Here is a 288,358-nt window from a genome sequence, read left to right on the forward strand (position 1 = left end):
CAGGGTGACACTTGGCCTAGGATTTTGGTGTTGGTGTTTGGAGGGTAGTGGGAAATATTCCTCCAGGGTGCAGGCAGGTTGAAGCTGGTGGATGAGTTAGAGAACCAGTCAGGGAGGTCTGGAGGGTACACCAAGGCCACAGCCAGGGGTTCCAGGGCTCCAGGAAGAGCTGTGAGGTTGCTTAGGGACTGGGCACTCTGGGAGCCGGAGAAGGGCAGAGTGTCACCTGATATTCACATGCATGCAGAAGAGGATGTTAAATGAAGCAGGAGCAAGAAAAACAGCTGACCGGAGAACCTGGAAGAGAGGTGTCTTCCTCCCATACATCTCTCCAGCGCACTCTACTGACAAAGTTGAGCACTGTGCTCACTGTAAAGGAGAAATTGGCTTAGAATCCAGTCTATTATTGCAAAGCAGGTACTGAAGGGTGAACTTGGAGCAGGGAAGCAATGAGTTCATTAACTCACAGGTGACTTCATAGAGTTGTCTGGGGAATTACATGAAAGAGGCCATTCAGGGCCCTTAGCACAATGCCTGATAACATCAGTGATTGGAATCTGCTCTCTTGATTTCTGCGAGAGCTATCAATCCACATTTGTCAAAATGTGTACTGAGGTCTTTAACTTATGTGGTAGTAAATCCCACGGTTCAATGAGAAACTGGCTCTGAAGAATAGGCTCTGAATGTCCAGAAAGAGCCATAGATGAAAGCAATCCCACGTGCATTTATGTGTTTCTTTGGTGACAATGAACAAGTAGCCCCTTTAGGGATGCTTCCTGGGAAGCTGCAGCCTGGGCTGCTCTGGAACAGCATAGAAATGTCCTACCCCTCATCCACTTGTGTTCACTGATTCCCTCTCCCCAGTCTCTGGCACTGTTTCCTGATCTTTCATTCCCACATTTCCCTGCTTGAAAGAAGTTTCACAGGATCCCAAAAATATTAAAAATAGCTAACTTCAGAGTCCTTTGAGGCTACCTGTCCCACTTTCAGTTTTCAGACGAAACCCAGGAAGGTGAAGTGGATTGTCCAAGGGAGGACAATGACTGGAATTCAGGTCTTATGAGTGCATCACACTGTCTGCAGAAGGCACAGAATAAGTGAGGTAAATGTCTTATTACCTGAAATTAAGTTTCTAAAGATGAGTGCACATAGAGATGCATGTATTTGTTTGGATAGTGTCTCTCCACCAAAAAAAAAAAAAATTGTATTCTTCCCAGAACCTTAAGTGTGGCTTTATTTGGGTATTAGGTCATTGCAGATGCAATTAGTTAAGATGAGGTCATCCTTGAGCAGGGAGGATCCTTAGTCCAACATGGCTGGTATCCTTAAAAGAGGAGAATAGACAGTGATAGAGACAGGGGAGAATTCCAAGGGAAGATGGAGGCCGGGTTTGCTGGCAACATCCAGAAGCTAGAAGTGGGACATAAACAGATTCTCTCTCTGAGCCCTCTAGAAACGTCTGATCCTGCTGATGCATTGATCTGGGGACATGTGACCTCTGGAACTGGAAGAGAATAAATTTCTGTTGTTTTAAGCCACCCAGTTGTGGGAAACTCACATAATGTGAAAATAATTCTATTAGGAGATATTATGCCTAATAGACAAGCAACCCACAGTTGCTTGTCCCAGTTCATGGAAATTTTAATCTCAAAGTCAGATTCATCAGTTATCTGTCCTCTATCCTTTAGTTGCTCAGTGCTGTGGGAACTATTGAAGCCCAGGTCATAAGGCTGCTGAATGGTTGTCTGATTGCGGCTCTGAAATCATAAGTGATCCTTTTATTACATAAACTCTTCCAAAATGTTTGGGAGTGAGGAATGACCTGTCCATTGAGGTTATCATGTGTATCAAATTTGGTTTTAACCCTTATGTCTGACGGGGACACAGTACTATATTCACCATGTTCTTTTACCAAACAATTTAAACTAATCATTACATGGCAAAACTGTATAACAAATTATATAAATTGGAGTAAAACAACATATATAAAACACATATCCATATGAGAATGTGTGTTTATTCTGGGACTATTTAAGATGTAGTTTGTAGAAGTATTAATAGTTTCCTATTTAGCAGGAAAAAATAATTATCTTTATACATATAAAACACCTTCAACAAACCGATCTTTTCATTTTCCTTGATCAAACTCTTAAAAATTTTGATAGAATTTCTTTACACTCACAATTATACTTGCATCTTAGTCTGTTCAGACTGCTATAACAAAACAATATATTGGGTGACTTATAAATACTGCAAATTTATTCCTCAAAGTTCTAGAGGCTGGGAAGTCCAAGGTCAAGGTGCAAGCAGACTTGGTGTTTGGTAAGAGCCTGCTTATTGGTTCATGGGCTACTGTTTTTCACATGGCTGAAAGGATGAATGAGCTCCCTTGGGCCTCTTCTATAAGGGCAAATCCCATTCATGAGAACTCTGCCCCAAGGGTCCTACTTCCTATGACCACCACTTTGCAGGTGAGGATTTCAACATATGAATTTGCAGGATGCAAACATTTAGTCCATTGCAACTGGCAAATTAAAACAACAATGACATAGCATTTCACATTTACCAGAATGGCTATAATAGAAAAGACTGACAACCCCAAATACCAGCAAGGATATGAAGCACCTGGAATTCTCACACACTGCTGATGAGAGTGTAACATAGAAAGTCATTTTTGGAAAATTGTTTAGCAGTTCCTTATAAAGATAAACATCTACGTACCCCAGAACCCAGAAATTCCTCTCCTTATTATCTTATCAAACCAAATAAAATGTACATTCATACTAAGAATTGTACACAAACATATGTATTATAATTGTAAGAGCTAAAAAAATGGGAAAACCTCAAAAGTCTATTACCAGGAGATTGTATAAAAAAGAGAACATGATTCCTTTTATGTGAAGTTCAAGAAAAGGCACAATTTCTATGATATCTAGTAGATAGAAGTCAGTCCAGTGGTTGCCTTTGGAGACTAGGGATTGACTGGAAGAAGATCCAGGGGAAGTTTCTAGGGGAAATGTCCTGTGTCCTGTGTCTTGACTAGGATGCTGTTTACTTGGGTGTACATATTTCTCAAAAGTCAAAATTATACACTTAAAATCTATACATTTCATTGAACTTTTCCTTAGTTAAAAAATAATAATCAGTCTCATCACCACTCCAAGCCAAAAAATGAAGGAGGAGGAGCTGGAAAAAAATTTGGGAGTTCAGTTAATAAATAAAAGAAGGATGGAAAAATGTTTAAAAATTATTAAGGCTGGGTGTTAAGTATATGAGGTTTAGTGCACTGTTCTCTCTTCCTTTATAAATGTTGAAAATTTCTATAATAAAAAGTTTTTAAGAGTCAAACAAACAAACAAACAAAAAACCAATACCATTCAATAATGTAGAAGAACCAAAGCAATTCTTCCAAAAGGAGGCAGATGAGGTTGTTAATTGTCCCATTGCTATTTAACCAGGATTAAAAATGCTGGTAACAACTATGCAAGGTAAAATGAGAATAAGAAATAAGCTTTCTCTACACCGTGGCCACCTGGAGGTGAGCTGCACTCCTCCACCACACCCTTCCGCCATGTTTTACCTCATTTTGGACCCATAGCTATGCAATCAGCTGACCATGGACTGAGTCTATAAAACAAAAATGCAGAAGAGAAAATCTTATCTAAAATGGACAAACTGTTGATGTTGCTCAGCAATTTTTGGTACTGAAGATTAATTCATGGGGGCCCTGAGAACATGGTTAATTCAAGGAAAGATGCATATCCCTATTTGTACCAGACTTAAAGAACAATCGGAATTTGCAGTCAATATGAAATTCATAAAATTATGACAAAGATTTCCTCATTTGGGTTTTGCCTTGCATAGAAACTTCAAGGATACCTAAATCATTTTTTTTGATGTTGTAGTAAGGACAAAATGCAAAAGAAATTTGCTAGGTTTTATTTTCTCTTTCTTTTACATTGTTGGATAATAGCATATAGACCCTCCCACCTTCTGCTTCTAAAGACTCTTGTGATGACATTGGGTTTACCAAGATAATCAGGGACAAGCTCCCATCTCAAGGTCTTTGATTGAATAATACCTGCAGAGCCCCTTTTGCATGTAAGGTGACAGATTCACATGTTCCAGATATTAGGTTGTGGACATCTCTGGGAGTCAAGGCTCAGTCTTCCAAAATGACATCAGATAAAATAGAACGGAAGGAAAGAGCTTGGCATTCGTCTCCAATGATAGGAATTATGGAGAGACAGGACAGAGGAGGGTACCCACTGTTGTAAATAGATGCTACATACTTCTAGCTATAAGAATAGGGATGGATACAGTGTTGTGTTTTATCATCCTTAAACAAAAGGAGGACAGTAAAACACCAAGTTCATGAATGCCCCCTTCTGTTTCTCAAAAACCTAGCCAAGTTAAGGGAACAATGAGAGCAAGCCTGAAAGTCCAGATACATGTTATCTTGGAGGACACTGGCTTTCTTTTATGCACACTGGGATCTAGGGCAGGTTAGTGTTACTGTAGAAAGCTAGTTTCCTGCATGTACCCAGAATGGTTGCTTCTTGGGATGTTGGTCATCTAAGCAAACTAAGCAAGCTAATGTTGATGACGTCACTGCTTCTACAGCCTATATAAAACCCCTCCCTCAGTGGGAACGGGCAAGGAACTGAGGGTTCTGTGGAAAGGATACATGTCACTCATCTAGCTGGCCTCCACTGGACAAAACATCAAAAGGGAGAGGAGGCACTGAGGGATGGAGCTGCTGTCTGCTCACACTATTGCCATTGGACCTTCTCTGTAAGCATTTATCAGTAAAGTCTTATGCCTTATGAGAGAGAGAGAGAGAGCAGAGATAAAAGCATAATACAAAATACAAAAATTCCAAAGTTTTGAACAAACATTTCCTCAAAGGAGATATATGGGAAATTGTATCTAGACTATCACTCTATTGTAGATTGCATAAGTATACATCTAGTTGATTTAAGTAAAATGCACAAGAATGACTTAGTGAAAATGAATCTTATAGCCTAAAATATAAGAGAATTCATCAGAATGAATAATGTTTGTATATTGTGTCTGAAATACTATACACACATGCATATAAATTTCATGTGCCAATAGTTTTAGAGTTTTCATTTTAACAGATACAGATTATATATATATATATATATATATATATATATATATATGTATATATGTATGTATGTGTGTGATATATATATATATATATATACACACACACACACCCCTATATATAAAATAATGATAAATGGGAGAAAAGCTAAAACTGCAGATAGTGATTGAGAAATATGTTCATCTATACTAATAAATAAGTCTGTTATTATCTGTTATATCTTCTCCTTTTTACATCGCTGAAGATTGATCCCAGGGACTCAGGCATACTTCGCACTAGCTGCATCCCTAGATCTATCTTTTGTAACTTCAAGGACACATCTTGGCACAAAAAAATATTTTCCCAAAGTTTACTTTGTTTTTTAAGTTTCTAAGTTCTAACTCATACTATCTTATTTACTAAACTACAACAATATATAGCTCTTTGATTAGTGTTTGATTTCATTTATTTTATTTTTATTTGTTCTAATTATTTATACATGACAGTATATTGCATTTTGACACATCATACATAAATGGAGTATAACTTTTCATTCTTCTGGTTGTATATAATGTAGAATCACACTGGTCATGTAATCATATATGTACATAGGGTAATAATGTCTGATTCATTCTACTATTTTCCTACCCCCATCCCCTCCCCTCCCTTCACTCCCCTCTGCCTAGTCCAAAGTACCTCTATTTTCCCCTACCCACCACTTATTGTGAATTAGCATCTGCATATCAGAGAAAACATTTGGCCTTTGGTTCTTTGAGATTGCCTTATTTTGCTTAGCATGATATTCTCCAGCTCCATCCATTTACCTGAAAATGCCATATTTTGTCCTTCTTTAAGGCTGAAATATTCCATTAGTCAAACCAATAATATTCTATAATGTAGACCAATGGTACAGAATAGAGGACACAGAGATAAACCCACATAAATTCAGTTATCTCATACTAGACAAAGGTGCCAAAAACATTCATTGGAGATAAGATAGCCTCTTCAACAAATGGTTCCGGGAAAACTGGAAATCTATATGTAACAAAATGAAATTAAACCCCTATCACTCACCCTGCATAAAATTCAACTCAAAGTGGATCAAAGACTTAGGCACTAGAAAAGTAGGCCCAAATCTTCACCAGGTCAGCTTAGAAACTGACTTCCTTAACAAGACTCCCCAAACACAAGAAGTAAAATAAAGAAACAATAAATGGGATGGAATCAAACTAAAAACCTTCTTCAGCAAAAGAAACGATCAGTAAGTTGAAGAAAGAGCCTGAAGAATGGGAGAAAAATCTTTACCACATGCACATCAGACAGAGCACTAATCTCCAGGATTAATATAAAGAACTCAAAAAACCCAACTCCAAAAACCCAAATAATTCAATCAATAAATTGGCTAAGGAACTGAACAGATATTTCACAGAAAAAGAAATACAATGGATCAACAAATGAATGAAAAAATGTTCAATATCTCTAGCAATTAGAGAAATGCAAATCAAAACTAATGTTTGATTTTATTTTAAAAATTGGTTTATCTCCTTCTGACATTTAAAAGGGCATTTATACATTTAATATATTTAATTTTACTTTTAATACTCTGATTCAACAAAGAAAGTCTTTCTGAGAACCTAAATAACTCTTTTAAATCTAATAAATTAAAGTCATAAATAAGGTGATTCTCAAGCCCTCTTTGAACTCACGTGTAAATTTAGCCAGTCAATCTATATGTGATACATTCATTATCATTACATTTTAAAACAGAATTGCAAGACTGACCTGTCAACTCTAATAGACTAAATTCTTTAAGCATTATACTTAAAATACGAAATAGTTACACATATAATGACAAAAAAAGTTAATATCTAATTTTCTTGTTGTTTCTATATTTTTGAATTAAAAAGCCCTCCAGGTTTCAGAATCAAGGACACCTTTACTCTTTGAGAATGCGATTTTATTTTTCCAGACACTTTTGGGCTTACCTTTGCATGGTTAGTTTTGAGTGCTGCTACATATCTGTCCTTGAGACTGAGGGGACTCAGTGAGTTCTATTTATGGTCCTGTATCTCAACCTCTCCTAATGGGGGTGGTCGTTCAGTTAAGTCTTTACACTCCCAATTTGCTACTTCATTTGACTAGATTTTGCTTTCTTTTCTTTCTTTCTTTTTTTTTTAAAAAAATAATTTTAAGACATTTAAATGTCACTGGTTTCCTTTGAAAGACCTTTAAATTTCATGGAATCCTGCATTCTTTTCATAATTTCCAGTCTTGAAGTCTCACAACAAATAAAAGGTATTAAACCAATACAATGCCAACTGGATTCTAGATGATTCTCATTGCATTGTTTGACCATATGCTGACAATTTCCAATGTCATTGAAGACTGGATGGGGATTTGAAATCTGTAAATATTTAGAGGTTAATGTTCCTTGAATTCCGTTTTTCTCTTATGAAGTTTCTGTTCTTCATAATGATAATAGTTAAAGGAAATAAATTGCCTCTGGTGCTTCATAAATCATAAAACTTTCCTCTCTACCAAATGGTACTTTTGCCCAGGAAAAATTAGTTCTTCTCTGAGGGTCAAGAACTAATATTAAACTAGGAAAAATTGCCCTCACCTTCTTCTAAGTGCCTATGTTCCTAGCTGTGTAGACAAAGAACTCTTTTTGATGATAATACTGGGTTAGAAATCAGAATGAAGAGAATAATCAAAGGATTGCTAATGTTGAGGAAGGACCTCCCTCACCCCCTCCTTACCCCTCACCCCCTCCCAGCCTCCTTTTAAAAACAGACCACCCTATACTTCCCTGATTGCCAGGGATATTGAATATTTTCTCTTATATTTGTTGATCATTTGTGTTTCTTCTTTTGAGAAATGTCTATTTAGTTCTTTTGCCCATATACTGATTGTGTGTGTGTGTGTGTATGTGTGTGTGTGTGTATGTGTGTGTGTGAGTGTTTGTTTAGAGTTAAGTTTTTTGAGTTCTTTATACATTCTGGATATTAATCACCTCTCAGAGGAGTAGCTGGTAAAATTTTTCTTCCCCTCTGTAGGCTCTTACTTCCTGCTCTTAATTGTTTCCTTTGCGTTGCAGAAGTTTTTAAATTTGACTCTGTCTTGCTGATTGATTCTTGGTTTTATTTCTTGAGCTTTAGGGGTCTTGTTAAGAAAGCTGGTGACTGCACCAATGTGTTGAAGCTTTAAAAAATTTTTTTAGTTTGTTATTTTTAGTTATACATGAGAGTAGAATGTATTTTGATGTATTATATATACATGGAGTATAACTGCCCATTCTTGTGGTTATAATGATGTGGAGTTACACTGCTCATGTATTCATATATGAACTTAGGAAAATTATGTCCAATTCATTCTACTGTCTTTCCCATTCCCATCCCTCCTCCCTCTGCCCACTCTGCTCTGTCCAATCTGGTGACTCTCCATTCCTCCTTCCCTCCAACCTACTGTGAGTTAGCATCCACATATCAGAAAGAACATTCAGCCTTTGGGTTTTTGGGGATTGGCTTTTTATTTCACTTAGCATGATAGTCTCCAGTGACATCCATTTAACTGCAAATGCATAATTTCATTCTTCATTATGGCTCAGTAATATTCCATTGTGTATATGCACCACATTTTTATTATCCATTCATCTGTTGAAGGACACCTAGATTGGTTCCACAGCTTAGCTTTTGTGAGTTGAACTGCTATAAACATTGATGTGGCTGCATCACTATAGTATGCTGATTTTAAGCCCTTTGGGTATAAGCCAAAGAGTGGGATAACTGGATCAAATGATGCTTCCATTCTAAGTTTTCTGAGGAATCTCCATACTACTTTCCACAGTGGTTAATCAATTTGCAGTCCCACCAGCAATGTATGAGTTTACCTTTTCCCCCACATCCTCACCATGTGTTGGAATTTTGAGCCTACATTTTCTTTTAGCTATTGCAAAGTTTCTGGTTTAATTCCTAAGGCTTTGATTCACTTTGAGTTGATTTTTGTACATGGTGAAAGATAAAGATCTAGCTCCATTCTTCTACATTTGGATATTCAGTTTTCCCAAAAGAAAAAATAAAAGGTGATTTTTTCTTTAATATGTTTCTGGCATCTTTGTAGAATAGCAGATGACTATAACTATGTGGGTCTCTTTTACTTCATTCAGCTTCATGTCTATTTTGATGCTAGTAGACCATGCTGTTTTGGTTACTGTAGCTCTGCGGTATAATTTGAGATCAGGTATTGTGATGACTTCCTCATTGCTCTTCTTGCCCAGTATTGCTTTGGCTATTCTGGGTCTTTGATTCTTCCAAATGAGTTTTAGGACTGTTTTCTCTAGTTCTGCGAAGCATGTCATTGGTACTTTGATGAGAAATTGCATTGAATCTGTGTAACACTTTTGGTAATATGGCCATTTTGGCAATCTTAATTCTGTCTATCCAAGAACATGTGAGGTCTTTCTATCTTATGCATTATTGGTGGACTGCACATTAGCACGACCACTTTGGAAAACAGTATGGAGATTACTCGAAAGAAAGGGAACCACCATATGACCCAAAACACTCCTTGGTTTTTATCCAGAAGAAGTAAAATTAATATACTACAGTGATACAGGCGCATCCACTGGTTATAGCAGCACAATTCACAATAGCCAAATTATAGAACCAGCCCAGGGCCCATCAATAGATGAATGGATAAAGTAAAAGTGATATGTAAACACAATGGGGTTTTACTCAGCCATAAAAAAGAGTGAAATTAGGGCATTTGCTGGTAAATGGATGGAACTGGAGAAATCATGCTAAGAGAAATAGGCCAGACTCAGAAAGTCAAGGATTGAATGTTTTCTACCCCACGTGGAAGTTAGCAAAAAAACAAGGGGGGATAAAGTATGTGTGTGGGAAATCCCACGAAAATAGAGGGAAATCCTTGGAGTAAAAAAAGAGGATTAAAGAGGAAGGAGGAGGGATGGGAACAGGGAGGGCCTATAAAATGAGATTGACTGGATTATACTATGTACATATATGAATATACTGCAGTAAACTCCACTTTGTGTAGATCTATAAAGACTTTGTGAGTCTGGCTTATTTCATTTAGCATGATGTTTTCCAGTTCCATCCATTTACCAGCAAATGCCAATTAAAAAAAAAAAAAGATAATTAAATAGAAGGAAGACCAGTGGAATAGCATAAGGGAACAAGGGAATGGAGAAGGGAGGAGAAAGAGAAAGTCCTGGGGACTGAAATGGAGCAAAGAGAAATTCCATGCATGTAAAATTATGTCAAAATGAATCCCACTATTATGTATAAGCATAATGCACTAATAAAACATTAAAAAAAATAAACTAGCCTGGAGGTGATCCCAGAAATCAACCCAAGTTTCCCTCCTGACTTCACAGGGAGGTTTGGGGACTCCCTGCCCAGGACTGTCTGATTCTTCCTGATTCCTAGAAGCAAGTGTCCTCAGGGTTCCTTCTCCCCGACCTCACTTGATTTGGTTGATTCTGATTGATGCCCCCCGTTCAGCAGGCAAACCCTCCCCTACTTCCCTGTGACCACAGGACTCAGAGTAAGAGCGGGAACATGCGCACAGCCGTGGAGCGACTCTCTTCCTTGCTCTCGCAACAAGTGAACATGCTCAAAATAGAACCCATTATCATTGTCTTCGCCATTGACTTCCAGGTTTCAATCCTGACAGTCACCCTGGACTCTTCCTTGTTCCGTATCTTCCCACTCAACATCTGATCATTCATGGATTCCCTGACAGTCCCAACCCGAATCCTTCTCTGCCACCTCCACTTGTCTGTAGCCCTCCTACCCCCTCATCTGTCTCTGGATTATTTCATAACTTGTAACTGTTCACTCCATCAACAGTCTTGCCCTCTCCAATCTGTCTGGCCCAGCAACTGAGAGTGACTTTTCTAAAATAAAACTCAAGTCATCTCACCTCTCCTCTCATTTTTCCCTGAAGACAAAGCCTAAGTTTCCCAGGGGGTCACCAGGCCTTTGACACCCAGCCTTTACCTGCCGCCTTGCTCAAGTGCTCATGACTCTGAAGATCTACCTTGTTTTCAATCACCATTAAGCCTCTGTTTGGGCTTCACCAGAATCTCTCCCTCTTAGCCGCCTCTTCTTCACGTCTCTCAAAGTCTCTTTTCCATCTTCTAGATCTCAGCCTGAACAGAGAAGCCTTTCCTGATCCCCAAATGTGATTTTCCTGTGACCTCTCTTGCAACCCACATTTCTCCTATTATATAACACCACAGCTCCCTAGAGAAGGTAGAATGATGGGAAATACACAAGTGAAAGAAGCCAGACACAAAGATCACATGCTGTATGATTTCATTTGAAGGAAACACCCAGAGACGTCCAGTCTGGACCCCTAGAACCTGGGAATATGCTACCTTAGAAGGCAGAAGGGACTTTACTGATGTGATTAAGCTGCGTAGCTTTTTAAATGGGAGGTGAATTCTAAATGTAATGAGGGTCCTTATGAGAAAAAGAGAGAAGCAAGAGTCAGAATCAAAAAATAAGACAGTATATTTTTCACTGGACTGAAATATATTGGATTGCTCATTTCCAAAACAGTAACAATACATTTTTGTTGTTTTAAACCACAGTAACACAATACATTTTTGTTGTTTTAAACCACGTGGTAATTTGTTACTGTAGCAACGGGAAACCAATATATCCCTTTCATCAGTCTTGCTCACCTCTATATCCTTAGCACCAAAATAATGACTGGCTTATAGTATGTGCTCAATAATATGTGGTAGGATATGAACCTGTTTTTCTCCTAGTAGCCTCTTCTCTCCATTCTTATTTTAGTACTGTGTCCCTTGATTTCTTCCCTCAGAGGAGAGAGATGATAAGAAATGGTCAACAGTTTCCTCTTTTTTTTAAGTGCAGTCACGTATCACATACTATATTGTGATCAATGATAGGTCACATATATGACATTGGTGTCATAGATCATAATGAACCTAAAAAAATTCCTATTGCCTAGCTACATCATAGCCATCCTAATGATATGAGATGCACAGCACCTTAGTCCTGAGTTTGTGGGGACACTGGTGTAAACAAGCCCACTGCACTGTCAGTCATATAAAAGTATAGCACATAATACTTGGTAACAAATGACCATGTTACTGGTTCATGCGTTTATTATACATCTTACATTCTTTTAGGATGTATTCCTACTCATAGGAAAGCGTGCTTGCTATAAACAGCAGGGTGTGTGGTCACATTGTCAGAGCCTCATGCATCTTATGTTCACTGGGTCTCATTTGAGTGATTGAGCTAGACTGTCTAGGTTTGCGTGAATGTGCTCTACGACATCCAAACAAGGATGGAATTGCCCGACATGTTTCTCAGAATCTATCCCTGTGGATAAGTGATGCATGACTGTATTTGTATTTGCCACTGAGGGGGGGGAAAAACCCACAGAGGAAATGCCTTTGAGAAATCCAGAGAATTGGGCTGGGACAGGGAAATGGCAAGACTCCAGAAGGGGGTGGCTGAGTGATGTCTTAGGTAGCTGGGGCTGTAGAACCCCATAGGCAGCCCCACTAATGTCTAGTGTGGCCCAGGCCTGAAGGGTTAACAAGCGTCTCAGCGCATACCTGTGTACACAGATCACTGGAGTATGGAAAGACCACCTTCCAGGCTTTGGCAGCATGTGATTATCCTGAAACCAACTAAAACCTTTAAAATTGACTGAGATTAGGCCTCAGTGGCATGGGAATTTGACCTAGGAATTAAGTTTCATTCTAGGAAAAGAAAGCGATATTCCTTTTGCTTTTGAACGTATGGGTTGAAATTGAAACCCCCACATGTATTGGTGGAATGGGGGAGTGATCCCAGGGCTTGCCCTCCAAACTTGATGCCTTCACATAACTGCAAAAGTCAACTCTGTTACAACATCAGTAAGTACGGCTGCAACTCAAAGTTTTTTCTCGGCTGTTGAAATTAAGAAATCATGTTTTACTAACCTGTACCACTGCAAGTGCTTTAAGTCTAACGTCTTTGTTTTTGAGATGAAAATTCAGATCTCAAGATCTAAAATTTTTTTATGTCTCTTCATTTGTTCAATGCATTCAACTAGTAAGTCTTTTGTCTTATATATTTAAGACAAGACTTCTTATAATCATTATTCAAGTCAATATATGTAGAATACTTCTGTTTGGGTGCAGCCTAATTTACTTTTTGTTGAATTGTTTTCTTTAAGATTTATGTATACATACAATTAAACTAATATCCCTTGTCATAGTAACTGGAGATAACAGAGGTGATAGATAGCTAAGAGTTGGAAACAATCAAATGTCCATCAACTGATGAACAGATAAGCAATATGTGGAATAGTGACACATTAGAATATTATTCTGCCATTATAAAGGAGTTACACGCTATTATGGATGAAACTGGAAAATACACAAGTGAAAGAAGCAGGCACAAAGATCACATGCTGTATGATTTCATTTGAAGAATCAAAAAAAAAAAAAAAAAAAAAACCCACAGAGAGAAAGCAGATTAGTGGTTGCCAAGGGATGGGGGGAAGGGAGGTTGAGGAATGACGGCTTCCTGGGTCCAGATTTCCTTTTGGGGTGATGAAAATGTTTAGATGGAAGCGATGGTTGCACAACTTTATAAATGCACTAAAAGCCACTTTTATTTATTTATGTTTTTAATATGTTTTAGATGCTAATGGACCTTTATTTTATTTGTTTATTTATATGCAGTGTGCAGTGCTGAGAATCGAACCCAGTGCCTCACACATACTAGGCAAGTGCTCTGCCACTGAGCCACAACTCCAACCCCTAAAAGCAACTTTGAAATGTCTAATTCTGTGTTATGTAAATTTTACCCCAATAGAAGAAATTAAAAGGACTGCATTGAGAGGGGGCAGTAATCAAGAAAGAGACAATGAGGGCTCATCTGGCTGATTGGGGTGGAGGTGGTGAAAAGTAGGTTGATTTTGAATATAAAAGCTGAAAGAGAGGAATTAGCTCCTCTGTGTCCTCTTCAAATCTCAGCACCCTTGGGACCCTGTGTGCTCTGTACCCTTTGCATCCCCAGCAGGTACTCTCAGCTCTGAGTAGGACTGGATTTAGGAAACCCAGGGCTTCCCCATTTGCAGGCAATTGCTGAGCCCAAGGACAGCCACAGGGAATGGGGTGCTGTGGGCCACAAAAATACTTTGCCTGGGACAGTATGTTGGGAATCACATTTTCCTTGAAGAAGGATTACACCCCACTTAAGAGTGGACAGCATGCTAAATCTCTAGATAAACTGTTTTCTTCCCCCCTATTGATAAATACTGCTTTGAGGGAGAGCCAACTACACTTATGGGTCTTAATTGTTCAGAACAGTGACTAAGCCCCACTTGGTCAAGATTTTCTTGACTTAGCAGCTGTCCAGAGAGTGACAAATTTATGATTCGAGAGCAATTTCATTTTTTTCTGCCTGAACCACACAATAATTTGTGGGAATTAGCTACCTGATAAGATAAGGGGTGGGGGTGGGGAGATGTGGAGGGGAGGGGAGAGGGGCATTCAATGCCCCTCAGTGTTCCAGGGAGGGCTGTGGAATTTTTGGAGCGGCCCTGGACACACTGCAGGGACCATTAAAGGATTAACCGGCCCTGACAGGGCGGCTGCAGAGCGGTGAGGTTAGTAAATCATGGGAGGCTGGGTCATTATCCTGGGAATTAGCTCAAATTGTATCCACAGAGACACCGGCTATCAACCAGAGTCACCAAGAGGAAGGCCAAAACCCGAAGCTGAACCCTGGTGCTTGAAGGGCTGAGACTTCTAGGTCACAGGCAACGGGGGCTTGCTTTTTCTTTTTTGGCACGAACTACCTCCAAAATCTGAAATCCTGCCTTCATTATCAGCACATTTTTGTGGGGGCAAACCACTGCAAGTTTGTTTTACTCCACCAAAGTGTATTCACTTTGTGCTTAGTTCCTTTAGCGGGGAAATTACTGAAACATGATAACAAGCATTTATATTGGACAAAAAAGATTTTCTTCCCTGGCATTTGTCAACAGGGAGGTTTAGATTTTTGCCTTTTCTTTTCCTTTGTACATGATTTTTCCTTTTAATTTGGTAGAGGTGGAAGGGGGGAATGTTATATCATTGAAACAGAACTATTTAAAAAAAAAAAAAAAGAAAAACCAACTAATCCATCTGGCCTAAGGAATATGGAGGTTCTTGACAAAGGCAATAAGTGGAAATAAAAAATGTATTTGAAATGCTTGTGTTTCACTCCCCAGATGCCCAACAAAACGGCAGCAAATCTTTTCCCCTGACCCTCTTCAAGACATTTATTAATTATACTGCCAAGTGAGACTCGGTTTGAGGAATCTGTCTCAGTGTCCTCATGGAGTTTGGCCGCCATCTGAAAGAGCAATTTTGCAGAGAGAGGGGATTTTGTGTGGCCGGTTTAAGGGCTCTTAGGCCCCTAATGCACCATTGCTGAAGGCGTGTTAATGGATGAGGTGGAAGTACTCAGCTTGCCTCAGTCAAGTAACCTGCTACCAAGCCAAGCTCCTGAGGGCCTGGGACCAGCAGCGGGTTGGCTGATAAATGAATGACGAACAAGCCCACTGGGAGAGGGAGGCGTGTGGTGGTTAAGAGTCAAGACCTCTGTATCCGCGGTAACAGCGGGGATGAACCCCTGGCACTACCACTTTTTGTCTGTGATTGGGACAAGTTGCTTGAAGTCTCTGAGCCTCCATTCCCTCATACATAATAAGAAGACAATAATGGTCCTTTTTATTTAGGGTGGTTGTGAGGATGAGGAGGGATAAAGTTGTGAAGCATTTAGGGCAGTGCCTGGCATACAGTAAGCACCAACAGCGTGTGAGCTGGCTGCTGGTATCTTTGTTTTGGGGTAAAGGAGTGCTTTCTTGGCTCTGTGCAAGATAAACATGGAATCATGCCCAGGCACACTTTCCGGTTTGATGCCAGACTGTGCTTTGCTTGTGTCACTTGCCCCTTGCTAGCTAGTGGAGGGGAAAGAGCACTGGACTTGGGTCAGAAGACCTGGCCTCAAGTACCTTCTCCTCCACTATGTGGACTTGGGAGAAATCCCTTATCCTCCTTAAGCCTTAGTTTCCTAATCTGTCAAGTGGAGACGCTCATCAGGACTGTACTAATGTATCCTGAGGATCGAATTAGGTAAGTAATTCATGATACATGTGTCTGCACCCTGTGGGCTGGAAAGGACTTTATCAATACAGATTCTTCTTGACCTAGGATGGGATTGCAATCTGAAAACCCATCATAAGTTGAAAATATTGTAAGTTGAAAATGCACTCAATATACTAATGTACTAAACCTTGTAGCTTAACAACACACCATACAGTAGATTGTTTCCCCTCGTGATCATGTGACAAGAAAGTATCACCAGCCTGGAAAAGGTTCAAGTTCCAAATTCCAAAGAATGGTTTCCACTGATTTTGGTAATCCTTTTGTACCATCATAAAATGAAAATATCATGAGTTCAGTACATCTATAAAAAGTGATGGCAGTTACAGCCGGTGATAATTAAGTCAAGGGGACTCTGTCTACCATGAGCTGTCCCCATGCCCTCTAACAGCCTTGGTCCCAAGGCTGTTATGGAACTAGAAATGGAAGCTAAGAAAGGTCCAAATGATCCTAAGCCCATTGATGCCTTCACTCCCTGGGGGTGCCACAGAAGAATCACTCTAACCCACAGGTGTCAGGTAGATCTCTGAAGGGATTATCTTTGTCTTGGGGAAACTCTGCCTACATCATAGCAGTCACATTCATAGTTGCTAACTTTATTACTTCATTCTCTTGCTTCCCCCAGGGTAGCCATTTTGAAGTGTGGTGATTAACCCCTGCCTAGCTCAAGCTCAAGAGGACAGGCCAAGTGCACAGAGGTGGATGACTCCTGTACGGGTAACTGACCTCCATGTCCCAGGTCCAGAGGAAACAGCAATAGCTGGCCCAAGCCTGCTCCTAACAGCTCCTGGTTTCTGGGTGGGAGGAAAGCAGCAGAAGCAGGCCAGGACTTAATTCAGAGAAGAGACGGTTGCTTTCTTCCTTGCCCAGCCAATCCCTCTTTCATTCACTGTGTGATGTGCTAAGCTGCACAGTTTTGCAAAAATCCACCTCTAAGGTGATAAAGCATTGATGAATGCAAAGTGCCTTATTTAGTAATTTTACAAGGTCTAGTTATCATCTTAGTGGGGAGCAGCTCTGGGTCAGGTGGGAAGGGGTCATGCTTTAGAATATGATATGCTTGACTTACACACTTCTCTACTAGGATTCATGTATGATTGAAAATCTCCAAATGTAAGACTTCCCTTTGAGCCACGCCCAGGGATGGAACTGTGGGGGATGGGCTGGTCACTACTATTCCCTGCATTAGAAACTCATCTTGGCTCATTTCTAGCACCAATCACTAAGAACAGAGATGTTTGCTTTATGTTGTAATTTCCCAAAGCTGTGGCTTACCTCGAGCTACAGGCCCAAGTTCCTAAAGGAGGGATAGATCCAGGAAAATAGCTATTTGAAGGTTATCCCCTCCAGGAATTCCATTTAATGTTAAGTTATTCACGGAGACCATTCTTTGAAACCAGTTTTCTTGTTTCTCATCTTAGACAAATTCTGTCAGAAATGCATTTCCAAATTATTTCACAGCAATTCATTTGAATTCTTCTCAATCCAGCAACCCTACATATATCTAAAGCACCCCGAGATAGACCTTCCACATGACCTCCTATTCTGCCCCTCAATTTCTGATCCACACCACATCCCCCTTGAAATGGCAGCTCTTAGTCAAGAGTAGTTGCCCAAAAATGACAAAAGAACCCTCTAATCCACACATTATCATGATTTTTTGAAGGTCTATTAAAAATTTTTTGTGTGTGTGATGCTGAGGATTGAACCCAGAACCTCATGCATGCTATGCAAATACTCTACCACTGAACTACACACCCAGCCCTTTTAAACTTTGAGGCAGGGTCTCACTAAGTTGCTCAGGCTAGCCTTGAATTTGCAATCCTCCTGCCTCAGGCTCCAGAGTTTCTGGGTTTACAGGCATGCATCACTATGCCCAGCTTGAACTTTAATTTTTAACAAAATTATTATTATAAAAGTCATGTTTGCTTCATAAAATAATTCTAAGTGAAGTACATAAAATAAAAGGTAAAAGTAATCCTTTCACTTAATCTTACTCCCCTCAGATACCAAATGTTCATTTATATACACATATATGTAACATTTAAAAGAAAAATGGAATCATGCTCTGTATACTGTCTGCAATTTATTTTTTTCCCTAAAACTATCTTGGATAACTTTCCATGAATATAAATTTTAGAGCAGGAAACTGGGGTCCATGGATCCCCAGGGGGAACCTATGGATGGACTTCAGGAGTTCATGGACCCAGTAATTTTATGCGAATGAACATGTGTGTATTTCCCAGGGTTCACAGCATTCTGCAGGTCTCAGAGGACTCCATCACCCCCAAAATGTATAAGCAAAAACACCCTAACCTTGTGTGCAAGGCTTTTTTTCTTTTTTGGTCTGACCGCTCTGAAATCACAGTGCAAACTTTTAGACATCCTTGTTGAATTGCCACGGTGATATATTAGTGTAATGATGACTTTTATGAAATTGCCTTTAAATGCTAAGTACCTTCAAGCGTAGAAACTCACTCTCAGTAACTTGTTCAGTAGACCACATTGTACCTTTCTTTGCTCTGTAAATTTTGCAGCAGCCTTGGGCCAAAAGCAATAAAATCTGACCTGGACAAATCTCTGTAGTAACAACCATGCTATTCCTGGGGTCCCTGGGCTATAAGACTGCATACTGTTCCATCAAACAAAGTAGAAAGTGAAAACAGAGCAAAAGATAGTCCTTTGTCAGGTAACCTGTTTAGAAGAAGAAGAAGGATAAAAAGATGTTAAGGTCTGCATTGCAAATCAGTTTCTAATGTTTGGCTTCCTCCAACCATAGCAAACTTTAATGATTTAAAAAAAAAATGCTGCTAGCAATTCTCCAACCCTACTTCATCACAACTAGACATTATCTCAGTTTGTGTTTCCGTGTTTATTATTTGTCTCCACTAGCACCTCTTAGAATGTAAACTCCATCATCCCTCCTGGCTGTTGCTATATTCTCAGTCATCTAAAAGGTGCGTGGCCCACACTTAATTAAAATCAGTTAAATAACAAGTGAACGCTGTCCTGAACACCTGGAAACTTGGGTTGGAGTTTGCCCATGCTTTCCTGATTTCTGAAAGCTATGGTTTACCACAGCTGCAGGCTCAAGTTCCTAAGGGAAGGACAGATCCAGGAAGATGCCTATTTGGAAGATACAACTCAGGCCTGCAGCATCTCAGCCCTGAGCCAGTCATTAACTCCAGTTGTTAAGGGGATAACAATGACAAACATCTTTTCCATTCCTTGATTACAGAATGTAAGAATGCTGCTTTTTTATTTTTAACCTCATCCTGAGATGACAAACCGCACCAGCATGTACCATGCAGTGATTTTACCCTCTGACACAGTGGAAGAAGTTGAGTTGGAGACATGAAGCAGCTGCTACACTGTTCATCGGTACCCTGACCCGATTCCTACCCCAAACAGGCAGCAGCCTGTCCTCTTGGCCTGTCCTGCAGCCGAAGCTAGGTAAGGCAGCCAAGGCTCTGGGGAGAAGACCCCCCCACCCCTTGCCCTAGCACAGCCATGTCGTTTCTTGGACTCATAAATCCTGAGCAGTATTTGATCCCACAAAGCAAGATTGTGGTTATCTGGGTGGATGGGCCTGTCATGGGGCCTGTAGACAAACCGCAGCCAGGCTGGGCCGTGCTGGCTCATTAGTCACCAGGACAGAAGTTCTGCACCAGGTCAACCCCAGGGCCAGTCCAGCTCCGGACTCAGACAGGGCCCCAGGAGGACAGCTCATTATTGTTCTCAGGAACTCAAAGTCAAGCCTTCCCATTCTTTTGGGAGGCTGAGGTTGGGGGGTAGGTAGGTGAAAAAATAAATCTCTCGCATCTGCCCGCAATGCTTCCCAAACTCGAGTGTGCATAAGAATTATGGTAGAGGGTGTGTTATAAAGGCAGCTAATTAGACTCCATCTCCAGAGATTCTGATTCATGGACCTTGTTCCAAGATGACCTTTCAATAACCTTAAAACTGTCTGTGCCACCCTCCAATATTGGTTTCATGGCCTTTATCCATTGCTCCCCTCACCTCCTGCCCTACATGGGAGACTGGAGAGGAGTGAAAAGGTAGAGTGTCTCTGGATTTTGGTGCAATTCAGTTCATAATTTCTTGATTTAGGGAACAGAAGGCCACCTGCACTGAGCAGGACTTGGTCTAAGTAGCAAAAAGGACAGAGCCTGGAACCCCATGAGCCTGCCACTGAAATGCAGGGCCAGCTTCTCAAGTGATAGCATTAGAGATAATGATAATGATGGTTACAGTAAATAAATATGGGAGGGACCGTGCTGATCCCAGTCTGTGTAGCATCTCAGAAGGCAACAACATTACACAATAGGTTCATAGTTACTTCTGTTCTTAGGTGAGATTCTGAGAGGTTAATTGTCCTTGTAGCAAGTGTCAGGGAGCTAAGGATCATGGGTGATGGCTGTGTAATGGTTTTTTGGTATTGTTTTTTGGTACTGGGGATTGAACTCAGAGTCGATTTACCACTGAGTCACATCCTTGATCCCCTTTTATTTTTATTTTGAGACAGGGTCTCCCCAAGTTCTTAGGGGCTCCTAAGTTGCTGGCTTTAAACTTTGCGATCCCCCTGTCTCAGCCTTCCAAGTTGCTGGGATTATGGGCATGCACCACTGCACCTGGCTGTGCTGGTTTAAAGAACATTTCCACAAATTTGTCTTCCTTTCAGGGGGTGGAGCCTAATTCCTCTCTCTTTCCATAGGCCTCCCTTCTCACACGTAGAATCTAGCAGAAGTGATAGCATGTCACTTCTGGCACTCTGTGTAAAAGAGACTATGGCTCTCATCTTAGGGATACCCACGTCCTACTCAGCCCCCTGCAGAGGCCCACAGGGTGAGCGGCTGAAGCCTCCTGCCAATGGTAGCCTGAGTGAGCCTGGAGAGTCCAGCCAGTTGAGAGACCAGAGCCCGACTGACAACTTGCCTGTCAATTCATGAGAAAGCCAGGGCCAGAATCCTCCAGCTGAACTGCTTCAAGACACTGAGTCAGCTAATACATATTTGATGTTTTATACTGCTAAGTTTTGGGGGTAATTTGTTAGGCAGCAATAGATAACAAGTACAGCAACATCTGTGAACATCTTAGAAATGCAGACCTCGAGTCTCATCCCAGGTGCACCAAATCAGATGGCACATTTGAGCAAGCTCCCCGGGTGATTCATGTGTAAGGAGTTTGAGAAGCACCACTCCATTCCCAGTCAAGTACAGAGATATAAATATATTTGTGTCTCCCCTGGAAAGTCTTGTAAGTTAGCTCATCTGCGTTTTTCCCTCTCCCCCTGTCTTTCTCACTCCCTAAGGGAGACCAGCAGCCTCTACCTTGGAGTCTTCCTCAGATGCCATATTGCTTGCATGCTGAGCATCCTCCCTTCTGCCCCAGACCCAGTGAGTGACAAGTACCTTTTTACTAAAAAAAAATCTCAGTAATAGTTTCTTGGAAACAACTCAGGGGAATGCTTTAGATGAGAATCCAGGGAGAACCTTGGATGCCAAATAACATGCAAATAGGGAAAGTTACTCCAAGGAGATGAGGCTGTAACAGAAAAGTGAAAATTTGATTCATTTTCTTGGTTTGGGGCCAACTTGCTTCTAGGGGTCTTCCCCTCATGGGAGCTTCTTGGTGACTTCAAAGCCAATTCCATGTGTTGGACAGGCAGGAGGGAGAAGGTGGAAATGGGTGTTGGAATTTCATGTTATGGTCGTAGAGTGACTGAGAGAACCTGTTTGGAGATGATTGTTTCTTTCTCATTATTTACTGTGTATGCCTGTTCTAGGTTTGGGGCCATATATCCTGCCTAGAGGACTGAAACTAGCCAAGTTAGGCCTCTGGATGGAGAAGTAGATTCCCCAGGAGGAGGGATCCAGGACAGAGCCTCTGCTGTTTCTTGATTCCAAGGACCTAGGTCACATGGCATGGTACAGGTCCTAATCCTAACAATTCTTCCTTTCCCCTTTTCCCCCATTCACATGCCAATATTCTTGGAGGTGTTTTGGGAATACTACAGAGTAGCTTGAACATGTGGGAATGTAAGGTTCCGGCCAGCCTTTTTTTCTTTTACCATGTTTTCTGGCCAATTCCCATTGTACACCTTTTATTGCAGTCAAGTGGAACTACTTTCCATTTTGCAAAAATATCACTGTTATGGTTTAGATGTGGTGCCCCCCAAAAGCTCATGTGTGAACAATGCAAGCAGGTTTGGAGGAGAAATAATTGGGTTGTAGCCTTAACCTAATCAGTGGATCAATCCTCGATGGGATTAATTGAGTGGTGACTGGAGGCAGGTGGGATGGGTGTGGCTGGAGGAAGTGGTTCATTGTGGGTGTGGCTATGGGGTATATATTTTGTACCTGGCAAATGGAGTCACTCTCTCTCTTTCTGCTTTCTGCTCAGAGTGTGAGCTGCATGCCTCTACTACACACCCTGACATGATATTCAGCCTCAGCTTGAGCCCGGAGGAATGGAGCCTGCTGTCCGTGGTCTGAGACGCCTGAAACCGTGAGCCCTTAAATAAACTTTTCCTCCTCTACAGTTGTTCTGGTTGGGTCTGAGAGTCATAGCAGCAACAATAGCTTACTAAAACAATCATAGATTTCACATACTGCCCCCTCTGATGGACTCCTCCTCCTCTCTTTACACATGGCTGACTTCTACTCATTTCTAAATTCCTGGCTGAAGTCTCGCCTCCTCTGGGAAGCTACCCTAGGTTGGTCCAGACTTGGAGAAAAGCATCCTGGGCTTTCTTCCTTTATATGTGCTACAATTGCTGATTTATTTTTTTTTTCTCCTTCTAAACTGGAAACACTAGTGAAGGGCAGTGTCTCTTTCATTGTTCCATTTATCTGAGGGTCTGGCAGAGTAACTGCTCCATATTTATTTTGAACAGATGCACAGATGAATAGTCCCTGCACCTAGGACAGTGCTTGGTCCTGGCAAATGTTTAGTTAAGGTTTATGAAATAAACTGGTGCCTGCTGCTCATCTCCCTGGAGAGTTGATGAGCGGTGGAGCTCTTGAAGATGGAAGGAAGTCTGGAGGATGGAGGACCCTTGGCATCCCTGGAAGGCCCTGGAACCTGGGACGGTTTGCCTGGGCCCCTCCCTTCACACTGTGGAGGACTGCAGGGGTAGCGGGTGCCCTGGTTTCATTAGACATGTTGCTTCTTTCACTTGATAAATAGAACTGAACTTTCTGGTCTGAGAAGTGCTGCCTTATTGATTCAAAAGCTGGCAACAGTGACCTGAGTCCAGAAACATTTCCTGGGGATCAAATAACCAGCTCCTCTCAGCACTCATCAATCTGCAGCCAGGCTAAACGTCCACTTATGCTAGGACTTACTACCTGAACCCTAACCCTAAGTCCCCCAGGCCAGGGGATGGCCCCCATAATTTACTATCATCTTTATTTCCCAGGGTTGTAATTTAGAACGGCTTGCTGTTTGAGGCAAAACAAAGCAATACTTTGGTTCACTCAAGGTTCTGAATGGTGTTGCTTTCATGGAATAAAAATAATAATCCCATATCAAAATGCTTTTTACATACATTTCTTATCTAGCTTGCATAAAAATCTAGAAAACCATCAACATCTTCGGTTTGTAAATAAGGATACAAGTAAATTGACTAACATTGTGGATTGTCCTGTATTAGGGATACAATGCTCCTATAGATGGTAATAATAAATATAATAGTAATGTTTATTGCCATTAATTGTTTCAATATCCATTACTCATTAATAATATGTTGATAATATAAGTTAGTATTTAATTTTCAATTGCTTGGATTCTTAAGTGAGTTGTTTCATTAGTGTTTACTGTAGGTCAGTTGTGTGGTTTTAGTAATTTGCATGTAGGAAATTTGATTAAATTGTCATAACAGCTGGGTGAGGTGATGCAGGCCTGTAATTCTGGTGGCTCAACAGGCCAAGGCAGGAGGATCTCAAGTTCAAAGCCAGCCTCAGCAACTTAGTGAGACCCTGTTTCAAAATAAAAATAAAAAGGGCTGGGGATGTGGCTCAGTTGTTAAGTGTCCTAGATTTAATCCCCAGTGCCCCCCCCCCCAAAAAAAAAAGGTCACACACCATTTTAACAGGTCGTGCATCATGTAGTGACTGGTGAACATTCTGGGAATTGTCCTTAGATAATTTTGATGTATGAACAATGCAGAGTGTATGTGCACAAACCTAGATGGGACAGCCTACTATATACTTAGGCTATATGACGTACGGTGTCATGTGTACAGTCTGTTCTTGACTAAAACTTTGTTCTGCACATGACTGTACTATTATCCCCATCAGATACTGAATCTTAGAGAAGTCAGATAACTTGCCCAGGACTCTCAAGCAGATCCAGTAGTGTCCAGAGTATAATCTTGGACAATTTGATTCCTAAATCAGCCTTCCTGGTTGCTAGTCTGTGAACTCCCTTGGGGGTAGACCACAGTCACCTGGCCTCTGTTGTGTCCTCCATGCCTGGCACAGAGCTAGCTTGTGATAGGAACTCAACAAGATGTTGTAAGATGAAAGCCCAGTTCTGCTTCTAAACCAATGCTCTTTCTCATTTTCTGTTCTATCTCAAATATGAAGAAAGCAGTGGTGAGCTCTATGTCAGGGGAGAGTCAGGCCCCTTTCCCACCCATCCCCAAGGCTTTTCCTCTCCCTGAGCCTCTGTGAGCATGTCGCTGGAACAATCACAACACAGCTGCCATCTATCAGGTGTTAACTCATGTGCAGTGTCATTCTGGGGAGTACGGCCTGGCCCCGGCTCTTCCACACAGCTCTGCAAGGGAGGCATCATTGCCTCTGGTTTCAGAGAGGGCAGCTGGGATTCAGAAAGTATAGGTGATTTGGTGAAGGGGATTTGGTTACTGAGTGGCAGACCTGAGACTGGAATTTACATCTAATACAGAAGTTATACCTGAGGGCTCTGTCTTACACAGTTTACTTGAGATTTAAGAAACCATACATCTGCCCATTTCATGTGTACAATTGAATGACATTTAGTATATTCACAGACTTTTCCAACTATCAGCACCATCAATTTCAGAACGTGTCCATAGCCCAAACCCTCTCACCATAATCTCTCTTCCAATCTAGTTTCTGTTTCTGTAGATCTGCCTATTCCGGACATTTTATATAAACGGAATCATACAATATATGGTCCTTCACGACTGGCTTCTTTAACATACTAGTGTCAAGGTTGATCTGTGTTGTAGTACATGTCAGCACTCCACTCCTTTTAAAAATGTTCCCAAAATATTCTGTCCTATGGATATACCATGTTTTAGGTATCCATCTACCAGTTGATGGACATTTGGTTTGCTTGTGATCCTTCTTTCTCTTAATCTATTTGCCTCCCCAGGGTATTCTGAACAGCACACAGAAATTAGACAAGATAGCATTTTCAAACGATAAAGTGATCCACAAGTTCAAGGTTGTAATTTTTATTGAGCTGATGGAAACAATGAGGACAAGTTGGCTTATGTTTGTTTATTTGTTTCCAATAAGCACAGCACATCCTGAAGCAGTAGTCAGGAATTTAATACTGGAATAAGAGCCGTGTGTGTTCTTATCACTGCTGGTGCCTCTTCGGCATGCCATTCGGTGATAATAGTTTCTATCCCAACCTTTTTTTTTTGCTATAAAACAAATGATAGCAAGTGGCTCTTTAAGGGAATTTTTTTTTTTTAATTCAGAGTGATTCAAAAGTCTGGCATTTAACTTTTATGGAAAACAGATCTATCTTCTACCACTAAGCTACGGAATCGTTGACTGGAAATAATCTCACTAAACCAATTAAAAAACTCTTCATGGATCTTTCTCATCAGCAGTTCAGTAATTCATATATCTTTGAGATATCAGCAGAGGCTAATCATGTGTGTGTTACTAGGGAGCCTACTGTGTCTATTTGGTAAACACACATAGATGAATCCAAGAAGAAAACCAGGACAGCTAAGAAACTTGCATCCTCTCTGTGGCCTTATCCCGGCATGAAATGAAACAGAAGTGGGAGATTATGCTCTTTTCCCCCATCTTAATTTAGCAAACTAGGAATTGTTTCAACTAAGTCCTTAAAGATTGCATATGCTGCACAAACCTTCCTCATACATAACAAACCTTGGGGTCAGGTTTTCAGCAGCCAGTCTGAAGGCAATGTAAACATATTCCAGTAAAGTCTCCTGTTTTCGGCAAAAAGCTGCTTCCATCTTTTTTTTCAGAGGGGCCTCCACACAATTCAACAGATTTATTAAGTGCCAACTATCTGGCAAAGGACCTGGAGACTGGTAGAGCATGAGAAAGGTGGTCATCAGGACAGACTTGAGTGGGCCGTGGCAGGGCAGAAGGAGATCAAGAACTGGGATAAGCAAACAGAAGGACTCAGATGTGCAGGACACTAATATTTTTACACATTGACTGTTTGCAAACACAATGACTTTACATATATGTTCTCACCAAATCGCTGCAACTTTAAGATGTAGACACCATCATTAACTCCCCCTTTTAAGATGGGATCTACTTGCCCAAGTCACACCCTTAGTTAGAGATGGAATTCAGGTCTGAAATTCAGACTACAAATGCGACTTCCTAACCTTTGCCCTAAATCTTCAGTCAAAAGAAAAAAAACAAAACAAAAAAAAAAACAGTCTACCAGGATGCTTCATTATCTGAAAGTAGGTATATATATATATTTTTTTGTTTTTTAGTAAGCGAAGTCTAACTTCCTCATTGCACATGAGATAATTCAGCTCTGAAACTTGAGTATTATCTATGACGGGATCAGAGTTTACATTTTTGCCATTTGAATATCTTGGGATGAACATGTTATTAAAGTGGCCCTCAGTGAGGTTGAGAAAAGAGTAACTTTCATCTTTCATGGCCCACCCTATCTTCAGTATTCAGGGTTGCTACCCCTTCTCACTTACCTTTCAAGTTACAATTTGACTCCCATTACACCTGATCAGCCCCAAGTCCCAGATCTGGTAGGTGTTTTCTTAGGCATGAAACCTCAAACTGGAAGGGACCACAAGACATTATCTGTCCTAACTCTCTCCAACTTTTCAGATGAGGGAAACTGAGTCCCAGAGAAGTGACTCACCCTGCTTCACAGATATGGATTAATAAGTTGCACCTTCTTGTGCAGAACCATTATTTTAAAAAGAAACATGAAAGAGGCCCACAGAATTGCCTGAAGTCTTGGATAAAGGTGGCTTTCAGCAGGATTTAGGTGACGTGCCTCTTTAACTTCTGTCAATCCTCCAGGGTTAGTGCAAGGAGATAATCTCCATTTGGCCCTGTCTTTTAACACCTAACACTTGGTAATCTCTCTTTTTAACCCAAAGAGAACAAAGCTCAGGCTCAGAGCCTTTGACAGTCAAACAGACAGCCAGAGTCTAATAGCATCTGTTTTCATTATGTTATCTCTATTTATGAAAAACAACACTGACTTTCAATTTATAGTATTGATAGAGTTCCCCCTAGAGTAGATCTATTTATTTTTTTAAAAAATGGATCTAGGCTGTTCAGCAAATAACAGAGCAGATGGTTCATAAATACAACAAAAATGTTGATCATGGCAAACAAATGACTAACAGCAGGAGATGTGTCTGTCAACCTTGTGAGTGGCCAAGAGAAATGATTTGGGGCCCTATCTAGGCCCCCTAGGTCCCAAATCACACTGCTGAGTCCCTTGCCTACTTTGAGAACAGGCACCTGTGTGAGGATTTAGGGGTATATTTGTGTTGACCAATCACACAGCATTGTTCATGCCCTGCCCCACAATTCCACCACTCGGGGGCTGCCGGTTCCTCTGTCGCCCTCACACCCCACTTCCCTTTCATTACCATAATGACCTCTTCTCTTCTATGGATTCTGACATGAAAGATGCCAATTCACTCTCAGGGAATTCCCTCCCCCTGAAGGATGGTGGTTCACTGCGGCCTCCTTGGCCAAGCTTGGGTGAGCAGAAAAATGCTGGGTGGGCAGTGTGGGGGTGCTGGGCCCTGCCTCTGGGGAACCCAGGGGATCTTGCACATGTGACTTTAATTCACCACCCTTCCCTAGCTCTCAGTTTCCTCATTGTTCTGAGAATTGTCCCACCAGCCCTTGAACTCTACGTTCAACTGATCCTGTCCTCCATTTATCTCCTGTCTCTGCTAACAGGGAAGGTGGGCTGAAGAAAGCAGGCAGAAGGGGAAAGGAAATGGACAGAGAAATGGGAGTTTCCTGATTGGTGGAATAAGGGAGATGTGTGCAGACAACTGGAGTCCCAGCCATATAGGGCCATGGTGAGGATGAAGTAATTAAAATGATGTGGGTAGGTATCTTACCACAATACCCAGCACACAGTGGGATAGCCAAGCATGGCAGAGTATTTTGGCCAAGCATGGGGCTGCAAAGAGGTGAGCCAGCTTCTACAGAGGAGGGGTCATGGGCCTCACCCAGGGCCTGTGGTCTGGCCTCTCCCCAAGCTGGACTGGACAAGAGACTTATTCCTTTCAGTGGGTCTGACCAGGGACAGAAGGAACATTCAGAAAAATAACACCAGGAAAAGAGTGATGAGGTTGGGGGCCCTGGGTGGAGGAAAAAAAAAATGACCAGCAACAAGTCAAAGGTCAGGAAATCAATTTTTTTCTCCTTACAGATCTATAAGTTTAGAGGCTTGTAAAGGTCACCGTTGTCCTTTTAAAGTACCTCCAGGATTTACATCCCGAGTAGCACTTGGTCTCCCTTGTGGTAAACATGAAGATCCAATTAGTTTTCCCTATAATTCAAAGAGATCCGAGCAACAGGGACCTTTCCGGTTGGGAGTCAGCTTGGCTATAAAGTTTCTTGCTACACTATTCTGCGGATGAACTTTAATCCATATCTTATCTCCCGCTTGAAAATGAACATCCCTTCTCTTCTTATCATAATGTTTCTGCTTTCTTTTCCACTTTTTCCCCCCTTTCCTTTGGAGTCTTGGCCATATTCCTTTTTGGCAATTAGAATAAATTCTTTATACTTAGTTACTTGCTGCACTTGGTTACCTTATGAATTTTTTCTGCCTGACTCGACTCTAGGAAGCATTTTAAGGTCCCGTCAAATCAGAATGTTGCTGGAACCCAAGCTTTCTGGGGCCGACTTGTAAGTCTTTTACAGCCCTGGGGCAGGGAGATCACTCACTAGTTCTCTTTTTTATGGCACCCTTGACCAGGGACGAAATCATTGCAGCTGCTTCTGCATGAACCTTGATTACAGAGGCTGCTTCTCCCATTCCTCCCTGGGTTTTCTAATCCATCCTGGTCTTTCCCAGCAGATGAAGGGACAAAGTGAGCAATTGCCAAGTACAAACACCCTCCAGGGTGGGCTTTCTCCCCTGGCAGTGAGACTGGTGTGCTGTCACAAACAAGGCTGGTTCTGGATTCCCAGGGTAAGGAGATCCTTCACCCCTTTTCACAAAGGGTGAGAATCTCTCACATAATAAGTACTCCAGGCTCTTGTGAAAGGCAGGGCAGAAATAAGAGATCTGTGTGTAAGTTAAAGAGATTTGGGGGAATCTGGAGAAATCTTATTTTACTCTTTTGACCAAAAGAAAAGGAGTGAGCTCTTCTATAACAATAGGGTACCTCATCCAAAGATCATCTGGAAGATTTGGCAGGAGACACTGGGCCTCCCTAGCACAATCCCTCGTTGACTAGGGATTCCTAAAAATCAACACAAACAACATTTACTGAGTGTTTACCATCAACAGGGCTTGATAGAGACACTTTACAGGCATTATCTCATTTGATCTCATAGCCTCCCTATTAGACTTATTTTTATCAGCTCCATTTTACATGTACATAAACCAAGGCTCAGACAGGTCAAGTATCTTCCTAAAGTCCAAGTGAGTAAGGGTGGGGCATATTACATGGGACGCTTTGACACATCACTTTTTTCTTCACCTTTGATGAGTGAGGGAAAGGATGCATAACTGCACACCTACCTAAGGTGGCTGAGATAGGTAGGAGTGTTTTTGCTTTTGCCTCTTAAAAGATTCCCATTCAGTTTAACTCTTTGTCTATTGCTTAGCAGCCTAGATAGGAAGCGTATCAAATCAGGCTATCTTCTGAAGTTGCAAAGAACAAAAAAATCCAATTCAAACTGGCTTTAATAAAAGAGATTTCTGAGTTCATGTAACAGCAAGGCCAAAACTAGGGTGATCCAGTCCTTCAATTGTGATATCATGGACCTAGTTTCTCTCTTTCTTTCTCTTTGGCTTTCTGTGGTGTCTGTCAGCTTCATCCAAAGGCTGAATTGCCTCGTAGTAGCAAACTGGCTGCGGTCTAGGCTTCACATCTGCATAGTAAAAAAAGGTGAGAGAGTATTTCTTTTCCAGCATCCAAGCAAGAATCTAAAGATTGACTCTGGTTGGACAGCTTCCAGTTGTAGCTAACTCTTAAGTCAATCCCCATTCAAGGCCCTGGGGGTGGAATTTATTGACTAATATAAGCCAACCAGTGATCACCCCTGGAAATACAGGCAGAATCTGCTTCCATTGGCTATATAGGATACATTGGGAGAGAAGAAACCTAAATGAAAATCCGGGTGGTCAAGAAAGGGAGGGCATAGAATGGTTACTGGGTAACTGTGAATTATTTACAGATAAGACAGACTATTGGTTAAAAGGGACAGAATGCCTAATGGTTGAAATGTAGGAATTTATTACTCTCACTTAACATGAAATGTGAAGGCAGACCATTCCAGTTGGTTTAACAGTTCAATGATATCTCCTGTGACTTTGTCTTTTTCTGTTTTATCATTACATTCTCAAATGTGACCCAAACCGGAAGGAGACCAGAAGGCTAGAAATAAAAGGGCTCTCTTCTCATGCATCTTTTCTCTTATTAGGGTAGGAAAATCTTTTCCCCAAATGTCCCAAACATCTCTGTCTCTCTTCCCTTGGCCTGAACTGGATGATACGGCCATTGCTAGCTGCACAGAAGGCTGGGAAAGTGATATCTGGAGGTTTTATTTTTTTGTATCTGTAATGGGTACCTGGCAAGTAGATTGAGGATGGCCTTGAGTAGTTGTCCAAAAATGTCATATTTTGCTAATTCCATGCTAAAGAATTGGAAGCCGTGTCCCAAGATTTTGCTGGTGTTTATTATAGAGAATCAACAGGGTCTGACTTAAAGTCTTTTAGCAAACTTCAGACTCACAAGTAGTAGCCTTCATCCATATTATCTTTAAATACAATGCTTATTGTACCATTAAGTGTTCAAGTGTTGACACCAATGAGAGGTTTATCGGAAACAAATTTAGGAATTAGCCTACTTGACATTGTCAGCACTAACCAAACACCTCACACTTAATTAAACACCAGATGTCTAAAGTAGGCTTATGAAAATTGAAAATTCCAGTGTAGGCTGTTAATTAATCTGAGGTTTGTTTTTTCTAGATGGCAAAAATATTTCCCTACCAATTAATTGCCTAATCCTCAGGGCTCTAAGCTCAGCCTCCATGTATATTTCAAATATCCTATCACTCAATAAATTGCAGCTAGCATCAGCAAAATATTTCTGGCTTATTTGAAGACTGGAGCAAATGAGGCCAAGAAAGTGACTCAATAGATTAGAGGAACGGTAGAGTGAAGGATGCTGAGAACAATCTGATTACACACACGTATATCCATTATGTTTTGAGTTTCAAACTCTTCCAACTGTGGACATTATTTTTTGTCCCTCTGACTTCCTCTGAAAAATGACATGAGCAAATTTCTCACTGCAGTTGGAAGCAGACTTGGTTAGAAGAAAGAGGCCAATAGGAGGGGAAATGTGACAAATGAATCTGCTAGAAAAGAAAAACTGAAGCCATTCGGAGAGCAAAGGATCCAGGAGTAATTGCAGTTTGGCTGGGCAGGGCCCGTGCAAACTTCCATTTTAGTACTGACTCACGACCAACATTTCATGGTGCTTTAGCATTTATGAGACATTTCACTTACATTGCCAATTGGCCCAGGCGCTAATAAATCTCAACTAGAGCATATTTGGTATGTACAATTACAGTGGGATGTAATAAGTATTCTTTTTGCCATCCAACAGTTTATCCTCCATCTTCCCTTTTCTGGAAACTGGCTCAAGCCTGGCCAGTTGTAGTACCCATTCACCTGAACCTATGGAGGGAACAGTCAGGACCTTCCCTTGGGATTTTAATATATAGTTATCCACCCACCTCGTCACTGCTCCATGTTGTAAATCTGGAAGAAGAACTGGAGTTGTGGAAGAGAACAATGGAGATGGGAGAGAATTTAGCAACACTTTGAGGCCAAGATCAATCTTTTTTGAATCCAAGCCTTTGGGATGTCTGAGTTAGGTGAGCCAATAAATTCTGTTTCTAGCTTAGCTAGTTTGAGTATCTGTCACTTGTATGGAAGAATCTTGACTGACACCATTTACGCAAGTGACAATCCATCTTCCCAGGTTCAACTTGAATTGAGCCTTGTGATGGAGTCTTCCTGAATGACTGACCCCTCCTTTTACCAGTAGCTACATCATTTACTGTCTGTGGCAAACTGCATCGTGTTGACTGCAATTGCTATAGTCTCTTGTTTTTCAAATATCTTTTCAGTTGTAAAGCACAGTAGGAATGGATCATTCTGTCCCCAATTAATAAACAAGAGGAGTTTCAAAAATCTTAAGGGAAATTGTTTGATTAGCATTTGAAATGTGTTTCTCCAGATAATTAATGGAAGCAACCATGAAGTGCCCTGGCCAGCTCAACCATAAAATCTGATTTTATGAATATGTTTTTATGATGGCAGAGAATAATAGCAGTATCATGCTGAAAACCAATGCTTGAGGGGAAAAAAAGCAGGTTGGATTTGAGGAAAGAAGGCAGTTGAAACAGATTTTCTGGACTAGCTAGGGAAGCTTTCAAGTTGAGTTGGTTTTCTTTCTCAAAAAATTAGTTTTGATTTTTTTACCAAATGTATATATCCCCACAGGGTTTCAAGAGTCAAATAGTTCTGCAGGGTTTATCACAGCAAATAGCTGTTTGAGAGCTGCCTACTCAGTTTCCTGCTTCTTGGAAGCAACTGCTTTTTAAGTCTGGTTAGTTTTGGTATTTAACATATACGTCTAAGCCACTTCTTGATTTTCCTCTTAGGTTTTATGTACTAATTTCCCTTAAGGGACATAACATTTCAGTGTTGTCCTCACCTGTTCCCCCCAGTACTTATACCTTATTTTTTTTAATTATAAATTTGGATCAATATTTAGTGCTCACATTAATATGACTAGATATATATAATTCACTGTCAAGCCATGTGGGACAAACATTACTGTTACTATCACAACTCTAATACTTCTCAGGAATGATAATCTCATATTTTCTTTATTTGCTTAGGTTTCTGTGTAATTATTAAACTTAACCTCAGGTTCTCTTCCAGTTGGTTACATATCCTCTCAATGCCCAATGGTTGAAATGAAGGAATTTATTACTCTCACTTAACATGAAATGTGAAGGCAGACTATTTCAGTTGGTTTAATGGCTCAGTGATATTGTGTTTTCTATCAATTTCCTGTTTTTGAAGACATAGCTCCCTGACACTTCTGATCTGCTTCTGTCTAGAGAGGATTGTTCTCTGATTGTGCTACATAGCTTCTGTCCTGGGCTCTCCTTTCACTACTATCCTGAAGGTTATTTTGCTTTGTTCTTGAGTTGATTTTCTTGCTTGCTGAGTCCCAAGGTTCCTCTTTCTTGATTCCCTTTCTCATTTTGGTGGAGTTCCTTCTCCTGTGGTAGCTTTCCCCCCCCTTTGGTTAAATATACATGGCACAAATTTTACCATTTTACTCACAGTTAAGTGTGCATTTCAGTGACGTTGTACATTCAACATTATTCTGCAGAAGTCACTAATATTCTTTTTTAAAACCTTTTCATCATCCCAAATGTAAACTCTCTGCCCATTAAAGCACAATTCTCCATTCTACGTGTCCTGGTAACCATCATTATTCTTCTGTCTCTATATATTTAACTATGCTGGGTACATCTATAAGTGGAAACAAAGTATTTGTCTTTTCTCTAGTGCCTTTTTAAGAAAGGGTGTATGAGAAGTACACTTGGAACAGGGGACAGAGACCCTCCGCAGATGCCTGAAACCATGGGTGGTACTGAACCCTATATATGCAATACAATATTTTTTCTTATATGTCCTGCAGTGTTGCCAGATAGTACCAGAGTTAATCTGTCCTTCATGTTTTTTCACCTACTCATCCTTTGCATCACTACTCTTGCAATTTGGACCATTATAAGTAAAATACATGTTACTTGAACACAAGCACTGTGATATTGCAGCAGTTGATACAATAACCAAGATGGCTACTAGGTGACTAACTGGTGGATTGCAGATGGACACGCTGGAGAAAGGGATGATTTGCTTCCCAGGTAGGACAGAGCAGTATGTGATGAGATCTCATCAAGCTATTTGGGGTGGTAGACAATTTAAAACTTATGAATAGTTTGTTTCTGGAATTTTCCACAAAATAATTTCAAACCCTGGTTGATCATGGGCAGCTGAAACCATGGAAAGCAAAACCACAGATAGGGGGCTATTGTATATTTTGAAACATGCATATATAAAAATACTCTATTTACCTTCTCATTTATGAATAACTTGCCTACGAACATAATTCTGAGTTGGGTGTATTTTAGTTTTGAAGGTGCTCGTTCAGTATGATGTCCCAGTAGGGATCCTGGATCTGCAGCTTCATTGCCTGGTTCAAAGCTCAGCTCTGCCATTTGCTATGTGTGTTGTATTGGGCAAGATGCTTTGCCCCTTTGGAACTCAAGATTTGTCTTCTGTGAAGTGCAGATTAATAGTAGTACCTAATTCACTGGTTGTTGTGTAAACAAATTATAAAGCACTTACAACAGTGCATGGCACATAGTTCAAGGCTTCCCTGAGTCTTAGCTCTATCACTTTCCAACTTCTAGTGCTGCTGTGTCCCTTCCTGTCCCTTCGCTTTTTTTCTTTTGGAGTAGCTGGGATTTACAGGTATATACTACCATGCCCCACTGTGTCCTTTATTTTCGTATATTTTTGTCTACATGTTTTATCCTTTGGTCATTTTGCCATATACTTAATGCCCAAGAGCTCTGCCTTGTTCTCATTTCCTTAAAAACAAATAAACAAACAAAAAAGCAAACAATAGGCTGTTCTTGGGTGTCTATCTTCTATCTCTGAGAATTCCAATGGGGGGAAAAACAAGACAAAAACTTGTTTTTCTTTTCCTTCATATCCTTGTTTCCTCCATATTGCTTTTTTTTTTCCTGTTTACTTTTACATCTATCTTTAATATTAGAATCTTTCTTCTAACATCTGGCCATTCTTGGCTATATGGGGCAGAAAAAAAAAAGCTCATTGGAAGCACGTGTACATGGATAGGGCTTGTCAATTATAGGTTTTGGCACAGGGTGACAGGAGCCCCTCATGTCTATACCTTTGTCTTTTCTCTTTGGCAGTCAGATTCACCAGAGAAGAATCTTGTAATCTCTTCTCTGGAGATGTGTGTCAGGATGTCAGCCTGCTGGAGAAGAGGGCTTGGGCAGCATGTAAATTGTCATTGAACCCTCCTGATGCAGTTAACTTCTCCTGAGACTAAACCTGGAGTGTTTTTCTGGGGTGAGGAAGTCACCCAGCTGTAATGACTTGGAGAAGACGTCTAATGCTGCTTTAATAGTCATCCTGCTGTAGCTATTTTCTTGTTCTTGTTCCTAGTTCTGCTGTGCAAACTGAGGTTCTTTCCAGTGGAACTATCAACAGTGGAGAATAATAATAATAATAATAATAATAATAATTCTATTTTTAACAAAAAGCGAGCTTTTGTCCATATTCCACATTACAATTTCCCCTTTATTCGTTGAATACATTTTTCCATGTTAATAAAAAATAGTCTCTGGCCAGAAGTGGTGGCCTATGCCTGTAATTCCAGTGACTTCAGAGGCTGAGGCAGGAGGATGGCAAGTTCAAAGCCAGTCTCAGCAATTTAGCAAGACCCTAAGCAACTGCGAGACGCTGGCTCAGAAGTTTAAAAAAGGTCTGGGCATGTAGCTCAGTGGTTAAATATCCCTGGGTTCAATTTCCCCTATCAAAAAGAAAGAAAGAAAAAAGTCTCTGAAATATAGTATCCCTATTTCAATATAAATGTTATAAGTTCTTGGACCAACTTTTTACAACTGGATAAATTTGGGTTATTTCCAAATTCTTTATAAGCAACAGTGCATTGAACATCTTTGTTGCAAAATTTCTGTTTACATCTTTATTTCCTCAACTACAATTCAGAGTTACTTTTTTTGTGTGTGTGTGTGATGCTGGAAATTGAACCCTGGGCCTTAGTATGTGCAAGGCAAACACTCTACCAACTGAGCTATATCCCAGGCCCCCAATTCAGTGCTGCTACTAATGATACTACTTGTGACAGCTCACTAATCCTGTGAGATGCTCTATGAAATAAAATTTCTGCAAACATACTTTTGGGAGTCCTGTGATTCTGTGTGGTTTTGGAAATCATTTTTTAAAACTCCACATATTCTTCTGTGCTGCAGTTCAGTTTGGAAGCCACCATGCGCAGACTCAGCTTGCATTTTACCCAAGGAAAGCTGTGCTGATCAAGGCCTGAGGGAAGTAGTGCAAGAAAAATCCACAGGGCAGGGGGTGTCTGGCTCAGTGACAAATAGCCCAAGATTAATAGAAAGCACACAGCATAATCCACCGAATTTACAATCATGATGTGCTTAGAGTATTATACAGTAGGAAGAAATGTTTTGGCATAATGTCTTTTAAAAAATCACAATACTCTGAAATAAGGCACATTTGTTTGGAAACCAAACTTCTTAGCGTACATTTTTTTTTTTTTTTTTAAGACTGTCTGAACAGTGCTGAATTTTGAGGGAAGGCTCCAGATGGAAAAACAAACACCATTCAGCAAAGTCAAATAAAGGGCCAAGTCTAATAATTCTGAAACTTATTATAGTGAAATCTCACAAGGCAAGCTTGTTAAAATGAGAGTTTCTGGGTCTCAATCTGCTTAGTCTAACTTCTCTGCTATAGTCCAGGCCTTAAATTCTGAACCTATACCAAGGACTCCCCAGAAATCTGATGTCAGAGGCCCTGGACCACAACTTGGGAAATTAGTTCAGAGGGTGTTTTGCCAAAAATTACCAGAGTTCCTTGAATTCACTGGTAATTTCTCTAGAATTCCCTGGTTACCTGTCCGTGGATAGCAGGGATAAGGCTGAGAGGTCTTTTTGTTGGTGGTTTGTTTTGTTTTTTGAGACAAGGTCTCCCTAAGTTTCCAGGCTATCTTCAAACTCGGAATTCTCCTGCCTCAGCCTCCCCAGTGGCTGGGATTCCAAGCAGGAGCCACAACCTCTGGCCTGAGAACAGCTTTTAATTATCAAGCAGGGCACCAAGCCCAGAAGATGGGCTCTGTGACCCACAAACTTCTGGGATGGTAGGGTTCTCAAACATCCTTTCTGGTCTCTTTCCTTGGGGTAAGTTTCATGTAACCCTTTCAGAAAGCAGGGGCTGTCAGGCTGAAGGCTATGAAAAGCCTGGGGATGGGCTTTTAAAATCTGTAATTAGGGAAAATGAGAAAACAGGCTGGCTCTGCTCTTTGGCTCAAGGAACAGGAACCGGACACTTAGCATTTAGAAGCATATTTTTGTGGGATCCCTGTTCCTCTGTGAGCTCTGATGCCCTGACTTTCTGCCCCCTAACACTCCTCCTTCTGATGCCCTTTTCCCTACTTTGACTAATTCTGGAGTCTAATTAGAGACACAAATACTCAAATCTTTGACCCAAACACATAGGCAGAGCCCTCAACCTAGAGAGTTCGGGTTCAGCCCATCGGGGTGTGGGGTGGGGGGAGTGCGCTTTCAGCTGTCATGAATTCAGGGGGCACAGTTCTTGCTGCAAAATAGTCCAACCACCTCCCACTTCTGCCCCTTCAGGCCACCGGTTGCAGAGAGGAGTGCTGGTCTCCGGGATCAAAGGTCGCGGATAACGAAGCTCCCTGGGCTCTGCGCCAGGCGCCCCCGCCCAGCTCCCGAGATCCGAGTCCGGGGGCGCGCGACAGACGGGGAGCCTCGGCAGCGCGGAGCGCTGGGCTGCCAGGAACGCCACGTCACTCGCGACCTGACCCTACCGGCCCGCCCTGTCCCCGGAGGCGCGAGCGACTTGGGCCGCTGAGGGTAAGCGCTGCCGGGCCCCCAGGCTTTCTGGAACCCGGCACCAGCCCGCGGGGCGATTGCCAGAAATCGGGGCTCCTACTGGGACCCCACGTGCCTGGGGCGCAGGCTGCAGTGTCAGAGCCGCCAGGTTTCAAGTTCAGATCGGAGGCGACCTTGCGCCTCCCCAGCCCACCCCATTTTCGGATCTGGAAAGAGCTGTGGTCTTGGGGCGGAGGTGGTGGTGGTGGGAGGTCGCGCAGTGTGCGTGGACACCGCTCCTGCATGACAGAGGGCGGAAGTGTCCCTTGTCCCCAGCCTCACTTGGTGCCCTTTTAGGCCTTGCACGGCCTGGGCCTGGGCAGCTGCCCACTTTCTCCTTTGCCTCTAGAAAACACACCGGAAGGGGGAGCTTTGGGTCAACAGGAGGCTTTTCTGTCCCGAGAAAGGCCCGCCTTCCGTGCACCTGGTTTTAATAAGGGCCTGGGGAGAAATATGGCCAGGGGCCTGAAGGATCCCCAAGAACTTCTGTCCATAGAGAGAAAGAAGGGTGCACGTGGGCCGTACGTGCGCAGACGCATTCCCTGTACAAAGGCTTGTAAAGCCTCGTGCACTTTTCAAGTTTAATTGTAGCCTGGAGAGGATGTAGGTTGTAGTGATGTTAGAAATGGGATATAAATAGCAGTTAAAAACACATTTATTAAAATCGAGGACAAGGAGACTGCACAGTTGTGCACAATGTATTCTTTTCTTCCCAGTTTTAATCACACACAAAAAAAAGGAATATAGAAAAACAACTGTGGCTCCTTCCTATACTCCCACCTCCTTAATCCATGGGCACACATATTTTTACATAGTTGCAATTAGAAGTACACCGCGTTCTCTTTCTGGAACAAGGGAGGTAAATTACACCCCACAGGGGAAGTGTTCATTAGTTCTAAGGAAAAGATCTCAATACATGAACTGGAAGTTTAAGATTGTATCAGGCTTTCAACCTATATTATAAAAGTTTAAAGGATAAAAGACATGAAAGGCTTTCTAAAAAGACCCTTATGAGACATGTAAATATATATTCACGCACATTCTTATTGCATCTTTGTCTAAAGCCAAGGGGAGATTTCTTTCCAATGTAGCCCTTTGATCTTTACAATCTTAAAAAAAAAATTACTCTTACTCTACCTTGTACTAGAATTTTGGGAACATGAAGTTTTCATGAAAACCTATTTAAACCCTTAATCAGCGTTTAAGCTGAGATCTGAGGGTCTTGTGCTTCTGTTCCCTTTGTCTAGAATGCTTTTCCCTTGCCTTTGAATTGCTTCCTCCTCCATATTCAGATCTCAGCTCAAATGTCAACTTCCCTGACATCTGTGCAATGACAGTGTTTTATTTTCTTCAAAGCACCAGCCATGATTGGAGATAACCTTGGTTTAATTATTGCCATTGTCCCATCCCCTCGGAAACATAAGCTCCAGGAGACTAGGGGTCTTGCTGTTTTTCTTGCTATTGTTTTCTAGAACCATACCAGCTCTTCCACACTGCCAGTGTCAACCAGGACTAGCATTTCAGTAAACACTAAAATAATAATAATAAAGTTCACAAAATCAAATGTGACCCTTGAGGAACCATCTTTAGTTCCCCCATGCCCCACTCCCTGCCTTTTCCCAGAGTGCCTTGGGCATGAGATTGCTCTCTGATCTGCTGGCCCATCTTAGGGTCCTACCCACAGTGTCCAGGCCAGTTACAGAAATTAGGCCGTGGAGACAGTTGGAGCACAGGCAATGTCTGTTGGATGGGGTTTTTGAACTAGAAAGCAACTGGGACTGTCCCTTGGGGACTGGACTGCTGGCCACACAAACCCTCTGACCCTTTAGCACCTTCTAGTGCTTGGCTGCCTGTGTGAGGTTCTAAGGTTTGTGCATTGTGGGAGCTGCTTGAGAAAGATGCTCTGTTTATGTTGGCCTCCAAGGACAGGGAATAATTATGGGAGTGACAGGCTGCTCAAGTCGAGGGCTTTCCACCAGACTGCTCTCTGGACTGCTTGCAGGCAAAGGCCATGGATTCCCGTGGACTCCTGTGTGGTTCCTTAGAGCCATGTCTCAGAGGAAGACTCGGTGAGGAAGAGCCTGGGGTGGGGACAGAAAAGTTTTGAAGTTTCCTGTGGTTCCTTGGGAGTTGATGGTTGTTGAGGACCTCAGAACAGTACTGGAGTGAAGTGTCCTGTTTGCCTTTCTTCAAGGCCGCACAGGGCTCCAAAGTTCTCAAAGGCTCCATGGTCAGAGTCTGCATGGACGGTAGTGAATGAATGTTCTCTCCTATGCATTATAAACAGCATTTGGTAGAATGAAGACCACTGAGTCAATCACTTATGCCACCAATCTTGTTCTTCTACCTTATCAGGGAAGCACCATTATCACTTCCAATTCACAGATGAAGAAACTGAGGCTGAATAACTTGCTGAAGATCTGTGCTGTCAAATAGTGGAGCCAGGATTCAAATCAGAACCTGTGTTTTTAATTACTACTAATGGCATTTCTTAGGTGTCACTGATATAACTTGTCATACTTGAGCTTAAAGTAAATGAGCCGGGTGTGTTGGCACATGTCTGTAATTCCAGCAGCTTGGGAGGCTGAGGCAGGAAAATCACGAGTTCAAAGCCAGCCTCAGCAAAAGCAAGGCACTAAGCAACTCATTGAGACCCTGTCTCCAAATAAAATACAAAATAGGGCTGGAGATATGATTCAGTGGCCAAGTACCCCTGAGTTCCATCCCTGGTACCTGCTCTGAAATTCATTGCCTTGCCAATGTACTAACATAAAATGCATACTTTTGATGTTTCTCTGTGAATTAGAATTTTTCTCTGTTGTATGAAACCATGACAGAAATAATAAATAATACAATATAGGAGTGGCTGCAAATTCCACTCCCAACCCTCTACTTTATATTTTATATTTATCAAAACAGCCTACTATTCTCAGTAGTTCACTTAATAATAAGAAATACTATACAGTTTAATTTAAAATAAATGTATATAAAATGAGGTGCCACCTATGTGTACATATTATAATCTGTGTATAAGACAAAATCATTAGCAAAAAGGATCTGGGGTGCAAGAAAGAGAAAATTGACTATCACTGTCATGAGAATATAATTGAAGTTTGGGAATTTGATGGTGTATACACAGGGCTAAATGTTATTCCTTAATTCAACAGATATGTATGGAATGATTTTTATGTATAAAGCATTGTGTTAGATCCTCACATAAACTACAGAGACAAGGCAGGTTGATATTCAAGGCTATAATACTTTAGTGACATTAATAAACAACCCACTGTATTGAAACCCTCGACACTAATCAAAGCTTATTTTATGAAGAATCATGCGATTTCTGAGGAATTAAAAAAAAAAGCTCAATCACTTTATGAATTAGCATTTGAGTCTGGTGCGTGGTGCATACCTGTAATACCAGTGGCTCAGGAGGCTGAGGCAGGAGAATCATGAGTTCAAACCCAGCCTCAGCAACTTAGTAAGGCCCTAAGCAACCCAATGTGACCCTGTTTCTAAATAAGATTTAAAAAAGGGCTGAATTCACAGTCTTGCTAACTGGCAGAATGCGTTGAGAGAGGGAGAAACAACAACAACAACAACAAAAGCTCTTAAGATTTCAAGATTGGGTGGTACTGAAAAGAATTGACAGCAAGGGCTTGGATTGTGGCTCAGTGGTAGAGCATTGCCTAGCACCAGTGAGGCAATGGGTTCAATCCTCAGCACCACATAAAAAAATAAAATGAAAATAAAGATATTCTGTCTATCTACAACTAAAAAAAAAAATTAAAAAAAATATAGACAAACAAGGGGCTGGGGTTGTGGCTCAGTGGCAGAGCATTTGCCTAGCATGTGTGGGTCACTGGGTTCAATCCTTAACACCACATAAAAATGGGTAAAATAAAAGATATTGTGTCTATCTACAACTGAAAAATAGAAAAACAGTCTTTTTTTTTTAAACAAATAGACATTAAGAGGCAGAGGAGCTAGGCACATACCAACAGAAAAATAGACACATACCAACTTCACACCACTGGGTGGGAAGCTGAGCAAGTTGGGATTCCAGTTTCTGTGCTGCAGGACTTTTCTGAGCCTTTGGAGAGAATGCACCATATGGCACTTCCCAGGTGACTGTAGAAGCCCCTGTTCATTCCTCCTCAGGCATTTCTTGGGTCTGACTTTGGAAATGTATCCACAGACCAGGTCTACAAGTAAAAGGAAAGCGGAACCCTTTGCATCTGCAGGTTGTCATCTTCAGCAACATCAGTTCTACACTGTAGTCAAGAAACACGTCCTAGGAAGACCTAAGCTGAGGACACTTAGTTTTGGGACCAGATTAGTTTGTATGTGTCCATGTCTTCCAGCAGCTGCTCTCAGCCCCATTTCATGGTGCCTTGGATTGATGGGGACTAATCAAGGTTGAAAGGAATATGAGTGAGAATTGCGTACTCGGGCCTGCAGGTTGGGGTGTGACCGAGACTTGTTTCTTCCTGAGGATTCTGTGCTCCTCTTTCCAAGGCCCTGTTTCTGTTGCTGGAGCTCCACTGCTGCTCTTGTTTGGATGCTGTTTCCTTTAGATCCGGGTCCTTCTGTTATGAAACACCATGTATATTACTTAACTCTAGATCATCCAAATGGACTCATCTCTAGGACTATGCAAGCTCTCCACGTGACACTTAATGACATGATTTCACTTACATCAATGCCTGCTCTTATCAGAAAGGCATCCTTGTGATCTTTGAAAAACACAAGGCAAAAATACATAAAACTTTCCATTTAAGCCATTTTTAGGTGTGTGCACAGTGACATTGAGTATGTTTATGTTGATGTGTCCCCATCACCAGGTCCAACTCCAAGACTCCTTTCATTTTGCAAAACTGACATTCCAGACCAGTTAAACAGTAACTCCCCTTCACCTTCTCCCTCTGGTGCCTGTCAACCACCATTCTTTCTCTGTATGAATCTGACTAGCCTAGATATCTCATATAAGTAGAATCATACAATATGTTTCCTGTTGTGCCTGGCTTATTTCACTTAGCATAATGTCTTCAAGATTAGTCATGTTGTAACGTGTCAGAGTTTTCTTCCTTTCAAAGGTTGAATCATATTCCATTGTATGGATATACCACAGGTTGTTTACCCATTCTTCTATCCATGGACACTTGGGTTGCTTCTACCTCCCTGAGATCTTAAGTTCATTAAGAATCCTTTCTTGGAGCTTCCTTTACACAAGTTGGAGAGTCCTTTTGGATTTGTTTCAATGACATTTGAATTGATAGTAGAAAATCACCATTTTGCTAAATCAGTGTATAATCGGGCCCATCAGACTTCAGAGAAAAAACAAAACAAATTACAAAACCCAACAAACCCCAACCTTTCTAATTCCAGTTTTAAGTGGACTGAGTAGCAGTAGTTGTGTACTTGATTGGGAGTCTTGTGGGAGGAGAAATCCCTTTCAATTATAGAAGGGGAAGGAGCTGTCTTAAGGGTTAGCAGTTCAGTGTTGGGGCCCTCCATGCTTCCTAGGTCTTGGCAGGGTTTCTCAGGTTTGGGTCCAGAGGTGAAAAATCAGTAGGTTGGTTGGAAAACCAGTCCTGGATTCCACAAAGAAGGAATTTGGCTGTTTCTCAGGAACATGCTAGGTTGGGGGCTGCTACTGGTTCTTTGTTTTGAGTTGGAAAGAACAGATTAAAGGGAGTTTTAGGGGAACAGAAGGAGGTGTGAAAACCGTCAAGAGTCCTTATCTCAGCCCACTTCCCATCCATCCTTCTTTTCTTTGAAAGAAGAATTTGGTTCATGGAGAGCAAAATAGTTTTGACTGAGCTAGTAGATGTGAAATAATTTCAAGGCTAGCTGAAAAGTAGCCAGTTGATAAATTTTATTTCCCTTTTTCCAGCCTTACAGGGCACAAGCTTTATCATTTGAATCCACATGTTCCCAAACTGTGCGTGGAGGCACCTCGGGGCATTGCAATAGTCACAGGAGTGCTGTGAGATATTTAAAAATTTTGGGAAAACACAGCTATATTTGTCATCTTCATGTGGTTTACTCCATGAGTTACTAGCTTGAGTTAGTTCATAGTGTCTCCATTGGGATGATGTGCTACATTCATTTTAATGGTGTTGTATCTTTGTGAAGCTGGTTTTTCAGGGGTTGCCATGATAAAAGTTGAGTACCTCATGAAAATCAACATGGAACAGGAAATGAGGGGAGCAGGCTGCAAACTGATTCTACCGTGCCCAATAAGTGCATATATTCCATTAAATAATTGTGATTTGTGATTAGTTAGGAGTGGAATAAAATATATTTTAAAAACTTATATTTAATTTTTCAAGTGGTTACTGGATTTTGAGGACACAAAGACTTTTTGTTTTTCAAATTCAGTACTTAACAAATGGAACTGTTATATGTTTCTTTTTATGGGTACCAAAAAATTATTGAGATACTAAAAACACTGTGTACCAAGAGAGTTTGGAAACCTCTACTTTAATCTGTCAGAAAATACCCAAAATATTGTATTTACTTTTAAATACATCAGACATGGGATTGGAGATGAGATGCAAAAAAGAATCAAGTAGATACTCAGGGATTTTTAAAAAAGTAAGAAGCTTTATTTTTCTGATTATAACATTAATATATTTTGGTTATATAAAATACAGAAAGATACAAAATTGAAGAAAAATAATCCGTATTCCACCCCCAAGAGATAACATATGCCATTCCCAAGAGATAACAATGGATAACATTTTTGTGTACTTTTTTCTATGATTATTTAAGAATAGATATTTTAGCAAAATTGAACCATGTATCTTATTTTACTACTTCAAAAGTCACTATTTTAGAGCCATATTTCCATGTTAATGTGAATACATTTGTGATCATATATAATGCGTACATATTTACTTTAAACAAGTTTACAGATACACTTTCCAGGGCCAGAAGCCTCTCAGATCTGAATCCTTTATTGCTAATTGCAGGCTGATTACAGTAAGAGTAGCTCAACTATGCCCTCTTGTGGTTTGATGCAGTATTTAATATTTTCCTTCAATTATTTGTGTAGGCCTTGTACCCTTGACATGGAGGATATAAAGGGAGTTTTAGGGGAACAGAAGGAGGTGTGAAAATCCTCTAGGAGATCATAATCTATAAGGGGAGATGAAACATATAATCAAATAACTTTGAAATAAAATAGGAAGTAATCAGTGTCACAAGACAGCTACAGTTAAAATCCCATAGGCATAAAGCTTATTCCTGAAGATTAAAGATTTAAATGACACATCGCAATGGCAGCCATGAGGATAGCAGACAACGTTTGTTGCTGATGATCAGCAACTGCTCTTTGCATTTTTCATGGATTTTCTCTCAGCGAGGCCTTTAAATATAGGTAGGTTTTGACCCAGAGGGCTGATGAGGAGATAGAATGGAGGGGGTGGTTCTCCAGGTGGGAAACTGTCTACAAGGGCAAAAGTGTGGAATCTGTACAGAAAAGAGTGGACCTTGCTTAGGTGAAATGCAAAGTGACACCAAAAGTTAGGCTTGGCCTTATAGCTCAGGCTAAACAGTGTGAACTTAAGGACCAATGATTCTAGCTTTTTGACAGGAAGTAATTTGATTGGAGCTGGATTTTTAGAAGACTAACTCTTTACCAGCGTGAAAGAAGAGAGCCTCAGGGCAGGGAGACCAGTCAGGAGGCTATTGCAATGGTCCCTGCAGGCTATAATGCAGTTCTGAGTAGGTGCATCAGGATATGGGCAGGTTATGGACTTGGTTAGCAAGCCAGCCAGCAATGACAGGCTCTCTTTCTTGGTTTTCTTAGTTTTATTGTTCTGGTCAAGTCACAGTGACATTTGATATACTTTGAATGGAGGTCTGTATACCTAACAGGCTTGCTTTATGTGAGCTGAAGAGAGGATTTCCCCAATGTTCATATGCTGCTTCCCCCACCTCCAAGAAAATAATTATTTTAAGGACACTGGCTAGACCACACTGTTCGGCCAATGATCTTGTCATTTTGCAAAAGACCAGGTCCTATGGTAGGGCACACTAATCCCATCTGTTCTCTTAAATTTGCAGTGGTGACATGCTATTTGGAGAGTGATGTTACAATATGTTTCTTTTGTTTTCTTTACGTTTTTTCTAATGAATATACAACCGAAGGGACTTTGCTGAACAGGAGCAAACAGAATTTGGACTAGGCCTGAAGAACTGATTCCAAGGGCGGGAGATAACTGGCACTTGCCTGATTAAGGAAGTTGCAGCATGCTGTTTTGTGGTTATTTAAAAAGATGACATAGCTCATTGAGATGAGTGGAATGTAGTGTGCCTTCCAAAATAATGAATTTTAAAATCTGATTTATAAGTGCTTCTAAAAGAAATCCTGCCTTTAATGTAGTAAGTACGGAGAGCAATGATTGTCAAAGCAAGGTCTGCAGTTCATCAACATCTTCTTAATGGGCACAAGCCTATTCCGAGAATGGTTAGGTGCTATTTTATAATAAAAAGCTAAGTACATAAACTTGCATTTGTCTCTAATAAAGCTAGTAATAATGGCATTTTCTTCCCAGTTCTTTGTGATCTCTGGCTTTATCTTGCCCATGTGGGTGTGTCCACGTTTGAGGGCCACAGAAGTAAAGAGAAGTGATTTAATGAGATTTCTTTGTATATTTCTTGCTAACTAGTAAACTCCTCTCGATTTTATGGGTCCTCTTAAATATTGTTCTTGGAGAAACTGCGTTGAATTATAATGCATTTTAAAGATAATTAAGCTGAATGGATAAAGTTATGTCAGGTATTTCTAGGGCATGTAGGACCTGGAATTCAAGAGAATTTGCATGGCTTTTTTTTTTTTTCTCTGAATGTTAGAGACTATGGCTTCTGCTCATGGGTGAAGAGGTGTGACTGAATATAACACATCATGTAAGTTCTTGAGTTTGTGGATCACTAATTAACATGCTTGAGTTATTTCAAGCTTTACTGGAATCATAATTCAAAACTGATTTGTCATTAGTATATAGCAGTATCATATTTCAAACTCTATCAGATCAGAGTTATGTACTTTATCACTTTTTAACCGTTTAAATTGCATTCCTGTTAATAGGATCTATGTTTTAACATCAACAGGCGGATGGTTGGATTGCATGGTTCACGTCTAGTTGAGTTTTCATGGCTAATTAAGCACATATGTACTAAACTAACCCCTCTACTTAGAAGAGAAGGATTTTACTAAATACGAGCAGATTTTTATAACAGGCAGCTTATTTTCATCTGCTTAAGTAGTTTTTAAAAACATGAACCATTTTTCAGTACAACTGTATCTTAATGTGTTAACTTTTTTTTTTTTTTAATACGGATTTCTTTCACTGGCTTAATGGGAATTCACAGAAATCATAGCCTTTTAATTAAAGCCAGTATGTTTCAGTGCCAAATATTCTGAAGAATTCCAATGAACCAAAAAAGAACACATTTCTGAGTTGGAAGTGTGCATATGGGGCCCTTCAGGAAGCCTGACAGAAATGCCTGATGGAAGGATTTGAAGCAGGAAAAAGATTAATAAAAAGAACTTCAGTGTGGTTTTCAGAATAGCTTAAATGATGTGGGTAGTGAAATAATTTTCTACACCAAAGGATGGTTTGATTGAAAAATTGAGGCTGCTACAGACTTTTGATGTAAAAGTCTAAATCTGACTTCAGTTCACTTTGAAATAATACAGAGAGTCCGTGATAGCCATCTTTTTTGAACATAAAACTAGCACAAGCGACTGTTTTCAAAACCATTACAAGTGATCTGATAAGCAAACTTTGGAAAACAAGGGAACAGAATATTGAAATTGAAAGGATCCTCGAAAATCTAAGAAAGTCACAGATTCATTTGGTAACAGTTTGGTTAAAGAGAAAGAACTTGGCATGAGGAATTGGCCCACACTCAACTCATCTCAGGACTAGGCAAGTCAGTCAACTTTGACATGTTTCTTTTTCTCAGTCTTAAGTAGTGGTTATGTGTACCTTAACCCACTTCGGAGGCTGTTGTGAAAATCCTAATGAGCTATTGTGTACAGAAGTTTCTTGAAAAGTAATGTAAAAACATTGTGAATTTCTGCGGTTTTTGAAATAATGATCAGGGACCATTCACAATTGTCCCCCTCAAGTATTTAGCCCCTAAGGAAAGTTTACATGGACAGCAATGAATGAATGAATAGTTCCTTTTGCTCTAGATTATTTTTCTCCTTCAGAGACTTGGACCAAAAATAAAAATAAACATGTGGTTTGGGATTCTTTAGAGTTTTACACAGGTGTGCTGTTGCTGGTACCCATCCAAGCTTGAACCATGTGTATAAATACAATATATTTTAATAGACATCCTAGTTTTTATATAATACAGGATGTTTGAGATTTTTTTCCCCTCTTGATACTGGATTTGACCACTACAGTCTTGGTTGTAAATGCAACATTGAAGAAAGCCAATGACAGTTAAAGCTCCTCTCCATCCTTACCACTGTTCTACCCCTCTAGTTTTGGGCTCAGACTCCTCTCATCCTACAAGTTATTTACAAAAGCATAGGACAACTTGAACAGGAAAGAGGGGAGTGTCCTTTTGGCTGCTGCCTTTTAGGGGAACAGTGTTCCCCTAATGGGTTTTCTCCTTTCTCAGATGGAATGAGTCTGTGTGTGTATGTGGGGTGATTCTCCCGATAAGTTGAATGAAGGGAGGACTGCTTCTTGCTTGCAGGGAAGGAAAACTGGGTTTTTGGTTCCTCTGCTCTACATCGGCTTGGTCAATGGGCATGCAAATCTGTCCCTTGGCCTACTGGAACAGAGAAGAGAACTGGAGAGGGATGGCAGGGTGCAGAGAGGGCCCAGCCGTGGGGTGGTCCCCACATGTGCAGGCTGATGTGGAAAGGATGCCGGAGTGTACCATGTCAGGACTGTGCAGTTCTGCTGGCTTTGAGTTCTAACTAGTTTTCCCACCCAGGAGGGTGGCCCACCCGAGTAAGGATGTGTCCCAAAGAGTTGCACTTCCAGTTCCAGCCTGCTCTGCAGGGGAGGAAGGTGATGAGACTTAAAAATCTGAGTTGAGATTGGTACATGTTGAACTAATTTGCAATAAGTGATGGAAGTTGCCTGAGATACACTAGTGAGTCTGGAAGGGATATTTGACAACTCACAGTTGAGAGTAGTGATTAGAGGATTAAGACACAGAAAATAAAACAAAGCCCTAACTGTTTCAAGTTTGTATGGCACTGAGCAGAGACTCTTCCATTATTATGCAGATTAAAATCGGTGCACATGTGGTTTGATCCCAGGTCACTTTATATAGAATCCAGATTCTGAGCAGAATCTGGGCTAGTAGATTTCAAATGCTCTTCTAGGAAGTCAAGGGTGGGGTGGCTGCCCATAGAGTTTGCTCAGGACCCCAAGGGAGGGAGAAGAATGGGGTTTAGGTGGTGGGCTTATGGAGGAAGGTAGAGGTGCTGAGAAGGTGGGACTTCTCTCTCTTGGTTTAGCCAGAAAAAGTTTGCTTTTATTTTCTTTTACACATCAGTCTTCACTGTTAAGACATGTGGAAGGGACATCCTCCAAAGACATTTCCCTTATTTCTGAGACAAGTAAACTGAAGTTCAGACTTGGGAAGTGACAAGCCACAGGCTACAGGACCCTGAGTGGCAGGTTCAGGATCGAGATCACTTAATTCAATCGGCCTATTAAAATGGAAGGGTTGAGTTATCCTCATGAATCCAAGAGGCCTTTATTGAGCATCTTCTATATAGAGTCATGCAGGGTCCCCCCCCCCCCCTTCTCTTCTTCCTGAAAAGATTGATGAAGTTATTGCATCCATTTGGTGCCTCGACTGCCGGAAAAATAACAGCCAGCAGGGGCCTTCTTGGGTTACCTCGGTAAGAGATCTCTGCAAGTCAAACACTATTAACTTTAATGTGGCAGCTTTGATGGTGGGGAAGAGACAGCTGACACCATATTTCCTTAACAATAAACCACTCTGACACATAAAAACAAACAGGCTCAAGATAACATATAGCATTTCGGAGAAGAGGGCCAATAATGAGCATAGACGGATGTGAGAGGCTTTCCTTTAAAGCCGTGTGCCTCCATCTGCTGTGGAAACTTCTGAAAGGCAAGGCTCTTACAGAGACCACTGCCTGGCTTATTATGTGAACAGCCTGGGAGGAACTTTCAAATGAACCCTGGACTCCTGAGGGTCTTTCTGAAGACCCTCTTTAACTCCACTTTAGTCATCAGACTTGAGTGTTGGTGGTTTGTCTATCCAGTTCTAGAAACCTGGGCAATATGCCCCTCCGTCTTTACTGCCACAGGGTGACCTGGCCTGCTGAGGTCATCTTCATGGGCTGAGCTCCTCAGATTCCAGAAATGATCTTATGAGCAGTGGCTGCTACACAGGGACCTACCAGGATTCATTCCACCTTGGCAGATACTAATCCAGTACTTGGCCTAAAACAATACTACCAATAGGGTTAGACCACATTCGGTGCTAATACCTGTTGGAGGTGATAAAGAGGGAGATGGTGTATAATTTGGAGCTCTTACAGGATATGATCATCAGTCATTAAACTCAGATTTCCGTTAGACTACGATGAGTGACAGATAGTTCTAAGAATTGTTTATCTCGGTGCCCTCCCAAGCCATGTCACTTAGGGAACACCTATGTTATATCCTTTCACTGGGGGCTTTGAAAGGATCACTATAATTGTACTTTTGAACTTTTATATTGTTTTCTACATGTATTTTCTCTTTTGAATGTCACAACCTTCCTGTTGAGGTGGTTTTTCTTAGTCTGACTGGGTTGCCTGGGGCCATGTAAGTAGAAAACATCAGAACCAGGGATGGAGGGATTTCAAGGTTCATTCTACTCTGAGGAGAAGCCCTGAGGGGTGCTCGTATGTGCATGTGTGTGCGCGCGAGCGTGCGTGCGCGTGTGTGCACGTGCGTGTGCGTGTGTGTGAGCGCACATGCTTGTGCACACATGTGTATGGGCTGGTGGTGGGGTAGACAGTGCCTATAAAGCAGAAGAGCCCACCCTGAATTACTCATAGAAACCTACTGGTAATTCTAGAGCCCTAGTGTAGCCTTCAGTGAGATAATACATTGCCCACGCACCTGCTTTCATAAGGGTAATGGTTATTATTTATATTATTTATATTATGCTTATGCAAATTCTTAATTTTATACTTACTCTTGATACTAATGTTAGAGGTACTCCTATTACCCCTAGGCTATAAAGGAGGAAACTGAAGCTGAGAGACAGTAATGTTCCCAAGGTCACACAGCTGGTAACTGCCTGTCCCTGAGTCTGTGCTTGTCCCTTTATGCCACTTCATGCTGTTTTTTTGTTGTTGTTATTTTGTTTTTTTAGGTATCACTGTCATACAACAATTGGTATATTTTAAAATGTACAATATTATGTTCTGATAACCTGCAAATCATATATGCCCATGAAATCATTACTATAATCAAGATCTACTCATCCACCCACAAAAGATTCTTCATGACGCTTTTAAATTCCTCTCTCCTGCCCTTCTCCATCTTCTTTTCTATTCCTCACATGCTGGGGTTTTGTTCTGAGCTTGTGGTCAGAGGTGAACAATGGGAAGGAGAGAGGCCCTGATTAGACTAATCTGGACATTAATAAAAATAGTAACTGACCATACATGCCAGCTTCTATGCTAATGTTTGTCCACATGATCTCATTCACCTTGACAGTGACACTGCCAGGTGAGGGAGGGGTTCTGACCCCGGCCCCATAACTGACCTATTGTATGGATTAGGAAGAGCAATTTAACTTCTCGAGGCCTCAGTTTCCTTGTCTGCAAAAGACGAAAATAGTGAATCCTTTACGAGGATGTCGTGAAGGTGAATGAGGTCATGCTACCAGGCTGTTGGCATAGTGCCTGGTGTGTAGGGAGGACTCCTGGAAAATGGCTGTATTTATTATGATGAGGTGGGCATTATTATCATCTTCATTTCCCAGGAGAGGCAACTGAGGTCAAGAGAGGTTATAGGTCCCATGGCCAAGACCACGTTGTAAGTGGAAAAACTGGACTCCCCTCTCCTGCCCTTCACTGCGCTCAATCCCTCGATCCTTGGTTCTTAGCTTTGATGGAGAAATCCTCCCTATTTTCATGATTTGGCCATGAAAAGAAATTGAATGTTAAAAGCTCAGGACACTGCTCTTTCCCCTGCAGTGTAGAGATAACTTAAACTGGGAGAGAAGCAGTTTCCATTGATGACAGAATGCAGATTCAGGATGCTCAGAACCAGGAGAAACCTTCAGGAAGAAAAGTATGACACTCTCTCTGAAGGGCAAGCATTCTGATAGGGGTACGGAAGGCCTGTTTTAGAAGCAGCTCTTGTGAAACAGATCTGGGGGTTTAAGATTAAGACGAACCAGCTATGCTATGCGGCATCGCTGCTTAAGAGGCAGATGTGATCCGAGACATACTTTTGAATCATGATGGCTCTGGGATCCCCGAGGGAATTTAGGGATTTTGTAGTCTGCTTTGTTATTTGACATTTGAAGAAGCTAAGCATCTTTTTATGAGGTCACAAGATGAGTTTGGAGTCATTGCGAGGGGACAGGCAGAATCGACTTGCTTGCTGGAGACCGCATGCCTTTTTTTGATCCTGGCCTTTGGTGGGAAATCAGGCTATCTCAGGAGACAGTGGGCTCCTCTCCCTGGAGGTTTGCAGATAAGAGACTGACTGAAAAACACAGATAGTCCCAGACTTTACAACTTTATGATGGTGAGACGTTGATGTGCACATTCAGTTTTAGAAACTATCTTTCAGGTTTTGAGTTTGTATTTTTTGTGGATCTCTATCATGATGCTGGGTGGTGGCAGCGAGTTGAAGCTCCTAAGGAGCCGCATAATCGTGAGGATGAAGGAATGACTCTCTACAGCGTGCTGTATGGTAATAAATTGCACAAGGTCTTCAACACTTTATTATAAAATAGGCTTTGTGTTTGATGTTTTGTCCAGCTGTAAGCTCACGTAGGTGTTCTCAGCACATTCAAGGTAGGCTAGGCTAAACTGGGACATTCCGTAGATCAGGTGTGTGCTAAAGGACAATGGGTTTATCAGGAACAACATGGTAAGCTGAGGAGCATCTGTAACTGGCACTCAGGTTTGTGAGGGTTGCTTCATTAGCTTATTCCAGCTAGTGGTTGTGTGCAGAAGTAATCAATCCTATTCTTACCTTTCAACAGGTTCAGGAAACCAAGACTTAGAGCAGTTCATCAGAGGCCTCCCCCAGGAAAGTTTTAATGATACCTGGCCTAGAATTCTAAGTTTCAAGTTTGAAAGAAACGAGGAAATTCCTACTGTCCCTTCCCACACCCTTGGCTAAGGTCAGATTTCTCTGCCACAGTCACCCTGGAAGACTTGGGTGCATGTCCTCATGCATGTTACAGCCACGGATGATGATGACTCATAATTAGCTGTAGCCCTTGTACTTGGGTCCCCAGGCTGGGGGCAGGGACAGTGAAAGGGCTCAGGGTCTCAAGAACATATTCCCTTATCTTCCAGCATGAGAACGCCTCTGAGAGACCAGGTGATTGTTCTTTGGGAGCCATAGACTATGGCAGCCCAGGACTGAGTCTGCGTGGCCCACTGTGGTTTCTCCTGGCCCCTTTTCTTCCCAGCATCACAGCAGCCCTAAAGATGCTGCTTCCAACTCTGACTCTGGCTGCCCATCCCCATTCCCAGGGCTCCAGCCCAACAGCTGGGTGAGAGTTGTAAATAAAGGCTGAAAAGGAGGGCTGCTTAGGCAAAGCTGATGCACCTGATTTCCTCTTTTCTCACCCAACATTTGTGCAGCCAGATGAAACCCTAGTAGGTGAATACCTCAGGCATGAAGGTGGGAGGCACTGGGGGAATGCAGCCTCTGTCCTGAGTGGAGAGTATCACACTTGCGCCCGGGGGAAGCCCTGCCCTGGTCTATTCTCCAGGCAGGGAGGTGCTGGGGCAGGTTAGGTGTCTCAGAGCCTCACTCTGTATTGTCCCCTTCATGGAGCACCCCTTCTGGGCTGCCCTTTATCAGGTGGCAATTGTCCCTGGATGCCATAGCCTGGCTTCTTTCTTTGAAAAGGAGTACAGAGCTCTACAGAGCCTGGGCTGTTTTGCTTTATGTGGACTCAGGCACAAGGGACACAGTCAGTCACAGGCTGCCTAGAAGTTCCCTGGTAGCCTTTATTGTGATTGCTCTCGGTAATGACCAGGAAGCTGGGCTGATTTAGCTGTTATTAATTTCAAAATGTCAAAAATCTCTGCCCTCTAGTGGTTTTTTGAGAAATATTCACAACATTATTTGGAGAGGGAATAAGAGAAAGAAAGAGAGAGAGAGAGAGAGAGAGAGAGAGAGAGAGAGAGAGAGAGAGAGAGAAAGAAAGAAAGAAGCCAACTTTTAATTACAAACTGGATTCAGGTTTAAACAGAATGATCAAAGGGCAGGATGACTGGAGAGAGCTGAGTCCCCGATCTCCACAATTCAACACCCTTTCTGCTTCTGTGGCCTCTCCCTGGCCATGGATAAGCTTGGGCACAGTCCAAACCAATTTTGACTATTAAAAAAAGAAAAAGCACATCCCTAAAAACAAAACTCATTTTGGATTCCTTGTTCTTGCTCAAGACGGTGCCCCTAAAGTCCTTTGACTTGTCACCAAAGTGTGTTCACTGACTGAGTGATAACACGGTGGACTCGTGGCTTACCTCAAACTTCCTATTTTCCTTAGAAAGCATCCCTTTGGCGTTGGCATTTTTCACCCCATAACAAGTATTCTATTTTGAGAAGAAAATGCACCCAGAATGTTGAGTTGAAAACGCCTCTCGTAGCCTACCCACCTTAATATTTGACTTTTCCTTTTTCTTCAAAGTGAAGACAGATCTTAATTTAATATGGTGGGTTGAACTGCGTGTTCCCTTCCTCAAGTTTTTAACTTTACCCTTAAGTTGACTCTTGCCTACTCGGTGACCTTGCACCCTAATTTTTCCGTTTACTTCCTGTACTGCATTTGAAGTGCCTGTAAATCACATCTCAGGTCAACCCTCTCTTTAACATGAATAATATTTGTATTCTTGCTGTGCAACACAATTTTACAACAATGCCAATTTATTTTCTTTTTTTGGCAGTTTAGGCTTTCATTCTTTTTTCTTTTCTCCTTCAAAGCCCTATATATTTCAAGTCTTTCTTTTAGCTTTGGTGGTGAGTGCTGTTTAAAGCACTGACTTTTCGCTTCCAGAGGTGCATCTGGAAAACGTCACACGTGAGGTTCTAGGTGGGCTGACCTGATTTGATGTGGGTTCAAGGCAGAATTGGGCCCAGTCAGGGGCTGTGGTGTGGAGGCAGAAGTAGAAGAAAGTATTGCAGGGACAGAGACCCTGGAGAACAGATTCTCACCTGGTACTTGGGTTGGGCACTTGGCGCAGGCTTCACTGCCCCTCCCGCTCCACGTAGGGCCCTCCTTTAATTAAAATCACATACTTTGATAATCTTGTAATCATTGATTTGTTTCCAGAAGCTATCAGGTTGCATGAGTCAGCCAAGCAGAAACAAGATCTACTGACCTTGTGAGGGAGGGAAATTCAGCATTGGGCCTGGGGAGGGTAAAAGCAGATAGAATTTTTATTTCAATATTATCTTCTAAGAGCTTAGCTGATAAACCCTGGCTAGTTCCCATGGTACCATTCCTTTCCCTTGTGAAAAATCATTCAACTATTGCTTGTGCCCATTATTCATTTTTGTCCTTATGAGTTCTATGTGTTTTGGGTGTTCTTTGTTGAAACACTTAGAATTCTAAATTTATTTGTGCCCTTACATGGGGAAAAATTCATCTTGCACCTGTCCAGGCAGTCAGCAGAATTGACAAATTTATGGGGCCCAAGAACTTCAGAGTATCATACCTCTGGTGAAATGGTGAGGGTGCAGCTCAGTTTGTCTATGGCTAGACGGAACAGAATGACTGAGAGTCTGACTTGTGGAACAGAATGACTGAGAGTCTGACTTGCAGTCAGATGGCTTCCTTACCTGACTGCAGGCAAGTTGCTTACCCTTTATAAGCCTCATTTTTATTTTTCAACTTGAAAATGGAAATAGCAGTAATGTAAAATGAAGATTCGTAGAGGTGATGCATGGAAGGTTCTTAGCACATTGTGTTCGGTGAATGCTAGTTATAAATATGAGGATGGAGGATCCATTGTAGAGCATTGACCTCTGTCATACAAACTTGGACTGTGGTGTCAGAATGGTCTGAGTTGGGACCCTTATGTCTTAGTTCAGTGGCTGTGGAAACCTCACACACCCACCTGAGCTCCACCTCAGGGCTGCTACAAGGCTTGTCTGAAGTACAGGCTGCTCCTGGCATGACACGTGGGGCTCCTCAACAAAAGCTAGCTCCTTGCCCCTTCCCCAGCTCCCCAGACTGATGGGTCTTGGCTGCACTTGACTTTTCAGCCCTAGATTTACTTGATATAAGTTAGATGAAAAGAAAAGGAGACCCCTTAGTTGGATACCCTCCCTTTAAGTTAAAAGCAGTCATTTAACCCTTCCTTTCAGACATCAAAACCCCAGAAGCCTTTGGCTCCATAATATAAAGTATCAAGTTAATTGAAACAAATATTGCTGTTTTATTAAATCAATACATGTGTTGTTACAAAATAATGAATAGAAAGTTCTCCTAATCTTTCCTCTATAGAACAAAGTGCCCTGATAGGGAAGCCATGCCCAGCGCCATGAAGAACTTTTGGGACGCCCAGTGCTTTGGATGTCAGTGAGATGGTTGGAAAGATGTCACTGCTGTGTACTATCCCTGTGTCCTAGTATCATGCTCGGCACCTGGTGTACCTCTGGGCAGAATTTTTGCTTGAATGCCCAGGAGGACTTTTCTCTTTTGTTAATAAAGAATTAAACTGTCAATAGTGTTTTCTGGAGGTTGGAGAGGAGAGAGCAGGGGCTTCATGGAAAGGGAATGACACAGAGCAGCTCTCTGCTCAGCTCCGAGGCCAGGGCTTGGCTACTCCACAGGCAGGTCCGTGAGAAACAGCGACACCCGCTCTTGGTGTGAGCAGTCTGATTTCTGCTTACATACACAGACTTGATTTATAATCGAAGTCCGGACAGCATCTGAGTCTAATTACCTGGGTATATGAAAGTTCAGGAGATCTCAACTAAGTTAGCAATTCAGGGATGCGCTTTACCAGAAGCAGATGGAAAAAATAAAACACTTTAGTTTATGACTATTTTTCTATTCGGGGGAAGGAGAAAGAACAAAAAGAGTTGCCAAATTGATCCTTGTCAAGCACTAATTAAATATTATTCATGATTAATTTTGATGTTGATGTATTCAGTGTTTTAACAGTGTCATAAATATCTGAAAGAATGAAATAACTCATTTTGTGTAGCTATAATAAATCATGCATACCGCAGTCCCCACGTGTCTGTTATTTTTTTTTTTAATATGTATGCTTGTTAGTGACTCTTCTGGAATGTTATTAAGGGATGTGAGGGAACAATATCCTAATCCTGCTTTGCAGTTGCCATTTCATCTGATTAAAAACAAATATATTAACAATTATGAAATAATTTAAGAATTAGAGATGGATACTGAAGTATTAACAGATGAAGTGACATAGCATCTAGGACCTGCCTTTAAAAGCATCTGGATTGGCTTGGAGAAGGTTGAAAATCATGAAATAAGACTAGCCATGAATAGATAATTCTTTTTTTAGGGGGTGTGGGTACTGGGGATTGAATTCAGGGGCACTTGACTACTGAGCCACATCCCCAGCCCTATTTTGTATTTGATTTAGAGACAGAGTCTTGTTGAGTTGCTTAGTGCCTTGCTAAGTTGCTGAGGCTGGCTTTGAACTTGCTGTCCTCCTGACTTGGCCTTCAAAGCTGTTGGGATTACAGAAATTTCTTTGAGAAAGAAAGAGTTCAAGTTTATTCCTTAAGAAAAATTGTGGTAATTAGTTTTCGTTGTAAGCATATATGCAAGATATGAATCTTGAGTCAGAAAATGTAGTTGATGCAGTTTGAGATTGATGTCAGTGCCGAAAATGACAATAGTGGCTTTTACTTAATTGAATATCAACAGTATGCCAATTCCTATACTAGATGTTTTACATACTTATTTAATACTTAAGGGCTGGGATGTAGCTCAGTGGTAGAGTGCTTGCCGAGTGTAAGCAAGGCCCTGGTTTGATCCCTAGCAACACACACAGAAGCACAAACAAGATTGCTCTGCAGGTTAAATATTTTCATCCTTATTTTATAGATAAGGGAACTGAAGTTGAAGAAGGTTAAATTACTTGTTAAAGGCCGCATACCCAATGACAAAAACAAGGTCTTTGAAGTTCCAAAGCTCATCCTCATTGTTTCCCTCTAATTTAAAAAGAGATTGCATTTAGTGGGACAGTGGGTTAGAACCATTCATTCAAATAATTTGAGCAGGAAGAAGACTAAGAGATGCTGTAGTCTGAAGATGGCAAATAGGTGACATGTCTGCTTCTGCTCCTACCCCCATTGTGGCAGACATTGCTAATCCATTGTGGCATTTGTCAGTGCTGGCTCAGAATCCTGTTCAACACAATGCCTGAGACAGCTTGCTAGCTCAGAGTTGACTTTCATATAGAAACCAAATTCATCCTTTCTCATCTGCCTTGCCCCCTTAACAAATAAGAAAACACTCCCAGAAGAGTCAGAACTTACTCAGGGTCTCACAGCTAGTAGGGGACAAAGTACTCATTGTAGGTCCAGGGTTTTTCCACTACAAGTAGATAACACTCCTTCCAAGTTAAACCTTCTCTGATTTTTTCTTATATGTGTTAATACATACAAACTGCTTGGAACAGGGCCAGGTACATAACAGATACTGGATTAATATTGACTATTAAAAAACTATAAAAAATTAATATTGACTATTGACAAACAGCTGCAGTCTCATGCCCTAAGGCCTTCTGTAACATAGGCTGCTCAGCCTTGGGTCCCCCGTCACTGCTCCTCAGGAATGTGCATGGAAGGCACCGCTCTGTCCAGCCTAGATGGATGATGTCAAGCAGCCGACCTTAGCATCTCCTTTTGTGTGGCGCCAGCAGTACCCCGCCAGCCTCACCTTGCCCGGGGTTGGCAGACCCATAAACCACTCAACCAACTCACTGTGTTCCTGCAACAACACACTATCCAGATTGGGGCTTCTTTCATGATCTCAGGTCTCCCTCTCCTTTTCTGAAGCATTTTGAATTCTTGGACAATTTTGACCAACGTTACTTCACCATTCACAGAAGAATTTTCACACCTACAGAAAATGTGCCATCCCCAAAGCCTTTATTCTTTGGTGGTTTTGTGGGTTGGTTCTGCCTTTCCTGGGGGATCCAGGAATGAGGCGGTTATTACGAGTGGATTTTTTTTTCTTAACCTGTGAATTAAGCAGCTAATAGAAGCCCATGTAATTTGTGTGACAAGTGACAGCTTGTGTGAAAATAACTTACCCGTATCCTGTTACACATTTGCATCCATTATGCTGGGTAAAGCTGTATGTCACTGGCAGACCATTAAGATGTAGTCACCAGTGTTTTCCTAGGTGAAAGGGTAATTATTTTTGCTGTTTGCTTGTAATTTATTAATAGTCAGTGAAGAACATTAGGGTAAAGGATTATTTCAAACAAAGTCACAGATCAAATGTGTGGAAGGCATAGTGATCTAGCAGCTGATAAGAAAGACTGTTAGTGTAAGGGTAAGTTTTAGTTTGAGATCTGCATGTGCTACGCCTGATGGGCTTTTCAGATAAAATCAGTGCATTATGCATGTACTGGATAGAAAAGGGGGAGAATACCAGTCAATTGTTTCACTCTAGAGAGAATCAAATATGCTCTGGAATAAAATCCCACTTTCCTATCATGTTGTATGCCCACTAGTAGCATACACGGTGATTTTTAAGTGTCAAGTGCATGTTCTAAAAAAGTACGTATTCATTTTAGGGAAAGAATATAGAAACATACCAAGCCCATGATTTCTTGGATTATTACTTATTTTGATTAGGTTGACAAACTAGATACTTTTGTTTTAAAAAAGCAAGTTCAGGAAAAGTGAGTTAAAGAAAAAAGTAAATAGTGGTAAGGGTAGAATTCAGATATGTCCAAAAAGGACAAAGTGTTATGCACATGGAGGATGTTTAGAGAACATTGAACTAGAAACTAGTTCCCTTGGAACCTTAAGATTATCCTTGCTAAAACCCAAGCATGGTAATACACGCCTGTAATCCCAGCAACTTGGGAGGGTAAAGCAGGCGGATTACAAATCTGAGGCCAGTCTCAGCAATTTAGTGAAGTCCTAACTGAAAAAAAAAAAAAAAAAAGAAAGAAAGAAAGATTATTCTCGCTAACTAGGGGTGACCCCATGTCTGGACATAATGTATCTTATGACAAAACCATCTGGAGCTCTTAGGACATTCCACCTTTTCTTTATACTTTCAGCACAATATTATTCTTCAGTTTGTGAAGCCCCAAAACAAAACAAAACATTGAATGCAAGTCAAAGCAGGCATTGGGAGGAATTTACTGGATTTTTTTTTCTGGGTGTGAGATGAAAGATTACAGTCTTGAGTGAGTTTGCAGATGAGCCAAGGTCTCGGCTGAACTCTGTCTCAGCTTCATCTGGTCTCTGGTATAAACTCATTTTTCCCTGGACCTCAGTTTCCACATATGTAAAGTTAGGTTAAGATGATCCCCACATTGCCCTGCAGCCCTGAATTTTGGACTCAGTCAGAATTCTGGAAGAATTGTACCCATTTCTGGGAAATTGTACACATTTCTGAGTCTCCTAAGAAGGTTACTAACACCATAAACTGAGCTGATCTCTTATAATGGGCTAAGTGGCTTCTTTAAAGGAAACAAAACTTATTTAGGATATAAATTTGGATGTGTTTATTAAAGCAAAACCAAGTGCTGCTTCTTTTCTTTCATATCAGGATCTTTTTTGAAAAGTACTGTCCCTAATCCAGCTCAGGAAGAGGGTCAAAGATGATTTCACAAGGAAGGAGAACACCAAAGCTGATTCTTAGAAAAAGGGAGGCAGTTAGCCAGAGAAATGGGACGGGTGATTCAATCAGCAAGAGTAGTTTGAAGCAAGACCTGGATACACAAAAGAACATGGTTCATTTAGGGCAATTCAAGCACTTGCTGACTCAGCAAATAGTCATTGTCTTGCCTACCTGTCCCAGACACTGTGACCATCAGGCTGCAGTGCAAGGTGGGGGTAAGAGGAGGGGGCCGGGTGAGTAGCACTGGCTCCTGAAGGGTTTCCTGCTGAAGTTTGGACTTCCAACAAGCTACTGTCAACTGTAAAGAGGCAAGAAAGCTTTGAGGTCAGGAGAATTGTGGGAAAAACAGAGGCTTTGGGGTGTGCTTGCGCTTGTTCAAAGGCATCAGCTTCTTGATCTCTAATAGCTCAGCAGACTTCAGGGGTTTTTCCCTTGAGAGTGTCTTTCTGAATCTGGTGATTGGAAGGGCATCTAAGGTCTGTAATTATAAACACTCTTGTCCTCTGGGCTCTGGGAATGGGGAATGGTGGGTGTCTGACTGTACCTATTTCTGTTGCGACCTCTCATGCTGATTTGCAGTTGGACTGGGTGAAAGCCGACTCCTCCCTTTGAGCTTTTCTCCTTGGAGGAGGAAGCAGCTATCTCAGAAGATATTTCCATAGACTGGAAAACATAGGCATGTTTCCTCTTGCAGTGTTTTTTCCCCACAGACCATGTAAGGTATCATTCAAGCTGCTTGTTCTTTCTGATTATTTCAGACACAAGCAGCCCGTTCCTTTCCATCAAGCAGATCTGGATAAGCCATTGCCAACTCCATGAAAGTGCAACATTGGAGCGAGTGATACAGTGATGAGCCAGGAAGCCAGAGGTGGGCACAGGCTTCCTCAAAAGAGTTAGATAACATTATGGAGAAAAGATAAGGAGAATCTGAGAACATAATATCTTGCAATGGTTCATGCAGCTATTTAAAACTGCAGTTAAAATAAAAGAGCTCCTGCCACTATCTACTGAATACTCTGAAACATGAAGGGTCTGTCAGCAACTTTAAGTCTTTGCATTTGAAGAGTTAAAAATAAAGGAAGACTTTCTGTTGATTGCCAAGTTCAAACTCTAGCCCTGTTGCTGACTAGCTGTTGCCCCTTGCAAGTGGCTGAATGTTTGTCCCTGCCTTTCCTCCTATGTAAATTGAGTAATAATATACCTTCTTGAAAGGGTTTCAGGGAAGAGCAAATTTGATGAACTTGGCAAAGCACTTAGTAAGTGTGCAATGAGCACTAGTAGTTGATATTATCCAAAGGACGTGTTTGGGGGCATTTCCATCCAGACAGCCCTAAACACTGTAGTAAGGATAACAATTTACATGCATAGAATTCAGCAGAGTTTACATTTTATACAAGTGTGTTCTCGGCTAGGAGAATTAGAGCCCTTAGCTGATTTGGCCAAATTCTTGGAGTGAATAAGGGCTAGAACTGGCACACAGGTGCCAATCTTTTGATTGAAATCTGGTTCTTTCTACTGCATCATGGAGTCTTACACCAAGAATGTCTTTGAGAGACATTTTCATATAAACTCTACTCTTTTTCTCCAAGTGAACCATTCTTATTTCTATGAATCCAAAAGTTACCATCCACCTGTGTCCTAACATGAGCCTGCTGGGACACATCTGACTTCCTAGATCTGGGGTTTAGACAGGCTGGGGAATTGTTGGTAGGCACTTTAGTAGGGTTTATTACTGACAATATCTGGGACAGTCCAGAAAATGTAAAATTTAATGTATCATTTCAGTTGAGCTCAGAGAACAGCTCCTTGCTGTGTTGCAAAGGTGGTTAACATTAGCCTGGAAAGTGAGTGTGAGTAAATCTTTGCTGGAGCAGCAAAAGCTATACAGTGTCTCCTACCCACCTTCTGCATAATTAACAGTAGGTGTAGAGGCTTGTGACTGTTAACCGTCACCTCTCGCCAGGCATGTGGTGCCCGCCTGTAATCCCAGAAGCTCCGGAGGCTGAGGCAGAAAGATCACAAACACAAAGCCAGCCTCAGCAATTTAGCGAGGCCCTAAGCAAGACCCTGTCTCAAAATAAAAAGTAAAAAGGGGCTGGTGATGTGGCTCAGTGGTTAAGCATCCCTGAGTTTAAGCCCTCATCTCTCTCCCCTACAAAAAAATAAATAAATAATCATCTCTCTCAGAGGGCTTCTATTCAAGTCCATATCCTTTAGCATAGTCATTTGTTAGGTCACCTATGGGATATGGTTACCTATACATCGAAAATTCTAGTCTTATGGCCTGCAGTTTCCTTCTTGTGAGAATGGGCCTAAAATTCCATTGAGTCATGGCTTAAATGCCACTCCTTATTACCTGCAGAGATTGATTTTACTGCAACCGAAGATCTCAGGTGGAAGCTGTTCTTGCACAATGTCATGTGATGTAGTGGTAAGGGGACTTTCTTGGGTTCTAATCCTGAGCAAGTGACTTCATCTCTGTGGTGACATTTCCTCTTATCTGTGATGAGGGAGTTGAAGTCAGTAATATTTTAAGGGTTCTTAAGCATTTAAATTCTACGCTACATAAGCAGTAATTTAGGAATAAATTAGAAGACTCAAGAGGAACACCAGACTAAAACTGAGACATGGAGACATGAATGTATTTATCCTTTTAAAAATTAGTTTCATGGCAATAGTGAGATTCATAAAAACACAATTTAAAGCAGTTGCTATGTATTCTCTGTGCATGAAAGCAATAAGGTTTTTTATAATTGGAAATTGTGTTTTATTCTTATTTTCTTCAAAAATTATTTTAAGGTGGGTAGTCATCCAGGCCAGAAGTTCCTACTCTTGGTTTGTGGTCAAAATCTGAGGGAGACATTTGAAAAGTACAGGATTTCTGGGCACCTCCCAGACCTTTGGGATCAGAATATCAGAGTTGTAGGCTCAGCAGTCTCCATTAAAGACCAAGAAGATAGTCAGACTCTCTGGGCGAGTCCCAGGCGGAAAATCCCTGCTTAGTCAGCCTGAGTTGTGTGATTTTGATGGATTCAGTTTCTGATGGCTGGCTGTGTCTTTCTCATTCCAGAATTTTCCTAGTGCCTGAGGTGAGCCATGGGGGATAATCTGCATTATCAGTTCATTGACTGTTAACTGTTGGGTGTGTATGACCTGCAGCCCAGGGCTCTTGTAAGGCCTGGCATTTCCAGTTTGTGAAGGGTGAGTGTTTGGCTGTATGTCAACCCTACCTTTGGTGGCCTCCGGTCTGACTTTGTCATCCTATACCTCTGGGGATTCTGCCCTCTTGCATGTGCTCCCTGACAAAGCCACATCTTCTTCCTACAAGTAAGAACTCCCTATTTAGTCAGAGTGCTTTCTTTCTTTCATTTTAGCTATATTTGAGATATGACTCACAAACCATGTAATTCACCCTCTTAAAGTGCACAATCATTGTTTTTTTGATGTGTGTGGGGGGGCATGGATACCAAAGATTGAACTCAGGGGCACTCAACCACTGAGCCACATCCCCAGCCCTATTTTTATTTTATTTAGAAACAGGGTCTCATTGAATTGCTTAGCGCTACTCTGTTGCTGAGGCTGGCTTTGAACTTGAGATCCTCCTGCCTCAGCCTCTTGAGCTGCTTGGATTATAGGCATGCACCACTGTGCCCAGCAACAGTCAATGGTTTTTAGTAGATCCACAAATATGTGCATATTTCATGACTCCCAAAGAAATCTTATACCCTTTAGCTAACAATTGCTCCATCTCCTCATTCTCCTAGCACTAGGCAACCACGGATCTTCTTTCTATCATTATAAATTTGCCTCTTCTAGGCATTTCCTGTAATTGGAATTATATAACAATTATATAACATGTCATCATTTGGACTGCTTTTGTCACTCAGCATAATGTTGCCAAGGTTCCTTCATGTTGTAGCACCTTTCTATGCTTCACTCCCTTTTTCTCCCCCCCCCCTTTTTTATAACTTTTCTAAAAATTAACTGTTTTTTATGGAAGATTATATTCATCTTTTTTTTAGTTTTATTGATTTTATTTTTTTAAATACATGACAGTGGAATGCATTACAATTCTTATTACACATATAGAGCACAATTTTTCATATCTTTGTATATAGAGTATGTTCATGCCAATTCATGCCTTTATACATGTACTTTGTTTTTTAATGCATTACCAATTCTTTTTTTTAATATTTATTTTTAAGTTTTAGGTGGACACAATATCTTTATTTTACATTTATGTGGTGCTGAGGATCGAACCCAGCGCCTTGTGCATGCTGGGCAAGCACTCCACCACTGAGCCACAACCCCAGCCCCTGTATTACAATTCTTATTATAATATACCACAATTTTTCATATCTCTGTTTATATATCAAGTATGTTGACACCCAATTCGAGTCTTTATACATGTACTTTGGATAATGATGTCCATCACATTCCACCACTCTTACTAATTCCCTGCCCCCTCCTTTTCCCTCCCACCCATCTGCTCTATCTAGAATTCATCTAATCCTCCCATGCTTCCCCTCCCTATCCCACTATGAGTCAGTCTCCTTATATCAGAGAAAACATTCATTATTTGTTTTTTTGGGATTGGCTAACTTCACTTAACATTATCTTCTCCATTGCCATCCATTTACCTGCAAATGCCATGATTTTATTCTCTTTTAATGATGAATAAAATTCTATGGTGTATATATGCCACATTTTTTTTCATACATTCATCCACTGAAGAGCATCTAGGTTGGCTCCACAGTTTAGCTATTGTGAATTGTGCTGCTATAAACATTAATGTGGCTGTGTCCCTGTAGTATGCTGTTTTTAAGTCCTTTCGGTATAGTCTGAGGAGAGGGATAGCTGGGTCAAATCGTGGTTCCATTCCCAGATTTCTAAGGAATCTCCATACTGATTTCCATATTGGCTGTGCCAATTTGCAGTCCCACCAGAAATGTATGAGTGTACCTTTTCCCCACATCCTCTCCAACACTTATTGTTGTTTGTCTTTATAATAGCTGCCATTTTGACTGGAGTGCTTCACTCCTTTTTAAGGTCAAATATTATTCCACTGTATGGATAGCCCACATTTTATTTATCTGCTAATGGGCATTTGGGTAATTTTTGACTATTCTGAGTAATGCTGCCGTGAACAGTTATGTATGGATTTTTGTGTAGCTATGTTTTAATGTTTTCTTGGTACACACCTAGGAGTGGAATTGTGGTCAACCATATGATAATATTTTGTATTTACCCTTTGAAAAACTCCTTGACAGTTTTCCAAAATGGCTGCACCATTTTAAATTCCCACCAATAGTATCAGAGGGCGCTATTTTTCCCATGTTGTTGTGAACACTTGTTAATTACGTCTTTTTTAAAAAAAAATTATTCCCACACTATTGGGTATGGAATGGTATGGCATCTCATTTCATTCTTATGGAATGCTTTCTGCCGTTTAAAAATTTGTTATTCCACAATATATAATTTAATTTATTTAATCCCCAGGGAATATCTTTTCAAAATGAAGGCAAAATCTTAATTTTTAATTGTAGAAAGACTAGAAAATGCAGATAAGCAAAAATTTAGACACTCCAAATCATCTGTACTATCTCTACCCAGGGAAAATCAGTGTTACTCTGTGGAGTATCTCTTTTTAGTATCCTTTCCATAGAAACTCACTTCTTAATGGAGAATTTTTTAAACCCAGTGGTGGAACCAATTATGGAATTATGAAGAAGTTACTCCCTTCTTTCCATCTGAGATAAGACCAGGGATGAACCTCTTGATCATCCTTGCTAAAATTCTGACCTGGGTGGTGGACGAAAGAAATGCTCATCTTTCTGACCGCAGCAGTCCAATGAAAACTTCTAACTTTTAGCTATGTAGTTCTTTTAGCTATGTCACTGAATGAAGATCCTTGATGCTACTTAAACATGGAGAGTGTCCTTAGGGAAGTCCTTGGGGTAGCCTGGTTCCCTCACATCCTGAATCTAAGAAACTTTTGACATGGTGCTGTGAGGAGCATTTTTATTTTTATTTGAAAACATTGGCCACCTTAGACTTATGGATGAAGAAAAGGATAATGCGTGTTGCAACACCATCTTTAATAGTTGACCCAACATTTTTGCATTTATTTTTAAAAAGCAATCTTTTCCTAACATCTAGTGGCTTAAAGGTTGAATGGCAACTCATTTTCATAATAATGTGGATCATCTCTTAAGTTCGTGGCATAAGTCACTGATTTGCCTCTTAGAGTAGATGCTCTCCTTATAACAGTGGGATTCTGAACTGGTAGCCCTGTTCTGCAGGGCTATTTTTTTCTCCAATAGTTAAAACAAAATATTATAGAACACTTATTATATGCTGGTCCTTTTACATAGATTATTTCATTTAATCCTCACAGCTATCTTTCAAGGTATGATTTATCTTTGTGCCTGCTTTACAGATTGAATCATAGGGAAGTTAACAACCGGTCTGTGCTTTGGATGCACCAATCTGGCCGTAGAGTCTTTCCTGCTAGCATTCTAGAAAATAGTACTTTTTAAAAACTGGTAATTCAACAAATGGGGAAACCAATACAATTATAAAGACAAATATTTGCTTATGGGGACTGCTTGTATTTGGGGACATGTAACAGTTTGAACTCTTCTGCTCACTGTTAGATGTCACACACTGGCCCTCTTCTGTCCTTCTGCCCCTACCACTTGGGAAAGAGGTTTAAGTAAGCCTTCCCTGCAGAGGGGGCTATTTTTTCTCCTTTTTTTAAAAAAAAAATTAGCCAAAAATGGCCTTTTGGTTAATTAAGCATTTCCCTGTGAATATGCTTGGAAAGTGAGAGGGAAGCTAAGATGTATCCATTCTCTTTTCTCAATCTCATTCCCCTTCCTCCCTTCCACTCCTACCTCAAGTCCAAGGTCACAAAAGCTCTGGGGAGAGAGAAAGCACGTCAGTGCTTAGGAGAATGGACAGTGTCTTAAGGGCTGAATGGCAACTCATTTTCATAATAACGCAGACGGTCTCTGAAGTCCATGGCATAAGCCAGTGATTTGCCTCGTAGAGTAGAAGCTCTCCTAGTAACAGTGGGATTCCAACTGGCAGCCCTGTTCCACAGGGGCACTGTGGAAAGGGTAGTGGGAAGACTGGGGAGGTGAAGAAGGATCTGTGAGTGGCCCCGGACTCTGGAGGGAGACGTGCTGACTGTCAGCCCACAGTGAGCCATACTGTACTGGCTCTCTTATGGAGATTCTCTCATATTGAGTGCTGTTGTCACAAGTAGCTAATACAATTTATTCTGTTCTGAGTGCCACTCAGTGAAATGGGCATTATTAGCTGTCTTAACTTCTTTTTGGAATGAGACTGTCATCCCTATTTAATGAATGAGTTCATAGGCTCAGAGAGGTAAGATACATTGTCTGATAGCACACAGCACCCCAGCAGCAGGATCAAACTGCAGTTCTGCCTTGAATCCAAAGGCTTTGTGGAGTATATATTTAATTCATGTTCTGGAGTTTAGGGTTCTAGGTCCAGAGCTCCCTGGTGGGGCCAAGGGGTGGAGTCTCTGCTGACCTGGTAGGAAGGAGGTCATGATTACAGCCGGTAATAAATAAACTGGAGCCTTAGAAAGAGGGTCCGGTGTGGAGAATGGTGTCTGCTGGAGCCCCCCACAGCTGACTTTATACCCTACCTTTTACCAATAATAACAGCAGTAATAATAAAGAGTGAATATTTTTAAGCAGTATTTCTACAGCTTTTATAAAAACTTCAGAAAAACTTAGAATTCAGGTTTAGGGTCAGACCTGGGGTGGGATTCAGACTCTTCTACTGGCTTGTGACCTCTGGCTGCTCATAGACTCTTTTTGCCTTAAGTTATGAAAGGGGATAATGCTACCCAGGAGATAGGGTTGTTGGAGGATAATGCCTGGTACCTGGTAAGTGCTCTGGAAGAGTTAACTGCTGCTCTTACCCCACCCACACCAGTGCCTTCTGTCCCCCCCTTACACACCCTGGACGGCCCTCCTTGCTACCTTTACCATCTACTCCAGTGGAGACCCACTGGGTTCAACTGCTTTATGGAAACTCTTCTGGAACTTCATAGATTCTGCCTTGTTTGGAGTTGGTTGGTTGGTTGGGGGCCTTCAGGCTCTGAGAGACTCCTTTGCTGAAAGGGGTCTCCCCAGACTGTGTGTACCTTCTCCATTGACGCCTCTCTGGGGCCAGAGCTGCTCTATCAATTCTTTATTAAGACCAGCTATTTTTTATTTATGATGCTTGTGGGTTCATTAAAAATGGCACTCCCTGTTGGGGATACCAGCAATGCTTTTAGCCAGTTTTTATCAGGTTGTTAGAGTAGATATGAATATTTTAATAGAGAGAAAGAGCAAAGCCTTCAACAAACTTAATTTGTTCTAGAATTTAAGTGACAGGCTTAACAGGGGTGCCAAGTAATTCAGTATAATCAGCCCAGATAGTGGAATAAGGAACACAATTAAATGGACCAGGGAGCTTTTCCAGAGGGGCCACAGGGGGATTCCCTCCCCTGCCCGTAGCAGCTGCAAATCACTGTGTCCTAGGATCCTTTTAGTCCATGTAAGATCTAGCATAGCCACAGGCAGCTTCTAGGCCCAGTTAAGTTCCCAGGAAGTCAGGAGAGTGTTTTTGCAGATTTCATTTTAACATTTATAGAATTCTTTTCCCAAGATGTTGATCTTATTAAATTATACACAGAATGATGAATAAGCAAGGTCACTGGTACCCCTCAAAAGCATATTTGAAAAGATAATAGAATGAAACAGACATTATTACTGTATGTATATATGCGACTACATGACCAATATGATTCTGCAAATGTACACCCAGAAAAATGAGAAATTATATCCCATCTATGTATGATATGTCAAAGTGCATAAGTGCATATATACTGTCATATATAACTAATTAAAACAAATAAAAAAAATTTAAAAAGCACATTTGAGGCTTCACATTTGATCACAGAGAGATGGTGGCTGGATTCTTGATGTAGTTTAAATCATATCCACTTGGGGGAGCTTTATGATTGAATTTTAAGATCCACGTCAGGTTTCTTTCTTTTCTTTCTTCTTCTTCTTCTTTTTTTTTTTTTAATGTGCCACATGAGATCCAGATGACTCCCCTCCCCACTGCAGTGACAAGCTACTGAAGCAAGCAATGGTTGCAGAAATACAATGATAAATCAGTGTGAGTGGTTTTACTTTATTGGCAATTCCTCCCTCTGGATTTGGAAGTTATTCTTGATTTTTAAAAGCTTCTTCCCCTTCAAACTAAAATAGTTTAAAGATAAAATAAAGAATAGCAGTACTTTCTGCTCTTTCTTGCATGAGTGTTCTGCATATGTATGCAGACATCAACGCATATTTAAATAACTGCATGTCCCAGTTGATTTCAAATAACCAAACCACCAGAAAAAAAATCTTTGAACTTTTAAGAATATGGTCAATTGCAAGGAAGATAAAATCATGAAACCAAATGTCTGAACAGAGAATGATGTTTTCCTGGATATCTAGCATGGAACTCTCTATCAGCCTTCCTCTGTCTCACATAGGTGGGGCACAGAGAGGTCTAATGAAGGACAATCCATTGCTGCCCGGGCATAAGTCCAGGTTCCAGATGGTCTTTGGGGTCTACCCAGATTTGGACGGTTTTGAAATCATAGAAAGCTAGTTAGGGTTCCTAATTAGGACATTTGCTAGAGAGTGTTGTCACAATATGGATGCATTATTAACCCATTTTACTATGGAATAAAACGAAACCAATTATGAACCCCCATAAACAAGTGTGCCTATACGTGTCCACCTGCCTGCACAGAGGGAGCTGGAAAGTGTTTCTCAAAGAAAGATGGCCTCTTATTGTCTAAATCCCAGCCTAATTCTTTCCCCTTTTCTCCTTTGTCCTCTTCCTTTGATTTGGGATGATAGATTCTCTCCTTTAGTTAGTGCCCAGTTCTTCTGTTAAATATGGCTTTGCTATCTTGGTAAAGCCTTTGTTATTTTTCCTTCTGTCTTTCCAGAGGAGGAAAGGAAGCATCCGGATGGGGGTCACTTTTCAGTCTCTTGTCCATTGGTGAAGGGTTTCCCTACGTCTGCACCGTGGCACGGTTTCTCTCCTTATGGGTCATGCTCAGCCACCCCAGTGGGCTCAGCATCTCTGTTTCTGTCTCTGACTCTCTCATTGGACAGACCGACCTGTCTGGACACAAGTGTCATACTCTGCCCGATGGGGATAAATCTCAGGAACCTGCTCCTGTGAAGACCAGCAGCCCCTGCCCCATCCCCTCTTCTCCATTGTCATTGGTCACATCCATAGGCTTTTCCTTGTCTGCTCAGTGGAGGGAAAAATGTCACTTTGCTTCCTTGGAACCCTGTTGTTCCCACCAGGATGACTTTTCTCTGGGACGTGGGAGAAGCTTCCACTCCTGTTTTTACAGTATTTTCTGGCCTTTTAATTTTAATGTAATAGTTTCCAACCTTTTTCTTTTAAACTATGAGACTCTTTTTTTTTAGAACTAAATTTACACAGAAGCCCCACCCCGTGTGCACCTGGCTTCAAGGAGCCCTGAGCAGATCATTTTCTAAGACAGTTTCCAGACCCTGTGCAATGGGCCTTTGCTATTCTTCCATCAAGAGATGGAGTCTGCTTCCCTCCTCAAAATCTGGTGGCCTTGTGTCTTGCCTTGACGAACAGAATTTGCAGGAAGTGATGCTGAACAAGCCCCAGCCTGGGCCTCAAGGGATGCTGCAGTTTCCATTACAGTCCTTTTGGGTTCTTTCCCAAAAACCACCAGGTGAAGAAGTTGCTCTAGCTCAGCAGGGATGGGAGGAGACTTGCATTTAAGGGCACAGAAAGACTGATCTGCTGTGGTGGCAGCAGAAGATCCCCCAGGGTACCATAGTGAACCCCAAGCCTGTGGATCAGAGGACCAGTGCTTTAACACACTTGAGTGACTCTGGATGCTTTCAGTCATCAGTATCAGTCAAACTGACTCGGTGTATGATGCCGCTTTCCTCCTGCAAGTGGGTGGTTTTTAAAAGTCCTAGTTAAACAACAGGAAGGAGGGCTGGGGCTGGGGCTCAGTGGTAGAGCACTTTCCTCACGTGTGTGAGGCACTGGATTTGATTCTCAGCACCTTATATGAATAAATGGATAAAATAAAGGTCCATCAATAACTTAAAAAAAAAAACCACAGAAAGGAGACAAGACCTAGTGCTACTTACTGTGACACATTAGTGTTAGACTTAGTGCCCGTTTTCTATTACCACATTCTCACTCCTTACCATGTGTTGGGTTCTGTGCTGAGAACTTCACATACAATGTCCTATTAAGTCTTCTGGAAGACTTGGCAAGGCTGGTAGGATTGTTTTCATTTTACAGGTAAGATGGGAACTCAAAGAAATTAAGACATCAGCGCTGTGGCATTGCACAACTCCAGGGGATGCTATTCATACTGTTGTCTGTCTCAATGGTGCCCCCTACTGTTGTGCAATTTACATGGTAGTCCTGCCCAAAGTAACACCCTAACAAGTGGAGGAACTGGGATTTTAGACTGCAAAGCCTGAACACTTCATTTTATATTACTTCTCTAAGCTACCTTATTTCTTCTTTTTCTATACATTTGTTCATCTATCCAATCGCCTATTTATCTGTCCATCTGTACATCCACCTATCCACCCAAACATCCTTCCTTCCTTCTCTTTACCCCTCTATCCACCCGCTTGCCTACATATTCAATTTAGAGGAACCATTAAATTTTCTATAAAAGGTCTGAATATTCAGTTTCTTAAAATATACCTAGAAACATTAATTTCCTACTGCTTTTTAAAAATTCATTTGAAATATGAAATCTAATTGTAGACTATTTCAAACATTTAGAAAAGAAAACAAATTTCTGGAAAACCATGTGCCCATAATCCAGATTTCACATTGTACCCGATTTGCTTCCAATTTCCTTTTTAAAGAAAGAAGATAGAAAAGAGCTGAAGCCCTGCTTCTCCCTCTCACTTCTTTCCCCATGGTGTGTCACATCTGTGTCATATTCACATGTGTGATCTTATACTTTTACTGGATCTGTAGGTATCCATGAGTGATATTGAATATTATGATAATATTATTTTGAGTTTGCATTTTCTTAAAATTTTTTTTAGTTGTAGTTGGACACAATACCTTTATTTTATTTATTTTTATGTGGTGCTGAGGATCGAACCCAGCATCTTGCATGTGCTAGGTGAGTGCTCTACCTCTGAGCCACAACTCCAGCCCCTGTAGTTTGTATTTACATCAATATGCTTTTCAAACTTGCTCTTATCTTTCAACACTATAATTTTTGAGATTTATTCCCTTTGGCCTGTGTATACAGATCCCATCAGGCAGTGATATGGGCTAGGGCAACACATATTACCATGGAGGCTGGGAAGGGTTTCATGGAAAAAAAAGGCTTTGGAGCCAAAGAAATGAGAATAAGATGTTTACGCTAAAACCTAGGCAAGCAAATGGAATGGTGTGTGGATGTGTGCACACGAGCACAGGTCTTCTGTCTGTAGAAGGCGGGAAAGGATGTTCCAGGCAGATGGAACAGCATGTGCAGAGACCTGGAGGCTAAAAAAGAGCGTTGCCTGTCCTGGGTGCTGTCAAGAGCCCAGTTTATTTGGAGGGAGGATTTTGGGAGGTGGGGTGATTAGAAATGAAGCCAGAAACAGTGCCTGGCACTTGGTTGTCATTATTATTTGTTGAATAAATGAATGATTAAAAGCTTTTAGTGTTACAAATGCAATCATGAGGCCAGCCTTTAATTAACTGGAAGTTTTAAGGCATTGTTCCTTATTATAAGCAGGGCTCCCAAAATCTCTTTGATCCCAAACTTTGTTCCTGAACCTATGAAGATAATATAAATGAGTCTTATTTCCCTATATCCATAAGCACAATTTTGTAAGCACAATTCAGTCTTCTGCAATGGAGGCTCTTTTTAGTCTTGTAACCCCAAGTTAGAAAGTTATAGGACATTCTTTAAGATTAGACTGTTGAGACAGCTGATTTAGAAAATTGAGTCAAATGAACTTATTCCTTCTAAACACAGGTCATGTAATACAGGTCATTTGTGCTTAGGATGGATTTGGGTAAGACACAACTATTATGAATTTATTTTTTTTCATTGATTCAAGTCATTTGTTAGCACTACTTCAAATTAATTTTATTCTTAAAAATTATTTTTACTAAACGGATCTATGTTTCTTTCAAGACCTTAATTCATGCAGTGGTGGTTTCTGATCATATCTGATTGGGATTTTGTAGTCATGAGACTGAGAACAAGGTCAACATGTGGGGATCCCTTTCCTCTGCGTTAATCAGCAAAGGCTGGAGGTAACCAGGCTAGCTGTCTCCCCATTTGTTATTATTATTAATGCTCTCCAGGCTTATCTATGATGATCTGTAGCTAACTTCTCAAAACAATTCAAAGCATGTAACAGACTCTAATAATAGCTGCTCTTCACATGTAGAATATTTATTTGGGCACTTGCTGGCATAGCCAGGGCTCTGGTGGGATGAATTTCCTAAGCCTTAGAAAGTGAGTGCTTCCTGGGTGCCTTTGTGGTCTCTTTCCACTGACTGATCTCCAGCCACTGTGGTGCTGCTGGGGTGTTTCAGAGAAAGCAGAACTAGGGATCCCTTTGTGGCTGCAGGGAGAGATTTCTTTATTCCAAGCTAGGAGCTGTGTTTGTCATGGGGATGGAGTAGAAGGTATTCAGGTAGGTCATAACAAATCCCATCTTGCTGTTCAACTACTGGGAAGTTCCTGGAGGGGAGGGAGATGTATTTTTGTTATCTTGAATTAAGATTTGTGTTTTTCGATAGGATTTATGTTGCAAATAATAATTAGATTTTCAGGGTAGCCCACAAAATTCTATTTGCTTAAAATGTAGCTGAAGGAAAAATATGATGTAAACACAGTCTGCATGACAGACTAACGCAGAGCTTCTCTGGTTGAAACGAGGTTGGCCTCAAAGTCTTGAGTCTTGGTCCTTGAAATTCACTTTGCTCTTAGGCTTGCTTCACTCATCTCTGGGCTATCTCCCCTTCTGTCCTGAGGAGTGATGAGTACTTTTACTGCTCCAGAGAGGATACATAACTGTATGGTCAGTTTTCCAAGACCAAAGAAACATTGAGAATGGATTCAATAGCAGCAGCAGCAGCAACATCAACAAAACAACAACAACAACAACAACAACAAAAAAGAAAAAATAGTAGTTTTAGGAAACTGGTCTGCCCATCAATGTGGATTTTTTGTACAAGAACCACCCAGGAAATATAAAACTGATTTTAAAAACAATCTAGGGCCATTCCTTAAAATTCCAATTCAGTGCCAGGTATGGTGAGGCATGCCTGTAATCCCAGCAGCTCAGGAGGCTGAGATAGGAGGATCACGAGTTCAAAGCCAGCCTCAGCAAAGTGAGATGCTAAGCAACTCAGTGAGATCTTGTATCTAAATAAAATACTAAAAGGGGCTACAGATGTGGCTCAGTGGTTAAGTGCTGTTAAGTTCAATTCCTGGTACCAATAGAAACAAACAAACAAACTCCAATTCAGTGGACCTAGACTGGTTCATGTGGAATCTGTATATTAAAAAGCTACTTCAAAGGATTAAGGTCTGCAGCCATATTTGGAAATCTCTGAATTGGGTCATCTGGCTTCCTAGATACCACTAGGGCTTCAACTGGTGGCTACCTCCTGGGCTTCCACCCCAGGGCAGGAGGCAGATTCAGACCCATCAAGAGAGTCCTGAGGAGAGACAGGAGTTTCCTAGACTTTCTAAGTCTTACCCCCACCCCCAGATTGGTTTCTTACCTGAAAATTTCTCATTCCCCTTACTGTCAGCAGAGATTTCCACAATCACCTCCTCCCAGGCCTTTGCTTCACCTCTGGCTTTAACAAAACAAGCATAGCAAGAAGAATACAATGCGTTTAGTCTCCCCTGGAATGAAGCCACAGATGAGACTGGAAGAGACACTTTTCTTATTACTCACCTGGGACCTGGTTCCTTAACATTTGTATTCTTTTGAAAAAAATGTACTCTAAATCTGAATCAGCCACTGAAAAGAACAATCACAGCCACTCAACCTTTTGGGCTAGAACTCTTAGAACTACACATGATTCTGTGTTTGTTGGTGTTATCAAGATAGGCCTGTTGGGGCTGGGGATGTGGCTCAAGCGGTAGCGCGCTCTCCTGGCATGCATGCGGCCCGGGTTCGATCCTCAGCACCACATACAAACAAAGATGTTGTGTCCTCCAAATACTAAAAAAAATAAATATTAAAATTCTCTCTCTCTCTACCTCTCTCTCACTCTCTCTTTAAAAAAAAAAAAAAAAAAAAAAGATAGGCCTCTTGGTTCATGACATGGTGCTTCCTTGTTAGCATTGAAAACACTAGGTTCTAGATCCTAATGGAAACAGGGGCTAGAGAGGGAGGAAATGGAAAGGAACTAAGAACTGGAGAGAAACAAAAAAGAGATTTAGAGGGATGATTTTGGTGAATGGGATTTTGGGTCCTGGGTGAGTGGAATAGGGTGGTTAATAATCAAAGCTACAATGCTGTGCCGAGTACTGTACAGAATTCCTATCATTTAACCCTCATGACAGCCCAAGAAAATAGCTGTGATCATTACCCCCAGTAAACAGAGGAATCTGACTTATGGCTAAGTTAAGTAACTTGCCTTAGGTCATATAACAAGTGCAAGGGTTGGACCCAGATTGAAATCACTCAGGCAGATAGCTGCAGAAACGGTACTCTGGTGTGCCTCTGTGTTGTTGTTACAGCTGTTATTGTGAATGAGGTATTTGAAGCAAATCCCAGTCCTATGTCATTTCACTCCTACATACTTCATTTTGCATTTCTAGAAACTATGGATACTTTTCTTATGTTACCATAATGCCATTATGATACCCAACAAAAGTAGCAGTAATTCCTTGATATTTCATAGAATCCAATTATCTTCAAATTTCTCAGATTGCCTGAAGATGTCTTTGTTAAAAATCTCGATTCATATTCATCAGGATGCATTTAATGTTCTACACATGATAAGTGTTACTTTGCTCAACCTTATTTTCTCAAGAACAGACCCATCTCTTTAAAATGCCATTAACGTGGGTGGGCATAGTGGCTCACACCTGTAATTCCAGCTATTCTCGGGGCTGAGGTCAGAGGATCACAAGTTCGAGGACTGCTTGGGCCATTTAGCAACACCATGTCTCAAAATGAAATTTAAGAAGGGCTTAGGATGAAGCTCAGTGGTATATTTTTTTTTAACATGTATAAGGCCCTGGATTCAAGCCCCAGTACACATACACACACATACACACACACACACACACATACACAGAGCCATTAACCTAACAAATAAACCCGATCTGTTAACCTACAGAAGTCCCCAATGTAGATGAGTCTGTTTGCTTCTCCAGTGTTATTTACCTTGCAGATCCTGTTCATTTAATCCTTAGCACTGTATGTTGTCTATCTTGGACATGTTATTCTAGCAGTGCAATGCAAACCTACTTTGTCATCTCTTTGAAAGACATCAGAGAAAAGTTCATTTATTTCTTAGTGCTTTTTCTTTGGATATTTTAAAAATTTATTTTCAAATATCAGCCTTGTATTTCCCCAAGGAATGGACCATCACTTATCTATTTTTTCTCTGCTATTTTATAATTTGTTTATACCTTTTTTTTGTTTATGCTTCAATAGATATCTTTGCAAATACAATACTTTTTATTGTTTCACCAGAGTAGCACCCAGAGGTGGAGTTAAAGTGTTGAAAGTTCTTAGTGTTTCAGTGGATATTGAAATAATAGAAAATTACTTTCAATAGGAATGCATTTTCTTTACATTAGCAAATTAAAACTCAAAGTTTCTCAGATTCAATGGGAAGATCTCATGGATTCTTTGGATAAACAGAGACACAGGAGTGAGTGCACAATTGCAGATTTGTCCCTATAGTCTTTCCTGATATCTTTCACGGAGGTGAAAAAAGAGATTAGCCTTCATGGCCCAGAACAACACATCCAGGAGAGGCAACATACAGTGTAGGGATTAACTGAAGATAATTGAAGTGATATCCTGACCTACTGATTTAGTATTTTGCAATATTATGATCTGGGTTAATTCAGTAATCCTGTTTTAAAGGGGATTTTGGTTTGGTATGTTCTAATGAATTCTAGCTTGGTTGTTCTAGTGAAGTCTACCACAGCTAATTTAGACACTCCATTTTGAATAGATACTTAGTAAGTTTAAATGTGATAAAGCAAAGTAAAAACAAAAAACAAAAGTCTTGCCTCTTTTCCCAGTACCTCTTATCTGTCATATCCCAGCTAGTTGTTCTTTGTTTGTTTGTTTGTTTAGTAGATGATGTTTTACAGGTGACTTTTCTCCAGAATATTTTATTATCATCTTTAGGAGTGAAGAATGTATAACAATGATGATTTCACAGAAAGGTTATATAATTAGACTATTAGTGTGACTGATTTCCTATGTCTTCCCACCTGTTGACTCCCTTCTTTCTAAGTCTGTAGTCTCTCTTCCTTACTCTTGAGACAGTACTTGTTGGCTGTTTTAGTTATAAATCATCCAAGCTTCTGCAAAAAAGCTACCCCAAAAATGCAATGGCTTAAGTAAAGAAGGAATTTATTTTTCTCTCACTTAACAGTTCCAGTGTGTGTGTTCTGGATATATGAAGCAGCATTGCTCCATGAAGCCTTTGGGAACTCTGGGTGGTCTGCTTTGTTAACTCTGCCAGCCCTTAGGCTGTAGTCAGTGTCGTGTGGTTGAGGCTGGGTCTTTGCCACTCATGGGAGAGAACAAGAGAGGGACTCTGGGCAATGAATTCCCTTTGTGCTCAGGAGTTGCAGGTATTCCACTCACATTCCTTTGGTGAGAACTTAATCAGATGACCATAGCTAACTGCAAAGGAGGCTGAGAGATATAGTTTTTGGCCAGGTAGCCTGCTTCCAGGAAGGGGTGGAGAATAGAGTTTGATGGGTGAGAAGCAGCAGCCTGTGCTGCGTTATCAGTGATAGTGGGTTCTGGAGTTAGACAGTTAGACTATCTTTGGCTCTACAAAGATAGTCAAGAACAAATGATTCACCATCTTCATCTTCTCGTTAGAAAATAGAGATAATTTCTATTTTATAGAATAAATTAAAGGTGCAAGTATATGGAAAGTGCTCAAGAAAAAAAAAAAAAAAGGGAGTTGAGAACCCATAATTGGGAATCAGACTGTCTGACTTAAAATCCTGGCTCTGTTTTTGTTAGCTGTATGGCTTTGGATATGTTTCACAAAATTCTCTGAGATATATTTTCCTACCATATGCGATGGGACTATTATTTGGGCCTACCTCATAATAGTTATAGAAAGAATTTGAGGAAGTCTTCGTGCCGGATATATTGCATTATTTGTCCATGCTTGATTGATCATGACAATCTTCTTATATTTATTATTATGTGTGTTCATTTGTCAACTCATTGATAAAATGTAGGTGCTCTACAAAATGTAGTAAAACACAATCATGTAAGCCTGCACCTATCACAAGTTTCTTTATTCTTTTGTATTGCTGTTTGTTCCTGCATCCTACTAGCAGGTTTAGATGTTCCGTTGATGTCTTATGTTTGTGTACTAGTTCCAGTCCAACTTCTCATGTAAGCAACCTACTGATGACTTTATATTCAAAGTCACATAGATGAGGTTATTTAGTGGGATTATTTATATTTATTTATATTTATTTTATTTTATTTTATATATATATATTTATTTTATTTTATTTATATTTATATATATATATTTTATATATATATATATTTATTTTATTTTATTTATATTTATTATTTATATTTATATTATTTATATTATTTATTTATTATTTATAGCTCATCCCAGAAGCTGAGTAAATATATATATTTCATAATGACCTCAGTCTCATGTAACTGTTTGAATGGAGTAAGCTGGTCCCAAATCCCTCTATGGGTAAGCTAAGCAATATGTTAAAAATGGGAGATACAGAGAATGATACATGGCTGCTTTAAGGTCAGGGTATCTCTCTCTTGAGTCAATGAAATGACACTGGATTGCATGTCTCAGGTCTGATTTGGCATTTATTTGGCCGGATTTTAAGTATCTGATTTTATTCAGGTAACCTAAAGCCCCATGATTTCTCGTCTTCACCTTCAGGGACTCCTCTGTGATTCCCACACGACTGCAGGTATGCTTTCTCTTCTCTGCCTTGCCACCCACTACTTACAGAGCTGACATGCTGCTCTGCTGTCCCATTGTGCCGCTGAGCACTGTGGCATTCACTCTGGCTCCAGCGATGTCAAATGACGGGGTATGGATGCCTTTTTTCAAACTTGAGACTAGCAAAAGATAAAGCCCCCTTTTGTTTGAAACCATTGGAAGTGTAGTCTTGAGTTCTCGCTCCTTTAGAAGAAACTGTGGGGTGGGTCTCTTTCTCTCCCACACCCCCACCCGCTGGCGGCTGTAGTTTTGCATGGAGTAATTGAGCAAACGAAATACCAAACGTATAAAAGGTAACATTATCAAAGTGAATGAACAAGCGCTTACCTAGCCGAACTGTAAGACATGGAAAAATAGGAAGACAAGTTAATGATCTAGAAATTGTATAGCTTTGCTGTCTTAGAATCATGGCAAATGGAACACATGGCATTGGGTCATTTTTTGCATTGATATGAAAAGAAAATGAGTTTATTTTACAAATAAATGGAGTTTGTGTTTCTGTTTGTTATTCATGACTGTAATGTTTACTTCTCCTGAAATAGAAATATGTCACCTAAATATTAAATATAGAGAAAGATTTTTTTCAGCTATTAATGAAGAATTTTTCTTTTACAGGCTGGGCCTTCATTCACTTCAATAAACATTTTCTGCTTTTTCTTTCATTTGCTATTTGTCTGATGAGACTGTCTGTGAACAGAGACATCGCAAGGTGGGGGGTGGCGGAGGAACTGGGGAACAGACTGACATGTTGGAACTGTTATTTGCCTTAGTATTAGAATTTTAGATTAAGGCCTAGAATCAAATTTACTTCATTTTCTCATGGATTTTATGATAATGGTGTTTCCATTTCCAATGTCAAGATTTAAAGTAGGCTCCACATTCCATTAAAGTTGCCATTAAGAAATCTACCACATACATTGCTGGTGTCATAATGGACATTTATTATTTTTGTCTTACTATGACCCCTAACTTATTTCTGGCAACAGAAGCCCCCTTTTCCATGTAGAAGTTACTTACCCCACACCCCATTCTCGGCTCATATCACCCAAGGCGAGCCATTCAAGATCCCCAGTAATTGGATAAACAGTAGGCTGTGTCTCAGGTGGTTGGTTCAAGCCAATTACAAGACTTTTTGAGAAAAAGGAATTATCCATCCATTGAAAGTCAGAGAATGAAGCAGGAAACTGAAAAAGGTGGCTTCCACATAGTGAGAGTCACCTAAGGCTGAAGACAGCTCAGGGAAACTGAACCAAGGGATGCAGAAAGATTTCGGACCATGTCATTTGAGCATCCGCGCCTGAGTAAAATCTCCTTTACCACTGGTTTCTTCAAACTAGTCTGAGTTTTTTCCACTTGCAGTTGAAGGAGCTCTGGCCATTCCAAGCATCACTATTTTTTCTCAGAAAGCATTTGTTCAGCAATTGGGTCACTGAATACTAACCATTTAAAAATGGCTTCCTGCATTCCAGGAGAACACAGTATGAATGGAAGGTTGGAATCAAAAAGACCCCCTGGCTCAGTCTCCTACCCAAGGCAGAACTAGCTTAGCCTCCTTGGCTGATGGTCACTTTAGAATCAAAATCACTGCAATTTTCAATGATTTCAAGATACAACAGTGTTTTCATTTCCTATTCTGAGTTTCAGAATAGTCCTTGAATTCCATTATAGTCACTCTTTCAAAAAAAGATTCACCAATGTCAGGTAACTTGTTACCTTACAAACCAGTGCATTTCAAATTTGGAAAGTCGTAATTTTCAGAAGCTTTTGCCTTTTATTGAGTTGAAATGCATTTTATGTTTACTTTGGTTATTGGTCTTAATTCTGTTTGGAGGCGTACATACTAAAGAAAATCCCTCAAATATTTGAAATACCAATTATGTCACTCTGTCTTTTTTGCTCTTAGCTGCCCACCCCAGTTCCTTCCTTCATCACAGAATGGGGCTATCTAGACCATTGTATTTATCTCCCCTCAATTTCTTTCCTCTGGTTAAATGTCCCTTTTAATCTGGGACCAGCACTTCCTTTGTTTTCCTTTAGACACTTACATGAGTACAGCCTTACACTGAATTACTTTTCGGGGCTTCCATTTTCCATCATTTCTGATTTATAGTGAGATTAGTAACTCACTCTATAACAGGCTTATGGGGAGCTAGTGCTCTTCTGTTTCTCTCACATTTTTTTTTCCTCCCAAAGGTCTGTGTTTGAATTTTAATCATTTCGGTCTGTATTAAGACTTTGCAAAAGCCGTAAGCTTTGTTCCCCTAAATTTCCAACACAATGTGGAAGGTATATGTTTTTCTCATGTGTTTCTGCCCTAGATAAAGAAATATGAAGGAAGTTGGCCCAGATGTCTCCATAAAGCCACAAAGGCCAAATTCTTCCCTTTATAGATCAGGAAATGGAGTCACAGGTGATTTGGCAAAGGGCAAATTGAGGTCATGGTAAAACCAGGGATAGAATCTGGGTTTTTAGCTGGATTTGGGAAGGAAAAAAAAAATGGATGTGGTATGTTGGAAATGTGCTTATCTCTTTCTTTTTGGGGTATTCGGACAGTGAAGACTCTTGGAGGGCCTCCCCACCTGTGTATGGTCCCCTCCTTATTTTCTCTCCAACCTGCTAAACATCTCTTTTTCACTGCCAAATTCATCCAAGGATACATTTCAGGCAAATATTGCTCTGGGAAAGTCTCTCCCTGAAAGATCAGAGATGGATGGATGTCCCAATTCCAAGCCAGCTGGCTCGGGAAGCAGAGCAGCACTGTCCTGTCAAGACTCAAACACTCTTAAAACCTCAGCTTGGTGGCAGCTACATTGTGTTTTCTATTTGTTTTTGAAGGCTATTTGCATAAAAATAGCATCTTCTCATTCTTGTCAGTGCTGAGGAGGACTGCTCCCCTGGAGTCTTAATCCTGTTAGCAAGACTTGTGGATTGGAGTGTTTCATGGGGGATTATGGCATCTGAGAAGACACAGCCAGTCAGAGAAGCTGGAACTCTGTATGAAAAGACAGAAATATGGAGGGAACACCTTGACTGTTATTAATGAAAAACTGTTACAAGAAATAAAAACATGGGAGTAATGGGAAAGAATATAAGAAGGAAAATTATTACAAAATAGAGTTTAAAATTGGTGATCTGGAAGAAGTCATAAGAAACCATAGATGTTCCTGATTTATGTTGGGGTTATTATTTCCTGATAAAATCATCACAGGTTGAAAAGGCACTTAGTTCAGCGAGCCTACTGACTGCCATAGCATAACCTGGCCACTTTAAACATGTTCCCAACACTTAAATTAGCTTATAGTTGGACAAAATCCTCTAACAAAAAGCCTACTTTATAATAAAGCATTGACTATCTCATGTCCACACACAGGTGAGCATTTTGTTAACAAGACAGGATGTGGAAACACAAAACAATATTCAAAAATTCCAGCAACGCAGTTCTCTATAGAGTGTTGGTGACTTACCTTCCCAGGCTGGACTGACTGGGAGCTGCGGCTTGCTGCTGCTTCCCGGTGTCATACTGCATATTGCCATCCTGGGAGAAGATCGACATTCAAAGTCCAGTTTCTACTGAATGCGTATTTCTTTCACACTGTCATAAAGTCAAAGGGTCCTAAGTCGAGCCATTGTAAAGGGAGGAACGCATGTAGTAATGGTGATTGCCTCTGGGAGGGGAATGAGTGGCTGGAGATCTGGGTGGAAGGGCAGCTATTTGGTTGTGAACTATGCCTTTGAATGTAGGAATCACCAAAAAATAACTACATCAAAACAACAAAGTAAGCAGGAAGTGCTGCAGACAGTTCCTTCACCAGAAACAAGTATTTTGATTCAAGAACTTCTATTTTTTTTTAATGTTTCAAGTAAGTTTTGTAAACAGCTTTAGGGAAAGAGTTATAAAGCCAACTCATTTAGCTTTGTTTTTCTTTGATGTGTGGGGTTTTTTTTTTTTTTTTTTGCTTAAAATATTGGTTGTTGCTACCTTTAAAGGTTTTTTTTCCCATCATCATGTCTTATTTCAGTATTTTCTGCCTTGGTATTCATTAATTTTTATCATCCTAAAGACTTTTTGACAAATTTATAATATTCCATTTCTATCTTTCTAGTCTTCTTTTTTTGTGGGGGCAGGGGATACCAGGGATTGACCTCAGGGGCACTCGACCACTGAGCCACACCCCTAGCCCTATTTTGTATTTTATTTAGAGACAGGGTCTCACTGAGTTGCTTAGTGTCTCTCTTTGGCTGAGGTTGACTTTGAACTCACAGTCCTCCTGCCTCAGCCTCCAAGCTGCTGAGATTACAGGTGTGCATGTGCCACACTGCTGGGCTTCATCTTTCTAGCCTTCTTGCACGCTGCTTGATATTTTGAAAATAGCTTCTGACCCATTTTATTTCCATCACATCTTCTTTCTCTTAAAACATAATCTTTCTATGTAATGGATCAACTTTGCTCATCCTAAGGTTCTTTTGCCATGTGTTGGCTATTTCAGTGTGTAATGAGTAAAACCAGCATTTGTGACTCTTAACATTTCCACACTGGTAAATACAGAGATAGCGTTTCTCAACAGATGCAGCTTCCTGGAGATTTTTCTATTTTTAAAGACATGATGTTTTTTTCTGCCATGGTTTGGCCTCCCCTAGAAATAATAACCATGGCTGCCATTATTTGTGATAGGAGAGAGTCTATAGAAAGAAAGGATGTTGGCTTCAAGGTAAGGGTTTTGGCACATCCAATGCCATCTCATTGGTTACAAAGCCTTCCTGGAAAGCGTGCAATTATTCAGCTTGGACAGCACAATTAAGTAAACAATTCATTTCGTCTGTCTTTTGATACTCCATTGCAGAGGGATGGGGTGGCTCGGGAGATTGGAAATGGGAGCTGTAGCCTTTTCCCTCGACGTAGGTGATTTGGATCTTTTTGTTTCGGTTCTGACCATATAGTGCCTCCATCTGATCACTGTGCAGCGACCCATGTGAAACAGACTGGTGCTTTCAGGCCCATGGAGAGGCGGTCACATCTCAACATCCAGGATCCCAGCTGGCAGAAATATGTGAGGATTATACCGATATGATTCTATTCAGTTTGTGCTTTAGTGAAATTCATATCTTGAAAGTCCTACTTGCAGTCACGTGAGCTTCAGAATATCTTCCTAGAGCTCTGAGCGAAGGTCTCACCCTTCTACGTTTGTCTGGTGATTGGTCTGTTTACTTTGGCCTTGTGGCTTTAGGAATCTTTAGGTTTATAAGACTTTTCCTAGTTCGTGAATGTCCAGATAATATATCTACTCACAATTAGTACAAGCTACTTGGAGAAACACAGTAGTTGGGTATAGAATTCTGTTTTCAATTTGTAATAAATTGTGGCACAACTTGGTTGTTATAGTCTGCAGGAAGCTTCTTGGAAATGAAACCGATGTGCTTATAAACGGAAAGCTGCCATTCAGGCTAAGAAATCCACCCTGGGCTTGGCAGGCAGGCCGCGTTGATTGACTCACTGGGCTTCCTTAGCACTTTTCTTTTCCAATCTAGTACAGTATTTAGCAATCCTTTCCTATACCCATTTACTAATTCTATTGCTTTTATTAGTTGGAATGAGGAATACAGCCCGGGCCTCATAGATTTTTCAAAACTGAATGCGATACTTATTAAAGGGAAAAAACATGTGTATGCAAAATCCTAGGTTGTGTAGTTACCAATGACATCTGCACAACCCTGAGATATTTAAGAAAGTTACCATTTGCTAAGGATCCTCAGCCGGTGTTGCAGTGTGGGATACATATGTAAATCTTAATTAAAAAGGAATAATAAAATCTTTAGAGCTTGGGAGGCTGCAGCAGGCTTAGGCACTAGAAACTTTAGGCCTTTCTTTCTTTCTATCAATCCATCTGTTCTTAATATATATTTTTTTGTTCTAAGGGTTTTCCTGGGAATTGTGTGCTGCAATAGTTTGCATCTGGAATGTCCCCTAAAGGCCCATGCCTTAAAGACTTGGACCCCAGCTTGGCACTATTGGGAAGTGATGGGAACTTTAAGAGGGGAGGCCTAGTGGGAAGTTTTGGGTTGTTGGAGTTGTGCCCTCCAAGGGGGATTTGGGGACCCTGGCCCCTCCTCTTTCTCTCTTTCTTTTGCTTCTGGGCCTTGATCCTCTTACCCTCCATCAATTTTGCTCAACCCGTGTGCTCCCTGTCATGTGCTGCCTCCCTCCAGGCCCCAAAGCAATGGGGTTCATAGATCCTGGAGTGGCACTTCTAAAACTGTGACCCCAAACAAATCTTTTTTCTGTAGATGCTGATTATCACAGGTATTTGTTACAGTAACAGAAAGCTAACTCACAGATGACTCTTGGTATGGGCACCAAGTGGGTCTGAGGTTTCTGGATTCTGATTTGCCAATTGTAGACATGATCTTTCAGATGAAACAGCCTTTTCCCCAGCACCCCTTAGAGCCCCAACAGCCTCTGCTCTTCCTTTTCCAACCAGCATGGCCCAGTGGCTGGGTGATGAGTGGAACTGTGAGCTAATTAGCATGATGGAATCTGGAAATGTTAATCCTGGTCACCTCAGCCTGTGGCTCTGGGGAGCCAAAGGGACAGTGCCTCTCAAGGGCAGTCTGGGGTTGGCAACATGCCTATTTTTTCAGAGTGATGTCTCCTAATTCATCCTATCAGTGTGCAGTTCTGGTCGGGGGCTGATGGGGCCGTGGTGCATTGGAAGGGAGTGTGGGTGGGTGGGTTAGTGCAGTGTCTGTTGGTCTTTGAGTCATTAATGGAGGCAAAAAAAATTTGTACTTATATGAAGGGGGACACTCATCTAGTTGTAGCCAGTGACTGCAATGATTTCTTTATTTTAAAAATGATCATGGACTCTTACTTTCTTATGGGTCATTGTGAGTAGCAAACCACTGTGGATGAAAATATTTTTAAAATCCTTTTGCTTTATTTGCAGAAAAACTGAACATACTGGAGAAAGACGTAAATGAAATAGCAGACTTACCCTTTCCCTCTCCCTTGTCTTCCCAGACTGATGGGATTGGAGGTCTACCAGTTCCTTGGCTGTGGATTGAGTCACCCCTTTAGGTCCTGAGCTAGTTTGGGGAGATAGTGGGGTTGGCTTTGTGACAGTCTCCTTTGTTTATGACATAAACAAATGCCAGGGGCCTCCAAACCTTAATTGGATTAAGGTTTATTATTCAAGTCGCAAGATGTCTCTTAAATACAAAACTGAATGGGAGCAGAGTCAAGTTGGATCTTTCTGTTGACAAGAAATTAGCAACTCTCATAAATTCATCATGAATTACAGAAACACAGTTGGATGATTTTCAACTCTTGGTGAAGGCACTGCTAGTTTTCTTTGCAAATTATTTGAGAAGAATCTTGTGGGAGGTTATGGAACCGATTCACTGCCTCACGGGAAGACTGATTCGACTTTTATCTCCTGAGGTTGGCAATAAATGCTTTTATTTCGTTTAGAGAAGCCTCTATAACTTCTTTTCCATGACTCATAACTTTCTGAGCGGTCATATTGTGTTGTACAATGAGGTTTATAATGAGCGTTTGCAGGAAAGTGTTATCTAAATCGAGCTAGCCATTTTGAGAATGAGAGTGTGAAATCAAGAGAAGCAATTGATCTTTCTAGACTTCACATTTGCAAGGTACCCAGGCCCTAGGAACTAACTTTCCTGTTAAGAGGAAAGAAATTTGATGCATATCTTAAAACAAACAAAATTAATTCTGGCTTTAAAGCTTTCAGGCAGACACTTTCAACTTGCATAGGCTACCCATAATTTTAGGGAAAGTGGTAGCTTTAAGGCTAGATTGTTTTCTCTGTTGGTGGGTGTAAATGTGTATGAAAGCTATTTGTATCTCATGTAAAATTGGGTCTGTTGACATAAGCATATTTTTTTAAAAGCTTGGAGATAGAATTCTGCATGAAGACTTCCAAGTTGCCTCTTCCTGAGAACTGGAATGTAGTCAAACACGTTACTGTGAGATGAGTCACAATTTGAAAGAAATATTTTACATAGATTTTTTTCTCTGAATTTGTATCAGAATGGGTTTTGTAAAGAGAAGTTAAAAGTAAATGTTAGTACATAGGGGAGCAGGAAGCCTCTGGTATTGAAATGTCATTCAGGATGGGAATACTAGAGCTAAAATAATGATATTTTATATTTCCCCTCTTCTCTGTTCATTTGTTATCTCTTTCTGAGTTCACAATCTGTTGCCTTTCTCCATATTGAAAAAGAACTAGAATTGGACTAGTAGAAAAGCTTATACAATGAAATCCTTCAACTTAGAAAATTGAAATATTTAAGCTTTCATACATATTTCATTGTCATTTATAGCCCAGAAAAGCAAACCAGGCAACACTGTGAACCAAAATAATGGTTTTATTTATTTATTATGAATTAAAGTTCATATAGAGTCTAAATTTGTTTATTTTCAACAACATAATAATTTGAGGTTAAAAATTCCTTCCTCTTCTTTTTCCTTCCTTTCTTTCCCTGTACAACTTAACATTCTATAGCCAATGTTTAGCAGGCTCTTTACGAAAATTGGTGCCAAGTCTTACTCTTCAATGTGCATTCAAAGGCCACACCTCTTTCACCAGTGATTGGAGGAAGGAGGTAAGGAAAGTAGGAATACAGGGCTATTAAGTACATGTAATCACTACCCTCGTTTGTGGTGGGGCTTCATTCATATTTTGTTTACTCAAAAGAGCTGGATTCTAGCTTTGGTTCTGCCCTTAACTAGCTGTTTGACCTTGGTCACAACTCCCTAACTTCTGAGTCACCCTTTATCTGTCAAAGTGGTTGGAGAGGATGATCAGTAAAAACCTTTCCTTGATTCTACACATACTCTTATTTCTCGCATCTCTTTCTGGGGACATTTTTCTGTAGTTTGTTTCCCATATGATGTCCCAATTAGTGGGGGATTCTGTTGGTGACTGACAGAATGAAAAGGAGTAGAAATTAGGTCCTACAGAAATTTTCTCAAGGCAGCAGGGGAAGCTGCTTTCTCAAAGTCAAAAGAGACAGGTCAAGTTGAAGTTCACTAATCACCAGGTTGTTAACCCAGATGCATAAACATCATCTCCATGGAAGTCATGTCTGTCTGTCTGTCTCTCCCCACTTTACTCCCTCCCCTTTCTACCTCTTTCTTTACCACCAACATGGAATCTCACCTATCACTTCTACTTGCTAAATATTCTTACCTCTAACTTCTGTCTCCATTAACAATAATCAGAAGCATTACCTAATTTCATACCTAATCATAATCTTTTACCTAAATGACCACAGCAACCTCATAACCCATTTCCTCACCTCTAGTCCTACCCTCTCCATTTTCCATGCAGTAGCCAGTATGATCTCATTTTATTCCTCTCTCCACCCCACCCATATGCTTAGGTGAGAGCCTCCTTTAGATTCGAAGATGCCAAAATCTTTCTCTTATCGGAAAAGTGTTCCCTCTCTTAGAACACTCTTCTACTTTTTACATGTCTGGAATTTTCTCTTCCAGCACATCCTAGTTTACTTGTCACCTCTCTAGAGACACGGTCCTTGACTAAGCAATTCTCTATCATTTTCCTTTTCCCTCTATTACTCTTTCCTTCTTGGCACTTGAGGAGGTAAAGTATTTGCTTGAGTAATGAGAATAAATCCTTATAAAACCTGATTTTAAAAAATGAAATGTTAGTTATTTCTTTGTAACTGAAGCAAACTGAGGTCAGGAGCCTTCATTTTCATTGATTGATGGCCACAGGAGGAGGAAAAGTTTTATCAATTCAAGATAAATTCAGAGAATTCTGGATTTTCCCAGTTTCTTCTTGGTAAGCAGTCCATCAAGTAAGAATGCTTTCCTTTCACCCTTGCCCTTTTCTTTTTCCTTAAGGCAGTTAAAATATAGAGGGGCTGATGTATTTTCTGAGCATCGGGAGAGAGGCATCCAGTTTGTTCCATTTTCTATCATTGATGGCCCCTAGTTGAGGAGTACTGGGCTCGAATATCCTTCTTCCTCTCCCAAATTCTGATCAATCAAAATATAAGACAAATGAGGAAGGCAAATGAAAACAAAGAGCCCATTATCATTGAACCTACTATGAGATAATATGTCTTATATCTGTGGGCAAGTGGATTTGCTCATCACAGTTCTAGTCTCAGAAAATGCTCCTAAAATAGTCTGTAACAATAAGTGCTGAGGTTGTTTTAATTACAAAGAACAATGGTTTTCTTAATCTTTATTTTCCATGTGTCTCTGCTTAGGGGGGAGAGGAGCTTGGTCATAGTCTTGGTGAATTTTTCCTACACAATTTTAATTGTTTCTCTTTTAAAAAAATGTTTCAGAGCAGTGTTGGGTAGTTCTGTTATGCACTCTGTAAATAGTTGTTGAATGAATGAAGATATTTGCTATGCATGAGCATTTTTCTGAAGTGTTCATTTAACTTTAAGGCAGAAATATTGGGAAATAAGAGTTATTATGTAAAAATTCATTTGTGTGTGTGAGTGTGTGCATGTGCATACACACGTATCTGAAGAATCACAAAATTCCACCCTGTTTATTTCCTATGGTAGGCCTCTTTTAAGATGGCCCCCATTGATTGTGCCTTCTGGTATTCACATCTTGTGTGATTCCTTCCCCTTGAGTGTAAGGCTGAGCTCTATGACTCACTTCTAAAAAATACAGTATGGCCAATGTGATAGATTTCATTTCTGAGATTTGATCTCAGGATTGACTTTCTTTCTCTCTGAGGAAAGCCAGCTGTACACTGTCAGCTGCCCTGTGCAGATGCTTATGTGTCAAGGGATTGAGGGAGGACTCTGGCTAATAGCCAGCAAGAAAATTTCCGTGGAAGCTTCCATGAAGCCCTAACTCCTACATTCCTGCAGAACCAGTATCATGTGGTTGCTGCCAAGGTCTGCTGTCATCTTGAGCAGTAGCCAAGCCTCCAGGGACCACAGATGCCATAGCTTCTGGGTGCCGGAGTGTCTGAGCATGTTGAAAAGTTCCTAGGACCCCTTGTACAAGCAGGTTGCCCCACTGGTTTCTTCTCAAAGGAATATTTACTTTCACACTCTTGAGTCTGAGATGGGTCTGATCTTGCCAATTCTTACAGCCAACTGTAACCTTAATTAAGCAGCTTTTGAAGAACTAGATCTTTCCAATAACCAGGTGAGTGAACTTGGAAGTGGATCTCCACACACCCAGTTGAGCATTCAGATAAGGCTGCAGCCCCAGTTGAGTTTGGCTGTAACTTTATAAGAACCTTAAGCCAGAGATGCCCAACAAAGCTGTGCCCAGATTCTTTATCCACAGAAACAGTGAAAAAAAGTTTTTTATTTAAACTGCAAAGTTTTCGGCTCCCGGAACCGCCCTGGCCCAGGGCTGCTGAGCCTGCGGAGGCTGCTTCTTGGACCCTGCTCCTACCAGAGCATACAACAAGCACTAAGCAGCCGAATTACGGCTCCCGGAACTGAGCCCGCGGGGACTGCTTCTTGGAGCTTACATCTATAGGAGCTTACACCGAGCACGGAGTGGCCGAGTTCCGGCTCCCGGAACTTCCCTGGCCCGGGGCTAGGAGCCCGCGGAAACTGCTTCTTGGTCCGGGTCCTGCTGAGGGCCGGTCAGGACTCACCCGGTGCTTTGGTTGCCCGGCAAGGGGAATGAAATGCTGCCATTCGCAAAGGATACCAACATGGCAGAGATCTGATGTCTGCAGAAAGCGGCGGAGGAGGGAACTTCATCAATACCAGTGGTGACATAAGCAGTTGGTCTCCTGGTAGGGGGGGTGAGGCACAGTCACCCGAGTCTCCTCAATTTGTCGTCGAGCCAGAGGGAAGGAGCCGGGCCACCGCCAGCGCCCGGAGCAGGCCCAGCGGCTCACCAGCGTGGTGACCGCGTGACCCCAATTGGAGAGGGGGCGGAGCGGAGCCGCCACCCGCAACCGCAAGGTGGGCAGACCCGCGACTCAGTGGTACATGGGCGTGGTAGGAGGGGCAGGGCAGAGCCGCGGTTCGCGCTGTGACGAATGAGCGTGCAAGGTAAACAGACCTGTGACAGCCTGGCGGGTCAGGCCCAGTGGCCTGCCAGTGTGGTACACATGTCACCCCAACTGGAGTAGGGGCAGAGCAGATCCTTCTCCCACGCCCGGATCAGGCCCTGCCGGTGTGGTGGTCACGTGACCCCAATCGGAGTGGGGGCGGAGCGGAACCGCCACCCATGCCCGCAGGGTGAGCAGACCAGTGATCAACCTGCAGATCAGGCCCAGGGGTCCGCAGGCGTGGTAGGAGGGGCAGGGCAGATCCGCCGCCCGCGCCTCCAAGGTAGGCAGACCTACAACAGACCGGCGGATCAGGCCCAGGAGCCTGCCGGCGTGGTACAAACACCACCCTAATTGGAGTAGTGGCAGAGCAGAGTCGCCGCCCGTGCCAGGAACAGGCCCAGCGTCCTGCAGGCGGGGTAGTCACGACACCCCAATTGGAGTAGGGGCAGAGCAGAGCCTCCACCCGTGCCCAAAAGGTGGGCAGATCTGCGACCGACCAGCGGGACAGGCCCAGTGGCCTGCCGGTACGACAGACACGTCACCCCATTTGCAGTAGGGGCAGAGTAGAGCCGCCGCCCGCGCCTGCAGGGTAGGCAAACCTGCAACCGACCTGCGGATCAGGCCCGGTGGCCTGCCGGTGTGGTACACTCGTCACCCCAATTGGAGTAGGGGCAGAACAGAGCCGCCGCCAGCTCCCAGAACAGGCCCAGTGACCTGCCGGCGTGATAGCCACGACACCCCAATTGGAATAAGGAGAGAGCAGAGCCGCCGCCCGCACCTGCAGGAAAGATACGCAAGCAGTATGAAAAGACAAGGAAAGAAAGGACCACAAGCAATGCAGGTCAACACAACTTTAGAAGAGGTAACAGCTGCAGCAGATGGAATGTCAGATAAAGAATTCAGGATATACATGCTTCAGATGATCTGGAGTATCAAGGAAGACATTAAACAGCAAAATCAGACAATGAAAGATCACTTCGACAACGAATTACGCAAACAAATCCAGGAAGCAAAGGATCAACTATACAGGGAGATAGAGGTTATAAAAAACAAACAAACAGAAATCCTAGAAATGCAGGAAGCAATAAACCAACTTAAAAACTCAATGGAGAATACTACCAGCAGAGTAGAACACTTAGAAGATAGAACATCAGACAATGAAGACAAAGTATTTCAACTGGAAAAGAACATAGACAGCTCAGCAAGACTGTTAAGAAACCATGAGCAGAACATCCAAGAAATATGGGATAACATTAAGAGACCAAACTTAAGAGTCATTGGGATACAGGAAGGTACAGAGCTCCAAACCAAAGGAATGAAAAGTCTATTCAATGAAATAATACAAGAAAACTTCCCAGACTTGAAGAATGAGACAGAATCCCAAATCCTAGAAGCCTACAGGACGCCGAATGTGCAAAATCATAAGAGATCCACACCTAGACACATTATAATGAAGATGCCCAACATACAGAATAAGGAGAGAATTTTAAAAGCTACAAGAGAAAGGAAGCAGATTACATTTAGGGGTAAGCCAATCAGGATAACAGCTGATCTTTCAACACAGTCTCTGAAAGCTAGAAGATCCTGGAATAACATATTTCAAACACTGAAAGAAAATGGGTTCCAACCAAGAATTGTGTATCGAGCGAAATTAATCTTCAGGATGGAGGATGAAATTAAAACCTTCCACGATAAACAAAAGTTTAAAGAATTCGCAGCTAGAAAACCATCTCTTCAAAACATCCTCGCCAAAGCATTACAGGAAGAGGAAATGGAAAATAACAATGAAAACCAACAGTGGGAGGTAGGACAGTAAAGGGGGGGGGGGAATAATCAAAGAGGAAAACAAACCATGTTTAGTAACAGAAATAAACAGATATGGCTGGAAGAACAACCCATATCTCAATAATAACCCTAAATGTTAATGGCTTAAACTCACCAATTAAGAGACACAGGCTAGTAGAATGGATCACAAAACAAGACCCAACAATATGCTGCCTACAGGAGACGCATTTGATAGGAAAAGACATACATAGGCTGAAGGTGAAAGGTTGGGAAAAATCATATCACTCATATGGACTTCGGAAACAAGCAGGAGTGTCCATACTCATATCAAATAAAATAGATTTCAAGCCAAAGTTAATCAAAAGGGATAAAGAGGGACACTACATACTGCTTAAGGGAACCATACACCAACAAGACATAACAATCATAAATATATATGCCCCAAACAATGGAACAGCTATGTTCATCAAACAAACTCTTCTCAAGTTCAAGAGTCTAATAGACCACCATACAATAATCATGGGAGACTTCAACACACCTCTCTCGCCACTGGACAGATCTTCCAAACAAAAGTTGAATAAGGAAACTATAGAACTCAATAACACAATTAATAACCTAGACTTAATTGACATATATAGAATATACCACCCAACATCAAGCAGTTACACTTTTTTCTCAGCAGCACATGGATCCTTCTCAAAAATAGATCATATATTATGTCACAGGGCAACTCTTAGACAATATAAAGGAGTAGAGATAATACCATGCATCTTATCTGACCATAATGGAATGAAACTGAAAATCAACGATAAAAGAAGGAAGGAAAAAGCATACATCACTTGGAGAATGAACAATAGGTTACTGAATGATCAATGGGTTATAGAAGACATCAAGGAGGAAATTAAAAAATTCTTAGAGATAAATGAAAACACAGACACAACATATCGGAATCTATGGGACACATTGAAAGCAGTTCTAAGAGGAAAATTCATTGCTTGGAGTTCATTCCTTAAAAAAAGAAAAAACCAACAAATAAATGATCTCATACATCATCTCAAAATCCTAGAAAAAGAAGAGCAAAACAACAGCAAAAGAAGTAGAAGGCAAGAAATAATTAAAATCAGAGCTGAAATTAATGAAATCGAAACAAAAGAAACAATTGAAAAAATTGACAAAACTAAAAGTTGGTTCTTTGAAAAAATAAACAAAATCGACAGACCCTTAGCGATGCTAGCGAAGAGAAGAAGAGAGAGAACTCAAATTACTAGCATACGGGATGAAAAAGGCAATATCACAACAGACACTTCAGAAATACAGAAGATAATCAAAAACTATTTTGAATCCTTATACTCCAATAAATTAGAAGATAGTGAAGGCATAGATAAATTTCTTAAGTCATATGATCTGCCCAGATTGAGTCAGGAGGATATAGAAAACCTAAACAGACCAATATCAATTGAGGAAATAGAAGAAACCATAAAAAGACTACCAACTAAGAAAAGCCCAGGTCTAGATGGGTATACAGCAGAATTTTACAAAACCTTTAAAGAAGAACTAATACCAATACTTTTCAAGCTACTTCAGGAAATAGAAAAGGAGGGAGAACTTCCAAATTCATTCTATGAGGCCAACATCACCCTGATACCTAAACCAGACAAAGACACTTCAAAGAAAGAAAACTACAGACCAATATCTCTAATGAACCTAGATGCAAAAATCCTCAATAAAATTCTGGCGAATCGGATACAAAAACATATCAAAAAATTGTACACCATGATCAAGTAGGATTCATCCCTGGGATGCAAGGCTGGTTCAATATACGGAAATCAATAAATGTTATTCACCACATCAATAGACTTAAAAATAAGAACCATATGATCATCTCGATAGATGCGGAAAAAGCATTCGACAAAGTACAGCATCCCTTTATGTTCAAAACTCTAGAAAAACTAGGGATAACAGGAACATACCTCAATATTGTAAAAGCAATCTATGCTAAGCCTCAGGCTAGCATCATTCTGAATGGAGAAAAACTGAAGGCATTCCCTCTAAAATCTGGAACTAGACAGGGATGCCCTCTCTCTCCACTTCTGTTCAACATAGTTCTCGAAACACTGGCCAGAGCAATTAGACAGACGAAAGAAATTAAAGGCATAAAAATAGGAAAAGAAGAACTTAAATTATCACTATTTGCAGATGACATGATTCTATACCTAGCAGACCCAAAAGGCTCTACAAAGAAACTATTAGAGCTAATAAATGAATTCAGCAAAGTGGCAGGATACAAAATCAACACGCATAAATCAAAGGCATTCCTGTATATCAGCGACAAATCCTCTGAAATGGAAATGAGGACAACCACTCCATTCACAATATCTTCAAAAAAAATAAAATACTTGGGAATCAACCTAACAAAAGAGGTGAAAGACTTATACAATGAAAACTACAGAACCCTAAAGAGAGAAATAGAAGAAGATCTTAGAAGATGGAAAAATATACCCTGTTCATGGATAGGCAGAACTAACATCATCAAAATGGCAATATTACCAAAAGTTCTCTATAGGTTTAATGCAATGCCAATCAAAATCCCAATGGCATTTCTTGTAGAAATAGAGAAAGCAATCATGAAATTCATATGGAAAAATAAAAGACCCAGAATAGCAAAAACAATGCTAAGCAGGAAGTGTGAATCAGGCGGTATAGCGATACCAGACTTCAAACTATACTACAGAGCAATAGTAACAAAAACAGCATGGTACTGGTACCAAAACAGGCGGGTGGACCAATGGTACAGAATAGAGGACACAGAAACCAATCCACAAAACTACAACTATCTTATATTTGATAAAGGGGCTAAAAGCATGCAATGGAGGAAGGATAGCATCTTCAACAAATGGTGCTGGGAAAACTGGAAATCTATATGCAACAAAATGAAACTGAATCCCTTTCTCTCGCCATGCACAAAAGTGAATTCAAAATGGATCAAGGAGCTTGATATCAAATCAGAGACGCGCCGTCTGATAGAAGAAAAAGTTGGCTACGATCTACAGTCGGTGGGGTCGGGCTCCAAATTCCTCAATAAGACACCCATAGCACAAAAGTTAATAACTAGAATCAACAAATGGGACTTACTCAAACTAAAAAGTTTTTTCTCAGCAAAAGAAACAATAAGAGAGGTAAATAGGGAGCCTACACCCTGGGAACAAATCTTTACTCCTCACACTTCAGATAGAGCCCTAATATCCAGAGTATACAAAGAACTCAAAAAATTAGACAATAAGAAAACAAACAACCCAATCAACAAATGGGCCAAGGACCTGAACAGACACTTCTCAGAGGAGGACATACAGTCAATCAACAAGTACATGAAAAAATGCTCACCATCTCTAGCTGTCAGAGAAATGCAAATCAAAACCACCCTAAGATACCATCTCACTCCAGTAAGATTGGCAGCCATTAGGAAGTCAAACAACAACAAGTGCTGGCGAGGATGTGGGGAAAAGGGTACACTTGTACATTGCTGGTGGGACTGCAGATTGGTGCAGCCAATTTGGAAAGCAGTATTGAGATTTCTTGGAAAGCTGGGAATGGAGCCACCATTTGACCCAGCTATTCCCCTTCTTGGTCTATTCCCTAAAGACCTAAAAAGAGCATGCTACAGGGACACTGCTACATCGATGTTCATAGCAGCACAGTTCACAATAGCAAGACTGTGGAACCAACCTAGATGCCCTTCAATAGACGAATGGATAAAAAAAATGTGGCATTTATACACAATGAAGTATTACTCTGCATTAAAAAATGACAAAATCATAGAATTTTCAGGGAAATGGATGGCATTAGAGCAGATTATGCTAAGTGAAGCTAGCCAATCCCTAAAAAACAAATGCCAAATGTCTTCTTTGATATAAGGAGAGTAACTAAGAACAGTGTAGGGACGAAGAGCAGGAGAAGAAGATTAACATTTAACAGGGATGAGAGGTGGGAGGGAAAGGGAGAGAGAAGGAAAATTGCATGGTAATGGAAGGAGACCCTCAGGGTTATCAGTGGAGGAGGTAGAGAGAGAGGAGGGGAGGGGAAGGGAGAGGTGGGGAGGGGGGAGGGTGGAGGATGGGAAAGGCAGTGGAGCACAACAGACACTAGTATGGCAATTTGTAAATCAATGGATGTGTAACTGATGTGATTCTGCAATCTGTGTATGGGGTGAAGGTGGGAGTTCATAACCCACTTGAATCAAAGTGTGGAATATGATATGTCAAGAAATTTGTAATTTTTTGAACAACCCACAATAAAAAATTAAAAAAAAATAAATAAACTGCAAAGTTTTGAGAATCATTTTTTATACTACAAAGAATAACTAATTATCATAAGAAGCAATGATAACAGAATATTCCCTATGCAGCATAGAGTAGGAGAGAGAAAGAGCTAGCACACAAGAGGCTCCCAGTACATCCTTTTAAATAATTGTAGGTGGTAAACAATCAAAACTTTTGTTGAATTGTTCTGGGAATCAAATTTTTCATGTTGTCTTAAAAGAAAATGAGGTTTTTGGGTGAGAAGGCAGACAACTGCAGAGAGGTATGTGTTTGTCTTTCCATTGGGTTTATTGTTAAACACAGTTGCCTGTATTAATTATTACTTAGGAGATGAGGAGGAGGTGACCTGGGAAATAAATAATTACAGCACCTCACATTAGAAAGAATATGGAAATTGATACCTGTAAAAGAAAATCACATTGAAATGAGGGACAGAAAAATCCAGTATACAGCTAAGCCAATTTGGATAGTGTTTTAGTCAGCTTTTTTGCTGCTCTGACCAAACAACCTGAAAAGAACAATTTTAGAGTTGGAAGAGTTTGTTTTGGGACTCACAGTTTCAGAGGACTCAGTCCATAGATAGCCAACCCCATTCCTTGGGTCCACCATAAGGCAATACATCATGGCGGATGTGTATGGCAGAGCAAAGCAGCTGGGAACATGGCACCAAGAAGGAGGGAGGGAGGGAGGGAGGGAGGGAGAGAGAGAGAGAGAGAGAGAGAGAGAGAGAGAGAGAGAGAGAGAACTCCACTCAGCAAAGATAAAATATATACATCACATGACATTTCCATCAACCCAGCTCCTTCAGCCACACCCTGTCTACAGTTGCTACCCAGTTAATTCCTACCAAGGGATTAATGCACTGGTTAGTGCATTACTTATATCCCAATCATTTCACCTCTAAACTTTCTTGCGTTGTCTCACACATGAGCTTTCAGGGGACACCAAACACCTAAACATCTCACCCTGGCCCCCAAATGCACATACCCCTCTCAAAATGCAAAATACATTTAGTCCGTTTCAAGAGTCCCCATAGTCTTAACATTTCTAGCTTTGCCAAAAAGTCCAAGTCTAAAGTCTCCTTTGAATCTCAAGGCAAGCCTTCAGTGTGAGCTCCTGTAAACATCAAAAGCAAGTACATACATCCAATATATAAAGGCACACAGTAAACATTTCCATGTGAATAAATAGGACCATAGAAAGAAGGCATGGAACCAAAGCAACACTGAAATCCAGCTGGGCAGAAGAGTCCTACAGCTTCAAGTCCAGCATCTGGAGCACATGGCTTCCTGCTGTTCTTTCCAAAGGGCTTGTATAGGTCTGCCCCTTACGACTTTGCTGCTTGCAGCCCACATGGCCCTTCTCTTGGCTTATTTGCGCTTGATTCCTGCAGCTTTCATTGGCAGATGTCCCATGTTTCTGGCATTTCCTAATCTCAGAGCTCTCCACTGCTCCTTTGGCTGACCTTGTTGCACTTTGCCTGGCCTCTCAAGCCTTCCTTTGAAATTTCGGTGGAAGCCTCCATGAAGCCCTAACTCCTACATTCCTGCAGAACCAGTATCATGTGGTTGCTGCCAAGGTCTGCTGCCATCTTGAGCAGTAGCCAAGCCTCCAGGGATCACAGCTGCAACAGCCTCCTGGTGCCTGGGTGAAAAAATTCCTAGGACCCCTTGTGCAAGCAGGTTGCCCCCCTGGTTTCTTCTCAAGGGAATATTTACTTTCACACCCTTGAGCCTGAAATGGGTGTGATCTTGCCGATTCTTGAGTTGCTCTCAAGCCATCTAGCCTGTTGTCTCTGGGCAAAGTCTTTAGTGGCTGAATGTCTTTAACAACCATACATTCCTTAGCCCCAATTTTACTTACAATTTCTTGGGCAAACTGCAAGTTTTTCCAAATCTTTCAGCTTTGTTTTCTTCTCTTGACTATCACAGTAAACTTGGTTAAAAGCCGCTAGCAATATCCGTGCCACTGTCTGAATACTATGCTGCCTAGAAATTTCTTACATCAGATTAAGAAGTCTGTCATCTTTTCAATTCAGCATCACAGAAAGTCTCAGGACATGGGCAAAATGCCAACAACTTCTTAGGCAGAACATAACATGAATGGCCGTTAGTTCAATTTCCAATAGAGTCCTCCTTTTCCCCTAAAACCATATGAACCAAGTCTTTACTATCTATGGTCCTATCAGCATTCTGGTCTTCTGAACTCCCACCAGAAATGCTCATTAAGGTCCACTTCCAACATTCTAAGGCTTTTCCAGCTTGCATTGCTAAATTTTCTAAAAATTCCTCCTGTGAATTCCAAAAGGCTCCAAAAACTTCTGAACCTCATGGTCAGGTTAGTCATAGCAACGACCCCACTTCTCAGTACCAATTTCTGTTTTACCTAGCTTTTTAACTGCTGTGACCAAAAGATCTGACAAGAACACTTTTAGAGGAGAAAAACTTTATTTGGGGGCTCACAGAATTGTGGGATTTGCAGAGAGAGAGGGGGGCACCTGGGCATTCAATAGGAAGAAGTGTTTTTTTGTGTGTGTTAGCACAGACTCTGGGGATTCTCATCCAAAGGCTGAGCTCTGAAAGCAGTGGTGCTTTGCCTTGTAGAGCCCCTGCTAGCCCCCCCCTATCTCCCCACCTTCTCTTACACATTGGCCCCTTTGTCTTCCCTATGGAAAAATACACTTCGCATACATGTTCTGTATTGTAATATCATAAGGCAGTTACAATAGAGCTGTACGGGTGCACTGGGGTGGGAGGTCCGACAGGGTCATGCATGTGTACTGAGTATGCCATGTTGTTTTTCTTTTGTTTGGGAAACACATGCATGCATGTTTACTGACAGTGTCTCCTAGTCTGACAGAGTCATGCATGTGCACAAATACTGGCTGCACCATGTTGTTTGACAGAGTCGCACCTGTGTGCATAGGAACTAGCCATCACACCATCTTGTCTTTGAAGAAGGCTCCTATCACAGAAGTCTCAGTCCACAGACAGACAGCTCCATTCCTCAGGCCTAAAGTGAAGCAGAACATCATGGCAGATATGTGTGGTGGGGGAAAGCAGTGGGAGCATGGCACCAGGAAGCAGATAGAGCTCTATCAACAAGGATAAAATGTATAGCCAAAGCCATGCCCCCATTAACCTGGCTCCTCAACCCACACCTTACCTGCAGTTACCACCCAGTTAATCCTTATCAGGGGCTCCATGATTCTACTCCCTGGCCTTGTGAACCTTGGTATATTGCTTAACTCAATTGAGCTTTAGTTTCCTTAATTTTAAAATCATAATACTAACTGGGGAGATTCCATATATATATATATATATATATATATATATATATATATTGTATAAATTAATATTAACTGTCATTGATTATTATTACATTTACCTAATATTGTGCTTACACATAGTAGATATGCAATAAATACTTGTTCCCTGCCTCTTCCTTTTTCCTCTTTCTTCTAAAATCTACCCAATAATATTTTATGAGTTCTTTTTATTAATTTTACCTAGTTCTCCCAATTCAAGAAACATTTTGATGCTGGAAAATTTTGAAATGCACTGCTTGCTTAAGCCTTCTCTAAGTTCTCCTTTTATTCCTGAAGGTTTTCACGTTAGCAAAGTCTTTGGAGATCTTTTCATTGTAACACTTCAATCCATAGTTTGAACTCACCAGGTAGAAGTCCCTTTTTTTCTTTAAGTTTAGAAAGTATTAGTAGCCAAATGAACTAGAGGGGAGATTTATAGTTAGGTAGTTATCCTGGCTATGTAAGACTGAGTGCTGTTTTGTGTATTCTCCAAGTACTGAACATACAGGAAGGGCTGCAGTTGTCTGAAATTATGTGAGAAAGACAAGTGAACTTGCTATACAGTAGGATGAAGTATGGTGGGAAAAATCACACAAGGACAGCAAGCAGTGGAGGTTCATTCAAGACAAAATACATACGGGCCAACTGACCTCATTGAAATAATTTTTTCCCACTAGTTTAAATAAAACTTTAATTTCAGTTTAACAAGTTTAACACTGAGATTATTGGGAAACTCCCCAAATAATCCTGTCTTTGTAAGTTTTTGCAGTTAAAAAGAAATCAACGGAAAGGAGTAATTAAAAAAAAAATCTCACCTGCTCAGTGCTTGTGATGGAATCGAATTCATTACTCAGTTTCTAGGAAGGGATTAAACACAAAAGACAAATAAATTAGGGTATTTCCAAGAATCTGAAAGGGTAAAAATTCTACAAAATCAGGGTTTCATGATGTAAAGAGAAATTAAGAGGGTGGAGATTGTGTATGTCATTTAGCTGCAGAGAAGAGTTTAAATACAGAATCAACCTATAATAGGGAAATAAAACCTTGAAAGTGAAGAGCTCTAAATTTGGTATTTGACTCAATTACCTTCAGTTCTTCCTTAATGTAGAAGTGATTTTACTCCTTTGGGTTTTTTCTAAAAAAAAATGTAAATCTCATCAGTGGTCAGGTTCAAGTGCCCAACGATTATCCCTAAGCAAAGGCTCTGAGGGTTCACTTCTCTGCTCATGCATTCATTCACTGGTTCATTCATTCCACAAGTATTAATGGGTACCTACTATCTGCCAGACCTATATTAGGTCCTGGGGTATAACAGTAAACCAAACAGGCCTGAGCTTGAGGAAATGCTGCCTTTCTATTGAATGCCATTCCCCCTCTACAGAATATCCACAGGACCTGATAGCATATTAAAGACACTGAGAAACGCTTCAGTAAAGAAACCTATTTCATCTTGTTTGATGAACTATTTCCCACACAAAACCCTTTTTCCATAGAACACCTTTCACATCCTCAAGGGACCAGTCTTTCTTGGGGTATGCGATGGGAAATCTAGTTTAAGATGAAATCGGCTTTGAAGGACAGGATGACATTGGATAGCAAGGCTAGTGAAACACTGCTTTAATTCTTGTTGTTACTACTTGTCAATTGTAGAGACTCCACTTAACAGGAATGTGTTGTTGCCTTGAGTTGCCCCAAGATTCTTTACATTCTTTGTGTTGGCAACAGTCACATTTTTTTTTTCAGCTTGGAAAATAATATGAATTCGGTAGGACCAGGAAGGTCTTCCATTTGTTAAAAATGGCCACAGTATTAGCTGTTCACCAAAAGGAACTTTCTTACCTTTCATGGCCCTTCATTTTTGGGAAAATAGATAAAAGTATTGGCTATGTGGTTCCACTAGGTTCTTTTAAAAACATTCCAACAGAGCTAACTGATCCGAAAGAAGAAAAATTCTGCCATTTGGGGGATTGCATAATTTCATAAAGTTAGAATACTCATCAAAAGTATATTAGTAGAGCACAAAAAATTAATCCATACAAAGTACTCTAAGCACATGGTACTTTAAATTTTTTGCAGTGGCCCTGGGGCACCGTTATCTGCTCTTTTCTGGGAAATCACTCATCATGTAGCTAGTGGGGAAAGGGAGCACTTTGGCCCCCTTTCTGGGAGCAATCCAATGCAGTATGGATATTAATTAAATTTATTAAACAAATAACACAGCGACTCGGGGAGGTAGGGGTCCATCTGCCAGCTCTGCAGACAGATCTCTGCAGAGACGCGAGCTGAATGGTAGTTAAAGCGAAGTTGCCGAGCTCAGCAGATGGGCTCTTGTCTCCAGTGGGGGAGATTTGGTGGCGGTCCAACAACTCTTTTCCCCCTCCAGGTTTTTGTTCCTTGCAACTGTGATGGAAGAAGCCCTTCTCTGTCTTTTTCCCAGCCTTGTGCCTCTCTCCCCCGCCCCACCCCCCTTTGTTTATGTGAGCAATGTTTAAATCTGAGTGATTTGTTAGAGAGGCAAGTCCCGGCTGATCTCATTTTGTGTATGTGCTGTAAAGCTCAAGCAGAAAATAATTAGGAAAATGTAATCCCATTGACTTTACACCCGACTTGTGTACATTGCAGCAGCTCAGCCTGCTGCCCTGGAATAACGTCTCTAGACAGATTTGAATGTTTCAGCATCCCCGTTCTCCGCACTTGGAAGTTCATATTCCTCTTGAGGTTCCGGTGCTTATTATTCTTAAAATGGGCCCTTAGGTGGCTTTTAGACCTCTGCGACTTTTAAACCATGTGATTCAAGGATTCTTGTTTGTTTGTTTGTTTGTTTTCCCACTGCTCCCAAATGTCTTCATGTTCTGTTGGCAAGTGTCTAGGTGCCTTAAATCCCAGTGTCTCTTTCACTTGCCATCTGGGACGAAATGTCATTGACAGTGTTACATCAGCACATTTGTGATCTGCTCTGTTTTGTAGAAACCCAAACTATCTTCCCTTCCCACTCACATCTTTGCTCACTAGAAAAGAGGGCAATTTTGAAACCTTTCTGCATTGAAAGACCACTAGTAGGTTATTGCTTCTTAGCATTTGGTATCGTTTTTTGAGCAAAGCCCACTTGTGTAGAATTCAATGACAGGATGGTGACTCATCCCTTCTCCCCACCTGAATCTTTACAGAAATGATTTTGTAGAAGGAGCTCTCATCTCTGGCTACATCTCCTCACCTGGGACCAACAGCTCTCACAGGGGAGCCATCGAAACCCTGCTAGGCAGATGGTGTATTCTATTGATGGCAAAGTTTTGGACTACATAGATCCCACCTTGGGCTGAGTCCTGAAATGCCCTTGCCTTGGAGAGAGAGGTCTGGTTCCAGCCAACCTGCGAGTGGACATATTTGCAAAGATAAAAGCACCTCTATGGAACAGAAACTCTTCCAATTGGAATGGATTCCCTCCCTCCCCATAAAACCTACCATTCTCTGCCAGCAGAAGTCTCAGCTGGTTGTGGAACCTGAAGAGAGGAATGGACACATCTGGGGTTATGATTCTATCAAGGGCACTGAGTCTTACTGAAATAGGAAGTCAAACCTTTAATCCAGCTTGTAAGAAGACACAACCCGGGGCTGGAGTAGTGGCTCAGTGGTAGAACACTTTTTTGGCATGTGTGAGGCACTGGGTTCGATTCTCAGTACCACATATAAATAAATAAAATAAAGGTCCATTGACAATTAAGAAACATTAAAAAAAAAAGAAGACCCAACCCATGAATCCATTTACTGAAGCACAAAGAAATCTTAGCTGGCAAGCCTCTGTGCATTGAGAATGTTCAGTTCATTTCTGCTGAACACAAAGGTGTTTAGCTAAGTTCCTCCCTGATGTTGGTTCTTGTTTGTGCTTTCTGGATCCCACTTGAACCCCAAATCTCTTGGGTTTACCAGGAGACAAAAATTTTTTTTTTAATTTTTATTTTTATTTATTTATTTATTTTTTTATTGTTGGTTGTTCAAAACATTACATAGTTCTTGATATATGTCATTTGCTGCTCCTCCCTGAGTTTCTACCCCACCTCTCCAGGCCATGCTAATAATAATATGGAAAAAAAAAAGGCTTCTATTACTATGGAAAATGGTTGGATTCGGTGCAGATTTTTGTTTTTTTATTATAACCCTGCCAAAGATCATTGTGAACTCCAGGAGTTATCATTACTCCCCAATCCTTTATGGAATTTAGAATGCTCAGCTCAAAAGATGGTCATGTAGTGGCAGGTGAAAAATGTTTGTTTACCAGTAGATCGTAGGTGGACGGCCAATTTATTTCTCTAATTTGTTGAAAGTCAAAATCTGCCGGGGGCGGAGGGAAGACCGCATTTTGAATTCATAGGCTATTTACCACAACGTCCGCTTTGCCTCTCTTTCCACCCTGGTGTACCTGGGCTAATTTTTTCCTCTGATTTAAATAGCAATCTAGTTTCTCTGGCATCTCAATTTAAGGGAAGATTGGACGTTGTTTTTCAAAGGGAATTGCAAGTGTTTCACTCTTGTCTGAAAACAGATTGTGGTTTCTTTCCCAAGGATAAGCTTAGAAATTACATATAAATCTCAGGGTTTTATTTGTAGCAAAATGTTTTCAACTCTCTTGTCCACACATTAGTATAAATGAATAAAACAGAGAAGAGGCCAGGAAGCACCCTGACAGACAGTGTGTGCTTGTTTCTGATCAGCTTCCGGAATCTGCCATTCTGCTGAACACATTTTGTTTACTCTAGGGCTTCAGATTGTTTTATTGCAGATTTTGTAGGCAGCGTGACCATTTAGGACTAAATGCATCGAAAAGCTTTTGATTGGGAACAAAACACTCATCTGTGAGGAATAGAAAAGTGGCTTTCAAAATAACAGTTCATTTTGAAATTACCTGATAATGACAGATGTTTTTTAGATGTTGTTTTTACTCATTGGCTTTGATACACTTCTCTTTCAAGAGCTCAAGTGCACATTTTTAAACTATTCAGTGCAAAGCTCCTCCGTTACTTCTTCCTCTCACTCTTCTGATGAGCGTTTTGCAAAGGAACCACATTTGGGAATACCATCACCAGCCTGATGCAGCAATTGTCTCCAGAATTAAACACCATAGCTCCTCGAGGCAGGCATCTTATTGCCTAGAAGGGGTACTGAACAAGACCAGGCCGATCAGCTGTGACAGAAAATAGTGCCATTTCATAGCTCAGCTCCTGAGATGAAAAGGAAGGTTTGTAACCGTTGCCCACCTAAATGATCTGACAGTGTGTTTCCGATGTTTCATTCTTATTTCTGGGACCAAGTCTGGTACCTGTTTTTGGATATGCCTTAGAGCTTTTCACAGTCCTGGATACAATAAACATTGATTGATGGTTGATCAATGGTTGATTAGATTTGCATTCCTGGAGCCAAGCAAAATAATCCAGCCCTCTGGGTTTGGCCAATGGCCATTTGAGTTTTCTCTGGTCTTGGAATCCCTTGTCTTTGCATCATTTCAGAAGGTGGCCTTCAATTCTTCTCATCTAGTCTTCTGGGGTCCAGTGACTGAGGCCTCCCAGGAGCTGGCTTGGTTCTTCTGTTCTTACTCTATTAGATTTTAGTGCAAATTCAAATCTTATAGCTGGGAAGGAATTTGTAAGCCAGTTGGCTGAAGCATGATGGGAGGGTCATGCTGCTTGTCCACCTATAACAATTTTTTTTGCAATTTTTGATCTTGTGAGTTTTTAAATGTTTTAGATATCAGAAATGTAAACCTTTTGTTAATGAGTAAAAGTTTTAATCAAAAGAGTTCTTTCTAGAAGTGATGATAATGGAATTACACATTAGCTCACTACTGCCTTTATTCCCTTTTCTACACAGTATCTCTTCAAAGATGCATATATTTAGGGGTAACAAGTCACCATTGCTCGAGCACATACCATGTGCTGGCTCCCGGGCTGAGGATTGCCTGTGTCATGACATTCAATCTTCACAATATATTAATATTCTCATTTTAAAGATGAAGAAATTGACTTTAAGAGATGTCAAGTAGCTTGCCCAAAGTCTAATCAAATCAATCCAAACAAATCAAACCTAAAGTCATATCTAATAGCCAGATGTGAATTTGAAACCGAACAGGATGGCTCTAAAACTCTTCCATCGAGCCACTGTGCTTGATTATATATGCTCATTTGTGATCTAAATTTACTTCGATCTGAAAGGAGCTGTGGCCTCTTCAAATAAAAGTGCACCTAAAATAGTATCATTAAAAACCATAATAAGAAGATGAATCATGTGGAGGCCTTCAAGCTTTTAGAGACAGTAATTCCCTCTTGTCTACATTTATACCAAGTCAAGTTGCCAGTTTCTTTAACTTTTCATTCACTATTGGAAGAACGCAGGGCCATAGTTGGTCAACTCTTTGGGGGAAGTGGCCCTGTCTTGTGTCTGCCAGGTTTCTTATTCCTAACAGTTGATGTTGAGTCCGTGTTAAAGGAGTGGATCAGAGCAGATGCAGAAGAATGCACCGGTTTCGTTCAGGCTGCCCGTGCTGAAGCAGGCTCATTCGGAGCAGGTGTTGGGTCAACCAGATGGCAACTGTGACTTGGGACCCCAAGGCAAAAACAGAGTATGGGGGAAGAGAAGCAGTAGGATAAGAGGATATTTATCTTTCTTACCTATTCTTTACTGGGTGCTATTTTGCATTGCCAGTAGACATCACTGTAAGCTACTTGAATTCCTTGTAGAATAAGGCAGGATAAAAAGAAACAGTTGCTTATATAATTACACATATACACATACACACACACACACACACACACACACACAACATAAAATATCAGATTGAATTGCCCTGAGAATGAGATGCATTAGGAAAGAGTGTTTTCATCATCAGAGAGGCTGCTGACCAGATTCACAGCCAAGGTGGTGAGGCACTGAGTTGAGATGGTCAGAAGGGTTAGACTCTCTTCCTGCCAGAGTTGGCCCTGCTGGTCTTGGGATGAGCCTTGATTGTTCCAGATTCTCTGGTTTCTTTTATTTTCTTTTTTTAATATTTATTTTTTAGTTATAGTTGGACACAATACCTTTATTTTATTTATTGGTTTTTACATGGTGCTGAGGATCGAACCCAGGACCTCACATGTGCTAGGTGAGCTCTCTACCGCTGAGCCATGAGCCTTTGCCATGCTGGTAGTTTTCCTCTGGAATGTAAGACAGTCCGCCTTAAGAAGGTAGTGCTGTTGCTACAGACACGCCGAAAGAACAGAAGTGTTGTTGCCTTGTTTGTTGAAAACAGTTTTACTTCTGTTCATGCATCTGAAGACTATTAAAAAAAAAACAAAAACAGTCACACCTATGACACTGTGTGTTATATTGACCTTGTCATCAGCTCACACTCCTGATTCTCATAGGAAACTTCCCAGCCTCCATTTGTGCAGCTGGCATTTTGCACCTGAATTCAAGACTTAACATGACTCACTCCCATTTTCATAGAGGAGAATCAGACACAGGGAAGCTATGCTCCCTCTTGTCACCTCCTACCTTTTCTCTGTCTTTACCATGGCCTCTTCATTTTTTGTTGTTTACACCAATCTTCAGAGTTTTTTCTCTTCCTATGCTCGTTGACTCCATTGTATCCTTGACCAAGTAGTACTGGGTGATTTATAAAGTACAGAATTTATTTCTCGACCAGGTATGGTGGCACATGCCTGTAATCCCAGGGGCTCAGGAGGCTGAGGCAGGAGGATCGTGAGTTCAAAGCCAGCCTCAGCAATGGCAAGGTACTAAGCAACTCAGTAAGACCCCGTCTCTAAATAAAATACAAAATAGGGCTGGGGATGTGGCTCAGTGGTTGAGTGTCCCTGAGTTCAATCCCCCCCCAAAAAAACCCCAAAACCAAAAAACCAAGAAATTTATTTCTCACAGTTCTGGAGGCTGGGAAGTTCAAGATGAAGATCCTGTCAGGTTTCATGTCTATTAAGGGTGCAGTCTCTGCTTCCAAGATGGTGCCTTAAACGCTGTATCCACTAGAAGGGAGGCACACCGTTCTTCACATGATATGAGAGCAGAAGAGCACAGAGAGAGAACATGGTGCTGAGGATCGAACCCAGGACCTCACATGTGCTAGGTGAACGCTCTACCGCTGAGTCATGAGCCTTTGCTCCTAAAAATCCATTTTTAAAAGGCACTAAACCACCTGTCAGGGCAAAGCCCTCCTGGCCTAATCACCTCTTCAGGGTCCTACTTCTTGAATGTAAATTGTGCAGGCATCATTGGAAACAAAAAACTAGAAGTAGAACCATCACAAGATGCAGCAGTCCTACACTGGGTATAGACCCAAAGGAATTTGCAATCAGTATCCTGAAGAGACATCTCCATCGCATGTTTATTGTAGCACTATTCACAATAGCAAAGATATGGAATACACTTAGGTATCCATCAGCGAATGAATAGATTATTCCCAATAGAAAGAGGTGATAAATGTCTGAAGTGATACCTGCGCCAGTTACCCTGATCTGATCCTTACAAATTGTGTATGTGTGTCAAAATGCCACACGGTACCCCATAAATACATACAATTACTGCGTGCCAATTAAAAATTAAAATAGATTTTAAGAACCACCGCATCCCCCAGTTCTTATTACTATTTCATGGGAAATTAAATTTCAATGAGTTGTGGAGTAGACAAACATTCAAACCGCAGCAGAGGAGATTTTTCACAGTGGTCTCAGTGTGGAAGTGTCTGCAAAAATACAATAAACAATTTTGTGGGTGACTCTTATTCAATCTTTACACTGAATGGCTGCCTTTTCCTGCATCCTCATGTATTCTGTCGTCAACCTCAGGAGGAGAAGAGGAAGATCCCTACAAGGCTGGATCAGAATCCAGCAGCCCAGCTATCACTGTGACCTGGGAAACCCTTGTTTTGTTCTTCCCGGGGAACAGGTGAGGGTTGGCTTGGGGGTAGCACTGGCTGCCCACCTCTTATCACTAACTCTCCCTGGCCATGTTCAGGGTGTCAGTCAAGTGGTGGGTCTGTAGTGTTACAGATAAAAGTTTCCTTTGCTGGAGGCAAATTACATTGCATCAGGAGAGGGGGGTTGGCTTATGGATGGCCCTTCCCCCTCCCCCCCAGCCAGGCTTCTTAACACCAGAAATCTCTCAAGTATCAGAACCTTCTGTTTATAAATAAGGAAACTTTGAGAGATAAGGATGAAAAACTTCTTCCTGTGGACAGCATGTAACACAAGGTAGAAATCTTTTCTTTTTTTTTTCTTTTTGTAGTCCATAAGTCCCTGTCAATCAGGGCTGGTGACTCGGGGAACAAGAAAGTCTTGACTTGAATAATGGGTGTGGCCCTTTTTGTCTCTGACATCTACGTCCCTCCCAGTTCTTGACAGAGGTCACTGAGTGGCAAAGAGCAGTTTGGGTTCAGTTCTCCAGAACTTCATGACTCCAATTTATTTTATTTGACAAAGAAAAATAGTCTATATTTATTGTGTGCATGCTGTTGTCTTGAAATCAGAACTTCATTATTTCTCATCCTCATCAGTATTCACTCATTCATCCATTCAGCAGATGTTTATTTGGTGAGTGCTTGATAGGATCAGGGCCTGTAATAAAACCCTAACAATGGATTTCTGCCCTCAAAGAGCCCCTGTCTGGAGAAGGAGATGGATGTGAATTAAACAGTCACACTGACAAATATATAATTGCAGAAAAGTAGTGAATGATTTGAGAGAGGATGGATAGAGAGACCTCAATACGTCTAATGGTTTCTTGACCATTCAACTAGCCCAACCCTGCATTTGGTAACTATTTGTATAAATAGCTTTAGAGGAGATGCATTTTTCATTGAATGCTCATCTGTGGTGCTCCAATATTTTATCAAGTGCATGTGGCATATTTATCATAAAGGGATTTTAAATAAAAATAAAAGTAGATAATGGGTTGCACTCGTATACTCCTGTCAGAGAGTTCATTAATTTGTTAACTCTTTTGAGATGTCTATTTTTGTCTTTAGCTCATTATAAAGTTTAAGGGACAAACTTAGTTCATGTGGTCTTTCCATTAAAAATATAGATGTAAATGTGAAAAAAAAAACATACTAATGTTTACGGAATGCTGCATGAACAGCCAGCCTATTTTCTAGCAGTATTTATAGACTAGGTAACACGTTGATTATTGCCATGTTGTTTCTGTGTGTAATCTCAGCCACTTGAAAAACGGCAGGAAGAACTTGTGTTTCCATTGATGTGTGGCCTTTTGTCTTTTGATGTTAAGTTCTAAACCTCAAAAGAGGATTGTGTTTGGCTTCATGTAACAGACAGTGGGCTTCAGTGGTTTGCCTGAATCCGAGTCTATTTTTACTCACAGCCCAGGGATGGTTCCAGACCCCTTATCTTTTCTCTCTGCTGTCTTTGTCTTTGTGCTTTTTGCTTCATGGCCACAATGTGGCTGCTCTTGGTCTCACATCAGAATTCCAGACAGAAGGGAAGAGGGAGGAGTCATGTCTCCTACGTCAGAACTGCAAAGGAGTGAGGAGGAGGGAGGCTTGTGTTCATGAATCAAAAACTTTTCCCTGCTATCTCCAGCAGACTTTGCTTCTCATTGCCAAATATGGGGTGACATGGCTGCCTGTGCCCGCAAGGGAATCTGGAGAATCAAGTCATCTGTTCCAAAAATCAGGATTCTTTCAGCAAGGAAGACTGTGAGAATGGATGTTGGGTAGGCAACGTGTGTCATGAGAGACTTCTAAGTGCTTCTTATCAAGTTCACCAAAACTCTGTAATTGAATAAGACACAGCAAAGGTGTTAGGAAACGCTCATCATTACTAATGTAGCTTCTTTTGTCCAATTTTTTGACCGACCTGATTACTTCCTCATTTTTACCCCATATGGTGGCAGACAAAGAAATTGTAATAGGTAGTACAGAAAAAGTAAGCTCTGCCGTTCTCTTGCGTGTGGCATATTTATGCCTCTACTTATGTTTTTGTATGATCTTCAATGCTTACCCCCACCCCAACCTTTTGGAAGGCATCATTTTAAAGCCATTTGTACTTAATATACAATGTATAAAGCTACTTATCCAGGCCCTGCCCAAGGGGGATGCCACTTCCTAGCATGGAATCCCCTTCCCTTAGGACATTCCAGGTTTCTCTATAAGTGTGTCAGCATCAAGCTGTATATTCTATTCTATTAATACTTAATTTCTCTCTTTTTCTTGATGTGAATAAAATAAACTTGAATAGAAGTTCTAGAATTTCCTTCCTTCCTTCCATGCTTCTCATGGATTGAATCATTCTGGATAGCCCTTTGATACACATCCCACACTTTGGAGATTACTGATTTAGAGGGCTGGAAGATTATCTGCACATGGAAGAGGGGATCAACTATTAAGGGCTGATGAGGACCCCAGTCTCTCCTTTCAAGATGGCACCTTGAACTCTCTTTTCCTCACATGGAGGAAGACAGAGAAAGGTAAAAAGGACCTGAGCTAGTTTCTTCTAACCCTTTAAAAAGGTACCAATGACTTAATCATTCCCAAAAGGTCCTAACTCTTAATACCACCACAATGGGATTAAGTCTCCATGTGGATTTTGGATGGGACACTATCTTTCAAACCATAGCACCCTATCCACTGCTTAACCTCTCTGGTTCTCACTTTGTAATGTAAGGATGTCAGTGCTCATTGTCTAGGGTAATTTGAGGATTAAATGAAATAGTCTATGAAAGAGTGTCGTTCAGTTCTTGGAACTTAGTGAGCATTCAATAATGAGTGACAATTAGTTTTTTTCATATTAATGGGTAGGAATAAGGTGTTTGGGTTAGCTTCAATAAGCATGCATAACATTGGGGAACACTGATGATTTCCATTGTGATGGTCAAAACCAGAGTAAAACAAACATGGCCCCTTCCCATCAACTAATATGTCAGCAGGTGTTTCCTTTGTTCCAAGAGTATTAAAACCCCAGCACAGTGAATCCCAACAATGAGTATATCCACAAGACACTAATTTAAAAAAAAAACTATAAATAAATTACAGAAATATTAATAGAGTAGAAGGAGGGGAACAGGGCAAGGGAAAGGGCAGGAAGTGCTAGGGACTGAATCAGAGCAAATTATATTCCATGCTTTTGTGATTACATCAAAATGTATCCTAATGTTTTATATATATATATATATGACATCAACAACAACAAACCCCATCAGTTCCAAGCGTATTTCAAGGAAAATGACATGTGTGTTAAAGTGGGTTAGAAGTCACAATCTAGAGCTTACATGTCCTTTATTCTCATTAAGAATGAAAATGGATTGTTCTATAAATAGAACACTGGGATATATATAAGCTGTCCTGTAAGTAGGACATTGGACAACTATGTTATCTTGGATGCTGGGACAAAGTGGATTAAGGGCAACATAAGCCCGGCAGTAGGATTTCAGAAAAGATGCAGTTTTCTAGTGACCTGTGATGACTACTGAGTGTACCATCATGCCCTGATTCCTTGTACATACTGACATTTTGGGGTGATATTTAATAAAGAGCACTGAAATTAGATCAAAATGATAAAAACGTCAACTTTGAGGATCTGATGCCTGAAACTGATCAATTAATATGGTACAGGGAAAAGTTCACCTTTTAACTCCAGAAGTTCTCTGGAATGTTGACAATGACACGCAGCATGACACGGAAGACGAACAGAAAGGTCTTCGAGCCTCATGTCCTGTGGGTGATTCTTTCTTGCAAGCCACGTTTTTGAATCCCGATAATGTGATGGCCTTGAACTAAGTGCTTTTCATGTCTCACCTTGTAGAATGTTCACGGCAACAAAGCCGGTGTTATTTCGCCCCATGACTTACTCACTTATGAAGCCTGGAGAAGTGAGGAATCCTGTCCTCGTTCCCTTGAAGGGGAGGTGGCAGGGTGGGCATGTGAACCTCTGCCTCCTCCACTCGAGTTCTTAACCCTAAGCCTTGCATGGTTGCTTCAGGGTTCAGCTGTCCTGTGCTTACAGCTCTGTTAATAAAGAAGAAACATTTCTTAAACAACACACCCTAGTGTAATCTGAATCCCTGCAAGACTTGAGATGCATAATTTTTTCTTAATATCTGATGTCTATCGACTGTTAAATGCTAGCAAAGTCATTTATGAAGGAGACTCAGGCAACCCAGTCTGCATCAACCCAGGAGTAGACTATTCTCTTGTTATTTTGTTCTTCATTCAACAGAACCTTAAAAAAAAAAATCCTACAGGTGCTCACTTAAATACTGACTTCTTAGAGTAGAAAAAAGTGATATATTTAATTCATTTTGCTTATTCCTCTTTCTGATAGGAGTTTGGGTAGAATAAGCATAATTTATGAGTCATAGATCTAAGATAATTCTCAGAATTTCTAGTTTCAAGTGAATGTATTTTATAATAAAAATGATTTTTTTTTAAAAATTCACAAAATGACGCTTTGAGTCATAACCACATTTAAGATACCCCCAAAGTCTGATTATGCGAGTTAAGATTTTTCTTGGAGTTGAAATCAAATAGTTTTGGGAAATGGCATTAATTATTTCAGACTCATTGAGGATAGTGTTATAGCCCAAATCCCAAATCATCTATATTCCTAAAGATCATGAGCAGGAACCTGGGTTATAGGTGAGATCGAGTCTTATGTGGACCATTTAGCTTCACCCATCCTACTGGCTCCAACTCTGACCAGATATGATCTACATGTACGTTTGCTCTCACAAGGGACTGGATGAAATATGATGAATTTTTTATACAAATTCATCACTGCTGCCAAAAAAGAGAGCACCCCTCCCTGCCAAGAAGTGAGCAGTTACCTCTGTTGGCAAATTCAGCAACTGCTCTTAGGGAGCAATTGACCAGAAAATTCGAAAACTTCTATCATGTGCTAGACTTCGGCCTTTGTTTACTTAAACATTATTTCACCTAAGTGTAAAACACACTGCTAGGGCCCTTTTAATTTTTTTTTAAGATTTTTAATTCAACTATAAAGGCAATTCAAGTGAGAAACTTCAGTACGCTGATTTTGTTCTTTGAGTCATTGCACTGTAATTAGCTGAGTTGGGTTTTAAATACAGCACAAGAACATCTTCTTGTCTGTTTATGTCAGAAAAAAATGGCTAATGAGCACTTATCAAAAAGATGAACATTTTTTCATTAGATTAAGTAAAATCAAAACAGATTTTATAATGTACTATTATGTTTCAGCGTGGAATAAATTGAGTAAAATAGCTAATATCTTCACAGTTCCCTGAGAATGTCTATGCGTGGCAGGATCCACCTCCCCGCCCCTCCCCCACACACCTAGACTTCAGGAAAGGGCCCAGTTACAGCAACTCTCTTTGGGACATTCAGGCACATTCCCCAAAGGGTTCGGAATGGTCTTAATATTATTTGTAAAATCTGAACGGCAATGAAGCCTATGTCACCGCTGGTTGTTTTTGCATCATGCCACGTTCTTTAAAATTGTTCCTAAGAATGACTCTTCTCCACTGTCTCACTGCAGTCAGTCAAAATGCCACTGGGGAACTCAGTATCCTACAGAGCTTTCTTTTGTTTTGAGATTTTTGTAGTGCTCTTGTGGACCAGGGTCAGTTTGTGTGTTTTCAAAAGTCACAGATGGTGAAGGCCGATCCCTTAGGAAGGTTTATGATAAAAATGTAAAAGTGTAATAAGACCCTTCTCATGATAAATGTCACTTGGATGGCTGGTTATTGGAAGGTCACCAAGGACTCTTAAGTCATTGCTTTTTCTTCTGTTAGGTGAGAGTTAAAGTCCACGTGCATGCCAATGCCTACTTGGACCTGTCCACATGTATGCATGTCCACAAGGCAGCTAACCTAACAAGCCATTATGTGAATACAAAGGATGCCCTGATTTGGATCTGGAGGATCTTCCCGTATCCTACTATTAAAAGATTGGTCCTCAGTGTGGTGCTGGTGGGAGGGTGTAGAGCCTTTCAGAGGTAGGGTCTAGTGAGAGGTCTCCAATCATGGGGTTATCCCCTTGAAAAGAGGATAGTTGGATTTTTTTTTCTGGATCAGTGGATTATGGTCTGAAACTTCTACAAATGAGCCCAAACAAACCTTTTTTTAAGTTGATTGTCTCAGGTATTTGTTACAGTAACAGAAAGCTGACCCTGCACAGAAGAATCTTGCTTTCCTCTAGTCTTCTGAGTTTGCATCAGGATGAATGGCAAAGAGATATATTCTTTGTCTATAAAAAAAATGAAAACCTGCTCTAAACACTAACTTAGTGTAGTTGTATAACTTCTGTCCACATAGCACATTTTATGGGAGGAAATTTTTTGAAGTATAACACATTCATAAATGTAAGAAGCTCGATGAAGTTTTATAAATTCTGCAAAGTAACGTACTGATGTCATCACCCCTGGACAAAGGCTTAGAACACTAATAACACTATAGAAGTCTTCTTTATGTCCTTTGTCATTATCCACCACTCAAAAGTAAATACCATTCTGATTTCCATCACTATAAATTACTTCTGATGTTTATGACTTTATATAAATGAAATTGTGCAGTGTTTGTCTTCTTTCCCTCAAAATTACGTCTGTGAGATTTATTAGTGTGATTCTGTGTAGCAGAAAGTCATTATTTTTCATTGCTGTATCATATTCTGTTGTATGACTCTGCTATCATTTGTTGATTGGTTTGAGTATTGATGAAAGTGTTGTTTCTTGTTTGATGCAAACAGGAATAATGCTACTATGTGTCTTGTGTGTGTCTTTTGGTATACATATGTATGCATTTCTATTGGTTTTATACCCAGGAGTAGAATTGCTGGATCATAGCATATATGCATTTGTAATTTTAGTAGACACTAAAAATAGATTTCTAAATTATATGTAGCAATTTATTGCCCACGTCCCATGTGGGTGACAGAGTCAGGGTCACTCCGCGTGAATTTGGGCTGACAATGAAAAGACCACACAAACACAGAAATACCTTTTTCTGGGTTCAAGGGTGGCTCTGAGACTTCAGCTCCCATGTTGGAGGGCAAGGGGAACGAGGGAGGCAAGAAGCAAGAGGCCAGAGAGACAGCACATCCTGTTTTTATTTAGAGGGTGGACATTTCCTTAGAAAATTCCATCCAAACAAGGCAAGGGGGTTCTGTTACCACAAACACAGGGGTGGGGGAGCCCAGTACCATTGGGTAATGCCCACTCCCAGAGCCGCACTCCCTTGGGGAGCAAAGGTGAGGCCCACCTGCCTTGCCCTTTGTGCGATGCTAGTTCCACACCCCCATTACTCAAGACTAAGGGGCCAGTGCTCAGCTCCTGTTCAGGGCCGCTCTTGACAGCAATTTATATCGCCACCACCAAAATAATAAAGTTCTAGTTATTCCACATCCTCACATATGCAAGAGAATTGTAGGCATTCTGAAGAGTTTAAAAGGAAAACCCTTGTGTTTTTAATTTTGATTTCCTTGATGATTAATGATGTTTAGTTACTCTTACTGTGTTTATTGGCCATGGGTATCCCCTTTTATTAAGTCTATCAAGTCTTTTGTTTATTTATTTTTAAGTTGGGCTGTCTTTTTTTCTCATTGATTTGTAGAAAATCTCAACATATTTTACATAAGTATTATATACTTATGTCTTTTGGTAAACATAAGTTCTTAAATTTAAAGAAATTAGATTTATTCATCTTTTATGATAAATGATATTTGAGTAATTTTTTAAATTTACAAACATTGTTTATATTTATCATGTAGGACATGAGGTTTTGGAATATAGGTGCATTGTGGGATGGCTAATTAACATATGCATCTGCTCACATACTTATTATTTTTTTGTGTGGGATGAGAACACTTAAAATCTACACTTAGCTATTTTCAAGAACACAATACATTGTTGTTAATTATAATCTCCATGTTGTAAGATAGAGCTGTTGAATTTTTCTAACTGAAACTTTGTATTTTTTGATGAATACCCCCCCCACTTACTCTCCTGCATTAAGACATTATTTTGTTCACCCCAATGTTACAAATATATCCTGTATTACTTTCTAGAAGCTTAATTGTTTTTTTTTTTGTTTATATTTAGTCCTGTTATCCATGAGGAATTTCTTGGCATACTTTGAGATAGGATAAGATTTAATTCAAAATATTAACTATATTAAAAATATCTTTTCCTTCATTGGTACTTGTTTTATAAATTATGTGGTCTTATGAGTGAGTGCATCTGGTTTTTAGACTCTCTGTTCTGTTCCATTGATATATTTATCTATCATGTGCCACTATTTTATACCACTGTGGTATACAGTGTTACCACTATTTTATCTATACATTATAATAAATCTTGATATTTGACAATGTAAGTTCTTCAGCTTCTTTTTTCATATCTGTTTTGGCTGTTCTAAGTCTTTTGTCTTTCCATGTAAAATTTTAGGATCAGTTTATTAATTTTCATAGGCAGGTTAGCTAGAATTTTAATTGGGATTACTTTGAACATGTAGAGCAATTGGGAGAATTGACACTTTGACAATACTTGGTCTTCTAATCCATGGACATGGTATATCCCTCCATTTATGTAGATTTTCCTAAGTTTCTCTCAGTAGTGTTTTGCAGTTTTCAGTGTATAGCTCTTATACATTTGTTATTAGGCATTTTCCTATGGGATGCTTTTGATGCTAGCTATTCTTAGGTGGTTTACATTATATTAATTAAAATGGTATTGTTTAAAAATTTCACTTTCTAATTGTTTAGTGTAGTATTAGGAAGTACAGTTGATTTTTAACTATATCTATATCCAATGACTTTGACAATTCTTGTTTGACTTTTTAATTCTTGTTCATTAATTTATTTTGAATATTATATGTTAAAATCATATCCCTTATGAACCATGATAGTTTTTTCTTTCAAAAGACTTTAATTTTCTTTGCACTACCAGTATAATATCCACTAGAAGTAATGATTGCAGACATCCTTGTCTTCCAATCTCAGGGAGAAGCATTTCAATATTTTACCATTATTATATTTTCTGTTGATCTGAAAAAAGGCCATTATTTCATTAGTTTAAAGATATTCCCTTCTATTCCTAGTTTGTTGAGATATTTAAAAATCATGAGTGAGCACTGAATTTCATCACTCCCCCTTACATCTATTTAGTTACTACTACATAGCTTTTCTCATTTACTTAGTCAATGGGGGTAAATTTTATTGATTTTCAAATATTAAACCAGTTTTATATTATTGTGATATATTAGCTAAGGATTTATTCTTTTTACGTATCACAAGATTTGATTTCATAATATCTGTATTTGACTTTCCCAAATTTTTTCATTTATTTTTATGAGAGAGAGATTGACCTGTACTTCTTTCTTGTAACACTTTTCCATTATTGTTAAGTTGTGTATCAAGGCCTCAAAATATGAGTTCAGAAGTGATTTTGTTTTATCTGCTTTTGAATAATTTATACAACATTGATTTTAATTCCTGGAATGTTGTAAGAATTCACTGATGAGTTCCATTAGGGTTGGAAGTTTTCTTTGTGGGTAGGATTTTAATTACTGACACATATATTTAAAGGACAAATAAAGGTTTGGATTTTCTATTTCTTCTTGTGTCAGTTTTGATAAGTTAGTATTTCTAAGAATGAATTTGTCCATCTCATCTGAATTATTTCATTTATTGTTCTCAAGTTATTTATACTATCTCTTTTTAATGCCTTGAAGATCTATAGTGGTGCCCCCCCCCTTTTTTTTTCTTTTTTTTTTTCTGTATGTTGACAGTTTTTGCCTTCTGTTTTTTCTTTACAATCTTACCAGGATTTTAATCATTTTAACCTCCCCCCCAACAACCCACTTAAAAAAATACTTTATGTATTCCTCTTTTACAGATATTAGCAAAATGTGACTAATGGGTCAGATGTAAACCATCACCTGTGTTTGTAAACACAGTTTTATTGGAACTTAGCCGTATCCATTTGTTTATATACTGTCTATATCTGCTTTTGTGTTACAATGGCAGAGAACTCCATATAGATATTATAACCCACAATGTCTAATATTTTCACCATCTGTCCATTCACAGAAAGGTTGACTACCTCTGCTTTATTATGATTTTTTCCATTTCATTGACTTTTTTCCTTATCTTTACTATTGTTCTCTTATGCTTTTCTTTGATTTTAATTTGCTGTTTTCTTCAAAGCTTCTTGAGATTACTGATTTCCATCCTTGGGCTTTTAATTTATTTATATTTTTATCTACACATAGAATGGCTGTGTCTCACAAGTTCATATTAATATTTTCTTTATCATTCTGTTGAGAATATTCTTATTTCCAATATGAGTTCTTATTTGATGCATAAGCTATTTACAACTTTATTGATTGACTTTCAGGCATTTGGGGATTTTAAAAAAGTTCTTTGTTGTTATTTTTATTGACTTTAAAATGAATTCCAGTGTGGTCAGGGAGCATGCTTGTTTGGTTTTTTCCTTTGGAATTTGTTGAGACTTGCTTTATGGTCCAGAACATGTTTTATTTTGGTAACTTCTCCATATAAAAATACAATAGTTGTGTACTATGTTAAGTTAATCATGTTGTTCTAATTTCCTTTATTTTAACTAATTTATTTTCTGCTTGTTCTTTTATCAAAGAGAGGAGTATTAATGCTACACAGTGTGGTTGGGATTTTGTCTAATGTGCTTTTGGCTTTCTTAATTTTTGTCTCTTGTATTTGAGCCTATGTTTTGAGATCATCATTTTGAAATGACCTTTTATCTATATCAAAAGCCCTTCTTTTAAATGTAACAATATTTCTTAAGATCTATTTTTTTCTGCCACTAGCATATCTATACCAGCTTTCCTTTCTTATTAACATATGCCTTCCACCCTTTTACTCCCAACTTTTCTGAATCTTTCTATTTAAGATAAATTTCTTATAAGTAACATGTATTTGGATTTTTAAAAAAATTCATCTTGACAGTCTTTGCCCTTTATCTGGAGTATTTAATCATTACTAATGTAATTATTACCATTTCACTCAATTCCTTTATCTTAATGTTGTTTTTTTGTTGGTCTCATTATTTTTTTCTTTTACCTCAAATATTGCTTTTTTAGGGTTGAGATTGTTTAACACTTTTTTTTCTATTTTGGGGACTATCCTGGAGGTTATGCCATGCATCCTTAATTTATTGTAATCATTGTTGAATTAGGATTGTTATCACTTGCCCCAAAATGCAGGTACCTTATAGCACTGGAACCAAATGTACTCTCCTATCTCTTCTGCTACTGATGTGGGAAGTTTTAATTTTATATCTCTAAAGCACAGAAGAAATTTTTGTTACCATTTTAAACAGTCAATATCAATTCAAATTTATTCACTTCTCTACCCTTTCCATTGCTTTTATTTTCTGAATTATTATTCTTTCATTGAGGATGTTTTTTCTCCTGCCTAAGGAGCTCCTTTTAGCATTTCTCTTATTACAGGTCGACTCAGGATGAATTTTCTGTTTTGTTCATCTCAAAATTACGGATTTCCTTTCATTTTTGAGGAATAGTTTCCTTGGGTATAAAATTCTAGCTCTGCAATGATTTGAGTACTTGAAAAATGTTATTCTTTTGTGTTGTCCTCTGTTGTTTCCATTGGATAATTCCACTTGCTCTTGTTGCTTTGAAAGTCTTTTTCTTCGAATTTGATGTTCAACTGTTCCAGATGGAGCCAATGGGAGCCCATGACATGGGCTCCTTGAACTTTTGGCATACCTCACGATCTTTGAGCATTTCTGACAGGATGCTGCAGGATCGCCTTTTACTTTCTCTGCCTCAATGTCTGAAACAGTCATTTCTTCAAAGAGCTGTGGTTCCCTTTTGTGGAGAATGGTATTTAGAAATTAAAATCTGGACATTAAGGGCTACTGGAGTGCCTTTGGGTCTAGGCTCAACAGAACTAGGGGATCTCATCTCCAAAATCTCTCTTGAATCTATGAGTTCATATCAATACTCCCAAATTCTGTCTAACACCAGAAGATTCATTTTAGTCTTGCTTCTCTCTGTACAGTATTTGCAAGTTCTTTCTGCAGGTGAGAACCTGGTTCATCCAAACCTCATTGTATTTACTCATTTGTCTGGACTTCGAGTCACAAGAAGCAGACTGAGAATTGCTAACCCTATTACTATGAAAACAAAACAAAACAGAACATTAAAAAAAAAACACAAAAAGCTTCTAACTATTGTTCAATTTGTTAACAGATCTTTGTGTCTTTAGACTGAAGGTGTATAGTCAAAAATAGTTATTTTTCCCCGGTCAATGTGATTCGTTTGAAATCCAGTAAAGTTCATTTGTTTCTATTTATATTCCATTTTAGGTTTTCTCCACCCTCCATCATAAATTTGACATCATCATCATCTTCTTCCAAAACATTAACCTGGTTCCAAAACTCAAAATGACATAAAAAGGTGTATTCAGAACAGTGTTTCTCTCCTCTCCTCCTCTATCCCCCTTGTTAATACCGGTTCATTGGTTTCTGCTTCAATTTTCCTGAGTTATTATTTTGTAAATATAAGTACAGAAAATATATTTATGTTATCTTAATTCCCCTTATTTTTTACACAAAATAGCATACTATATAATTTTTTGCACTTTGATTTTTCTTTTTCACATCTTCTTTAGTCTCTTTCCTGCTGTGTGATATTCATTGTGTGAGGGTTCTATAGCTTATTCAATCAAATCTCTTAAAGATGTTTTCCCCCCAATATTTTTCCATTACTAACAGTGGTGCATCTTGTCATAGGTATTTTTGTGTGGTTCATCTTCAAGGTGTATTCTTATTGTGAGTTGGAGGCTAAAACTCACGATGGCTTTAGTAGACATTGTCACATTACCCTCCTTAAAGGTGGGGACCTTCCTACCCACAATGTATTGATAGGGCCTTCCTCAAGGCCCTTTCAAAGGCCCTATCAATAGAGGATGCTATCAAGCTGTGTAATGTGTACCAAATCTGATAAATGAGAACGGTATCTCCATGTACTTATAATTTGCATTTCTCTTATTATGAAAGATGTTGTTCAGTTTTTCATGTTCAAAGAGCACGTTAAGTATCTTTCTCTGTGCCTTGTCTGCTTGTGACTTTTGCTTACTTTTCTGTGAGGGTTTTGACATCTCCCCCCCCCTCCCCAATTTTAGAATTCTTCATGTGGTAGGAAGGATATTACTCTTAATTTCCGATGCATTTTAATCATAGTTATCTTAAAATCTGAGTCTGTGGGGCTGTTTTCATTGGATTTTTAAAAATTCCTTTTTTTTTTTTTTTTTTGTCATGTATACTTCTTTCCTGGTAGGCCTTGTAGTTTTTTGTTGAGTGCCAGATCCTGTATATAAAAAGTTGCAGAGATTCTGGAGATATCTATCATGTTCTGCTAGAAAGAATTTGGTTTTCTGCTGAATGACAGGTGACATGGGTCAGATACCTTTAACCTTGATCAAAGCGGATATAAGTGCCAGGCACAGTGGTGCACGCCTGTAATCCTAGCGGCTCAGGAGGCTGATGCAGGAGGATCACGAGTTCAAAGCCAGCCTCAGCAAAAGCAAAGTGCTAAACAACTCAGTGAGACCCTGTTTCTAAATAAAATACAAAATAAGGTTGGGGATGTGGCTCAGTGGTCAAGTGCCCCTGAGTTCAGACCCCCCCCCCCCAAAAAAAAGCTAATGTAGGTCAATTTGAGATTTGTACTTACTCTGAAGAAGTAGCCCTTTTTGGGTAGCAGGGGAAAAGGAACACAATAGTTCTTTACCCAAATATTTTTTATTTTTTGTTTTTAAGTTAAATAGTTTTATTTTTAATTTGTTTTAATTAGTTACACATGACAGTACAATGACCTTGACATATCATACATTTGAATCAGATGGGATTTAATATCTCATTTTTCTGAGTATACAGGTTGCAGAATCACATTGGTCATGCATTCACATATATACACACAGTAATAATAATGTCTGTTTCATTTACCCAATTTTTAATGGGATTATTTGTCCTTTTATTGTTGAGTTGTAAAAGTTCTGTATATATTCTGAATACTAGGTTTCTATCACGTATGTTGATTTGTAAATATTTTTCCTGTTCGGAGGGATGTCTTTTCACTTTATTGCTAGTTTTGCTGAGGATTTTGTCCTTCTCAGAAGCTCTGCAAGCTGATTTCTGTATCCTCAGCACTATGAGACTCCTATTTTCTCCATAGACTTTCAGTTTCGTGACGGTTGCTTGCTGCTTTCTGTCTTGTTCAGAGCTGCTGAGGAGCTTCCGGTGCCTGAGAGGGAGCTGCATGCAGTATCAGGCTCGCTTCTCTAACACGCTTTTCTCTAGGATGGTATAGGCCTTTCAAAATTGTTTCCTCCTCCAGTGCAGCAAAACCACACAAGATCTGGATTGCTGCTCTCTCTTCAGCCTTTATTCCCCATGTGGCAACTGGCAAATACCCCAATGGGAAGCAGAAGTGGCAAATGCCACGTGTGTCACCCTGCCCCCAGGAATGCAGCCTCTAAAGTCCTGCTGCCTTCATTATTTCTCAGTACCTTCCGACAGCTCTTCTTTTACGTTTAATCTGGCTTTCATAGTTGTTCTCAAACAGAGGGGTTATTCTGATACTAGTTATTCCATCATTGCTAGTAGCAGCAGTCATCTTTCCACTTAGCACATTTCATTAAATTTGTATGGAAATGAGAGAACACAGTCAAATTGACAAAGCATTTTACAATTGACAGGGAAATTGGCTTGCTCATTCGCTGCTGGGGAGGGGATAAATTGGTACCACCTCTCTGGAAGGCATTAATTTATACCAAAAGCCTTAACACTTCATCTGCCCTTTGACCCAGCAATTTTGCATCTCGGAATTTATCCTAAGAAAATAATCATGAATACACGTGAAGATTTATTGGTAAAGATCTTTCCCATGACCAAAATGGGAATAAAAATCCTAAATATGAAACAATAGGGGATTTGAGAAATTCTGGTGCATCAATGCAATGAATATAATGGAATTTAATGCTACAGAAGATGGAGAATATCTAAGTACATTGGTGATTTACTATTTAGAGCAGGAGATTATAAAACAACATATACAGTCTGATCCCATTAGGATCCTATTAAAAATGTACACTTATGTATGTAAAACTAGAATAATATACATGGAATTGTTAATACCGAGTATTTTGGGGTTGTTGGATTTTCTTCCCTTTGTAGATGCATATTTAAATGTTTTTCTATGGAGCATGATTTGTTAAAAAATTAATATACTTTTGGAAAAAAACTTAACTGTTGGAAGGCCCTCTTGATAATGTCTTCTGGTAAACATCTTATCTTACACTGATGCTCTGAGCTATCTTTTTCTACTCTTAGGGACTTGTAGATTTCAGCTCACTGAAAATACTTCATGGAATAAAACACCTCCATATAAACATACTATAAATTCCTCCTGGTAAAATTCAGACAGAGGCTTCACCTGCTTCTGGTAGTGTGTGCCAGAAATCTTTTTAGTAAGGAGTTCTTTAAAAAGGTTCATAGAGTTTGTGACAAGGACCTGGATTATAAGGCAGATTTATTTCCTAATGTTCTTTTGAAACCAGTGGCCAACATTCAATGTAGATGCTTTTGCAAAACTAAAATCCAGTTCTCTGAAAAACCTTCTTATCCACTGTTGCTTTCTCACTGAAGGTCCTCTCCGAGGCAGCGGGCACTATGGCTTCTTGGGTTTCCAGGATGCTTCCTAGGAATGCCTGTTCCTTGGCTACTTCATCCAAGATCCAGAGACATGAGGATTGTCATCGGCAGCACAAGGCCTATGGGTACTTCTTGCCCATCCAGACAAGATGGCAGGACAATGACCAGTATGGGCACGTGAACAATGTCGTGTACTACAGCTACTTCGACACCATTATCAACCATTACCTGATCAGGTAAGCATGGGTTCTTGCAGCTCCAGAGCCTCACTTTGACCCTTTTACGCATCCTTGGCTGGGAGTTCAAGTAGAGCATCCTGGGACGATATCCCTCCATTTTTCTCTGCATGCCCAACTTTTTTGTAGAGAGGCCTGTAGCTCAGGTTATTCCAGGGGAGAACAGAAGGACCTATATGTGAGTGAGGACTGTGTTGCCGTGCGTGTCCTGAAGTCTCAGGTGTTCGTGTATCTTGGTTCTTTGCACTAAATTGTCAGCAAATGCACAGGCTTTGAGTCTCAAATAACTGACACAATAAACCACATCATGTTCACATGCTGGGCAACTTAAGCAGATATTAACATCAACCCTCAAGGCCTTTTTGTGAGAAAAACAGCTGCTTCCTCCACTGAGGACACCTAACAGGGAGAGGGAGGTAAGATGTGAAGATGCATATTGTATCTTCTGAATGCTGATAACAGTTGCCTTCTGATTGGTGTGTTTGCAAGATTGGTGAGTATGTATTGAGTTAATTTAATTCTCTATATGGAAGATTGTGTCCTATAGAAAGACTTGTGTAAATAACTAACCTTGCATTAGCTGTGTGGTTTTGATCAAGTTGTTGAGCCCGTGTTGAGTCTTCCATAAAAATAACTCACATTTATTAAGAATTAAGTCCAGCTCTGTGAAGCGTTTTATACTAATCTGAAAGTAAGTCTGTGAGAGGGTAACAGAGACTGTCAGTGCTCTTGGTCTGGCTGGCAATTGCCAGTATCGACATTTTCTTGTCTAAGGACTTTCTCTGGCCACCGGAGTCCCTTTTGCAGCCAGACTAGAAATGCCGAGGAATGGGGGTGCCTTTCCAGAATCAGCCTTCAACTACTGGCTGGTGGGAGTCAGTGTATAAATTCCCAGCTTCCTCCCCTCTGGGTGAGATCACCCTGCGGTGTATACTTTACACAGGTTCCTGGGATTCCCTGGTGGGATTAAATTTATTACCTAGATTGGTAGCTTTTAAAAAAACATTTTTTGAGATAAAATTTAATTTAATATTTTAATCATTTTAAAGTATGCAATTCAATGGCTTTTAGTAAATTCTCAATGTTATGCAATCACCACCACCATCAAGTTCCAGAATATTTTCATACCCCCAACAGGTAGTCCCATATCTGTTAGCCCTCACTCTCAATTCCCCTCTCTTCCCACCCATGGATAACCACTAACCTACTTTCTAATTCTATGGATTCGCCTATTACAGACATTCCCTATAAGTGAAATCACACAGTCTGTAGTCTTTGGTGTCTGATTTCTTTTACTTAGCATGATATTTTCAAGGTTCATCTATGTTAGGGCATCTACTAGTACTCTGTGCCTTTATATGGCTAAATACTATTCCATTGTGTGGCTATGCCACCGTATGTTTATTAATCGGTTGATAAGATAGTTGAATTGTTAGCTCTTTTGGCTGTTATAAATAATACCACTGTGAACATTTTGTGTGCAAGTTTTGTGATAGACATCTTTTGGAGTCTTTTCATTTTGGTCCCTCCCTCACTTCCAAAGGAGTGCTTAATCTATCAAAAATACCTTAGAGTTCTCACTCAGATTGCAGATTTGCTTAAATTTCTTCTTATTTTCCAGTGCTGGGGGTGGAACCCAGGGCCTCACACTTGCTAGGCAAACTCTCTATCCCTGAGCTACATCCTCAGACAACACTGCTTCTTTTTTTCAAAAGGGCATGTGTAGTACAACTTCCACTTGGAGAGCACCTGTTTCTTGCGAGCTGCTTGGTCCTGAATCTGCACACTTATTTCCCTTTCTATGCATCTGTCAGTAATTCCTCTAGAAAGCAGATTACGCTTACTTACTTGTGAATCATAAACTGTCATTTGCAGCACTCATTTTGGCTTTGAGGAGAATGTGTGCTTTGTACTTTAAAAATCCACAGCAAAAGGTAAAAACAGTATTTGAAGTTTAATTACCCATCATTTGTCAAGTGGGGAAATTTGATGGTGAATTTTCCAATGCATACGGGGCTATGCCGTCTTTCTTAGGAACAGTCAGCCTTGGACCTTCTTTGGTGAACTCTTAAGACACCTCAGTATAACCAGTGTTTGTTTTTTGTGGCTTTGGAACATCTCTCATTTAAGAAGGGATGTCTGGAAAGACCATGTTGAGAACGGTTGAGTCCTTTATCCAGTGGAGATGATTTCTGTGGGATCCGAATTTGTTATAAACTGCTTTTTACCAAGGTCTACTTCTGCCAGTTTTGGGGTAGAGATGGAGGTTTTGGCAGCTTGTAAGGGAGAATTCCTGCCAGAATAGTGTCTTTTCCCAGGTAGAAGTCTAGATGTTAGGACATATTGACCCTCAAATGGTGAAAATACCCTGAATATTGTGCCCAGGGACTCACTGGTCATGGTTTTGTAAAGAAGATGGATTACCTTTAAATGTATTCTGAGAGATCTGAGAATTGTTTAGTAGGCCACTCATGGACTGTCAGAAGCAAAGCTATGGAGGAGAGAGGATGCGGGGACGATCAGGCCAGGAGGGTGAACTTGCCTTCTTGGTCCAGGAGGAGAGCAGCTGCTGAGGCCGCAGTGCCGCATCCCAGCCTGAGCTGCCTAGAACCTTCCTTCCTTGAGGGGGTTTCTCCAGGAGAGTGGGCCAGGGAGTGGTGGAGGGCCGGCTGGGGAGGGTGAGCAAGACAGCGGAACAGGCCACAGACTGCCCAGAGTTCCCATCACTTTGACACACGGAAGGGGTTAAGTCATTCTTGAATAGTTTATCGCTCATCAATTGTAATTAAATATGTTTATATTAAATTATGTTCTGTAATTAATGTAAAATCCTTTAGCCTATGCTGTTATTAGAACCAGATGCTGAAGTACCAACAATATTTCAACATGACTGTGCTGCCTCGCCAGCTGTCTAACTGTAATTACTTTAATCTCAGCTTGTTATCTAATTATCACCTTTGTAAAGGGAAAAGTACTCTCTAATGCTTACTGATTGTTTCAGATGATGATGAAGAGCGGGGAACAGCTGTCAGAGATCATGGGCCCTGCTTATCACAATGAAGGAAGTTATCCTGAAGTGTATTCAGGGCCAAACTGCTGAGGAGAGACGTGCCAGGCGGGAACTGGGGACTGGCCAGTAAGGGGAGACAGGTGGCATGCTGGTTAAGGGTGCGGCCCCGTGGATAAGCTGGCAGGTGACACCTGCCTCCTCCAGCAAAGCCTGGGGACAGGGTTCTTAATCTGTTTGAGACTCAGTTGCCTCGTCTATAACATGGAGGCTGTAACTGTACTAGAAACCACCACTGGGGATTGTTACGAGGATTAAATGAGATAAGGCATTTGGGGCCTTGAGCACAGGGCTTGACAAATTGCACATACTTAGTAAATGTACCTGTTCTTCCTTTAAAAAAAAAAATCTCAGTGTTGGTTTTCTCCATTTCTACCTTTGCCTTGATAGCCAAATCTAAAAGAAAGAAAATGGGTATCTGGATGCCAACAATTTGACATTATCAGTTTGTTTTTCAAATTATGTTTAAGTTCTGACCTATTGGGACTGAAATTTATCTTTGCACAGATTGTTCAAAACAGTTCATCAGGGCTGGGGGCATAGCTCAGTGGTAGAGCTCTTGCCTAGCGTGTATAAGGCCTTGGGTTCCAAGCGCAGAACAACAACAACAAAAAAGGTTCCCCAAACTTTATAAAATAAAGTATAAATGAGTACTGTCAGGCAAACCTTGAGGGTGCAGAGGAGAAGCAGCTCTGTCTTGGAATATCTAATGTCTGTATTAGCATTTCAGCCATTGATATGGTAACTAGTTCATTCCTAAATAATCTTTAAAGCAGATGTCCTCAGGATGTCTATTAAGCTTCTAATATCCTCTCTCATTTTACCTCTCAAGACCTGCACCCCCATCAGATGGGAGTTGGTCAGCTCTCTTTGTTATGCAAATAGTGGAAGATTCTCCAAGTGGGAGAAGGCCCAGCTGAGGGGAGAGGACTAAGCCAAGGTGAAAGTCAGACCCCTAGGAGAGGGTTAAGTGACTGGGCTTGTAAGGGTAGTCCTAGCAAGATCTGAGACAGTAGAAAAGAACTTCTTTAGGAACCAAGTGGTCAGAACTCAGTCCCTTTGAGGGCAGGAAGTAGGAGACTCTTTTTAAAGGTAGACATCTTATCTCAGGTAAAAGAAAGAAAGAAAGAAAGGAAGGAAGGAAGGAAGGAAGGGAGGGAGGGAGGGAGGAAGGAAGGAAGGAAGGAAGGAAGGAAGGAATAGGAAGCAAGGAGACAAGAAAGGAGCCTGAAAGCACAGCTCAAGGAGCCCCAAAGGCCTTTGCACAGAGAGATAAGAGGAAAGAGAATGCAGGAGAGTAGAGGGAAGAGGTTGGTGAGGGCCAAAGAGGCCTTGGTTCCAATCCAGACTTTCCTCCTTTGAATCACTGTGTGACCTCGGCCTTAGTATTGACAATTAATATTTTAAAATATTGTATAGCCCCCTAGGTTAGGCATAATAATTATGGGTAATGTTTGCAAAGCACATAAAATGATAGTACACTATAGATATTATTATCAGGTAGGATCAAAGCCGGGGAAGTGTGCCTGAGATAGCACAACCAGGGTGCTGAGGAGGAATCCATGAAAGTCCTGGGAGTATCTCTTCTAACCCCTATGGATGTAGACATGTGGGGCGTGTCAACTGGGGTGCAGTCAGGAAGATGGAAACCGCTTCAGGTCTTTCAAACAGAGAGAATTTAACACAGGGCTTTGGTGCTGCAGAGGTTGAAAGAACTCACAGAACCAAAAGGGGATATTAATGTCATGCAAAGATTAGCACTTCAGCAAATGTTCTTATATTTAAGGCTGGGAAATTACAGAGGAAGTCAGTTACCAGAGGCCACGACTGCAGAGAATGGGGGCCTGACTGGGTACTGGAACCCTGGAGGCAGACTGTGTCAAGACAGTTCTGGGAATGACCAGTTGATACTCAGTGCTGGGGCTGGATGCGGAAATAATGGGAGCCAAAGCTGAGTGGTGCCAGAACTGGAAGAGAAAGGGTTCTTTCTTCCCCTCCTCCTGCCTTCTGAACTTCCCCTAATGCCTCCCAAGGCTAGAACCAAATCAGATGCCTGCGCAAAGGAGATTGTGTGCCCCTAGAGTCAAAGCAGAGCATGGAAGGGTGGGACTGAGGCTGAGAGCCTGTGTCCTGCAGCTTATGGCTGTCTTTGCAGTGTCTCCTCCCACCCTCCAATCTGGTATTTTGGAAGGAGGTGAGTAAGCAGCCTGTTACTAATTTAATTAAGATCTACTTGTTTTGTATTTTTTTTTTCAAGTGAAAAGCAAGGATTACATCTATATTTTATTTTCACTTGGTGGCAAAGAGCAAATAAATATAAGCAAGTCTGTTTTATTTTACCTGTAAGAAGCAGCACTGCTTAACAAGGAGTGTGGTCTGGAATCAGACGCGTCTTCTCTTCCCCGCTCCAACCTTTTCTTCCTCTGTACAACTGTGTGACCCAAGGCACTTAATATTTCTCTGCCTCAGATTCGTCACTTGTTTAAAAGAGTGAATTAAAAAAAAAAGAGTAAGAGTCTTCTTGTAAGGTCTAACTGGGGTGATATCTGTAAACCCCTCTCTAGTGCCTGGCACAGAGGAGGCAAGCAAAGAATGCTATCATATAATGGCTGTAGCTTGGAATGTGATTTGTCCCCTGGAAGTTCATGTGTTGGTCCTTGGTGTGGTGATGTAGAAGTGAGGGGACCTTTAAATGGTGGTGTCCAATGGGAGAGCTTTAAGTCATTCAGGGTGGGGCCCTAAAAACAGATTAAAGGTAGTTCTTATGAGACCCTGAGTTAGAATGAATTATTATAAAGAGGAGCCTAAATTGTTCTCTATCTTGAGTCTCAGGATGTGATTTCTTCCTCTTGCACATGCTCCAGCTATTACGGTGCCATTTACCATGAGGTCCTCACCAGAACCAAGATGATATCTTGGTGCCCTTGAACCTCCAGAACTATGAACTAAATGGAACTGTTTTCCTTATAAAGTTATACAGTCTTCACTATTTCATTATAGGAATGAAAAATGGACTATTACATAATCATTATATTCCTGTGTCAGCTCCTGGATTGTATTCCCCACTTCCTACCGTTATTAGCAAGTCTCAAGAGAACAAGAGAGGGGAGCAATACCTGATGTTGAATTCTACAGCTTTAGCATCATGCTCTAAAGCCATAGGCAGTATCACATGCAGAAACAAGAAAACTGCATTAGAGAAGCCAGCATACCTTCGACAGACACCCAGTTTGCTCCACTTGAAGCCAAATCGTGCAGAGAACAGGGGCTTGGCTGCTTATTCAGGCATGGTAGCCTGGCCTTGTGTAGGTGTTTAGTTCCATTTTATTGGTTCCATCTTCATATGAGCAATGGAAAAATGGCTTCGTCTAACATCAGTCCATCAGAAAGCTCTCTAGATACCTCTTCACCCTACCACCCCTGATCTGGTATTTTGGAAGAGGGTAAGTAACCAGTTCTTGGTTTAATTATTGTTGATCCACATGCAGTGCAGTAATAACCAATGTTTGTGGCAGTGAGCCTGGAGCCCCATGAGATCCTAAGATGTGTTTCAGCTCAAGGCATTTGAGGGCCCTACAGTTCTTTGTAAACTAGACAGATGTGTTTAGAAGTCTAGGGTTGCTCAGGTGAGCCAACCATTGTTGAGCGGTTCTTCGGGTGAGACACACCTCCTTGTGTGCCTGGTGTGGGGAAGCTATTCAAGGGACTTCTTCCCTGGAAGCCCTCCCTGACCTTCTCAGGGGAAAGGCTGCTTCCTTTCCTCCCCCATCACATGGTCCAGTGAGCCTAGGATTGCACTTCCCCCATTGGAGTGTGGGGTTAATTTGTATGCCCATGGCCCCCATTAGACTATGGGGCCTTCGAGGATAGGACAATGGCTTATTCCTTTATATATCCTGAGGATATTACCTTGCCTAGCACATATTTTATCTCTGATGAATGTTCCTTGAAAAAGCTAAACAAAGTAACTCCTTCTTGGACTATGCTGGATCCCCTGGGGTTTTTCTTGTCAATGGCCTGAAGAAGCACCATCTCTTGGGACTGTGTGACAGGTCTCTCTCCCGTGACTGGTCTTGCTACGTGTTACTGGATACTCATACCAGGAATCTGCAAAGCAAGCTTTCAGAGAAGACATCCACCGAGCATCCCCTGGACCCATCCCTAATGGTGCCGGCTTAGTTCAGCCATGGCTGGTTTAGAAGTGAAAGGAGAAGACAGGAACTGGCCTGTTCTAAGACATGTCACCTGAGGAGAGCTAAGGGATAGGGCTTTCATATCAGGAATGCCTAGGTGCAAAGAAGGCCCAGGTCCCTGCTCACACTGCTCATCAGAAGAACACAAATGTGATGAACTTGTTGTGAACTCCCTTCATTGGGAGGTGCACGCCATGCTCTGGGGTTCTCTTTGTTAAGTCCTCTTTGGCTTCTGAAGGATATATGCTAAAATGAGAGAAATACCCCAGCCACAGAGACCTGAGAGAAATTTCGGTTGTAGCCTCATGTCCCATCTATCCATCCTTCACAGTCCCTTCCTCCCTGCAATACCCATGGGTCCTTGCAAGCCCCTCAGCTCTGCTTGTCTCCTCTGTATCTTTGGCTCAACCGTTGCTTCCTCCTGGAGTATTCTGGAAGTTCTTCACTAGTCTGATTTTTCCTGATCTTCCAAATACCACCCTTCATTAGGTTCAAGTTCCCATTTCTGCATTTTCACAGGACCCTGGATTTTCTAAATCAGGGCTCCACAGACTTCCTTTTTCAGTCAACAGTTAGATTGTAATTATTTTAGACTCAGTGTTTATAGGTCTGTCTCTGTTGTATCTAGTCAGCTGTTGTCATAGGAGGTAGCTCAGATAACAAGTAGATGAGGAAATATGGCCATGTTCTAATCCCCCACCCCCCCTTTTTTTCCCTTTGGTACCAAGGATTGAACTCAGGAGCACTCAACCACTGAGCCACATCCCAGCCCTTTTTTGTATTTTATTTAGAGGCGGGGTCTCACTGCTTATCTGATCTACTTTTAAATGCAGCTTCCTATTTATTCCATTTATCTGTGCTCCTATATTTGTATAGTTTGAATCAGTTTTCTGGCTTCTTTTTTTCTTTCTTTTTTTTTTTTTTTTTTGGTGGTGCTGGGGACTGAACCCAGGGCCTTGTGCATGCGAGGCAATCACTCTACCAACTGAGCTATATCCCCAGCCCCTGGCTTCTTAATCATAAATTTATATGTATAATTCTTATACAGCTTATGAATTTTCCCTCTTGTAATGACAAGATCTGAACATCACAAGCTAGGAACTACAGTGTCTTGTCCCTGCAGGTGTTAGCACCCTGTCTCTTCCAAGTGGGTGGATGTGAAAGACTCAAGGAGAAAATTCCTGCAAGTCCCATGAGGTTGTGGGGAGAGATACCCAGGGCAGAAGGCAAAGGATTCTCCACGCGGCTGAGGCAAGGTGCTGTGGGCTCAGCCTGAGCAGGCTGGTTGCCACACCAGTATTGGAGTGTAACCGTGGGGCTCAGAGGATGTGAAGCAGGCCTGAAGACGTGTCCGAGATACATCACGTATGTATTTTATTGTCTGGCCCAACATGTTACCTATGCTGAGAAGCAGTAAAGAGGACAGCCTTTGGTGCCAGACTACTCAGGTTTTAATTCTGATTCTACTCCTTCCTGTATTCTACTCCTTAGGCAAACTAGTTAGTATCTCTTTGGCCTTATAACCTTATTTTTAAAGTGGAGGGGCTATTATGAGGTACCCAGAACATAGAAAAGAATCTCATCAGATGTTAGTAGTTAATAAGCACTTAATAAACTACTAAAAGATTTTTATTTTTTTAATTTTTTATTGTTGGTTGTTCAAAACATTACAAATTTCTTGATATATCATATTTCACACTTTGATTCAAGTGGGTTATGAACTCCCATTTTTACCCCATATACAGATTGCAGAATTACATCAGTTACACATCCATTGATTTACATATTGCCATACTAGTGTCTGTTGTGTTCTGCTGCCTTTCCTATCTTCTACTATCCCCCCTCCCATCCCCTCCCCTCCCCTCCCCTCTTCTCTCTCTACCCCCTCTACTGTCATTCATTTCTCCCCCTTGTATTATTTTTCCCTTTCCCCTCACTTCCTCTTGTATGTACTTTTGTATAACCCTGAGGGTCTCCTTCCATTTCCATGCAATTTCCCCTTCTCTCTCCCTTTCCCTCCCACCTCTCATCCCTGTTTAATGTTAATCTTCTCCTGCTCTTCGTCCCTACTCTGTTCTTAGTTACTCTCCTTATATCAAAGAAGACATTTGGCATTTGTTTTTTAGGGATTGGCTAGCTTCACTTAGCATAATCTGCTCTAATGCCATCCATTTCCCTGCAAATTCTATGATTTTGTCATCTCTTAATGCAGAGTAATACTCCATTGTGTATAAATGCCACATTTTCTTTGTCCATTCGTCTATTGAAGGGCATCTAGGTTGGTTCCACAGTCTTGCTGTTGTGAATTGTGCTGCTATGAACATCGATGTAGCAGTGTCCCTGTAGCATGCTCTTTTTAGGTCTTTAGGGAATAGACCAAGAAGGGGAATAGCTGGGTCAAATGGTGGCTCCATTCCCAGCTTTCCAAGAAATCTCCATACTGCTTTCCAAATTGGCTGCACCAATTTGCAGTCCCACCAGCAATGTACAAGTGTACCCTTTTCCCCACATCCTCGCCAGCACTTGTTGTTGTTTGACTTCATAATGGCTGCCAATCTTACTGGAGTGAGATGGTATCTTAGGGTGGTTTTGATTTGCATTTCTCTGACAGCTAGAGATGGTGAGCATTTTTTCATGTACTTGTTGGTTGACTGTATGTCCTCCTCTGAGAAGTGTCTGTTCAGGTCCTTGGCCCATTTGTTGATTGGGTTGTTTGTTTTCTTATTGTCTAATTTTTTGAGTTCTTTATATACTCTGGATATTAGGGCTCTATCTGAAGTGTAAGGAGTAAAGATTTGTTCCCAGGGTGTAGGCTCCCTATTTACCTCTCTTATTGTTTCTTTTGCTGAGAAAAAACTTTTTAGTTTGAGTAAGTCCCATTTGTTGATTCTAGTTATTAACTTTTGTGCTATGGGTGTCCTATTGAGGAATTTGGAGCCCGACCCCACCGTATGTAGATCGTAGCCAACTTTTTCTTCTATCAGACGGCGTGTCTCTGATTTGATATCAAGCTCCTTGATCCATTTTGAATTCACTTTTGTGCATGGTGAGAGAAAGGGATTCAGTTTCATTTTGTTGCATATGGATTTCCAGTTTTCCCAGCACCATTTGTTGAAGATGCTATCCTTCCTCCATTGCATGCTTTTAGCCCCTTTATCAAATATAAGATAGTTGTAGTTTTGTGGATTGGTTTCTGTGTCCTCTATTCTGTACCATTGGTCCACCCGCCTGTTTTGGTACCAGTACCATGCTGTTTTTGTTACTATTGCTCTGTAGTATAGTTTGAAGTCTGGTATCGCTATACCGCCTGATTCACACTTCCTGCTTAGCATTGTTTTTGCTATTCTGGGTCTTTTATTTTTCCATATGAATTTCATGATTGCTTTCTCTATTTCTACAAGAAATGCCGTGGGATTTTGATTGGCATTGCATTAAACCTATAGAGAACTTTTGGTAATATTGCCATTTTGATGATGTTAGTTCTGCCTATCCATGAACAGGGTATATTTTTCCATCTTCTAAGATCTTCTTCTATTTCTCTCTTTAGGGTTCTGTAGTTTTCATTGTATAAGTCTTTCACCTCTTTTGTTAGGTTGATTCCCAAGTATTTTATTTTTTTTGAAGATATTGTGAATGGAGTGGTTGTCCTCATTTCCATTTCAGAGGATTTGTCGCTGATATACAGGAATGCCTTTGATTTATGCGTGTTGATTTTATATCCTGCCACTTTGCTGAATTCGTTTATTAGCTCTAATAGTTTCTTTGTATACCCTTTTGGGTCTGCTAGGTATAGAATCATGTCACTGCAAATAGTGATAATTTAAGTTCTTCTTTTCCTATTTTTATGCCTTTAATTTCTTTCGTCTGTCTAATTGCTCTGGCCAGTGTTTCGAGAACTATGTTGAACAGAAGTGGAGAGAGAGGGCATCCCTGTCCTGTTCCAGATTTTAGAGGGAATGCCTTCAATTTTTCTCCATTCAGAATGATGCTAGCCTGAGGCTTAGCATAGATTGCTTTTACAATATTGAGGTATGTTCCTGTTATCCCTAGTTTTTCTAGAGTTTTGAACATAAAGGGATGCTGTACTTTGTCAAATGCTTTTTCCGCATCTATCGAGATGATCATATGGTTCTTATTTTTAAGTCTATTGATGTGGTTAATAACATTTATTGATTTCCGTATATTGAACCAGCCTTGCATCCCAGGGATGAATCCTACTTGATCATGGTGCACAATTTTTTTGATATGTTTTTGTATTCGATTCGCCAGAATTTTATTGAGGATTTTTGCATCTAGGTTCATTAGAGATATTGGTCTGTAGTTTTCTTTCTTTGAAGTGTCTTTGTCTGGTTTAGGTATCAGGGTGATGTTGGCCTCGTAGAATGAATTTGGAAGTTCTCCCTCTTTTTCTATTTCCTGAAGTAGCTTGAAAAGTATTGGTATTAGTTCCTCTTTAAAGGTTTTGTAAAACTCTGCTGTATACCCATCCGGTCCTGGGCTTTTCTTAGTTGGTAGTCTTTTGATGGCTTCTTCTATTTCCTCAATTGATATTGGTCTGTTTAGGTTGTCTATATCCTCCTGACTCAATCTGGGCAGATCATATGACTTAAGAAATTTATCTATGCCTTCACTATCTTCTAATTTATTGGAGTATAAGGATTCAAAATAATTTTTGATTATCTTCTGTATTTCTGAAGTGTCTGTTTTGATATTGCCTTTTTCATCCCATATGCTAGTAATTTGAGTTCTCTCTCTTCTTCTCTTCACTAGCATGGCTAAGGGTCTGTCGATTTTGTTTATTTTTTCAAAGAACCAACTTTTAGTTTTGTCAATTTTTTTAATTGTTTCTTTTGTTTCGATTTCATTAATTTAAGCTCTGATTTTAATTATTTCTTGCCTTCTACTTCTTTTGCTGTTGTTTTGCTCTTCTTTTTCTAGGATTTTGAGATGATGTATGAGATCATTTATTTGTTGGTTTTTTCTTTTTTTAAGGAATGAACTCCAAGCAATGAATTTTCCTCTTAGAACTGCTTTCAATGTGTCCCATAGATTCCGATATGTTGTGTCTGTGTTTTCATTTATCTCTAAGAATTTTTTAATTTCCTCCTTGATGTCTTCTATAACCCATTGATCATTCAGTAACCTATTGTTCATTCTCCAAGTGATGTATGCTTTTTCCTTCCTTCTTTTATCGTTGATTTTCAGTTTCATTCCATTATGGTCAGATAAGATGCATGGTATTATCTCTACTCCTTTATATTGTCTAAGAGTTGCCCTGTGACATAATATATGATCTATTTTTGAGAAGGATCCATGTGCTGCTGAGAAAAAAGTGTAACTGCTTGATGTTGGGTGGTATATTCTATATATGTCAATTAAGTCTAGGTTATTAATTGTGTTATTGAGTTCTATAGTTTCCTTATTCAACTTTTGTTTGGAAGATCTGTCCAGTGGCGAGAGAGGTGTGTTGAAGTCTCCCATGATTATTGTATGGTGGTCTATTAGACTCTTGAACTTGAGAAGAGTTTGTTTGATGAACATAGCTGTTCCATTGTTTGGGGCATATATATTTATGATTGTTATGTCTTGTTGGTGTATGGTTCCCTTAAGCAGTATGTAGTGTCCCTCTTTATCCCTTTTGATTAACTTTGGCTTGAAATCTATTTTATTTGATATGAGTATGGACACTCCTGCTTGTTTCCGAAGTCCATATGAGTGATATGATTTTTCCCAATCTTTCACCTTCAGCCTATGTATGTCTTTTCCTATCAAATGCGTCTCCTGTAGGCAGCATATTGTTGGGTCTTGTTTTGTGATCCATTCTACTAGCCTGTGTCTCTTAATTGGTGAGTTTAAGCCATTAACATTTAGGGTTATTATTGAGATATGGGTTGTTCTTCCAGCCATATTTGTTTATTTCTGTTACTAAACATGGTTTGTTTTCCTCTTTGATTATTTTCGCCCCCTTTACTGTCCTACCTCCCACTGTTGGTTTTCATTGTTATTTTCCATTTCCTCTTCCTGTAATGTTTTGCCGAGGATGTTTTGAAGAGATGGTTTTCTAGCTGCAAATTCTTTTAACTTTTGTTTATCGTGGAAGGTTTTAATTTCATCTTCCATCCTGAAGCTTAATTTCGCTGGATACACAATTCTTGGTTGGAACCCATTTTCTTTCAGTGTTTGAAATATGTTATTCCAGGATCTTCTAGCTTTCAGAGTCTGTGTTGAAAGATCAGCTGTTATTCTGATTGGCTTACCCCTAAATGTAATCTGCTTCCTTTCTCTTGTAGCTTTTAAAATTCTCTCCTTATTCTGTATGTTGGGCATCTTCATTATAATGTGTCTAGGTGTGGGTCTCTTATGATTTTGCACATTCGGCATCCTGTAGGCTTCTAGGATTTGGGATTCTGTCTCATTCTTCAAGTCTGGGAAGTTTTCTCGTATTATTTCATTGAGTAGATTGCTCATTCCTTTGGTTTGGAGTTCTGTACCTTCCTGTATCCCAATGACTCTTAAGTTTGGTCTCTTAATGTTATCCCATATTTCTTGGATGTTCTGCTCATGGTTTCTTAACAGTCTTGCTGAGCTGTCTATGTTCTTTTCCAGTTGAAATACTTTGTCTTCATTGTCTGATGTTCTATCTTCTAAGTGTTCTACTCTGCTGGTAGTATTCTCCATTGAGTTTTTAAGTTGGTTTATTGCTTCCTGCATTTCTAGGATTTCTGTTTGTTTGTTTTTTATAACCTCTATCTCCCTGTATAGTTGATCCTTTGTTTCCTGGATTTGTTTGTGTAATTCATTGTCGAAGTGATCTTTCATTGTCTGATTTTGCTGTCTAATGTCTTCCTTGATACTCCAGATCATCTGAAGCATGTATATCCTGAATTCTTTATCTGACATTCCATCTGCTGCAGCTGTTACCTCTTCTAAAGTTGAGTTGACCTGCATTGCTTGTGGTCCTTTCTTTCCTTGTCTTTTCACACTGCTTGCGTTTCTTTATGCTTGGTGAAACTGTTGTGTTTTTGAAATGTTTTTTTCCCCTATATATTTATATTGCTCTTGTATAGTTGAAAAGTCTCCCTTGCAGGGTCGGGCGGCGGTCTGTCTACCTTGCAGGCGCGGGCGGCGGCTCTGTTCTGCCTCTACTCCAATTGGGGTGACGAGTGTACCACGCCAGCAGGCCACCGGGCCTGATCCGCCGGTCGGTTGCAGGTCTGCCTACCCTGCAGGCGCGGGCGGCGGCTCTGCTCTGCCCCCTCTCCAATTGGTGTGACTTGTCTACCACACCCGCGGACCGCTGGGCCTGTTCCGGGCGCGGGCGAAGTCTCTGTTCTGTTCCTACTCCAATTGGGGTGACCTGCCTACCACCCCGGCCGGCCGCTGGGTCTGTTCCACCAGTCGGTCGCAGGTCTGCCTACCTTGCGGGCACGGGCGGCGGCTCTGCTCTGCCCCTACTCCAAATGGGGTGACGTGTCTGTCGCACCGGCAGGCCACTGGGCCTGTCCCGCTGGTCGGTCGCAGGTCTGCCCACCTTTTGGGCACGGGTGGCGGCTCTGCTCTGCCCCTACTCCAATTGGGGTGTCGTGACTACCACGCCGGCAGGTCGCTGGGCCTGTTCCTGGCACGGGCGGCGACTCTGCTCTGCCCCTACTCCAATTGGGGTGACATGTGTACCACGCCGGCAGGCTCCTGGGCCTGATCCGCCGGTCTGTCGCAGGTCTGCCTACCTTGCGGGCACGGGCAGCGGCTCTGCTCTGCCCCTACTCCAAATGGGGTGACGTGTCTGTCGCACCGGCAGGCCACTGGGCCTGTCCCTCTGGTCGGTCGCAGGTCTGCCCACCTTTTGGGCACGGGTGGCGGCTCTGCTCTGCCCCTACTCCAATTGGGGTGTCGTGACTACCACGTCGGCAGGTCACTGGGCCTGTTCCTGGCACGGGCGGCGACTCTGCTCTGCCCCTACTCCAATTGGGGTGACATGTGTACCACGCCGGCAGGCTCCTGGGCCTGATCCGCCGGTCTGTCGCAGGTTTGCCTACCTTGCAGGCGCGGGCGGCGGCTTTGCCCTGCCCCTCCTCCTAAAAGATTTTTAATTGTGACCTTTTATAAGTCAATATTTCTATCTTTGTTTATTTAAAAAAAAATTAAATATACTCTTTCCAAACTGAACTGGAAATGAGTTACCAAATGGCAATGGCACTTAAATAATCTTTTACATTAGAAGTAGAAAAATAAGAAGATAGAAAATAAGGGAAAAGACGTGAAATCTAACTTAATGCTTCAACCGCCAATTGAGCATGACATTAATCTCTGAGTTTCCTGAAACCCAAGAAAATAAGGGAAGCAAGATGAATCACATAATTCTAATTAGCTGATAAAAGGAAGCATATTGTTTCTTCAAAAGAAATAGACTTTTCTTTCCCCCTTACTTTAAATTCTAAAAGGAATTTAGAGGAAATTCACCAAGGAGTCTTGAGTAGTGAAACCAGAGACTGTAAGGAGCCAGGAAATAGGCTTTGTTTGAGGCCTGACCGATAACTGGCACATGCGGACTCTCAATGAATCAATGAATAATGGGGTGAGTTTTCAGCATATTTTCATAAGAACCAGCTCCTGCCTCCAATGACTAGAACAGACGAGTGATTCTAATGGGGAGATTTGGGGGTAGCATGGGGGACAGAGGTAAGCTGTGGGGCTTTCTGGGGATTGGAGGAGCAGGTGCAGATCTTATGCACCCCTGCTTGCTCAGAATGCTGTGCTGACCCCTGCCACCCTCCACTGGTTCTTCCTTTCCGCAGTCTCTTTCCTGTGTCCCCCATCCCAGACTCAGTGAGCAGATCCTTTCTGTAGCCTTCCCCTGGGAGCAGGTGAGTACTAGGCAGTCCCCCTATAGCTCTCGGCCAGTGCCAGGTTTTCCCTGCTGGGGTGGCCTTGATCTGTCCCCAGTCAGGCTGGCATCTCCCAGGGGTCCATCTGCATTTCTTCCGCTGAGCCGCATCTCCAACACCCCAGACAGCCACCCTTGCTCACTGGTGCATTTGTGTCTCAGGGCTTGTGTTGACATCTGGGTACTCTGCCCGTCTGAAGGCCTCGGTTAAAATATTATGATCTCTCTTCTCGGGCCCAAGGAAATCTCATTATAAATAAAGTAATCCCATTTGCGGGTGTGTTCTGTAACCCACAGGCTCAAAAATATACGGGTACAGTATGCCTGGGAAGTCGGGCTGTCAGATTAATACATTGTGTGAAAATTGGGGCCAGAGGTCACCAGTCTCCTGATACACAAATCTCCCTCTGAGAATCTCATTTCATTCAGACTATCAGTTAGATTAGAGATACCCTAATTATCCCACTGAAATTAAATTACTTTATGTTAGGGTGATATAATGAACAACCATAAAGAGGATATACACAACCAATCATCTTATTAGTCACAGCAAGACCAGACCATACACTAAAAGGACCTTGCTGATTATTGTCAGCCAGTCCCTGCCACACAAAAAGGACAAGGGAAAGAGGAAAATGAGGTTAGCCCTGGTTCGTGGGCTGTTTGGTTTTTCCTGGACAGGTGTCAGGTGCCTGCTGTGTCCCGGGACTGAGTTGCTTAGAGGTTCTTCCTAAACATGCCTCTGCTGGTCAGGAAGAAGGCAAGGGCTAGGCAGCACCCACTGCATTCTTGACCCTATTCACCCCCATTTCCTGTGGGACCTCATGATTTATGTGTAGAACCAGGCATCCATTGCCTTTGGGTTCTTTGTTCTAGAAAGCTCCACAGTATCTGTCAAGTGATATTACTGTGTCGCTAGTCCTCTTCACATCAGTTGATCTTTTAAAAAGTGAATACCACAAGCTGCAATAACAAATTTCAGTGACTTAATACATTAAAGGTTTATTTCTTGTTGAAATCATTGGCTCATGCAGGCATGAATTGTGGGTGAAACTCTGCTCCATACAGTCATTTAAGAGCCCACCTCTTAGCTCTGCTGTGTCAAGATCATATTTCTCACTGGCAGCATATTTTGGGCTGGATAATTCTTTGGTGGGGGGCTGTTCTGTGCTTTGTAGAATGTTACATCACTGGCAGCTAATGGGTAAATGCTACTGATACACTCTCCCAGTTGGTACAACCAAAAATGTCTCCAGACATTGCCAGAAGGGACAAAATTGTATTGGTTGAGAACCACCACTCTAAGTCAATGAAACCTTTTTAATTCATCAGGGAGATGGGGAGAGACAGCAAGGAGGATTCTGCTAGAGATTTCGTGGGGGCAGACCTAGAACTGGTACCCCCATGCTCTACGGGGCAGAAGTCACATGGCCTCCTCTAACTGCCTTCTGTAACTGAAAAGATAACTGAAAATGTGGTCCAAATGAATCCCCAGGAGGAAAGGGAAACAGGGTTTGTAGAACTCCTAGCTGATCTCATCCAAGGATGAATCAAGGTACACCAGAACTAGGGGTTTGGTGCCTCCCCTATCAATTCTTGATACCTTCACTTCTACTTGCTGCCAACCCTGGTCCCCACCTGGTCCTGACATTTTGTCTCTTTACCTTCCTTTGTCTCCATTCAAAGCTCATCTGCCCTGCCTTCTGTTTGGGCAGAGCCCTGACATCCAGCTACTTAAATAACCTAATCCGTGCTGATGTGGTGAAATGCTGTTGAGCTTATGTGTGCCCCCTTCTGGTTGCATAACTATGAATTTTTAATAGAATCAAAGGGATGGTGGGCATCAGGGCCGCCCTGGCTGACTGGGCAGAGGGGAAAGGGCCGAGTCTGTCTGGGCTCTACCTGTGCAGCATGACTACAACAGGATTTGTTTTACACAGGAACAAATATTGACAATAGTTTAAAGTAAATACCATGGTCTTAGGTAAATATGTTTATTGAATAATTAGCAAATGGCAAATAATTTAACAAAAAGAGTACAATGTTCTTTAAGTAAATAAATTGCCATAAAAGGGGAACCCTCATCCCTGGAATATGTTCAAATAGTTGGGTCCTTTCAATAGTTGGGTCCTCATCAGCAATATAAAGCATATAGGTAATGACAGGAGGTTAACAGTTTAAGTCATTATTGTTTTTAGGAGCACATGGTCATAGGCAGAGTGTATGTAGATAAAGTGGGAAAAGAGGCCACCAGGTGGGTGCCGATGACCCCCACACTGGAGCTGGTACCTCAATGCTGATTGTGGTCAGTGCTGTTGTCTGTGGCACTGGGTGATTTCCCAGAGAGACAAAGGGATGTGCTGCTGCCTGGTTTACCAACTTACTGCCTGGTGACTGCATCACAACTTAAGAATTGTGATAATAATTGTGATAAAATCTTGCTACTAGATAATACCATCGGAGAAAAGTTCTGGGGTAGGGGACTGGAGCCTTGTGCTCCTAATGTGTCTGTGCCACTGGCTCTGTGATTCTGTGTGAGTCAGGTTACTGCCAGGGCAGTCAAGGCTTAAACACCTACTTTCCTTAGTTGTTTTTTGGCAAACAGCTCATCCTCCCTGCCCCAACAATATGACCTCCATGTTGCAGCCAGAGATATTTTCCAGTCGGGTTATACCACCTTTCTACCTTCATCCTCATCACAACTTGTCCGTAGCATGCAATTGCATTTCAGATGAACACAAAACTCCTTTCACATCCTGCAAAACCCTGCAGGAACTGGTCCTTCTTCAGGTTCCCTGGCTCACTAAGCCCAGTGTATCCAAGCCTTGTTTCTGGTCCTCACCCTGTCACTGTCCCTATAGGGCTTTGCCCATGCTGTGCCCTCTGTTTCTGGTGCGTTCCTTCTCTCTCTAGTTGGAGTGTTTTTCCTTGTCTGTTACTTCTCAGCTCAAGAGTCACTCTCAGATCTAATTCACTTCTCTTGGGCTCTTATAGGATCTCCCACAAGTAGAGCATTGTCAGAGTGCAATTTTACATTCCCTGCATTATCTGAATACATCCTGTCTCTATGATTGGATTGTAAGCACCCAGAGAATGTGAGAGAGTCTTGCTTGCTGATGTATCCTGGGATCTGGCATAGTGCCAGCACATAGTAGGTGTGAATACATTTTTCTGGCACGAATGAATGAGTCATTTGGATTTTCTGGAAATACTAGTCAATCAGGCTTGACACTGGTATTCCAACCTGTTTGTTTCATCATAAAACCACCAACAAATTGGGAATGTGATCCCCCCAGTCTCTAAGAGTGACTCAACAAAGGTGAGCAAAAATGGTGTGGAAAGCAGTGTAACTTTGTCCACTCAGCTTCGTCATTTCTATTGGAAATCTTGCTACAGCCTAAAACCCTTTTCCAGCCTTTCAAAGTCTTTTATTGGAAATGCATGTACCCGGGCAGTCCATTTGCAGCCGGCAACCCCTGGGAGCAACTGTGGTACACAGCACAGTTTGCAGGTAAATGGCCTGGGTTGGAAGAAAGGAAGACACCAATTGTGTGGCAGGGACTCCAGCGCTCTGTGGGGAAGCCATGGGGGTGAGGAGTCTATGACTGTCTCTCTGTGGAAGTCGGAGGATGGTTCCGCAGCCCCGTGAGAGTCCCAGCCTCTTATGATTCATGGCATGTGGCCACCTCTCAGCTCCGAACAGAGTGAGGTATGAAGTCATTTCCAAAGCAGCATCTATGAAATTCCATTACACGGGGCTTTTCAATTTAAGGGGAAAGACCTTTGCTGAAACTAATTTGCAGTTGCTTTAATCATGGAGCTCAGAGTCACGGGCTTTCCCCTTGGTGGTGGCTAAAAATTTGGCTCCCGCTGGCTGTGTGGAGTGGGCTCCCCACCTGAGCTCCAGAATCCTTCTGTGGCTGTTGGACATCCCCTAATTTTTGCAATTTTTGAGACAAAAAGGAAATAATTACATTTGGTCCTCCTGGTGAATGTAAATGTTTTGGAATCAGAATGCATTTGAAAACAGAGTTAAATCAAAGCAAATAGGACGAGTCCCAGGAGGAGGATCATCCCAGGGTTGTTTTTGCTCTCCTGCCAGCCTCTCCTGTACCCCGCCCCAGGGTTTTTCTCTTGGGTTCCTTTGTTCCCTTACCCAGTGACACTACTGGGAGTTTTCTCTATCTGAAGAAGGGCGGCTAGGAATCACAGAAAGCAAAGAACACTTTGAAGTCGGGAAAGTAGGTCTGATCTTACTTCTCCTGTTTACCAAACTTAGTCTTTTAGAAAGTTTGCTAAGCTTTCCAGAGCATCTCATTTATCAAATGCAGATGATAACATCAACCCTGAAGATCAGGTGGGCTGTGGTGGGAAGTCTGAGCCAGATAAAGTGTGAGAAAGCCTATGAGCTCTGCTCACAACCCCCCCCCCCCCCAGTTGTTTGGGAGTTGGTGATATTGGTTCATCCAGGGGTATTTATTGAAAAGTGGTTATCTCAGCCTAAAGACCTTCTTGCTGACCAAATCCCCAGCCACCACCATGGTAGATTACATCACTGCTTAAAATCCCCTTGGGTAGAAGTTCTGTGACTCCTGAAATCCCCTGTGAAAAAAGATTCAGGAAAGAATCAGACACTATCTCATCTTGAGTCATCTACATTTAGCGCAGGTTTATCAGATAGCTATTGGTGTCCTTGGAAAAGGAGAGACAGGGACTGGAGACAAGTAGGCTTTATGGGGGGGAAGTTCGGTGGAGGTTGCAGATTTGAGGAGAAGTAAGAATAGCTATGAATGTTTTTACAGTGTAGTGTTCTCACACTCTGCTCAACACAGACTTGGTAAGCTAAGGCACAAGGATGGAGGAATATACAGTCAGGTCCCGGATTAAGTATTTCATTTATTTAGTGAATGTAAGCCATTCTTTTTGGCTGTCAGTAGCCGAATACACCTCCTTTGACTGCAGGATACCCGTTCCTGCTAACATACACATATAGAAACTGAATACACCATATAATGTGTTCTTCCAGCTTCTTTTCAGCTAGGATGCTGGCATGAGACCCAGGTTTTGCCAGTGCACCTGTCCCAGGCTGAGGACTGTCTGCTGCTGACATACTGAGATACGGACTGTACGGCATTCATTCTGCTGAGGGTGGTGGACCAGTGACAGTTACAGCTTACTTGTGATGGCAGCCATGACCAGGACCATTGTGACATGTATCTGGGAATACTGGCCATAACTTGGCAGAAGTTTCTTCAGGGTACTAGCTCTGTGATGTGACTCTTGGTCACGCTCCCTCCCCATGTCTATGGCTGGGTTCCCAAGTTGCTTAGAAACGTAAAATCAGGTGGATAGTTACAAGACTGGAGTAGAATTGTTTGGGGAGCCATTTTGGAAAGAGCAATTCCTGTGGTAAAAGAAAGTGGGAGACAAATGAAAAGACCTAACTCACTCCGTGAATGGGTAAAATAGTCCTGCTAAAGAGTTTGCTGCTTGCTTACAAGGAAGCCTTCACTCCGTGTGGAAAGAATTGATGGAGAACGACACTGTAGTGTCAGGGGATCTGGTCCCAATCCAAGCTCTGCTGGGGAGCTGGGTCACTCTGGCAGGTCTGTGCAGCACCTTGAGGCTTCCAATCCTTTATCTGTAGGATGGGGATAGGAACCATCCACCTCGCAGGACTGTTCTAAGAATTCAGCCAGATAGGGACTGTAAGTGAGGTGGAACAGACGGGGGGGAGTGGTGTCCGGGGAGATGGGTTCAAGGAAGGAATAGAACCAGAGTGAACCTGGCGAAGAGGCCACAGAGGCTGAGGATTGGATTTCTTCACACGGAGGTGATTGGAGACACACTAACTAGTCCTCCTAGTGTCCTGTTGGGACATAGCTGCTACAGAAAGGTCAAAGAGCAGATGTAAATGGAAGAAGGAGTGACAGAGGGTTCTGAGGATTATTTTAAGAAATATCAGGAAGTTAAGAGACAGTTTGGGAGTGGTGTGTGATCAAGGGGTGGAGTGTGATCAAGGGAGGTCTTGGTAACTTAAAAACTTGTTAGATGGGGACATGTTAAAATTCATCTAAAATTTATTAGAGGCACATGTTAAAATACTGCATGGTCACCGTTCAGAGGGAGAGGTGGAGCTACAAGAGAAAGGATGATTGCTACTGAAGATTCCTTGGAAGGGCAGGAGAACCCATGGAAATCCTGGCCTTGAGAGGAAGAGGGACAGTGGCATGGAGTCACAGCAGGGGAGGGAGGTGCAGGCAGGGTGCAGATGTCACCTAAGAAGTTTAGTCAGTGAAAGCTGAGAGTGTTCTTATTTACTGGTTCCCTTTTTCTCTCTGAAATAGAAGATCAAGTTTTCTGCTAAATGTAGAACAAGTCAGAGATTCAAGGAGAGCAGAAATGTTAAATAATAATTACAGAAGTAAGAGTATTAGTTAGGATATTGACCAAGCTGCTGTGACAGCAGAGTCCCAAGTGCAGTGGTTTCAACAAAAAAGAATTGTATTTCTCTCTTATATAGCAGTACAGATCTGTGGCCGGTAGAGGAGCTAGCAAGCAGTTATGGAGGCCCAGGCTCTTTCCTTCCTGTAGCTCTGCCGTCCTTGGAGTGTTGCCTTCATCCTTGTGGTTGGAGATAACCTGCCATCACATCTGTGTTCCCCCTGCAGGAAAGGAACCAGAAAAAAAGTGAACCACATGAATACCTAGGAAGGGCAATCCAGTTGGTGGGCACAGCAAGGGCAAATACTCAGAAAGTGCTCAGGCAGATCAGTGTGGGAGTGGGCACTTGGGATAGAAGAGGTGAGAGGAGAGCCCAAACCAGGTCAAGAGCACTTTGGATTTGAAGGGGATGGGGAGAAGGCGTGGACACACATCAGGTAGCAGTTTTGACGCAGTATCAGGGAACCCATGTCCTACTAATGTCTAGAGAGCTAAGAAAGTCTGGTGAAGGGGAAAGGGCCAGCCTCTGACCTTTGCCCTTTGAGCACAGGGGAGCTGTGAGCACTCACCTGCACACCCCCAACCTTGTGGGCCCGTGAGTGGAGCAAGAGAGGAGAGTTTGATTTCTGTTTGGATCCTTCATGCCTCTTGGAGAGTTCATTGCTCAGGGAGTCTTACTCTTTATGCTAGTTCGTCTGTGAGCATGCACACACACACATACATGCAAGTGTATCAGGTAGGCTCAGGTTGAAGCCCCAGAAACCATACTTACTGGCGAGGCATCCTTTTGGGAAGTGAATCAGCCTTTTGGAGCCTCCATTTCCTCCTCTGCAGAATAGTGATGTGAGCAGAATACCAGTCATAGTTCTGTTGTGAAGATAAAGTTAGAGAAAGCAAATAAATAAAGCATTTCCTTTATTTTTGGAATCAAAATGCCCATACAACTCAAAAGGTGCATTAGCATTTCAAAAATAAAAATGTCTCTATTTTAAGCCAACATATCTTTTCCTCTCTAGGCCTAACCAGACAGCGTGGAGTCTAGAGGGGAAGTTGTAGGTGACGCTTTTCGATGGGAAACCACCTGTCCACCTTTTGTATTCTCCTCCAAGAAATCTGTTATCCTGGGAAGGCTGTTCTTTGCATAGCGATTTGGCTAGAACGAAGCGGGGCTCCTTTGTGTCTGATCACACGCTAGTTCCAGGGCTCAGCACGGGGAGTGCAACAGCTTGTCTTTAACAGGTGATGGTGGAGAGTCCTGCTGGTGGCCCCTTCTCCTCGCAGAGTGACGAGAACCCATGCCGTCTGTTCACGAGCTTTCCCATGGATACGTGCAAGTATCTGCACACCTGTGTGTGTTCGCATGTGTGCTGTTCTTGACAGACTCTCCCAGGGACCTGATCTTAATCTCGTCCCCCACTTGGAGATGTGGTGCAGCTCTGTGTCACAGATAGACAGATGCACCTCCTGCCTGGGCTGCCTTCCAAGAGGTCAGGGCATTTCGGTTCTCCTTGAGGAAGCAGCGAGTAGCAACTGGTGAGGAATCCCACAGGTGGTATCTCACACCTGCAGGCTGTGGGGGATCTGGCCTTTGAGGCTGTCTGATGTGGAGAATAGTGGTGGAGCTTCTGTATCAGACATTATGGGGTTTGAATCCCAGGTCTGACTCTCTGGGTACCTGTGTCACTGTGGATAACTTACCACTCGGTGCCCCAGTTTTCTTGTCTGTAGAAGAAATCCTGGCACACAGTGAGTGCCATTCACGGGAATGACAAGTCGTCAAGAAGACCTGCGTTCTTGGTTGTGCTGTGAACTAGGAAGGAGCCTTTCCTGTGTCATTTCACCTTGATGATCTGCTGGGCAGCACACGTGGGGATCTCAGAAGTCCCTTCCAGCTCTGAGGTCCTCTGGGTTGACCAGGGGCTGTTCCAGAGGTCTTGGTGCCTTTGGCCCCTGCCTGTCCCTCCTGAATTACCCCTCTTCCCTCTGGTGGATCATTCCTGCCAGGTTTGCATGGACCCCTATCCATCTCTCATCTTTAAACCATTTTCCCATCCTCCTTCACTGTATGTCTAGTCTCTTTCCCGGAAAATATCCTGAAGCCTTCATCCATGCATTTCTTCAGTTTCACAGGAGCAGGAAGCCAGGTGGAAGGGGAACCTGATAAATGATGTGAGGGGCAGATGCTGTGCAGATGTCTCACTTCCTCTGGGAGCCTGGCCCAGGTGAGATGACACCAGCTTTGTTGTTGTTCTTTACCTGTGGGGATTCCTTTTATGTATCATCTTGACTGGGCCAAGCATTCTTCTAGATATTTCCATGAGGATGTTGTGGATGAGATTTACATTTAAACCAGTGAACTTTGAGTAAAGCACATTCCTCTCCATAATGTGGGTGGGCCTTGTCAGTTGAAGGCCAGAGTAGATGGAAGATTGACAACCCCTGAGCAAGAGGAATCCTGAAGCAGACGACTTTCAGACTTGGACTGCAACATCAACTCTTTGATGGCTTTTGGACTTGAACTCTAACTTTTCCCTGAGTCTCTATTCATGCCCACTCCCCACACCCCTGTCGATTTTGGACTTGCCAAGCCTCTCTCCATTTATGTATACCATCAGCCCTCCATGTTTACCTATAGATTCAACCAACCACAAACAGAAAATATTTGGGAAGCCAGATGTGGTGGCCTGTACCTGTCATCCCAGCAGCTCAGGGGGCTGAGATAGGAGGATCACAAGTTCAAAGTCAGCCTAACAACTTAGCAAGATCCTAGGAAATGAGCAAGACCCTATCTCAAAATTAAAAATAAAAAAAGGGATGGGGATGTGGCTTAATGGTCAATCCCAGGGATCAATCCCTGCTATGAAAAAGAAAAACAGAAAGAAAAGAAAAAAGAAAATATTTGGGAAATTAATTGTACTCAACATGTAAAGACTTTTTTTTCTTGTCATTATTCCCTAAACTATACAATATAACAACTATTTACATAGCATTTACATTGTATTAGGTGTTGATAGTCTTTTAGAGATGATTTAAAATATATGGGAGGATGTGAGTAGGTTATATGCAAACACTATGCCATTCTATATAAGGGACTTGAGCCTCTGTGGATTTTGATTTCCACAGGATTCTGGAACAATCCTCCAAGGACTCAGAGGCATTGCTGCTCATCCTTGCAAAGTGACCTGGGAGCTCTTCCTCTTTCCCTCTAGTCTTGTATTTGTTTAGAGCATGAATAGGAACATTTCATCTTTCCCTCGGGGTGTGACATCCCTCATGGGCTTCCAGGGAGACTCTTTTCTCTTTCGTTCTGCCACAGATCACTGAGTCCTCCGAGTCATCCCTGCATTGATCAGATCCTAGGAAATGAGGGGCTGGATCCAAGGTGCCTCCCTTCTGTATTGAGGAGTCAAGAGACTTAGGAACAAAGAAAAAAGGTCCCACACTGAAAACCTTTCAGCATGTATCTGTTGTCCTGATGGCTTTTGAGAAATTTTCGAACTAAAATATATACACGGAATTACTTGGGTAATTCTGAGAGCTGAGAAATCCCAAGATATGCATCTTCAGGCAGGAGAACCAGGGAAGGCAGTGGCATAATTCCATCTGAATCTAAGCTTTTGGAGCCAGTGTGGGGTGGGGGGGCTGTGGTGTAAGTCCCAGTGTCTGAAGGCCCAAGAACCTAGAGTACTGATGTCTAGGGACAGGGGGATATGGATGTCCCATTTCTCAGAGAGGAAAGTCTCCTTTCCTGTCTTTCTGTTCCTATGGGCCTTCAATGGATTGCATGGTGCCCACCCACACTGAGAGAGGCAGATTGTATTTACTCAGCCCACTGATTTGAATGCTGGTTTCTTCTGGAAATGCTCTTACAGATATACATGGAAATAATGCTTTGCCAGTTATCTGGGTATCCCTTAATCCAGGAAAGTTGACACAATAAATTATTCATTGTAGAGCTGGTCTCTTCCTCTCCTTCTCTCTCTCTTACTTACTTATGTTGGTTTAAACCTATCAAAAATGGTATTTTTCTATAATTTTTGAAAGACAAGTGGAGGTGAGGTGGAGTCGCAAGCCATCATCACACATGGACAGACTTCATTCCATACCTGCGAGAACATGAAGCATTCTGGGCGAGTCAGCCAGCTGCAGCAGAGGTGGAGTAAAGAGCTCCCCAGCCCCAAGGGGCCTAGAGTGAGATGATTATAGACTACCCTGCAGCTGGGCACGTGGCACAAGTCTTTGCTCCCAGCTGCTCAGGAGGCTGAGGCAGGAGGATTCAGAGTTCCAGGCCAGCCTCAACAACTTAGCAAGACCTTGTCACAAAATGAAAAACAAAAAGGTCTGGGGATGTAGGTCAGTGATAGAGTGCTTGCCTGTATGTGTGAGGCCCCGGGTTCAAAAGGCAAAACAGCAGGGAGCTTCTGTTGAGATAAAGGAGCAAAGAGAATTTTCATACCTGTAAATTCTAGAAGAATCAGCCAGCAAGATCCTACTCTGATGACAACCAGCTGAAACTCTCCGAGAAGTTCAGTGATGCCCTAAACTCAAGACCAGTTTACCAAGCGGCTGAGCATTTCTCCTCCCGTTTTTTGGATAACAGTTTTCATAAGTGACATTTTGTTGCAAAGTCTTGTCCATCCATCAATCCTTGCCCATCCTTCTGTTGCCTTCCCAAGTCGGCAGTGCCCCTTCCCAGCCCACCTGGCACCAGATGTTCTGTCAGCCACCACTGTGTGTCCCACATCCTCCGAGTGGCAGCATGAGAAATCTCAGGCGACATTCACCTGGAAGCGCTTAGCCCTCAACAGCTGCAGCCCCTTGATTACCTTGCCCGCCTCGGCAGCTCCGTGCCGCCACCGTATCAATTGCTTGTCAATTCGGTTTAGCGATGACTTTGACTGACTGGGATGAGGGGAGTGGAAGTGGAGTGTAGGCGAATGGTTAAAATTAATTGCTACATAAGAAAAAATTGAAAGATAATTATTCCTGCTTTCCTGTCAGCGCTCGAGGGTAGATGACCTCATTAACTTGCAGCTTGTACACAATTCAATTACTAGGAGATGGAAAATACATTTTTAATTACCTCAGTGGCCTGCGTACCATTCATCTCCATTTGCGCGGCTTTTTAATTTTTTTTTTTTTAAACTGTTGTGCGCTGAAGAAGTAGCACCATCTTAGGAAGGTTGTCATAAAAGCCGATGGCTTGCTCTTATTGTTCCTGTTTAAGGTGGGATATTAAATGAGGGAGATTAACCCCTCGATACCAGGTGAGTTGCAAGGCGACCTTAACTACAGTAATGTGTTTTTAATTAGCTTGTTCTATCAGAAAATTCCAGCTCCTAGTGAGAGAGAGAATTCAGGGGCATAAAATTGTATATTTGATTTCCAGTCACTGAAAGAAGAAATTGGAAGCGATAGAAAACATGGAAATCAGCAAGGTGGGCCACGACCAATTTCCATGTAGACCCAAAGGAGAATTCCAGTCCCATTTTGATGTTTGTTATTTCACTGATTGAATTAATGATGACTTAATTATCTTAAGTGCATCCTTTGACATTTAGAAAACTGTCTACACTGTAGATGGTTTTGCGGCAATTCCTGGGTGTATGTTGGCTGCTATTGCTCTCAGAATCAATTGTGTTTAGGACAGTAACGGTCCCTCCTCTGTGTCTCAGCCTCCCATCCCCAAAGTGCCCTGGGTACAGACTCCCAAACCCTCTGAAGCAAAGTGGACGTGACACCCACTGGATGAAGCTATCCCTGTGGGACCTGTTCCCACCACACAGCCAACAAGAGGAGCTCTTCCCTTTATGTATAGTCAGGCTTCTAGATCATATTTGCAAGATTATATTTGACCTATATGTTTGGGGATTTGTGGGTTCTGTTTGCAAAGGAAGCTCATTTGTAGGTGGAAACTCCACAAATATAGTTCATTAATCACGATAGTCAAGTGCCTGATAATAGTAGGAGTAACAAGTATTTGTAGTCTATTTCTCAAAGTCCCGATGGCCTGGAATCGATTTGCTATTGCATCTATTTAGATTTAGCACCACAAACAAAGCATTTCTCTTGGACCATACAGGAAATACCTAAATGACACTGTGGAACATATTTAATTCTGCCAGGGCCACATTTGTAAAGGGAAGCCTTCCTCCCTCCCTCCCTCTCAACCTCCCTCTCTCAGACATTCATACATGAGCTCAAGGACAGTGATTGAACTCTGGCTGGCAAGGGATGAATAAGAGGGAGCCCTCCTGTGCTCACGGTCCACAGTGGAGATGGGCTTGTAACTTACAGTGTTGCCTGCTAAGTATAGCCATGAAGTCTTGGTGAATACAAACCACTAGAAGAGGCAGTGATTAATATTCTTCAAGGAGTTCAGGAATGCCTGTGTTCTAGAAAGTTTCTTTTGTTCTAGCTCTTGTTCTAGGGGAGAATTTCTCATTCTATTGAGTGATCTGTATTTAGCTTCCAAACAAGCAGGCCCAGAGCTCAAATGACTTTAAGGTGAGAATTAAGACATGGGTTTTTAAAGAGGGACCAAGTCTAAAATGTCACTCCCCTTGGGGTTCCTTGGGATCACTGAGGACCTTGTCCATATAGTTATGAGAATTTATCTATTAAGTAGATTGTCCGTGGTTCTTTCCAGCAGCAAGCTCTCAACTTTTAGCAATGAACTTTACCAGGAAAAAATTTATTATAAATTTTACTGATGTAAAAAATGTGTAGCACGAGGCTGGGGTTGTGGCTCAGTGGTAGAGTGCTTGCCTAGCATGTATGAAGCCCTGAGTTCAATTCTCAACACCACATATGGATAAAAAAAAAAAATGTCCATTGACAACTAAAAAAATTTTTTTAAATGTGTAGCTCACAACTTACAAATAATATAAAAATATGCAACACATTTTAATATAAATCTTATATAGTCAATTGATAATCACAGAATGCTTGAAGTGATTTTTATCTAATTTGTGAACCTGTAGCCAACCTATGGTTGCAATTTTTTTGTTTTATTTTTTCTTCCACATTACTTATTGGTGCATTATAATTGCACATAATGATGGGATTTGTTGTTATATATTCATATAAACAATATAATTTAGACAATATGACTCCCCAGCACTTTCCCGCTCCTTTCTAATCTCCCACCCCTTGTTCCTTTTCCTCTCCTGACCTTCCTTTGATTCCCATGAGATCCACCCCCACCTTTCTCTACCTTTTTTCCTCTCTAGCTTCTGCCTATGAGAGAAAACACATGTCCCTTGACTTTCTGAGTTTGACTTTTTTCACTTAACATAATGGTTGCTGGTCATCCATTTTCCTGTAAATGACATAATTTCTTTTTTCTTTATGGCTGAATAAAATTCCATTGTGTATATGTACCACATTTTCTTTATACATTCATTCATTAATGGACACCTAGCTGTGGCTCTTATGAATTGTGCTGCTATAAACATGGGTGTGCATGTATCACTGTAGGATGATGACTTTAATGGTATAGCTGGGTCATATGGTGGTTCCATGCCTAGTCTTTTGAGGAACCTCTACACTTATTTCTGTAATGGTTGTACTAATTTACAATCCCATCAGCAGTGTAAAAGTATTCTTTTTTCTCCTCATCCTCTCCAGCATTTATTATTATTTGTTTTCTTGATGACTGTCAGTCTGACTGGTGTGAGATGAAATCTCAGCATAATTTTGACTTTGCATTTCCTTGATTACTAATGATGTTAAGCATTTTTTCATATATTTATTGGCCAACATCCAACATATGGGCAATATCCCTTACCCATTTTTTCTTCATATATTTGTTGAGACGTGTCAGTTTAATTCATTTGTCCATTTATTAATTGGGTTATTTGACTGTTTTGGTGTAAATTTTTTTGAGTTCTTTATATATTCTAGATATTAATCCTCTGTCAGTGGAGTAGCTAGTAAAGATTTTTTTTCCCATCCTGTAAGGAGAATCTTCACATTCCTAATTGTTTCCTTTGCTGTGCAGAAGCTTTTTGATTTGATGCCCTCCCATTTAGTAACTATCAACATGATTTCCTGAGCTTTATGAGTCCAACTGAGAAAGTTGTTTCCTGTGCCTATATGTTGACCCTATGTTTTCTTCTTGGATCTGCATAGTTTTGTTCTAATTACTAGGTCTTTTATCCATTTTGAGTTGATTTTTTTGTGTGCATGGTGAGATATAAAGATCTAGTTTCATTTTTTTCACATATAGATAACCAGTTTTCCCAGCATTATGGTTGCAATTTAACCATTATCTTGCCAAGATCAGACTACAAATAAATGCTTGATTACACTATGATTCAACAAAGAAGTTGCTCACACCACTGATGAGTGAATACACTCTAATATGAATGATACAGAAAAGATATCAGAAGTTTACTTATTTACTCATGAAATGAAATACTTCCTTCGTGGGGCAGGTAGTAGTATTCCAATACTGGAAGGATAATTCCTCAATTTTTTGTGCTATTCACTATTTAACAGCTACAAAGTTGGCACAGTTTAGGTTTAATATCTATTTACATTTTCCCTATCACTTTAGGTCTAGACAGTCAACAAAACCATACATGGAGACCTGATTTGTAGTGTTTGCCAATTTCCATGGTGTAAATACTCCTAACATGGCCAGTTTCAAGCTACCAACAAGAGGTCATGGAATGCAGAGGTGGGAAGAGATATGTAGCACCATGACTGTGTATTTCCTTCACACAATCATAAGAGCATAGTAAATGATGTAAATTAGTTAGGAAGTGATGAGTTCTGAGTTCTATATTTATTATATTTTTTATTAATTTATTCTAATTATGCATATATGATAGCAGAATGCATTTTGATTCATTGTACACAAATGGAGCACAACTTTTCACTTCTCTGGTTGAACACGATGTAGTGTCATTACCAGATGTGCAGTCACACATGTACCTAAGGTAATAATATCCATCTCATTTCACCATCTTTCCTGCCCCCATTCCCCCTTCCCACCTCACCCTCCGCTTTTCCCAATCAAAGTTTCTCCATTTTTCCCATGTCCCACCCCCTGCTATTATGGATCAGCATACACTTATCAAAAAGAACATGTGGCCTTTGGTTTTTTGGGATTGGCTTACATCACTTAGCATGATATTCTCCAACTTCATCCATTTACCTGCAAATGCCATAGTTTTATTCTCTTTTAATGCTGAGTAATATTCCACTGTGTAACTATACCACAGTTTCTTTTTCCATTCATCTATTGAAGGGCATCTAGGTTGGTTCCACAGTTCAGCTACTGTGAATTGAGCTGCTATGAACACTGATGTGGCTATGTTACTATAGTATGCTGATTTTAAGTCCTTTGGGTATAGACTGAGAAGCTGGATCAAATGGTGGTTTCATTCCAAGTTTTCTAAAGAATTTCCATACTACTTTCCAGATTGGTTGCACCAATTTGCAGTCCCACCAGAATACAATCATCAATAAGTGTTGGCAAGGATGTGGGGGAAAAGGTACACTCATACATTGCTGGTGGGACTATAATTATGAAATTCATTTGGAAAAATAAGAGATCCAGAATAGCCAAAACCTTGGTTTTAAATTTGATTGAATTTCCCTACTTCATCCAGGTATAATTGACAAGTAAAAATTTTATGTATTTATAGAGTACAACATGATGTTTTGATATATGTATCCACTGTGAAATAGTTATCTTACCTTTTTAAAAAATCTAGTTTGTTTGATTTTCACAGTTATAACCTATTAACTTATCTCTAGCAACTTCATAGATAGAGGTTTTCATCCTAGACCCAGGCCATTTGAAAGCCTGCTTCCACATATATGAATTCTCTGTAAATATTAATAAATCCATCCCTTAGAAGGACTGAGTTGTATAGACACAAAGATTGAAGACTTTGGGAAGAGACAGACTGGAGCTTGAAACCTGGCTGTTTCGTTTCCTAATCATGAGGGATTAGGCAAGCGTCTTCTATCTCTGAGCCTGTTTCCTTGTCTATAAAATGAAAATAATGGTACCAAGCTTTCACAGGTATTGAGGGCCTATGTGAGATAAATGAAGGTACTTAGTGTAGAGTCCTATGTGCAGACAGTATATAACAAATTGTAGCTCTTAATATTAAATAATTGCCTATGACACTAGGTATGAATTGAATACAAATACTTTTTCTCCCCATTAAATGTAATTATGGTGACAGAATGGAGAGGTTGAGAGTCATATATTCCAGTGGGCAGAAGCTGTGTCAGGCTCATACTTACTTCTGATACCCGGTCTTTAATTCTGTGCCTAGGAATGAACTGACCATAGAAGCAAATGTGAGGGACCACAGACAGCCATGTCCCTGTTCCCATTCCTGATACTGGGTGGGAGGAACATTTAAATTGACTTCTTAGTTGTTTTTTTTTTTTTTTTTAATTTTTTAGTTGTAGTTGGACACAATAGCTTTATTTTATTTATTTATATGTGGTGCTGAGGGTCAAACCCAGGGCCTCGCATGTGCTAGGCGAGTGTTCTACTGCTCAGCCACAATCCCAGCCGCCTCTTAGTTTTTTTTTTTTTATGTCAAAAATAATAAATATTAACTCTAAAAACTATAGACAAGCCAAAACCACCAGTAATTCCATACTTATCAGTAGTCACAACCTATGTGAACACTTGGGTATTTTTCTCCATGTGTCATTTTTTTTCTTTTGCAAGAATTGAATAATGCTATAACACTACCTCATAATTTTACTTAACAATACCCCACGACCCCTCATGACTAACATCTTTCAATGGTAGTAAATATTTTTCTGCAACAATAATTTTTTTAATATTCATTTTTTAGTTTTTTAGGTGGACACAATATTTTATTTTTATGTGGTGCTGAGAATTGAACCCAGGGCCTCACACATGCTAGTCGAGCACGCTACCACTTGAGCCACATCCCCAGCCCTGCAACAATAATTTTAATCTCTCTGTCGTGTGTGATTGTAGGAAGGTATCTTAGTATATTTTTACCAAGGACCTTATTGTTGAATATTTCTGTTACTGTAAGGTTTTCTGGAATCAAATGTCTCTTCTTCAGAAATAAAATTTTCTGAGACAAAAGAAATGCATGGTTTTTCTTTTACTTGTGCAATATCACCCCATCTCATTTGGGGGCTCTTTTGGTCCCTCCTGCAGAGCAGCTGGGGTTCACACTGGCTTACAAGAAGACCTTAAAGACTCGGCAAGGCTGGGGGTGCACACCTTTCCCTGGATTCCATCATCTCCCTCACTTTTCCCTCTAGCTGGCCCAGCAGGAGTGGCACAGGGAGCAAAGGGCTGTAGGCTTGAGCTGCCAGTTGGTGTGTGTGTGTGAAGGTCAAGGGTTCCTCTCTCCTGAATTCCACTTCCTACTGCAGCATTTCTCGCTAGGCTTGTGTCTTAGAGGACTTCTGCATCTTCCTTACACACCACCCTTTATAATTTCTCTGCCTTTGTTGATGACATTTATTCATTTTCCCCCTTTTCTCATGGTTAAAAATAAGTTCCAGTACTTTCTAATATGCATGATCAGCAAAACCTTCCCCTATTTCATGCAATTGGTTATACTTGTTTGGTTCTACACTAGGAATTTACCAAACTCTCCTTATCCGATTGCAGGTCAGTGCTGTACTTCTGTCCTACAGGAATGCAGAAAGTGCGACACCAGAGCCATATCTTAATGTTTGTTTTGTTTTCATGATGCCACTGCTAGCACAGGAAACCTTGCACAGAGTAAGTGATTAATACATGCTTATTTAGTGAATTGTAGGTTGGTTGGAAGCAGGCATGAACCAGATATGGTATTGTACTAATGTTTTCAATTTTTTTAAAAAAAGCATGGAAACCCTTTTATTCCAATGAACCCTCACCTGGAACTACACTTCATAAAACAGATTAAAATGGAGCTCTGGTTGACATGAGGTCAAAAGCTCAGAAGTTTGCCCCATACTCTCTGCTAGTCACCCTACCCACAGAACCCCAGGAATTCTTCCTGGACTTTTATGGGAAGATTTGACTTTCATAACATGAAACCTCCAGCAAATTTCATATGTTAATTCCTACCACTCAGCATAGTTGTGAGGAGTATCTGCCAAGAGTAAAATCAACCTAGTTGAGAAAAAAAGAAAATTTCATGTATTTGGGACTAATTAGGATTGCAATCCAGGAAAACCCACATCCAAACAGTATTGAAAATGTGCTCTGAATTTTTCAAAATGGCAGCTGGACTTAATGGAAAGGGGGTTTGGAAATTATATCACTTGTTAGTTGGGAACTACGATTGGTGCTGGCAAAAATTCCTCTGTCTTGTAAGAAAGGGTTTCTATGCAACCTCAGTTTCTGGGTGGTCTGAGGAAGAGGGTTGGGTACAGAAAATGAGCAGAGGGTGTACCCAGAAGGCTGAGGAGAAGGTGGTCCACGTCAAGGTGTGCTCAGATAGGGAATACATAATCACTGTTGGCTATGATTATTCTGAAAACATTTGTTAGGAACTTAATAAGTTACTTATTAGAATTGAATGCAATGAACAATTATAAAATACATTAAATAATCACATTCTATATTATTCAAGTATATTCAATATAATAGAAATCATTGTATATTACTGCATTATACCATAAATGGCTGCATCACTATATTTACCAGAAAGATGCCCAACTCAATAGTAATAAAAAATGGGGATTAAAACAAGAGAATGTTACTTTTTTTGTCCTTGCATTTTGGTGAAGATAAAGATCAACAGCACGGATGCTGGTGAGGACCCAGGGAAATATACACTCTTTAGCACCATTACTGGGAGTAACTAAAACTGACGTTAAGTATACCCTTTTGAACTAGCATGATACTTTTCATAATTTATCTTAAGGAAATGATTATTTTCCTAAGCTGTAATTTCAAGGCTTTTCATTGCTTGTGATTATTTTAAAAACATGAAACAGCTTAAAGGTCCAAGTGTAGGAGAATGATTAAATAGATTTTGATATCCTAATACTACACAGCTATTAAAACTGTAATATAAATTTATATTTCTTTACCAAGGCAGGTTGCATGATTTATTAAGTGAAAATGCAGGTGGTAAAACAACATGTTATAATGTGCTTCTTATCTGTTTAAAAATCTGGGTATCCTATAGATGTGTATGTATGCATTTTAGCATGCTTGTGTGCATGGGAAAGATTCTGGAAGTTTTACACCAAAAATTTAGTAGTAGGAGAGTTTTAAAAGATGTGCTGATTCTGAAAACATTTCTGTCAAAAATTTTTATAATAAATATGTACAATTTTTATAATCAGAGGAAGAGTATCAAGTTGGTTTTTATTGTTTATTAAAGAAATAAAGAGCTTGTGTGAACAAAGTGCTCTGTGTGGATAATGAACCCAAGGGCCCAGAGGGAAGCCATGAGGCACACACAGGTGTGTGGTGATGAGGTCAAAGATGAGGCATTTATTCTAACTACCTGTGTGAGGTGGCCGGCTTCATGGAGGAAGTGACCTCTGAACTTGGCCTTGAAGGTTGAGAGTCAATAGGATACAGGGGAAAGCAGGTGTATTGATAAGACCAATGGTGCATTAGCTGCTTGTAGTCTGAGCTATAGCGATGGGTTTTTCTTGCAAAATTACCTCTCAGAAAAGGAGCTGCCTTATATTCAAGTCCCCTTCTAGGGAATCACTTTCAATTCTTTTGTTTGGAAAAACCACATTAGCCTTAAAGAACCTAAATCAGTTTTAGTTTTCAAGGTGTATAAAAGTACCCAGTACTGGTTTAAGAATTACAGTATTTCTTGGAGCATGACTCACAAAGGCAAGTGTTAAATTTTTGTCTCTTATAAATCATGTTACAAAGCAGTACAGTTAGTGATTATAGAGTAAAGATGAGGAATATATGCATAAATTATAATGAATTAAAGAGATACACTCTAATGGTATGTGAAAATAATACTTGTGGCTTGGAATAAAATTTTGTGTTAACTTTGTACACAGATTCACAAGTGCTGCATCTCAAATTGATGGAAATGAAGGTACAGTTCACAGGAAAACTGTCTCAAAAAAAACTCTAGTAGTGACAAAAACAATACAATTAATTTTATGAAGTATGAGAAAGGAAAAGCATTATTTCTAAATCAATGTATGATTTTGTACATCAAGTAACATGTGTCTATGTAACTTGGTTAATTAAAGTAGACATTTGTCTGTTTGGTTAGATCCCTAACATCTCCCCCCTAATTTTCTCACTAGAAGAATGGGAGATTGGCACTTAGTGGGCTGCCTTATAATCAGAGAGTATGACAGTATGGTATTTCCTGAGTTAAGCATACATGTTTGTCTGATACCTATGTTATATTCAAGTAATGCTCTGATAAGAAATAATAACAGCCAAAAAATTTGTATACCTAGTGTGAACTGTACAATGTTCATTTTATGTCTTTTAAACTTTGTCTTTATTTCTCATGGTAACCCAGCAGAGCAGATGTATTAGTTTGCTAGTGCTGCTGTAACAAAATACTACAAACAGAGCAGAAATACTACAAACAGAAATACTACAAACAGCAGCAGAAATTTCTTTTCTCAGTTCTGGAAGCTAGAAGTCTGAGATCAAAGTGTCAACAGGGTTGTGGTTCCTTCTGAGGGCTGGTAGGGAGAATCTGTTCCTTGCCTCTCCCCTAGCTTCTGGGGGTTTGCTAGCAATCCTCAGTGTTCACTCTGATCTCTGCCTTCATCTTTGCATGGGCTTCTCCCTGTGTGCATGTCTGTCCCCAAATTTCCCCTAAGGAGATTGCTCATTTTAGAGTAGGACCCACCTAGTAACCTCATTTAAATTTGATTACCTCTGTAAAGATCCTATCCCCAAATAAGATTACCTTCTGAGGTACTAGGGGATTCGGATGTGAACATATGAATTGTGGCTTGGAATAAAATTTTGTGTTAACTTTGTACATCACAAGTGCTGCATCTCAAATTGATGGAAATGAAGGTGAAGTTCTCAGGAAAACTTGGGGCGGGGGACACAATCCAAGCCATAATAGCAAGTATACCATTGCCATTCTATAGATGAGCAAATTGAGACTTGAAGTTGTGCAACTGAGAAGTGGTGGAGGCGGTTTGGTCTTTACTTCTTTACTTCTTCTGCTCCTCTTTGCCATCTTCCCATGTTTGGTGTGTACTATTGGATGCTGCCTTATGGAAATTCGCACAGCAGCCATTGGGATCTGCAAGGTTTTAGCTGAAGAGCTGACACTACAATTAAACTCTTTCATCCTGATAGCTTTATGTGCAATTGTGAACCAGAGTACAAGTAGAAAAGATTTCATGCTTATATCACCAGTCTTCATCATTAGGAAACCCAGTAGATGCAACCTGCATTTCTTTCCTTTGTTCATCGACTACTTATCAGGCACCTGCAAATAAGTAGGTGATGCTGAGAAAATATAAAAAGACAGGAGCCTGGCCCTCATCCATTCCTGTTGCTAGTAGGAGATGTGCATAATCAAATTAAAATTTAAAATGGGAAGCCCACATGTGAGCATAAATTTGGCTTGGAAATCTTTTTGATTTCCAAGAACTTTTGATTTTTAATTAGTTTCAGAAAAATGAACCCACCTCATTCCCAGTGCTTAGAGCTTCCTCTGCCTTGACTGCACTTCTTTGAAGAAGAGAGGATTTGGGAAGGAAATTGTGATACCTTTCAGTATTTTGAAAGAGCCAGCAGACTTGTCTAGTTGTAAAAGCAGAGGGAGAGCAGCCATGGATAGCTGGGAGCTTGGTCTACATGGTCTCATTTCATTAACCCTCACGACCACCTGATGTCCTATGTGCTCTTTGCCCTACCCTATAAATGAAGTTTATAAACAAAGTTTAATGAGGCGAAACAGCGAGTGCATTTCTCCATGCCACGGATATTTCCTGAGCATCTTTCCTTTGAGTCCCTGAAGGAACAATGTTTGAGCGAAGACCCTGCCAGAACCCAGGGTGCACTCTGGCTCTGCCCACCACCAGATCCTCTGCCCTTAACCGACACAAAGGGAGAAGCACTGCTCAGGGGAAAGAGAAGCTAAACAGGACCGAAGGAAGCCAAGTGGGCTGGACAAAAGACTGTCAGACGGGCCAGAAAGGCATCAGCCTGCTCACAGGTTCTGCCACCACTGTGAAATACAAACTCTGGCATAATGCTACCAGGAGGAAACACAGACTCCACCCTGTAAAATGCAGGGTCCCGTTATTGCTAGTGACAGGTGAAAGGAAGTCTGGAGTCTGTTTGCTGCCAAGTGTTGATTGCCTTATACCTACGTTAGCACAGAGGTCCACTGTGGTGTGTCTAAAATCATGAGCGGTGCTCAAGAAATCCGGTCTAGCCATTCTGTTCCTAATAAAGTGCTATTGTTGTTGTAATTGTCTTCCTCAAATCTTTTTTTTTTTCTCCAAATTTTCTTATGGCCCTGGTCCACAGTCTCTTAATATCAGTACCATTGACATTTCGTGGATTCATGATTCTTTGTTGTAGATGTCCTCTGCCTTGGAAGACGTTTAGCACATCCCTGGCCTCTGCTCACCAGATGCTAGTTACACACCCCTTCCAGCTGTGACAAGCAGAGATACCTCCAGGCATTGCCCATGGTCTGGGGCTGGAGAGTAGGAACTGCAGCTCCGGTTCAGAGGTCCTTTGCATTATCAGAAGGCGAACCAGCCAGCCAGTGTTTATCAGGCATGGAGTAGAAGCCACTAGGCCCACAATGCAATTGGAGTTGTGTTGTGAGACCTCTTCACCCGGCAGGCATGTGTTCCAGAGCTTTGAAGGTTTGGGGGGTGGAGAAGAGAAGAGTGTGATTGGAGATGCTTGTGGCCATTTAGGGCCCAGAAGCGTTATTCATGGAGCATTAGCAGAAGGGAAAGCAGGACAGCAGAATGGGAGTTGGAGTCTTAATGACAACACACATTTGGAGGGAGCAGAGGCTCTAAGGAGCCCTCTCAGCATTAGGGGTTTCTTATCAGGATGGAGGGTGGTGGATGGTTAGGGATCCCATGGGGTTCACCATCATCCTGGACCCAAGGTCTCTTTTTCAGTACCTTCAATTTGACATCTTCACCTCTGTCCTCTGTCAATAATGTAGGTACCACTCCTCTCATGTTCTCTGCATCCCTTTGGATGTTTTCTTATTCCGGCTCCTGATTCCCATTGGTTCACTTCTCTCTCGAGTTCTCTGTTAACATTCTGGAGAGAGGTTTTGAGTTTGTTTGATTGGCTTAACTAGTTACCGTTTTCCTCCTTGGACCGAGTTTTTGTGCTGGCCACTTCGGGTCCTGCTCATCCTAGAATGGGACTGCTTTGGGGTCAGGTGTCCAGCTGTGGTTCGACTCGTGGCTCTGTCTTGCTGGTGGCCAGCCTGGAGCTGCCTGCTGCATTAAGGAGAGTGATGACTGGAACCATGGTGGACAGGTCTGGAATGACAACCAAAGGAGTCCAAAGTCGAATTCTGTAGACACTGAGCAGTGTCTCCCAGGTTCTGAAGGACTGAAAGCTAATGCATCAGAGCTTGTGTAGGAGGCAGAGAGTCCTCTGGGTTGCCCTGTCTGGGCTCAAAACCCAGCTGGTCACTTTCTATCAAGTAGCTTTAAGCAGATTTACCCACTCGAAGCCTCAATTTAGAGGTCGATGTTGATAATAGTACCCGGGTCTCCAGGGGGCAGGGACTTTGCCTCTTGCTGTTCTCCTCAGCTCTTAGTACATAGCCTGACACACGGTAGATGGTCAGTACCTGTTTAGTGCATAAGAATCATAACACATATTGAGATCTGGCATTCCAATTGTGGTTTTCAGCATTTCTGTGAAATGAGGTACCACTCATTATTCCTGACAGTGGTGGTGTGAAGCAGAAATGGTTACTGCTTCCTCTTTGCAGATGAGGAAACTGAGATATGGAAAAGATCAGTCCCACAGTGGAGACACTGTAAAGAATCCAGGCAGTTTGACTCAAACCCAAGCTCTAAACTACTGGGTTGTGTTCCTTTTGTGTCCGTGAGTCACAGATATATCTTAATGGATATATTAAAAATATATAAATATACTTTTTAAAAATCAAAATGCTGCCTATTAAAAGGTAGACCCTGAAAACAACTAGAAAGAAAGAACAATATCTCAATGTAGTCACATCTCATGGTGTCACTATCACAGAGTGTGCTGACACAAACCAAGATGGCTACTCTTCCTGTAGGAGACATGGCCTTTTGAGACCTCCATCATACATGCAGTTCATTGTTGGTGGAAAAGTCATTATGCACTGTGTGACTGTATTAGGTATTACATAAGTGCTTGTCAACTGTGCAGTCTGTCTTCCCCTGCTGAAAGGTTAGTATAGATAGAAAATAATAATGGCATAGTTTGTTTTCTAAGTACTTTATATATATTAATTCAATTATTTCTTCTAAAGATCCAACAAGACAGGCATTTATTATTTTCTCCATTTATAGTTGAAAAAAGAAAAAAAATGTCACAGAGAGGTTGCTAGTCACCTTCCTGTTGCTATAATAAAATACCTGAGAAAGTTGATTTAAAGGAAAAAATTTGGTTGTTGTTGTTTATCACAGTTTCAGAGGTTTCAGTCCATGGTTGGCTGACTCTGTTGTTTCTGGTCCTAGGGTGAGGCAGAATGTCATAGTGAAAGGGTGTGACAGAGCGAAGCAGCACACCTCATGGTGGCAGGAATCAGAGAGAGAGTGCCTTATCTCTGAACATTGCTATACTGAGGCCCAAGCCTTCAACACGTGAGCCTTTAGGACACATTCAAGATCCAAACTGTAACAGAGGTTAAGATAATTGCTCAAAGCCACACATCTAGGAAGAGTCAAGAGCAGGATTTGAATCCAGGTGGTGTGGCTCATCACCATTAGGCTATGCAGCCTCAGGAGAGTCTGCGCCACTGAATGACCAGAGGATACACTCTAACAGTCACATGCAGCAATCTTAAGACTTTTCAGAGACTTAAGAAAGACTTAAGGAAAAAATGTTTTAAATCTCCAATGTGATTCAAAATCACAGCACAAAAATACCTCTAAGTGTGGCATAAGTTGTGTGCCATCTCTGCTTTATTCAACGTGCATGCCTGAAAGCGTTGTTTTTTCTTTGTGGGTTTTTAGTGTCTGGAAATCCATGTATACTATCTCACGTGTACTGTGAATTCCTTAAGAGCCATTTTCTCATCCAGGTCTGCTTCATACCATGATCTGACCATCGTGGCTTTCAAACCTAGATGCCGATTGAAATAGAATTCATAACTTCTTTGATTCATTTGTTTCATTTTTCAGTTAATGGAAACACTCTGAAGGAAGATCTATTGTGCTCAAGGCCACATAAAGAATTACAAAGGTGGATGAGGCAGAATTCCTGCCCCTGAGAGCTTGCCAGCTAGCAGGCCTACCGAATGTAAGCACAGGTAGAATAAAGAATTGCTCAGTTAGGACCGAAACTGGGGTGGAAATGCAGTGGATGAAATGGTTACGTTTGTCCATTGGCTACGGGGAGGGAGGCCGTGAAGTGAATGATTGATTTAAGATGTTTTTATGGTGATGAGGAGCAGTGCAGTGGGCCGGATCAGGGAGGTCCCAAAGGAACAGGGGTTACGGAACTCAAGGGAGGGAGGGATTGACTCAACCTGGAGCAGGCTGAGGGTGCAGCCTGATGGTCGCATTCCCAGAAGCAATGATAACAAACTGGCATTTAAAGAGCAAACCAAGCAAGATCGTGGGGAATGGACTTCAGACCAAGGCAATGACACAAACATAAAAAGGGTCTATGGGTGTGGTTCTCAAAGGGGTGGGGAGAAAGGTCAGGGTGAGGAAGCCATTGTCAAGATGAGGATGGAAAAGTGAATTTGGGCCATATTGGGGTGCTGAGGAGTCAGGCAGAGGGTGGGACCTGATCACACTGTGTGTTAGGGCTGAGGCATGGAAGGGAGATGAGAGGGAGGGGAAATGGGAGGCTGTTATGATAGCCCTGACTATGCTGTTGAAGGCCGGCATTCTGCTGCTGGGCATACAGAAGAGGCTGTACAGCGGCCTCCTAATGAGGAGACAGTGGGTCTCCAGCCCAGCATGCATCTTTGGTCTCCTGTGTTCACAGCTGACCTCATTCTTCTTTAGGGTCTCACTCTCTTCGACTGACGACAATCCTGCTGTCTGTCCATTGTGGAGCCAGAGCGGTGCCCACAGATACCCAGACTTAACCCAAAGCAGCCTTATTGGAAAGGGGATTTCGTCCCCACCACCCGATTCACACTTGCAGTCTCACGAAGGTCAGTGGTTGACTGAGACTCAGGGAGTACTTTTGGGGCTAAAAGAGGGCAGCCGTTCAGGACTGGCCCCATCCGGTGCCTGGCAGGGCCACAAGCAGAGGCTTTAAGAGGATGCTAGTTAGGGGGAAAAAAAGTGGAGGGTGAGGTGCTGGAGAAGTCAGAAAGCAGGAACAAAAAAGCACAGGCTCAGCTCCAAGCCCGGCGGCCGAGCTGCCAGGAGGCCAGGTGCTGCTGCTGGAAGCCACGCTCTGCCTGGCATCGTCTGTCATGGCGGCCGCCGCCTGTGCCTGGGCTGGGAGGGCCATCTCCCTACTGGGGGGTATTCAGCCACGAGCACAGAGGGGTTCGCTGAGAGGGGGAGAGGGGGGCAGCATGCACAGAAGGCGCCACGGAGAGTCCTCTCCCGGGGATGGGGCGCTGACTCCCCTGGCTTCTGCGGACCCACTTCCCCGGCTCTGCCCATTCTTCCCAGGGTAGGACACCACAGTGCAAGGCTGAAGAAATCCCTCACTGGGGGGCCCCGCCCCCGCTGACTCTCCACTCTGAGTCTCCAGAACCCCTTCCAGGACACCCTCGACATCCCGTCCTAAGTTTGGACCACTGCCCTCTAAACCCAAAGCCCAAGTTTGGGCTGCCTCCAGATCGCCGTTCCCGTGCACTCTCAAGCCACTGTTGGTTCTGTTCGTTTGCTGTGAAGAATCATGAGGAAGAAATGAGACCCTCAATCCACCATGTGTCTCGTGGCACTCAGAATGCATTTTGAAGGGGACTGCCTTCCTCAGCGGTGGGTTGCACTCCCGGGAGACAGACTCCAGTTTAACCACGTCTCTCTGGAGCTGCTGCTTCTGGGTGTGGAGACCAATTCTCAACTTTCATCTGGTGATTTTTTTTTAACCCAAGTCAGTGTATTGAATAGGAATGAATTGATGGTTATTCAGCTGACATTTATTATGCACCTACTGAATGCTGAGTGCAGCAGAGGGTGGGAAGAACACGATATGAGAGACTGATCTAGTTCATAAAGCATTGTACTTGCCCTTGAGGCTCACTTGACCTGGCTGTGCACAATTACTTCCTCTTTCACTAATTTCAAGGTGCTAGCTTCTCTATGCCCCGGTATCCTCATTGGTGAAATGAAGTGTGTGTATCTGTCTGTCTTGCAGGACTGTTATGAGGGTTATGTGAGATAGTCCACATGAAGTGCTGATTAGCACAGTGCCCGGTGCCTAATAAGGACTCAACAGGCAGCAGCTATTCTTATGAAAGTCAATTCTAGGTAATATGGAAAGGCCAGAGACAAGCCCTAATTACACTTTGCAAGGAGGAGGAGACACCCAACGTGCATCTTAGAAGATAAGTAGGACAGAATCAAGAGGGAAGCGGCTGGAAACTTCTGTTTGGGGCAGGTCATGGTTAAAAATCCGCCTTCGAAGCCTTGTCTGACGTTAGCTAACTCCCTGAGCAGTTCTGAGATGGGCATGATTGAAGGTCCTCCCAAGGGTGTTGGGAGTTAAGCTTTGCCTCTGGTGTGTGTGTGGGGGGTGCTGCAGCACTTATAAAATAATGAAAGGACTGAACTGCCACAAAAGCAATGCACTTTGGGGGTGGTATTCGGGCTTGTAATTTGCATTAGACATAATTACATTTCCTAAACATAAAAGGAAATATTTGTGATCTGCAGAGAGGAGGCCCTAACACACAAAAGCAGGTCTCTCTTGGCTCCCTGACCCATTAAGTGACAATTATGGTTACCTGTGTTAAAACATCTTCTGAGTGAAATAACTTGCTTTAGCTCTGTGCCGCTAATGCTTGAAATAATGGCATTTCCTCCTTCAATCCCACAGATGTCAGCATTTATGATTTTAAATAATAGCACATAAAAGCCCAGAAGGAATCTCTGAAGTACTTGCTGGCTTTCTTTTTCACACCGATTTAGAATTTCATGTCCTTTTCCTTTGGTATTTTTATCTCCTCAGTAACTGATGACCGGCCATAGCATTCAGGATGGCCACATAGAGCAGAAAACCCCAAATAACAGGGATTTAAACAAGACTGCAATGGTGTTCATAAAAAAAAAAAAAAAAAGTCCAGAGACAGGCAGACGTGGCTTCTACTAGCGGGACCCAGGCAAAGTCGCCCATGACTTTGAAAAGGTGCTGGGGCTGTAACCACCATGGCAGCAGAATCGAGGAAGTGGGGACAGACAGGTGGATAAAAGCTCCAGGGCAGGCCGTCTCCTAGAAGAGTTTTTCTGGAAGCCAGGTGACACTTTTTCATATAACTCATTGGACAGCACTTAGTCACACTCTGTGCAAGGAAGGCTAAAAACAGAGTCTTTTAGTTGAGTTCGTTGTCACCAGGGGTAGCTTGGGGTTCTGTTACCAAAAAGGCAAGAGTGGACACTGGACACAACCAGAGTCTTGCCTACACTGCCCTCTTTGAAGCATTTTATCTACACACTTGTCTGTAATCTTACACATACTGTGCTCAGGAGGTCCGTGGTCTCTGCAGTGAAGTGACTCTTTTTTTCCCATAGCTGACTGGCCCCCTTAGGCATCTCAAAGATGGCCTACACGCTGGAGGAAAATGCCAAGGCTTGCTTAAAAGGAATGCAGGATTGCATTGCCTATCCTGAGTCCCAGTTCTTTGAGGTTTATTCGTGGATTCCTTGTCTGACTTGTCTTCATTTGAGCCTGTTACTGGTGGTTGAAGCACCTACCTTGACTCTTTGGCTTGGTGAACCCCTTGGCTGCTTCCAATATCCCGGCTGTTTCCTTAACTGCCCTGAATCTGAAGCCGAGTCGTTCCACAGGGAATCCTTCAGGTACTGTCTCCAGGGAGCGCTTACTTGTGCACTGGTTTCAAGGAGGGTTCCCTGGGGAATATCTTGCTCTGCAGGGGCACCCAGACATTCAGAAGCATGGAGTGGGGTCAGTTACTAGAAGAGCTGAGTGTAACTGGGATATAGGATGAGGGGAGGGCAAATATGTGGGGGAGGGCAAACGTGGGGCAAAGCATCTTAGCTCAGAGAAGAAATCGAATAAGAGAATAGTTCCCTCAAATTTGGGGATGGTATTCATTAATAAAGAGTGGGCAGCTTCATGGTCAGGTATTAAAAATAATTAAAAGTAACTCCTATTGCCTTTTTTTCTTTTATAAAAGCCACAAAATTCTATTGTCAGAAATTTTCAAATTGCAATTAGCAGAATGGTTAAGAAGCACGACGATTCCATTACATAGTGGTAACTGCTGTGAATATTTTGTCAGCTATCCTTCCAGAATTTTCTCTGTACATTCACATAGGTATATACGTTTTTTAAGAAAATGAAATTGTTCTAGAGATACTGTGGTATTCTGTAATCATTTGATCCTAACCATATGGGAGAATTATCTTTCCCTGTCCATAAATGTTAGTCTGTTTTAGATGGCTGATATACCATGGAATAGGTGCCGTAATTTCATTAACTAATCCATCAATTGTTGAGCACATTCCAGCTTTTCACAAAATAATGCCATGATGAACGTCTTTATAGCTAAATGTCTGACCACATCTCTGATTATTTATTTGGCATACATTTTGAAGTAAGTTGAAAGTCCTACGAATACTCATGTTTTTAAGACTCTTGGCTAATACACCAATCTGCCCCCAGAAAGTTTCTTCCCAACTGTGCTGAGGGGCGTTTCTGGGTGGTCAGTTCAGATCCCCGGGGCCGCCATCTTTCCTTTGTGTCTCAGATGAAGAGCAGACACTTTGGCAGCTTTCTAACTAACTGCTTTTGTCCCAAACCTCTTGTTCCACTAACCCAATGGCAGTGGAGTTTGCACACATTCTTTCTTTGGTAAAAATCAAACAGTAAAGAGGGTGAGGGAAGGAAGGAGGGGTTAGAGTATGAACCCCCAAAACAGGACAGGACAGGATGGGCCCCTCGGTCGGATGGTTTGGGGGAGCCACGTGCCCAACAAAGTCAGTCCAGTGGAGAGGCTGGGGCCAGGAGGACGGAGCTTGTGCCATGAGCGACTTGGTTCACAGTCCCCTCAGCCAGCAGTGGGAAGACTTCCCTGTGAACATAACTCGGCTCGACATGCTTCCATTTCTGAATCCTGTGGAAAAACAGTAGACACCAAATGGCTCATGGAGAACAAAAGTTATGGGGGAGAGGGAGCAGGCCAGAGTCCTGGAGGTATTAAGACACCACCTCTTCCTTTGAAGGAGATCTTCTGCCAACCTTCCCCAGCCTGGTGCTAACCTGAGAGTCCGCCCTGAGGTTGCCCCTGCTCTACCAGCCTGCCTGAGTGATCTTATACTGGATTAGATCCCAGACCCTTTGCTCTCTTGTTCAGGGGTCCCAACTCTGTCTTTTGTACTGGTCTCGTGTCCAACCCCAGGGCTGCAAAATCTCCAGTATACTATTTACTGATGCCAAAGAAAGAACCTGGAAAAGTCATTGGAAAGGATTTGGACATTGGTTACACACTGCTCAACAGTGGCAGTTGGGGACAAAACAGAAGGCCACCCCATGCACACAAGCTGGGGAAGTATCTGGGATAGGCTGCCCGCCCACCGTGCAGATGGATTTCTTCAGGTGTTTTGAGAGTTCGTACTTAGACTTGACAACCAAGGCCCCTCTGCTTTGATCCCCACCTACAGATTGGAGACCAGGGAAGTGGCCAGTCTCCCTTCCCTTCATCGTCTCATTCCTTCATTATCATACTTGGAATCCTTCTTAATCTCACCACCAGGAACAAGAAGTCTTCCTAGACGCGAATTAGTGTTCCAACATGGAGCCAGACCACTCTGGGTCTCCTCTCTCTGATCCCGACCTACTAAGGTGACCTGTTCGTTTTCTTTGCTGAAGGACTAGGTGTTAGCACCTTTTGACCTTGGGTCTTCCCTGGCTCCAGGTGACTGGAGGCTGACAGGATCAAAGTATTGCTAAGGGAACAAACCATCTCTTATGTTCTTTGAGTGATCCCAGTCTCTTTCTCCTTACTCCCATGAACCTAGTTTCCGGTAGCTCTTCACCAGGCTTCTTTGGTAAGGGAGAGAGAAAGGCAAACAGGAAGACAGATGGACAGGAAGTGCGAAGTCCTACAAGCAAGCAGCTGGGGAACAGCACAAATGGACCCAGAGAAGCAGAGCCCTGAAACCTGTCACCCAGGAGCTGTGAACCTGGAGTTGCAGGTATCGCAGGAGGTCGAGGATACCAAGCGACTTAGTTCTCCTGGCATTATCTGAATCCTATGAGGTGCCAGGGACTGCTAGCCACAGATTTAAGAAAAAGAAAAGCTACTAAGTCTCCCAACCTGTTCTCAGGGAGCTCCGAGTGTGACAGGGGAGATGGAAGTTGACCTGACTGGCCACAGTGAACTGTGCCTAATTAGGGGAGAGGTGAGCAGCGGGCTCCTGGAAGGTGCCCAACTGCCAGCCAGGGTCAGAGCCGGCATCTCAGGAGAGATTCTGACAAGTTGGTCTTGGGCAGGTGTGATCCAGGTTGAAAGCAGAAACTGGCCTGCAAGGCAGAAGGACAGTATGACCAGTGTGTTGAGCTGAATGCTGCTGGAGAGTCTGGGAAAAGAAGGGCCAGACACTGTGGTGCACTCCTGTAATCCCAGTGGCTCGAGAGGCTGAGGCAAGAGCATCACGAGTTCAAAGCCAGCCTCAGCAACAGCAAGGCGCTAAGCAACTCAATGAGACCCCGTCTCTAAATAAAATACAAAATGGGGCTGGGGATGTGGCTCAGGTCGAGTGCTCCTGAGTTCAATCCCTGGTACCAAAAAAAGAAAAGGGATTCTATACCTCAAAGAAGACACACAGAAGACAGGGAAGTACTTTGGTTATCATGTTATAGAGGAGGAAGGTCATCCTGCAGGAAGTTTGAAAACCATTTCTCAGGAGCAACAAAAACGATGCAGAGATAGGAAAATTGGTCCTTAAAGAGAGGTGGGGGAAGGCTTGGGGGAGGAAGAAGGAGTTAAGGAAGTAAAAAGGCAGAAGAAGAGCAACAGTTAGGATGGGGAGTAGCATGAATGGGGATGGAAACAAAGGGTAACTGGGGTTGATGGACCAGTCTTGGGGGCAGGAGGATCTATGGGTGGCGTTTAGAGATGATGATGCAATTGATGCTTTCGGGGGCACAGGAGGCATTGGAGGATTTGAGCAAGAACTGGTCCATTAAAGTAAATGTTTTAGGAGGATTCCTTTCTTGACCATGGTTAGAAGGTTTGGAGAGAGGCAGAGATTGAAGGTAATCAAGTCCTCTATGAGGAGCTTGCAGAAATTGTGTAAATTCTACCTAAGAAAATTCTTACTTGCTTTCTATTTGTCTGAGTTAAATCTACCGTTACCACAGGGGTTCAAAAAGTGTCATCAGAAACATGTAGGCCGTGTTAGCTTAACTTCCTGCAGAGATGGCTCCGCCAGTTCGACTTAAAGCTTTATGCTTGCCATTCGTGGAGCACTAACGTAAGAAGTACTTTCTGAAGAACATTTCCGTACCTTTTGCTAAGCTGTAATTAAACACATTGACAATCTTACTCAGTTACCTTTTTTCAAAGTAACCACACAATCAGTTGTTCTCAATAGCAGGAGGAGGGAAACATGTCGATGCAGCCAAACGTATGTTACCTTAAGGACTTCAGATATGAGAAATCAACATCCCAGTGACCTTAGCCTTTTTTCCCTTGCCTGCCGGGAGGCTCCATACTAAATTTGCTTTGCAAATGCGGTAACTATGTTACTCTTTTGCTCTTTAGTCTCTTTTTTAAGGACTCCTTCCCTTTTTAAAACAAATAAATTATATCTTTTAAAATTGATTCTTTTTATATGTTTGAATAATGTAATCTGCCTCAGATACTTCTGGGAAATAGGCTGGATGAATGTTATGATTAAATCTTAAATGGAATAATTTCCTCCTCCCTGGATAGGCAGCTCTGAACTGGGCTTTTCCGAGCAGCCAGAAAGTCTCTCGCTGCTCCTGTTGGCCCCAGCTCCTGTCTGGTTGTGGTGCCCAACCTTCCTCTCTATCAGTCCATCCTGGCCAGGTTTCTTAGTCAAATAACTTAGCCGGAGCTCATCCGCCTCTGTACGCTGGCCCTTTTGGCTTGAGATGTTTTCTATCGTTTCTATATTTCAAAGCTTTGTGGTAAATAATCAATTCAAACCAGCACCGAGTCTCTCTTTCTGTAATTCTAAAAACCCATTAAATTATATTGTTGGGAGAAAACAATAGCTGTGCTAATCATGCCCTGTGCATGCACATCTTAATTTCCCCAGAGGCCTGAATATGAATTTTTACTAACATGTTAATTTTGTGTGTTAATCAGTAGCTGTAGGCCGAATGAATGGATTGACTATGTAAAACTGTTTGATATTGAAACAACTCCTTTTGACCCCCTCAAATTGGCTTCATTCCCCTAAAGACGGTTAAAGTTAATTAAGCACTCAATAGGTTTATGGTGTTTAAATTAAAATATATTACTCCTCATTGTGTAGTCATCAAGTGAGAAAGACATCCTCCTCCTGGCTGCCTGGCTGGCTAATGGGCTTATCAAAATTCATGATGTAATAAGAAGGCCGACAAGTACAGAAGAGACTGGCTGTCACTCAAGGAAAAACACTGACCACCTTTGCCCACTAGAGGGCACAAGAGAGCCATGAATGCCCCGTGGCTGGGCGAGGTGGCTTTGGGGCTGGAAGTAGGAAAGGCCCCTTGTAGGCCTGTTTCTGTCATGTGGAAAGAAAGCAATTTATTATTCCTTTTCCCTAAAAATGTGGAGCGCTCTCTTGATTTCTCTAATTCCCCTTCTTCTTTTGTTCCCCGTTCACATTCATACCCTTCTTCTGTCTCCTTGGATTTGTTCGTGAATGTATTTCTAGCTAGAGGTGGTGGCAGAAATCATCTCTCATGGCTCTCAGGGAAAAGAAGAACAAATGTTGCCTTCCTTAATCTGGGTAACCTTCCCATGCAGTGTTCATGAAGAGGGTAGTCGGAGCTGGAGGCCTGTGCTTCCAGGGAAAATCATTGGCATAGTGGAGAGAAAACATAGAAGATCGTACTTTTCTCCCAAAAGGCACATGAGAGCTGTAATTGTCCCTGCTGACTTTCCCCCTGGGCCTCTCAGGGACTGGGGGCAGGGAATGTAGATTCACAGAAGAATTGCTTAAAGAAATCAGTGCAAAACACGGGAGGTGACAGTGAATCCTACAGGAGCACCGACTTTGATTTAAAACACAACTTAGGCCCTGTGGGCTGATGGCCCGAACCTGCCAGCCCCTTGCGTCCAGCAGACTCCATTCTTGACCACAGGACATTAGTCAGATTATTTGTGGTTACTTCTGGAAATGTGACTGGTGGTAGAGATCACTGGGGGATTGGGAGTGGTTCTTGTTAATGAATCTGGAGTTCATTTTTTTTATGGTTTTAAGAAACTTGTGCTTTTATCTAGTTCTTAAATTTCTGTGGGTGCAGGGGTGAGTCACAAAATGGACAAAGGTGCAGCCTTTAAGGATCAATAGCCATGACCATCAGACAAGGAGGGAGCAGGGTGACAGGATGAAGGGAATGGGAGTCACCTCAAGGCAAAGGCTGAAGGATGCTAGGTTGTTGTGATAAACCTCAATCTGGAGAGGTGGGACAGGCATCTGAAGGGCATTGTTTGGACATCTTCCATTCAGGTTATGGGCTATAGCATAGGATTTTATTCTCAAAATACTTTTGATTAGTGATGAGTAATAATGAATATTGCTCAAGGGCAGTGGTTTTCCAACTGGGAGGTAGGAAACCTTGAACCTGGAGAGAGTGGCCAAGGGCATGAGCCTCTGCCCTGCTTTTTGTGGCTGCGCCTTAAGGTTTTGTTTGGAAAAGAAGTTTCCACTGATAAAGAGAGAGAGAGAGATGAGGGAGGATTTAACACCAGGGGTCTTCAGCCTTTTAGATTACAAAGTTTTCCTGTGATCTCATTGGAACCTCACGTAGGTTTTTCTCCTCCGCCTCTGTTTGCAGAAGAAGAAGCAAAAGTTCGGAGAGGTCGAGCACTGTATTCATTGTCACACAGTGAGTGGCAAGAGGGAGGCCTGGAGCCTGGGTCTTCAGATTTTAAATTCAGGATTCCTACCCCGGAACAGGGTAGGTAAGACCTTGAGATTAGAACTGAAGAGGGCTCTCAGTGGTGCTGACCCACTGGGTGACCAAGGAGAAGCCACCTTGAAGGGGAGACTGCTGGAGGCTAATTAGGGGAAGGGAGAAACCCAAGATTTAATAGGCAGGGCAGCAGGAGGCAGCAGTGCCCCAGAAAGGAAAGAAGTCACCCCAGCCTCTAAGACCAATGCCCCCAGCCCACCCCACCGCCTCTCTGCATTGGGGTGACCCAGGGACCTGGATATCTCCTTTCATTTTGGGATTGGCATCATTCCAATCCTTGGGGAAACTGAGTCACACAGTGCCTGAGCGAGCCAGGAGTTAGTTCTGCAAACCTTAGAGCCCAGCCCACAGAGGTTCCCAGGTCTTTCTGGGAAATTATTGACTTGGGGGGCGTAAAATGGGAACAATTGTTGCCCATCAGCTTGGTGTGTTCAGGGACAGCTCCTCCTGACAGCCTCCTTTCCAGAATCACTCCCATGGGCTCCTTTGACCCCAGACCCGTGGAAAGGACCTTCTCATTCACTGTGTTAATGTGACGCCCTCCCCCATTGCATCCAGCCCTTTCTTCGAGAGTTAACCAGTAACTGGTCTTTTTTATTATCCCTTTTCTGACCAAGGAGCCCTCCCAACCATTCTCACCGAGGGAGCACTGCTGAGTTTTGTTTCCTTTCTCTTTTGGGTCTGCAGAAAACCTTTCATGTCCCTTTCATGTCCCTTTGTGTCCTAGAGAACTTCCCACTGCCACCAGGAATGTGCCAACCTGCTTCACTTCTCTCCGTGCTACTGATGGGGTTCTCGGCCCTCGCCTGCGCATTTCAACTCTGACAATCAAACGGGCCAGGGAGGAGCAGGGCTCCTCGAACAAACTGCACTTTCTGGGGACTCTCTTGGGAGGGAGTGGCAGGCAGACAGTGGGAATAAAGTCGCATCTAAAGTTTGTTATTCGTTTGTGCAGTTTTCTTCCTTTGTGTGGCGTTCCGCCCCACCAAAGCCCAAAGAGGGACGTGAGAAACAGCAGAAAGCCTATGCAACCAATTGGCTGGAAAAGAAATGACAGTCGCACAGAATCAAAGTCTTCTGTCAGCACGCATTTAAGTTAAACAGGTTTACAAGTTGCAGCAGAAAATTAACTGTTTGATTTGATGGAGGATTTCTAGCACTTAGAATAAGAAAAAATAATTTTAGTTTATGTCTTATACTCCATGCAACTCCCCCAACCCCCCCCCCCCCGGAAAAAAAAATCAGGAACGAATTGCAACATTTTTCTCCATAGAAATCAGAGTTCTCATTGGCAAGTCCAAATTCAAGGCTGTAGCGATCTCAGGGCCTGCAGTTTGCAGCCTAGGAGTGCTCTCTGTTATAGAACCCGCTCCATGTCATCTCTCCTAATTTGTGCACTTAATTGACAGCTTGTTAACAGTTCATTAGGAACACTGAAAACCATGTGGCAAAAACAGATCTGTCTAGCAGAGAGGATGTGGTCCTTCTTCTGAGCTACTGTTTATTACAAATTTTGCCAGAAACAAAATAGCATGACAGGAAACAACCCACCACCTCCGTTTAAAATGAGGACCTTCAGTCCCTGTCAAACTTCTCATTTCCTGGGACACCGTGTTGATCTCCTTACTGGGACTTTGATCTATAATCCACGGGCCTGTGATGGGGATATGTACAAGGATTCCCTGGAGCAGCAAAGGGAAGACTCATCCATCCATGAAGACACACAGGTCACCCTTGAATGCTCTGGGGATTGGTACTTAGAGTGTGCCTCTCGTCTTCCTGTCCTCCTAACTCATGCTCCTCTGGGTCTCTGGACGCCTTTGTGGAAATTTAGGGTAAAATCAGGTGCAATGCAAAAGTATTCCCTGTAACCCTCTCTGACCCATCTAAGGAAAATCAATTGTCCCTTCATCTTTTTGCTCACAATGTTTGCTCTTCCTCTGTAAGATCACATTACACGGTGGCGAGTTAGGTGTTTCTTTGCCATGAACATTATGAGCTCTTGCGTTTTTTCTTTCTCTGGATCCCCAGCACTGGGCCACCTGGGGTTGAATTGTTGGAGTTATTGCTTTCAGGACATCTTTAAGCATCCAATTCTCAACTTCTTCCTTACCACCACCAACTCCTGCCGCAGTCCCAACTATTCAGAAGACACACACAGTAGCACATGTGGAAGTCTTCAGGTGAGCCCCTGTGTTATGATAGGTTGGCTTCTACAAAATGAATTTAATCTAATTTTATTGACATCTACTGAGTAACCTACTGCATTGCAGGACTTGGGCACATAGTGGTGAGCAGAACAGACACGGTCTCTTCCTGGTGGCTGTCACTTATTATTAATGACCCTAATTGCCACAGATTATAAACATGGGAGGAACATTTCATTTTTCAAATGAATCTGATGTGCTAGAGCCCTCTTAAAGCAGAAAGTTATCAGGGAGCACCCTAGTGTAGAGAATTGTTCTTTTACAAAGTGTATCTCATGTTTCCTTAGCCTTGGATTCCCTTATGGACATGGTGCGGTCTTGTCACCAGAAGGAGCGAAATAAAAAATTATTTAAAGAACTCTTCTCAGAAATTGTCGCGACACCATGCTCTTCCTGAAATCATTTCCCTAGATGTTGAAAGACGGGCCAAGCTCATGCTTGACCAGGCGTTCCTTGTTTCATCTTTGCGTACTAGCTGATAACACCAGAGCTTTGTTTATAAAAATCTTTCTGTATTTTTTTTTAAATTTTATGAGGCATCTATGTCTCAATATCCCTGGGTTCTAGTCAGGAGTTCAACAGAGCAGTCTGGGGACATCCTAGCCAAGATGGGAGGCATGTTTTCTTAAAAGCATGGTGCTCAGGAGGTTTTTCTCCAGCCAAGAGTCCCATGGTTGTGACAGTTCTCTGGAGGGATTGAAATTAATTTTGAGTGACATAGTTGAAGCTACCAGAGAATTCAGCAATTCCCCAGTTGAATGCCCACACATCAGCCAAGATAAAGAAACAAGCTTAGACATATCATGTTGATTGTGGTGGGTGTTTGATGGGGGGCCTCTCTCATATCTACCTCCAGCTTTTTAAAGACCCTGATTTTTTCCTTTGGGAATGTATCCTTCTCCCTTTACAGCCATACCGACTGGGTGGGCTTAAGCCCTCCTCCAGCTCCTGAGATGGGTGCTGATTGGCCTAAGCCTGTTAGAGGAGCTGGTAAAATCACTAGCAGTTGGACATGTGGCCCAGTTCTAGCCAACCGCAAAGAGTGAATCCCAGGATTTTGAGGGTCCCTAGCAGAACAGACGCCTTCTCCTCTTCTGGATGAGAGATTTCAGCTTCCAAAGTCACCCAGAGGCCCTACGGTGATTTCCTGGAGCTGCTGGAGATCACATTGACTTAGAGGAAGGCAGAGTAGAAAAGGCATGAAATTGGGTGCTTGGTGAAATTTCGAAATTTCTGCTGAGCTTACTCTCTGAACCGTCTAGGAAGCTGAGATAGCATTTACATGCTTCACCTGTGAAGTTCGTTGGATTTGGTTTTTCTGTCACTTGTAACTAGAGTTCCTGATCACTGATATCCAAAATGTCTTACACATTAGAATCATTTGGTCAGGGATCAATAACAGGATAGAATTTAGCCCAAGAGGACAACTGTGAAAGCTTTGGCGTAGGGTAACTCAGGAATGGGAATACCAACAGGCTCTTACCACAATAGTAGGACCCCAGGGACCGTGATGATTTCTGGGTAGGGCAGCCTCGGGTGCTGACCATGCCCAGCACAGGTCAGGCCTGTTCCTCTCTGTAGAGTCTGTTCCATTGCCTGGCAGAGAGCAGTTAGTCCCTGTGTATTAAGGAGTAGCCTAAAGCAATTCACCTGAAAAAGACTTGGACCACTATCAGCTGAGAAAAGAAGGGACAAATTCTGAGTAAATGTCACTTTACACAGAGAGGTAATTAAGGATACTGGGAGCATCTTCTACCTCCACTAAACTCCAACCCTCTGGAGCTACACTGTCCAGGGCTGTAGCCAGCAGCCCCCAGTGGCCATTGTGAACTGGGAATGAGTTTGTATAAATTGAGATGGGCTCTAACTGTTCACAAGGGATCTTCAAGAAAGTACGAAAAAAAAAAAAGTAAAATATGTCATGCACAATTGTTTATGTTAATCACATGTTGACATGAAAGTGCTTTGGATATATTGGATTAAATAAAATATATTGTTCACATTAATTTCACCTGTTTCTTTTTAGTTTTGTTAACATGGTACTAATGCGAAAAATCTAACATTGTATATGTGGTTTCATTTGTGTTGTATGCCAATGCCTGACCCAGAGTTTCCCATGTTGTTTTGAGTGAGTGAATCATGACCGGAAGTTGCTATCGAGGGCCCCACAACTTTGTTTCCACTGTGGGTGGGTGGAGGGCTTTTCTGTAGCACTGGTGTCCTGAGGGGGTTGGGTCTGAGCTAGGCACAGCCCTGGGTGTGAGAGCGACCTTTTCTGAAGACGGTGGCCCTCCTGGAGGCAAAGTCTAGAAGAGAGGAGGCCTCTGACAAGGAGACTTTGGAAGCCTACCAAGGCTGGTAAAAGGAGTCCCACCTGTTCCCAGGCTTCCCCCTTTGAATCTGGACAAAGAGCCTTCTAGATAGGGCTGAGGAGAGTTCTGGGTTGGGAAGAGAGAGAGTGGCATCTCCTGCACAATGGCAGGCTGGAAGCAGGTGGGGAACGTGCTCTGGGTGACCCAGTGAGCCATGTGAGGGAGCTGGCGTCCCAGTCCAGCTGGTCCAGTGGGCATTACTCCATGCTGATGTCCTCAGGTGAAGCCTCATCTGCATGTTGCTGCCTGCCCTTCTGGTCCAGACCTGATTGGGCCTAGGTGTTCATGGCAGCAGCACCTAGTGAGACGGCCACCCTCTGTGTGTGGACATGCTCGCTGCAAGAACAACCTCAGGAGAGCAGGCTCTGACGCTTATGGGGATTATTTTTCAAGCAATCTATCTCTAAAGTATGTGTGGCAGGACCACATCAAACTGGTGAAACCAAAGAAATGATCGGATGGTGAGGAAAGATGTTCTCTAGCCTGACTGTGCTCACGTTGCTTTGCTGAATGACCCCCAGGACTGGCCTAAACCCAGAATTCCACTGGCCCAGTGCCAGGAATCTTCTGGAGCATCCCTCATCCCCATTCCATGGACAGAGGGGTGTCTTCTATACCCCATGTCTACTTCAGTTTTTGCACCTCTTCTTTGCTAATGTGCTTGTGAGTGGCCCTGTCTCCTCTGCCAGACATACACTTAAGGACACGGCTCCTTGTTAAAGTGCCTGGCTCCGGCATAATGTCTGACACAGAGCAGGGGTTGAAGTACAATTTTTTAAAAGAAGATAAGAACGTGGCTAAGGACATAGGCTTTTATGGACAGACATTAGACACAAAGATATTTGAATTCAGCTTCATTCTCTGTTAGTTATAGAAATATCCTTTTGTGTACGTGTGTGTGATACTTGGGATTGAACCCAGGGATGCTCTACCACTGAGCTACATCCCCATTGAAAAAAAAAATTAGTTGTATATGAACACAATGACTTTTATTTTATTTTGTTTTATTTTTATGTGGTGCCAGGGATCAGACCCAGTGCCTCATATATGCTAGGCAAGTGCTCTACCATGAAGCCCAACCCCAGCACCCTCAGCCCTTTTTATTTTTTTATTTTGAGACAGCGTCTCGCTAAGTTGATGAGATTGACCTCAAACTGCGGTCCTCCTGTCTGAGCCTCCTGCTTGGCTGGGATTACAGGTATGCACCACCTCACCTGGCTGGGGAGATTGTCTTTTAAACTTTCTTGGCCTCATTATTAAGTGGATTAGTGATATGCTAGACCCTTTTTTCATTTACTCAACAAATCTACATTGGGCACCTTCTATGTGCCAGGCTCTATGCTGGGTGCTGGGAAGAAAGAATATTTAAGTGTCTGGTACATGGGGAATACATACACACTATATATACCTCTACATATACTTATATACATGGATGATCCCATTGTCCTTAACTTGCTTGGTCCTCTGTTCAGTTCTTATTGAAGAAATATTGCCCGACTGCCTTGTTGGGATGGAGTGAGGAGACCCTATATATAAATGTATTTTCCTTCCTTAGACCTGAAATCGGGTGATGAAGGGCTGAACTCAGGGTTCTGTGCTTGGTTCTGTTGGAATTGTGGTTGAGCACAGATGGGTTATCTGACTCCATCTACATTTTAAAGCTTGTCAATAAATAACAGACCCAGGTCCTTGCATGGTCCTGGGAGTTGTGAAGCCAAGGAAGTTTCCCATATCCTGCCCCTAAAAGAGGCATCAGATTTGAATCCTTTTCCTGGCTTCTCCCAAAGAAGCTCAAATGGATAGATGACCCAGGAATTATCTTTGGGGAAGATAATAATAAAATTAAAAAATAAAGTTATTGATTTTTATCAGAATCTTTATAGTTTCCAGCTTGCCAGGATGGTAATACCACAATTTTCTGGGGAGAAAAATGTAAGGCTGGGGTTGGGGATGATAGGGTTTAGTTGTTTGGAACTTCTAAGGAAGTCAGTACCAAGTATTTACTAAAAAAAAAAGTTTTCAAGATTAAACATTTTCTACAAATTTCTCACTGAGTAAACAATTCAGTATCTTTTTTGGAAAATCTGTGATGTTGGTGGCTTAATCAGCTTCATGGTAGTGCTAATGTCACCAGGAACTCTGAGTGAGGGCTAGGTGTTTACTTTTGGAAGAGGCTGTTGAAACTTGTAGCTTTCTGGTTCACTGGTACATTCGCCAAATCAAGATCTTTAGGGATGACACTAAGAAAGATTGACAGTTTAATAAGGAATTGGCATTGATTCCCAAGATCAAATGGAGTGCTGCTGTCATTTTTTTTCTGTGCCCAAAGACCCAAAATCAACCCTGTGCCCCAAATTCACTTTAGAGGTCCATTCTTCTCTTGCCAAAGACTGCCTGTCTTCCTTGATTTGGCATTTTAGCCTTTGCCCATTTCTCATTCAGTCTTGTCAGTTTTTAGCTTCACAACTGGGTGGGCAGTATTCCATCTCTGCAGAATCCTGTTGAGAAATTTCAGTAACATCATTTTCGGAAACAAATGACCTTGTCTTCTTCTGATCTCCGATTTATGGGCTCAAAATCCTTCCCTTACTTCCAAGTTGATGTTGTCTTGATCTCACCCTGATGCTTTCTTCTCCTTGTGGTAATACCACAAGCTACGGCCTTTGGTAATTGTGGAACAGAACTATAATGTGATAAACCCAGTCCCTTTCCTCGAGATTTTCCCTGGATTTGTGGTCTCATTAGTGTCTTGCTCCTGTCTTAGACTTGGAGCATCAAGCTCCCTTCCTAGGGTACAACTCTGGATAACCTTGATCAGATTTTAGCTGTAACCCAAGAATTTCAACACTCTCTCTCCCTCCCTCTCTCTCTCTGTAAGTATTATGTGTTTCTGCTCTCTACGAATGTTCACAATTTCTGCTTCTATAAGACCATACTGCATGACCAGAATTGGAAAATGTTGACTGTGTTTTTTTTTCTCATCTTTCATTATTCTTGATATACTTTCATCATCTTTGTTTTGGAGTCATCAAACCTCACGTGTTAATTCTTGAGAATTTCAGATTGCTGATGAATTCCACATTTTTCTTAGTGATTCTATTGATGTATACTGCAAGTGAGAATGGTTATGTGCCTATGCAAATATTCAGTGGTCTCGTGTAATGGAATTCAGTGGATTCCATATTTGTTCAGTTACTAAAAGGTGATTTAACTTGACTTGGGCTAGTTTTGTTGCCTCTCTGAGTCTCAGTTTCCATAATCATAAAAAAAATGGTATTTATCTTGTAGAATCATTCTGAGGGTTGCATTAGCTTCAAACTAGCAAATTGCTGAAAAGCTCTAGTCTTTAGAGAAATATTACTCTGCAAAATCTGCAGACTTGATTTCTGAGTGGAATAAACACATATTTTAAATACTTTTATGGAGTTTGAAAGCCATCTTGAATGGAGATGTGCTAAATTAATATTTTTAAATCAAAGTAAAATTAGAAATGGAATTTCTCTGAAATTTTCAAATATTTAGACAAAAATGAACAGAGTCACTTTGCAAGTTTTAATTTTAATTTCTTTCTTTCTTTCTTTCTTTTTTTAAAGACTTCTTATTTATTCAGAGTTGGTAGGAATCATCATTTTGAAATGCTGAGGTTCACTTCAGAGGTATCTGTGAATTTTCATTGCACACAGAAAACAAGGGCTGGCAAACTGTTGATAACATGCTTCTTTTTTAAAAAAAGAAAACTTACAGCAAACTTTCTTTTACTATGGAAGTTGCCCACATTGTCCAAGGAGAATCGTCTTCAACAGTCACTCCTAATGTCAGCTGCTTACCACCCAGTGTGACCATGCCTGTGTATTAGCTTTCTGTCACTGTAAACGAAACCTGACATAAAGAACTTATAAACAGAAAAACTTTATTTTGGCTGTTGGTTTTGGAGGTTCCGGTCCATGACCAGCTGACTCCATTGCTTCTGGGCTTGTGGTGAGGTAGCCCATCGTGGTGGCAATGTGTGGCCAAACTGCTCAGTTCATGGCTCGGAAGCAAAGAGAGAAAGAGGAAGGGGCCACAATCCCCTTCAAGGACACACCCTCCATGACCTAAGACCCTCCTCCAGGCCCTGCCTCTTAAAGGTCTCAACACCTTCCAATAGTGCCAAGCTGGTGAGCAACCTTTAGCACATGGACCTCTGGGGGACCGTAAGATCCAAACTGTAGCAGCTAAGCGGCTGTGTTCTGATTGAGGGCTTTGTTGTGACGGGATTGATTGAGGAAGGGCTGACATTTTGTTATCCACATCTTGGCTCAGATGCTAACCAAGGCTGTCCGTTCTACCCTAGGGCAGTTTTGGTGGGGCTTGCTATTGATGCATCTAGAAGGACCTATTTACGAAAAAGAAACACAGAATTACAAACACGAAATTAGATCCAGGACCTTGAAAGGGGTCCCAGCCAGTGAAGCACCCTGAAGCTTAGGCTGCAGTAGCCTCATGTAATCCTGCCCCATCTCCCCACCAGACAAGCTCTGGGAAACTGCGTGCGGAATCCTAAAGACTGATGGGCAAGTTAAATTTAAGGCTGGTCCTAGTTGATTTTCCTTCATTGCGGTGACTGAGCAGTTGTCAGCAAGCCCGGGAATTGCAAAAGATGAATTTGAGAACTAACACCAAGATGTTTTCTAATTATGATTTGTGTTTCATTACACTGTGCAAAATGTCAATGCTAAAATCATTTTTAAGCTAATAAAAATGCCAAGAACTACTACATAATTTGTTTTCTATGTGCAATTTATCATACTTCCATAGATGCATTTTAGTGCCATATGTGATCTTTTAGAATAACTTGCAAACTATGTGTAATGTAATTGAATGATTCACTATAGATAATGATTTCGAGGTCATTGTGATTTCTGAGCTTCCCCAAATATTTTTTTGTAGAGAGTGGGATATAACTATTCCTGTGAATTCTTACATTAGCATAATAAATAGCAGAGGCCTGATTTTTAAAGTTTCTGTTTAAATTTGGGTTTGGGAATTTCTTATGTGTTTATTTTAATCTTCAGACTTACTTTGGTGTATCAACTATCATCAGAGTCTTTGAACTGTTTTTATAATTTAAATTGTATATTTCTCTTTTGGTAACATTCCTTGAAGGTAGTCATATGTGGATTCTAGAGTCAAAAGACTTGGATTTATTTGGGTTACCCTCCCAGGGTTATAGGAAGAACACTTATTTTCATGACGAAACATTTTGCAAAGTGCCCCAAACAGTTCATGTGACCCTTGGAGCAGGACAAGGTACTATTTTCAGAAATCTGCAAGGTAAGGTTGCCCTCTTTTCTCCTTTTCCTTTTGGCATTGCTCCCTGGCTCTTCCCCTGCCTGGAGCCTATGGAACAGTAGCTCGTTCCAAACCCCCCACCCTTCTCCTGTTTTGCTCACAGACTGCCTGCTTACAACCATTGTAATGTACAATTAGCACCGAAGCACACGCAGATAATAAGAGAATCATCATAAAAGCACTAAACAGAGCAAATAACATTTCAGGCTGGATTTAATCCCAAATACCTGGCGCTCTGAAGCAGGGAGGTACAGAAACCCAGAAGCCAAGATAGCCCTGCGGTTAGCGTGGAAGATTAGAATTATGTACAAAAATATATGTACCTACAACCACAATGGTCAGATTCAGACATTAGTATCAGGACTGCATGCAGAGGGAGTAAATATGGTTAATTCAAAGATAGAAAGGGCTGGGATACAAAGGGGAAGGCTTTTAGATTTAATGTAGCATAGAAACAGTTCTTTTGGCCCAAGGATGGTAAGAGAGGCACTCAGATAAGGTGGGAAGAGTGAACCTTCGTGAGGATGGGCTCCTGGGATCTTGCTCAAGACTCTGAACCTTGGAGTGGGGCTGCCATCTTGGCCTTGGCAGGGCCGTTTACATCTCTTTTGTACCACGTTCCTCATTAAAAAGGAAAAAAACAAAGGAGGGTTGGATAAAAATACCTGCAGATGTTTCCTGGAGGTGGGACCCGGATGCTTCTATTCCAGCTAATAAGTTCATTTAAATCATAGTAATAGCTTATAGTCAAATGCTTATTCTGACGTGCAACTGTGGTTGAGAGGTGAAGTCACTTCCCCTAGTTCACAGGGCCACCATGAGCCTCAGAATGAGCTCCATTCAATCTGATTCCAACTTAAAGGTGCCTTGCTCACCCCAGAACCTGAACCTGAAATGAGTTCCCTGCCAGGTCTCCTCCCTAAGCTTTCTTGAGGTTGTCATCACAGGGGGGGGGGGTGCCTTTGGTCAGGTCTCGGGATCTCCTTGAGGCATTTCTGTTCGTCAGCCTCTCTCTCTGTTAGTCAGCTTTCCATTACTGTAACAAATACCATAGATAAATCAACTGAAAAGGAGTAAAGGTTTACTTGATCTCATGGTTTCAACAGATGGTTGCTTAGCCCTGTGGTTTTGGGGCCTGTGGTAGGATGGTGTATCATGGCAGGAGCATGAGGTGGAAGAAGCTGCTTGCTTCATGACAGCCAGGAAGCAAACAGAAAGTAAGAGGCTGGAGCCCCAATATCCTCTTCAAGTTTATGCCTCCAATGACCTGCTAGGTCCAACTTCCTGAAGGTTCTACCACCTCTCCGTAGCACCACTGTAGCACCAAGCCATCATCACCTAGGCCTTTGGGGCATATTCAAGATCCAAGCTATAGCAACCTCCCAGGCTACTGAGGTTGAGATGTATGGCAAATCCAGGCATGGAGATTGAACGGTTAGAAAGAGCAGGAGGAGAGGGCCAAGTTTTCCCAACAAGCACCTTATTCTCCTAGAGATCCAGGGGTGCTTAGGAAAGCGTGCGAGACACAGCTAAGGGCTGATACATAATAAATAGATCTCGGTATTGCCTTCTCTGTCCTGTACACTGTCTCAGGCAGTGTGCAGAGCTGAAAGCTGATGATTTATTAATTATATTTTCCAGATGGAATGGCAGCCTAAGGGGTGGTTTTCTACCTAAAATAGACATTGAGGATGCAGAGACGCTCAAGGTCTAGTAACTGACCTTAGTGTTTTCTCTTTGCAGCTAAGCTCTAAAGGGCTGCTCTGTTGGAGGGAACTGATAAAAATCCTTCTTTGCCAATAATCTCCAGGCTCAAAATTTCAGTTTTTACAGAATTCCATTAGAAGGCGAAACTGCATTGACATTTTACGATTGTATTTAAATCATAGGGTATTTTGAGATCATTTTTTTTTAACAAAGCTCAATGAAAGTGGACTAAGGATGGGATCTTTTGTTTTGGTAGAAAAGTTATTTGAAATTCTGCATGCTCTACGATACCTTAAATACCTAGAGGGGTCTTTTTCTTGGATAACTTCTTCCAGCCTGTAAGTTGGATCTGACTTTAGCACACCGTGTTTTTAAACCCAAAGTAAATGGGTATTTTGCAAAGCTTAAGTGTGTGGGAGGTTTTTTTTTTTTTTTTGGTATTTTAAATCTTCTCATAAATCTTCTGAACTTTAGAAAACAAATCATGGGCCTCCAAAGGTTGCTGGAAGTTATTATTTTTGTTTGCTCCACGTGAAGATGGCTAATCTCCAACACATCACATTGCGTGTGCTTTTCTTCTCACAGTGTCAGGGTATTAGTGCTCAGCACAGTATATACGTATTAGCTCCTCTTCCAGTTTTCATGGTGTGTATTTTAATAGCAGAAGGGGATTTGCTGATGATTAAGAAGGAAAATAGAAGGAGAAAAGTTCTGATTACTTAAAACGATTCTTTGCTTGCAGAAAGAGGATTCTCTGGGGCTTAATTGGGAAAAAAACAAACAGGAGATCAGTGTCCTAGATGTTTACAGGTTAAACATTCCATAAGTGGCTCTGAAATCAGCCCTTCCTGGCAGTCTCAGGGTGGCTAATTGCTGGAGCATCAAAACCATTTGAGCAACTTCATTTTCCCCGGGGATCGACACTCACAACAGGATAATGCTTACCCTGATAGAAGTGTCACAGTGGGGACTCGGCATAATTTGCTGATATGATATCAAAAATAGCATTAAGGTAATTACATTTTGCACTTGTAATATTTCACAGGCAATAATACAGAAGAAAATTGCACTTGGGGGCGGGGTACCCTGGTCATTTAAAACTTTTTTTTTTAATGGAGCTGCAGTGAAGCTGGCACATTTGATGGGTTGTTGTTTCTCAATTTATAAATGCATAAATGTAGCCATTAGTCTAAGCATGTGACCGGGGTTAAAAGACTGAGGGTAGTAAATAGGAAATTGTTTCAATGGACATAGTAAACAGTATCTTAAAATTGTAGTAGCAGATAAACGAGAAAAGATAACGTCCTCCTTCTCCAGGGGCAGCTTGTTATAGTAGAAGCACTGTCTTACGAAGCCAAAGATACGGGATCCAGATTCCCTTCCTCCACTTTTGCTGTGTGTGACCTCCTGCAAGTTATTGAACCTCTCTGGATTACTGCTTCAAACAGTGCTGGATGAACCGGTCTCTTGCAAGCCATCTCAGGTACAATACCTATGATTCCAGCAAGAATTCAAAATTTTCCTTTTTTTAAAAAACTTTGTAAAACATTTTTAAGATCATATTTTTAAAATCCTCTTTCACTAAAGCAGTGTTTAAAAAAATTTTTTTAACCAAGGGAGTAGCATAGCTCTCTAAATATTGAGGTTTACACTATATTTTCTTTGTACTGTTATAATGCTGGCAGAATTAAGGTATAAAATAGAATTTCACCAAAGAAATCCTCATCTTTCTATTATTCCAGATGGACTTGGTGAGGGGTCTCAAATACTGCCACATCCTTAAACTACTTACATTGCAATACTCTCATCCATGAATTCATTTGACTAATTTTTATTGAGCAACTACTATGTGCAGGCATAGTGTGCTAGACTCTGAGCATGTAATAGTAGACAAGTAGTGCTTAATCACAACAGGATGTTTTATGGCAAGACACCTAAACCTGCTCATTGAAGCTCATTTAAGCAGTGAGGAATTTAATTTAAGGACAGCAGGTCATCTTCCACAAGCCACAAGGTGAGCCTTGGCTGAAGGAGGTAGGCAGTAGAGCTGGGTGTTGGGGCTGTAACACAGGGTTCCACAGCCTTCAGGACCACATACAACTTCTCTCTCTTGCTCCTTCTTTTGAGGACTACATGTCTCCTCATAGCTGCACATTTTCTTTTCTTTTCTTTTTTCTTTTTTGTACTGAGAATTGATCCCAGGGGCATTTAAACACTAAGCTACATCTCCAGCCCTTTTTCATATTTTATTTAGAGACAGAGTTCTTGCTAAGTTGCTGAGGGCCTCCTTAAGTTGCTGAGGCTGGCTTTAAACTTGTGATCCTCCTACCTCAACCTCCTGAGCCACTGGGATTACAGGAGGGCACCACCAGGCCTGGCTTCATCTCCTTTATTTTCCTTTCTATGAAAACACACACACACACACACACACACACACACACACACACCAACTTGCACACAGAACCCATTGCCAGCCCATATGACAATTTCATCCACATTAGGAGAAGGTTTCCCTCCATAGCACATAGGTTGGCAAGCTGAGTTCTGGGGTTCATGTGCCTCTGAGCTGGGTGCCCTTGTACATGGTGGCCCTGTTTGTACATGGCCTTCTCCTGGCATCCCTCAAATGGAATCCTCAATTTTCAATTCCATATGATTTTCAAGCTAAGCTCCCCACCAGCACATGACCATATCTCTTGTCCCAAATTTGGTTTCTTGGGAGAGAGAAGTTAGTTTGGCCAAGTGTCATCCTTTATGCAATCCGGTGTATCTGGAATGTGCAGGGAGTAGACCCCATAATAAGCAGGGACCTGGGAGAAGACACTAGGAGCCATACCTCCACCTGGGCTGGGGCATCCCTAGAGGGGGACACTGAAGGTGTGTGGATCTGAGTCAGGTGGACCTGTGTGGGATGCTGTGGATATCCATGCCTGGCCTTGCATCTGCGGCCCCCAGACCCAGTGGGTTTGGAAGAGCAAAACACTGTCTGTTGTTGATAGCTGTGTTCCATCCAGGGTCAGAGAACCATAGGAACTGCTATGATTTCATGTCCCCCATTCTTATAGGATAAACTATAGATTAAATGAAGTTGAAGAAAGAATTAGTGAGTTGGAAGATAGCACTGAGTTAAATCAGAATGGTCCTCTAACAAAGAGGATATTTTAACAAAATAACAATGTTTTAAAAAATGAAGACATGGAGGAGAGATCAAAGTCTCTAACAAACGGCATGGCAAAGAAATAGTATCTGACAAAAACTGAAGAAAGACAGGAGGCCCTTATGTTCAAAGTGCATGCCAAATCCCAAGCAGTAAATAAGAAGAAATATTCACATCCAGACACAGCATAGCAAACCTGCAATACCCAAAGAATAGAACCTTAAATAGCATTAGCAACAGCCAGCAGACATGGAAGTAATGTGTTCAAAGTGTTGAGTGACAATAAATGTCAAATTTTCGACCCCACAAAAATATTATTTTAGAGCAGGGGCCTGCAAACTTTTTCCTTATAGGGCCATATAATAAATATTTTGAATTTTGGGGTCATATGGTCATTTTCACACCTATGTCACATTAAAGAGGAAAATACTGAATAATTGAGACTTTGTTGTACAAATTCAGTAGTATTTTAATCACCTTTTTCATTACTGTGACCAAAACACTCAACAAGAACAACTCAGAGAAAGAAGTTTTAGTATATGTGCTGCCGAAGTGAGCACGAGAAAGAAGTTTTATTTGGGGCTCAAGGTTTCAGAGGTCTCGGACCCTAGACAGCCAACTCCAACTCCATTGCTTGGGGCCCAGAGTGAAGCAGCACATCATGGGGGAAGGGCCAGTGGAGGAAAGTCACTCAGTGCATGGTGAGGAAGGAGGGACAGGGGACATAAGGAAGATGAACCCTTCTACAACATACCCCCAGTGACTCACCTCCTTCAGCCAAGGCTCACCTGCTTACGGTCACCAGTCAATCCATTCGAGCTAGGATGGACCTAATCCTTTACTCTATCATAAGTAAGGGATTGGGTTACAGCTCTCATAATCTAATCATTTTACTTCTGAGTATTTCTGCATTAGTAGGAGCTTTGGGGGAGGGACTCATATCCAAACCATAACAAATAAGCGCATGCCAAATCTCAAGGTTAAAATTGGGATTAATTATTAAAGGAGACCCCTAGAAGAAAAGAAATATAGCTTCCAAAATCAACACAATAAACAATAAAAATTACAGAAAATTTTGTCCTAAAAAAGTCAGAAAAAGAAGGAAATAAGCCATGAAGTGAATAGCCAACAGAAACACACAAAATAAGAAGGCAGAAATAATTTAGAATCTAAAGAAATAGAACTAATCCTTTAAATGGCAGACTATCAGACTGCATTGAAATGAAATAAAAAATAAAAGACCACAAAACCCAGTTAGATTTTTGGCTCCGGAGTCTTCTAAAGGGCTGTTATCATAACTGCTTCAGAAGTGAAAGATACTCAAGTTATTCCTCCATTCAGGATATGTTCAGTTCCCACAGAAGATTTAGCACGTTGTGGTTAAATTCATCTACATACAGCCATTGACTTGGGTTCGTTTAACATGAATTTTTGGCAGTAAGATGGTGTGAAAGCTAGACACATTTAGCAGAAATCATTCTTTGTTGCATTTTGATCTTTACCTGGTCTAGTGATATGCATGCAGTACAGTCACCCCCCGACCTCCCGCCATGCTGGGCAGTGCAGCGGTCACAGGGGACGCCCCAGCAGGCTGCGTTGCTAAGGCAGGCTGTTCAGTAAGTTGGGTGGATTCCACACATTTTCAGCTTCATGATGTTTGCAATTTACGATGGATTTCCTGGTATGGAACTCTATCATAATTAAAGGAACATTTCTGATCCTTTCCACGAACTGATAGCTCAGAAAGGAGTTGAATTGGAAGGTACACAGGGTCTTTTCAGCTCTAAAATTTCCAAGACTTAATGCTTCCCTCCACCCCATGGGACATCATTCTGGACAGAGCTTGGTGCCAGCATTTAGGAGCATTGGAGGACACCTGGTTACCACTGACCACTTGATGGAGGGTGGCCTTGCCACTTGCACATTCAACATTTTGAATGTAATCTGGGTTTTCAGGGGGTCCCTGGCTGGTGCTGAGGAGCCTTTTGCAGATGGACAGATGCTTGTTATTGCCCTTTGCTTGGAGGTGGGGCCGGACGCGGCAGGAGAGGGGCTTTTATTCCTAATACGTTATGAACGTTTGATCAGAGTGGGAATTTTCTGTCATGAGTGATTAGTATCAGCTCAGATTAATATTCGCTTTCCCTAATTCAGTTTGAAAAGTGCCAACATAAGAACACGTTGTGATGAACTGCAGGGAGGAGGCAGATGAGGCGGCCCGTAAGTTCCCGTGTTTCCCTTTGGAAAGATGGGGGTCCTCCCACCCCTTCTATTCTTTTCCATGAAAGTTTAGCCTCTTCTTTTCCACCCTTACACACATCCCTGAATTCACTGCGCTATGCATCATAGCACTGGTATAGAACAGCCATGCGCTGAGTGACTACTGTGTGCCAGGCCCTGGGCTGTCTTATTGACACTCTTAACACAGGGAATTCCCTCCAGCACCCTCGAATCCCATTTTACACATGCAGAAACTGAAGCGTGGAGGGACTGTGGCTCACCTAGAGTCCACACAGCCAGCAAGCAGCCCACAGGACCCCAACTTAGCAAGGGGGACTGGGAATCAGCTACACGGAGCAGGGTCACTCCTGCTGTGGGGAAGAGGTTCTTTCTGTTTTGGTTTTGTGTGTGTGTGTGTGTGTGTGTGTGTGTTTAAAGACTCTTTTAGGCGCTAGGCCAAGATTTCTCAACCTCAGCTCTGTTACATTTTGGCTGGAGAGTTCTTTGCAGTGGGGGCTTGTCCTGTGCATTGTGGGAGAGTTGTAGTCCATAAGCAGCACCTCCTCCACCCCGTCACGAAAATCCAAACCCATCCCCCAAATTGTCAAGTGTCCCCTAGGCCCCAAATTGCCCACAGTTAAGAACCACTGCTGTTGAACAGCTCTTCCATCCTCTCCTGGAGTGTCTCACAGGAAGGAGATCCCCCACCCTCCTGCCCCAAGGTGTTTGACAAGAGCTGTTGTTCACAGAGATGGGGGGTAACTCTGAGTGCCATTCCAGCTGAGCATGGCTTTCCTGAGTCCTGAGTTTTTTTCTGTGACAAAGGTACCTAGGCCTCTACTGGCCCAGAATAATGGAAGTCTCCCTTGAGTCTTCTGGCAGTCACGCAAGGTTGTTCCCCAGATCCTCTTCCCTGGGAACTGCTCGACATACCAAGAGGCAGCATGTATCTGGCCAGGCAGATGGCTCAGGGTGGAGTCTTTTTTTTTTTTTTTTTTTTTTGGTTTATAAAGAAGAGAAATTTAATTCTTATGGTTCTGGAAGCTGGAAGTCAGGGACCGAGGTCCTGTTCTGGTGAGGGCCCTCTTCCAGGTTGCTGACAGTCTACTTCTTGTATCTTCACATGGCAGAGACCCAATTGTTTCCCAAGGGCCTCACCTCCTAATACCATCCCATTAGGTATTAGGTAGGAGTTCAGCATACGAATCTAGGAGCAGAAGAATTCATATTCTCAGGGTAGTCTTATTTCACATGGACCAGAATACTGAAAGTAGGACCAGATGAGTGTCTCCTGGTGGCTAGAGATATGACCAGCAAATATGGCGGTTCAGTGGCTATCTTTCTGCTCACTTTCTGCTCAGTACACTAACAGGCATACAGCAGGGGTCTCCAAAGTTGGTGCCCAAATCAGTAGCAGCAGGAACCCTCTAGAGTCTAGCAAGTTTCACCTCTTGCTAGACATCTTGACTCTCTTGCTAGACTCTCTGGGAACTGGTTAGAAACCCAACCTACTCAGTTTCCTCCATCGACCTACTGATGGAGAAGCTCTGCGGAGGATCCCAGCAGCCTGCATTTGATCAAGTCTTCCAGGCAATTCTGATGCTTGCTGAAGTCAATATAGAGGGTGAGAGGGTTCAGGAAATACGATTCCAGGCTGAGCTGGAGCTTCCCAGTTCCACTTCTTCCTTACGTCAGCATGTTCCTGCCCTTGGATCTGGCGTCCTCCGAACAAAATCCACCCTGACTTTCTTGTTCCTTAGGTTGACTGAAGTCGGTTTTCTCCCTCACTCATTCACCTCACAATATGACTATATACAATTCATGTAGAGAGGAAATTATATGGAATAATCTCACCCTGGCTGCTCAGGAGTAGACTGTAATTTTATCAAGGGCTCTTGGAAATATTTTAAAAGCTCCAGAGAAAATACCCCATGTTTTTTTCTCATTACGAAAATCAAGAATTGTGTTGTGTGTGTGTGTGTGTGTGTGTGTGTGTGTGTGTGTGTGTGTGCTTAAAGAAGATTATCTGCTGACAAACACCCCCCCAACCCATCTCTCTTTGTATTCTTCAGTGTTACAGGCTTGGGATTCTCTTGCTTCTTCCCATACTTGTTTATCCCAGGTTAACCTGGAATTAAGAGAGATCTCAGTTGCCAACAAATATTTACAGAATGCCCACCAGGTTCCAGGTGTTTAGAGGTCACGGTTCCCACTTGGTGTCCCCTCAAAGCATTTATTGTTTTTAAGAGAGAAAATGCAGTTATCTTAGGACTGCATCTTACGGCCCGCCCGGTGCAAAAGGTTTAGGATTAGGTTTGGTACTTGCTCAGAAGAAACCTGAAAGAGAGTGATGAGCTGTCAGGGTGTGGAGCTCATGGTAAGCAGTGGGGGGTTCTGGGAAAAGGGCGAGGAGCCGTGGTAAGCAGGGGTGGCTTCCTGGGAGAGACTGCCCCTGAGTCATACTTGGAAATAGGATGAGTGTCCAACAAGCAGAGAAGGCGAAGGAAGGGGGGTCATTTTGTGGTTTGCAAACACCACAAGGGGTGTTGATTGTGAGTTTTGCTTTCTTGTCCCTGCCATGATTGTGACCACCGGGAAGGCTACAGGATCGTAGAAACATTGGAAAGAAAGTGGAGACTTTTTGAGATTTCTGGGAGCTTCCAGAAACTATCCCCAGCACTGTCAGCTTCTCTCTCTGGACATAATTTATGAAGCAGACTTTGAAGATGATATGGCTGAACATAACTGGCCTTTAAAGTCATCTTTGTAAGGAAAATAGATTGTATGTTGGTTTAGGAGAAAAATAAAGAGTATGAAGGGGAAAAAATTTCCTATTAAGTTTTATAATTATAATATGAAAATTCAGTTAATTTCCTTTATCATAGTGAGTCATTAAAGACTGAAGTAGGTTCCCAGCCTTTTGTTTCCAGAACAATCCCCTAGAGGCTTAGCGCTCTGTCATCCAAATGGGCCTGATTAAAGCAGGGAACCTCTATCTTCAGATTACTGCTCTCCGTCATTAGCATTATGTTATCTTGCTCTTCAGACTGATTTTTAATTTTTATGCTTGCAATTATAAATGATTTACAGGGACATTCATCGCCCGACCTGTCCTGAGTCATTAAATTCACCTAGGTTGAATAGCCCGATGTGCACCTGAAATTAACCAAATCAGTGACATTATCTTGCTGGATTTTTCAGAGGCCTTAAAAATAGGGAAGAGACTCCGTTCTCCCTTTTTAACTCCTTAGCTTAATGGGAAAATATTTTTAATTGATAAAAGAGGTAATTAGCCAAGGCTAAGAGGTGCACACTAATTGCGCAGTATATCTTGCAGAATAAGTTTGACCGTGGTTTTTGGAATAGACGGGAAGAAAGAAGATGACCTGAATGGGGCTAGTTGGCATATAAAATACATACCTCCCTCTGTCAAGTCCTGGAAATGAACTGTGCTAATGTTTACTGAGCACCTACTAAGTGCCAGAAACAAGAACTCCCACAAGGATCTTTTCTCTCTTCCTCATGGTTTGCATTGTATTGTTCTGATGCCGGGAATGGAAATTCCTTGGGCCAGTGCAGATGAAATAGAGACTGAGCTCTTGCTCATGCTAAGCAAGAGGGGGCCAAAGGCAGGTGGTTTCCTGCTCTGTCTCCGTCATTCAGGAGCCAGGTTGACGCTCTCATTCTGCTTTTCTTTGTCTCATTTTCCCCTTTTACCTCCCAGCTCTCCTTTCTCTTGGCTGGCTTCCCCTGTGTGTTTTGTGGGTGGGTCTGAATAGCTACCCAAACCCCATTTGCCAAGGGCCTTTTGTCTCAAGCCCCCACCCCCTGACCTGGCAATAGTCTACTCCTTTTAGTTAAAATTCCCTCTACAACACCAGAATTTCTAATCAACTTGTAGAGCATCTGCCTTTGAGTCAGGAGCATGTCCCTTGTCTGCTGTGGAGGAGGAACAGTAGTTAAGGGCAGAACAAATAGTATGAGGATAATGATATCCGTTTGGTGCATTTTTAAAACAGGTGCTATCCTTCCCATTTTATAGATGAGGAAACTGAGGCTAATGGAGGTTAAGTAATTGATCAGAGGTCAGCTGGCAAGGCTCAGAGGCAGGAAACACTGACTTCATACTCTTGCTTTCCACTTGGTGTGCTGATTCTGCAACATCCATGCATTTGTTACATAAGAAATGTGAAAGAGTAAGCTCAACACCCAGGCTGATGGCTGGTTGATTTGGCTGAGAACCCAGTGAGTAGGCAGTGCAGATAATGCCTGCCCCGGTCTCTCACCTTTTTCTGTTCCTATTTAGGGATACTGAACGAATACACCCCACCCTCAAATATCAGAGATGAAAGAAAAGACTCTTGCTTCGTTTTGAGTTTTGGAAAGAGCCCAAAGGATATATGACTGAAGGGTCCTTAGAAATAAAAGACTTGGACAGTGAGGCTGGATAAGAGAGAGAATCAGAAATGAGTCCTTTCTTCACTGCCAGAGGCTGGAGACCTGTGCCTCCCATTCCCAGCTCTGCCGCCTGCTAGTCTGGGTGGCTTTGGGAAGATTGCTTGCCGTCTTGATCCTTTGTTTCTTCATCTGTAAAATAAGGATGATATAGTTTGAAAAATTTAAAGCAGTCAGCATGTGCACCCAGTATAGATGCTTACATGCAAAGGTGATCACACAACTGTCAATTCCCTCTCTCTCCTGTCGTGCCAAGACACTCAGGGTTGGCTCCTTAGTAATTATGGCCTTGCTGTTAGCAGTTGTTTTGGGTGTGGGAATCCCCTGGAAAATTCCACCAATCAAGGGGCTCCAGCTTTTCTTTTTCCAGCATTTCCCTCCATTAGGTAAAAACTGCACCCCATGATTGGGTGAGCAGTGCCCCTTCCCTCCATATGGTTCCGACAGACCTGCCAATTCAGCACTATTCCGGGCCTCGGCAGTCATGGTACCCATCGGCCCGGCTTCCCTGATTGGACCAGGGATGGCACATGACTAATGTAGACCCATGTGAATCTATATTCAGATATTTGTTGACTGGAGCTCTTGCTCTTTGGGGACAATGTGAAGCCACAAAGGCTTGGGTGGCCTCCATCATACCTTCTACTGCTGCAGGTGGAAATGTCTGTAGGAGCAAAGTGAGGCAGCAGGAGAGAGCCAATGTCTGAGAACATTTCTGCAATTCCTAGAGTTCCCGAGGCCATTCTTGAACTTCACAATTACATGAACCAATAAATTCTCCTTTGCTGCTTAAATTTCTTGAGCTGACTTTCTATCACTTTCAACTGGAAGAACCTGGAGAAAAAAACAGAGACTCTGTTTCCCCTATTCAGGAATGGGGCATGGCTCAGGTCCCACTGATGCCCATGCCCAGCCAGAGCCATTTGGCCATTGAAGGCCACAATATGTCCCTGGAAGAAGCAGTACTGCAAAAGTGACTTTTCAGAAAGTAGGCATGAGTCCTTGGGCCCACTGTCTTCCTTCCTACCTCCCAAGCCGTGACATTGGCACAAATGCAGAGAACCTCATGATCCACTAGTACCATTCCTGGCCATGGCCAGCACCTCCTGTTAAACTCTGGGTACTGTTTGAAAAGCATGCCCCATTTCCTATCACAAAGCCACTTAATTGGATTATAGATGCTTGCACTCACAATTTCCTTGTCAGTACAAACTGTCACTGATGATTTGGAATGTGCTTACTGTCGCAGTTTTGACTCAGGAAGTTCCCCGTCTCTCTCCACAGGTCCAAATGTTTGATTTCAGCCACATCTGTAATCTGTACCTGTGTGAGTGCCCTAAACACAGCCTCCCCATCCTGCTTAGCCTCCATCTGGGTGTTGATTCATCTGGAATTTCTCCAAGCCTCCTCTACCCCATTTCCAAAGTGAGCCTTAATGAACAGCATCCGACGTTCTTCTGCACCCAATATACGGTCTCACTAAGCAGCCTCGAAGGATGGACTTTGGAATCAGATATATTCATGTCTGAATTTCAGTGCTATCAATAATTACTTAGGAGACTCTAGACCAGCCTCTGTTTTCTCATCTATAAAATGGAGATGTCCTAGGTTCCCAGACAGGCCTGAAAGGAGATTCAGATACATGTGGCTCATGTTCCCTCCTTTTCTAGTTCCCTCCTCTGGGGTTCCTCTGCATTTGCTATTTTGCATCAGGACCAAGTGCCTTCTGGGTCGTTCTGTAAGATGTTTTTAACAACTAGCATATATGTACGTGCACTCGGTCATCGTAAATTTTATTAAGAACAAAAGACTAATTATAATAAAATCTACAATCCTCTTCATTGTAAATTCTATATAGCCAATTGGTTCTCACAGAATGCTTTTGATTTGGGGCTGAATTCTTCTATCCCTAGCCGACCTTTAGCGGCAATTGACACACAATGTACTTCCAGCATTGAACATGGGTTGATGTTAATGAGTAAGAATTATGTGGTGAGCTAAAAAGAACAATAGTTTTTGAATCCTAGAAGACCATTTCCCCTATTTTGTGCTACTCATGCTATAGATGTAACGTGCTTTGAAATCTAATCTCCATTGTTCACGTGCTCTTAAGCCTTTAGCCCAGGAATCAACCAATTCTGTCTCTCCGGCCAAATCTGGCCTGCTGCTTGTTTTTGTAAATGAAGTTTTTTGGGACACAGCTATGCCTATTCATTTAAATATTAGAAATGATTACTTTTGTGCTACAGAGCAGAGTTGAATGGTTGTGACAGAGACCAGATGGCTTACAAAGAGTAAAATATGTATTACCTCGCCCTTTATAGGGGACGTTTGCTGGTCCTCTTTTCCTGTCTCCATAATCAGTAAAAGAGTAAATTAATCAATAAATCAAAACGATAAATTTGTTGTGTTTGTTAATTTCCATGGTATAAATACTGCCACCATGGCTAGTTTTGAGTACAAAGTACTTGACATCCCAGAATGTAGAGGCAGAAGGACATTCACAGAACATAGTATTCTCACTGCTCAGAAACAATACATGTAAATAGCCATGAGAGCATGGGGAACAGTCAAAGGAAGTAAAATAATTAGGAATGATGAGTTTTGAGTATTTATTGCTTTGTTTCAATGTAATTCATTAATTATAAACCCATATAACTTAATTTTAAATACTGACCATCCTTAATAACCACTGGTAAGAAGTCCTGAAAAATGTGACCATTGGCTCTGATGTTCACTGGAACAGACTGGCTCACTGTTCCTAAGGAGACCTGGGACTGTTTCCATGCTGGGGTTTGGGCATATAAAAGCCTGACTGGTGATTTAGTTGGAGCTGGGGTGAGCAAAGGGCTGTGGGAGAGACCAACAGCAGGCAAACAACAAAAGAGCAGAGCAGTCCTCTTGAAATTTCTGTTGGTCTGAGAATCAACATAGAGAAGAGGATGTGGTCTGTGAGTCTGATCTAGTTCTCTGGCAGAAGGTGCATGCCTGCCTGAGGAAAAGGTCTACAGAAGATAAACCTAAAAGAGCCGAAAGGCCTCCGGATACACCGGCTTTGCTAGGCAACCTCTTATGCCATGGGACTCAGTCAAGCTTAGAGTATTTCCTTAGCCAGGTGCAGCCAACAAAGGAACACCGTCATCTAAGATGGAATGGTGGTGGTGGCCATCCAGCATGGGTTCAGTGGAGCATTGCATGGTGCCCAGAGCCATTCTGGGTAAAAAACCAGTAACACTTCCTTATAGGATAGTTTTGAAGATAAAGAGACACCTGCACGCCAGGCACCTAGCTCAGGATAGGGACTTACAGGCATTTATCCATTCTGCTCTTGTTTTCTCTTTCTCTGCTCCTCCAAGGCAGCTCCCTCAACATTATATCTTGGTGCCTATATAACTTGCTTTTCCTTTAGGTGTCCAAAAGGAGAAACTTCCAGCTTTGGTAACTCACTGAACATCAGTGGAGCAGGAAACTTATATGTCAGATAGTCCTCACTGCCTGATAGCTCACCCTAAAATGCAATTAAAACAACAATGTTCACTTTTTGCTCCTGAATCAATTATCTTTATTGGATAGTTCTTTTAGTCACCATTGGGTTTGCTCCTGCACCTGTGGTCCTTTTGTTGTCTTTATTGATCCTGGCTGGGTTCTCTCACGTGTCTGGGGCTTTGGCTGGGATGCTGGGGTGATGTGGCTCTGTTCCGTGGGTTCTCAGGCTCCAGCAGGTTAGCCTGAGCTTGTGCTTATGGCAGAGGGAGGATCTAAGAGCAAGCAGCATCGCAAGGCCTCTTGAGGCCTAGGCTTGCAATTTGCACACGGTACTTCTACTGTATGTTTGGCCATAGCATATCACAAGGCCTGTCCGGAATCATAGAGTGGGGGACTCTGAAATTACCAACAAGGGGTATGAATATAGGAGGCCATTAACCAGAGCTGTCATGATTAATTCTCCACAAAGCCAAAGTGTCGGGCCTGCCTATATTATATTCCCCACGAGGGATACACACATGATGGTTCCTAAACAAGGCTTCTCAAGACTCAAACTCTTCTCAAAGACTCCACTTTGCTCTAAGTCCTGCTGCGTCTCCAGGCATCGCAGGCCGTGTGCATCTTGGTCTTTAGGTTTTCCTTTTTGGGAGATTATAGATGTGGCTTATTTTCTTACAAATAGTCTTCCTGAATATGAAGTATCTGGGGGCAGATCCTCACTAGGATAACATAAACTCTGGGAATTGGATAAGTGTGGACTTGGAATGTTATTAATTTCAAGGGCATACACGTCTCCATTTCCAGTAGAGTCCCTCCTCCTCTCTAATTCTCTCCTTTCTGGCTCCCTGCACCTCCCTGTCCTCTTGGTCTCATTCACTCTGGAGAGTCCTTTTTTGTGTACCTGCATTAGATTGGGTTCTCACAAAAGCAGACCTTGAAACAAGAGTTGAGTGTAAGTGTTCTATTTGGGAGGTGATCCCAGGACACATCAGTAATGGAGCAGAGAGGTGAGACAGGGAGGTGGAGGAGGCTGGTACAGAGTACACTAAGGAGTCACTGCTGTTGGCAGCTGAGGCTTAATCCCACCGGGATCTCTATGAGATGGTGTGGAACACACTTGGGTTGTCTCACTTGAGGGCAAGAAAGCTAGAATCGTTACCCTGTCACTTCCGTCCATTGTGGCTGAGGACTGTTAACCTTAGAATTTCTGGCCTTAGGGGTGGGGCTTCCTGGCTGCATCACAACGTGGTAGAACAATTGTAAGGGAAATAGCTGCCATCTGTTGGCAGAAAAGACCACGTGATGAGACAGAAAGCGAGATTGAGGAGGGCCCAGACTGGCTCTTTTTTATAACAATCCACCCTTGTGGTACTAATCTAGACCCACGAGAGCTAGAACTTCCTTGGAACTGCATTAATCCATGCATGATGTTAGTACCCCCCTGACCTACTTGCCTTCTAATAGACCAAGAGTTTCACTGCCTCCCAACACCCCCATAGTGGAGACCAAGCTCCCAGAGTGTGAATCCTTAGGGAACAAGTCCCATTCAAAGCATTAGAAGAGAGAAACAGGCAGAGTTTCAGTATGACCCTCCGGCACATTGGGAAGTGGGAAGTGCTGAGCAGATATGGATGGGGCACTGAGGACATCGCCACAGCCCCTTCAAGCATGCTTTGTCTTTGCCTCTGCCCGTCATCAGCGCTCTCCATGTATTGTCTCATTTGCTTCATGGCCTCCACACCCATCTGTGGAACAGTGACCTTCAGATCCGTCCCCAGCCACACCCTCTAGCTCAGGCTCCGGGCTTCTCCAACTTGGGTGTCCAAAGCCATCTTGAAGGAAACACTTTCAAAGCTAACTTATCACTCTTTCTTTCCTACTTCAGCCCAAACCAGATTTTCCTTTTATAAGCTCATTCTTGGTGGATGACATCACGTCTTGTCATTCTCCCAGGCTGGAAATTTCAGAAGCATCTCTTTGCAACAGCCGTATGGTTAGACTTTCTGCTACCAAATTCTCCTGCTCCAAACCATTCAGTGTTTAACTGCTAGAACTGTTTTTGTACCATGTGTTCACACCCTTCTCCTGTAAATGTGTCTATTATCTGCTGTAAAAGACGCCATCTGAGGTAGCAGTCTTGCTGCTAATGAACTGGAAGTTACTCTTATATTCACAAAGATGAACCTGTTGCAGCCATATTAGCTCTAAGACGACTCCCACCACCACAGTTAATGGTATAAATTGCTCTCTTTTGTCTCCCAGGGATTTCAGATTAGGCTCATAGTTCTTGAATAGAGAGAAAGTGTAACTTGAGCTGGATATAGCAATATTTCCCCTATCATACTGACTGAAAAGACAGAAACCTGATCTGTAGAGAAAGAAGAAAGAAGCTATAATGGACATGTTTTGACTGCCCAGTATCTCTGTGGGAAATCACACTTCTCTCATTCTCAGTCAGTAGTTCTGGTAGGGATGGCTCCACCATGTACGTTCTTGAGAGAGAACGTGCTTGAGAGAGTTCTGCTCCCTTGGCTACACTGATTGGTTCAGGGTCAGACATGTGACCCAGGCTTGGCCAGTCCTGGTACTTTACTTCCGAGTTGCAGTAATAGGCTCAGGATTCAGGAGGGGGGTCATGATCCAGCACCAGGCCACTCAGTCATCATCCCCAGGACATCAGCAGGAACTATCAGAGGCTCTCTTTTGGCTACAACCACTAGTTCTCTAGATGATATGAGATGTGAGCAACCATGTTTGCCACCATATAAAAAAAAGTCGTGTGGAAAATAAAACCAAGAGAAAGGAAAGAAGAGCAAAACAGAAAATGACAGAATCCTCGTGCAGGCCCCTGCACCCCTGCATCTAACAATGACTGAAGTTGTTTTTATTCCTGGACTGCTCACCTTTTTAAAAAATTATTATTATGGCAACATATCCATAACATAAAGTTTGCAGTTTCAATTTGTAAGTGTGCAACCCACGGTGTCAAACACATTCACATGGTGTCTCTAGCGTGTGGTTCCACTGGGGACCACCATTCTACTTCTTTCTCTACAAATCTAGCTACTGTAGGTTCCTCACCTAAGTGGAATCACAGAATTTTCCCTTTCGTGACTAACTTATGGGTTAGTCACATGGGTCCTCGAGAATCCCCCATATTGGCTTCTTTTGAGAGCCAGTAAGTTCCCTTTTTAGCTGGAACTATTTTGTTTTATTTCTTTTTCTTATGGCCAAAAGGATCAGGCCCGTATAAAGCAGACATGGAGATATAAATCAAAACCAGGATAAAAGGTAGAAGAGGTTTCTTTAGATCCCCTGTTCCCAATTCCAGTCCCTTTTCCAGGTCTGTCTGCATGGAGTCCTTGAGCTCTGGGAAGACTGAAGATCATCTTTTTCTTTTAAGCTAACTCATTTGGTTAAAGCCAAGGAGTTGTAACTAACCCATCTCTGATTCCTCCTGACATAAAGCTTCTCCAATCTGAGACAAAGAGTCTCCATGATCTTTGGGGCCTGTCCCGTCCAGATGGATCCTGTTCTTAGTGCTCACTGAGCACTTGTCTTTACCAAGTAATCTCCCTTCCCCCTGCCTCAATGCCTGGGGTTGTCCTTTCTGCCTAGAATGTCCCTCTTTTCCTAGCCAGAGAACTCCTACATGGCCTTCAAGACCCCACTCAAGTGTTCCTTCTTCTTTATAGGCTTCTCTGGCCTCCTTTTCATACTCCCAAGCCAAGGATGCCAAGATGCAGCTGTTTGCAGGTTGCTCAGCCATGGGACCAGGAGGCCCATGAGGGATCCTAGGGCATTAGGCCATGTTGTCATCTTCATGTGCCAGGACCTAGCAGTAGTTGCTGACATTTAGTGACTTTTTGTTGAATAAATGAACATAAAACATTATTTGATCAGCCTGAATATTTGATATGCACATAGTTAGTGCACTGAGGATATTTAAAAATATTTTGTCATCTGAGTGGGTTAAATGTGTCCTGGGAAAGCTTTTCAAAAATTATTACTTTTTGTATTAATAAAAATCTGGAGCAAACTTTCAGTTCTGTGCAGATCCATTAGCAAACGTCTCTAAGAGTGTAATCCAGATTCATGAGCCATGACCATATTTGGTCAGATGTAGGATAGCATTTTCTGTGACCTAACTTGTTCTTTGCAGCCTGTATTCTTTTGAAGGACATACAATGCAGTCACTTGCTAATTACATTGGATTATTCCTTAATCCTTATAGTCCTGGGTGAACTCTAGAAATAGTAGGTTTCAATATAATGGAAAAATTCACCTCTCTTTGCCACCTGGACTTGTCTCTTTTTGCTCCATCTGTCTCACTGATATATTTGAAAGACATTGGAGCAATAATGTCCAACTAAATGATTCATTCTACTACGATGGTAACTTCTCCATAGATTTCTTTGGCTTTAGATGTTTTTACTTGTGGAATTCATCAAACCATTTTATAGTACCCTCTGGCCTTCCCTGGCTTTTGAAAGAATAGGGGGGTATTTTGTCATCTGAAAAGTGTCATGTCTTTGATTTTTTTTTCACCCACTGGTCTTACGGTTCACACATACAGACTATTTTCTTCAATTGTCTCTGTTCACCAATTCTTTCTTTTTCCCCAAAAGTAGTTTCATGATTCGGGTAGCATAACATGTTCATTTTGAAAACTTGGGGAAATTCAGAAAAGGATCATCATTAACAATCCCACAGAGACAAATTTTGATAAGAGACTGATATGTTCACTATTTGCTAAGAAACCGGTATATTTTGCTCCCTGTATTCTTCCTTTAAAATATTTTATTGAAGTGTAACTTGCAAGCCACACATATTCCAAGTGTACAGTTTGATGAGTTTAGAGATATTTGCATGTTCATGAAACCCCCACTACAATCAAGCTAATAGGCATTACCACAATCACCCCAAAATTTTCCTGGTATCCTTGGTAATCCCTCCCTCCTGCCCTTTCCCCATCCCCCACCTTCAGGAAACAACTGATCTGCTTTCTTTCATTAAAAATTAGCTGTCTATTCCTAGAAATTTATGTAAATGAAGTCATATAGTATGCCCTTTTTTGGGAAGGAGTATAGTTCTGACTTTTTCTATTGATATAGTTGTTTTTAGATTGTCTATACTATTGGTTCCTTTTTATTGCTGAGTACTATTCTATTGTATGATATACAACAGTTCATTTATGAGCCTGGACCCACATTTGTGTTGTTTCCAAATATTACAAACAAAACTGCTATGAATGTTCAGGAACAAGCCTTTGTGTAGACATATGCCTTTGCCTATTTTTAGATTGTGTTGTATGTCTTCATATTATTGAGTTGTAAGTGTACTTTATATATTGCAGATCCTAGTGCTTTGTCAGATATAATTGGCCATTGTTTCCTCCTAGCCTGTGGCTTAACTTTTCATTTTTATAATCTGGGTTTTGGCAAGTGTCTTAGTCTATTTGGACTGCTATAATAATATGCCTTACCCTGGGTAATTTATAGCAGCAGAAATTTATTTTTCACAGCTCTGAAGGCTAGAAAGAAAACTTGGTATCTTTCTGCCCATTGACTTGTATGATCCTCAACAAGTCACTTTCTTCCTGAATCTCAGTTTAAAAATCTGTAAAATGGGGATAATGGTTATTGACCCTATTTATTTGACAGGGTTGATATAAAGACCATCTTAAGATAAGTAATATCATTTGTGATTTCTTTTCTCTGAAAAGTTGGAAGCTTGAGAGTCAATATCAGTTTCTCCTCACCATCACCCCACATTCAAACACCTCTTAGATTTAAAAAATTTTTTTTTGTAGTTGTAAATGGACAGAATGCCATTTGTTTGTTTGTTTGTTTATTTATTTATTTATTTTTATATATTGCTGAGGATGGAACCCAGTGCCTCACACCTGCTAGGCAAGTGCTCTGCCACTGAGCTACAGCCCCAACCCCTCTTAGACTTTTCTTTAATCTATTGTTCCCTGACTGTCCCCACCCCCACTGTACTGATTCAGACTGGATCCTTCTCTGACTAGACTATTATAGTATATGTATAAAAATTTATGTTAATTTTTAAAATTGTCTTTGGATTGATTAATTGACTACTACACTCACAAAGGGACATAATTGACAATCATAACAAGAAATACATTTATTATGTTTATCAGCATAGAAACAAGTTCATGATCTATAATTGATTGAGGAAAGCAGTATAATCTCAGCTTATTAGAACAAAAAAATCTTCTTTCTGAAAACTGTAAAGATGTCCATCAAAGAGTTCATTTTGACTATTTCTGAGTTATGGAATAAAGGGGAATTTGAATTTTCTTCTTTTTAATCTGTATTTTCTACTTGTCTGTGATGTGCATGCATTAACTATAATAAAACTAATTATTTAAAAATCCAAAAGAAGTAAATGATTTTTAAAATAGCTTTAAAGCCACCCAAATGTGTGGCCTGATACCAGGACCCTCTGAGCTGGGGAACCTGCCTTGGATGGTCACCTCTTGCTGGGACTGAGACTTCCAGTTCTTTCAGTTTCCAACATCACACTATAGTGATAATAAAAAGAAAGAAAGAAAGAAATGTTTCAAAAAGAAAAACTGTTTACGCTCTATCTTCCATCTCCACTTTTTACCTCTCTAGATGTGAAATCTTTGGAGTAAAGTTATTTCTGGCACAAGTGGTATTCCAAATCCTTCTTCAATGTGCTGTAGGTATTTTCTGCAACGTGGTGGTTTAAAAGAAGGTTTTAAACTGTGGCTCCTCGCCCTGTGCTATATTTGCACAGGACTGATTGCCAGGTGCATTGGTCCAACTAAGCTTCTAGACTCACTTTTTCTCAGCAGTCCCAGGAAAGACCACCAGATCCCAGATCTGCTTAATTTTAAGGACTTGAACTACCTAATAACCTTTGTACAGAGATAGATACTTTCTTTGAAATCTGTCACTCGGAGAGCAGCTCCTGGAATGGCAAAAATCACACAGCTGTTATATCCTTAGTGTAGATCCGAAGTTTCTGTCTAACGGAGACTCTCAGAGCTGTCTTTAATGGTTGATTCTGCTTCTTGATGTCTGAAAAATCAGCATCTACTGCATTTACCCTTTAAGATGTATTTTCCTGTTAATTGAGCATAATGTCACGGTCTTCTTATTTTTATCCAAAATGTTTTAATGAATTTGTGTCATATCCTTCATTCTTTTTTTTGCCTTGAATTTTTCATCAGATTCTTTTATGTTCACTTTCTGAACACAGATTTGGAATTTTTTTTTTTTTTGCTTGTTATATAGTGTGCCTCTTGAGACATGTTGGATTTTCTTGTCATTTTGACACTGATGTACCAGAATGAATTTCCTATGAGAACACTGTTGCAAAGAAATTGTTGTGCTCTGACAGCAGATGATTTTCATTATTTTTATTTTCTGCATTTGGGACCCCAATGCATGCATGTTGAAAATCACAGTAGTGATCATCGGCAGCCAACTGGACCTGGGCATTTTTCTAATGTAAACTACTGCTCATTATATTAACTTCTTGTATTTGGTGATCAGCAACTTGGTTTAGAAAAATCATTTTTCTTTTTTTTAATATTGCTATGTTGTCCTGCATGTATATGTGTGTGTGTGTGTGTGTGTATATATATATATATATATATATATATATATATATACACACACACATACATACATACACATAGCATGATGTAAAGAATTATTTAAGTATTTACCCAATCTTACCTCTTGCTAGACTTTGGTTCTGAGAAATTCTTCTTGTTATCTATAATAAAATTTGTCTTTGAAGAGAGTCAAAATGTGCTCAAAAGCAACATGAAACTAATCAAAGAAAAAAACTCAGTATTCTTCAGGTTGTGGTTGTTCCAAATGTGGGGATGATCAGAAAACACTCCTTCCCATTTCCATCTTAACTGCCCCCCATGTCTTTTGAAAGAAAAACAGCTTATGCATTTCAAATAAATTTACTTCTCTGCACGGTCATTTCCCTGAGCTTTGGGATAATATTCTTCTTGAAGTATTTGGAAAGTATTGGCTAGATCTAAAATTATACTCTGAAAATGGGACAAGAGCCCAGGTCCATGCAGAATGGTGGGTGCCTGAGGCAGAACCTAGAGAGGGTGGTATGATTTATGGTGGAGGCTCCAAGGTTTCATCAACAGCCTCAAAGGTGGGAGGGAGCTGATGGAGGCACCTGCTCTTTGGTGCTGTTACCATCCAACACCATCCTTTGTCAGAGGTGGAAGCCAGTCAGCCAGGAAAGGACCAGGTATCTGTCCTTTGAGCTCCTCTGTGAATAGCTCTGGAAGCCACAGCTGTGATGTCCGCTATTCCCACCTAGCCTGGGTCTCATCATCTTAGCAATCTCCTGAGGTTTCTGCATCCACCCTTGGCTTCCCTGGTCCATTTCCTAGAGTGCTGTTCTTGAAATGCAGCATGATCAAGCCTCCACCTTCCCCTAGCAGCATGGCTTCTCATCTTTTAGAGTAAAATACAATTCATACATGATAAGGCCCATCCAGCACCATGTTCATGGTCCAGCAAGTGACCTCACCTGCCTCCTCTTTTCCATTCCTCAGAAGCTTTGTGCTTCCCTGGTCTCTTGCTAGATCAGGTTTCTTTATTACAGCATCTCATATAACCACATCTATCAATTTCCTGCAGAATGCTCACTCTCTGTGTGTAATGAAGTATTCAACATTGGCTTTCTTTGATTAATGTAGGATCCACCAGAGAAGAGAACCTATTCGCACTGTGGTATCACCAACACCAAACCCAAGAATATGGCTCAATTGGTAAAGCTTAAAAAGTCTAGATTGAGTTACCAGATCCTATGGAACAGATCTTAGCTGCACAAACTGGTTACACTTGAATCATTGCCACAAAGGGGCCAAGCCAGACTTCTGTTGTACCTGTTATGACAACGCAGTAAACACTAGTTAAATTACATTGACTTCAACTTCTCCTGGCTCAGTAGCTGGGCCCATTCTCTCTTCCTTTTGAAGCATATCCACAGCTATTCCTGGAAGTTCCTAAAGTGTAGCAGTGGCCAAACATCTTCCATCTGGTTCTTTCCCTCCTGCTCTGTTACCCTGGTTCTCGTGTCCATGGCTTTTTGACATCACCTGAAACAACAATGTGGTGGCCTTTATCGAGAGTCCCTGCTGTCTGCACCCCAGCTGGTTACTGCAGTCCTGGTACAGGGATCTTCTCAAAAAAAAAAAAATGTAGCCATAAATATAAGTCTCCACCCACAGAGACTAAAGCTGTTTGAAAAGCTGGAAAAATAAGCAGACAACAATAACTACAGAAATCTTTAGGGTCCAGAAATAAGTCAGGACACATACATTGTGTATTACCTTATTTAATTCTTGTTGACATAGGAAACAGTTTATTTCAATTGGTCTTCCTGGGCTCTGGAGACCCAAGTCATTCTGTAATGACAAGATCCAAATAGGCTTCACTGAAGATAAATGACTTCTACAAAGACACAAAGAAGACGTTCTGAAGTGTTTGTTTCATCCTCATCTGTTGACTTTATTTATGTTACCGTTTAAGGTATTTTCTCCCTGGTCTCCATTTCTAACGTTTGCACTTCTCCTTGTGACCACATATCCTATGAACAACACTCAAAGCCCTCCTTGTGTAGCTCACAAGGCCTCATGTGCCCTTCAGCTGCCCTTGTGATGCTCCTGGAGGACCCAGCAGGAATTGTGGGTTCCCACCGCCAGCCTGTGTTTATTCTTAGTTGAAGGAGTGTGGGGATGGACTTCCTGCCAGACTCCCGCCCTGGCATTCCAGGTAGCTATGGCCCATTCTGTGCTATTTATAACAAGTGACGAAAATAGCTGCAGCCCTCTGAAAGGTGTCATAGTGCCATCTGCCCGCCGGCCTCACCCCCCCTTGACAGATGGTTTCTCTTCCAGCCTCCGGAGGAGGCAGAGTTGTGTCCTCACTCAGACCAGAGGCCGGGGGTGGCACTGAGGCAGGGCTTCTGCACAGGGGTCCAGGCCAAGCCTGGTTATGGATCCCCTAAAGGAGGTAGGCCTTTGGAGGAGAGAGGAGAAGGTAAGACAGCCCAGTCGTTGGAATTGGCTGCTAAGTCAGGGTGAGGATCACAGGCAGTGCCCATCTGACCCTGAGCTGTGGTTGGGTTTGAGACTCATGACTCTTCAAGCCTGAGCTGGGGCTGAGTCTGGGGACAGGAGGTGAATGGACTCATCTAAAGGGTCTATAATGAAGGGCAGAAGACAGGCAGACCCCTGGCCCTTCCTAGCTGGGTGACTGTGAGCAGCTCCTCTCTGGGTGGCTTCCTTTTCTAAGGAGGTAGCCCTAGAAAACACTGTCACGCTCAGGTGTATCAGAATCACCTGCAACTTGTTAAATAAAGATGCCTGCGTTTATTTATTTAGTTTATTTTTTATGCAGTGCTGGGGAGTGAAGGCAGGGGAAGGGGGTTGGGGGTAGGAAGGATAGCAGAGTGAATCAGACATTATTACCCCACGTACACATGTTACTATGACCGGCATGATTCTACATCATGTACAAGCAGAAGAATGAGAAATCATATTCCATTATATATGATGTATCAAAGTGCATTCTATTTTCATGTATAACTAATTAAAACAAATTTAAAATTTGTGGGAGGCCAACCTTACGGGTGACTGAGTTACGCTCCCAGCTGGGTGCTGAGGCGCTCAGTCACAGAAATGGGTGTGTCTTGCTACAGCCCCATGGGTGAAGCTATGCTCACCTGTTCCTTTGTAATATAACCCCTTGCCCTGCTTAGGATAGAATCTTCCATGGAAGTGCCTTGTGTGTGTCCCCTCCTCTTACTGTGCCCTTGGGTGTGGCCTACCCAGGTGTCAGTCAACCTGCTGACAGTGGACATCATGAAGATAGACTCAGCCCCCTGAAACCTGACCCCTTTCCTCATTTGAATAGCTTCTCCTCAATAAAAGGGGTCAGCGCATGCTCTCGCTCTCTCTCTTTCTGCAAACCCTTAAGGTCAGAGGAGCTGTCACAGCAACCCCAAAGAAAAAGGTATTTGTGTCTCTTGTGTGGTTATTCTGTGCAGCCCAGTTAGCCCAGTTTAACTAGAGTGACCCCTGAGCCTTTTAGTCGTGAAAACAGAAACCCGGCAAAATTTTTTTTTAAATAACAAAAAAAAGATGTCAGGTGCCATGTCAGCAGACTGACTCTTTAGGTCTGAGGGGAAGTTGGGGATCCATACATTTACCAGGTGCCTTGGGATATTCTGATCTTCCAATGCTATATTCCTTTATTCTAAACTTTTCTAAATTGGGGGCAAGAATGCATGGGAGATAGGCATTTACCTCATGAGATGATGGGGCAGTGCCAGAATCAGACACTATCAGTCACTTGCTGCGTACACCCCAGGAAGCCTTCAATGGGGGCGTTATTCAAAGGTGATTTTTGAGGTGGAAGGCGGAATCTCTGGGCTCAAGTTCATTCCCCTCTACATTCTGTCCTATGTAGCATTTCCTTTTTCCCTGGTGTGATTACCATCTCGCTCAAAGGTCACAAACTGGGATCCCGAAAGACAAACCCAGGGAGGCCATGCGTGAGTTTGTCTGTCTGGTACTTTTCAGAAGTTTGAATCTGTCTGGCGTCAGACTGGGCACTTGCTCTCTGGCTCCGCACAGGCTCACCACATCCCACCACATTAACACCCAGCCAGCCCTGAATCTTTATGTTACCTGTTGGGACCCTGATCTAATTCTAGATCTAATTGTGCTTCTCACCCCGTATCTCTAGCCCAAAGCAGTCTTCTTGGCTCTAGACCCATGTATCCAAATGCCTCCTGGGAGACAATCCAGATTATGTGCCTAATGGAAGGCCTGGTGGGATGGGGCTGCACATATGCTAATCACATTAATGATTCTGTGTTCACGTTTCGCAGAATCTCACAGGCACATAAGCTCACCCTCTGCAACCCTGAACTCTTCACTCGCCTGCCTCACCTGCACCTCGTGCCTCCGACCCACATCTCCTTTGCCACCAGTGGACCTGTCAGGACGTGTCCTAAGTCTGGGAGCCATCCTGGCCTCTTTTCTGTCCACTCCAATTCATCATCAAACCTTCTGCTAAAAGGTTTTTTTCCCATCTCTGTGGTTGCTCCCTAGTCCAAGGCACTTTTGCCAGAATGGTAGGCGTTGCCTGTGCTGTTCTCCCTGCGGATGTTATTGTTTCTGTTGGAACCCATTGTCCCATCTAAAACCACGGATTACACTAAACACACCCATCTCTCGCCTCTCCCTTGCAATACATTTGTTGGCCTCCCATTGTCCCAGGATGAAATCCAAGTTCTTTAACAAGGCTGCTCCTCTCCTCCCCGCCTCCTCTGCAGTCTGTGCTCCAGACCCTGGGGACTTCTGTCGTCTCTGGGATGTGCCCTTCTCTCTCTGGCCTCTGGGCCTTCATACACACTGTTTCTCCTCCTGGAAGACTTTTTCTCCTTCTATTGACTTGAAGAACTCCTACATTTTCTTCCTGTCTCATTTTAGCTGTCACTCCTTGGAAGGTCGTCCCAGATTCCCAAGACCAAGTAGGTCTCCTGCTCTGACCTGGCAGCGCCCCTCTGCTTTCCCGAGCATCACATCCATCACATTGCATGGGGATTGCTTCTGATGATTGCTTCCTCTCTAGACTAAAGCTACATAGGGCAGGGCCCATCGCATCTAGTCTGTTCTCTGCTCTCTCTGATGTCTAGCACATACTTGGAATGTAGTAGGTACACAATAAGTATTTGTTGAGAAAAGGAGAGAAGAAGGACAGAGTGCAGTGGGACAACCTAACTTTCCCTTATTCTGCCGTCATAAAGGAAGAAGCATTTTGTGGCCAAGGGGAAGACAAGAGCTAACACACACTCCCCCTCTCATTGAGAACTTCTGAGGTCAGGAATTCTCTCTTGTTCAAAGATGTATCTTCAATGCATCAATTAGCTTCACATTACTATAACAAAATACTTGAGATAACTAAATTATAAAAAGAAAAAGTTATTTTGGCTTATGTTTTTGAGGTTCCAGTCCATGGTTTGGAAGCCCCGTTGCTTTGGGCCTCTGAAAGGGTAGTACATCATGATAGTGTGTAATGGAGTGAAACCCTCATGAAACAGGATGTGGAAAGGAAGAGGAAGAGACCTGGGTCACACAATTCATTTTTTGGAGTGGGGGTAGGGTGGGCAGTACCAGGTATGGAACTTAGGGGAAGTTGAACACAGAGCCACATCCCAGCCCTATTTTTTAATTGATTTTTTTAAAAGTAAATGACAGCGGAATGCATTACAATTCATATTACACACATACAGCACAATTTTTCATACCTCTGATTGGATATAAAGTATGTTCACACCAATTCGTGTCTTCATACATGTTCTTTGGATGATGATATCTATCACATTCCACCATCATTGCTAACCCCCTGCCCCCTCCCTTCCCCTCTCACCTCTCTGCCCTATCTAGAGTTCGTCTATTCCTCCCATGTCCTCCTCCCTAACCCACTATGAATCAATCACCTTATCAGAGAAAACAGTCAACATTTGTTTTTTGGGGATTGGCTAACTTCACTTAGCATTATCTTCTCTAACTCCATCTATTTACCTGCAAATGCCATGATTTTATTCTTTCATTGCTGAGTAATATCCCATTGTGGATATATGCTACATTTTTTTTATCCATTCATCTACTAAAGGGCATCTAGGTTGATTCCACAGTTCAGCTTTTGTGAATTGTGTTGCTATAAACATTGATGTGGCTGTGTTCCTGTAGTATGCTGTTTTTAAGTCCTTTGGGTATAGACGGAGGAGAGGGATAGCTGGGTCAAATGGTGGTTCCATTCTCAGTTTTCCAAGGAATCTCCATACTGCTTTCCATATTGGCTGCACCAATTTGCACTCCCACTAACAATGTATGAGTGTACCTCTTTCCCCACATCCTCTCCAACACTTATTGTTGTTTGTCTTCATAATAGCTGCCATTCTGACTGAAGTGAGATGAAATCTTAGAGTAGTTTTGATTTGCATTTCTCTAATTGCTAGAGATGATGCACATTTTTTCATATATTTGTTGATTGATTGCATATCCTCTTCTGAGAAGTGTCTGTTCAGATCCTTGGCCCATTTATTGATTGGGTTACTTTTTTTTTTTTTTTTTGGTGTTTAGCTTTTTTGAGTTCTTTATGTACCTAGAGTTAGTGCTCTATCTGATACGGAAGGGGTAAAAATTTGCTCCCAAGATATAGGCTCTCTATTCACCTCACAGATTGTTTATTTTGCTGAAAAGAAACTTTTTAGCCTGAATCCATCCCATTTATTGATTCTTGCTTTTAATTTTTGTGCTATAGGAGTCTTATTAAGGAAGTTGGGGTCTAATCCGACATGATGAAGATTAGGGCCTACTTTTTCTTCTGTTAGATGCAGAGTCTCTGTTTTAATTCCTAGGTCCTTGATCCACTTTGAGTTGAGTTTTGTGCATGATGAGAGATAGGGGTTTAATGTCATTTTGTTATATCTGGATTTCCAGTTTTCCCAGCACCATTTGTTGAAGAGGCTATCTTTTCTCCAATGTATGTTTTTGGCACCTTTGTGTTACATAAGATAATTATAATTTTGTGAGTTAGTCTCTGTGTCCTCTGTTCTGTACTATTGGTGTACTAGTCTGTTTTGGTGCCAATACCATGTTGTTTTTGTTACTACTGTTCTGTACTATAGTTTAAGTTCTGGTAGAGCGATACCACCTGCTTCACTCTTCTTGCCTTTGGCTATTCTGAGTCTCTTATTTTTCCAGATGTATTTCATGATTGCTTTTTCTATTTCTATGAGGAATGCCATTGGGATTTTGATCAGAATTGCATTAAATCTGTATAGTGCTTTTGGTAGTATGGTCATTTTGATAATATTAATTCTGCCTATCCAAGAGCAAGGTAGATCCTTCCATCTTCTAAGGTCTTCTTTGATTTCTTTCCTTTGAGTTCTGTAGTTTTCATTGTATAGATCTTTTACATCTTTTGTTAAGTTGATCCCCAAGTATTTTTTTTTAGGCTACTGTAAATGGGGTAGTTTTCCTCATTTTCTTCTCAGAGGATTTGTCACTGATCTACAGAAATGCCTTTGATTTATGGGTGTTGATTTTATATCTTGCTACTTTGCTGAATTCATTTACTAGTTCTAGAAGTTTTCTGGTGGAGCTTTTTGGGTCTTCTAGGTATAGAATCATATCGTCAGCAAATAGTGCTAATTTAAGTTCTTCTTTTCCTATACATATCCCTTTAATTTCTTTCGTCTAATTGCTCTAGCCAGTGTTTCAAGAACTATGTTAAATAGAAGTGGTGAAAGAGGGCATCCCTGTCTTGTTCCAGTTTTTAGAGGGAATGCCTTTAATTTTTCTCAATTTAGAATGCTCTTGGCCTGGGGCTTAGTGTAGAAAGCCTTCGTGATGTTGAGATATGTTCCTGTTATCCCTCCCAGCCCTATTTTGTATTTTATTTAGAGACAGGGTCTCACTGAGTTGCTTAGTGCCTTGCTTTTTCTGAGGCTGGCTTTGAACTCATGATCCTCCTGTCTCAATCTCCCAAGCTGCTGGGATTACAGGTGTGCATCACCGTGTCCAGCCCACAATTCTTTTTGTTAGTGTGCCTTCAATGACATAAGGACCTCCCGGAGACCCCTCCTACTAAGAGTTACACCACCTCCCAATAGAGCTACCCCAGGGACCAATGCTTTAACACAGTGCCTTTGGGGAACACTTATCCAAACCATAGCACTCAGCATCTAACAAAGAACAGTGGAGGTTGCATAATAAATGAATTCATCTTGAACATCTACAACTAATTCTAAGAACATCTATAACTAATGAATATATAATCGGCCAGAAATATGCTGTGGTTTTTTTGTTTATTTTGTGATAAGACTTGAGCAACTAGTTGTCTTTTTGAAAGTATGTACACCTATACACACCTTGATAAAAAAATAAAATAAAATAAAATCTAAAAGAAAAGCCATAGTTCAAAAAACTCTCACTAGGGACCCTCTGTTACCACTAACCCAAACACACTGCAAACGTGGGGCATATTGTCTAATGTAATGAAGCTGCTCCACAGTCACAGAATCACCTAAAGAAAATGCAGTTCATCCACTGAACTAAAATATAGATTTTTGTTTCACCATTTGGAAATCTGGGGTGGAGCAAAAAGTGGGAACCTTGTATCTAGAGAGCCTGAAGTTTGGGTTCAAGTCCACCATTTACTCCATGTAACCTTGGGAAACTTGTTCAAACCCTCTGCTTTATTTTCTTCCCTGTAAACTAGGGGAAATTAAACACCTTGCAGGGTTATTTTGAGAAATGAATATAAAGTGTAAAGCACCTAGCACAGGCCTGACATATAACAGGTGCTCAGTTGATGGCTTGGCTTAAATGCACTCCTGCATTTCAATTATTTAAAAGCATCGTGTCTGAGCTCACACAGAAAACAAGGAGCTCATGAAATATTACTCTCCTGGTGGGAAGAGGCACCATTTATTTACTGTCTGCTCTCTTAAAAGAAAGAGGAAAATTGTGGCAGAGCATAGAAAAGCAATAGCAACAGAGAGGCTAGGGGAAAGAAAATGGGAGAATTTGATTCTCACTGGATCTTGGGGTCAAGCTGCAAAGCAAGGCTCTTCTTCCCCCCCGCCCGCACCTTCTGCTATGCACTGAATGCATGCGTTCCACCATTCATGTGTTGAAAGCTAATCTTTAATGCGAGGGTATTTGGATGGGGCATTCGGGAATTGATTAGTTTCAAGGGCAGGACCCTCATGAATGGGATCAGTGCCCATATAAAAGAGACCCCAGAGAGCTCCCTCATCCCTTCTGTCATGTGACGACACAGTCATGCTGTCTGTGAACCAGGAAGTGAACCTCAACAGACACCACTCTGCTGGCACCTTGATCTTGGACATCCTAGCTTCTAGAACTGTGAGAAATGAGTTTCTATTGTTGATAAGCCACCCAGTCTATGATATTTTTGTTACAACATTCCAAAAGCATTAAGGCAGCCATTTAGTACTTATGAAGAAGCCTTCAGGTGGGTGGCAGGAGGTGCTCAAGGACAAAAGGAGTCTTGTTAATTCAAATGGCTCATCTCTTGAAGCTTTTATTTTATAAAAAAAAAATGAACTTCACTGTCATTTAAAAACGTTTTTCTTCATTTGAAGGCAAATTATGTTCAGTTTAGAACATTCATACAAGTTTTTAAAAAAATCAAAAAACAACCCTCCGCCAAAACCCCACATTTCCCCCAAATTCTCCTATGAGATAAGTACTGAGAACATTTTGCAGGTTATCCGTCCAAGGTTTTGTTTAAGTCAATATGGCCATAAGCTAATATGTTCAAGTACAGCAAATGAGATCGCGTGGGACAGGACCTACTCTTCTGTAATCAGATCTTTTTCATTCTACAGCTTGTTCCAAGTGAGGAAGTGAACATATCTAATGTCACCATGGGTGAAAGCGATGGACTCCCAAAGTGGCTGCCCACAGCCACTCAGTGCCCTCTCCGAGTGGAGCCTGGGGTCTGTGTCTGTTTCTCCTCCATGAACAACTTGGTAGTCAGACCTACACACAGCACGTAGCTGTTCCCTCACAGTTAATCCTCACATTCAATCTTAATATATTTTCAAGAAAAGGAGACAATAAGATGATGTGATGAAAATGTTTAAATCAAAATGGGTGGGAAGGTGGAGAGGGGCTGGAAAGCAGCATGACGCTTTCCATTTCCCATTCTCGCTGCCTGCCAGATCTTATCGCAAGTGCCAATTCATTTCTATTCGACAAACTTTAAAAATGAATGAGACACAGCTCCTATCCTTAAAGAGATGGGAATCTAGTAGCAGACATGAGACACAATAACTCATTGAACCTGATAAATGAGTTTTCTCTCTTATTTAGCACCAAAATTCCTGCCTCTTTCATCATGAAGCAAGGACAAGATGGACATAATTATATTAGAAAAGTCAATGTTTAATGTTGCTATAGTAAATTGTGTACATTCACCTTTTAATTCTTACATTTATGTTAGATATATATTCATATATATATATATATATATATATATATATATATATATAGTAGGAACTGAAGCACAGAGAAGTTAGTATCTTGCCCAAGGTAATTCAGCTAGTAAGTGGCAGAACTGAGATTTATTTTTATTGATTGATTGATTGATTTAGATACTGGGGATTGAACCCAAGGGTGCTCTACCACTGAGCCGCATTCCCAGCCCTTTTTATTTATATTTTTTATTTTAAGAAGGGTCTTGCTAAGTTGCTTAGGGCCTTACTAAGTTGTTGAGGCTGGCCTCAAACTTGCAATCCTCCTGCCTCTGGAGTCACTGGGATTACAGCTGTGTGCCACCAGGCCTGGCTCAGAACTGGGATTTGAATAAGGTCCTTTGGGGCTAGGGCCCTTGACCATTGAAGCACACTGCCGTTGGGCTGGGGGACAGTGTCTTGGCAACCTGGAGCATGCATTGTGATTCTACTTTCTAGGTACTGTGGCCTGAAAACCAGCCTACTGTCGTCCCCCATGGTGGGGTTCATGGTGACCAATCAGTGCACCTACTACTCACCCATAGGCTTCCCTCAGATCCCAGTGGCTGCCTTGGCGGTGGAGAAAGTGGGTCACTCCAGCGTGCATTACCGACTTGCTCTGTTTCCACCTAAGCACACCGAGGAGCCACCTTCAGTGGATGACAGTGACCTCTCTGATGGCTTTTTCTTTGGCCATCCTAAATTGGCTCAGTTCGATGCTTTGGCCTGTACCACGGGGTCTTCAGTCCACGTCTTTGTGAATCCAGCCACCAGCAAGCCAGCAGGGCTCCCTGAAGACTTCAGGAAGGGCCTCTTGAAGCTGATGATCCCAGCTTCTGTATGAATTGCGTATACTCTGTATGGAATTGCTCATAAAATAAAGTTTAGATTATTCTCTCTGAAATTTCTTCTGATTTATTAGATATATCTTTTGCCTTTTAAATAGCTGTGAACTTCTTCAAAGTTTTTTAAGAGTCATCTAGCTCTGTCAATGACACACCTCCTTGCATAAGACCGTGGGCCAAGTATTTTTGCACAGTGTATCCCTTGGACCATCACAGCCAACCTCGCAAGACAGGTATTGTTCTCGCTGCCCTTTTACAGAAGAGGAAAGTAAAGTTTTCAGAGTGGAAGCAGCAGCCAAAGAAAGGCCATTGGACTCGGAAGCCCATGCTCTTAGCCACCACATAATGTTACCTCTCCAGCCTGCACCAACCCTGAGGCCCAGGCCAGCCCAGGCCCTGGAGGATCCATTTCTGCAAAGGAGCCCCATTCACTTCCTGTAAGTCAACTGCTCTTCTCTGCATCGCACGTTTCCTTATCAATATCTCACCAGCTGGGCCTAGTTGAAGATCATTGATCCGAAATGACTCATTAAATGTCTTCAGCTTCTTTCAGCTAATAATCATGTGGCCTATGGGGGATGGGGTGGGGAGTAGGGATGTGAACTCTGGTGATGGAAAAAAATCACCTTCATTTCATATGTTTAAAAACAACCAAAAAACAATCCTTTGATGCTTATCTGTTAGATCCATACTTGAAGCCAAGAGTAGCTATGAATAAAATAAATCTTTGATGCTGAAATATGTGAAGACCATCCTTTGGGATAATAACAAAAATGGTTGCCACTTACTGAGTGCCACCTACACAAAATGCTTTGTGGTCATGACCTTACTTGATCCTTATCCTTGTTCTGTATGGCCAGTGTTATCATTAACATCTTTCAGATGAGAATGTTAAAGCTTCGAAGAAGATCCTTGGAGGCAGAAAAGGGGCTTGAGTTCAAAATTGGTCTCGGCCTCATCCTGACCCCCAGAAAACTGTGGGTTTTATCTCTCTGGACCACAGTTGCCTCATCTGGAAAACATGATCCCTAAAGACCTTTTTCCAGTTGGACTCCTGAATGCTTTTAAATAAATGGAGACTCTTGGCCTGCTATGGAACTGAGTTCCAAATCCCTACCATATATAAATAGCTTTGGAATATCCTCACTGATATAAACAAATCCAAGTGCTATCCCTTTGCCATTAAGACCAATCAAATTTCAACTAGATCAATTTTTAGATTTTAGAAACACTTCACACAGTGATTCTAAAGCTTGGAAGACTATTAACCAGCAGCCTGATGTTTGCAGGCATTATCTACATGACCTCTGACACTTGACCTTCTCAAGCAGGTCAGTGAGGAGAAATTCTAGTACTCATGCATCACCTCCAACTTCAAGGCCACATGCATTATCTCACCTTAGTTACATAACTACTCTGAGTGTTGAGTTTTGTAATCATTATTATTATTATGCCCACTGTGGAATTAGGACAGGCTCCTCAGGAGGAAGTGATCTGTCCACCCAAACTGTGAAACTTCTGCCCGGCAGAGCTAGAACTCTAATCCAGCTGGGTCTTTGAATCCATCTTTCTGTGTTGCCAGCTATGCAACTCATCACAGTAAACCTGAATTTTTATGTTACACTATTCTATACCACCAGTCTTTGAAAATTATGGGGATAGTAGTGGTAGTTTGACCAAGAGGTTCTTAATCAGAGGCAATTTAGTGGAATAATGAAGACAACAGGTCCACCATGAGTGAGACCTGGATTTGTATCCTGGATCTGTTTTCTCTGTGGGGAAACCACACGTCTAAGTTCTCCCGGAATAGTTCTGATTATCCCAGCATCATGGGCTAATACTTGTGGGTTCCAGAGCAGGAGTAAAACTGGCAAATAGTCCATGGGTCACTCCACCCTTTTTCTCTCTCTCAGTGGGCTTCATGTAGGTGTATACTTTAGTCCATTCCTGCTGCTGTAACAAAATGCCTTAGACTGGGTAATTTATAAGAAGGAAGTTCTTACAGTTTGGGAGGCTGGAACATCCAAGATCAAGGCATCAGCAGCTTTGGTGTCTGGCAAGTATTCCTCTCTGCTTCCAAGATGTTGTCTTGTGGCTGTATCCTCACATGATGGAAGAGTAGAGGGGCAAAAGGAGGACCTCACTAGCTCTTTCTAGCCCTTTATAAGGGCACTAATCCTCATGACTTAATCCCCTCTACAGGGTCCCACCTTTTAATACCATTATATCGGGACTTTGATTTTAGCATATGAATTTTGGGGGAACATATTCAAACCATTGCAGTGTATATGGATACCCCAACTTGCATGATCAAATTGAGTCCACTCTCCAACAGCTGACATTTGGCTAGTCTAACTAGCTATGCATGTGCCTACTACTTTGCCTGCCTTTTGGAAGAATACCTGGGGAAGAGGCCAACCAAGGCTTGAAGATGTTTGGGGTCCTTTGGGCATGCACTTCTGGGGTCTTATGAGGACTTGGAGGCATATCTAGAAAAGGTGGCCCTGGCTCTGAGTCAGCAAAACCCTTTGGCCCAGGACGTTCTCAATCACGGGGAGAGGCACAGCCAGAAGAATGGAGTGGGTCTTTCTAAAATTCCAAAATGGGCAGGGAAGGTGGGCCAGGATTTGGAGAGATATTGATTAAAACTGGCCCCTTTCATTGTCAATGGTGTCTTGGTCTGAACAATCAATGACATAGTCACCTTGTTTATGAGTTGTGTGACTTTGAATATTACTTTCCTCTACATTCCCTGATTTGTGACATAGGGAAAATAATGCTGTAGTGACCACAGGCACTGTCCCCCAATGTTTTCAACAGAAGGATTGCACTTCCCTGCTCTCTTCAAATTAGATATGGACATGTGACTTGCTTTGAACAATGTCAGTGGGCAAGAATGACATGGATCCTTTCAGGAGGCAGCATTCAATTACCTGTGTTTGGCTTTCTTTTTTTTTTTTTTTCTCTCTAATATTTATTTTAATTGTAGTTGGACATAATAACTTCATTTTATTTATTTTTATGTGCTGAGGATCAAACCCAGGGCCTCGCATGTGCTAGGTGAGTGATCTGCTATTTCTGGTAGATGTGCACTACTGCTGCCATGAACAACGGCCCAACCCCCAGCCAGCTTTGCAAAAACAATTAAGCTTCTGTTGCTTCAAAGCCCTGGGATGGTAGGGCTATTTGTTACCTAGCATAACCCATTCATTCTCTTTCTTTCAAGTACCAACCTCATAGGGCAGTTGAAAGAGTTGTATGAGAAATGTCTGTAAGTACTGGCATTGTGCCTGGTATACAGCTACTAGAATTTATCCTAGAAGAAATGCATTATGCACCCGCTTACACAGACATCTTCAAGGTTGGAAAATACCCTATTGTTACATTCATTATCTTTGATGCAATTCTATGGGAAATCAGACACTGTTTTCTATTTTATGTGAGAAAAATGACAGAGGTAAGAAAACGGCCTGGGATAGGGGAGGGATGCTTTACACCTGGGGTGTGTGTCCCCCCTAGGACTCACCAGAATTGAGAATGAAGATGCTTTCTTTAAAAATAATCCCACGTTTGGGTAAATCTCATAAGTTTAAGAACTGATGACATCATCTTTCTAGTGCTCAAATTTTTAATACTTCACTGTGAGTCAAAGCAGTGAATATTATGGCACTCATTGGATTTTACTGGGAAATTCTAGCACTATAAATTTGTTTTAAAACTACAGAGAGAGAGAGCCAGATCTCATATGCATGTTCTTGGAGAAAGCCAGGATTTTATTATAAAGTGGCAAAAATAAATCTAGAGAGACTTAAAAGAAAAATTGTCAGTCATTACTACTTTACTCTTCACAAGCTATTTTAGCTGAGCTGCTAATAAGCAGCCATGTTGTTCCCGCTGTTTGCCGGGTACTTCTGAGCAGATGTGACTTGTGCGTTTGCTAACAAGGGGACAAGTGCAATAATCAAGCAGGTGAAGAAAATCTTCAGGTACCGCAGATTTTCTAACTATGTTTTTGTTACACTCGAATTCCTTCAGAAACCTACAGGACGAGATGAGAGGTACAAAATGTGTGTTCATGTTTTGCTTAGACAGAATATGGCTCCTAGCAATTAATGCTTTCAGTCACATTAAGCATTAAATAATGCCTTGTGACATTACAGTATTTCCCATTACAGATCAATTTTGTAGCATTTGTTCATAATCAGAGTTGAAATGTTACCTAGAAACAAAATATGTTTTCCTTGAAACAGTCAGACCTTATTAGAAATCTAAGGTTTTACAAATCACCATGTTAACAGTTATATCCCCTGGCTAAGGTTTTCTTTCTTTAAATAGTGTTAAATTCAGCCCCAGAAGCTGAAGTCTCTTTGAAGATTACTCTTCTTATGTGCACTGACTTGAAAAGAAAAACCTAATGTTCCAAATATATCTAGCGTCCTACTATGTACAACTTAATAAATCAACCAGTATTCCCTTTTTCAGGAAAAATAATATTAGCACCTTATAAAAATGTTATGCTTATGCTTAGGTTACATAAGGTTAGCAAGTTTCTCATTTTCCTAAAAACAGGTTTTCATTGCTAGAAAAAAAAAATCAGCTTGTTTCTAGCTAAGCAGAGTTATTTTCATTTCCTGACCACATAACCATATGCTGTGGGTAAGCAAAGAAATAAAGAGAAAACATGAGAATCAAGAGATTTGCAGCAGTACCACTTAATGCTAAATTTCAGAGATTTGGGGAGCTAGAAACATCTGGATTTGTGAGCTGGCCCTGCCATTATTAAATGAATATAGAATCTTGGACAAATTGCATAACTCATCATCCATTAAGTATTAGCTATTTTTATATTTTTGCAGATTTTTTTTTTTTTTTGCTGGTGAATATTCCTTTTGATTAAAACTACCAGCCTCTAGTTTGTTAAGCAAATGATTACTGAGCATTTATTGTATGCCAGACTCTACCCTTCTAGGTCCCTGTCAACAGCAGTAAAGGAGACAGATCAGAGTGCTATTCTCATGGAGTTTACATTCCTGCTTAGGAGAGAGGGGCGATGTACAAACAAGGCCAAACGAAACTGAAGATGGAATGGTAGCCCTTCAAAAGATATCTACCCCCCAACCCCCAGAACCTGTGAATGTGACTTTATTTGGAAGAAGTGTCTTTGCAGCTGTCATTAAGAATCTCAAGAAGAGATCATCCTGGATTGTGAAGAGCTCTAAATCTGACTAAAGTGTATTTATAAGAGACATGTCAAGGGGAGACCCAGGGAAAAGAGGCAGAGTCCATACTGAAGTTGGAGGCAGAGATAGGAGTGAGCCACAAGCTAAGGCACTCCTAGTGTCACCAGAAACCGGGAAGCATGTAAGTATTCTCCTTCAGGGACCTTGGAAGGAACACAGCCCTGCTGACACTTTGATTTCAGACTCTGGCCTCCAGAACCGTGAGAGTTAAGTTTGTCATTGCAAACCACCCATGTGGCTGAAATTTGGGCAATGGCCCTGGGAAACAAAATACAAATGTTAATGCCTAACAAAACAGGGAATGAGCTAGGGACTCGAGTGAGGACTACTATAAGTAGTGGGGACACTGAGGAGGCCTCACTGAGGAGGCCTCATTACACTCATTTCCTGAGGATGAGAGATGGTTGATCTGAATCTAAGGAGGCAGCATGTGTAAAGGTCCTGTCCTGGGAATGCCACCGGTGTGTTCGATAACCAGAAATTCAGTGGGGCTGCAATACGAATATGGGATGGGATATAAAAGGAAGAGGGTAAGGAGATAATGCAGAGGAGGGAGGTGGGGACCCCATCCTCCAGGGCCTCTTAGGCCTGGTAAGAAGTCTGGATATTCCAACTGAAACCTGTCTCAGAAATATCTTTAAATGACCTGCAGATGGCCTAACTACATAGAGAAAGGATGTTGTTAAGTATAGATTTATTAAATTAGCGAATATGGATATATTCTGGACATTCTAGTAACTGGGTTTAAAAAACCCAGAAGCTTTATAATCTTATCCATGGACTCCCATTGCACTGTTTAATTATGTATGAATAACGATGCCACGAACAGTCTATGTGAAGTCAAACACACAGGACACAGTAGAAAATCCTCTCGGGATCCTTTATTTCACTTCCTACTCACAAGGTGGAATTTCAGCTTGTAGTCATCATTTCTGCCAGTTCAGTCAATGGCTCGGAACATCACAATCCCAATCCCACAGTGTCAACAATCCTGGAGGCAGATCCGAGGTGAGGGATTCACGTTCACTAATGAACTCCACTACATTTTGCTTTCTTGTGATCCCACGGTCTCATTCCAATTGAGGATCACTGAAGAAACGGACTGTATTTCTATTCACTATTTCAAAGATCAGACCTACCTCATTTACTTGTCAAGAAAATTTTCTCAAGTATATTTAAAGTGTTTATCATTTTCCTATAGTTCTTCAAATGCTTGACATTCGTCTTTTCCCTACCTCTAAAACTCCTTTCTTGTTCACATTATCTTTCTTGATTGCTTCTCAGTTTACATAAAAACAAAAAGAAAATGTGGATTTATTGTGCACATTAGCAGGTCTGTTCATAAAAACGCACAGAGGTTTTATATACCACTTACAGTAACAGCTCAGAGTAAAAAGGAAGAAAGAATCTGAAATGTTAGACTTGCTCGGAAATAAGGCTACCTGGGACAATGCCACTATCTAGCTTCATCAGAATCTTTACTTCTCCAACTTTTTAGCAGTGGCAAGTAATAAAAAAATAAACAACAACAAAAAACCCTGATAGTTGAAATATGTAGCAGTCACTCCATATACTGCCCCTCCCACCCAACCTTAAGAATAATAGGGTTGTTTTTTTTCAAGTTTTATTCCACTTTCATTTAAATTTAGTGGAAAAAAACTTAAAAAGTCATGTTGTAGCAATGTGTCCCCATGCAGAATTGCAATTTGCCAAGATTGTAATGTGCTTTGAGAGAAATCTTACTGAAAAAATAGTGATGACCATTTTCCAGTAGATCTTGAGTGAAAAAATCATTTGTACCCCAATCTGAGGTATAAACTTGCTTTTGGGGGGACACAACTACTGTAAATTAGACAATTGTAGCAACCACCCAAGACAATAAATGAAAGCGTATGACAATCTGCCACATTATAGTGAGTGTCTATTCAAAGTTCATCATGATTTTTAGTGAGATCTTCCCCATAATTGGTAGCTTGGCTTCCAACAAACATGTTCCAGTTGTCTAGTACTTCCTCTTTAGTTAGCTTCTCATCCTGTAGGAGAGAGGGAAGAGCTGTCAAGGAAGCTGTGGTAACTGTGAGTCTACAGTTCATCATGAAAACCATGCTAGTTCATTGATTTGCAATGTTTTAAATGCTACATTAAATAATTCAGAAGCTTCCGGGTTCCTCTTTCATCTACCATTACTGCACTTCAAAATTCCAAACTGTAACATCCTCTTGCTATAAAAGCTGTGCAAAAGTACATCAGGTAGGTCCCTAAGTAATTCAGAAGCTGGAATCCATTTATGTCTACAAGCAGTGCAAGCACGTTCAAACAGGCCCTGAAGAATTCCACTTCCCTTTTATAGCCTAGCTGCTCGACCTGACTATTTGAATAACCTGGGAATTTGGGGCAACTAGCAAAGTTGGATGGAGCAGGACTTTTTATTAATTGTATTTATTTATTTTGATATCAGTAGATCATAAAGTACTGGCATTAGAACCAGAAGTGGGAGCCTGCCCAAGGATATCTGGGCTGAGGTGGGGGATAAGCTTCCCTGTGCCGGGCATATCCCAGAAGCCTGATGAACATTTGGTAACTGAACAAATGGATGAATAAGCTTGTCTTAGGGCAGGCATGTTTTGCTTTAATTCCCTGCCCTGCCCACATCCGAGTTGCTGGTTCTTCAATCCTGAAAGGTATGACTCAATGAGAGTTTGTGGCTCACAGCTGGCTGTCCAGAGGAGTCTGGGCCCAGTGAGTTCACCGTGGGCTACCATGGTCTGGTTCAAGTTTACAGGTCTCTACTGCAGGGCAAGAACAGGAAGTCAGCATGACAGGGCCACAGGGGCCAGTGCTATCACCAGAGGCAAACAAAGCAATCTTATGTAAACTGTCACCTTTCAATCAATGATCACAAACATTTGAATTACCTTGTTCTTATCCGACTCGTATACCAGGTGCCTGGCCTCGGCCTGGGCATGGTCATAATCTTGAGGGAGGATCCAGTGGCGAATCTCGTCTTTGTCCAGCTTCCCATCCTTGTTCAGGTCTCGGAAGTCACTGAACTGCTCCCGTTCAGACAAAACCCAGTCTGGCTCAGGGCCATTATCCTCGTGAGAAAACATATCGGCTAGAAGGGAAAGCGTTCAAGAGGGAAGGGAGAAGTCAAAACACTTGACCCCTTGAGGTTTTGGAAGGGTGATGACCAATCAAGAGACCTACCTCCTACCTCTTAGTGTCATTAGGTTTGGTGGTGCTGGGGATGGAACCGGGGCCTCAGGCACACTAGGCAAGCGCTCCACCACTGAGCCACATCCCCAGCCCCATCAACAGACCTAACTCAAGTAGCTGGTGGGAGGATTCTTGGTGATAATAATGCAATGATTTATCCACTCTGAAGGCCACCTGGTGGACTAGGAAGACCTGAGATTAGGATCCAGGAAGTGAACCTTGACTCTTGACTTAGTTCTGTAACTGGAATTAGACTACTTCGGTGAATGAGCCTTAAATTTATCTGTAAGAACTGTCAGCAAAGACACATCCAAATGGACTGTGTCTGTAAAATGGAAATAATAATGGGCAAATCACATGGTTATTAGGAAGATCAAATGGGTTGTTTATGTGAAGGCTTCTGTAACCCAAGTTGGTACATAAAGGTGAAAACTAGTAATAATGACCACCTCAGAGCATTTTCTACACTGGTCAGGATAACTGAAAGTGTTCCACATGCTTTTTCTTTCATTTAACTTCCTTACAACCATATGAACTAGGTGTAGTTGGTGATTCCAATTTACAGATGAAAACAGGCATAGCCTCCCTGCAAACCACAACTAGCCTGAGCTTGAGGCTGCATAGGAACATGGTGCTCTGCTTCCAACCCATGGCCTTAACCACTGTGCTTATAACTATTGTCATTTATGTCATTTCCAAAGGGCTTTCTTTTTTTTCCATCCTTAAAACAATTCCATAAGACAGACCATTACCCACATTTCCAAAATAGTAAGAAAAAGAAAAAGAAAGAAACATTTATACATTGCTTGTTTTTAGAAAAGAGTCTGAACTGTGGGCAGTTTGTCTTTGATGGGAGCACAGTTTAGAAACATCATTTTTTAAAAAGTTGCAACACAGAAAAGAAACACTGTAATGCAGTTTCAGTGTAGAGAAAAGTTCATTGTAATAAGCTGGGTTCCATTCTCAGCACTGCATAAAAATAGATGAATAAAATAAAGGTCCATCAACATCTATCTATCTATAATATATATATATATATTTATTTTAAATAAATAAATAAGTCAGTATAAGGAAAACTCTTTATAATCAAGTTTCAATATAGAAAAACTTTGTAATAAAGTTTCAAGGTAGAGAAAAACTCTTTGTAATATGAAATTTCAATATAGGAAAAACTATCAGGTGGTAAACGAAGCAGGAAAGGAATGAAAGCTTTTGGCTTGAATTTTGGCTCTAAGGTAGCAACAAGGCAAGCCCACACCTAATATTTACTCATTGTTTTTGAGAAAGGGCTGCCCCACATATTAGCTAATTTGTACTTCAATCAATCCTACAAAGATGGAAGCTATGTTTTCCCATTTTGCAGACTAGGAAACTGAGTCTTAGAGTTACATGACTCTCTCAGGGTTGTGAAGCTATTAAGTGGAGAAGCCAGTGCTCTTGATTCCAGTGCCCTTTCCATTATACCACACCATCACCTGTTTCCCATTCAGCCCTGCCTGAAGAGGAGGCTGCCCAGAAATGAAAAGAAGTCAATACAGCAGGTCTTTCTGACAGCAAGTCACTCGAAATTCGATTTTCATATACAATGCCCCTACCTCCCTCTCTGCCTGGTGTAAAGAATGGAACATTTCTTTTAGGCAGAGCTACTCACAGAGTTCTGTCCCTGACTTGCACCATTTCAATGCAGAGTTCAGGAGGGACAGCACAGGCTGCTAATCAAAAGTGCTACATTGTTTGCTTTTTTTATCAGTCTGCCTTTTCTGTCAGTCTAATTCTATCACCACTGTCACAGTGAGACCTCCAAGGGGCTGAACACTTCCCTCTCACGTGTACCCAGCAACTGAAAGGCACATCTGATTGCATGATGAGGTAGCTATCAGCATTTTTTTCTAAAGGGTAGTACCACCAAGATCACTTTAATTACTGTGGCAAGAGCTACCTGTCTGTTACCAAAGACAGACAGGCAACTGTTCAGTTCTCAGAACCAAATATAATTTCTAATGATGAGCAGAAACTCTGCTCATCATTACCAAAGGTACGTGTCTCTGTATGTGGGGTGGCAAAATACAACCACAAAACAAGAGAGTAAAGGCAACTCTAGGTTTACATACAAAGATAATTAACTGTCTCTATTAAATATGTATATGAACATTATATTATTGCATTCCTCTCTCATAGGTCAGCACTTAAATCAATTGATTTTCCAGCTTTGACTTAAAAGGTTGAGATGAGAACACAAGAGCTGTCATGAGAAGGCAGTATGCAGTATGCAGTTTTGCCTCAGCAGTTTCTGGGGCAAAATGCACATTTCCTTGTTGCCTGCTCCTTTATGCTTGGGGGGATGGGGGGACACTGGGCTACCAGTGAGGGCTCTATCCAGCAATGGTGGCGTGTGACCCCAGTGAGAACTCAAGTTTCAGCCAACCAGTGCTCACAGAGACCTGAAAATGCACTTCTCAACACTGCTTAAGTGAACATCTTTAGATCACAATGCTAGGTATAGACAACCCCGGATGGAAAAAATGCCTATGTCATTGGGTAACTGGACACTTGGTAGAAGATTCATTCTCTGAAAAGGATACCTTTCTGCAGAGAGCTTAGGTACACAAGCAGTTCTACTGACCATAGCTACATCTGCTCAGGGATTCTAGGCTGGGCTGATGGAAGGCTAAATAATGATCCCCTGATATAGCACCACTAGGGCTGATATAACAAATGGGGTGGAAGGCCCTCCCTACTGGGAAGTCCCAGCAGCTGCTGCTTTAAGAGATGTCTATGTGTGGAAGAAAGTTGCCCCACGAGGACAGCTGAGCAACTCCAGGCCATCACTCACCAATGTACTCATCCTGGTCCACAAACCCATCCCCATTCTTGTCGATGTCCTCCAGAGTTTCCTAGGAAGCAAAGGGCAAAATACAATGTAAGATGGTCATGTGCTCTGAGCTGAGAATTCTAATGTCCAGCTTTCATGGCCTCCTGCTTGGTGATTCCAGGCTCATTCCCTTACCTGCCCAGGCACTAGTTCACCTGTTAAAACAGACAATGGATTCTGTCCCTACTCCTCCTCCCTATAATTTTAAAAGCAAAAATCCTTCCCTAAAGAAAAATGTGCGTAGAAGCCCAGAGGTGTTGTGAATCTATCAGGAAGCCCTGCCAACCCAACCAATCTTCACCATCTAGTCAAGCACTGGGGGAATCTGTGAGACCACTGGATTGAATGATCACAAAAACAGATTCTAGAGCTACCAGTGCTGGGAGCCATTAGCCAAGTAGGTATGACAATTTCCTTGCCAGCGTACCCCATGTTGCAGTGACATTGAATGTAGGTGACCTTGCTCAAGGACCAGGGCGGATTAGGGTGTTCCCGGTTTAGGATAATCGGGTTTAGGGCGTTCCAGGTTTAAGATTATTCCTGCTAGGAATAGGGCGTATCCTGCTGCCTGAGTTCCCCTTGAGTTCTCACGGGATTCAGACAATATTTTTTGGGAGACAGAAGCCCAGTGGAGGTGGATTTGGGCAGAGAACTTGGATTTCCCCAGAACGTGATTGTAGACGGCTGGTGTGAGTTCGGGAATAAAGAGTTGCTGTTTGAATCTACAAGCTGTGTGGTGGCTCGTGATTGTGTGCCCAGCCAGACTGCGGCATTTGTGCCCAGCCAGACTGCGGCAACCAGGACTAGGAACACTGAATAATCAGAGAAATATGAAATCACAAATAATTAAATAATAAAAGTATATCTGACTTTTGAATTATTCTACTTTGGAATTAGTATATTTGACTTCCTAATTAGTTCTTTTGCCAGGGTCAGTAATTAAATGAGTTTACTGTCCATAGGCATAGCAACTCAAAAAACATCCCAAGTCAAAGAAAACAGCCAACCAGAGAACACAGCACTAATCTGGAAGGCATGTAATTAGTCCACTTGTGGATAATTCCATCATCACTGGTCCTCTGGAAAATTAGTTATCACTAAACAGATATTGGGCTGCAGAGAGAAATGGTTCTTGAAGCCCTGACCCAGTCCCGAGGGTCCTAGGTGTCCTGAGCATGAGCTGGGGCAGGAGTGGACGCCTCCCCCACCTGGATGACTAAAACAATCCAGAGCTGCTTCTGAACAAAGGCTTCTCTTTGGAAGAAGGCACCTATTTCCTAGCATTGAAGCAATTGAAACTGGCTCAGGACATCTGCCCAGGAAACAGATGATGGCATTTATTTAATTGTTGTGGGAAATAGGCACCTGGGACCCAAAACAACACTGGAAAGTGATAACTCAGAGGCCTTACAAGACACTCATCACTCAAGCCCTAGCATCTGATCCCTTTATCTTCCAAAGACCCATCTTTAAGAATAGCAACATTATAAACCACCATTCCACCTTAAGTCCATAAATTTTTAACAATCCAGTGCATTTCATCTCAAAATCTTTTTCTAAGTCCCTCAAAGCTAAAAAACAGGTGGAGACAAGCCAGTTGCTCCCTAAACCCATCTGCTCTTCCTAGGCACATGTCTACACTCTCTCTCCCAGTCTCCTCATATCTAGAAGGGGTCACTGCAACATAAATGGAAGGGATGCGTCTTTTTTCATGGCCAGAAAAGTAAAGACCATCTATACGTTCTCTTTATTCCTTTTCTTTCCTTTGTCTCCCACCTGGTTGTTACCAAGATGACCTTGAAGCCACAAGATGATAGAGCCCAAGATGGAAATAGTCTGGGTACCTGATGGTGTTTAGAGGGGAACTGCCCAGGAGATGAATCTGGCTGAGATCATCTGTACAGGACTTTGTAAGAAATAAGCTTTGATCATGTTAAATGATTTTGACTGGGGGCTATTTGTTACAGCGGCTAGCTTGCACTAACTTCCTGGGTACATAGGTATTCAACACATTCAACTTCAGATTCCTTCTCCAATTCTTTAGGCTAAAAAAATGTCTCTCTGTGGATGAAGGGACAAGATGAAGGGCAGCATTTTCCTGGGTCTTTTCTTAGCCCAGGCTCCTCATTGATCTCACCAACACCACAATTTCCTTCATATGCTCAAACTCCTCAGGATGTAGAAAGGCAGTGAACTCCTCTCGAGTAGCTGTCAGGTCCCCATCGAGGTCTGCAGCCTTGAACCTTCTCTCATCACGTGGCAGCATCTTTTTGAAGGTATGATGATCGGAACTATCTTGGAACTCTGTGGGGTTTCCTACAGGATGTATGCAGAAAAGCCAAACATTACACATTGGACAAAAGGTCCTGACCTACTGAGTTCTTTAAAAACATTTTATTTCAGAATGCCTCTAGTATCTGTCCCTTCAAGTCATCCCTTCATAGAGGCCCTAATGGCTTATTAGGGGCAACAGAGCAAGTGGTTAAGGGCATAAGCTTTAGACGGTACAATACTGTACTTCTTTTTGCAGAACTCTGCTTTCATCAATACATTCTTTGATCTAAGATGTACATAGGCTCCCTGGTTCCCTGTCTTGTTTAAATGCCTCTGCCTGGCTTTCAGTATCTCCTGAGTCTGAGCACCTGTGTGTCCCTGGTTCTCTTGAGGCTTGTCTCCTTGCTGTCTCTACCAGGCAACAAGAGGGTTTGCACCCTGGAACTATGTAACCACACTCTTGCCTCATTACTCCTTTGATCTAGTTTGTCTTAAATCCAAATGTTACTGAATGCACTATTCTCTGCCGCCCCCCACCTTCCCCGCAGGTCTCTCTCTCTCCAAATATAAATCCATTCTTCAAGACCTGGATCCCAAACCACCCTCCAGAAAACCATCTCCCCATCTCCAACTGCTCCACAACACTCCATTCTTGCTACCTAAAATTTACCAACAGTTTGAAACTGTACCACAGATATATTTCCTTTCTGCTTTCTTATCTGTGTGCATCTCTGAGATGCAGGTCCAAGTAGGGTGGCAACCTAGTGGATTTAGTGGTCCTTCACACCTTCCCCTACAAATCCACAAAGGACTTCAAAGTAAGCAACTCAGTCCATTCTTAGTAGGCAGATTGTTCTCAACAGATTCTATTTAGGAGGGTTTGCCACCTCCCAAAATGGGTAGGCATGATGAGAGAAAGAAGAAAATCCCCCTCAAGAAGCTTGTTCCCTGGATCCCAGCTGGATGATGTCTCCTATAGCACCTCTTACCCAGGTAGTATCCATAGGTGGCTTGTTTGTATTCTTCCCAGGAAATTTTATCGTCTTTGTCTCTATCATAATCCTTCCAGACTTTAGCAACATTATCATAAATGTATCTTTTCTGCACCCGTTTGATCCAACTTTTCAGCTCCTCGGTGGTGACAAAGCCATCCCCATCACTGTCAATTCGATCAACAATCTTCCTGTAATAAAAAGAAAAAAAAAAACCCACAAGATTATTATAAAGGTGTGTGTGATCTTGGTCCAGTGAAAGATCAAACACTTGCATAATCTAAAAATGCATAAATTACTGAAATAGAATCCGTGATCTAGTAGTGTTGGAAAAAGTGCTAACATGTATCCTTTCAAGAATGATATGCCCTTCTCCCATACCTCGACTGCTGCCTATTACAGACATTACTAATGGACCATGCCCCTCTGTCCTGACAATCCTAGATATGACTTCAGAATTATTCTCACCACAATGCTCTGGGGATGGCCACTACCAACTTGTTGGAGTTGACCTGGAAGATCAAATTTATCTGTCCTTCCTGGAGTATTCCAACTCCCTAATTTTAGAGTAACAAAACTGAGGCCCAGAGAAATGCAACGATTTTTCAAGATCACACAGATAGTATCTGGTACAATCAGGATAAGGACTCATTTTGGGGGGGCTCCAGGTCCAAGGCCAAAAAAAAAAAATTTTTTTTTGAAAATTCAACGTAAATCATAAAAGTAAGCAATTTGGTTTTTGTGTTTTTTTTTAAAGAGAGAGAATTTTAATATTTATTTTTTAGTTTTCGGCGGACACAACATCTTTGTTTGTATGTGGTGCTGAGGATCGAACCCGGGCCGCACGCATGCCAGGCAAGCGTGCTACCGCTTGAGCCACATCCCCAGCCCCAGGTGATCAGATCTTATTGGACACAGCATAAAATATCAGAGATGAAAGAACCTCCATGGCATGGAACCTATTCCAGAAACTTGAGCAGCTGCAGAAGCTTAAGGCCCCTCCTCTCTCGGTGAAGGTCCCGAGACCACTAGGGTCTCCACAGCTCTACAACTGGCCCAGGTTCCAGTGATTTCCCACTGGACTCCATTGAGGCATCCTAATCACTGGTCCAAAGCAGACTTCAGGTTGGAAACTTGCCATGTGTCCATCTCTAAGCCAGATGGTCCCAAGCTAGGAACACCATTTCTGTAGGGAACTTCCAAGACATTCCTAAGCTATTTTTAATGCCTACAAAAGTTCACCCCTAATTTCATTTACCTGGGATGAGGTCATACTGGCCAACTATGACTTTTTGAGGCTAGAATTAACTTCAGTGGTAAAATTTTCTTGTCAACAAAAGTTCTGATTGGAGTTGATCTTTGATTAATTACAAATGAGATATGAGCTGGGCATGGTGATGCAGCCTGTGATCCCAGTGGCTTGGGAGGCTGAGGCAGGAGGATTGTGAGTTCAAAGCCAGCCTCAGCAAAAGCAAGGCACTAAGCAACCTAGTGAGAGTCTCTAAATAAAATACAAAGTAGGTGCCCCTGAGTTCAATCCCCCGCACCATCCCCACAAAAGAAGGGAAATGAATTCCTTAGCTCTTTATTAGTGCAGCTTGATGGTTTGATCTCCTATAACTCATAACTATAGGAGACAGGGTATGAGTGTGGGGAGGGGGGTGGAGTAATTATTCAAAGTCACCATCTCCCACCTGAACCCAGGGAGCTTGGTCAAGCTCTTCTTCCTCAGGAAGGTAACAAAAGGTTCGAATGCTACTAGCACCCCTATGGTGTCCCTTCTTTCCCAATGTTAACAGCTCTCAAGCCTCAAGCATCTTCAGGCTTCCCCCCAGGAAATTCTAGCCAGACACAGCAGAAGATTTTCAGCACTGTGCAGTGTTAATCCCAGCTACTGTGTGCCAAGCACTGCTCCAAACCTGGAAACACAGTGGTGACCTGCCCATTGGCTACCCACTAAGGAGCTGAATCTCAGGCCAACAAAAAACTAGGGACATCAGATCATACAGCCTTCCTTTGAGAAAAGGGTACATCCAATTTACACCAAATGAATCTCCAGGACATAGCTTAGCCTGAACATAGGAGGAGCTCAATAACTATTTGTTAGAAAAATAAATAAGAGCTTGACCTCTCTCTTGAAAAAAAATCTCAAAGAGTGAGGTACTGGGAAAGGCAGATTTGATGTAGAGAAAGCTGAATGTTTTAATCAGAACACCTGGATCCATATTCTGGCTTTGGCCCCATTACTTGAGATCTTGAGCAAATGACTTGATGCTCTGAGCCTCCGTTTTCCCATCTATAAGCTGGAACACTTACTTCCCAAGGAATGTTGTGAGGAACAAAGGAGAGGAGGTGTGCCTTTCCTCTCCAAAGACACTAATCTAGGTCCAGGTCGATGGAAAACCCCATAGACACTCAGCAAGTAACAAAAATGAGCAAAGCCAGTAGGAGGCCCTATGGCAACTGGGAGATTCCCTGATAGTTGTCAAGAAAGGTTGCCCAATTGAGTGTTTAAAAAAAATTGGGGTCTGGGCTGGGGTTGCGGCTCAGTGGTAGAGTGCTTCCCTAGCATGTGTGAGGCACTGGGTTCGATTCTCAGCACCATAAAAATAAATAAAATAAAGGTCCATCAACAACTAAAAAATATTTTTAAAAATTGGGGTCTGTACGTGAAATCAGTCAAATTTTAAAAGCAGAAAGTAATTTACATTTTTTTCCTTACGATTACATAAGGCACTTTTAAAACTGCATCCAGCCTATATGAGTCCCCACTTTGCAACCCTCTGACCTAGGTGTCTCTAGAGGCTTTAGAATGGTTTCTGTTTTAGAACTGATGGTCCGATAGTGGGGAAAAAAGCTGCCTGGATCCAGCCAGTCCTCCCTCAGCAGCCCAGACTTGCAGGGAACTGCTCCCTAATTTCCAAAAGCTCCACCCACATATTACCCAGCTGGTGGCTCAGGCCAGAGATCCAGAAGTCCTCCTTGGTCTCTCCTCCCACCTCTCCCCCACATTGAGTCAAAAGCAAGAGAAGCCACACGTGTCAGGATCCACCCTCTCCCAGATTCAGGCATTCCTTCCCTCTCCCTGCCTGAGGCATCCCCATGGTGCCTCACTCCACGTTGACAGTCTTTTCCTAACAGTTTTAGTGCTTCTCGGGCATTTCAAGGACATTTAATCTCTACCACACTGAAGTCCCTCCCACACTGCCCTTGGTTTCCCTCCTCTACTCTCACCTTCTTCTCTGTCCCTTTAGGGGCCTAACATCCCTTGTGGCTAGAAGAGAGGTCAAACCCTCTAAAAATGGGCTGTTCTCTCTTCAAGAATGCCTGACAACTTCTGAGTCATCCCACAGGCTCTGATCAGGAGACAGCTCCAAGTCACCAAGTCCCTCTCTCCAACCTGAAATCTTAGGGCTCCTTCTCCTTGAAGGGCTTGCTATGGTTTTTACATGCCATCATCACAATGATTAGGTATCATCTGCCTGTCCTAATTATAAGCATGCTGATGCCTACAACACAAGGTTGCATGCCAGATATCAAATGCGGTGCCTGGTACACAATAGCTATTCCAATGTTTGTGGTATGAATAAATGAATGAAGTCAAGGTTTTCACACAAAGATCAAACCCTGCCAACTCCACCAGTACTTGCTCTAGCCATTAGGCTGACCACATAATGAAGGTAATAAACGCAGCTGTAGGACAAAAAGTTACTCCCATTCCTCCCCCTCCTTCCTCTCCAGCAACAATGCAGAATAGTTGCCACTCAGGGGCCCAGAATAAATCAGTCTCCAAGTGCCTCAAAGCAATACAATAGACTGAATTTAATCAATGGCCCCTATTGTTAAGTCCTAAACAAGAAGAGAAAGTACTTCTCTGCCAAATAAAAGGTACTTGTTTGGAGGTGACTTTGAAGTTCAAAGATCTTTTTTATCACAACAGGCAGATGGTGCACCTCACAATAGGTATCATTTATCCTCATATTCTAACTACACACATTGGCCTTTGGTGGCCCCAAGAGCACAGGGATGGCTGTGTTCTTTTTATTACAGAACACGAAGATCCTCCACCCCAGGAGCCAGGTTCTGGAAGCCTGCTGCCCAGTAGGCAGTCTATGTCCTTCCCCAACCCTGCCTCCATCTGGACCCATGCTGGCTGTTGGTCCCTCTGTGGAAGGATTTCCAGATAATTCTGCACAATGCCTTAGTGTCTTCTCCGGGGACCAGGAAAGGGTGCCCTGAGATTTATCAAAGTTTTGTTTCTCAGCTTTGGTTTCTGATTCCACGAATAAGTTCACAATCTACCACCACGGGCCACTCTCCAGCGTTTTGCCCCTAACAAACAGTTGCCAAAGCGTGAGGTGTCTTCGGGATATCTGCTGGAAATAGAAATCAGGGGGCCAGTTTCTAGTTGGCGTGCCCCTCACCCCCGCATCTCTTATCCCCAATTACTCTCTCTTGACAACGGTATTTTTATACCCCTACACCAGATTTATGGGACAATTGGGCATCAGGCAATAACACCCAGCCAGAGTCACAGGCCAAGAATCAAGCCCCACAAATAGCTTGCCCCTTCATCTTTAACCATTTGGTTCATCCTTGAGACCTACTTAGCAAGTGTCTCAGGGCCCCCTCAATCCCGGTTTGGGGGCGGGGATGAAAGAAAGAACCTGAGCCTGTGGGGTTAAAAGGCCACTGAAGATAAACTTCTTTTGTACACACTCTCCCCTCCCTTCTGATGCAACAGAAGGGGGGGGGGGGCGGGTTCTCTCGGTCCTGGCTCCGCGGCCACTGCCACGTTCTCGCCTCCCCGCGGGAAGCCACCCGGCCGGGGCGTGGCAGCGATCTCCACGCGAGGTCCCAGCGCCGGCAGGCAACTTTGAGGGCGCCGCGCCTTGGAGGGGGCTGGCCCGGACGCTCGGAACCACGCGCGCTATTTCGCTTTCGCTTTGCCGCTGAGGTCCCGCGTGGCTCCCGCCCAGGGATCCCGCGAGCACCTGTGTCACCCCCAGCGCGGCCCGGGCCGCGGCCTCACCCCAGCCTCTCCTTGCTCTCTTCTGGGGTGAGCTGATCGAAGGTCTTGGAGTCCTCTTTGCCCAGGAAGGCCTCGTGGTCGTACTGGAAACTCTGGTTGTCCTCGGGCGGCCGCTCGCCCAGCTCCGAGTCGGGCCTCACCACGCGCTCCTTGCGCACCGTGGGCTTGGCCCGCAGCGCCCGCGGCGCCAGCGCTAGCGCCAGCAGCAGCCCCAGGGCGAGCCCCAGGAGGCGGCAGCGGCCACGACGCGCCATGGTCCGGAGGAGAGGGCGGCCGCGAGGGAGGCAGGAGCGGGCGACGCGAGCGGCGGATCGGCTGTAGGGGCTCGCAGCGCGGCGGCGGGGCTGGGACCTCCGGGGGGAGGGACGGCCGGCGCCGCAGCCAGAGCCCGCCCCGGGCCCCGCCGAGGGGCGCGCCCCGACCTCGCGCGGGCGGCTTCGGGCGGCCGGGCTCACGCGCCCATTGGCCGCTGAGCAGCCGGGGGAGGCCGGGGCCGCCGAGCCACGTCGCCAGCCGGGGTGGTGGGCACCCGGCTCGGGTTTCGCCTCGGCCCCTCCCCGCCTCTCGTCGCGAGGGGCGGGCCCAGGCGAACCGGGCTGGGGACTGGAGGGCTCGCGGGAAGACCGGGAAGTTCTTTGTCAAGCAACAGATGTTCAGGATAAGATTCCTCCTGGTCCTGCCGTTCCGGAGAAGTGTAGGGAAGCACCCGCTGCCCCCGCCCCGCCACCTACATCCAAATGGGAGCCCGAACCCCAGCAGCAGCCCAGCGCCCACAGCCGATCCTGTGCTCTTAAGCCCAACACAACTCCATTTAGCAAAATTTGGAGTTTGGTTACACGGGAGACTGCAGGGAGGCCAAGTGGGTGTGGTCCCCCTGGGGGAGGGGGGGTCGCAAACTGGAGGAGGGCCACTGGATAACTTCAGTGTGACCCAACTGAATGCAGCCCATCTGAATGCAGCCCAGGGCATTCCAGCGGCCTGGGGGAATGGAGTCCGGTGCTGGCAGATAGTCCCGCTTTCCAAAAGCAATAGGGATTTCAAGTTTTTATATTTTTATTTCTAAATGTAGGCAATTCATTTCACAAAGGGTTACAAGAATCAACTCCTATCTGTACTATCTGTAATGATAACAATCTGAGAAACTCAGTCCCATAGAATTTTCTGCAATGATGAATGTTCTCCGCCTGGGCTTTTCTATAGATGGTGGCTATTGAGAACATGACATGGAGCTAGTGTAGCTGACGCACTGCAATTTTCATTTTAATATAAATTATTATATGTGTCACATAGCCATCACTATCGTATTGGCTATTATGTTGGACATTATAGGTCTAGAGCAATCATTCTTTTAAAATCAACCCTTTAAAACTCATTGAAATCCATGGGCATTTTTTCAAAACACACATACACACACACACACACACACACACAGTATTGGCATGGGATGTGATTAAAGAGTCAGAGGATTAATGGATCTTCTGAAGCCCCCACCCACAGACTGAGGTTAAGGATCTCTAGGAAACTAAAACCATGGTTGGAGAAATAAGTCCTGGAGAGCTGTACTCCCAGAAATGTCCTCCATCTTGTTTTATATACCTTCCAACCTTCCTCGTATTCTAAGAAAGGTCACTGGGCTGTGCTTTTAGTCTTGCAATAAGGATGTGAGGGCTTATCAATAAAAGCATAGATGCAAGTACCTTTCTTATGAAGATCTCTTTCAATCAATTAACCAATAATTACTGTGGACTCACTACAGCCTGGACTGGATGCATCGGGTACTCTGCAGAGCTATAGCTGTACTGTGTGTGATCACATAGATGTTCATTCATTCTTTCAATAAGTTGAGTGCCTGCTTAAATGTCAAGGTTGTTCCAGGTATTGGTTTCCCGACCATTCATGGGTTGCAAATCAGCATGACAAGTGCTCAGGGACATTCTGTCCCAGGGGGTTTCTTCAGAGGGATAGGACCCAGACTTGGGGATCTATCAGGGAAAGGCTATTGAGGAAAGGACATCTCTACTGAGACTGAAGTGTGTAGGATAAGCAAAGAGGATGGTAAGATCCTATGTGAGCTGGCAATGAACAGTGAGTTTGAGGTAATGCTTTTGTGACCTTGTACATCCCTTCTGGCTGGCAGTGAGACCTGGGGATCCAGCCGTTGGTGCCTTACCCCACCTCAGCTGACTTTTCATGGGATCAAATGTACTGTTTGAGACCAGACACGTGCCCCACTGCCAGTTGTTTAGAGACTTGGATTTCTAGCAAAGGAGAAGTATGTTGGGTGGGCAAGAGCTCCTTACTAAAATGCAAACATCCTGAGGTAGGTGGCTTAGTACTCTCTGTGCTCATCTGGCATTCAGGATCTGGATTGTTGAGGGAGTGAGGAAGATTCAGAGGAGCCACAGGAAGGGACAGAATTTGAAAAAGCAGAGGATTAGGAAGGGAATGGGAAGTGAGTGGAGACTGGTAACAGACTTTGCTTATGTTCAGCTCTTGCCACGGGCTGGCCTGTGTTGATGGGATTGATCCAGACTCTCAGGAATGAGAATGGCACATCCTTGCCCTTTTTACAGTTGGCTTCCTGCCAAACACTAGTGGATTCCAACAGAGTGTTCCAGAGGTAGTCTTGGCTCCTGTTGGAATTAGCAGAGAATTCCAGCACTTCTGTGAATCCAGAAGCATTTACATAATTTCCTCTGGGCTTATTTTCATTCTTTCTTCTTATTTTCAACTCTCCCCTCTCTCATGAGAGTTTAAAAAGTCCTCTCAACCAAGGGATCAGAAAATGTGAGGATACAAAGTAGTCAAGGCATTGCACTATGCAATTGCTTTCTTTCATTTTAAAATTGCTTTCATTTCTCCCTTGTGCCTGTATGGGGAGACTAATTAAGTGCATAATAATTCCTTAGGTTAGCCTCCATTCTTGATCAAGCAAAGGAACCCAAAGCAGGAGGAATGACATGTAGCACAGAACTGAATCAAAGGAAAGGAAAAGCAAGTTCTAAATAGGTGAATTAATGGGATGATCTGCTGCATTGGGCTGCAAGTAACTCCATCAAAACTCTAACCAGAAGTTAACAAAGAAGAAGAAGAAGAAGAAATGAAAGAAATGTAATCATCTCATGTAACAAAATGTCTAGAGTTAGATCAAATTCACATTGGTTAATTCAAGTGGATCAAGGGCATCATTAAGGAACCAGAGTTTTGGGTTTTTGTTTTGTTGTTGTTGTTTGTTTTGTTTTAAATTTAACCTCTTTATTTATTTATTTATTTATTTATTTATTTATTTATTTATATTTTATGTGGTGCCGATGCTACAACCCAGTGCCTCACCTGTGCTAGGCAATACTCTACCACTGAGCTGGGGTTTTGTGGTTTTGTTTTTGTTTTGCTCTAATCACCTGGGGTTGGAGGAGGGAAGAGAAAGAGTACTTCCTTCCTGTACTAGGAAGAAAACTTTCCCAACAGACTTCCCTTCACATCTCATTGGTTAGAATGGTGTCTTGGACCTGTGCCTGTTCCAAAGATAGGCGATGGGAAATGGAAATTCCGTGGCTGATTTAGATGAATAAAGGTTCTGCACCTGGGCTAGAAGATGTACAGCATCTTCTGAAGCACATGGTGAGGGTTCTTTTGGCAAAGAAGGGCAAGCTGGAAGGCTGTGTCTGCCAGAGGGAATCATGATTTAACTGCTTTCATATTTAAAAGCACTTTCAGCATCTCTCTGCCTCCTACTTCTCCAACATTCAAAATCATATGAACTCTTTAAGGACAAATCCAAATGTCACTCTTTCCATGACATTTTCCCTTATGCCTTCAAATCAGCATCAATTACTTCCTCCTCAAACTGCCCAAAGCCTTTGTAGCTCGCACATAACACTTCAGAGTCTGATTTGTACTAACAAATTTGCTTCAGACCCTCCTGATTCTGAATTCCTGGAAAGGATTGATCCCATCTGACTCATGTCCTTGTGCACAAATCCAGGGACTAGCACATCTATCGCCTTCTCACAGAAGTTGATCATCATGAAACAGAGGCCAGGGACCATGTCCTGTTCCTTCACCACTGTTTATGCAATACCTGACACAGTGCCTAGCTTCTGGTAGGTGCTCACTCCTGTTGGGAGCAGTGAATGGATCATTGTTTTGAACTACCCAAAGACAGATTTCCTTGGGAATTAATTAATTACTTCCTTGGGAATTTCTCAGTGCAAAGGCGCACATTGATATGGTGACACCCTGCTCAAGGAGGAGATTCTGTGCCAGCCACAGAATTTATTAGTTCAGGGCCTTGGGTTCAAACATCTGCTACCCGAAGGTAGAAAGTTATGGGTGCAAGCTGATAAGCGCTCATGGAGCTGTATTACCCTCAACTTTGATTTTGTTTATCTTGAAGAAGCTTTCTCACAATAAATGCTTTTGATGTTTAAACCTATATAATAAACGTGCTACTCTTGCTCATGGTTGGTCTTCTTCCATCAGAAGTTTAGCTGATCCACAGCGTCTAGATTTTTTTCTCTCTTTGTGCCTGTTTGTCTTTTTCCCAATCACCTCACCTCCCGGCTGGGGAAACTGAGTAGACAATCATGTAGGTCATGACATGCTCCCCACTCAAAAATCATAAATGAATAATAAAATAATAATAGTTACAAAGTTCTGCTTCTGTCAAGATGGGATCAGGGAAGAATTAAATTTGCTCTCCCATTTGAAGTAAACAAAATATATGAAAAAGAAAAAAAAATGTTTTGAAGACACTGAACACCAGACAATGAAGGGCATTGGAAATAAACAAGCCACGTCCAATAATTACCCCAGTTTTTTGTCTTGACAGTTTCCAGGCCACTGTGCAGGGAGGGAGACCTAAGATAAAGCCTGGCAGATTTCCTTTAAGAGTCAGAAGGGAATGTCCAAAGAGACCAAGTCAGTCATAGTTCTTAGGCAAGCATACTAGAGCGGAGACAGCTGCAGAGAGAGAACCCGTAAGATCTGCAGAGGGTCTTCCTTGAGTATTTAGTAGAGCACTGATCAGTGCCTGCATGCAAGACTGAAGAGTGAGACATCTGAAGGGGTAGAAGGAATGGTTAGTACCAGGACCACCACTTGTTCCCACCAGCCAGACTGGGAAAATAATGTAATTAATTGGGCACCAAGTGGAGAACTCAGGGAGGTATTGCCTCAGTACTGGGGAAAAATTCACCCTAGATTCTTTACTGCTCCTGAAATGCCTATCAAAACATAAAAGACCTGAAAAGGTCCAGCTCTTGTCTAGTAACTTAACGTTATTCCAACAAAAAACCTCAAGAAAACTTACAGGCATACAAAAAATATCCAGCACCCTATAAAATAGAATTAACAATTTCTAGCATCCAAAGACATAATAAGGCAAGAAAACACAATGGGGAGAATGATCATCAATAAACCTGACCCAGCACTGACACAGATGTTAGAATGGACTGACAAAAACATTTAAAAAGTTATTATAATGGTAGTCAATTTTTTTTGAAAGTTCAGAAGAAACAAGGAAGTTACTCCCCCCCCAAAAAGAGAGAGAGAGAGAGAGATACAAATTGAAAATCTAAGAGTTCAAAACTGATCACTGAGGTGAAAAATAACACTATCTAAGTTTAGTAGAAAATTGGATATTGCAAAAGAAATTATTAATGAACTTGAGGGCTGAGGATGTGGCTCAAGCGGTAGCATGCTTGCCTGGCATGCGTTCGGCCCAGGTTTGATCCTCAGCACCACATACAAACAAAGATGTTGTGTCCGCCGAAAACTGAAAAATAAATATTAAAATTCTCTCTCTCTCCTCTCTCTCTCTCTCTCTCTTAAAAAAATGAACTTGAAGGCATAGCATTAGAAATCATCCTAAATGAATTTAGAAAATGAATTGGTGATCTCTGGGGCAATCACAAATATATACATAATTTGAGTTCACAAAGGGGAGAGAGAAAATATATATAAATGATGCTCAGACATTTTCCAAACGTGGTGAAGACAATAATCCACAGATCCAAGAAGCTCATCAAACTCGAAGCACAAGAAGCATGAAGAAAACTCCACTAAGGCATATTATAATCAAATTGCTTATAATCAATTATAAAAAGAAGATCTTAAAACAGCCAGAGGGGAAAAAAAAAGACAACTTAGGAGATTATTGCCAATGTAATGAAGATATAAACTTTGATATTTTAAATAAAGTAATTTTTTTTTTAAATTTTTTATTGTTGGCTGTTCAAAACATTACATAGTTCTTGATATATCATATTTCACAATTTGATTCAAGTGGGTTATGAGCTCCCATTTTTACCCCATATACAGATTGCAGAATCACATCAGTTACACATCCATTGATTTACATATTGCCATACTAGTGTCTGTTGTATTCTGCTGTCTTTCCTATCCTCTACTATCCCCCCAAATAAAGTAATTTTTAACCCTGGTGATTGGGACAGAATTGCACCTCCTCTGCAACTCATATGTAAAAGTTCTAACCCCTGGTGTGATCATATTCAAAGATAGGATTGTTAGGATACTTCATTTAACCTTTAGGGTTATCCTTTAGGGTGAAATGAGGTTATGTGGGGATTTAATCTGATAGGACTAGTGTCCTTTAGAGAGGAAGACAGAATTCCCCCTCTAGCAAGCACTGTGGAAAGGCCAAGTGAGCACTTGAAGATATACCAAGTCAACACATCTGTAAGCTGTGAATAGAGCCTTCATCAGAAAACAACCCTGATCTCAAACTTCCAGCATCCAGAATGGGGAGAAAAAAGTTTCTGTTGCTTAAGCCATCCAGCCTGTGGCGTTTCATTACAGCAGCCTGAACAGACTAGTATAACTGACAGTTATATTTCATGGTCGTCCTCAGCACTGGTACAATCAGGTTATGAGTAAATGGGGAAGAGGGAATGATGGGAAATGTGTAAATAGAAAAGGGGAAAGCCTTAAAATGACAGAAAGAGAGGATAAATGATAAAGCAAAGCCCTAGAGCAGCAGAGCCCTTGGAAATTAGATGAAAGCTAAGGACTCTCACCTAAAAATTGTCATAAAGATAAAATTCTGCATTCATTTCAGAAGATTCATGGAATATATGGAGGCCTTCATAATCCCCTGGGCCCTAGCCTAAAGAACTTCTGTCCCTAGAAAAATCAACTGTGTTGGGACCAAGAGCTTTGGAAGGGAGATTCACCAGGTGATGAACAGGAAACCAGGACAGCAGGGAGCCATTCTGGTCAGGGTCAGCGCCTCGGCCTCCATGGAGTGCCCAGAGGGTAAGGAGGAGTGCTGGAGCTTGAAAAGGATTGAAAATGTCAAGATGTACTTGAATGAGGGAAAAGGATGAGGATGTGAGTAGCAGTGAGTAAAAGAATCCAGTGTCTCATGCTGTGACATGCTACTAAATCAGTCAGGGTCAGTCACTCCAGGTGAACTGGGCTGGCACGACAAATCACACAGACACAGAAAGGACATTTATCTTGGGGTCCAGTGATGGCTCCTCTGCCCCATTTCCCACAAGGGAGGCAAGCAAAAGAGAGAGAACATGCCTGAAACCCTATTTATTGGGGGGGGAAGACATTCGAGAAAGTTCAACTCAAATGAGACAAGGGATTGGGTTTTGGGGGGTGTTGCAGCAGTCCCATTGGGTGATGCCCACTCCCGGAGCTGTAATTCCTTGCCCAGCAAAGGGGAGGTCCACCTGTTTTCGAGCTTTGAGCAGAAGCCAGTTCCACACCTTCACTGCTCAAGGCTAAGGGTATGCGCTCAGCTCCTTCATGCTCAGCTCCTCTTCATGACGGGCCCCTGACAGTCTTAGCGACACCAGCTGGGGTCTGTCATAGGACTGCTGTAGAACCCAGCAGCAGAGGTATAGTCTCACCAGCTTGTGAAGAAGGTTTTAGCAATAGCAGCAACCATGAGAGAAGAAAAAATGAATGTGGGGTTTACTGCAAGTTGGGAGTTGACAAGGAGAGTGCGGCCTATTTGTTTCAAACTAGGATGTATGCTAAATGAAGGCATAGCTGCAAATGTCAGGTAAGGAAGGAAGGAGGAAGTCAGGCGGAGATGAGGAGAGGGAGGGAAAGAGACCGAGAGGAGGGGGGGAGAGAGAGATGTAGAGGGAAGAGATAGGGAGGGCTGGAGGGAGGAAGGAAGGAGGAGAGGGAGGGAAAGGGTTCTTTTAGTCTTTGGAAGGATTAAAGTTTTAGATATCCTTAGCCTGTCCTGGGGCATTGAGTTTGTTAGTATGAATGTATAAAATTTAACACCCTGTTAGTAAGCAATTAGAAAAGTTTTCTTTGGTTCACCAAAGGGTCCTAACAGCCCTATGGGCAGGAAGACAAAGGAGTGCTCTGTTCTTCCTCCAGGACAGGATGCCTCAGTTTCCCCAACTCTTGTCTCCCTGTGGATGAGGCTCTAGGCTCAAGAGCTTCCACGGCCCTAAGGGTGGACTGGGAAGATGGTGTTCTTCTAAACTCTAGAGATGGTATAAGACCACCTCAGCCCCAGACTTTCTCTTCTCAGGCTTGCAGGTGGGATTAGACAGATGTGTTCCACTACAAGCAACCCTTAATAAATCTTGGAAGATGTGATGCTACCAAATTTTCCTCACAGGATGCTGCAAGAATACTTGATAATAATAACTGTCAGTAGAAAGTGCTTGAAACAAGGTCAAGACTGTTACTGATAAACCAAAGGATAATTAAGCAAAGTGTACTCTACGGGAAAGATCCCCGCCTCTCTTGAAAAATTATACATGTTCTTATAGGTTAACTGTAAAACACAGATAAATAAAAAATGAAAATCACCCCAAATCCTACCACCCTAAAAATAACCACTCTCAGCATCTTGTTGTATGTCAGACCCAATGCATTCATATGCAAATATATAAATGTATGTTTCATGAACATGGTATCACATTACATACATTGTGTTGCAACAAGCTTCCCATCACCCTGCAATTTATCACTCTATTGTGAACATTTCAAGTAAGTATACAGCTACATCAGCTTAATGGCTGCATAGTATTGCCCTGTTCTTCAATTGCTAGAAATTTAGATTGCAATTGTATCAAATATCTATGGGCATACTAATGCTTTGCAATGAGCAAACTCAATCTCTCTGGCATATATGAATAAACATTTGTTTAGTTCAGAAGTTTTTTAGGTTTAGCTGATCTGGGCTGGGCTGGCTTATGCCTCAGCTGCCAGTTGGCCAGGCAAGACTCCTCATTTTGACTGTGTTTCTCAAGCGGCTGGGGCTGGCTGCCTATTGGCCCCTCTGAGTTGCCTCCAACTGGAACAACTAGGACAGGAGGTTCAAATGAGCTGTCCTCCAAGAACCTCGTCTGGGCCTGTTCTCATGGCTGTTCAGATTAGCAAGGGCTAATCTGTTTAGAAATGCACAAGCACTTTTGCAAGCCTCCTCTGCTTTGTGTCACATTTACTCACTTCCTGTTGACTAAAGCAAGCCATGTGCCAACTGAGCAGAGTGGAATTATGGGGCAAATGGTGTGGGTGTGGGGTAAGAACTGGGAACTCTTATCAGTAAATTCTTGTATAACTATCTTTGGTTGTCATCTGACTGCTCTATGGTATAATTTCTCAACATAAAATTGCTGGGTCAAAGGTATATCCTTTTGTGAAGACCCTGAAGATAAAACTGCCAAATTGCTGTCTAGAAAGGTATACCCATTAATGTTCTCATTAACAATAAATAAGAAAGCTCATGCTGTATAGCAATCTATAGGCTGGGGGGTTTGCACTTAAAGTTGACTGATATGTCCCAAAGCTGTATAGATATAAATTAGGGGAAAATCTGTTTATCTTTTAAGTCCCAGGAGAGTCCTAAAAAGAATTGGAGAGACTCCAGGGCAATATCCAGAGACAGAGGGAGTGATTACATATATATGCTGGATATGCTGTTTTGCATGGAAACATTTTAGTTTACCCTGTTGTCCTGACTTAACTATTATAAGTAATGGGTGTCACTCTCAAATTTCCCACTTTGGGCCATAGGTTATATGACCCTGAAGTGAAGATCACCCTAAGTTTAGGTCACCTAGTTTTAATCCCAGGCTCCTTCACTCATGCAATTCATGGCTTTTGTGGTTTTATTTTGCATATTTACTATGTGTCAGATATGGCATCAAACACTGAGGACACAGTAGTAAGTAGTCCCTGCCTTCATGGTGCTTTCAGTCTAATGGGGAAAGATGTTCATGAAATAACCACACAGATCCACGCAAAACCTCAGCAGTGGTGAATCCTCCCAAGAGGGGTCCTGGTGCAAAGATAATTTTAGAGTAGGGAGATTTGATCTTGTCATGGAGGTCATGGAAGGATCCAGAAAAAAAGTGATGTTGCAGCTGGAATTAGAAGCATGTATTGGATTTACCTAAAGGAAAGTATCTCTGAGCAGGTAAGAGCAAAACACTGCGATGGAAGGAAGCAGGTACAGACAAGGGTGTGAAAGAAGACTCATGTAGCTGCATGGAGAGAGCCAGGGCCATGTGAACTGAGATCAGACTGAGATCAGACTCTAGATAAGGGATACTAGACATGTCTACCTAGCTTCCCTCACAGCCTTCTTCCTTCCCAACAGAATCCCTGTTTTGTTCAGGAATCCATATGCACCCTAACATGGCCTTCTGCCTCAAGGGATACTAATTTTATTCCCAGTTCAAGGAAGTAATCCTGCTCCCAGGGATTTGGTCAGTTATAAGCACCTGCCCCAATTCTGGCAAATGAAAAGTGAAAGTTAGTTTCCCCAGGGAGCGGCCTAGGAAAGTAACCTCATTCCTAAGAATGAGTCACAAGAAAAGATGGCTCCTATTTGTTCCTCTGGGTGAGGACAGAACGGCTACAGCTATCTTCTCCTCTCAGAATGAGGCCAGCGCAGAGGATGGCAGGGCAGAGACACGGGAAGAAGCTTTTTCCTTGATAAAGATTGAGATGCTGAATCAACCTGCCCTGAAGACTGTGTATTTTAGTCAAGTGTTTCACTACTGTGACCAAAAGCCCTGCAAAGAACAATTTTAGAGAAAGAAAAGTTTATCTGAGGCTCACGATTTCAGAGGTTTCAGCCCACAGATGGCCAATTCCCTTGCTCTGGGCCCAGGTGAGGCAGAACATCATGGTAGAAAGGTTTGGCAGAGGAAAGCAGCTCAGGACATCTCAGAAAGAGAGCTCTCCTGATCAGAGACAAAATATATACCCCAAAGGCATGCCCCCAATGACTTACCTCCTCCAACCACACCCTACCTACCTATGACCACACCCAATTAATCCAATCAACTTGATTAACACCACTGATTAGATTAATGTTCTCAAATTAGAAGCATGTATTGGATTTACCTAAAGGAAAGTATCTCTGAGCAGGTAAGAGCAAAACACTGCGATGGAAGGAAGCAGGTACAGACAAGGGTGTGAAAGAAGACTCATGTAGCTGCATGGAGAGAGCCAGGGCCATGTGAACTGATCATTTCACCTCTTTCTTGCATTGTCTCAAACATGAGCTTTTGGGGGAACACATAATATCTAAACTATGGCACTATGATACCTTAGGATGTCCTGTTATATAAGATATGAAAATTCACTTTTGTTCAAACAAGATCAAGTTCCTGTTTCTATTACAATTAAAATGCTGTAATAATAAAGAAAAGGATACATATTTATGTTGTGGTCTATGTTAAAAGTTTAAGAAGGAAAACCTTAATCCTAAAATCAATGGGGAGTCATTAGAGAGCTTTAAGCTGAAAATAAGATCCACAGTTGCATTTTACAAAAGCTCTCATTCTTGCTGCTGACCGGAAAGCAGATGCTAGAAGGGCAAGAGTGGATGTAGGGAGACCAATTAGCAGGTGTTTCCCTTAGGTAGGGAATGTGAGATATCTGCCTTGGCCCCATGCTTAAAATAGGAGGCTCTGGAGGAAACACCATTTTAATGAACATCATTCAAAGTCATTGCAGAAGTTTCTGTCTTTAATAATATTTCAAGGTATCAATGAAAGATTCCAGTGCAGAGTGGCCTCCTTTCAAGGGGCATCATTTTGGATGAATTCTGCACTGACTTCAGTTGACCTGATCCCACCTTCTTCTAGGGATATTCCTGGAGAGTGAAAGGTGATAGGTGAGAGCCTACAGAGAAGGGTGACGGTAGAGAAGATGGGGAGGAGTGGATAGAAATATTTTGAAAGTAATATTTTGGCAAAAGAATGAATCAATCCAAATAGAGAGGGAGAGAAGTTAAAAATGACACTTGTTTCTGCAACTGGAAGAAGTGAGGGTTCTACCAGGTGATATGGACAATTCTGGAAGAGGCCCCGGGTTTGGGCAGAAGTTGAGTCTGAGTTTAGTGAGACAAATTGATGTTTGCTTGGGATTTTCAAGGGGAAGTTTTGAGAAAGTGGGGTGTGGTGCTCAGAAGACAGCTTGAGCCAGAGTTATTAATATTTTATATGCATTCATTTTAGGAAGTAATTGAAATTATGGGCCTGGATGAAAAATCTTTGGGAGAGAAGAAACCTAGCGGAGAAAAGACCCAGGATCAGGCCTCTAGAAAAGACTACTGAGAAGCTTTTGACAAAGAGGTAGAAAGGAAACAGGAAAAATGTGATGTTGTGACAGCAAGGAACACTGTTTCAAGAAGTAGATAGTTCACAGGGGAGCTGATAACTGTTGGGAAGTCAAAGAAGAAATGTGATAGCTAATCACATGGCTCCCATGGACTCTGCCTCCTGAAATTCGCACCTTTGTGTAGTGCCCTCCGTTGAGTTGGAACTGGCCCTGTTCAACCAATAGACTAAAGAAAGGACACTGTGGGACTCTCCAGTCTTATGAATCCATCAGCATCCACCTGGGTCTCTTAAATACTTGCTCTGAGGAATGCCAGTTACCATGTAGGAATGCCCTGGAAACTAGCCATGGAATATGCCCTTGGGACCGAAGAAAGATGGCCTATTCCCAGTTTGTCATAGTGATTCCTGCCTGGGTTCCAGCCAGGAGATGAAAGAAGCCATCCCGGAAATCAAACCTTCAGGTGGCTCCAGCTCCACCAGGGACCTCAACTGAGACCTCCCAACAAGTCCCAATCAATCCATAGAACCAGGAAAGAGTTTTTAAAATCCTGTTTTAAGCTACTAAGTTTTATAACTGGCACGAGATGGGACTTGAAAAAAGAAATGCCTTTTTGATTTAGAGGTATGGAGGTCACTGCTATTTCTGCGAGTGACAGGGACAGAAGTCAGATGTGAGTTGGCTGAAGAACTAGTAGAGGCTAAAATAATTAAGTAAGTAAAGAACCACTTCATAGAGAAGTTGGGTTTTGAATGGAGAAGAGAAAGGTTAGTAACTGGAAGAGGATATGAGAACACAGGAGAATTTTTCTGAAAGTAGTCTCTACCATTTAAGCATGCCTGAAACTGCTGCCAGTGACCTACTCATTATAAAAGACTGAACTTGAATCAAATCAAGCTTCTCGTGTTATCACCAAGGTTAAGGTCAGGGTGCTGCTAAAACATCAGCATTCCTGGTTCAAACTTTTTGTTGTTATTATTGTTCTTTTTAGAAATATATGATGGTAAAGAGTGTTTTGACACATTATACATTCATAGAGTATACCTTATGCTAATTAGGATCCCATTCTTGTGGTTATACATGATGTGGAATTACACTGGTCATGAACTCATATACGAACTTAGGAAACTTATGTCTGATTCACTCTACTATCTTTCTTATCTCCTCTCCCTTCCCGTTACTCTCCTTTGTCTAATTTAATGAACTTCTAATCTTCCCCTCCCCACCCTCCTTTGTTCTGAGTTAACATCCACATATTAAGGAAGCTGACATAGGAGAATTGCAAGTTCAAAGCCAGCTTCAGCCAAAGCGAGGTGCTAAGCAACTCAGTGAGGCCCTGTTTCTAAATAAAATACAAAATAGGGCTGGGGATGTGGCTCAGTGGTCAAGTACTCCTGAGTTCAATCCCTGGAACCAAAAAAAAAAAAAAAAAAAATAGGGAGAGAGAACATTTGGCCTTTTCTTTTGGGGGACTGGCTTATTTCACTTAGCATGATATTCTCCACTTCCATCCATTTTCCCACAAATGCCAAATCTTTATTTGTCTTTATGGCTTAGTAATATTCCATTGTGTGTATGTATGTATGTGTGTTTGTGTGTGTGTGTGTGTGTGTGTCACATTTTCTTTATCCATTCATTTGTTGTAGGGCACCTAGGTTGGTTTCATAGCTTGGCTGTTGTAAATTGAGCTGCTATAAACATTGATATGGCTATGTCACCATAGTATGCCAATTTTATGTCCTTAAAGTAAATCTTTGTGTATAAACCAAGGAGTGGGATAACTTGGTTAAATGGTGGTTCCATTCCAAGATTTTCAAGGAATATCTATGCTGCTTTTCATAGTGGTTGCACCAATTTGCTGTCCTACCAGCAATGTGTGAGTGTACCTTTTTCCCCACATCCTCGCCAACATTTATTGTTGTCTGTACTCTTGATAATTGACATTCTGACTGGTGTGAGATGGAATCTCAGTGTAGTTTTAATTTGCATTTCTCTAATTGCTAGAGATTGAACATTTTGTCATATATTTTTTGATCATTCGTATTTCTTCTTTCGTGAAGTGCCTCTTCAGTTCCTTTGCCCATTTATTGATTGGGTTATTATTATTATTATTATTATTATTTTTGGTGTTGAGTTTTTTAGTTCCTGGAGATTAGTGCTCTATTTGAGATGCAGGTGGTAAAGATTTTCTCCCATTTTGTAGGCTCTTTGTTCATGTTCTTATTGGCATCAGATCAATATTGGCATCATATTCACCATTTTAGGTCATGAGCCATTGTATCAAGAGGCTCCAAAGTTTCGATTCTGAGGCAATGCTGCTTAACTTCCTGAAAGAACTTGTGCCTGCTGAAGGATCAACCCCACCCCAGCTTAAGCCACAACCCCTAAGCAGCTTGTGAAATTCCTCTTGTGGACTGTGAATCTGCTCTGTGAGTGCCCACACACTGCTGCTCTCCTCAGCGGGACAGCCTTGTTGATTTGCCTCTTGCTACTGACAATAAATCTCTTGAGTGAGATTCTGGTGTGTGGCGTGGCCTTTGGACTTCGTGTGGACTCTGAGAGTGTCCTTTCAGTTCTTGATTATTTTCTTTGCTCTGAAGAAGCTTTTTAGTTTGATTAATTTGATACTAGCCCATTTATTGATTGTGTCACCAATTTACCAGAAATTTTGGGGATGGATTTGTAAGTTATCAACCTTTACAAAATGTGATTGGCCAAATCAAGAATTTGGGAGACTTTATATAACAAAGGGCCAAGAAATCAATGACATTTAGAAAAAAAATATAGGCAAGGAGACTGTTGTAGTATAAAAATGACGTAGGCAAAACAACCAGATCCCACATGAAGATCTTGTTTGAATCATAATTTGAATAACCCAACAATAAAAAGACATCCTACACTGGGAAAACAATGTCAATGGTATATGAGATGATATTGAGGGATTGCTGTTAATTATTTAGTTGTAATATTGGCATGGAATTCGTGTTTTTAAAAATATGCCTTTATCAGGTAGAGACTAATGATGGCCTGATATAGGAAATTTTCTTTAAAATATATACATTGATAAAAAGATAATAATTATTGAGTTTAGGTAGTGAGTAACAGGGAGTTCATGAAATCAATTAATCCATGTTCTTTTCTTTTTTCTTTTTGGTACGGGGGATTGAACCCAGGGCCTCACCCATGCTAGGCAAGTATTCTACCTGTGAACTACACCCTCAACTCTTTTTAAAATGTCTTATTTTGAGTTAGGGTCTCACCAAGTTGTGCAGACTGGCCTTGAACTTGAGATTTTCCTTCCCTAGCTTCCCAAGTAGCTGGGATTACAGGTATGTGCCACCATGTCCCACTTTCTATTTTCAAATAAATTTGAAAATTTCTATAATACAAATTTTGAAAATTATATTAAAACTTATTCTTCATTTTGTTAAGAATTTATGGGCAAAATTAGTTTAATATTCAACTGCAGAAACCAAGAAGAGAGTGTCCTCATTAATGTAGAGAGTCGGGCTGGGGATGTGGCTCAAGCGGTAGCGCGCTCGCCTGGCATGTGTGCGGCCCGGGTTGGATCCTCAGCACTACATACAAACAAAGATGTTGTGTCGGCCGAAAACTAAAAAAATAAGTAAATATTAAAACTAACTCTCTCTCTCTCTCTCTCTCTCTCTCTCTCTCTCTCTCATAGTTCAGGACATCTGTTATTCTAGATTAGTTACTTTAAAAAAAAATAATGTAGAGAGTCTTTTGCTGGGGTATTGGAGAAAATCTCCATATGAATTTGTTATTCCATTGATTTTTTTTCTACAGGGAAAAAAGAGTCTCAGGGAAGGATTCAATTGAGAGGAAGTGCCTGGAGGGAAAGAGGTCAGTTGATAGTGTGAAATCTAGAGAAGGAGGAAGGGTGGGATCCAGGGTCAAGGTGAAAAATGGGGCTAGTGTAGGGGGAGGGGGAGTTGGTACCTGGAGGTGGAGGCAATTCTCATTTGGCAGATCCTGAGAGGATTAGGAGCTGGGTCAAGTGTTAGAAGGTTGGAGGCCCAGGAAGCAGGAAGTTATGATTTGAAGACACGAGATGAGTGGGGAGTGAGTTGGAGGAACTCAGTAGAATTGCAAGGAAGGTTAGACTATTAATTAGCTAGAGAGTTATTGAAGCAATGAACCAAAGCCCTAATCTGGAGACCTTGAGAACAATGAAAGGAAAATGCCAAGAAACTGGGAGGGAAAAGAGGTGTTGGTGTGTGCACGCTGACGGTGTTGAAGAAGGACCCACTTCCAGTGCTTTGGACTCAGGAAGTAAGGGATGGGTACTGGGCATCTGCGTGTTGAACAGAGGCTGGGTGGTTCTAATACAGGTGCAGGGTTCCTGGACTCTGTGTGAGAAATGCTGCCTTAGTACTTGAGGGGGAGTGTAGCCCTGGAGGACTGTCATGTTCCCATAGGAAGTATGTGGGACAGACATCAGGACACGGATCTGTGGGCTGTCTCAGGTGGCTCTGTAACTTTCTTGGTCTGATGAATTGCAGTTCAGGGGCCTAATTCATCCAGTGGGGTGTCCTTCTCAGGGTTCTGGGTGACGCTCAAACACAAAGGTGGTGGCCTCCAAGTGATCCTGCCTGTGCTCACCTAATGGTTTCATCTCCAAGGACTCTAACTCCTGGGAGTCTTGTTGTTCTTTGTTTGTTTTTGCAATTTTAGATTTTAGAAATAAAAATGGGTTTTCAAAATCAACCAACCAACCAATCAACACTGTTGAGGTTGGCACATTTGGACTAATTGTTTTCTTCTTATTTAGACTTATTTCCCACTGAGTGTGAGGTAGCACTTTCAAGCAAATCTTTGGTAATTCCCAGGAATAAAGCAATTGCTTTCATTTCCCAGCAGGATATACTAAAGTGGGCTTGTTTGCAGAGAGAATGGGAATAGCAGTTTTTATAGCTTAGGGCCTGGAAGAAAACTGCTTCCTCCCCTCCCCACCCCCTTACAATCACCAACTACCCATGCTTTTAAAAAAGTGTTTCAAAACCAAAAGTACTCTAAGAGTGTGGGATAAGGTAGAACGGGTCTGTTGAGACACCACTTGTTTGCCAAATTATCTCTGATCTAGATAAACTTAACTCTTCTTTCTCCTTTTGTGCAACTTCCTCAGCCACCATCCCTGTGAGTTGCCCCAATGTCAAAAAATTAAGCCTGTCTTGAATAAGCAAAAGCAACAGGAACCCAGAGAGAATTGTTTTCTCCTTTCCTGCTCTCCATGGTGATTCTCTGATTTAAATGTGCAGTGGCAGAAAGAAGGAAAGATGGGTGCCTGGGGAGGGGAACACAGCCTGGGTAAAGGCCTGCAGGCAGCGGGTCACGTGGCCACTGTCTGGACAGCCTGGCTGCAGCAGAGCCAGCCTGGCTTGCTCTGGGGTGCTGGATTAGGGAGGCTGAGCACAGGGGCTTTGAGTGGTGCCTGGGGAAATCCTGAGCCATTTAAATGCACCATTTAAATCTGACAGACAAATTGGTGTTTTAAGAAGATTTACCAGGTAGTGATGTGCAGCATGAGGTGGGGGCAGGGATGGCGGGGTGTTAACAGAGGTGTGGGGGCAGGGAGGGAGTGAAGCTTGGGAATAAAGATTCTGCTCTGGGCCAAGAGAACACTTACCAAGCATCTGCCCAGGTGCCTTGCTTGTGTCCCCAGGCACCAGCCTCAAGCATGCTCCCCCTCAAATCAGCAGCTGTCCTCTGTCTTATTAGTGCCATGCCTCTGACATCATCCCCACTCCTCTCTCCAATGCAGCCACTTGCCATCCCCACTATAGGCCTCCCTGCCTCCAGCCTCCCCACTAAATCCTTCTCTACCTAGCAGCTGTTGGGGTGGGAATGGGGGTGGTCTTTCTAAAACACATGGAGGGCATGTTTATAATCCCAATGACCTGGGAAGCTGAGGCAGGAGGATTGCATGTTCAAGGTCATCCTCAGCAACTTAGTGAGGCCCAACTCAGAGAGACCCTGTCTCAAAATAAAAAATAAAAAAGGGCTGGAATGTGGCTCAGTGGTAAGTGCCCTTGGGTTCAATCCTTGGTACCAAAAAACCAACCAACCAAACAAAAAAAAACAAAAACAAAAAACCAAAATAAAACATGTGGAATCGGACCACTCTCCCAAGAGAAACCCTCATGGACTCCCCACTATCCTTCCAGTGACTGATTCTGAGTCTTTGGTGAAGGCAGGAGGCCCTATACCTGAGTAGTGTTCGGCTCTCCTTCCTTCCCAGGGCTCTTGCCTCCCTCCCCTCCTTCAATCTTGTGACTCGGCCATTTGAAAATGCTTTCAGTGCCTCTAAAAGGTCAGGTTCTTTCTTCTCCTCCTGTTTGAGACTATCCTCCGTCCCATTTCTCCCCTCTGACTCATTCTTGGTTTAGAAACCCCTTCCTCCAAGAAGCTCTCCCTGACCCATGGGTCACTCCTGTGTCACTGGCTCTTTTCTTCTTTTTAGGGCATGTGAATTTCTTCCTCCTCACCCAGCACTCCTACTGACCTGTGCAAGGTGCCCTGTAGATAGTCATCAGATGTGAAGCATGAACCTGGGGTGGAGGGGAGTGGCGTTGACCCCATTTTACAGATGAAGAAACTGAGGCTCAGGCAGTGATTTCATAATTTGTCTGAGGTCTCTTAGCTTTGCAACCCAAAATCTGCTTCAGGGCTGCTGATTTCCTGGACAAGGATTTTTCCTCTTTCTTGCAGCCAACAGAATGAAGGTCATCCTGGGGAAGAGTCCTGTACAGTGCCTTCAATTCTGGCTGGTCACTCAGAGAGCTTCCAGCAGGGCTACTGTGGGAAGAGGAAGAGGCTTTGATATATTAGTAAGGGATTTCATAAACTGGAGTATTATTGGCTTTGGAGATTGCAAAAGGTTCAGAGTCCAAATGAACCATTTTTTTTTTCTTGACACATTTATTTCACCAAAGTTATTGTTCCAAACAAACCCTCTCTGTTTCTGAAACCTGGGGGATCTGGTTGCACTTGTTCATTGCTATTTTTTTCTTCCTTTCAATAAATGTTCTTTGCTTACCTTTTTTTTTTTTTTTGATTGACTGAAAGAGCCACATTTCAGAATGATAGATATTATTCATTTAACTCCAGCATTTACTTTTCCCCTAAACTAGCACTCCTTTCATGATTGATCAGACTTCTCCCCCATTTAGCACCCATGTAAAACATTGCAAAAGATTGGGTCTGCAGCTTGGAAAGCATTTTTGCAGCAATGTGTTCAAGCTGCAAGCAGGCTCACCGAGTGGCAGGGAAGCTCTTAATGAAACGTCGGTGGATATTAGGATTTTATGGACTGGAAAACAGTACAAATCAAAACGCTTTGCTTACTGTTTATCTGTTTAAAATATTTTTATTTTCTAAACCTAGCAATGTTCATTTTTTTTTTTTAATCCAGCATTTCAGTTTGGTTCTTTACATATTGATTTTCCCGTTCACTGGCATGCCCAGATGAAGTCAGAGCACTCAGGTGTGCTGTGTACATGAGCAGCAGACAGGAGCGGCATAATTGGGGTCCTTTTTCTGCCCCGAGGCACCTCAACTTGAAGGGTAGGAGAGAGCAGAGCACACCTCTTTGCCCTGTGTGGTTTTTGGTCTCTCCCCAAACTTTATATACAAATTCTATAACAAAAGTGGCATTCTCCCCTTAGATGTTTTAAGGGAATATAACAGTCAGGGTCCCAGCAGGACCATCAGATGGTTTGCCCAGAAGTCAACAAGTTGTATCTATGAAGGGCCAGGTACGAAATATTCTTGGCTTTGCAAGTCACTTATTAGTGGCTATGGATTATATCTAAGCCCTGTGTGTGTCTGTTTCAGTAAAACTTTCTTTGCAAAAAAGACTTGGAGATGGTACAGTTCTTTCCATATCTGTGGATTTCACATGCATGGATTCAATCAACATGGATTTAAAATATTCAGGCAAAGAAATTGTGGTTATACTGAACATGTATGGATTTTTTTCCCTTGTCATTATTCTCTAAACAATACAACGTAACAACCATTTATATAGCATTGACATCATATTAGGTATTATAAGTAATTTAGATTTGTTTTAAAGTACCCTGGAGGATAGGCATGGGTTACATGCAAATACTGCACCTTTCCATATGAAGGGCTTGTGCATCCGCAGATGTTGGTATCCAAGACAGGCGGATCCCAGAACCAATTCCTTATGGACAGCAAGGGCCACCTCTGTTTGGCTTGTGAGTTACATATGCTGACCACTACTTTAGGAGGAAAGAAAGGAAAAAAATATACAGGTACACTAGGGTCAAGAGATTAGATGAGGGAGGCGAGTCTGCCCAGGTACAGGCAGCTGCAGAAATCTGTTACTCCTTTAGAGGCTGGGGGGACAAGAGGAGGACATGGTGTCACAGGAGCTCAGTGAGAGTCTGTTCAAGAGGAGATGCTAGAGCCAGACCTTCCAGCAGCACCATCAGCTGGGAACTAATCCTTTAGCACATGTCCTTTGGGGGATATTTAAAATCCAAACCATAACACTGACTAAGAGAGAAAGTCCAGATTCTCCTTTGGAGACAATGCCTGCCTGCTCCACAGCTGCATGAGCTTCAGATGATGCACACTGAATCACCAAACATGCAAAAAGTAAGGTTCTCCCATGTATGAATCTTCCTGTGTGTGTACAGCTCATTCAAGTCATGCAGTTTATAGCTAGCATGTAGATTTCTAGGACACACCAAAAAATCTTCCTTTTCTGAACATCTCTGTGACATGGACCTCATGTGTTACAAAGACAGCAACTTTCTAGGTAATTATATAGGTATGGGAGAGACCATAGCAACTGGGCAGGTTCCAAGTTGTAATGTCTTGCAGATTGCTATACCCTGGGGACATTGATGTTCGCTTGCCTAATTCTGTGTTGTGTTGTGGTGACTTTTCATTTGCTTGAACTGTTCTTATCACGCAGTTTCTTCCTGTCAATCAATGATTCCCAAGTTTTGAATTTTATGGATCCATGAAATGTCCAAAACAAGCCGGGCAGCATGGTGGCACATGCCTGTAATCCCAGCGATTCAGGAGGTTGAGGCAGGAGGATCACGAGTTCAAAGTCAGCCTCAGCAACTTAGCAAGGCCCTAAGCAACTTAGAGAGATCCTGTCTCAAAATAAAACATAAAGAAGGCTGGGGGTGCCACTCAGAGGTAAAGTGCCACTGGATTAAATCCTTACTACCAACCAACCAAACAAACAAAGAACCCAAAACAAAAATGTCTCAAGTAGAAAAAAGTTTTTAACTTTGTATTTTGCTAAGAACATCTAACAGAAGGGACAGAACAAACAACTCCCACCTACTATTCCCATTATTTTATGGTAAAAGGCCATTTTCACATGCCTGAGCATAGAGAAAATAAGCAAAGCCCTGGAATACTGAGAATTTATGTTAAGAAAATGTGCGACTTCAGGAATGCTGTGTCTGGCTGGATGCTTGTGCATCACCAGGACACCCAGATGAAGGGCACATGGGGCCTGGGGCTGCTTTCCAAGCCATATTCCCTGCATAGGCTCTGTCCCCTTGGGTGATGAAGCCCAGAAAAGGTGACTTTCTGATATGCACCAATAAATAAATAAATAAACAAAACAAACAAACAACTCTTTTGGAGCTAACTTCAGTCTTGTACTTTAAAATTTTTTACCAGGGCTGTGCTTGGACCAATGCTTGTCACTTAATAGGTGCTCCATATGGCTGTATCCACGGATGTTAGATCCCTGGGGTAGGAATTCCATCAGGGCCTTTCCAGGTCTGTAATTTGATATTAGGACACCACAGTAGTGAACTGCAGCCCAGATATGGGAATCATGTTTCCTGTAATTTTCTCACCTCGTTGGTGTCCAAATGGAAGGGAGTAGAAACCCAGATAAGAGAAACTCCTCCTGCTGCCCTGTGAGCACCACTGGGAAACCAGCCCTGTGTAAGTGCCTGCTGTATGCCAGCAAAAGGCACTAAGAGCTTTCTACTGCTCTCTCACTTAACTCATTTTATGGCCCCTGTAGGTGAGCTTTTGAACAATTAAATAACCTGCTCATGGACACCCTGTGGTCAAGTTACCTTGACTGCCAAGTCTGGATTGCTGTGATTTGTATGGAGAGTCACCTGGGGTCCTGCACTCTAAAAACCATAAGTGGGTATGTGGGCATCTCCCTGGTGCTCCCACGAAGTGACCCACGCGTGGTGTTTGTGGTCAGCATTACTTGTCTCATTTTTCAGAACCCCCGAAGCTGTCCCCCTTAGCTCCTCATCCCCATCCCATCCTGTGTCTGGTGGCTGTGGACGCCATGACTTGGGGAGGTTAAATTAGTTTTCCAGAACTGCTGTAAGAAATTACCACAGTGTGGTGGCTTCAGCCAACAGAAATGGATTCTCTCATGGTTGTGGAGGCCACAAGTCCAAGATCAGTTTCACTGGGCAGGAATCAAGACATCAATCAGCAGGGCTGTAGCCCATCAGCAACTCTAGGAGAAAATTGTTCCTTCCCTCTTCCAAATCCTGGAGGCACTGGCTGGGCTCATGGCTCATTCCTGTGTCTTCAAAGCCGGTAGTTTTACATCTCCACATCTCTCTCTGCTTCTGTCCTCTCTGCTCCTTCTGCCTTCTGTGGGTGTCTAATCCTCCTCCACCTGTCTGTCATAAAGATCTTTGTGGAAGCATCGTGGAGCCAGGACCGTCTTCTCATCTAAAATCCTTAAATGAATCACATCTGCAGAGTTTTACTACTTAAGGCAACATTCACAAATTTCAAGGAGAAGGGCCTGATGGCTTTGGGTGACCATCAGTTAGCCTACTATAGAGAGTAAGTAACTTGCCTAAGGTCACACCACAAGTGTGAGGTTCAAGGCCAGATCTTGACAGTCAGACCACACCTGACCAACCAACCAACCATCTTGCTGGAGGACTAGCAGCCCTTGTTAATCTCAAAACCCCATTTGACTTGAAATTCAGAAGTGACTGTGTGCATGAAGCTATTAAATTTCTCTGACTTGTCTAAGATAAGTATGACTTGAACTTAAGTCTGCCTAGCTCCAAAGGCCATGCCCTGCGCGATCGGTTTCAGAAGTTCTCCAATTCTTGACTCATGTGCTCTTTAGTGAAGTGGTTAAGGATCTTTGGAGCAAAGTTTCAGGGCTTCAAACCCTGATCCCACCACCTTCTGTTACTTTTGCAAGTTACCCAAACACTATATGATTCGTTTCCTGATATCTAAGACTTTGACATTCATAGCACCTAGTTCAATATAGTTCTTGTAAAATTCTAATAGTTTCATACAAGTAAAGTTCTCGATAGAGCAACTGGCTTATAATAAATGTAGCTGTTATTACTATTGGTACATCCAATAACGTAGGGAAAGGAGTCAGTTTGCCATCAGGATGCCAGAATTGAGCACAACTGCTAGGTAATAAACAGGGAAAATTCTATCTCCTTGCCTGTTGAAAAGTGGTCAGTTAATCCAAGCAAGCAAAAGAGCCAGAAGCCCAGAATTAGATGACAGTGATTGTAGTAAAGCGTGTTTGCTCTCCTTTACCTCCTCACTGATTTCAGCTAAGGAACGCTGTATCTTAGCATCTGTGACATATTTTCCAGAACTCAGGTTCTCACCTTATCCTATAGAACATTACCTGCATGGAAACCATTTTCTGGATTCTCAGCATGGTCCAGTGTCCATGCTGCAAGGGCTGTTTCTTGGTCACTCCATCACCCATTGAGATGGGAGTAGACCACGCCAATGACGCTGCACAGCCTGTGCCTTCCACTTGTTTCAGGAACTAATTGGCAAGAGTCTGCTCTGTGCCTGGCATTGGCCTGGGTACTTCCAGGAAGGCAGAGAGCATGTGAAGCATTGTCCCCATCCTCCTAAAACTTACAGGTGATTTACAAAGTTGAATCATTATACTGGGAGCTCAGATAACAATGTGAGCTCCATGTGTTAGAACAGGGATATAGACAGGCCATGGCTGTGGTCACCATTGGCTGTAGAGGTGTGAATGTGTCCTAGAGGAGATGAGATCTGAGCTTGGCACTTGAAGAACAGTTTGGATTTGGGTAAGGAAAAAGAAAAGGAAGGGATATGCCATCCCTTTATCCACCTCCTCCGTGTTTCCGCTGTGGTGCTCAGTCACAGGAAAACCTTTCTCAGACTGATCTAAATGGAAAGATTTGCTAACTGGAGTGGAGCCATTGGATGGTCAGCTCCTGTGTCCAGGCCTCCAGGAGTGGTGTGGGATTCAGGTTTGTTGGAGGAGGAAGATGAAGAAGGTGGAGAGCATGTTGGAAAAGAAATGGGCTGAGCATGAAATAGAGAACTTTAAAAAAGAAGCTGAAGATTAAGTGGAACTTTGCAGAAGTTTTACTGTCGTGTGACTTTTTCCCATGGATATTAGTTCCTGTTCCCATTGCTATCACAAAATGCCCAAGGCTGAATAATTTGTAAAGAAAAGGAGGTTTATTTAGCCCAAAGTTTTGAAGGCTTAAAGTTCCAACAGCATGGTACTGGCTCTGGTTAAGGCCTCCCTAGCCTCATCATATGGTGGGTGGCATCATGATGAGAGAGTGTGAGAGAGGAAAAGATCATATGGTGAGACAAGAAGTCAGAGAGACTGGGTAGGAGGGGTCAGGCTTGCTCTTTGGTATCAGGAGAACTAACCAGGGTCCCGGGATGATTGCCTTAATCCTTTCTGAGGGTGGCGTTCCCATGACCTAATTGTTAGCTTAATTGCAGCCATCTTCCTTCTCCCCACCCCAATTTTGTGAATATTGTTCTTATTCCCAAGAAACACAAACTAGCCCAAGATAAAACCTACTGGCCCGGAGATGTGTGGATCTCTCCCTGTTCTCTCACAGAGAGAGAGAAGATAATGTACTGTCCTGAGATGGGGACATGCTGGTTTCCCTGTTCTCTCCTTGAGAAGATAAAGGGACATGCAGGTTTTCCTGTTCCCCCTCTGAGAGATAGGAAAACTGCCTGTCTCTGTTCCCAAGAGACAAACTTGGCTTCTACAAGATCAGGGGATGCTTACTATGTCGGTCAAGACTAAACCCGCCCCTACCGCACTGCCATGATTCTAGCCTTTAAAAGGTAACATTCAAAGGAAATTGCTGCTGCTCTCCCTGTCTCTGTGCAGAGCAGCCTCATCAGGCCTCTGACAGTAAACCCTCTTCTTATCCCAGGTGTGTGTTTGATCAGTCCTGAGCCACTTTTCTTTCACTAATGACCTCCCATCTGGGTCCTTCTCTTAAATGTCCCACCACCTCCTGACCACACTGGGGACAAAGATTTCAAACTGTGAACCCTTGGGAGGCAAACCACATCCAAATCATAGCACGTAAGAGAAGGTGCTGAAGATGAGACACTCACATGGAATGAACGCCTGCGGTTCCTGGACCCTGGACATCATCCCTTCATTCATCCACCTCCTCCGTGTTTCCGCTGTGGTGCTCAGTCACAGGAAAACCTTTCTTGGACTGATCTAAATGGAAAGATTTGCTCATTGGAGTAGAGCCATTGGATGGTCAGCTCCTGTGTCCAGGCCTCCAGGAGTGGTGTGGGATTCAGGTTTGTTGGAGGAGGAAGATGAAGAAGGTGGATAAAATGTTGGAGAAGAAATGGGCTGAGAGTGAAATAGAGAACTTAAAAAAAAAAAAAGATAAAGATTAAGTGGGATGACCTACTTTGCAGAAGTCTTACTGTCATGTGACTTTTTCCCTGGCTGCTCCCTTCTATCTCACTTGGGCAGGAAATTTAGTTTCACCCCATCATCCATCTCTTGGGGTCTGCCTGTCTGCAGAGAGCATGCCCTTGGCTCTGTTGTTTGCTACAGGGTCACCATGGCAGTAAAAAGCCTCTGCCTACCAGGGTTGAAGCTTGTGGCTTTACCAAGGGTGCCTATTTTAGGGGAACAGGTCTGTTTAGCTCTAGGGTTCAGTGTTAGGAGGCCTGTGGTAACAGAGCACACACATGGCCAATGGCATGTGAGCAAAGGTGACATGGTCACTTCTGGGTAGAAGATCTGAGAGCCAGCAGGGGGTCTCCATACTTGCACTTATCCCTCTGCCATGAATATTGACAAGTGTTCCAGACAGTGACCCTTGCAACTTCTGGGTCTCTAGGCAAAGATGGTATGGAGCAGACTCTCAACTGGCCCACCGTGGATATGTATGTGAATAAGAAATAAACTCTTGTTGTTATCAGCCACCAAGGTTCCTGGGTTGTTTGTTACTACCACATAAGCTACCTGTCCTGACCAATACAGCCCTGTTATGGCTGCACATCTGAGTTACTTTCTGCAGTAGCCCTGTCCATGATAGACTGGTGTTTACATCTCCACCTGCCCTCCTCTTTTTTCCCTTTCTCAGACTCTGATGTGATAGAGGTAGTTATTATTTGGATTCCCCCACACTCGGATACAGGCTCCATCTACAGAACTCCAGATAATAATTAATCTTGCATTTTGATCTGCGAAAAGCAAGGCTGGGAGCATCAATAGAAAATGTATTGGTGAGTTCTGATGCTGTGAAGTGAGCAGAAGATTATTTAGATAAACGGATTAATCTGATTGAAATGGTTCCTAGAAGTAAATGTCAATGAACCAGACGTAGTAATTTCTTGCTCATGAAGTAGTGTTAGTATGCATGTGATTTGAAGTTTATGTTAAAACACAAGCATGAGATTACCTCTTGGGCTGTGGATGGTATAAGCAGGGCACAGGGCCACCATGAGTGGGAGCTGTTTGTGTCAAATATGGTTAGCTCAAGCAGGATGATGGGCCAGACCCAAGGTTCCTAGATTTTCATCAACAATAAGACAAGCCCAGAAAATATATCTTTTTTTGTAGAAATTAACATCAAGCCATCTTGGAAAATCTGCTAAGCAAATCCCAGTGGGCTGTGTGTACCAGAGGCTTTGCTTCGGTGCTTTAGAAGAGCATGAGTTGCCTTCAGAGGGAAGAAATTGCCCTCTTAAAATGCATGTGGGATATGAGGAGATAGCTAGTCACAGGCACATTTCCAAAAATGGGTTGCTGGTAAGATGTGTGATTAAGAAAAGCATTAAACAAACAAACAAACAAATAAAAAAAGCGCTTTTGCTTTCTTTTGTCTCATAGAGTTTCTCAGGGGCTTTGACATGGTCATGTTCCCCATGATTCTCCAGAATGGGCTCCAGTATGTAGCAATAACTCAGGCTTTTTTGGCTACAGAACTCCAGGTGGATAGATGGATACAGAGATGGATGGCTAGACAGATGGATGCATAGGACATATAGGGAAAGAAGTTGTAGATGTAGATAGAGATAAATACATACATTTAACATTTCATTATACTATTTGTAAATAATGAGGTGAAGAAATGAACCTGTAAATTCACCTTTGAATGGATAAAAAGACCTCCCTTTGATAAGCTCTTATGGGGAATAGTAAACCAGCTGATTAAGTAGGACGCACTGGGACACACATAACAGACTTCCATTATAAAAGGAGACTTAAACAATAAAGGTATCTTTCATCTCACATAAGAAGTCTGGAAGCAACATGATTTCAGGATTGGTTAAAGCAACCGCTCTACAATATTATCATGAAATCAGATGACTTCTTTCTATTCTGCTTTTCTCTGCACAAAAGCAATCTCACTCCTCATTGCGAGGTGTTGCTGCAGTTTCTAACACCAGTCAGACACATAACTTTGTGATGGGAGCATTTCCTTCTGGGTGGCTGATTTAGGAAAGAAACACTTTCCCAGGAGCCTCCGGCAAACCCTCCTTAGATCCACATGGCAAGGCTTGGATTGAACCCTGTGCCCTGAATATAATGAAAGCTGGGAAGGAAAGTTTCAGCATTTTAAGTCTCCATAGTGGGGAATCTCAGGACGGTCAGCAGATAGGCAACCAGGAGTATCTATCATGTGATTGTGTGGATCTAGTTTATTAGTCTGGGAAATAGAAGCAAGGGAATATCTATCTATCTAACTATGATCAGCTCATGAGGTTACGCAAGCCCAGATGTCCCAAGATCTTCAGTCAGCAAGCCGGAGACCCAGGAAAGCAGACAGTATAGATTCAAGTTGAGTCCAAAGAGTGGAGAAGACAAATGTCCCAGTTCCAAGACAGTTAGGCCCAGGGAGCACATTCTCTCTACTTCTGCCTTTTTATTCTGTTTAGGACTTCAACAGGTTGGATGAGGCCCAACCACTAAGTAATCTCCTTTACTTAGTCCACCAACTCCAACGTGGACTTCATCCAGAAACACCCTCATAGAGACACACAGAATAACATTTAACCAAATATCTGAGCATGTTGTAGCCTAAGCTTTCAACCTGTGAACTTTTGTGGGGACATTTCAGGTTCAAACCATAATAAGCATCTCATTTGTAAGATGAAATGTCTACTTGAGTTGTTCCAAGAATTAAATAAAACAACATATTTAAAGTACTTAGTACAACATCTAGCACTTCATTTGCTTTCAATACAAGATTTTTTTAAAGTACAGAATCACACCCATTGTAATGATAACCACAGTTGATATTCTCTCTCTCTCTCTCTCTCTCTCTCTCCTCTGTCCCAGAGTTTCAGCTGATGCAAATGCTGAGTTGGTCATGTCAAGGAGTCCCACACAGATTCAGAAATTAAGGTATTCTCTGCAATCCCCATGAGTCATGGTATTTCTCTCCTGCCCTGGCCCCCTGCAGATGTCAGCTGCCCTGAAAGCCACTTAAGGTGAGGGGGTCAAGGGTGAACCTACACTGCTCCTCTACTGACCCTGGAAGATTCCAGGGCCAGGTTCTGAGCAAAAGTATGTGGGAAATCCCTTCAAGTTGCACAGAATCCTCCATGAAAACCACTCCCTCAGGTTCTTCTGCAGCCCTTCTCTCCGTCACTCATTTATTCCTTCAATAAACATCTATTGAGGATTTTCTATGGGTCAGTACTGTGCTAGAGAGGGGCTCATAGATGCGTGACATCGAGCTGAACCAAAGGCATCTGTTGAATCAGCAGTGGAAGGCTGAGACTTGGGAACCAATTCTTCATCTTCCCCAGATCCAGGCTGCCCAGAGGCCACAGTGCTTATGTCATCTTATAGTCTTGGCAACTATGGAGATGGGGGTGGGGAGAGGCATAAGGATTTTCTAACTATCACTTTTGAGCATAAGAACTATTGCTTTTCAGTGTACTTGATCTTTACATCAGGTTTTCTGTGCCAATCTCTGGCCAGTGTGCCATTTTGGAACAGAGGTAGAAAAAAACAGAGTTTCCGTGCAGCTATAAACATTGATGTGGCTGTGTCCCTGTAGGATACTCTTTTTAGGTCTTTTGGGTATGATATGTCAAGATCATTGTATTGTCATGAGCAACTAATAAACAAAACAAAACAAAACAAAAAACAGAGTTTCTTTCCCCTTTTGTCTGCCCTCTATGGGGATGGATTTTTCTAAACATGCCTGTGATTGAAAACACAAGATGCTAGAGAACTGAGATTTTTTTCCTTGCTTCCAGTCTTAAAAAAAAAAGCATATATTTTGAAGGAAAATCAAGATCAATGTTGGTCAACATCACCAGTGGAGTCACAGCTTGAGTGGGTTGGATTCTGAAGTCAGTGAGCACAGTCAAGATTGCCTTATGCTAAAATAACCCTTGAGAATTCGAAGTCCCATAGTTATGGTCTTGTGACTCCCAGCCTAGCTTAGTATGTTCAACACAGCAGTTTTTCTTTCAACATGGGAACAGATTGCTATTTTTGTGTTGGAGCACCAGATGAGGTGTTTGGCTTGTGCTTAGGGATCATGATGAATGCAAAATAGTTTTGTTTTATGTTAGCTGAGTGTGAATAGTTTGCATATATTTAAATAAGGGTATGAAGGATGTGAAATCACTCTGGAGGCCATTGCTGATAAATAGTACACTGATCATTTTCACTTAATTGAACATTAAAAAAAGAATTTAAAACCATTTTCATTTCTTTCTCAACTTTTTTTTTTATTTTTGAAAATTTCAAACCTAGAAAAGAGTTAAAAGAATGATATGATGAGTAGTGAATACCTGCTTCATCATTATCTATCTGGTTTCATCAGTTGCTAACATTTTGCTGCATGAATATTGTCTCTAGTACACACACACACACACACACACACACTCACACACACACACACACACAGTGCACTGGCCATAATAAGGTTTCACAAATCAAGTATACTCTTTAAAAAAATAATAATTTTAGTTGTAGATGAGCATAGTACCTTTATTTATTTGTTTGTTTGTTTGTTTATTTTACATGGTGCTGAGGATCGAACACAGTGCTGCACACCACTGAGCTACAACCCCAGCCCTCAAGTACATTCTTATAACTAGCACTCAGGTCAAATTTGAAACAGAATATCATCAACCCCCAGATTTCTCTCTTGGGTACCATTCCTGACATCATTCCCCAGAGGTGACAACTCTTCTGACTTCTAATATCCAAATTGTACTTTGTGTAAATAGAATCAACTTTCATGTACTCTTGGGTCTTGTGTCTGCCTTCTTTGGATGAACGCTGTGTTTAGGATTTGTCCAAGTTGATCTGTGCAGTATTTTCTTTTCTGTGTAGCCCTATGGTTTTGGTTACTACTGTTGAGGACATTGACTTTTTTGAAGTGTCCAGGCCAGCTGTCTTGTAGAATGCTCTATGATCAGGACTTCTTTGATTGTTTTCCCCTTGATTAAATTGAGCTTAGTTAGACACTGTGGCCAGAATATGACAGAATATGAGGGACACATAGTGTCCGTTTTATGCCATTTGGGGGATGATATACTTGATTTCTTGGTGAAACAAGTGTGTGACAGATACCTTTCCTTTTGTAATTAACAAGTAAGTTTTGGAAGGATACTTTGATGTCTAGTAAATATTCTCTTGGCCTAAACTGACTTCTTTTTGCAGGGCAGGGGTGGGGTATCAGGGATTGAACATAGGGGCACTTGAGAATTAAGCCACATCCCCAGCCCTATTTTGTATTTTATTTAGAGACAGGGTCTCACGGAGTTGCTTAGCGCCTTGCTTTTTGCTGAGACTGGCTTTGAACTCGTGATCCTCCAGCCTCAGCCTCCTGAGCCACAGGGATTACAGGTATGTGCCAGCACACCCAACCCAACTGACTTTTCACTCAGTGATTTTAGCATCTATTGATGATCTTTGTGTGTCAATCATGTCACTGGAGTTGGGATTCCTAAGAAGTTCTCTCTTAAAACTAAGATACTTAAGTACATTCCCATGTCCTAACTCCTTGCCTCAAGGAAGATACAAGGTGAATGTGCAGACTCTTCTTCTTTGTAAACCAAGTTCTATTTTCTGCCTTCTCTACCCTGTTTGATACTCTAGGGGGCTGACCCAACCCTGCACTATCTGCATTCCTTTGCAATCAGGTTTCTGGTTGGGTGTGGACCAGAGGAGGATGCCACTATCAATGCTTCCAAGGTAGGAGGAGGGGTCAGCTCCTGCTCTGTGTCAGCCTTTATTTCTTGAAGTAGCTGTGTCCCTCCCCATCTCAAGTCCCACCCAGTGACTCTCAGTGGCATGGCGCTCCCTGCTCCAGCAGCAGGATTTCCTGCTCTTGTCCCTTCGGCTCTAGGAATGTAATGCCTTCCTATTCTTCCACTCCACTCCCTGGGCACCTCTGTATTTCTTGTTTGTTCTTTTAACCCTGTCCACACCTCTACAAATAGTCCCTTTATTAAAACATACAACAAAAACTCTTTTTTCTAAACCATCCCAAAAACCCTGCTTCCTGAAAGACTCTTGATTTAGTGAATTTCACTCCAAATCCCTAGTTCTGATCCAAACGGAGGGTTTTCATTTTCCTCTGGTCAAAAGAGACTGGCCACAAAGGAGAACAGACTGAGGGAAATGACAAGGCGTGTTCACACCCCAGGGCTGATAACAGTTAGTGGGCACCGTGCCCAGCCTGGGTCTGTTAGGAGAAGAGTTATTTAACCTGGAGACCGAGGAGGCAGTGTAGCCACTTCACAGGAGCCATGAGCCCGCCCTGCAGTGGGGAAACCAGAAGAATAAACACACTCTGGCCACCTGCCTGTCTCCTTCTGTCTCTTGCTGTTGCTCCCACCGGCCAGACTCAACAGGTGTGGCCAGTTCCTCCTTCCTGGCTCAGAGCAGGGGAGAAGGGGGTGGATCCTAAGACATCCAGCACACACTTCCCTTAGTCCCTGACCCATAACGTGCCATTGCAACCCGACACACCAAATCCCAAATGGATACGACCAAGAAGCCGGGCATCTAAGGACCATCTTCGAGAGGTATTAAACGTCATGGTGAAAAGTGAGGCTTCCAACCCCAACTGCACCCTGGACAAGTAATCTAACCCACTGGAACCCACCTGCAAAAGGGGATTTAAGGGCACCTGCCTCGCAGTTGTGTTTGAGTCCGAACTGAACTAATAACTGCTAAGTGCTTGGTACAGGGTTGGATAGGAACTGAGAGTTGAGTCAAGATTTGCTTTTATTAATATCATCATTATCTTGGCAGTGTCTGTGGAGAATCTCAAGATGGGGCAATTCGTCCCAGGAAACATCTTGATGTAAAAAGAATACTCATTTGGAAGCCAGGAAATGTGGGCTCATATCCTGCCACAATAGGCTCTTCCTTGACATGACCTTAATTTCTCTGACCCTCAGTTTCCTTGCTGTCAAATGGAGGGCAAGTCCCCCACTGTCCAGGTATAGATGAAGACCAAAGTCAAGGAGGAAAATGTACAAGGAAACAGCATTCCGCGAATGGAAGGGATTCTAATTATGAACCCAGCAAAGAGGGCCAGCGTTTTTCTGATGATCTTTATTGCTGCCCTCTTATTGACTTGATACTTGTCACCAGAAAACTCCAGTTCAATCTCAATGTCCCTTGCCCAAGCTAATTGCTAATTTAGACTTAAACTGTGCCCAGCTCACAATTAGAATTCAAACCTTGGAGCTCCATTAGGAATGCATAATGCTACATTTTCCTTCACTGAAATTAATCAGCTGCAAATGATTAAATTACTATATATAGTGTGAAACACAACAAAGCTGTAATTTTTATATAAATTCCAGAATGTTACATTATTTCCCTTCGGCGCTGACATCGGAATAATTCCTAAGCAATGGGTTGCTTTGTCTTCTGTAAAATAAAATTTTAAAAACCCATTGCTCTTCAAGCGTACCAAAGTCTGCGTTCAATATTTAATATGATTAATGTTTACTGTATTTGTTGTGGGGTTGTCTGCTAATTGTGGCGTTAAACGGCACCCCCCCCCCCATCATCTTTGGGGGCTGAGGATGTTGGTTCAGAACCACTGTTTGAGAAAGTATCAATTAAAATTCAGCTCCACTGAACACATGAATCTTTTCTGTTGTTTGTTTGTGGTGCCCGGCATATCTGGTGGCAACACTTGCCTTCACTCCCCCTCTCCTAACTGCTAGAACAGATTGAGATTCTAGCAGCTTCTCAGGAAGGATGTAGCCCATGGCGAGGCCCCAGGCTGGTTCCACTGGCAAGCAGGGCCAGAGATTCACAGTGTGCAAAGCAATGTACTTCTCAGGGGAGAGCAGAGGGGCTGGGGAGGAACTGGCCTGGCATTTACAGCAAGGCCTGCATGTGGGGAAGGGACTTGCACTAGAGTCACTGTTTCCTTCTGTTTTGACCCCCTCCCACCTCGCCTGCCTCCATTCTGATTAACAGCACTGAGCAGAGAATTGGAAAACCTAGAATGATGAGGACCTTGTGTGTCCAGGCACCACCACCATGATTGACCGTGGATAGGTCCCTCAACCTCTCTGGCTCTTAATTTTCTTATCGACAAAATAAGAATGACAATCTTTGCTGGGATAATTAAGTGCTTTGTGAAATGCAGGTTCTTTCCGGAGGAAGATATCATTGTCACCGAGTGGCCTGTGTTCCTCTGTTTGGCTTCTCCACCCCCAACAGGCCCTCTGGTTTTCTCCAAAGCACCCACATCCTTTTTTAGCACACCCTGGGGAAAGTCTTGGAAACTGAACAAGGACTCTTAGCCTACTGTGCATCCCCCATGGCTGTCGCTGCTCATACATACCACCTTCAGCTGTTGGGGCTGCATCCTGCTGCTGGCTTTGAGGCCACCTGGCCAGTCCCTTGGCAGTGGAAGAATGATTTTTCCACATCTCTGTCCCCATTCTCAGCAGTTCCAAAGGACATCTGCCCTATTCTTTTAGGGTCACTGAAGAATAGGTAAACAAACCATTGTTGGTGGCTTCTCTCTTTCTATAAGCCCATGCTTAAGACCATGAAGAGTGGCTTCAAAAATCTCCGTGTCCTCATTCCTTCCCCTCATCACCCTCTCCCCTGGCAACCTGGCCCACAGATTCATGGTCTCTCCTTTCCACTGAAAGCCAGAGTTCCATGGTCACACTTGGTTACCCTGGAAATTGATTTGGCACCCTCTGTTCTGGGGTGTGCACTACAAGCCTGACATGCTCCCCACACCAAGAGCTCTCACAAGTCCCTCCGCCACACCAAGCTCACCCCAAAACACCCCTGTGGGTTGCTGTGCTCGCCTTTCTTTCTCTCTGGGAATAAACTTTCTCCCGATTGTCAGCAGCCAGCAGGTGGAGGGGCTCCTGAATATCGGTCTCCACCAGCTACCTGAACCAGGAACAACCCCGTGCCTTTGTGAGTTGTTCTTGTGAGCCACATTGAGTTGTTCTTCCAGAAATAGGAGGGATTTCTACTGAACCCAGTCATACATTATCCACTGGTCTCTTTGCCAAGGAAGGCATATTTAGAAATGGCTATCCAGTCTGCCTGGTAAACCGAGGGATGCTCTGAGGGGGGTAGGATTGAACCCCAAGACTTGACCTAAAGATGATATTTAACCAGGGTCCACCAGCTGGGGTGCACCACGTTATTAAAATACTTCAGTAGCAATTGGTCAATAGCCACTGCTAAATGGCCCTCTGTGTCCCTGCTACCAGGCCTCTTCCTTGGGTCCTCTGGATTTTCCGACATCATGACAGAAGAAGCCTGGTACCCCAGGAGTCACAGGGAGCCTGTCCACACTAGGAAAGAAAGTCTTCTTTCTGATTGGCTGGTACTCCCACCATGCTGGTCAACTAGTTTGAAGATCACCCAACCCTTCCAGCTAACTAATCATCCAGAGAACCTCTTCAAAAAACATACTGAGAGCCAGGTGTGATGGTGCCCACCTGAGATCCCAGCTACTTGGGAAGCTGAAGCAAAAGGGTCACAAGTTTGAAGATAGCTGGGCAAGTTAGTGAGACCCTGTTGCAAAATAAAATAAGGGTTGGGGGTGTAGCTCAGTGGTAGAATGCCTGCCCAGCATGCTCGAGGCCCAGGGTTCTATCGCCAGTAGCAGGAAGAAAAAAAAGAGCGGGAAGAGTGCAGGGGAGAGAGATGCCTGCTCTTGATGAAATTGCCCTTCAATCATCCAAGTCCGGCCTGCCACACCCACACTGCACCTCCCCACTCACGTGTTCAGAAAACCGGAACAGCCACCCTCACTGAGGACCACACACCAGGCAGTGTGCTGAGAGCTCTCCGTGCAGCATCCTGTGGAATCTGCCTTGTAACACTGTGGCTTGTGGGCCTTGTCACTGTCCTGTGACAGATGTGGAGGCTAAGATTTAGAGAGGTTGGGCAATTCAGTCAAGCCATCACACCCAGGGGTGGCAGGGCAGGGATTCAAATCCAGGCCCCGTGACTCCAAAGATCTTTGCCTTTAAGCTAAGCTGTTTGATGTGTAGTGTCACCTGTGAGAGTCCTTCTGTTGTCACTGTCATCACTGCTGTTGTTGTGTTCCCCACTATTATAGTGCCCCCAGTGTGTGTGTGTGTGTGTGTGTGTGTGTGTGTGTGTGTGTAGTCGGGGGTAGGAAGGGACATCTGCTGGGTGAAGGGAGAGACACTCATGGTTACTGCCAGGTTCTTGTTCCTTGTCATTTTATGTGGTTTCTTTAGTCTCCTGTACTGTGTGGGATTGAAAGTTACTGTATGTCAGGGTTTTGCTTCACTTTAGCCAGAACCCACCTGAGAGCCACATGTAGGTCCATCCTGTTCAAGTGCCTGGCTCACAATGGGGGTGAAGTGGGACAAGAATCAGGAAGCAGAAATTGTCATGAGACAGGAATATCCTCTTAGCTTTTCTCCTCCAGGGTGAGCTGTGATGGTCCTTTCCTTCCTGTCTTCCTCACCTTCCTTCCTCCTTTGCCTCCCCCTCCCTCCCTCTCATCCTTTCTCCCTCCTTCCTCCCTTCCTTCCCCTTGTCCCCCTCCATCAGTATGGAGAAGGGCATTGGAGACATTGAAGAACTATGAGAAATGGCACCAAGGGCCCGGAACCTTCTCTATTCCCCAGTGTTTATGGGTCTGGACAAAATGTGGACCATCTTGATGGACTCTGATGCCTTCTCCCCTCCCTTAATTCCCTTTGTTGTAGTTTTCTTAGGGGCAGAACAATTTAAGACTTCAAACAAAAGTTGAAATGATAAAGTGGGCCAGTTCCCCAGCTATGCCTGGCTGTCCAGGGAGTGCAGGCCAGGGAGATCTGTTCTTTCACTCTTTCCCTCATAGACTGGGAGCCTGGCTGTCAGGCTCTCTGCCTGCCCTGCTCTGACCACTGTCAGTTGACCAAAACATCCATTGTCTTTGTGCCCAAGGTCTGTTCTTCATTAAATATCCCCTGACCAGTGAGTACTGTGGATAAGAAGGTGGTTTTTTCTTCATGTGTGAGTTAAAAAACTCATTTACCATTACAATGTGGTTTAACTGCAAATTCAATCCAATCCAATCCAGTCCAGATATTCCCACCAAAGAGGGTAATTTGAACTTAGCCTCAGGCCAAATTATGGGGGTTTGGGTGGGAAAGAGATGGGAGTGAGGGAGGCAGAGAAAAGGCCCCTCTTCTGCCTGTATTTTTGCATTTTCCTAACATTGCTGTTTCTCCTGCTGGGGGAGAGCTGAGCCACAGGACCAATGATGAGTGGGACAGCCTCTGAGTTTGGCTGGTTCCTTCCATCTGCCCCCTCCCCAGCAGGGATCAGGAGCTCTGGGCAGGAAAGCATCCGGAGATTCTGTTAATTGCCAGCGAGGTACTGCCAGGGAGGCCAGCATCGTCTTAGCGCCACCTGCTGGAAGACTGAAAAAGGCATCTGAAACTCTTCTGGACCGTGACTCCTGTTACAGCCTCAAGATCATAATGACTCTTTTTAATAATTCTCATTTTGTTTTGCAAGAAAAGTCGTGTAGGTTTATTGAAGACAATTTAAGAATTTCATGTAAGCAAAACAAAACATAAAAACCACCCACAATCCTGTCACCCAAAGATAGCCATGGTTTGTATTTTGTTGGCTTTCCTTCTAGTCTTTTTTCTAGTTACTGTACGTATTATTGTAAAGATTGCTTTTTAAAACCTAATAATGTGTCTTAAATTTCTGTATAAGGCATTAATTATTATATGCAGCGTGACTTTTGCTTAGCAGTTTTTAGATCCCTTTGCCGCAATTCTAGGATCTCTGGCTATATAGTAAATGACCACAATGTTGATGGGCTTTGAATTTTCATTCTTATTTCCCCTCCCTTTCCTTTCCCTTCTTCCATTCTGTATCTCTCCTTTCTTCCCTCCTGTTTTATTCTCTTCTTTTTCTTTTATTTCTTTATTTCTCTCTTGTAGAAAAGGGTCTGCCGCAGAAGTTGTTTGGGGGCAATTTTTGCAGAGCCTCTGTCCTCATGGTCCCTTATAGAAGAAGCTCTAGAGACTCCCCACTGAGCCCTGGAGCTGTCTTCCAGGTAGGTCTGATGTCGCTGCTGTAGAAGACAGGACACTCTGCTCTCAGAATGGGGAAAAACAAGGAAGATATGACCCTCCGCTAGCATCTCCTCCAATGTCTAAGAAAGAACAAGTCTGTCAATTACTGATCAGTTGCTTTGTACCACCTGCCACCTCACAAGAAGAACCTTACCTGAATGATCTTGTGGAAGCATCACCAAACTCTCATGAGGTCTAGTGTTTCCCCTTCCTTCCTTTCACTCAACAGCTGAGTATATCAAACTTGGAAAAAGCAAATAAACTTTCCCAAGGTCACCAACTGTACTGTGATTGTCTATAAAGCAAAGCAGTATTTCCAGCCTCTCGTAACAAATTGGAGGATCTAGAAACATGGATTTGCATTTCCCCTCAGTAACCATAGACTAGAGCTGAGTAGCCGTGTCCACTTGACCAGCCCAGGTTCCCCAGCCGCATCTCCCCACCTTGCCTATATTTTCCTCTCAAAAGAGGAGGGGTGTGGTATGCACTGGCTCTGACAGAGTTTGCCAGCTCCTACAGAAAAGGGTACAAAGCTCTAGGAATCGGAGCCTTGCAGGGGGTCGGGGGTCTATCCTCTGAAAGCCATACACTGTTTAAACTAGATGGATTCCATTTTCCAGAGTAGATTGTTTTCTTCAACTGACTTCTCACCCAAGTATCATTTCCCTCTTTCTGTAACATTTGAAAATGATTTAAAAAAAAAAAAAGGCTTCTTCCTGGAAGTGACTTGGGAATGGAAACGCAAAATTGGATTCTCTGCCTAGGGTTCTAAGGTATGTCAGTACTTAGATTCCCAGAAGTTTAGAATGCTCATTAAGGCTCCTATTTGAACTCAGAAGTTATTAGGCAGATTATACTCCCAGAGGAAGAGTTACCCCCAAAAGGGAATGGTCCTGCTGGGAGACCATAAAAGATCCCACTTTGCAACACTGCTGCACTGGGGACCAATGCATGAAAAATGGGGTACACATTCAAGCCATAGCACAAGTCTTCATTTTATTTAATATTTTAAAATTGATTTCACCTGAATATCAATGTGTGTATGTGTGTGTGTGTGTGTGTGTGTATGTGCACACATGCGCATGCATGTATATGTGTACAAGCATATGTGCTGGTAGTTCTCAAATTTGAGAGTGCATCAGAATAACCTGCAAGGCTTGGTAGACACAGCTTTCTGGACCTTATCCCCAGATTTTCTAATACAGCAGGTCTTGGTTCGCCCTAAGAATTTGCATTTCTAACAAGTTTGCAGTGATGCTGATGCTGCTGTCCAGGGACTGTGTGAACGGTTGGCATATGGGGTGGAGGTAGAGAATAACATCTGCCATTTCTAGAATGTTTTACAATTTGGAAAGACCTTTAATGCACTTTATTTTAATTGAACCTCATGGTCATCATGTAAGATGGATAAGGCAATTATTATTGACATATCTATTATTTGGACAAGAGAAGTGAAGCTCAGAAAGAGAAAATGATTTATCAAGGTTACACATTTGCAACCTGCAGAAGCTGAAACCAAAGTTCAAATCTTCTGACTGCAGTATTTTTTTTTTTTTTTTTGCATTATGGTATGTTATCTTACATGAAAGTGAAATTCAATAGTAAGGAAGGGAGAGAAAGAAGAGATGAGGAATTAAGGGTAATTGGGTTGGGAGAGAAGAAAAAGAGAGAGAATCCAAAACTGAAACCCTGGGAAGCACATACCTTGGGCTTGGTGTTAGTGAGTCTTGGTTTTGGTCCATTTCTGACACGTTCTATTTCTTGAACTTTAAGAATATTTAAAAATAACTTTGACGTCCAATTATAAAAGAAAATGATGAAGATTATTTGGCTCATTTAATGAAATAGTGTATACAAGTGTTTAGCAAGACCTGGCCTGTGGTAAACTTTGCATAAATGTTAGCCATCGGGATTTCATCTAACCCTCTTGGCCTTTGGAGTTAGACACTCCATCAGTAAAGGGTAGACAGGGTCACGGTAATAAACGAAACCTTTAGCTTGCCTACAGAATAAAAAGCTTCTTTCCCTCTCATGTGACAATGTGAAATGACTGTTCTCAGTTAATGGGCAGCTTTTTCTGCACAGTCCTTCTGGGACTCAGACAATGGCAGCTTCTTCAGTATTTGGCTTCCAAAATTCCTAGAATTCCTATTCTTGTTTCTATTCCAACCATCCAGCTAGCCAGAGCAGAAAGAGGGACTGGATGAAGCAGGGCCTGGTCTTAAGGTGTCACTCCAGAAGGCATGTGCATCTCTACCCCCTTGTTTCTATCACAAAGGTCTAAGTCACAAGGTCACATCTACTCTGAAAAGAGCTATTGGGATAGAGTACTCTGTGGGCCTCATGCATCCTGATATGTCTTGCTGGGTATGCCGAGATTTCAAGGTCCTCCCCACTCTTTGACCCAGGCCATTTCATAGGGTGTTTCTGCAGACAGTTACCTCAGGCAATGAAATAATACCTCCCCACTCCTCTCCCCTACCACATGCACATACACCATCACAGACAACAAAAACGTTTGTTATTGCTTGCTATAAATGTGATGGCTTCCTCAAGGTTGGTATTCCTCAGTTGCAAAGCAAACTCACCTCTTGTACATAATTTGTCTGGCCATCACATCCTTCCCCATGAAACCTGAGGCCAAGAGGAACTGGGGCAAATATGCCTACCCTCATGCTGTTCTTGTGTCATGAGTGCTAACATTCGTTGTCTCTGAACCAGGAGACTTTTGTCTTCTCTCAGGATCAATGAAATTGTAACAATCTAACATATTAATTTATAAGTAGGGTAAACTCAAATCCCAGACTAGACAGGAAGTTGGGAACTGAGGTCCCTAAGTTGGCAGTGCTGTTCTAGTTGTAATTCAAGAACTATAGAAGAAGTACAAAAGGGATTTTGGTGGTTAGATAAGCTACTCTCTTTCATATATGATCTTATCTCCAATAGGATATAGGAACTCGAAAAGGTGAAGCAACTAAGCTACTTGCCCAAGGTTTGCAGAGAAGCAGAGCTGGGACTTGAAAAGGTCCAGGTCTGTTAAATTCCTTCTACTAAAATGAGAAGACCCATCACAGGAACCTGTTGTTACAGCTATACAATTGCATGTACAGAGGCCCATTAGCTGTGAAGCTGTAGTAACCTTAATCTCACCTTAATCCTTATCCCAATCCTTTTAAGGTTCTGGGAGGGACACTAGCATTGTGTTCACATGGCATTAAAAAGACCTTGAACATCATCATTTAGGCAACAGGAAGCCTTTTAAAGCTCTTGAGAAGGGATATAACTTTGTGACTATAATGTGGGAGATGAATTGGTTGGAGGGAGACACTAGAAGCAAGGACACTGGTTAGGATATACTCAATGTATGCTGAATGAGTGGTTCTGGTGAAAAACAACAATGGCCTGAAACTATAGGAGGGCAGGACACACTGGGGAGAGGTGGGTGATAAATGCATGCAACCTCCCAAGTTTGGGGAATGATACACATTATATTCAAGATGGCAATAGCTTCTGGGGTGCAGAAGGGAAGGGAAGGGGTGATGATTTGGGAAGAAGTTCTAAGGAGCCTCAGCTTTTAAATTTTGTATCATGGAAATTCTTTATACCATTTTAAATCTGAAGTATTTCATAATAGAATTTGTAAAACCCACTTTAGAGGCAGAATAGAAGGGGTTGTCTTTTGGAAGATCTGCCTATACAACCCTTCCCAGAGAGCTTTGCATTTCAATAGAAGATGATTCATTAATACAAAAGAAAGATGATCTGATAAAGGAAGATCTTATTCCAGAAACCTGTAGAAGGGGAAGATATTTACTGGGGAAAGAGGAGCCTTTGGGACCTCCTTGCAGTCATCTATGCATGATTGGCCCTCAGGTGTCCTGCTCAATTGCAAAAAAGCTGAAACTGGGGCAAACTATATCCACCTTCTGGGGGCAGGTATCTCCCTGGCAAGCCTTTTGGGCTCACTCTGAGGTCCCCCACCCTTAGGAGCATATTAGTAGCAGACATTTTAATAGTCACATGTCTTGCCTCCAAATGCCTGTGTTCCCTCTGTGAATTTTTCTTAATTTTTTTTAAAGCCAAGATGAACATACTAATCTTTCTTTTTCTGCTTCACATCAAACCCTGGTGCACAGCCTTGCATTATTCATGAAGGTTTACATTAATCAAATGCTTCAAAGTTTCATAAAGTTTCTATTTTGGAGCTCACAGTCTTTGTAGGGTAGGCACTTAGTGGACAATGGGAGTGGATTTTGGAGCTTCTCCAGCATTCTTAATTCCCATCTGCTTTATTTGCTGCAGCTGTGTTGGTTTTTTTTTTTTTTTCCTGAGAGACCATATCTTACAATTCTGTAGATTGTTTTCAAATAAATGCAAGCGCCAGGCAATGCTTTCTGGATGGGATGGATACAAAAAATGTTGACATAGTTACAGTTGGTTTGTCAACTCCGCCTTGTGTCTCCCTGTGATATCCACTGGGATGATCTTTGTGGCAGAGACTATTGTTTGCACTCCAGTGTCCTTTAGTCCTTTTTCCTTAAGAGTCCACCTGCTGACTTTTAGCTGAGCCATGAAATGACTACATTTCCCAGGTTGCCATAACATTCTCCTGCAGTGGTCATGTGGCCTTGTTCTGGCCAATGGGCTACGGCAGAAGTGTTGCCCAGGATCTTGGGGTTTGGTCCCATTTTCTTTCCAACTTCCTGCTGGCTGGAATGTCTGTGGTGGTTGGAACTTGGACTATGAGGAGTAGTTGATGTGCTGAGGGCAGAAGAGCAACAAGGCTGCTTGTTGTAATCCCTATCTCTTATCAAGCCTGGATTTCCTAAAAGGAGGAAAACTACCATCTTATTTAAGATTCTGCTTTCTGGGGAGGGTGGAGATTAGGGAGGGAGAGAAGGGTTGTGACATACAAATTAAACTAATCCTTGCTAATTCATTACATATATATATATATATATATATATATATATATATATATATATATGTGTGTGTGTATATATATATATATGTGTGTGTGTGTGTGTGTGTATATATATATATATATGTATATGTATATATATATATATATATTCTGATATATTGTCCAATCCCCTAGGTTTGGGTACATACTTTTTTCATTGTCTTTTTTCCCATTATAAATAGCATATTATATATATATATCTATATATATCTGGGGCTGGAGTTGTGGCTCAGTGGTAGAGTGCTTGCCTAGCATGTGTAAGGCCCTGGGTTTGATCCTCAGAACCACATAAAGATAAATAAAGGTACTGTGTCCATCTACAACTAACAAATTAAAAAAAACACAATATCTTCTGAGGATTTTATATATATTTTTTTAATTTAATGAAAACATTTTACTTGTATTAACATCAACGGTCATAGGTGGGAAGATGTCCAATCCAGGAAGAGGAAAAAAAAAACTACCCAAAACTTTCCTGTATATATTAGACCAACTTGCTTGGCATCTCCTCTTGCCAACACTCATGATACAAACATTACTGCACTGAATATCCCAGGGATATTCTCTATCTCACTAAAAGAAGAGAGGAACTGACCTGGCCAACAAGAACGTCATGCCTTCAACAACGCTGTTGGTGATGGTTGAATAATATTGAATAATACTGAATTATTCTCATTATAAAAGCATGAGAATGAAATCAGCAATCACCCCACGACCGAGTTACCAGTTTGATCTATTTCCTTTCATCTTTTTCAATGCAAATGTAGATGTTTATCTTTTCATAATGATACCGTAGTGTATAGACTCAATAGTTGCCTTCATCGCTTTTTATAGACAGAACGTTGTCACATGGCATTAAAAGTTCATTCACACTGTGGTGTTTTAATCATGTTTTACTTCAGACCATCATATGGCTACTTTCTGATATATTGTCCAATCCCCTAGGTTTGGGTACATACTTTTTTCATTGTCTTTTTTTTCCCATTATAAATAGCATAAAGATGAACATCCCTGTAGGTAAACATTTTCACAGATTCTGATTTTTTTTTTTTAAATTGGAGTCAATTCCTAGAACTGAAATTCAAGAGAATTTAACCACAGTTGCGTCTATTCTTTTTCTTAGATCCATGTTGATATGATATCGTTGGCGTTTTACTCTCCCCTCTGGTTGGGCATTTCTCCATCAGGGCCTCAGTACAATAGCACATTGTCTGATTTATGTTAGACAATAAGAGTATTTGAACATCCTGTTCTGAAATATTCATAGGTTTTTGTTTTCATCTCCTACCAGGGCAAACAGTTAAAAACACAGCCTGGAGAAGTGGCATTTTTCTTTCAGTAAACGAATTGGTAATTTATTCTAATGAGGCTGGGTAGTTGTTTTCAATTATTACCTATGCAAACCACTAATGAAATGAAGTCGGTTTACATTGCAAAATAACCTGCAATATTTGTGCGAGTAGATAGCTCCTTTTGATGATAATAAAATCCTCAAAAATTTTCTTCTTCTCACAGCTCAGCTCACTGGCAATGCCTGTCAAACAGCCAAGTGCTATCACACTGAGCACTGCTAACTGCTTCAGCAGAAGACAGTGTTTCTTTGGAAGGTAAGGGAAAGGAGGTGCAGACACTAATGAAGTTTTATTATCAGAACACAGAATCAAGATTGTGACAAGAGACAACGGTGGTGATGACATGCAGTAATGATGTTAAAGTTTGTGAAGTCTCCAGCTAAATCTCAAGGACAGAAATGTTGAGAAGGCTGAGCTGGTGAATACTCTTGAATGGAAACAGTTTGGAAAGCAAAAATATAAAGCAAAACAAAATAAAACGAACCCCCACAGGAAAAAAAATTAAACAAAATTAGGCCTAAGCCAAGCCAATCGAAGCAAAATACAGGGTCATATAAGAGTTTCCTCCTATCTGAATGATAAAGTCAGTGAGCAGGGATGTTTGCTCTGAAAAACAAGGCGGATAAATTGGATCTAATGAATCACAATTAAAAGAAGCATGGCAGTTTTGAATATTGTTTTAGTGATTTGTAATTATTTTTGAGTGAAAGAGAGAAAAAAGGTGAAAAGAGGGAGGTAGGGAAACAGATGAGGCTAAGAGGATTCATCCTTATCCAAAATGAAGCTCACACATGTCAGTCTTGAGGAGGTCGCCAATTCAGAATGGCC

At 42.0% G+C, this 288,358-nt stretch overlaps 2 protein-coding genes across 5 annotated transcripts; one reads left to right on the forward strand and one right to left on the reverse strand.

Moving 5' to 3' along the window:
* The first annotated feature begins 38,348 nt into the window (after positions 1-38,348).
* On the forward strand, positions 38,349-223,851 carry LOC139707107 (uncharacterized). Of its 4 annotated transcripts, XM_071617115.1 has the most exons (4): positions 38,360-38,530; positions 64,680-64,698; positions 127,017-127,258; positions 222,774-223,851. In XM_071617115.1, the coding sequence occupies exons 3-4, from the start codon at positions 127,041-127,043 to the stop codon at positions 223,156-223,158; spliced, it is 603 nt and encodes a 200-aa protein (XP_071473216.1). In that variant the 5' UTR covers positions 38,360-38,530; positions 64,680-64,698; positions 127,017-127,040; the 3' UTR covers positions 223,159-223,851. The 4 variants fall into 4 exon arrangements, with proteins under 4 accessions (XP_071473215.1, XP_071473216.1, XP_071473217.1 ...); XM_071617114.1 differs by lacking the exon at positions 64,680-64,698 and having other exon boundaries at positions 38,349-38,530; XM_071617116.1 differs by lacking the exons at positions 38,360-38,530; positions 64,680-64,698 and adding an exon at positions 64,759-64,810.
* A 5,414-nt stretch (positions 223,852-229,265) lies between these two features.
* On the reverse strand, positions 229,266-243,142 carry Rcn1 (reticulocalbin 1). The gene is made up of 6 exons (XM_027936479.2): positions 242,786-243,142; positions 237,751-237,944; positions 236,625-236,803; positions 234,449-234,509; positions 231,315-231,514; positions 229,266-230,432 (listed from the first exon to the last, which is right to left on the reverse strand). Exons 1-6 carry the CDS (start codon positions 243,037-243,039, stop codon positions 230,325-230,327), a joined length of 996 nt encoding a protein of 331 aa, XP_027792280.2. The 5' UTR covers positions 243,040-243,142; the 3' UTR covers positions 229,266-230,324.
* Positions 243,143-288,358: the final 45,216 nt, after the last annotated feature.

This window comes from Marmota flaviventris, chromosome 9, assembly GCF_047511675.1.
Source record: "Marmota flaviventris isolate mMarFla1 chromosome 9, mMarFla1.hap1, whole genome shotgun sequence".
Classification (NCBI taxonomy): domain Eukaryota; kingdom Metazoa; phylum Chordata; class Mammalia; order Rodentia; family Sciuridae; genus Marmota; species Marmota flaviventris.

What these genes read in the sequence shown, in the direction of transcription:
- Rcn1 (XM_027936479.2), bottom strand. Translation starts at nt 243,039, where the DNA reads ATGGCGCGTCGTGGCCGCTGCCGCCTCCTGGGGCTCGCCCTGGGGCTG. An exon ending in GGACCAGGATGAGTACATTG is followed by an intron (nt 231,515 to 234,448) that starts GTGAGTGATGGC and finishes TTTCCCTTCTAG; the next exon opens with CCGATATGTTTTCTCACGAG. An exon ending in ACGAGTCGGATAAGAACAAG is followed by an intron (nt 230,433 to 231,314) that starts GTAATTCAAATG and finishes TCTCTCCTACAG; the next exon opens with GATGAGAAGCTAACTAAAGA.
- LOC139707107 (XM_071617114.1), top strand. Translation starts at nt 127,041, where the DNA reads ATGGCTTCTTGGGTTTCCAGGATGCTTCCTAGGAATGCCTGTTCCTTG. An exon ending in ATCAACCATTACCTGATCAG is followed by an intron (nt 127,259 to 222,773) that starts GTAAGCATGGGT and finishes TCTACTTTCTAG; the next exon opens with GTACTGTGGCCTGAAAACCA.